The sequence below is a fragment of the Dermatophagoides farinae genome, chromosome 9 (genome assembly GCF_024713945.1).
Source record: "Dermatophagoides farinae isolate YC_2012a chromosome 9, ASM2471394v1, whole genome shotgun sequence".
In the NCBI taxonomy this organism is placed as follows: domain Eukaryota; kingdom Metazoa; phylum Arthropoda; class Arachnida; order Sarcoptiformes; family Pyroglyphidae; genus Dermatophagoides; species Dermatophagoides farinae.
This window is the reverse complement of record NC_134685.1, coordinates 2,055,816-2,268,616: the sequence shown is the minus strand read 5'-3', so window position 1 is coordinate 2,268,616 and position 212,801 is coordinate 2,055,816. Positions and strand designations below refer to the sequence as shown.

At 29.4% G+C, this 212,801-nt stretch overlaps 11 protein-coding genes and 2 long non-coding RNA genes across 28 annotated transcripts; 7 read left to right on the top strand and 6 right to left on the bottom strand.

The window, feature by feature from the left end:
* Window positions 1-13,288: 13,288 nt before the first annotated feature.
* LOC124494821 (uncharacterized) lies at window positions 13,289-18,466 on the bottom strand. Its single transcript, XM_075734404.1, has 2 exons — window positions 18,366-18,466; window positions 13,289-18,305 (listed from the first exon to the last, which is right to left on the bottom strand). Exon 2 carries the CDS (start codon window positions 18,178-18,180, stop codon window positions 13,480-13,482), a length of 4,701 nt encoding a protein of 1,566 aa, XP_075590519.1. The 5' UTR covers window positions 18,181-18,305; window positions 18,366-18,466; the 3' UTR covers window positions 13,289-13,479.
* A 2,742-nt stretch (window positions 18,467-21,208) lies between these two features.
* On the top strand, window positions 21,209-32,782 carry LOC124497746 (uncharacterized). 2 transcript variants are annotated; one of them, XM_075734409.1, is made up of 9 exons: window positions 21,209-21,370; window positions 21,647-22,557; window positions 22,779-22,835; window positions 28,986-29,103; window positions 29,173-29,391; window positions 29,473-30,256; window positions 30,314-30,429; window positions 30,494-30,699; window positions 31,330-32,782. In XM_075734409.1, the coding sequence occupies exons 5-9, from the start codon at window positions 29,290-29,292 to the stop codon at window positions 31,352-31,354; spliced, it is 1,233 nt and encodes a 410-aa protein (XP_075590524.1). In that variant the 5' UTR covers window positions 21,209-21,370; window positions 21,647-22,557; window positions 22,779-22,835; window positions 28,986-29,103; window positions 29,173-29,289; the 3' UTR covers window positions 31,355-32,782. The 2 variants fall into 2 exon arrangements, with proteins under 2 accessions (XP_075590524.1, XP_075590523.1); XM_075734408.1 differs by lacking the exon at window positions 21,209-21,370 and adding an exon at window positions 24,752-24,777 and having other exon boundaries at window positions 22,194-22,557; window positions 22,779-22,839; window positions 28,972-29,099; window positions 29,232-29,391.
* Window positions 23,558-28,806, bottom strand: LOC124494853 (uncharacterized). Its single transcript, XM_075734407.1, has one exon. The coding sequence runs from the start codon at window positions 28,473-28,475 to the stop codon at window positions 23,742-23,744; it is 4,734 nt and encodes a 1,577-aa protein (XP_075590522.1). The 5' UTR covers window positions 28,476-28,806; the 3' UTR covers window positions 23,558-23,741.
* Window positions 32,783-33,655: 873 nt separating the features above from the next.
* On the bottom strand, window positions 33,656-35,621 carry LOC124497940 (facilitated trehalose transporter Tret1-2 homolog). Its single transcript, XM_047061630.2, has 3 exons — window positions 35,094-35,621; window positions 34,805-35,028; window positions 33,656-34,740 (listed from the first exon to the last, which is right to left on the bottom strand). Exons 1-3 carry the CDS (start codon window positions 35,482-35,484, stop codon window positions 33,775-33,777), a joined length of 1,581 nt encoding a protein of 526 aa, XP_046917586.2. The 5' UTR covers window positions 35,485-35,621; the 3' UTR covers window positions 33,656-33,774.
* Window positions 35,622-43,166: 7,545 nt separating this feature from the next.
* Window positions 43,167-85,917, top strand: mmd (disintegrin and metalloproteinase domain-containing protein mind-meld). Of its 7 annotated transcripts, none has more exons than XM_075733846.1 (21): window positions 43,167-43,300; window positions 48,828-50,014; window positions 53,605-53,646; window positions 53,747-53,895; window positions 53,966-54,054; window positions 54,138-54,207; window positions 55,378-55,460; window positions 55,652-55,715; window positions 55,824-56,237; window positions 56,386-56,624; window positions 60,589-60,833; window positions 60,909-61,240; window positions 64,034-64,114; window positions 64,482-64,705; window positions 65,780-65,978; window positions 66,044-66,452; window positions 66,518-66,620; window positions 71,444-72,801; window positions 82,490-83,045; window positions 83,122-83,836; window positions 84,065-85,917. In XM_075733846.1, exons 2-21 carry the CDS (start codon window positions 49,540-49,542, stop codon window positions 84,581-84,583), a joined length of 6,366 nt encoding a protein of 2,121 aa, XP_075589961.1. In that variant the 5' UTR covers window positions 43,167-43,300; window positions 48,828-49,539; the 3' UTR covers window positions 84,584-85,917. The 7 variants fall into 7 exon arrangements, with proteins under 7 accessions (XP_075589961.1, XP_075589962.1, XP_075589960.1 ...); XM_075733847.1 differs by lacking the exon at window positions 43,167-43,300 and adding an exon at window positions 44,183-44,221; XM_075733845.1 differs by lacking the exon at window positions 43,167-43,300 and adding an exon at window positions 44,909-45,297.
* On the top strand, window positions 77,431-79,176 carry LOC124497941 (phosphate carrier protein, mitochondrial-like). The gene has a single exon (XM_075733851.1). It carries the CDS (start codon window positions 77,469-77,471, stop codon window positions 78,549-78,551), a length of 1,083 nt encoding a protein of 360 aa, XP_075589966.1. The 5' UTR covers window positions 77,431-77,468; the 3' UTR covers window positions 78,552-79,176.
* Window positions 85,918-103,925: 18,008 nt separating the features above from the next.
* Window positions 103,926-119,730, top strand: LOC124497743 (uncharacterized). 7 transcript variants are annotated; one of them, XM_075733838.1, is made up of 5 exons: window positions 104,053-104,192; window positions 104,344-105,479; window positions 111,006-111,268; window positions 115,845-119,302; window positions 119,375-119,730. In XM_075733838.1, the coding sequence occupies exons 3-4, from the start codon at window positions 111,137-111,139 to the stop codon at window positions 118,929-118,931; spliced, it is 3,219 nt and encodes a 1,072-aa protein (XP_075589953.1). In that variant the 5' UTR covers window positions 104,053-104,192; window positions 104,344-105,479; window positions 111,006-111,136; the 3' UTR covers window positions 118,932-119,302; window positions 119,375-119,730. The 7 variants fall into 7 exon arrangements, with proteins under 7 accessions (XP_075589952.1, XP_075589958.1, XP_075589953.1 ...); XM_075733839.1 differs by lacking the exon at window positions 104,344-105,479 and adding an exon at window positions 109,063-109,395 and having other exon boundaries at window positions 104,060-104,192; XM_075733837.1 differs by lacking the exon at window positions 104,344-105,479 and having other exon boundaries at window positions 103,926-104,192.
* LOC124497440 (uncharacterized) lies at window positions 111,311-113,201 on the top strand. Its single transcript, XM_047061093.2, has 2 exons — window positions 111,311-111,995; window positions 112,093-113,201. Exons 1-2 carry the CDS (start codon window positions 111,760-111,762, stop codon window positions 112,562-112,564), a joined length of 708 nt encoding a protein of 235 aa, XP_046917049.2. The 5' UTR covers window positions 111,311-111,759; the 3' UTR covers window positions 112,565-113,201.
* A 3,569-nt stretch (window positions 119,731-123,299) lies between the features above and the next one.
* LOC142597790 (uncharacterized) lies at window positions 123,300-129,906 on the bottom strand. Its single transcript, XR_012832410.1, has 2 exons — window positions 126,297-129,906; window positions 123,300-126,226 (listed from the first exon to the last, which is right to left on the bottom strand). It is a non-coding gene; the product is annotated as an uncharacterized LOC142597790 (long non-coding RNA).
* An 11,300-nt stretch (window positions 129,907-141,206) lies between these two features.
* Window positions 141,207-190,681, top strand: LOC124497742 (uncharacterized). Of its 2 annotated transcripts, XM_075733833.1 has the most exons (6): window positions 163,769-163,881; window positions 163,970-164,036; window positions 169,363-169,554; window positions 178,463-179,332; window positions 185,495-185,959; window positions 188,616-190,681. In XM_075733833.1, exons 4-6 carry the CDS (start codon window positions 178,594-178,596, stop codon window positions 190,646-190,648), a joined length of 3,237 nt encoding a protein of 1,078 aa, XP_075589948.1. In that variant the 5' UTR covers window positions 163,769-163,881; window positions 163,970-164,036; window positions 169,363-169,554; window positions 178,463-178,593; the 3' UTR covers window positions 190,649-190,681. The 2 variants fall into 2 exon arrangements, with proteins under 2 accessions (XP_075589949.1, XP_075589948.1); XM_075733834.1 differs by lacking the exons at window positions 163,769-163,881; window positions 163,970-164,036 and adding an exon at window positions 141,207-142,311.
* On the bottom strand, window positions 154,415-163,458 carry LOC124497377 (uncharacterized). The gene is made up of 10 exons (XR_012832398.1): window positions 162,583-163,458; window positions 162,122-162,480; window positions 161,816-162,029; window positions 161,234-161,688; window positions 161,027-161,126; window positions 160,432-160,926; window positions 159,507-159,650; window positions 159,179-159,452; window positions 158,906-159,114; window positions 154,415-154,983 (listed from the first exon to the last, which is right to left on the bottom strand). It is a non-coding gene; the product is annotated as an uncharacterized LOC124497377 (long non-coding RNA).
* Window positions 171,730-173,381, top strand: LOC142597779 (uncharacterized). Its single transcript, XM_075733836.1, has 3 exons — window positions 171,730-171,923; window positions 172,141-172,258; window positions 172,333-173,381. Exons 2-3 carry the CDS (start codon window positions 172,174-172,176, stop codon window positions 173,256-173,258), a joined length of 1,011 nt encoding a protein of 336 aa, XP_075589951.1. The 5' UTR covers window positions 171,730-171,923; window positions 172,141-172,173; the 3' UTR covers window positions 173,259-173,381.
* Window positions 190,682-191,190: 509 nt separating the features above from the next.
* LOC124498030 (uncharacterized) lies at window positions 191,191-199,153 on the bottom strand. Of its 2 annotated transcripts, none has more exons than XM_047061731.2 (6): window positions 198,872-199,153; window positions 197,234-198,044; window positions 196,538-196,992; window positions 196,394-196,450; window positions 194,125-194,749; window positions 191,191-191,695 (listed from the first exon to the last, which is right to left on the bottom strand). In XM_047061731.2, the coding sequence occupies exons 2-6, from the start codon at window positions 197,559-197,561 to the stop codon at window positions 191,397-191,399; spliced, it is 1,764 nt and encodes a 587-aa protein (XP_046917687.2). In that variant the 5' UTR covers window positions 197,562-198,044; window positions 198,872-199,153; the 3' UTR covers window positions 191,191-191,396. The 2 variants fall into 2 exon arrangements, with proteins under 2 accessions (XP_046917687.2, XP_075589950.1); XM_075733835.1 differs by lacking the exon at window positions 198,872-199,153 and adding an exon at window positions 198,104-198,507.
* Window positions 199,154-212,801: the final 13,648 nt, after the last annotated feature.

Sequence of the window (212,801 nt, the reverse complement as noted above, 5' to 3'; positions counted from 1 at the left end):
AAAAAAAAATTCTGTCAGAAAACAAAAACAAAAAAAAAATTCTGCAACTTTTATTCCATCACCATTCTTTCTTTGTCTCTATCTCTCTCGTGGGACTGATTCGTCATCATTACGAAATGAAAAAAAAAAATTCTCAATTTCTTTCAGAGAAAAAAATTTTTTCAATTTCAAGTTTGTCTTTTTTTTCACGTTGAAATCAAAATCTCATAACCATTCGTGTAATAATCATGTAGAACAACAGGCAATAATTATGCAAATTTTTTTTTTTTTTTTACTGTTTATCAAATTCAAATGCTAAACATTCAACAAGCACACGCCAATCATAGCCTAAGCACTCGGGATACAGTTACCAATGCTTAAATATTATTTACCGTTATAAATTTGAAAATCTTGTTCACACACACACACATAGAAAAAATGATCGCTTAAATTGCTACAACATCAAGGATGTTATTACATTTTTTCAAAAAATCTTTGTAAATAGAGTGTGTGAAACCAATACTGTTTGATAACATTGAATTTTTATTGTCGATGACGATGTTGATGATGATCCACACACACACACAATTAGTGTTTGTGTGTGTGTGTGTGTCTGTCATGTTTGCATCCGTCATAGTGTGGTTTTCAAGTTTGTTTGTTGATTTTTTTTTTCTCTCTCTCTCTTTCTCTCAACGATGTTAACGATGATGATGATGATGATGATGATGATGGTGATGAGAAGGAAAAAAAATTGAAATTGAAATTCAAAAAAAAAGAAAAGAAAAAAAAAACAGTAAATGTTGTCTGTTCGTGTGTGTGTGTATCATTTTTTTTTTTGCATCATTCATCCATTCGTTCTCACTTATAACACTTTTATTTTCATTTTTTGGCTCATTCTATAGTTACACACGTTACTTTTACGTTTTCATTTCGTTTTGTTTCGTTTCGTTTTGTTTTTTTTTGTTGTTGTTGTTGTTGTTGTTTAATATTTTTTTTCCTCAATATACTGACACATGTGTTAAATGAAACAACAACAACAAAAAAAAAATTGCTCATTATCATTGATCATCATCATCAAATAATAATCACATCCTTTATTTAAGTTTTTGCCGGCCAATCACTGGATATTTTCCAGATCAAAAAAAAAAAAAAAACCCGTTTACCCAATTTGTGTGTGCTTGCGTGTATGTAAGTTTGTGTCAAAATAGACATTCATAAATATGATAATGGTACCCGAAAAGTTCATTACCCATTCATTCATTTTGACATTCAAACCACCGAACCCGTAACCAATAACAGTGTGTGTGTGTGTGTGTGTGTGTATGTTACACACACAAATACGCGCGCGCACATCTTCATTTTGGAACACTTTATATTCAACTCATCGGTTGTTTTGTATAGATGTGTGTTTGGAACTTTGGATCGATTTTTGGACTCTTTGAACCATATACCCCCTCTCTCTCTCTCTCTCTTTTACTTGTTTGTGACTTATCGGTTCGCTACTACCCAATGTATGCGACATTTAATACCCGTATACATTCAAATAGAATCGACCGTTCCAACAACAACAACAACAATTTTGATTTTATGAAAAAACTAACCCGTATAATTCCATTACTACTACTACTACTACTACTATTGCTACTACTACCATCGCAGTAGGTACATATATAGGAAAAAAATGACAGGAATTCTAGAATCTAGAATATTACTATGGATCACTAATAAATTATTTTTTTTTTTGTTTCCTACCACTACTTCCATTATTATCATCATCATCATTTTTTGCTTAACTTTATCGAATCATGTCTATTTATGAATTCCCGATTCTTTGTGTGTATGTATTATATATATCTGTATTAGCGACAAACTCAAATGCACACATATACACAGAGCATCTATGGTTTGGGTAGCTTGGAACCGATTTTATTCTTGATAAAACATAGCAATATTGTAGAAATAATAATGGTGGAACAAAAAAAAAAAAAGATAGGGCCACCATACCACACAGATTATGTATGTATATGATGAACCAGAACGATCCAGAATAACGCCAACATACACACGAATACACACACACAGAACAAAAACACAATGATGCTACTCTCATATTACTAAACAAAACAAAAAAAAACTTTTGGAATTTTCATTTTGTTTCATTATTAAAACCAACGAAAGAAAAACGACAGAGAGAGAGAAAAACATCCAAATAGAATCAATATATATATATATACATAACGGTCGTGTCCATTTTTTTCTTCATATCAAATCTATCATTCTGTTTGCTCGGTGTGTGTGTGTGTGTATATATATGTTTTGGAACCGAATAAAGAATCCGGTAATTCTATTTTCAGCTTTTTATCTTTTTTCTCATTTTCACTATTTGTGTGTGTGTGTCTGTTTGTGTGTTATTTACTCATTGATTGTTGGTTTATATTATCACAAAAATAAAAAAACAAAACAAAAAAAATGAAAACGAAAACGAAAACGAAAAAATTGCATTTGTTTGTATTTGTTTTTGTGTGATATTCAAGTGTCATTTTTTTTCTTTGTTTTCAAGAATTATAAAACAGTTATATTATGACACACACACACACATTTGCTGGATGAAATTTAATGACCAAGAGATATATATCATGATTATTATCATTGTGAATTGAAACAATTTTTTTTTCATCACAAAAAAAACAAAAACAACAACAACAACAACCTAATTTGGTAAGTAGGTGTGTGTGTGTCTATGTTGTATTTGGTTATTTTTTTCTCGTTTCATTAACATCAATTTTTCAATGTTTTGTTGATGTTTACAAAACCAAAAAAGAAAAAAAAGAAAAAAATTTGCCTTCATTTTGTTTGAGTAATTTTTTTTTTTGCTTCTTATTTCATTGAATATTCTGTATGTTTCGGATATTCGTAATCCAAGCTTTGCTTTGAAAATATGAGTGCACGCATACACACACACACACACACACAAGAATGGTCCTTGTTGTTATTCAAAAGTTATTTTTTTTCACCATTCAATGAAGCAATGTGTGTGTGTGTGTGTGTGTTTATGTCTTGATGGTTGGTTGGTTGGTTGTTCGTTCGTAGTAATTTTATTTTTAAATTTACATTTTTTTTTCATTTGGTTATTTATAAATTTTTTTTTTTGCATTTTTTCTTCTTTTTTTTACGTCGCTTGTTGTTGTTGTTGTTGTTGTTGATGATGTTGTTGATGTTTTTGTTTTTGTTTTGGTTTTAGGTGTGATGATGTTTGTGTGTGTGTGTGTGTGTGGGTGTGTATTTTTTACATTTGAATGTGTGAAAATGTAACATTAACGATATATTTGTATTGTAATTGTGGTTTTTTTTAAATATTTTTTTTTTGTCTTCTTCTTTTTCTAACGATCATAAATGGTTGATATATATGACAAATATGATGACAACTTTAAAGAACGAACGAAAAAAAAAGAAACGCAAATGATGATGATGACGATGGCGATGATTCGATAATCGATGATGGTCCAATAAATGGATTGATTGAACCAAAAAAAAAAAAAAAATTAAACGATGGTCATTTGTTTGCTGGAAGAATCACACACACACTCACACAAGCATACACACACACACAGAGGTAGGTTCCAATTTCATACGAATTACCATTATTCAATGCATGAATTTTTTGTTTTTTTCATTTCTTCATTTTTTTTTTGAACTTTTTCTTTTCTTTTTTACTTGTGATGAATTTAATAAGCTGTTGTTGTGCATGCGTTGTTCGATTCACCAACGATTTAGGCTTTTTCCAAATTTGAAAATTGAATAAAATTTCCACATTTTTCAAGTTAAAGAAAGAGATTCTAGAAAAGAGAGGAAGAAACAAAAAAATTTTTATAATTGGCATTCATATATATAATCATTTTTGACGTATTGAAGATTTATGAAAATTTATTACCAAACAAAAATGACATTTCCTATACGTTCATGATGATGATTATGATGATGATGATGATGATGATGATGTGCACTTCAGTTTCATTTAAAACTTCTTCTTAGTCATTCAGTTAGTTAGTTTGTTTGTTTGTTTGTTTGCTTGTATGTAAAGGAAAATTTTTCATTTCAATTCAATATATGATAATTTAGGAATAACACAAACAAACAAACAAACAAACATACAAAAATGCATAGAAGAAGCTATAATTTTGCCATACACATTTAGCTTAGATGAAGAAATTGAAAATTTTCAAGAATTCATCATCATCATCATATTCGTCGTCGTTGTTGTTGTTGTTGTTTTTGATTTCGAATTATATATTGTATCATCATCATCATCATCGTTGCACTTGAAGAAGAATCATTTGTTTGTGTGTGTGTGTTGTGTTTATAAAATTGTTCAAACACAAGTGAAACATTATTCTATCAAAAAAAAAAAAAAAAAAAAATTAGTCTCCACTATTATTTTTCAAAGGTGTTGTCATTGTAATGGTGGTGGTGATGATGATGATAATGGATTCACATTATGGAATATTTATTCACAAATATATAACATTTAAATGTCAATCTTTTTTTTTTTTTTTGGCGTCATAATTAATAAAAAAAAAATGCCATTTTGTATATGTGTGTGTGGCCGTAAATGAAATGTGTCTAAATGCGAGTATTGACCAAGAACCTAAAAAACATTTACAGAAAGAAAAAATTTTTTTTTATCAATCAAAATGATCTGAAATGACTTACATTTGATACATACATTGAATGGAACATTTTCATGTTGATCATAGAAATAAAAAAAAAACATCCGCCAACATTTTTTTTTCTCATAATAAGAATCCACTTAATGCTATTTATTATTATCAATAAGTGGATTCTTATTCCATGATGGAACTTGTGTAGTTTTAAGATGAATGATGATGTGAAATGATGTGAAAGAATTTCCTTTCACAGAAATCGAATGTTTAAGAATGAAAATAAAAAAAAGGTCTATTTTAACATTATTGAGCGTGTTTAGATTGAAATAGATTCGAAACGAAAAAAAAAAACATTCGAATGTTCGAAAATATATTTTGTTGTTGATGATGATGACATCAATCTGATGATGATGATGATAATAATTATCTTTGATCTTGATTATCATTAAAAATCATTTATCATTGATTCAATGATCAGACATTTAAATGTTTTTCTTTCTAAATCAATGATGATCATCATAAATGTTATCTTTTGTGACAAACTATCAAATGGACAGTGATTTTTTTTTAATAATTATTTTGTTTCATGTTTCCTGTTTCATCATCATTTTCAATTTGATTGATTTTGATTGAGTGAGAAAAAAATCAGTGTTATCGAAGTGTTTGTGTTTATGTGTGTATGTTCAGTGCTGATGAACTTTTCTTCCATTCAAATTAGTTTCAAATACTATATAGTAACATTATTGTCCTCATATGAGATGATAATCAAATAATTGAATCCACCAATATACAATTCGAAGACTACCAATACACAATTAATCGTTAATATATAAATGTAAAAGTTCATGGAACATGATGATGATGATGGTGAAAAAATGAACTATTTTCATCTAATTAACACACATACACACACACACACACACACACCAGACTTTTTCACTCATAAAAACAAATATTATTTATCAACAATGTATAACTAGATCAAATTGAAAAAAAAATCTGCTTTATCATCCCCCATCCCACACACATACACACTTTTAAAGAATAATGATCATGAATTGTGACCAACAACAACAACAACAACAACAAAAACGGCAACAACAGCAACAAAAACAAAAACAAAACCCATATAGTTTCGAATTCAACAACAAAAATAACCGATGTAAGTTAAACTTTCATTTGAAATGTTATTATTAATGCTAATAATAATAATCTAGATAATCGAAATTTATTTTTTTTTTTTAAGAATTATGTAGAATTATTTTCTGTTTATTTGTTTGTTTGGATTAACAATCCATACAGTTAACATTTTATTATAATGTATATATGATGATATACCGATAATTACAAAAACATAAGCAATTGGTTCATGGTATAGTTTGATTCGATAGAATGATGGTTTTTTTTTCTCTCCAGCCATCAAAAACACACGCACACACACACACACAAACAATTTGTCATTGATTATATAACACACACACACACACGCACACACATTAGTAAGAATATTTTCTTGTGAATCCATCATCATTATTCTGAAAAAATAGTTTTTCGTTCTCTCTTTCTTCACTGATGAATATGTTTTCATCTTGGTTGTTCATTTTATAAATTTGTACCTAGTATATAATAATATTTTCGATTAATCAAACTTTCCTCTTGGTTTTGTTCAATAATAATAATAATAGGGGGTAATAGTTTGGCTTACTGTTAAAATAACACTTTTCTGGATTCCTATTACAAATTCTGTACATCTATATATTAAAAGTATTAGCCTTTTTTTGTCTCCCTTTTTTTGTCTCCCTACTTTGTACCAATATACTTTACAATTATATAACAATATTTCTGTTGATAGGTTTCTCCTGTGGAACGTATGATCATGATGATCATCATCATCAATCCATTTCTAGTTCTAAATTCGAGAATTGTCGAGAATTCTTTTCCTTTTTGTTTCTTTTTGCTTATTCCATATACACATAATATATATGACAAATAACTACACGCAATAGATTTCCGTTGTTGTTGTTGTTGTTGTTGTGTGGATATATTTACTGTAAAAAAAGAGAAAGATACAAGATCCACATATAATAATGAATTATGTGGCATTAAATTGAATGATGAAAATGATTGGCTTCACAATTGAATTAAAATATTGAATAAGAGCCTAGCAAAAGAATGAACGCAAGAGCGAGAGAGAGAGAGAGAGAGAAAAGAAGAAGCGAAAAAAAAACAGAATTCAATCGATCAAAGAATTCAAACAACAAAACGACAAAAAAAAGTCAAAGTTGATTGTTATAACTAAATCTACCTTGACAATAAAACAAGAAAAAAAAAATATAGAAACCGGAATCGATCAACTATTTTTATTCATTTATTCTCTTATTCACAACATGAAACAAAATATAAAAAAAACACCTATATACGGTCATAATGGTCACACGCAATATATTTTTGTTTGTGTTCATAAATTCTCATTCATTCATTTTTTTTCCTATGGTGATGACATGAATTGTTGAAAAGGAATTCTTGACAAAAATCGATTCATATTTTCTTTTCCTACTTTTTTTTTTGTTTCTCTATCTACACAGCAACATGCCATTACAACAATATACATACAATACAAACATGCACAATATCGATTTGTCAATTATATTTCATCTTTGAAAAGTCGGCATTCATTTTTTTTCAATTGGTCTTTCATATCAAGTTTGTCTATGAGTGTGCATTCCAATGTGTAGAATTTATTATTATTTTCTGATCATATTCAGTTATTATCATTGCTGTCGTTGTTGTTGTTGTTGTTGCACTACAGGTCAATTTGTATCCATTTTGTTGTATTATTTGTATTGGTATTTGCATTGTTGTTGTTGTAGTTTTTCATTCTTTGTTTGTCAATATAAGGAATATTCATTCATCAGGCATTTGGGAATTTTCCTTTTGATTCCAATTGATTTCATTCGATTCGATGAATTGAATCGAATGAAAAACATTTCATGTTTTGCTTTATATAATTCAATGTAATTTCACTTTTTTTTAATGTCATCATTAAGTTGATGCATAATTGGTTTGTTTTTGTTATTTGCTGCCTGTATTCATTAATTGTCATTTATGATTTTTTTTTCAATTTCCGTCGCATTTAATCCTTTTTTACATTGAAATGATTAAAATTACAAAATTCACATTCAATTATGTTTCCAAAATACAATCGATTCTGTAATATTTTATTTTATTTTTTTTTCAATGCATGAACATAATTTTTCAATTCTTCATCATTTATCCACATCTATTAATAATGTTAATGATGAGATAACAATGATGATGGCTATGTGATTATTTAATAGTCACAAAATACAATGTGTATGCATCTCTTTTGATTTTAATCCGATTTTTTTTCTTTATTCTTTCTATTCTATTCTTTTTTTTTTTTTTTTTTTTTTTTGATAATTAGTTGTCGGAATGAACGAATGAATGAATGATTATTATCTAAATGCGTATTTAGTAGGAAAAAAATCAAAAAAAAAAAATGCCAACATCAATAATAATGATGATGATGATTATGATGATTTCATTCATTCATTCACTATTCGTGCTAATTAATCACCTCGGGAACAGAAAACAAGAGAGAGAGAGAGAATTCTGTTCCAATCAAAAATTCATCATCATCATCATTAGATTATTGTTGATCAATTTTACACATACACACACTAGAATAGAATATATAAATTCCAGAATTTATTTGGTACAAGATCAAGAAAAAAATTGTCAAATTCCAATGTTAATAGTCCCGGAATGAAAAAGTTTAGTTTTTAAATAATAAAATAGTTGAAAATGTAAAAAAAAAATTCCATCAGATTAAACAATCCATATATATGAATGTTGCATGCATGAACATTTTCATTATTAATGTGAATAATTTTTATCTTTTTTCAATTCAATTCAATTCAATTTTTCACATATTGTTAAAGGACCGAGTTTAGTTTGTAGTATTAGTCAATTTTTATTTTCTATCGGGTTAAAAATAGAATAAAACGATAATAATGATGATGATGATGATATAATTATTTACAATTTCTATTTGCGTGTTTTTGTTTCATTTTGTTTCCAAAAATCCCAGTGAATTTTGTCAGTAGAATCAAACACTGAACCCCGGAAAATAACAATGTATTTTTCCCGTATGAACTTTGGTTTCCTATGAATTCTCTTTCTATATATTTTTGTTGCTGTTGTCGTGCCTATTTGTCATTATTGTTGTCGTTAGTAGGATATATATGTGGAAAAAAAACTTGATTTGCATTTTTTTTTTCTCTTTTTTTTTAATTACAGTAACTATTTTCATCACCAGAATCCCAGAATTATATAACATCCTACAAAAGATATTTAATTATTTAAAAAAAAGAATTCTTTCCAAAAAAAAAGTAATTCTTTTTGTTTTAGCAATAAAAAAAAACAAAACAAAATGATTGCCAGAAGCTAATGAATGAATGAATGAAAATGTTAATTAAAAATCATTCAAATGATCAGTTTTTTTTTTGGCCATGGTTTTCAATATTCGATGGCTATAACGATTTATTATAGAGAACATTCTGTGAAAAGAAATCGGAATTGAATGTGAAAAAAAAGAAAAAGCATCGTCGACAAAAAAAAACGGTAACAAAATTTTTTGATGAAAATTTGAAAAAAAAATTCTTTTTTGTTGTTGTTGTTGTTGTTGTTTCATGTTTGAAAAATTTATTTATTTATTTTTTTTTTCATCTCTCGTCAGTTTTTTTCAATTTCGTGACATGGCAAAGTTTTTACTTCTTCTTGATTCTGAGTTTAATAAGATAGTAGTTGAGCCTTATTTTATGACCGACTTACCATGATGATGATGTGGAATTTCCAACATTTTCACATCCATGAGTTTCAATGCAATGTTTGTCTATTTTTTTTTTTTTTGACGCTATTCTTTGTTCTGGAACATTCAACGATCCATGTGTGTGTGTATGTGTGTTTGTGTATGTGAGTTGGCATGAATTTATTTTTCCGGTCATAAACAGAATTTTTCGGCGAGTAAATTCGAATTTTGAATGTGTCAAGAACACCACCATTCATTCGACCATGTTGTTTTTGTCCAACAACATATACAACACATACTTATAAGTTATACACATATCATGATATTGGTTCGTGAGTTGAATTTAATCTGTTTTTTTTCTCTCTCTATTTCACATTTTATATTCGCTTTATGAATGCGTAGGACTTTTTCGTTTTGAACGAATTTGATCAGATGAAAGTATTTTTTTTTTTTTCATTATCCACCATTATCAGCATTGCACAAAATTTTTTTTTTCTATTTTATTCGATTTTTGTATTATTATTTGGTAAATGTGGAATTTAAATTGATACGTTAGATATGAAATGAATAAATATTGAATCTCGCATGCGTACAATATTTTTTTTATGAATTCAACAAAATTCTCGATTCTGTAAAATGTAATCTAATCTAATCTAATCGTTTTCTATTTTGTTTAATTGAATAATATATGAAATGTGATTTGTTTAAATAATTCTTGATGATGATGATGATGATGATTACAAACTGATGGTAATTTGTAACAATTCTCATTTGATCCATAACTGGATTCTTTGTTCTTTTGTTGTTGTTGTTGTTGTTGTTGTTGTATACAACCATACAAAAGTGCAAATTGTATGTTTTTCAAAACTTTTAATACCAAAATCCTTCTTATTTGATTCTTATCTTTGTAGTTGATGATTGCATTGCATTTGACAATGTTTAGACATAATGGAACAATGTTCTCAGTGTTTAATAAGTTTCCTAGAAAATTTTTCATAGAAAATTCATCTTAAACTTGCTGGAATTTGTGATAGTTTTCTTTTCTTTAAACTTTTCTTTCATCATTATTAGTTAGTATATATTTATATAAATTACCTTTGTTTGTATTTTATCAATTTTACTTGGAATTTTTGTTTTTTGTTTTGGAAACCAAATGTGATGTTTGGCTATTTGGCCTTTTTTTTGTTCAAATTACTGTTAATTAAGTTTTGTATTCTATTGTCTGTCAATACCGTATTCTGGATTTCAATTCGAAGCGATGATGATGAAATTGTTGTTGATTAGTTAGAGGTTTTCCAGAATCCCGAAGCAATAATAGAAAGGGGGTTGAAGAGAGGAGGTGAAGGGGACAACTAAAAAAAAAAAAACAATCGTTGATGATTGTCAACTACAGAAATCTAATTCTCAGAGAATTTATTCAGCTTTTCCAATGAATATAGTCAGAGAAAAAAAAATACGAAAAGTGAATTAAAAAAAAAACAGGAGAGTTGAATTGAATCCCGATTGTAACTATGCTGTATGCTGTATAATAATAATAATAAATCGTACTTTGATTTAATCCCGAAATATATCTAGAATCTAGATCGAATAAGAGAAAATGAAAACCGAGTGGTGGTGTTTGGGGAGGGGGAACGATACGGTAGATGAATGAAAAATGAAAGAAAATTCTGTTGATTGACAAAAAAGAAAACAAAATTCTCTATTTTTGTTTGTTGAATCGTTCATCAATTTGTCCCTCAAAATTCGACAGAATAGAATGTCAATAATGTTCTCTTTCTTTTTTTTTATACCAGTTGCCAGAAAAACAAGATTGATTCGGATCGAATTGAATTTGATTTTTCCGACGAAAACTTAATCTTGAATTGACTTTTTTTTTCTTTTCCATTCTCTTTCACTCACTGTGTTTGTACTGTGTATGTGTGTGTATGATATGAGAAAAAAGGGAGAAAAAAAAATCTCTAGACTTTCGGAACCTTATTCTTGATTATATTCTTATTTTTCTAACTTTGATGATGATGATGATGATGATGGTGGTGGTGGTTTAAAACCCACATTTGCATTGATTCTATTCATTGCTTTTATAATTTTTTTTCCATAAATATTGCCAAAGAAGATTAGATGATTTGATGGAGAATATTCTTGGATTTATCATCATCATCATCATCATCATTCTTTTATATTCGGTTCATTTGTCATCATTGTCAATGATAAAAAGAATAACAACAACAACAACAAAATGTTAGTCAAGAGAGAAAATATTATTCTTGTCAACAAAATAAAAATTTTTTTTTATATTCTGGTTGTTGTATCCAATTTTTTTTTTTTGCTATAAAAAAAAAATTTTCCATTTTATTGAATGAAATTTTGTTGTTGTTCAATTCCATTTGTTTCTTTTCTCCCGTTTTTTTTCCGGGTCGATGATGTTCAAAAAAAAAAATTCGAATGATAAAAATCTTTATAATTTTTGTTTGATTTCTATCTATCTACCGTGATGTTTTTGTGTGAGAGAGTTTTGAATTTAAATGTGAGTAGCAGAAAAAGAAAACATGCATTTGTTCATTACAATCATTTTTTTTTTATTTGTGAACTAAATGTGTTCATCATATGTTTTTTTTTCCAATTTTGTTGTTGTTGTTGTTGTTGTTGTTGCATCAATTCTGATTCTTCACTGCACTATAGTAAGTACATTTCATTCATTTCATTTGATTTCTATATATATGACATGTAATGATGATACATGTTTAGAATGTTTGAATAACATTTTTTTTCTTCTCTTTTCATCTTTCTTTTTTTTCAATCGATTCGATTACTTTTTTTTTATTTTCGTATCTCATGAATCATGAATTATATATATACGAATAACGACCAAACTATATGCATTGATGAATTTGAATTATCATCATCATCATTATAATCGAATGAATAATGATTCTTTAAATTTTTTATAAGCAACAGCAATCATCATCATCATCATTCGATGTTGTTGGTTATGACGATGAAATTGACACTAGAAATGATGTATTTCAATCAATCGATCAATAATCATCAATTGAGTTTGATGATGATGTGTTGGTTATTATGGTTATAATTTGAGAAATGGTTCATAAAAAATTCATCATTCAATCATGTGAACGATTATGATGAATTGATTCACAAGTTGTTTCATTTTTTTCATCATCATCAACAATCATCAAGTATATCAGGGTTTCTTGTTCATTCCTTCTTTTCTTTTTCTTTTTTTTATGACGATAATTATTGATAATTAAAAAATCAAATTCTTTTGAATTTGAATCTTCAAAAACAAATGATAATGACCATAAATGTTCTCTTTTCAATCAATATTGTTGATTGTTGATTTTCTATGGAATTTTTTCTTTCACAGATTCTTTTCCTGGTTAATTCACTGGGAAAAAAAATGTAACCTTCCCTTTTTTTCCGACCCATTAGTCTGATTCAATGACATAACCAAACTTTTATCGATTTCAATGGTTATTACATTAATCGATTCTATTTTATTCTGTCCATCTCAATATTGATGATATATATGATGAAGAATGTAAGTGATGAATAATTGACGATTTCTATGAACAACAACAACAACAACAATATAATCATCATGAGAATTTGATCATTGAATGAGCTTTCTATTGGAATTTTTTCTTTTTTTCTTTCTTCGTTATCCAAATAAATGAGTCTCCAAGTTTTTTCTTTTATTTTGTAAATGGAATCTTTAACAGCCACATTTTTTTCTCTCTTTTTTATTATTTTATTCGTACATTAAGTGATGACAAACTGGAATGATGAATCGAGAATTGTAACATTCACAATTTATAAACTTTATTTCTGGAATTGAATTATTGAATAATAAATTATAATTACAATGATTAAAAATAGATTACGTACCATATGTTGGTATCGTTTGTAAATTCAAAAAATCAAAAAAAAATCAATATAATTTAATATGACAAACACTCAAAACTCTCTGACAAAAGTTCGATACATGTGTTTTTATATTTTATCTTCATTCATATATGACGTTCCGCTACAATTCTCCCGCCGAGAATGCGTTATCCAAATCAAACGATTCGTTGGTCTCCACAATTCTGTTCCATTAATTCGTATTTTTACAGTACGACATATGCCATCAGATCCACTCTTGACTTCCATTACTTGTCCAATAGGCCAATTAGAACGTTTAGTCAGAAATTCAGGCAACATTAACCAATCACCAATTTGCACATCTGTCGATTTGTTGGTTGACATTCGAGCCAATTTCTTCAGGTATTGGGACATCCATAATTTGGCAACTTCTTTAACAAATTTTGATCTCTCAATTTTCATTTCCCATACGTCGTCTATATTATTTTCTTGTTTTAGATTCATGGTACGACCCATCCATAGTTCAAAAGCAGAGAAAAAACGACCATCATTTTGTATTATCGGTCGTTGGTTAATCACATATTCCACGTAATTAAAATTTCTTTGCAAAGAAAAAAGAGAACGAGCCCTTTTTGGCAACATTTTCAAGCATTCCTTTACCAATCTAATCATTCGTTCGGCTGCACCATTCATCCATGGGGCCAATGGTGTTGACGTTTTCCAATTAATAGCATTTGTTTGACCAGAACGGGCCAATTTATTCAATTTTTCACGAACAGCCATAAAATTGGTTCCGTTATCCGACCACACTTCCGTCGGGTATCCAATCTGATTCCACACGGTTCTCAAAGTATCATATAACGAATTTTCGGACAAATTTTCGAGAACACTAACTTTTACCGCTTTTGTTGTTCGACACATAATAACAATTCCATAGCATTTTTTACCATTAGCAATAGTTAGTGGACCAAACGCATCCATCATTATGCATTCAAACGGCTTCATAAATCGTTTTTGGACTTCATGTAGAGGACCAAGCGGCTGTTTGATTGCCTTGCCTCTTATCATTCGGCATAAAGTACATTCATTAATTATCTTTTTCATGTGCCGATTAGCATTTGCAACTCGAACTTCGTCCATGACCATAGCCAATGACATACCACATCCTCGATGCAAGGATTTTCGATGGGCAATTTTTAGCATCTCGTTGGCTAATACGGAGTTCTTCGGAATCCAAATAGGTTGATTTTCTAAGTCTCTTGACCAAAAATGCAATAATCCATTCTTATCGATCAAATTATCAGAGCGTTTCAATTCACTACGTTGGTAAATCATATATAAGGTATGTATAGCGCTAAAATGTGGTTTTCGATTGGTAGCAATTTCCATCCAATTCATACATCGTTGTATCCATTTTGTCATTTTTAAAATCACACCACATTTATCCATCCAGTTCCGCAATGTTTGATCAGGAATCAAAGTTTCTCGAATGGCACAAATCAATTTCGTTACAATAGGTTCACTGCTATCACTGATCAATTTATCAATATCAATTTCATAAGGTTTGGCGGCAATATAACGTTCAGCATTACAACCTCTCGAAAACAGGTCAGCTGGATTATGTTTACCACTTATATGCCGAAAACTTGCACGAATTTCAAATCCGATCATTAGAATCGATAGCAATCGGCGCGCAATAGCAATTGGATATTCATTCGGTGACGATTTCAACCGATCAATGTTTATTTGCGAATCGGTAAAAATTTCAATTTTTCCATTATATTTCAAATAATTCACAATACGCGACGTGGCTTTGACACCTTCATATAATGCCAATAATTCCAAATCGACAATAGTTCGACCACGAGGAGATATCTTCGATTTTCCAAAAATTAAATCTTTTTCCAAATAAATGGCGTATCCATAACCACCAATACTTGCGTCCACGAAGCACGACAATTGATTTTGATCTTCAACATAACGAACAAATTTGATTTTATTCAATTCGTTTAATCCAATTGTGAGATCATTGATTTTGGATACAATATCTTCATTTAGATCATCATCCCAATCCTTATCCTGGATCATAGCAAATTCTTTTCGAAACAATAATTTTACAGGTTCACAGAATCCTAAAGGATCAAATAATTGACCAATAAATCGTAATAATTTTCGTTTAGTATCAATTTTATCAGGAATCTTCCAATTAATATTCAAATAATCATTGATACAATTCCATACCAGACCAAGCAATTTACAGCTTGACGATTCGATTCCAAAACAATCACGAATAAATGTAGAATTCGATACCATTTTATGTAAAACAAAACCAGACGATTCAAACGATGATTTTGCTTCATTCATTACGTTCATCAACAAAGATTCTGAATGGGATACGGCGAGCAAATCGTCCATATACATAGAATTTTCCAAAACATTTCGTGAATTCGACGACATGTTGTTAATAATGATTGACACAACTTGTGTTAATATTGCTGGAGCACTAATAACACCAAATGGCAATACGATCATTTGCATTATCATCAGTTGATCATTGCGATCTTTCCATAAAAATCGTAGATATTGGCGATCAGATTCATCAATAACGATTTGTAGAAACGCTTTCTGTAAATCACCAATGCATAGAAACGGTGCCATTCTAATTCTCACAAGATGAGGCAATGTATTCAAATTCAATGATTCACCTTTCCAAAGCAAATCGTTCAATGAATTCCAACCAAATGACGCGTTCAATACAATTCGGAACTTGGTAGTCGCGGCATCAGGTCGTTCAACTTCATGATGTGGAATAAAATATCCATCTGTTTCATTAATAATTTCGGCATGGTTATTTTCAACGTATTTCATTAATTCTGATTCATATTGTTCCAAAAGACCTTTTTTGTTCAAACGAGATTGCAAACGATCAAGATGTTCTATTGCTTTGTTGAAATTATTCGGTGGTCTTTTGCTTGAGAAAAACGGTAGGCTGACTTTGAATCTACCATTATCCAATTTCTCCATTCGTAAATTCATTTTGCCATCATCAACTTCTTCAGGACAATCATTTTCATTCCAATGTACAATACGTTTTTCACTTCGTTGTTCAATGACGTTAATCACTTTCATTGATGCAAGGTCTATATCACCGAATACAGTATGCCATACACGGTGACCTTCACGAAATAATTTAACCATATGATCACGACCAACAATAATGTTATTGGATGGTACACGATCAGATACATATGCTTCCAAGTTAGATTCACCATTTGGATGCGATAATACAATATCGGCAATTTGATCCACAATACGGGACATGGATTTTTCGAATCCACATAGCATAATCGGTGTAACTTTACGACGACATTTCAATGGTGCTAAATCACTACTGACAACAGATACGTCTGCACCAGAATCAATCAACACATCACATTCCATTCGGCCAATACGTCCACGGAATTTGCCAATATTAGTTCCAGTTGCTTCACAAACAACCTTCATATCAGCGGTAGCCACTGTTTTTACTTCCGTCTCGTCAAAATTTATACCATGTAATGATGATGGATGGTTGTCATTGCATGATGTACACTTTATAACATCCTTTCGACGGCAATCCGAAGATTTGTGTCCAGGCCATAGACATATACGACACAAACCTTTATCAAATACAATCTTCTTTTTATCGAGGCTGGACAATTCACTTTTACATGCAGTTGCCATGTGTCCAGGTTTATCACACAAAAAACATTTTTTCATTGGTTTTGTCACTACAGTTCGAATCGACGATGTTTTGGATCTCGGATCAACATTTTTCACAGATTTAACCGACAATTTATGCTCAGCACTGCGTTGTGCCCACGTTATGGCATGACGATGAGCTTTTTTGACTCGTTCCACAAGATCGTCCAACGATCGACATTCAGCAGAAATTATTTCCGATTCTTTCTTCCAAAACTTATCAGCAATTTTCCAAACCATTTGGGACGTATTATCGATATAACGAGGACCCAAGTTTGACACGGCATTTCGAAATTCTTCAATTTGAGATTTAATTCTCTCGAGGCCATCAACATCATATTTGTCTTTCACATTTGACATTTTCAATATCATTGATTGAATATGCAGATTAATGTGATCAGGATTTTCAAATTCATTCGACAATGCTTTCCAGCTCTTTTTTAGATTCATTCGTTTCGTCTCGCAATGGTCCCAAATTGACGAAGCTTTTCCTTTGACAATTCCGGATATGAATGCTCGTTTTGAACACTCCGATTCGTTTTTACGATCAATTATCAGCGATTCAACACGACGTTTGAATGCTGGCCATTCAGCAACGTTATCCTTAAATGGCTTGATTGAATTAATGATTCTGTAAATTGGTGTACCATTATTCACATCTGATTTCGAGCGACTTTTACGTTTATTCTTCTTTTTCAAAGACAAGTCTTTTAATTTACGACGCAATTTTTCCATTTCATTCTCAATTTCTGCATCGGATTCACTAGACGAATCGTGGCTATCATCATCATCATCATCGAGTTGACTACTATGAACACTATCATCATCGTCATCAGCATCAGATTCATTTCGATCCATATCGTCATCGCCATTATTATCATCAAACAATTCATTCACATTAATATCATTGATCATGGCTTTCAATGCGTCATCATATTTTTTCCATAATTTCATTTCATTTTCATCAAGACCATCCGTACGATTTTCGAATTCCATATCCAATTCGGACACCAGTTTTCGATCAAACTTTTTTGATTTGAACGTTTTCATGATCTTCGTTTTAAAAACTCGATCGGTCAATTTATCCATGATTCAGGTTCAATAAATCCAAAATTTAAATTCAAATGATCAATTCAATAATTTCGATTTAAATCAATTCAGCAAGCATATGAAATAAAAGAAATTGTAACATTCACAATTTATAAACTTTATTTCTGGAATTGAATTATTGAATAATAAATTATAATTACAATGATTAAAAATAGATTACGTACCATATGTTGGTATCGTTTGTAAATTCAAAAAATCAAAAAAAAATCAATATAATTTAATATGACAAACACTCAAAACTCTCTGACAAAAGTTCGATACATGTGTTTTTATATTTTATCTTCATTCATATATGACGTTCCGCTACAGGAATGGATGAAAAAAGTAGCAAAATTATTATATCGATAATCACAACGTTTTTTAGGCTGTTGTATTTTTTTTCATATATTTTAATAATGATTATCATCTATATTTGAGTTATAGAGAGACAACTATTCTCATTCTTCTTATTCTTGTGCTAGACAACGACAACAACAACAACAAAAAATTCCAAAGTGCACTAATTTTGAGCTTATTAAGTATAAAGCTTAAATAAGAAAATTCTTGTCCATTTTCCATTTCTTTTTCTTTTCATTATTAACTAGATATGATTACACAGTGGACAGTTAATGATATCCCATGAGGTATCATCTTGATTTTATTCTACGATGATGATGATGATGATAATCATCAGATGAATAGATATTTTCATTTTGAATCATCATTTCATTCATTCCTTTTCTTTTTTTTTTCTTATCTCATTTTGAATACTCCAATAAGATTTTGGAATTTGATTTCATGTCAATTTAATTTTGTTGATGAATTTTTTTTATGTTTGTTATATGTCACATTTAGAATCCAATTCTTTATAGTGAGTGAGTGATAGAGAGAACAGAGGCCAAAGGCAAAATTTCAAACGAAAAAAAAAATACAAATGTCAAATTCATTCATGTTGCACACTATTGTTCGTGTTTACCATGTGTTTGTTTTCAGAATTCAAATCGAATCTGAATCGAATTTTTCCGTGCAAATTCTTTCATTCTAATAAGGATGAAATTCATTTTGTTGGCAGATAATAGTTTTGTGTACTTTCTTTTTTTTTTGTCAATAGTTTCCGGTTTTAGCTATCAATTGTATTCTATTATTATTATATTCTGGATCAAATTCTTGTTGTGAATATATATTCATCAATCTGTTGTGTAAAAGAAAAAAAAACGAATCGATGATATTTTGATGATGATGATGGTGGTGGCGGTGTTGGTGATGAATTCTCTAGATTCTCTTTCATTCTTGATTGTTTACTTAGTTCTCTTTATTTTCTTTACACACTATTATTATTATTATTATTGGCCTTTCAAAGATCTATCGGTTTTTTTCGCCTGTTTCAATCCATAGGATGTATTTGTATGTTTCTCTATTTCAAATAGCAATGGTGGTAATACTATATTTGTCACAATATATATGAATCAGAACCAGTGCTGCTGCTTTATGAATTGGAATGAACGAATGAATGAAAGGAAATGAAAAGAGAAAGATTTTGTAGAGAAAAAAAAACCGATGAAATAATTTATTCATCATTTCTATCATCACACCGTATCATCATCATCATGGAATTTGACTCTAGGTCTCAAACACAAATTTTCCAAATAATGTCGATGATTCTGTAATGATGATGATGATGATAGAATGATAGAATTTTTGTGAGTAAACAATTCTCTTTGGTATCAAATTTCATTCATTCATTCTTTCTATCGTTCATCACCATCATCATCATTGTTGATATTTCCATTTTCCATCATTTTTGTATGTTTTTGTACCGTGAATGATGAATCTGGAATTTGATTTGACTGAATGAATGAATAAATATTTCTTTGAGTGTTTGATTCTGTGTATTGTGTAATATATCCTGTTTTTTTTCATCATCATCATCATCATTTTTTTCCCCATTGAAAATGATGAAATGTTGATGATGAGAAACAAAAGAAAAGAGAAATGAAAAAAATAACTCAATTGAAATGAATATGAATATGAATTTTTTTTTTAAATTGAATTTGAATTTTTTTTCTTGATTCATTTGTATTTGTTTTTTTTGTTATTTCACAACCTTAAATATGTCTAGCGGGTTTTTTTTCTGGATTTTTTTCCATTTCCAAACGTATTATCATATATTAATTCTTGTTTTTTTTATATATATGAAGTTGTTGATGAAAAAAAAATTTTTTGGTTTAATTTTTTTTTCAATTCACACACACACACACACACACACACACCAACCTACAAACAAAGATAAACATCAAAATATGAACTTTACTAATAAAAAAAAATTCTGTGTAAAAAAAAATTCTTCAAAAGGCGTATCCATTGATGAATAGGGGCGTTACGATATATATAAAAATTAATTGTTTACTTATTGGGCGTAGTAGTATGTGTGTGTGTGTGTTTTTTTTTTCGCCATTCATTAATCATATGACTATTTTATTTTGTAGAATTTTATTATTATTATTTTCACATTTTGGAAAGCTGTGTACAGAATTTATCTAATCGCTACCGAATTGATATTTCACATTTCATTTTGTTTCATTTTATTATGTAACAATAATAATCGGGTTTTTTTTCTCTGTTCAAATGGCTACAATATAATGATATATATTGAATTTAATTCAATTCTTTGAAACATTATGATTCTGGTGGTTTTTGTTTCGTTTTTTGTTTTGTTTTGTTTTTCATTCAATTTCACTCAGTTTATTTACATTTGAAAATGTTGTTGATTTTGTTATCATTTTGAAATATATATTATAATAATGACCATAATTCCTTTTATTTTATATTTACCAATCATCCACAATCATATGTTTATATAGTATAGTATAGTAGAAATATTAATAATCAAAAATTCAAATCAAATTAATAGCAAAAACTGAAAATTAAATGACAGGCGACCATTATTCAAGTTCAAACGCGGCCGTATGTATCACGCTCGTGTGTTTGTTCATCATATCACATTAGGTGATTCGCACACACACACACACACACACACACACACATGTGATAATTCATAGGCTGCAATGAACAAACAAAAAATCATTATTATTCTATTCCAAGAATCTTGTTGATTGAAAAATAATCATAATCATAATAACCGCAATACGAAAAACATTTTTTTTTTTTGTTTACAATTCTCACATGAAATGTAAGTTTATTTTGAATTTTCTTATCAGAAGAAAAAAAAAACGAAATGAAAAATCCATGTTAATGTCATTCTTTGTTGGGACATTAATTGAATTTTATTATTATTATTATGGAACTTTCTTTATTTATTCGATATTGATATGTGATTGTTTAATTTGATCAAGTTTACTTAATGATTTTAATTTCATAGAATTTTAATTAAGTTTACGATTACTTGCAATCGATTTCTAATTGTTTTTTTCCTTTTTTTTCTCATTTGTTTTGTTTCAAATTTCAGATTTCTTTGGTAATATTGCAAGCAATAACATCTATCTCTATTTGGTGGTAGAAAATAATCATTGATTTGATTGAGAAAATTCGGAACTGCTGCAACAACAAGAACAACAAGAATAACAACAGCAACGAAAAAAAAAGATTTCTATTTGTATTTTTTTTTGGTATTTGTGTATGAATTATGTCTGAAGACGATGCTTATGAAAGTTTTTGTACAACCAAAAACGACAATAACAACAACGACCATCATTTTTGCGACGTTGACAACAATAATATTATTGATATTAGAAGCAATAACAACAATAGCAACGTCTTGATTGAATTATCACCATCATCATCGTCATCATTAGAACAGAAAAACGATAACAATACAGCAGCAGCAGCAGATATACGAAAAAATTCTATCTATAATTCAAATCAAAAACGTTATCGTTACGTTACTGAAAATATTGAAAATTCCAGAATTTTAGATACAAATATAATAAATAGTGGTGAAAATAATATACAAATAGCTATTGATTCAACAAATAATAATAATATTGATCAATTATTACGTAAATCTCGTACATCAATCAATTCATCGTCATCATCAACATCAGCATCATTATCCATTCAAGAACAAAATCAATCAATTGAAGATGATTATAATGATGATGCCATTGATAATGAAAACGACGATAATGATGATGATGATGACGATGGTCCAAAACGTAAACGTATTCGTAAAAATTTATTAAATACAAGTAGTAATAGTGATAATAATAATAATCATAACCAAAAAGTCAACGTTGATAACAACAACAACAACAACAACAACAACGCCCAACAAAAATCAACAACAATATTGAAACAAGATAATAATAATAATAATATTATCTAATTAATATGGAAGTTCGTTTTCTCGTTTCTAGTCGTGTAAGTGTCCATTCATTTTTTTTTTTTTTTTTTTTTTTTGATAATAGATAAATAGGTAGTAGTAGTAGTAGCAAGAATTTACTTTATTCTTATTTCTTTTTTGTTTTTTGGTTTTCTCTTCTTATTGTTGTGTCAATACACTCCCATTCATTCATTCATTCATTCAATCGATTTGGTTTTGGAACCAAAATTGGTGGCTATTTAAAAAAAATGCAATACAGGATGCAGGTGCCATTATTGGTCGTGGTGGTTCCAACATAACTCATCTTCGACAAACTGTATGTTGTTGTTGTTTTTTTTTTGTACTTTGAAAATTTTTTTTAATTTTAAAAAACATATATTGAAATCTTTTTTTTATTGGTTTATGAGATTTTTAATTTATATTCCTATGTGTATATGATGTGTGGGTATTTAACATTAACCTAATTGCAGGATTATTTCCGGGCCTTAATATTTCTTTGATGAATTTTTTGTTGTTGTTTTTGAAAAAACCAGTTAAAACTGATATAGAAATTTTTATTTTTCTCTCTCTCTTTTTTCTTTCTATTCTTTTTTTCTCTCCTTTCATATATACTACTTCACCGCCAAAAAAAAAACTATCGAATCCCATCAAACCAATTATTGAATCACCAATGACCATTATTGAAATTTTGACCGTAAAAAAATATAACCGTAAAATTTAAACCTTTGACCGAACCTTTGTTCAATCAATCAATTATTGGCCGATCATTCACCGAATGAAAAAACAAACCAACAAAACCAAATCGAACGACCAAAAATACAAATATACAAATACTATAAAAAACAAATCCATCGACCTGGTTGTGTGTATGAATGTTTTTTATTGTTGGCTTCATCATATTGGGCGTAATCGATTTAAAAAAAATGCAATTATCCACTTGCTTTTTTTCAATTGAAAATTTTATCCAAAAAAAAAAACAATGGTTAACGTAATCTATCTCTGAAATTACTAGACGATTCAGACAAACAAAAGTAAACGTTTAGTAAAATGATAAATTTGTTTAGTTTATTATTTAGTGGCTTACATCGCCAAAACTAAAAATACAATTAGAATAAGTTTTTCATTGAAATATTAAATACATTTTAGAACATAGAATTAAATTTTAGTTCGATTATATCGTTGACGTGTAATAATGCAATCATGACTATTATGCAGTCGTTTCTTAACACTCCCCCGGCGATTTCAATAAGACGAGACCATTAGTAGGTCTGATAAATTCATTGTTATTGTCCAAAAATTTTATTTTCACTGCTCGAACAACACCATCAGAACTTTTAATTGCTTCAGTAATTTTGGCTATTGGCCAATCTTTTCGTTTACGGAATTCAGAAGGAACCAAGACCAAATCGTTTATATTTATATCGGTAGGCGATGGAGGATTAGATTGAATTAGAGAAGCTAAGTATTGGTGTTTCCAAAATTTTTCAAATTTTTTACGAATATTTGACAAATGATTCAACCAATTATTGTTTGGTCCAATTTCGAGATCATTTTTGATTAGGGGCTCCTGTTTACGACCATATGCTAATTCAAAAGGAGAGATCCAACGTTCATCATTCTGGATAATCGGTCTATTATTTATAATCGATTCTATTTTCAAAAACATGTTGTGCGCATCTTCAATAGATTTAAATTCATTGTCCAAAGTTCGTAAACATCTCTTGACGACTGCTATCAACCGTTCTGCAGTACCGTTATACCACGGAGCATTCGGAGGCGAAAATTTCCATTCGATACGACGATTATCTACTTCGCTAATTTTTTGTAAATGATCAAAAAATTTTTGAATTTCTTTGTTACAACGGACGAAACTGGTACCATTGTCACTATAAATCACTAAAGGAGTTCCGCAACGAAGAAAGATGTTGTTGAGAGCTGTCAATGTGACATTGGCATTCATCGAATTAACAATTTCGATCTTGATCATTCGTGTAACCAAACATGTTACAATCAAACCATAGAATTTTTTATTATTACGATAGTGTAAAGGACCAAAGAAATCGACACAAATAGCCTCAAACGGTGCCGCAAAATTCGTTCGTGTTGATGGTAAAGGAGCGAAAGGTTGAATTATAGGCTTCCGCTTTTCTTTTCGACAAAATTCACAATAAAAAACATATTTCTTCACCAGGCGATATAAATTCTGTATATGATATGTAGATTGGATACTAGCCATGGTTGTTCTGATTCCTCCATGCATAGTTGATTCATGATGTTCTTTAATCAAAGCTTGAGTTAAACAAGATTGTTTAGGTATCCAAATCGGGCAAAAATTAGGATCACGAGTTTTTATCGTAATAATTTCTCCGGGAATGAATGGTAATTTAATTTCTTCCAAATCGTGACCATATTGGGCTAATCTATGAATCAAATTCCAACGATCGTTAGCAGTGTTTCCAGTTGGTAATAATTTTTTCACGAAATCAATAATTTGATCCATAGACTTCAACTTTTCAAAATCGTCAACTGAATTCTGATAATCGAAATTCTTGATGGCAATTGAAGAAATTCGATAAACATTAAACAAATTTGCATCAGAAAAATCAAATTCATTCGAATTTATACGAAATCGGAAAAGTTTCAAAAATTGTTTCGTATCTACGATTCTACTGAACAAATCAGCTGGGTTACGATGGCCATTAATGTGTCTAATCGATATATTCAAATCATTAATAATTTTCAAAGTTTTCATTAATTGAGAAGCAATTTTTCGATTCTGTCCATTTGGTGATAGATTAAAACGACACAAATTAATTTTTGAATCTGACCAGATTGTCATTTTATTCTGGTAAATAGAATGGATACGATATAAAATTTTGCCAAGTTCGTAGATAGCCAGTAATTCTAATTCTACCACTGTCTTTAATTTACATGGTACTAACTTAGATTTTCCGAATAAATAGTGGAATTCATCATCTTTTTTCAAAAATACGACATATCCATAAGCTGATGTTGATGCGTCAGAAAATCCGTGTATTTCGCCATTCGATGGTACACAACGATCCATTTTCAATTCCGATAACTGATTTGCATCTTGCAAATGCAGATCGATTTGATTTTTAATTTCATTCGAAATTGGACTATCCCATTCATTTTTTATGACAGTACGATATAAGAGACGCAATTTCAATTTCCAAGGATCAAAAATTCCATATGGATCGAAGAATTTACCGATAATTGCTAGCAAATCTCTCTTTGTTTGAACCGGTTGTATTTGTGGAATTACATTCGAAATTTTATCATTATTGGTATTCCAAATTGTGCCCAAAACTTTTGTTTCAATACAATCTTCTGATTCAAATTTTGATGATAAAATTTGACTATTCGAATGCACTTTATGCATGACGAAACCAGCATTTTTAAAACTATCTTTTACTTTGTTAACCGTATCAACCAATATGGATTCGGAATCTGTTGCCCAAATAATATCGTCCATATATATAGCGTTAGCTATCTGATCTAAATCTTGTTCACATAACAACTTTTTAGTCACAGCGGTTAAAATGGCTGGAGATGATACTAATCCGAAAGGCAATACCTTCATCTGATATATCTTCAATTCATTATCAGAATTTTTCCACAAAAATTTCAAATATTTTTGATCATCTGGATGAATCAATACTTGTAAAAAGGCTTTTGACAAATCAGCCGTTACCGCAAATTTTCCTTTTCTAAATCGTAACAAATGATCAAACACATCTAAACCACGAGCATTTCCCTTCCATAATAATTCGTTTATAGCTTCAAAACCAAATGAGCCATTAAACACTACACGTAAAGGTGTAGAAATCGAATCACGAAAAACTGGATGATGTGGCAGAAAATAACCAATTGGATCGGATACTTCAATAGCTTGATCATTTTCAACATATGCCATCAATTGCTTTTCATAAATATTTCTCATACTTTTGCAATCCAAACGTTTCAATAATTTATTCAAAACGGAAAGGGCTTTTTCAAAATTACATTTAGGTCGAAGATCCGATAAAAATGGCAACCGAGCTTCATAGCGACCACCATTTTTTCGCTCAACTTGAATATCATCTTCAACTTCGTCGTCATCTATATTTAAATCATTTTTAACTTCGAGCTCAGCTAATTCTCTATCAGATTTTGATAAAAATTCTTCTTTCAATGATTCAGATTCAATAATTGTTTTTTCATCAGAAAAACTTTCGTTATTAGATTGAACAATAATTGGAATGGTACTTGCATTTAAATTACAAACTTGAGCTATATCTCTTCTAGCTTTGTATCTGATTGTACCAAAAATAGTCGGAATTTCCAAAAATTCAGGTTGTGTCTCATAAAAATAGGACAAATTATCAGTACCAATAATAATCAAATTTTTATCATGCATTTTCACCGGAAATAATTCAATAACGATATTCTTCTCTAAACTTCGAACTCCAAACAAAATTTTTTGATTGCTTGTAGTCGTTCCTCCCAAAGGTGAAGAAGAATAAATCGTAAAATTTTCATTTGATTTATTTTGATTTCCTATTATTAAATCTTCATCAATTAAAGAAATATTCGACCCATTGTCCAATAACATACGACTGTTAATGCCATTACACGAACCATAATACATTGGTCGATTATCATGTTTTGATACTTCTGAAATTATAAAAACATTTTCAGGTTGTTCAGCACAAAATATAGCAGCAGTACTATTAGCTTCTTCACTTGTTGATGGTTTCGAATTATCAATTTCTTTAGGTTTCGTCTGAAATAATTCATTAACAATATCGTGCATCTCTGTTACATGTTTACGATGACATGTTGCACAGCTAATTTTTGAAACCATTGGACAATTTTTACTAAAATGGCCTTTTTTTAGACATCTGTAGCAAATACCTTTTGATTTTATGATATCAGCTACTGTCTTTACATCACAATTCTTCAAGCATTCAAAATTGTTCTTATGATTTTTGTTACAGACATAGCAACAATCAGTTGTGATAGCTGCTGTACTAAGATTTTTCTTCGGTTGATCAAATTTTTTCGATGTTTCATCTTTTCGAATTTTGTTGTAATCATATTGTAACGCATTTTCATATAATTCATCAATGTAGCTTACCAAATCCGAAAATTTCTTAATTTTTGCCAACATTTTTCTTTGTGCCCGATAATAAAATTTATTAGCTACGGCCTGAATAAGATTTGATGTGTAAAATTGAGCATTCGTTTGAATACTATCGATAGCTAGATTAGCATTTTCCACAATATCTTTTGCTTTTTTCAGATTATCGACTTCATTTTCAGATTTGATTTCTGGTATCGATTTCAGTTCATTCTTGATCTCAAGAATTGCTCGTTGCGGATCATTATACTTTATGCAAATACGAGCCCAAATTTCAGATATCGGCAAATTTTGACCAATAAAAATTGTGATCATTCTAGCTGGTTCGTTTTTTACTGTTTTTAATAACATAGATTTCTTCAGATCTTCCGATACCAACATGTTATTAATTAACAAATTTTCAATCATAATCTTGTAGGAATTCCAATTAACATATTTGCCATCAAAATTTGGCAATTGATCTGTTTTGATCTTATTATTCGAATTCATAATTGACATACCGGATAAATTATTCACAAGATCATCATCACCATTTGAATGATTAGTCTGATTAGATGTTGAATTCGTATTCGTATTTTTCAACATTTCTAAATAACAATCCAATTTGACATTATATTCCGACATCTTTGATATCAAATCTTCAGGTACATCTTCGTCATCCTCCAACAGATTAAATAATTCTTCATTCAAACCATTTAATTCGTCACGTAATTTTTCGGTTCGTTCAATATCCCATTTTCGGATAACTAAACATGAAACGTTCCGGCGACAACTAAACAATCTTCGTTTCAATTCTTCTGGAATCGGCTTCATAGTCCAAGAAAATGACGATGTAACACAAAACAAAATTTTCACTTAAATAATAAATGTAACGTAATCTATCTCTGAAATTACTAGACGATTCAGACAAACAAAAGTAAACGTTTAGTAAAATGATAAATTTGTTTAGTTTATTATTTAGTGGCTTACATCGCCAAAACTAAAAATACAATTAGAATAAGTTTTTCATTGAAATATTAAATACATTTTAGAACATAGAATTAAATTTTAGTTCGATTATATCGTTGACGTGTAATAATGCAATCATGACTATTATGCAGTCGTTTCTTAACACCCGTGTATGTGTGTGTTGTTGTTTGTTTGTGAACGCTTGGGCGTCTTTGTTGATGTTCCATTTCTTTTTTCTAATCTTTATTCATTTTGTAATTTTTTTTCTATTTTTCTTTTTAAATTACATGAAATTTTACATCATTCGAAAAACAAACACATGAAACCCATTTATATAAATATACACATGAATAATACAATAATTAATCAAAATAGAATATTAACGATCGTGGCCAACGTGGATAAAATAATTAAAATTGTACGAGAAATCTTGAAATTTATTGATTCAACAATATCACCATCATCGAATTCATCAATTACATCAAATTTGTCGGTTAGTAAAATCCTCTTTTGTTTATTTTTCAAATTTTTTGTATGTTTTTTTTTTCGTTTAAATGTTTAGCGTTCGAGAATTCCGGTGAACAAAACCAATCGTAAAACATCGATACCGGTTATCGGTAGTGACCAACGATCATCTTCTCGTAATGGCTCATCGTCATCATCGACAACAACAACAACAATGGCTACTAATAGCCTCTGTGAAATAAGATTATTATTACATACATCACATGCTGGTGGATTGATTGGTAAAGGTGGTGCACGTATTACACAATTACGAGAGGTATTCTATTCATCCATTGTTTTGATTTCCGCTTCTCTGATTTTCTATGTTATTTTTCATCTGTTTTTCATAAAACCATAGGAAACTAAAGCCGGAATTAAAGTATATTCAGAATGTTGTCCACAAAGCACTGAACGTGTTTGTGCTGTAACCGGACCAATTGATATTGTTACAAATGCCGTAGGAATTATCTTGAATCTTATTCGAACGTTTCCGATCAAAGGACCAAATCAGCTATATAATCCGGCACATTTTGATCCATTCATGTCATTACGTTATGGTGGATTTGGTGAAACAACTGCTGGACCGCTTACATCTGGACCACATTGCACACAACAACCTGTTCATCCACCACCACCAGTTTCACATCATGAACCAAGTCGAACAAACAGTATATTTACACCACCACCGATTCCACCACCACCACCGACACAATATCATCATCCAGCACCACCGATTCATCATCCTCATGCCCATCATCATCATGCTCATGCCCATCCACATCATCATCATCATCCATTCTCGTCTCCATCTGCTACTGGCAGTCGTCATTTGTCAACATTAACTAATGGACCACCACCATCTCAAACTCATCATCATCATTTAATGGATCATGGCCGTTCACCATCAGATTTCGGGGCGACATCACCATCATTTTTGGCAGCAGCTGCTGCTGCAGCTCATCATCATCATCATTGGCCACAAGCCGCAAATACCTGTCCAGCAGCTGGCAGTAGCGGTGTAGGTGGTGGCCGTATGGCAACTATACGTGCGGCAGCAGTTGCGGCTGCTGCTGCTGGAAATTCTGGTCCATTAACCGATGTATTCGGTACGACCAGCGATGATCCATTCCGTTGGATTACAGGTGAATTGAAAAAGCTAAATTTTTCATAAATTAATTTCAATTGATTTATTTATTTAGATGCAAAACATTATGATACAAATCGTCTTCAAAATACATTAATGAAACGTGATGACGTGTCATTCATTATTAATCCGAATGGCACAGCTATTTCAACGATCAAAGTTAATCATAAGGTATTATCCCATCATTCCATTTGAATTTTAAAATAATATTTCGATATGAAAAAATTAATTTCAGGTTGTCGGTGCAATAATTGGCCGTGGTGGTAATCGTATCAAAGAGATTCGTATTAAAACACAGGCCGATATTTCGATTGATCAAATGAAGAGTAGTGGTGGTGGTGGTGGTGGCAATACATCATCATCCGCCGGTAGTACACGTTCGATTACGGTAAAAGGACTATATAATGATGTTCAAGCAGCCGTATCGATGATTTGTAATTGGTAAATTGAAAATTAATTTAATTAACCAAGTTAATGATTGATTACGCATGAATTCACACAAAATTTCAAAATGATATTTATGATTGAATGATGAAGACGATGAATAATGTCTCAGTTGATCTGGAAGACTAGTGATTTTGTTGTTCTCGTAAAAACGGTGATTCCGTTTTAAAACCAATGCTGGAATCATTCTATTCTTCACCACAAAAAATGGTCTGAAAAACTAGTAAAAAAAAAAAAAAAATAAAAAATAGCCAATAATATTTGTGTGTGAAGATGGAAGAATAATTCCGGTTATGAATAATTTTACAGCAAAGAGTAAACATAAAATCACTATCTTCTGATGAACTGATGAATCGAATCAACGAAAATGATAAAAGAAAAAAAAATTCTATACACCATTTGTGCATGAATATTCCCTACTTCAAACACACAAATATACACAATTCACACGTCCACAATAATGATGAGGAGAGAGGTGAAACAAAAGAAAATTTGAATTTCTTGAAATTCTTGATCAATTTAATTTTGATTCAAATTTTTTATTTTTCATCAATCTAATTTGTATATATGTTGAAAATCTAATATTTTTTTCCATTTTTTTTCTTTTTTTTCTCTTTGATTATATAGCATTGATGAGAATCAAAATATTTGATTATAATATTCAACAACATCATCATCATGTACTCATTGTTTGTTCGGAATCACTTTTTGATGCTTACACTTTCCACATATATGATGGATCTCTACTACACAATTTAAATATATTTATTATATTATGGATCTGTCTATTATTCTTTGGCCGTGTCTCTGGTAGTCAAAATTGAATATTCTTCTCCCCTTTTTTCTGTTTTCACACACATAAACACACACACACGCACGAATACTGAGAATTACAAAATTATTCAATGATGTATCTTCATATAACATTTTTCAAACTCTATAATATTCTTCTTTTTATTACTTGCCAGGAATTTTACAAATCAGATTTATATTTATTTATTTTTTTTCTGGTTTCTAGGGCCCAAAAAAAAAAAATACATACACATGCATCATCATCAAAAAACATTATCATTGTCATCATCATCATCATCATCATCATGGGAGAAACTTTGATGAATATATAAATATGATGATGATCAAAAGAGAAAACTACAATGATGAGTGAACTTTATTCTCTGGTAAAAGTTTTACTTTTTGCTTTTTCTTTCTTTTTCTCTCTCTCTCTTTTTCATATTCATTGCACACTATATATACATTTACAATCAGAATGCTTTATAAATGGAGTATTATTATTATACGACGATGATTTTTTTGGTCGAATTTTTTTTTCGGTTGAATATTCTTCAGCATGTGATTATAATGATGAGTACTTTTTCGAATGGCACACAGAAAAGAGAAAAAAAAACTTTTAAAACTTTAAACTGAATTAGTTGATCATGATGATGATGATGATGATGATAATGATGATGCAATTTGAAATCCACTTAGCAAAGTAAAGTAAAACTATCAAACAAACAAACAAACAATGAACAACAACAACAACAACAACAACAGCAACAACAGTGAAAAATTTTCAAATTAAATTTTTTTGATATTTATGAGCTTTGAATGATGATGTTCATGATAATGATAATGATGATGATGATGATGATGATGATGATGTAGCCATTGTTTATTCATTTATTCATTCACAACCAATCATATAATGAGAGTTTCTCTTTGTTTTTTTTTTTTTTTTTTTTTTTTTTCCCATTCATTTATTTTGCAATTTATACCGGCAAAAATAGCCTGTCTCTCTATATTGTCATTTTTTTTCATTTTCATTACTCAAACAAATTATCCAAATCATAAAATTTTCATTGTAACACACACACACACACACACACACACAGAGACCGATCACAAACATTCATCATTGGAATAATTAGTCAAACAAACAAACAAACAAAAATGCAAAAACAACATTCAAACAGCAGAAATCAATTGAAAAACACACACACACACACCGAACATATTATATACACAAACATTTAATGAAAAAAAAATAATTGAAATTGAATGAAGAAGAAAAAAAATGAAATGAATTTCGATGCTAAATAATGAATGTGTACATGTGTGTTTGTGTGTGTGTGCATTGTTGATTTGTTGTATTTGCATTCGATGTCATCATTGTGATTTGATTTTTCCTTGTGTTGACGCGGTTGTATTTGTATAATCATCATCAATAATCGGATTTTTGTTTTTTTGATTGCTTCAGGCATTTATCTATCGAATTTTGTGTTGTTCGGGTGTGTGTGTGTGTGTGTATAACAACAACAATGATGATGATGATAATGGCAAATTTTTTTTGTGTGTATCGTGATTCATTCGTTCAAACAAACATGAGATGATTGTTTCTTTGAAATCGTTGGTTTTTCTGAAAAAATTGCACAATACAAAAATTTATCATTTGAAAATAAATTCTTATTTGATCGACTGGTTAATTTCATCCACTGGAACATTCATTCGTTCATCACGGATTTTGGTCAAATAAAAACAAATAAATATCCCAAATTCATTCAAGATTGATTGAAGTTCATTATTCAATTGTAATTGAATTTATTATCAACAATTCGTGTTAAATAATTTTTTTTTGTTCTTCTTCACAGATTCTCTTCTGTTTTATATATTTTCATTCATGGGAAAATATTGTGAAAAACAAATGAGAAAACAAAAATGATGCAGACATTTATTGCAGAAAAATGAATTATAATTCAATTAATCCATCTTAATTCTGGTTTCTTTTTCGTCTGCTACAAAGGTTTTGCGTTTACTTTATCATCATCATCATTATTGATCGGAAAATTCGAAGAAAATGAAAACATAGAAATTAGAACACAGAAAAAAAAATGATGAAAATCCATCCAAAGCTCATCTAAATTAATAATATTTTAAGGTAACAAATGGCAAATTATAATTAACATGACAAAGAAATTCTTCTTTGGCATTTTCATCACATCTGATAATTTATTTTCTTTATTTATTTTTTTTTTGTCAAAATTTTTATAATACACAAGTGTTGAAATTGCCGAATCAATAATGAAAAATTTTTCTTATCTCTTCCATTGTTTTTCCTTTGGTTTCTGGTAAACAATATGCAAATATAATGCAAATAAAACTAATTGACGAAAATATCCAATATGTACCATATTCTTTGAATAATATGAAAAATGATTGTGTTTCATTAACAATGATAAATGTCCAAATCCATGCAAATATTGATGATATTGATGATATTAACCAAACGGTTTGTGGTGGTGTTATTTCTGTGATAATAACCCATGCAATTGGACCAACACCCAATGAAAATGAACTGACAAATATTGATACACATATAATTGGTAGCCATGAATTTGTTTGTTCAATTGAACCTTCATAATCATGAGCCAATTCTGGATGTTGATAATAATAAAATCCCAATACACCAATACTAAGAGCCATTCCTAATGCTGAAAACATGAGTAAAATTCGTCTTCCAAATCGATCGATAACCAATGCACCAACAATTGTAGCCATCAACATGAAACCATTCGAAATTAATGTTGATAGTTTAGCGTTTAAATTTGAACCAGATTTGACGAAAATATCATTCATATAAAATTGAACACCATTAATACCGGAAAATTGTTGAAAAAACAATGCAAATATTGCAATCAACATTGGTTTGTAAATATCTGAACGTTGAATCGATTGAAATGATAATTTAATACGATTTTTCTTCGCTTTTTGAATCTGATTTTTAAATTCACAAAGATCACGTAGTTCACCATGAATATCACTTTCTTTTGTACGTAAACGACGAAGATTCTGTTCAGCTAAACGTAATGCATCATTAGATGTTTCAATACAATTCATACACCATGTTGGTGATTCAGGCATAAAATACATTGTTATAACCAATAATGCTGTCGGTAATAATGCCCACAATGCCAATTGATTCCAATGAAAATTCAGAATATTAATAATGTCCATATAAACAATACCGAAAACGACGAAAAACTATAGTGAATAAAATTTTAAAAAAAATCAATAAAAAAATTTTCATAAATAAGAATTGAATTACATTGAAACTCATTCCAATATAACCACGATTATTTGGTGTTGCAATTTCTGCCAAATATGTTGGAACGGTTGCAATAGCGATACCGATACCTAATCCATTAATTACACGTCCTACTAGAATGACAAATGTTGACCGTGCGAATGCAATACATAACCAACCGATACCATATGGTAATCCTAATGACATTAATGTTTTTCGTCTTCCAAAACGATCAATAAACAATCCTATTTGATTTAGATTTTTAAATGAATAATGACTATTGAAAAATTATTGTTATTATTATTATTACCACATAGAAGACCACCTAACATTGCACCAATGGTTAATATAGATGATATTAAACGTTTCTCTTGATCTGTAGGTACTAATGGTGAATGCCATTGTTTATCATCGATAAAATTTTCATTCATCTCTTCCATGGCCGGTGCATTCCATCCAAATGTACTGCCCATTATAATCGATGCCATATGAGCGCTTAATGTTGCACCATAAACAAGCCATGATGATTGATATCGTGAATGATCACGTGTTTCCAATTGATTTAATTCAATATTTGGTGGTAATATTTGATCAATATTCTGTATTTCATCATGTAAATCGATAATATTCACTATATGATTATGATATGGTGGATAATGTTGAGATATTTCAATTTGTTGTTTATGAAGATTTGGCGACATGATTTAAAGGAATCGTTTTTTTTATTAATTTATGATGCATAAAATGTCCAAATTGGCAAAAAAAAAAAACATTTTCAATCCTTGGATTGGATTTTTTTTTTTTTTTTTTGGTTTATTTCAGATATATAAAGTTTACATACTTGAAAAGACCAATTGTCATGTTTCTGATGATCCTGATAACGATTTTGATCAATATGGATGATAATGTGATAATAAAATGAGATTGTCGACATTTTTTTTTGTCTTTCGCTGTTTACATATGATTTAAATCGTCATCATCATCATCATCATCATCGTAATTAATAATTCTTCTCAATTTTATCATTATTATCATCAAAATGAACCTTTTTTTAGATTAAAGATTCTGCTAACTTTCTTGATCACTAGATGGCAGTTTCGCATTCATTTTCATATGATTTATTGTTCATTTATTCATAACTAGATGGCCGTATTGGAGTCATTAGTTTTGTTTTTTTTGTCTGTTGCAAAAACTTCTTTTTTTTTTGGATCAATTTGTTTAACAATTAAATGACCAAATAATGCTGATGTTGTTGTTGTTGTTGATGATGATGATGATTGTGGTGATTATATTCAATTATCATCACAAACAAACCACCGATCAATGATGTTTTGGCACTAATTTCTAGTGATGATGATGATGATGATCAAGAAGATGATAACTTTAATCGCGATCAATAATAGCCATTAGCTTGATTTCAATTATCATTCTGATAAGAAACAAACCCCGGAAAAAAAACGAAACCATCATAATGTTATTTACGGTCTATGAAAATGGTTTCCATCATCACCATGAACATCAATGATGACAATTTTTTTTTATTTTATTTTCGATTCCAGAAATATGCCAGATGTGTGTGTGTGTGTGTGATGATGGTGATTTAAAAAAAAAACACAGAAAAAAATTATATCCAGATCAAAAAAAAAAAATTAGAAAAAAAAACTTGCACCGAAAAAAAAAAAAATTATAGTTTGTTAATTCCAGCCATCAAGACAAACCACAAAGAATTCTGTGTGATCGAATTCTTTTCAAACATTCGAATCGATCGATCGATCGGGGGCGCCACATGTAACCAAACAAAAAATTTGTTCGAAATTTTTTTCTTTTCACATAATCTTAATTCGTGAATGAAGAAGAAAAACGACGATCAAAGAACAAAAAAAAAAATGTCACCATGTTGGCCGTAATTGCTGTCAATTCCATTCCATTCCCCGATTCCGATTCCATTTCATTTGCCATTAGAGATTTTTTTTTCAATCTCTTACTTGCACACACACACACAAACACACTGATCTGATCCATTTGATTGTTGTTGTCGACATCGTCGTTTTTTTGCTTTTAGTTCCAACAACAACAACAACAACAAGAAAGGGGCATGAAAAAATAAATAATCAACCAACCAACAGAAACATCGGCATCAAATCTACAAAGAAATATACAAGTAAGTTATTATTTCTAGTTGCATATTACAATTTGTCGATACATAATCCATTTCCAAAAAAAAAGAAAAGATTTTATTGCAAACCCGGAATTAGGTGATGAAATTGTTGTTGTTGTAGTTATTCCTGGTAGTTTTTGTTGGATTCTATTTCTCATTCTATTTTTTTTTTCCCATCCAGATTCTCTATGTGCCACCCACCCATCCAATCGTTGATTTGATGAAACAAATTGATTGACTTATTATTACCAGAACAAGAATGAACAAAAAAAAAATTTTGACTTCCAAATATTTACATCAACAACAACAATCGATCGATGTATTTATTTGGCAAAAATGTATTTATTCGAAAGAAAAATCTCATTGTTGATTATGAAATTTGACGAAAAGAAAAAATATTCGAACAAGTTCAAACAACGAAAAAAAGAATGGAATGAATGAATTTATCATTTCCATTCATGATTATTATTATTGGCCATCATATAATCATCATCATTATTAATAGAAGTAAAAGTTATGACAACTTGTCAAATGTGTGTGTGTGTATTTGATTTTCAGCATTCGTTCATTCACTCTACAAACAAACGAACAAATCATCATCATCATCATCATCAATCCATATATGGCCAATTTTTTCCATCAAAATAATCTCATCTCTTTTATTTTCCGGAAAAAAATATGAAATGAAATGAAATGAAATTTTCATTTTTCATCTTAAAAAAATGAAAAAGAGAAAAAAAAATATTCAAAAAATTCATAGAATAGATTCATTCTATCGCGTGTGCGTTTGTTGTTGCTGTTTTTTTTCCATTTTAGTCAATCTCTGTGAAAACAAAAACAAAACAACGCGGAAAAAAAATGAATGAAATAACCATTTTCTGTTGTTGTTGTCGTTGTTGTTGGTTTTGGAACTTAAGATTCATTTTTGGTTTTTATATAGAAAATGAAAAGTTTAATTTTCAAAATTGAACATTCAGAATCAAAAAAACACCAATAACAACAACATCATCATCATCATCTTTGACTGCCAGCTAGGCGTTTGTTGTTGATGACATCCAATTCATTTATTCAGTTTTTTTTTTGTTCATTTCTTATCATTCATTCATCGTATACGACACTGAATAAGAGTGGAAGAAATTTTTTTTTGTTTTGTTTTTTTTTTTTTTTATATTTCCATCATCATTCAAGGGTTTGATGCTTTTCCAATGTTGTTTTCAAGCTGTTGTTGTTGTTGTTGTCGTCGTCGTCGTCATTGTCTGGCAAACAACACAGACAAACACACACACACACACGCAAGAAAAAAAAACAGAAACAATTTGATAATGTGTCAAAACATTTGGATCAATTTTTTTTTTTACCAGTAGATATGTGGCCTGTCTTTTTTTTTGTTTTTGTTTTGACTGTCTCCATCTTGTGCATTGACATTGTCGTCTTTTTGCTTTTTATGAATATTCGCAAATACAACGATGATGATGATGATGATGACAGTTTCTTTATTTTTTTGTTTTGTTGGATTGATCCACATGCCCAGAGGATGTGTGTGTGTGTGTGTGGGTGGGTGGGTGGATGATGACGACCAAAGAGAAAATGTTATTTATTTTTTTTTCTGGTACATCAATCAAACAGGAATATATTCTCTTTTTATGTTGAATGTTAGGTTTTGATCTTATGCGTTCGTGTTTCAGAGATATGACCAAAAAATGAAACTTTTGAGTCAATTTTTCTCAGTTTTTGAAGTAAAAAAAAAAATTTAATGTCCACCACCACCACCACCGACACCAATGTGCGAAGTTTGTCACATCCAAACAAGCGAGAGAGAGAATAACAAAAACATTTGAATCGATCCAAGAGAGAGAGAGAGAACTTTCTCATATAATGATCATTTTGTATGTATGAGTAAAAAATGGAATCGATTTTTTTTTTTGTTTATCATTGAATTTTGAATGAGAATAATTCTTTTTTCTTCTTTAAAAAGAAAACAAAAAAGGACGACATCATTGTAAAAGAATTATCATTAATTTTTTTTTTTTTTTTTGAAACAAAACAAACAAACAAAAAAAAATCATAATAAACAAGAATCGAATGAATTCTGATTGTGAACCACCATCATCATCAGTTGAATCGATATTCGAACAATCTGGATAATTGGATCATTTAACAAATTCGTTTTGTTGTTGTTGTTGTTGTTGTTTTTCTGATTAATTGTCTAATTTGAATTTCCAGAAAATTTTCCTTTGTTTGGTGGTGATGGGGGTGGTAGTGATGTTTACGCACACGATTGACTATCGCGATAAAAATATCGATATTTTTCGATTGTATTCGATTTCCAATATCTATGTGAATGAATTGAATAATTATCAACCATTCTAAGTGATGATTGTTGGCCACCAATTATGATGATGATGATGATGATTGTGACAAGATTCCAGCAAAAAAAAAAAAAAGCCCCAAGAGATAAATAGAAATGGAAACCATTTTTCTTTGTTGGTCTCATCATCATGGATCGATAAATATATTTCTGCCATTGTTCAGTATGATTTTCAGTATGTTTGGTTCATTTTCGATCTGAATTTTTTTTTGTTTTGTTTTGTTTCTTAAATATTATTTCTTAGTAATCGACAAATGTGTATATGAAAATGCCCCTCTGAAATTATGTGATCTCTGGCTTGGACAACAACAACAACAACAACAACAACGACAAAAAACATTGTACATTCTTGGAACTAAAAAGAAGAATCGTATTGTTTTTTTATATATACTGTATAATAATAATAATAACCGAAAAAATATCTAAACAATTTTTTTTCCCGAATGATTTTAGCGAAACTGTTTTATATGATATGATCCCGTATATCATAAACATACATACAACCAACCAATCATCCACCCACCACTATTGTTTACAGATTATGTTGTTTTGTTTTGTTGTTCAAGAAGAGAAAAAAAAATAGTATTCGTATATATTTTATCTATGTTGTTGTTTTTGGGTATATAAAAAATCATCTGGATCCATTATTATTGGGCCGGGAACTAAAGAAACTAAAAAAAAAATCAACTACAACACACCCAGAATTGTCGATCCAGAACATAATAATAACAGAATAATAATATTATTGATCCATTCGTTGGTATTATTGGTCTGTTTTATACACAGAATTATTATTATTTTGTTTCCAACAACATCATCACAGAAAGAAAATGTTATATTAGATCTTCTCATTTCTTCATGATATTTGTTTTCATCAGTGTATAAAAAAAAACGTTACAATTGAAAGAAAGAAAAAAGAACATTTTCTGATTCTGATATAACAGAACATCACCATCATCATCACCATTGATATGTCGAATGTTTAACGTATACGTGAAAATCGAATCTTATGATAATCAAGTAACATGAATAATAATAATAATAATTAATCCGCTGAATATTGAAATTCTGTGAAAAAAGGTATGTACTTTTTTGAACATATAAAAACACTTTGATTGTTGTTGTTGTTGTTGTTGTTGTTGCACCAATGAATTCACCAATAATGAAAAAGTTTCATAATGTTTGTTGCATTGTTGAATAATGAGAATATTTACATTCATTCATCAAACAAGTCTTGATCATCTTGATCTGTAATTGTACGTCATCTTTGTACAAACAGCCAAAAAAAATTATGTCTACGAAAAGGCCAATTAAAGTTTTTTTTGGAGGAATCGTATTTTTCAAACAATCAGAAAAATATATTACTTGGCCATATGGCCAATTGTGGACACAAAAAATGATGATTTTGTAAATTTTAAAAATGGAAATATAGAATAATTTTATTGATTACAATTTTTTTTTTCATTTCTATTTCCTGATATAAATATCATTTTCGTTCAAATTTTTTTTGATCCAATATATCAAACATTCAAGATTTGTGTGTATGTATAGATTTTTTTTTTGGCACATTCTATTTGCAATGAATGATTGTGAATGCGATTTCAAATACACAAAGATAAACATTTAAACAAATATATACCGACGACGACGATGATGATTATGATGACAAAGACCAAACTAAACCAAGAAGACCAAGAATTTTTAGCTAAAGAAAAGACAATTGTCTGTGTGTGTGTGTGATGTGAATTGAATGGAATGGAATGGAAATTTGGTGAATAAAGAAAGAAAAAAAAAACAAAAGAAATCATTCCGTTTGTTCATGTTCTCTCACTCTCATTTTGTGTGTTTACTTAACCTAAATCTTTTTTTTTTTCTTGATAATATTACCAACAATCGTCATAATGTTTAAACGAAAGACAAATTCTGTATGATGTATTATTGTATGGTGTGTGTGTGTGTATGGTGCCCAAATATAAGAAATGAATTCTCTTTTATTATTTGGAAAAAAAAACTCTGAAATGGAAATAGATTTTGTGTGTGTGTGTGTGTTTGATCAATAGCCAATGGATCTCGTACATTCGATGAATTATTTGATATTTGAAATTGGATTAAATTGAATTGCATTTTGTAATTCTCTTTCTCTCTCTCTCTCTCTCTGTCTTTGGCCATTTCGCTTTCATTCATTGATGAATTATTCTGTACATTCTTAGGCATTCATTTCATTGGTATTGTTGTTGATTATTTTTTTTCTGTTGGAATTCCTTGAATCGAGAAAGAGAATTTTTTTTTGTTTTGTTTGTCGGTAAAATATTTAATAATAACCGATATGTCCAATAATTATGATTCGAACAAATAAACACAATACAATAATGAACAAAAGCGAACTAAATTTTTTTTTTAAATTTGAGAAAATTTCCATGAAAATAAAAATTCATCCGAGAAACTTTACAGAAATGTTTTCAATTTTTGTCATCATCATCATAACAAAATAGACAAATAATAAAACCATTCGAATTTGTCTTTTTTTTTGTTGTTGTTGTTGTTTCATATTCTCGATTTTTTTTTGTATTATTATTATCGAATGTGTAAAACAATAAAGAGAACAAAAAAAAATCAAACATCATTGATCACACGACATTTTTAACATCAATATTTTTCTATTTGTGAATCAATTTGATAAATTAAATTGTTTCATTCATTCATTGTTTTGTTGGTGTTTGGTTTGTCCATTGATTTTGTTTGTTTTCGTATTTGTGTGTGTGTGTGTGTGGTGACATTTGTCCATCGAATGTCCAATATATATTGATCATCATCATCATCATCATCGTCATTTCGTTTGTATCCTGTCTTTTCTTGTTATTATCATTTTCTTATCAATTTTTTTTCTCTCTTACAGGATCTGTATTTTATGGTTTTCTTGAATTGTGTGTTTGGTATGTTTCTCGATTAATGAATTGTTATTATTGTTTGATGAGAAGAAAACAAAAATTGCATTCTCAGCATTATCCACACGTCTTTTGGAATTATTGTTTTGATGATTCAAATGTCGCCGGTTACAATTTTATTGGTGATCATCACCACCACCACACGCCACACACACACACATAATCATCATGTTAACAATGATCATCACCATTGATATGATGAAATGAAAAAAAAATCCAATCATCATCAGATTCTGATTCGATTCAATCCAATCAAATCCGATCGTTTATTCAATCGATTAATGATTCTCTCACAATTCGATTCGTTTATCAAATTAAATTCTGAAGATAAAAAAAAATGGAGAGAGAAATGAAAAATTTTTCATTTTCATTTTCAAAAAAAAAAAAAATGAATCAATGAATGAATTCCATCTTTTTGAAGATCAAATCAAATTCAACAGAAAAAAGACTACGAACCTAAAAAAAATATGATCGATTAAGTGTCATGAAAACGATGACGATCCATTTCCATTCTACATCATTGCTGTATTATTGTTAAAAACAAATGAAATGGAATTAGCCACCAATACTACTACTACTACTACTACTACTATATCGTCATTATCATAATCATCCGGTTCAATTTAATCATTGAAATTATTGAATTTTGTGAAAAAAACAGAAACAAAAAAAAATTCATGTTCATGTGATTATTGTTTCTCATATTCAAATGAATGTGTGTGTGGTGTTGGTGTGTGTGTGTGTGTGTGTGTGTGTGTGGAAATCGATTTGAAATCAAGTGAAAAAAAACTGGAGAAATGGAAAAATTGGTTCGTTCGTTTTTTTTCTCATTTACAAAAGTGTTTCTCATTTCCTTTATTTTTATTTTTTATTTTTTGGCGCATTTTCATCATCATCATCATCATGAATAAGAAAAAATTCAAGATTCTTGTCATCACATCAATGTTCTGTGTGTGTGTGTAGATGTTTTATTCGAATACAGAAACACACACACACACACTGAAAACATATTATAATTTGATTAATTTGGTTCGTGTTCTCTCCATGTAAGTCTGGTTTCTTTTTTTTTTTTTTGTTCTTTTTCTTGTTCTCCACATTTTTTACTCTTCTGCATGTGTGTGTGTGTGTGTGTGTGTGTGTGTGTGTGTGTGTGAAGAATGTGAATTCCAAAGAAACATTTGCATTAAAGCAAATGATGATGATGATGATGATGATTATTATCATTATTACAATTTTGGATCGATAAGAATCGATCGAAAAATCTTACAATTTATATATATATATATTTCACTTTGAATTGTATTTATATTATTGATTTGTATCTAGTTCTTAGTTGTTTTTTTTTGCATCAAGTTATAAAAATAATTCTAAATCATCATCATTTCGGAATATATTACTATTATTATAATCATTTTAATTTTGGACAATCTCTGCATTTTTTTTGTCGGCTATTGTTGTTGTTGTCGATACAAAACAATAGCCAACAACAACAACAACAACAAAATACAATAATTTTGATTGGAAAAACAAATCTCACATTGTAACACAATGTAAGACAATTAATATGCTTTTAACTTGATTAAAATGACGACATCGTATGGGTGTGTGTGTGTGTGTGTAATGGGTGTTTCGAAATAGCCATTTTTCTATTTCTACCCAGCATAAGGATTGAAATAAAATAACCGGAATTAAAAATAGAAAACTCTTTGCTTTGAGGGAAAAAAAACTTGTTTTTTTAGCTGAAATTTTTTTTATTTAAAAACTTTTTTCCTCTTTTATTGTTTTGTTTTCTTCATTCTTTCGTAGTCGTCGTCGTCGTCGTCGTCATCGTTGTTGTGGTTGTGGTTTTGTTTTGGCAGAACAAAAAAAAAGTTACAATTTCTTTTTCTTTCTGGCCAATTTATTCAACTTTTTTTTCTGAATATTTACAACATTCTTAAATTCATGTGCCATTTATGTATATATGTGTGTGTGTATGTTTGTTGCAAAAGTTTTGATGATTTTATATTTGAAAATTTTGAATTTGATTTTTTTTTTTTTTGCTTTAAATTTAATGAAACAATATAGTTCATTATTAACGATTTTTTTTCTACAGGAATTTGTTAGTGATTTTATCTCATGATTCACGAATGACGTACACACACACACACACACATACACAACAAACATCTATATACATTGTGTTTATATTCCATTCCTTAACCGGAATCACTAAATATCTCGTTTGGATTGCTAATATTATATTTGTTGACCACTAGTCCATTTACTACTACCACCATCATTATCATTCACTAAACTATTGTGGTTGAATTACCATAGACCGAAAAAACAGAGAGAGAGAGAGAGAGAGACCGACCGGTCGATGAAAACCATTTTTAGATCCAGAACCAGAAAAAAAAAGATTCTTAACAATTTTTTTTTTACATTCATTCATTGAACATTTCTTTTGTTATCTCAATTTTTTTTTCGTGCGCATTCTCTGACATTTTCTATATATCTTTCCATATCGAACACACACACACAGAATTCAATTGCCATTTTTTTTTACCATTTTATCAATGTTATAATTTTTTTTTCTTTGGTTCATTTCTTTTTTTTTCAAAAAAAATTTTCTCTGTTGTTTAGTTGATCGTTTGAATCCATGCGATCAGGTTTGGTGTTATGTGCTTCCCGATTATGTTGTTGTTGTTGTTGTTTTTGTTTTTTGGACTACAGAATCAAAGTGGTGATTAGAACTGCAAATATTCTTTCTGTGTGTTGGTCTGTGTGGGTGTTTGTGCATGTGTGTGTGTGTGTGTGTGTGTGATTCTGATATCTTAATCTTTTTTTTTGCTGGTCAGATAATTTCATCAATGTTATGAATTCAATCATATGACAATTGTATTTTTAGTGAGTGGGTGTGTGTTTGTGATTTTTTTTTGTTTGTTGAAAACTTGTTAAAACAACAACAACAACAACAACAACAAAGTTTAAATCATCATCATTATTATAATAAATAATAATGTCATTAGCATCATCATTGCAAAACACACGCCCATTTTAGGTGATTATTTGAACGGTGTGATCTAAATGATGATGATGATGGTGGTCATTATGGAGGACTACATTCTATAAATATCTTGATTCATTCAATGTATCGATTTATTGCGTGTACATGTTCTGATTGTGTTTCTAGTTGTGTGAAAAATCTGATCTGATCTGATCTGATCTAATCAAATCTATTGATGATGACACAATGAAAAAAAAGAAACAATTTTTTTATTCTGTTTGTTTTTGTTTCACCTTTCATAGAAAAAAGTTGTAAGTTTTGTTTTGATTCATTATTATTATTATTATTATTATGATTTACACATGTGTTGACATGACATTTTCATATTTTAATAATAACTTTGTGTGTGTGTGTGTGTGTCGATGATGGTGATCTAATAGAAAAAGATGGAAAAAAGAAGAGGAAGAAACATTGACAAAAAAAAAGAGTTTATATATTCAATAAATTTCCATAAACTGTCTTTTTTTTTTTTTTTTGCTTTCAAATTCTTTATTCATCAACTTCCTTCACCATCACTTGTGATTTCATAAATGGTATCTACCTATATCTATCCTGTTCAATGAATGTACCTGGAACAGAGAAATATTTTCTTGGAATCAAATATGGAACAAAGTGTTTTGGAACCACCACCACCACCACCATCATCATGATCATCATCCAGAAACAATCGAATCGAACTCGTTTTTTCATTGTGATTCATCGAAATTTGAATCATTCATATTCAAAGATGAAAAAAAAGCAGCCAAAAATAAAATTTTTTTTAGCCGAATAAGCAAAAAATGAATGAATATGATGAGCCTAAAGAAATGAAAATTTTAAATTTTTCAAAATAATCCAGAAAAAACACAAACACAGACACACACTCAGTGCAATAAAATAATAATAATGTAGAATCCGGAATTTTTTTTTATTTTCATTTTTTTTTGCATCGATAGCCATTTCACGTCATGTTCATTTGATGTTGATGATGATGATGATGATGATTGTTGAGAAATGAAACAAAGAAAAAAAAAGAATGCAAACGAATTGAATATTCTGCATCATTCTAAATAGATGTGTTTGAATAGATAAGAATAACACACTGCTGAATGATGGTGGGTGTAGTGTTTATAATGAACTGTGATGGTGGGTGTGTTTGTGTTGGAGGAAAAAAACAGAAAAAATCAATTTTTTTTACAACAACAACAACAACAAAGCATTCACAATAACATCATTCGTTTTTTATTTGCGTATCATTTCGTTATTGTTTAATTGATTAATTAATTTGATGAATGTTTAATTAATTCTTTTTTTTATTCTGAACTGAAAAAACCTAGCTACCTAACTACCTAACTACCTATGATAATAATGATTCATCTGCTTGTGAATAGAATCTACTGATTCTCATTTATTCGCTCCTCGCCCATAGAAAAAAAAACATTGGTTACCAAAGAATGTTGAAAGCAAAAAAAAGTAGGAATCGTTGGTACCGTTTTTTTTTTGTTTAAAATGCTGACACACCATGATGATACAAAAAAAAAATTGAAATAAAAACAAGTGAAGAAAACGCTAATTAGATGATTGAAAGTCAAAAAACTTGTTGTGAGCTTTATTCAGGCTTGCGGCTAATTTTTTTTCTTCTTATTTTCTATTTTTTTACATTGCGAAAAAAATCGCCATTATTTCGATATAACTTGCGAATCGATCGATTGATAGTTTTGTCCATCGAAAGGCGGACAAATAATAATGGATAGTGATGATGATGATGATGATGTATTTCGATTCATATTTTTTTCTTTTCTTCAAAATTCATAATCTTCTTTCGAGAAATCGAGAAAGAATGATAGAATAATTTTTTTCTTCATTTCAAATCAATCGGATCATAACGGATAAAGATTTTTTTGCCACCACCATTCATCCAATACCATTTGCGATTATTATTGATTCCCTTTTGATCCAGAATTTTTCAATTTTAGAGAGAGAGAGAGAGAGAGAGAGAGAAAGAGACAGAAAAAAAATGAAAATAAAATTTATATATTCGATGCCGATAAGAATAAGATGCATTTATATGCCAAAACACACACACACATATCTTCTATAGATATAAATGGGGAAAAAAAACTCTAAAAAAAATTTCTAAACTTTGTACGTCATTCAGTTGTGTGTGTGTGTGTTGGAATTTAAGCAAAAAAAAAGCTGTTTCTGGAACATCCACACACACACACACACACACACACACACACACACACACACACACACATCATTATCATTCAATTCTCACACACACACACACACACACACACACACACACACACACACACACACACACACACACACACAATATTCAGGCTACTTAAGTCTATATTTTTCGAATATGAAAATAAAAATGAAAAAAAAAATTTACGAAACATACAAATCCGTTAGGCATTTTGTGTTTGAATATAAAAAAAAAACTGAATCGAATGATGATGAAGGGAAAAATATGGAATCGAAACAGCTGCTGCTGCTGCTGATTCTGTGTTTGGAATCAATTCTAGAAATTTTTTTTTCTTTTTGTTATATATGTTCCATATTCGATAACTCATCGAATATATTTGTTCATCATTATCATCTTCATCATCATCATCATCATCATCATCATCATTCGATTCAATTCATTCTTGTGTTGTTGTTGTTGTTGCTGTTGTTGTTGTCGAACAGCTGAATTTCAAGCTATTCTTATTTCATTATTTGAATTTAAAGATTGAACAATCTTTAGAGAGATTTTCAAAGTTAGAATGTAGATGTTGATTTTTTATATATATATATTTTTTTGGATCATCGAGATATATCTTTGCTCATTATGATGCAACACCATACACACACACACACACAATGAACAGTGAAGAATAGTGGTGGATAAGAATTTTCATTTTCACGCTTTTCAATTCTTTCTTTTTTTTCAACACTTATACTCATTTATATTCTATCGATTCTTTACGCAAGACTTTTGTTGTTGTTGTTGTTTAACGTTGTGTTGTATAGAAGGGGTAAAAAAAAATTACAATAATAATAATCACCGATGAAATTGAACAGATTTTTTTTGGTTTGAAAATTGAATTTTTTTTTTCGTTGTTGTTGTTGTAGTTGTTGTAAAATTCAATTGATTAAATAAAGAATTTTTTTATGTCGATTCGTTTCGAATAATCAGAATCTGTGTTTTGATTCGTTTTTTTTTATTATTCGTCGTCGTTTTCATGCGCATATTGCAATCGATGATGATGATTCCGGATTATTAATTAATTCCGGGTAAATTCTGTTTTTACTTGGACACAATAACGAGGAATTTTTTTTTCTTTTCATTCTGTTCTTTTGATTATCCGTTCAATTATAAAGAGAGAAAAAAAAACAAATGTTACACCAGCTGAATTTTTAAGGGAAAAAATGATGATGATGATGATGAGTAAATATGAAAAAAAAATTCTGGAAAATTTTTTTTTGTTTTTTTTTTTGTTATTTTCTAAACTAATTCTGATCATCAATTTTTTTTTGTCTATCCCATACAGCCATGACAACAGCCGAACTTGAAGTGGAACAACAATTTTTTTCCCCCACTGTTTAATCTGTTGGAAATTCATCATTGACATTATGACTAAATTTTAATGACACACACACACACACACAGCTATCATCAGCATCATCATCATCATCATCATCAGCTTAATTAATAAGTTAATTAATTATATATAATTCACACACACACAGATCTTCAATCAAAATATTCGAGGTTGACGGTTTTTTTTATCTGCCAGTGTTTTTTTTTTTTTTTTTTGTGATTCTGGGCCTTTTTTTTTGTTCGTGTATTTGAACTATAGTCTACTGTATTATTTTAGCCCATCCTTTCATTTGACATTTTTTTTTCTATGTCAAAATAATCGAACATCATTATATAACCAAACTGATGATGATCAGCATCATCAATATGTTTAAATTGTGATCAGATTGTGTGTGTGTGTGTTGAACTTGAAACAAAAAAAAAAATTTTATCACAATCTTTATACACACATCGATTGCTCCTCCTTTTTCTCATTATTGATTACGTAATCGATTTGTATCGTCTTCATCATCATCATCATCCACTATGAACGTCAATTATCATTATTCGATATTATTATAGGTCTAAATTCAACTATAATTCATTCAACTACCTCATCATCATCATCATCATCATTTGAAGATAACAGAAAAAGAGAGAAAAAAAATTAACATAAAAGATCAATGATAATGATCACTGCTACTAAACATCAATCACATTTGAACAACAACAACAACAACAACGACAACAATAATCATGAATATGAATATTCCAATTCTATTTTAACTAAATGGAAAATATGGCCAAAATCTAAATATAAATTAAAAATAAATTATAACAATAATGATGATGATGATGATAATAATAACACGTTAACATCGATGATGATGATGAAAAAAACTAGAAGAAAAAAACATCGACGACCGGAACAAAATCGTCAACAAATTCAACAATCAATGACGATGACATTTAATGATTATCGTTCGATTATTATTATTTTTATTACAATTATTGTTTTATTGTTACAACAACAATCATTATTATCAACTGCCAATGCTTCCAACATTATTATCATGTCAAATTCATCATCATCATCATCATCATCACCATTATTATCATCAGCATCAGCGTTAATGTCATCATCATCACATTATTCCGGTATGTGTGTAATATACGATTGAAATATGATGTACGATTTGTTTTTTTTTCCTGGAATCGGAAATTGATTTTGGTTGTTGTTGGTTTCGAACCAAATTTTTTTTTTTACACACTTTTTCTTTCTCTTTCTATTTGGTTATATTTCAGTTCAAATGTGGATCTCTGATCTCAGTAATCAATCAATTTTGAATTGTTTTTTTTTTTGTTTCTACTGTAACGATGTATGAATGAATGAATGAATGTTATTATTGTGTTTGCAGAACATTTTCAATCAATCAATTAATCATAATCATTCAATCAATCCTGATGATGATAATAATTTTTTTTTTTTTGAATTCAAAATGAAAGTTTCTTGTTGTGTGAAGCAACAACAACAACAACAACAAAAAGAGAGATTTTTTTCTGTGGTTGACGATTGATTCAACAATCAAGAATGGAGAGAAGGAAAAAAAAACTTTTTCCCTGTAAACTTTACTTGGCCATGTAATGAAAGAGAGAGAGAGAGAGAGAGAAAAAAATCTTTCCAAGTGTATTTAATGTTGATGAAACGGAACGAAAAAAAAATAGGAGAAAAAAAGTTTATAATTTAACCAACGTAAAAGAAAAAAAATGAAAAGAATTTTGACTGACAACAACAACAACAACGATGACGACGACGACGACGACGACGAAGAAACCATCAAAGTTTTCATAACGTTAGTGTTTTTTTTTCTTTACAACTGCATCATGAAACAAATTTCTCATAACAAATAATGATGATGATGATGATGGTGATATGCAAAAAGTAAAAGCTTTTATATCTCACTCACTCACTCGCTCATCATCATCATCATGACGATGTTATAGATAGTTGTTTTCAATTTTATTTTCTTAAAAAAAAAACTACTACTAGTAGTATATTCCATTCTATGATTTTAGATTCATGATGATGATGATGATGGTATATACACATACACACTTTAGATTGATGTGTTACATTTATTTATCGTTTTATATATATATAAAATAAAAAAAACGATAAATCTACCATCATCACAATATATATTATATATATATAGCAATAACAAAACACGCAATAGTGATGGCTAATTTAACATCAATCATCAAATTTACATCATCATCATCATCATCATTGTAGAATCACAGCAACACACAACCACCCCTTCCTTTTTTTGGTGTGTGTTTGTGCTATACAAAGAGATTACAATCAAACGGAAATGAAAATGAAATTTAAATCTATGTATGTACATGATGGTGGTCTAGTGGTTATTGCATTTTCATTGTTGAAAAATCGACTAAAAATCCATTTTTTTTGTAGAACAAACCAATACTAAGGCCCATGACTATTTGTATGATTTGTTCCAATTTTTTTTTTGGAACATTTTTTTATGTGTGTGTGTGTGTGTGGCTGAATGGCTAACCGAAACAGAATAAAAAGGGTAACAATAACATATTTTGTCTGAATCCGTGTGTGTGTGTGTGTGTGTCTGAATGAAAAATGGATCGACTCAGAATCGGAATTTCATTCATTAATTCGTTCGTTGGTTTTTTCAGTGTTTTTTTTTCGATCAGAAAAGATTTTTTTTTTTTGTTCGTTTATATTCGTGGATACCATATGGAAACTATCGTTTTGAAAGAATTTTTTTTTTCTTCTGGAAATATAAAAATTGGTTTGTCATACACACACACACATCATTTTTACAATGTATGCTTCTAGCAGATAATATTTTCACCTCTATCCACATTTGCTAAAAAAAAGGCCATTGTTGTTGTTGTTGTTCCATGTTGTTCCATGTTGTTCCATCTGGTTTCAAATCAGAATTCTTGTTTCCCCTTTCTCTCTCTCTCTCTTTCTCTCTCTGGTTTCCATCGTCATTGTCACATATTCAATCCTAAACGACAATGACAATTTCATCTCTCACTCTCTCTCTCTATTTCGTTATACGATGAACATAATAATAAAATAAATTCAATTGTATGAATCACTTGAAATCAGCCGGAAATTTGTTTCCATTGTTTTATTTTATTTTATTTTACTGGGTTTCCATTTTTTTCTGTTTTGTTTTATTCTTTTTTTTTCTAACTGGATTTCTCTCATCATCATCATCATCATCGTTGGGAAACGGCTTTTGTTTGGCTTCATCATCATCATCATCATCGTCATCCTCATTTTATGTTCATTGTTTTCTGCCGCTACTTTTGTTGTTGTTGTTGTTTTGGCTTTCAAATTGAATACATTTTTCATTTTAAAATGATTTTTTTTCTCTCTCTCTGTATTCACTAAGAGAAAAATGGAAAAAAATGAACAAAAATTGAATAAAAATGACAGAATTATTTAAATTATTGAAATTATGGACAAACGAATTTTTGTTTTGTCTGGTTGGCCAGTACTGAAATTTTTTCCATTATTCCATGATGGTGGTGGTGGATCGTATGTTTATATATGGTCATACCTACCGATATCTATCGATATCATCATCATCATCATGTTGATTATTCTGGGTGTTTTTTTTTTTTGATAGAAATTTTTTTCAGGTAAGCCGACATTTGTGCATATGTGTGTGTGTGTGTGTAAAGGTGATATAAGTCTCAGGAAAAAAAATCTGTTTTTTATGTAAAGATAGAAAAAAAATGATAATGATATGATAAATAGATTTGAAATGGAAATAATCAGGAAAAAAAATATTGTCATGATAATACACATACACATTTTGATTTTGGATTCAAATTCAAATTTTCTATTCTTCGATCATTTGATTCGAACAAACACACACACACACACACTTAATCAAATGTCAGCCATTCGTGTGTGTGTGTGTGTGTGTGAAAGAATAATTTTCACTTGTGTATTATTGAATAGAATCAGCAGATTTTTGTTGTTGTTGTAGATCTAATTTTAACCTGAAAATTTGAATAAAAAAAATTTTTTTTTTGAATGATCTACTCACCATTATCGGATGGAAAATCATTTGTTGTTGTTGTTGTTGTTGTTGAATTTGACAAATTCATCTACCATTCATTATAATACTCACTATTATGATATGAAATCTCATTCAAGGTGTGTGTGTGTGTGTGTGTGTGCATTTGTCATATTTCTATCGATTCACATGATAAAGTGAAAAAAAAGGATAAAAAAAACGAACAAAAATTCATATAGATCATGATAACAACAACAGAATTTCAGCAACAATATGCGACATGTATCGTGGTTCATTTGGAACTTTCGTTCTCTCTCCTTCTCTATGATTCTGAATAAAACCAAACAAAAAAAAAAGATTCAAAAGAAAATTGATGTTTGTCATGCATGTTTGCGTGTCATCATCATTTGTTGTGATGATAGTTCGACGAACTAAAAAAAAAACATCGAATAATCTGAAAATCTGTTTGATCTGTTTATTTGTGTTCGATTCTATTTCGACCGAAATGGAACGGTTTTTTTTGGAAGGTTGAAAAACTGTGTGTTTTTCTTATTACAAATTCTTTAATTATATGGCCAATTTTCGGCTATTTTGTATAAATTATTAATTTTTTCATATTCACTAAAATATGTCGTTTTTTATTCTGTTTCATTTTTTTTCAAAACTTTACAGAATTTGATCAATATCGTGGTGATTTAGACCATAGACAAGTTGGTATGTCGAAATTCATTTTTTTTTATCATTTAATTCGATGAATTGATGATAAATTATTAATTTTGTTGTGTTTTCTCTTTTTTTTTGTTATAATCTATAGCCGAAGTTGAACGATTAACCCGTCAATATCCGGAAAATGAACGATTAATTTCAAGTATACCAAGTCGTTTTTATGAGGTAACATTCCCAGTACAGATACGTAAACATGAAAAAATGGGCATTTCAACACGAGATTTATTGGCTAATAAGGTAATGATGACTTCATTTTTGTTGTGGTTTTTTTTAATCATTAAAAAAATTATTCATTTTTGACACACAGACTGGTCAAGTGGATCGCCATTATCAGCATACATCATTTACAATCAAAGCCTTTAATTACAAGTTTCGCCTTGATCTGGAGCTCAATTCGTATGTATATGTCCAATACAATAAATCAATTATCAATTGTTTATAACTAAATTTGTTTTTCTTCACTTTTTTTTCATATATAGATTTTTATTAGCACCGAATTTAGTACAAAAACATTTACTACCGGAAGGTGCACAACATATCTCCACACAGGTAATTTTCTTTTTTTTTATTTTCAATTCAATTCATTATATGAAAAGAAATGAATGATGTTTGGAATGACAATTTTTATTTTATTTACATTTCTATTCAATTGAACTAGAAAGAAAAAAAAATTCTTTATCAAAAACGGATCGTTGACTATTCTCATTGAATTGATGAATGGTTGAAGATTTTTTTTTTCACCATATAATTATATATAAGCATACATGTGCATAGGAAAAAGATATTGATGAAAAAAAAAGATTTATTGATTTTCATCATCAACAGAATATATAGATACTATATGTTGAAATGAGTGCAGAATGTATGTGTATATATATTCTACTTGATTATTCAGTTCTATACTTGTTTAATATACGAAATATTCAAAAGATTTTTGCAATCGAATTCTAGAAATTGTCAATTGGTCAAAAACCTGATTTGGTTTTTTTTTTCTCCGATAAAAATAGATTTTTTTTTTCTCGCAATGTGATTGCTTCTAGACGCACACAAAAGACACATTTAAAGAGGAAAGAAAAATTGCATGTTGTGCAACTGACATTTGTGTGTATGTATGATAATCTTAAGTTTATCCCGGAAGAATTTTTTTTCCATGAAAACTTGATTCTTTGCTGTGGATCTATAGAGACGATGATGGAATGAAAATTTGTATGTAATCTGGAACAACCGCAACAACAACAATCACCAATTTGAAATGGGAACATTATTTATATAGGATTAACCCGATCAAAGTGGAAATGCAAAAGAAAAAAAAGTAGATCGAGAAACTTTTGAGATAGGAAAATGATTCTGAAAGTTTTCCCAACTTTTTTTTCCTTTTTTTCCCGTATATAATATAATATTTGTGATTCTGGATTCTCTCTTGGGAAACAGATCGAAACAAACAATTCATTCACTGGACTTAACTAACCAAACTGAATTGTAGTGGGTGGAAGAAAAGGTTACAGGCAATCGTTGTTGTTGTTGTTGTTGTCAAGTGTATGAGGAGTATTATTGTCATTATTAACGATATTCTTGGGTTTTTTTTTCTTTCGATTCAATATTGAATTGTGGTTTTTTTTCGCTTAATCATTTTATTCATATAAATGTTCTTTATTCTTTTGTTTTCATTTAATATTTGTTGGAATTCAATGGTGTGATGATAACGGGGGAAAAAAATAGGAATATGAAAACTGTTATTACCATGGAACAATCAGGGATTATCCTGGCGCATTGGCAGCATTCAGTACTTGCCATGGGATTAGGTATGTGTATTCTATTGCTTGAATGTATATGGAATGTATGTGTGTAAGCAAGAGAATGTTCTCTTCATAAATAACATTCTATTCTATTCTTTGTTGATAATACATAATTGATAATGAATGAATGAATTTTTTTCCAGAATATTAATTTGCCACTTTTACTCTCTTCTACTCTTTTTCCAAAATAATTTTAGCGGAGTGATACATTTACAAAATGAAACATTTGTTATACATCCATTCTATGGTGGTGATCTATCGGTAATTAATTAATTGATTGATTGATTGTTTGTTTGTTTGTTTGATTGATCATTTATTTATCAATCGATTGATAAATAATGGATTTTTTTTCCTTCTCTTTATGTACAGCATCGCCATCCACATGTAATATATCGTTATTTTAGTCCAGATTCATTACGGCCAACAAAACATACATGTGGTAATACACGTATGCATGAATGGGGTTTTAAACAATACCGGAAACGTCCAATACATTCAGTTGCAGCGGCTGCTGCACAACGTCAACTACAACAACAACAACATCATAATATGGCAACAAAATTATTTCAAGAATTACAACAACAACAATCATCATCTACAATGATAATGAACAACAACAACAACAACAACAACATTGTTTCAACACAATCAACAACAATAAATGATGATAATATAGAAAAAGATCTCAATATTGATGATGATAATAGAAAAAATACTAGAAAACGTGATGTACGTGCTGTAGATAAATTCATTGAATTAGCAATCGTATTGGATCAAGGAATGGTATGTTTGTATCAATGTTGTAATATTAATTAAAAATTTAAATTAGTTTTTTTTTTGTTATTATTCAAAAACCAAAAAAAATTTTTTTTTCTTTTCTCTTTTTTTTCAAAACCAAACAAACCAAACAAAACAAAACGACAATAAAAAGTTCATATCACGTAATAATAGCCGTATGGATGTTATAAATGATGCATTGCAAATAATCAACTGTGTTGATGTTTATTTTCGTTTAATCAATACACGTGTATCGGTTGTTTATGTTGAAACATGGGCAAATGGTAATCAAATCGATGTTCGTGATGATGTAAGACAAACATTGCTCAATTTTATGGAATATGCATCAAGAAAATTATATAAAATTACAATGGATGCAGCACATCTTTTAGTGTAAGTAGTTGTATTTGTTTTGTTTTTTTTTTTTTTTGTTTTTTTATTCTGTTAACAGAATAATAAAAAAAAACTCGGAAATATATGTCACTTTATTCATCAACAAAAAAAACAACAACCACGCCCACAAAGAATCCGTTATGCACCTCTACTCCCTTTTGTTGATGATGATTGTTTTTTTTTTTTTTTTTTGTTCCATTCATCAAAACATACATTTTATTTGTTTGTTATTCAAAGAGAAAATAACAACAACAACAACAACAACAAAATGAAATAGAAAGAAAAAAAAATCATCATCCGGATATTACATTTGTTTGTTTGTTTGTGAAACAATAATTTTAAAATGGTTTTTTACATGTCTCGGATGTGTGTGTGTGTGTGTGTGTATGTGTGGTTCATTTGATTCAACAATAAAAACAAATTGTTGTTGTTGTTGTTGTTTGCCATTAGAAAATTTTCCGAAATTTCGGTTATTTTATGGCAATGCAGTGTGTTGTGTGTTGTTGGTGTGTTGGCGTGAATTTTTTTTTATTTTATTTACATACAACATTCCAATACATTGCAATACGTTGACTCTTTTTTCAATATTGAATAAGTATAATAATCATCATCATCACAATGATGATGATGATCATGATCATCATCATTATTTCCATAATCACATCATATATTGAGAAGCAAGAAAAATGAAAATATACACCAATTTAATGTTTACATAAACACACACACAGACACATTTGACATTTTTTATACTGATCGACAAATTTTTTTGTCATGTCAAATGTGTGTTTGTGTGTGATGAAATGAATTTTGTAGATTTGTGGTTTTTTTCAAGCATCAAAAAAAAAAACAAATATCGATGATGATGTGATTTGTTTCAACGTTCCATTATGATTTGAAATTCTTTTTGTGTTTTAAAACATTATCGTGTTTTTTTTGTAGCATTGAAATAAACATCTGCTACAATCATCATCATCATCATGATGATCATGATGATCATGATGATCATATGATTATCATTAGAAGAAACAACAACTACCCATCACCACCCTTTTTATATATTCAAAGAATTCGATTGTTGTTGTTGTTGTTGTTGTTTTTCACACACACACACACAGAAATGTATCGATAATTTCGTCCATATTCGATATAAAAACATTTGATTCATTTAACCGAAACCACCACCATGATCAAGATCATGATCATCATTTATATTCTATATGGATGATGCTGCAAACAAAACAAAAAAAAAATCGTTCATCTTCATGACCGATTCGGGAATTTTTTTTTCGTTTTTTTGCTTGAATTCTTTCAATTCGTGCCTGTTTGTTTTTGTTGTTGTTGTTGTTGTTTCATTTATATACGGTTAATGATATCGACCATAAATTTTTTTGTTTTGTTTTGTTTTGTTTTTTACCATTTAGAATTTTTTTTTTCGTTCTTTTTTTTTATTCTTCCTGTTCATATATAGAAGATGATGATAAAAAGCATTGAATTTCTCTGCACTATCGTCATCATCATCATCATCATCCACATTTTCATATAGCCGATCTATTAATGCAAAAGGGCAATGCAAATTGTCTTTGTTTTCGATTCAAAAAATTTAGATAGACGACAAAAAAAAACTTTATATTCTCTTTGTCACATACACACACACACACACACGAGATCGATCCAGAATGATCAGAGAAGAGAATAAAAAAAAATGAAATTCAGTTTGCCTAAAAAAAACATTGAAAAACGAGAGAGAGATAGAGAGAAAGAGCGTGTTTGAGCCACACACACACACACACACATAGAATCAAAATGGTATACCATATATCACATACACATACACATTGTGAAAATAATAAAAATCCAAGCACGTAATCCAAACATTTTGCTATTCAACCAACCATCAAACCAGAAAAAAAAGAAGAAGAAGAAATAATGTGAAAATGAATTCAATTGAATTGAATCAATACGCCATTGATGATGATGATGATGATGATGATAACAACGATCCATCACATCCAAGTTTTTTTTTGCTTTTGCATTTTTTTTTCGTGGATCCGAAAAATAATGAGAACGAAGAATTTTTTTTTTTTATTCTGTCTCGAAACCAAAACAAACGAAATAGAAGAATAATAAAAGAATAAAGACAAATTATTATTATTATCACATTTGACACATTTCTCTCAAAATAGAATGATGATTGTGACAATTTCATTTGATGACCACTTTATTTATATATATTCACTATCCATAAAGTGGTAAAGTTTTTTCGTTTTTTTTTCACAATTAGAATTCAATTCCATTCCATTCAATTCAATTCAAGTCTAGTCGTGATTGTTGATTTCAAGTATGATGATGATGATGATGATCAAAGAATGAAGAAAACACTTGATGATTTTTTTTTCACTTTTGTTGTTCAAAAAAAGTCACTTGATTATTATTTCAATTTTTAATTTGGATGACAAAAAAAAAATCAAATCAAAAACCAAAAAAACAACAAAAATTCCTAGTAATAATAATCATTGGAAAAAAATTGATTGAAAATAAACCAGTTCAGGAACCACCAATGTGTTCCATTAACTTGCACACACATTATCATCATTCATTCATTGTCATCATGATGAAAGATTGATGATGAAATTTAATTATAAAGTTTTTCTTCTCTCTCTCTCTCTCTCCCATTCGCTCTCGTTCTTATGTGAGAACGATGGCATAACCGGAAATGAACAACAACAACAACAACTCAACATGGTAAAGAATTTCATTTTTTTTTTTAATTAAATTCATCTTAAAAATGAATGAATGAATGAGAATATCATCATGATGTTGGAATAAACAAACAAACTTTCTACTAGCAGAAGAGAAAATGAAAAGGAAAAAATAATTGATCTGATAAGATCTATATGATTCGATTAACTTTTGAAGAAAGAAAAAATTCCATCAACAAAAGAAGAAGAAAAATGAAAATTTGAAAACTTTTCAAGTTTTTTTTGTTCACAAGAAACACAACTATTAAATGATTGACATTCAATTTTCATTTCATTTTTTTTTTTTTGTTTTGTTTTGGTCGTTTTTAATTTCATTTGGTGTTTTTTTTCGGAAACTTTTTTTTTGTTTTTTTTTTTTGGTTTTTTTTCTCTTACCGGAAAAAGTTTCAAAAATATAAAACAGAAAACAAAAAATTCCAAAAGGTAATGATTATTTACATCGAAAATCTACTGTCACATTTGAAATTTATTTGTTTGTTTTGTCAGCAGAAATAAATATTCTTCTTCATTTTGTTTGTTTTATTTTTGGTTTTTTTTCTCTTTCCTATATTTATTCCGGTTCAATTGTCGTCGTCGTCGTCTGAGAAAGATTCCAAAAAGAATTAAATGAATTCATCATCCATGTACGGTCGGTTATTATTATGATTAAGATTGTTTTACTAAACGCAAGCAAAAAAAAAAAAAACAAACTTTGAATCATTTCACTACTGAAATGGCTAAAAGAGAATTTCTTTTCTATATTTATTTTTCAGCTTTTGTTCCAACTTTATCATCATCATCATCATCGTCGTCGTCGTCGTGATTACATCGCCCAATCATTATTGTTAACAGTTCAATAGATTTTTTCATTAAGTTTTTTTCGATGCCCTTGCGTTTTTTTTTCTGTCTCTGTTCGTGTGTGTATGTGGATATATTCATTTTGTTTTTATTCCATTCAATTTTGTTTTGTTTTTATTTTACCAATCAAGCTGGCAAAATCTGTCTTTTTTTGTGGGTGGTGGTTGGTGGCGGTTGTTGGTTGGTTGGTGGTGGTGGTGGTGGATTCGTTTGTTTAGATTCAACTGGGCGTGAAAAATAGTGCAGACATAAACAAAAAAAAAATTTTCTAAATTTTTTTTTTTTTTTTTTTGGTTTTGATTTACTATACCGATTTGATTTGAATTCACCGATTTCTCTTTTTTTTCCTTAATTTTTTTTTCTAGTGGTCGACCATTTCGTTCCGGTGAAGTTGGTATGGCTGTACCGGATAGTATATGTACGGCTAAAGCTGTCGGTGTTAGTCAAGATGCAAATATTTATGAACCACATTTAACAGCATCATCGGTAACACATATGCTTGGCCATAATATCGGCATGGGACATGATGAAGAAACCAAAGATACATTGATCACTGCTATTGGTACTGTTGTTGGTAATATGGATCATTCTACACAACATGGAACATCAGGTAAGAATGTTTGAGAAATGATGAAATTTTTTTTCGTTTTTAAATTCTAACAAAAAAAAAATGCTAAAAACATAGGATCCACATGTAAATGTAATGATTGGTGGGGCTGTATAATGGCTAAAAATATTTTAAATGATGATCGAATGCAACCATATCATTTTAGTAAATGTTCAATGGATGATTATAATAATGCCTTACAAATTGGCCATGGTATATGTTTATTCAATAAACCAAATCAATTGGAAGATTTTCGTTCATGTGGTAATGGTATTATTGAAGATGAAGAAGAATGTGATTGTGGATCATTTCAAGAATGTAGCCAAAAAGATCCATGCTGTGATCCAATCACATGTAAATTACGTGTTGAAGCTGAATGTTCAAATGGTGCTTGCTGTACTGATTGTAAGGTAAATATGATTGTCATTTTTGCTTTTTAAAAATCATATTATTATTAATCATTGATGATGATGTTGATGATGATGATTATCGATCGAAATGAAACTTTTTTTTCTTGTTTTATTTTTCCGAGAAAAAGTTTTTTTATTGCAAAAAAAGTTTTCTCATGAAATAAAAACCATCAGTTGAAGTTCATCATCATCATCATCATCAAAATCATCAAGATGATCCACTGAAAAAAAACGTCTGGCCAATTAATATTGATTTGTGGAAAATTTTTCCAATCTCTCTCAGTGTGTGCGCGCGCTCATTTAAATTGATCCAATGATTCTGATTTGTTTGATTTTTTTTTGTTGTCATTTAGACAAACATATACAAATTCTTATGGAAACATTTATTTGGACAAATATCCATGATGATTGTATGGTTAATTGTCCATTTAAATTTTGCAAAATAGTTGCACACATTCTTTTCTCTCTCTCTCTTTATGCTTCATCATTATTCTTTTTGATTCTTGGATCATTGAATTTTCTATTTTTTTTTTTTGTTTGTACTATTCATATATATATAAATGTCCCTTGTGCCCTTTTTTTTGGATTGCTTGTCTGTCTTTACATATGATATCTGTCTGTGTGTGTGTGTGTGTGTGTGTGTATGTTTAGTCAGTCAGTATAGAATCTAATTTAATTATGATCAATTTGATCCAGAAAAAAAAGAACCAAAGTGACGTCGACGATGATGATGATGATGATGTAACTAGTATTCACCAATGCGAATATTGTTAGAACAGAATTAGAAATTTTTTTTGCGATTCAAGGATGTAGGGTGTGTTTGTTTGTTTGTTCAGCACACAGCTCATGAATATATCATACCATAAAGATGAATAATCTCTATGAATAAAATTTCTGATCAAACTATCAGATATTGATTCTCTCTCTGTCTGTGTGTGTGTGTGTGTAATTTTATAAATAGATCGATTTTTTAAAATATCGAAATTCATTTTTTTTCCACATATGAATGAAAATTAAGTCTAGAATTGAGACATCAATGTGTGTGTGTGTGTGTGTGTGTGTGAATTTTCTCACTTTCTTTTTTCTTTCTTGTTGTTGCCGTTACTGTCCATTCATTTTTTTTTATTTTTGGGAAATTTTCATTCATTCATTCAAATTCCAAAAAAAAAAATGAATGTCTATATACTAGAAATACAGTATCATAGCATAATGTGAAGAAAAAAAAATGTTTCTCTGTTTTAATGTGAAAAGATTGAGATTTCTTTTGTTGTTGTTGTTGTTGTTGTTGCCATCATTATCATCATTTATGACAATGACAATAACTCGACGATGATGATGATGATGACTACTAAACTATTATATATTTTATATATTATTATTATGATGAAAAATATTGTATCATTCAAGCAAAAAAAAAAACGAAGAAAAAAAAATTTTGATTGTCCAATATTATTATCAAATACAAAACATGGACGACGACGACGACGAAGAAAAAAAAAGATATAAGAATGATGCTTATTATCATTATCATCATCATCATCATCGCCGCCGTCATTGCCCATTCATCAGAATTGAATAGGAATTCATAGAATGTGTGCATGTGTGTGTGTGTTAGTTCCGAAATTCTTTTAGCCATTCATTCATGTCCACACACACACACTTATTCTACACTTGCAGAGAGAGAGAGAGAGAGAGAGAAAAAAAATGAATGAAGAATGGAAGGAAAGAATTTAGTTAGTTTTTTTTCTTTGTTGGGAACCACACACACACACACAGTCAAATGAATGAATGAATGAATGAATAAATGGAAATACTGGAATCGAACCAAATTTGAAATGGAAACCGATTCTAGCTCAACTATACTGATAGAATGTTTTGTGTATGAATGAAGTAAATAAACAAAACAAACAGACAAACAAACAAACAGCAAACAAGACAGAAAAAAACTTTTTTTTTTTTTTTGGTCAGAATCAGAATCAATCGACGAAAAAAATAAATAAATAAATAAAGGGGTTAATTTGATTTGATTTGTTTCGTTTCTGTTTTTTTTTTTTGGTTTGTTTTTTCTTTATTTTTTTCAGTGAAAAATGTTATCCATTCTTTTAGAAGGAAATGATAACCAAAAAAAAAAGAGAAAATTCTAATGATGATGATGACAACAACAACATTATTATTATCATTTGTTCCATTTGGAACAACAACAACAACAACACTGGTATTGGAGACAAAAAGTTATGTTTATGCTTTATGTTATTTACAGTATTATTTACGACAAAAATAACAATCGATTGATGATATCATTTGTTGTGTGATACTTTGAGAAAATTCTGTTATTCTGTTATATAACAGAATTTTTTCAAAGTCTTAATTATGCCCTGAGAAATTTCTGGTTTTCTGTTTTTTTTTTTTTGTTGTTTTCGGGAACTAGAAACTAGAAAACACTTGACTATATACACTACATACACAAACACAAACACACAACTTGATTATTGATAGAAAAAAAGAAGCTCTTTATTCGATATCATTATTTCCGGTTCGATTCATTCATTGCCATCATCATGATCACAGAATTCTGCCCTTAAGGTCATATTTTTGTGATTTTTTTTTCATATTTCTGTTTGTTTGGTTGTAAAGAAAAATCATTAAATTGCCGAATATTTTTTCTGCAATGTTGTTGTATAGTGATTTTTATTTTTAATTTTTCTTTTGATTTCATTTTCATTTTTTTTTATGTTTTGACGAACGGAAAAAACGCAAAACAAACCACTAAACACTGTAAAATGCTAAATAAAGCTAAAACCAATGGGACATGTATGCCGTATGGCTGCTGATGAATGCGATCTACCTGAACGTTGTGATGGCCATAATGGTGAGGTAAATACAGTATTGATGATGAAAAGATGTTTTTTTTCAGCTTCATATTCATATTCATATTCATAATCAATCAATCAATCAATTAATGAAAATTGATTAATTTAATTTTTTTCTCCGTTTTTTTTTATTTTGTTTGCAACGAAAAAAAAAATGAAAATATCAATAACATCATTCATCCGTCTGGTCATAATATAACAAACTTTTTTTTGTTTTGTTTTCTGCTGACATCTTCAATTTGGTCAACAACCAAACCAACCGTACCATCAACCATATTGTTCAATGATAAAAAAAATCAATCGATCGATCCAAAACGCGCCCTACCAATCAAAAAAAAAAAAAAACATATACGATATATATATATATACAGTGTCCACCAGATGTTTATAAACGAAATGGCCAAATATGTAATGATGGCAATGGATTCTGTTATAATGGTGAATGTCCAATATTGGATAGACAATGTTCAATATTATGGGGTGAAAATTCAAAAGCATCAGAATCTATTTGTTATAAACAATTTAATGCACAAGGTACAATACGTGGTAATTGTGGTATGGATACAAATGGACAACATTTAAAATGTAGTGAAGAGTAAGTCATTTGATTTTTGATTTCAATTTTAATTTCATTTTAATTTCATCATCAACGTCATCATCATCATTATTATTATTATCAGGATGAACTTTCTTCAATTGAATTCTTATTTTAACCCTTTTTTTTGTTACATTGGGGGGGAAAAAAAGACCCGTTTTTTTTGTTAAAAAAAAAATTTTTTTTTTCATCATCATCAAAAGTTGTAATCAGCTTCATTGATGATCATTTGAGCATCATTCGATGCTAATGATCATCAATGTTGATGATGATGATGATGATGACAATGAAATTAATGAACCTGATAGTGTTAATGACACACACACACACACACACATGCTTGTGTCGTTTGTTTGTCTGTTTGATGATGAAAACTTTATATCATTTGAAATCAAATGATGATTGTCCGGAACATATATCAATTAAATTCAGAACATAAATAAATCGCATAAAACAGAATATATACTGAATCCCGAATTTAGTTTTACAACAACAACAACAACAACAAAAAACTTGCATGGTTGTTTGTCTTGTAAACAAACAAACAAACAAAAACTAACGAACAAATCCAACAATCCGGAAACAACATTGGACATTGTTACTTATTGTTCAAATTTTTTTATTCAATTGTGACAAATGTATGCAACAAAGCGCCATCATTGGTGGCCAAGTGAATATTCTCTTTATTTTTTTGTCTGGAATTTTTTTTTCTTCTTAGAATTAAATAATGGAAATTGATGATGGAGAAAAGAATCTGACAAAACCATAATAATGAAAAAAAAAATCGAAAATTTTTTTTCTCTCTCTCTCTTAATAGCCATCCCTAGTTGTAGCGGTAGTGGCAAGTTTGGAATCGAATGAAAATTAATTTGACTAAAAAATAATACGCCTACCACACACACACACACGCCCAGTGAACACTAGGAATTTTTTTTTGTTCATTGCTAAAATCCATATTATCCACAGTTTGGCTATAATTAGGTGATTAGTGAAAGAACAGATGATGATGATGATGCAGATTCTTATTTGTTTTTTTTTCTAAAAAAAAAAATTTTCTTTCATTCATATGAATAGGAATTTAATGTGCGGTTCATTACAATGTCAATTTGGTAATCAAGTACCATTGTTTAAAGCCAAAAATCAGGAATATTCTCGTACAATGGTCTATACTGGTGGTATTGAATTTGAATGTAAAGTTGCAAGTGGTTCAATTCGTGAAGATATTATCAATATGGGTCTTATACAGGATGGAACAAAATGTGCCGATAATAAGGTTTGTTGTTCAGAAATTTTTTTTCATCGAATCATTTCATTTCATTATTTTATATATACAAAAAGATTTGCATAAATCAAACATGTACATCGATAACCTTATTAATGGATACAATAATGGGCAGTGATTCGTCTTCTGGTGGTAGTGTTGGTGGTGGATGTCCAACAAATATTATTGGTGAAATTTGTTCTGGTCATGGCCAATGTTCAAATATAAATACATGTACATGTGATATTGGTTATATTGGTATCGATTGTAATCATCGTTTAACTGATGCTGAATTAGCTTCAATCAATATTGATGATATAAACAACAACAACAACAACAACAATAATGATGATTTATTATTACCATCACCGCCGACACCTGTCGATCCATCATCATCATCATCATCTGGACAGGAACCGAATATAAATTTTACAACATTCATGGACAATCTATTCAGTCAGACTAGTCGTAATATTAAAGAATATGGTAATTTTTTTTTCGTTTTTTTTCCTGTTTTCATATTTTGAATTTTTTTTTCTTTTTGCAAACAGACAGTAAAAATAGTTCATTATCGGCAGCACAATCGGCATTAATATTGGTTTCCATTGTTGGCGGTGTATTCATATTTTTTGCCTTAATGGCCATGTGTTATCGGTAAGTAATGTAGAACAAATAAACAAGAAATGTCTGTCCATCGATTCTATCAATCGATGATGATCATAATGCCAATAGAGAGTGAGAGAGAGTAGCATTTCCTTCATTGTTTTTTTTTTACTTTCAATTCCATTTTGATCATCATCATTTTATTGAAGAATTTCATTTATTCAATTTTTTTTTTTGGTTTGGTTTGTTTCGCTCTTTCGTTCAATAATGAAATTCTGAAAATCTTTTTTTTTCCTGGCTAATAATAATAATAATTTCAATGCAAAGATCAAAGAATTTGTGAGAACGAGTTAAAAGTTAACTAACTAACTAACTAACTAGAACATGGAAAAAAGAAATAGTTAAGAACACACGGAACACACATACGCAGACTTTTTTCTTGCTTGGCCTACCCAATAAATAAATGAATGATTATAATATATGGAAATTGGTTCAGAATACCAAAAAAAAAAAAAAAAAAAAAATTAGAAACGACGATGGTTTCGGTTCATCGCTCCTCATACTTCTTTACGAAAATCAATGATTCTTTGCCTTCTTCTCCCTCTTATTCTTCATTTTTTTAATGAATGAATAAAAACAAAACAAAATACACAGAATATCTAACGAATTGGAAACTATAAAAACCCAACACACACACACACACACACACACACACTAACCATGGATAAAATGCTTGACTTCTTCTCATTCGTTTTCATTTGATCATTGTGATTTAATCATAGATCGAAAGCTAATCAATCGTGGAATTCTTTGAATATGGAGGAAAAAAAATTCCAACTTTTAAATTGATACATTGTACATGTGTGTGTATGTGTATGAGTGATTTCGATTGAAGACCATCATCATCATCATTAGAGCTTAATTTTTCTAGTCTAGTCTATAATAATAATAATCCATCAATCTACTAGAGATGGCAAAAAAAAGAGTTAAATTCATTCAAGACAAAAACGGAAAAATTCTGTTGAAACTTTTAAACATCAGACAGCATTTTTCTTGAGAATTGTGCCCCCCCCCCAAAAAAAAAAAATCGAGGATTATCCAAAGCAGAATTTTTTTTCGTTTTTGTTGTTGTTGTTGTTGTTGTTGTGATTGATTGAGAATTAAGTTTTCAATTTATTAAGTTTATTTTATCATTATCGATCCAGATATTTACTGAACAGTTGGTGCAAAACAGACAGACAGTGAAAATGAAAACCTAGAAAATAATTTTCATCATCATCATGATTAGAGTGCCAAAAAAAAATTCTGTATTCTGTATATAAATCATCAATTCATTATTATTATTATATAACACACACACACACAATTTATGATACTCACTCAATTAATAAATAATTGCACTGATTATACATTGAAATTTTGTCCATATCTCTAATCATCATCATCATTATCATTGATTGTTAAAAAAAAAAAAAAAAAAAAATCATTGTCGGTCATTATCTATGACGATGATGATAATAATGGCCAATATATTACAGTGGTGGCCAATTGGAGCGTTGTTGAAATATTTTTTTTTTAAACTAAAAACAAGAGACTCATCATCATCATTGATCCAAAAATTGTTGTCCATCATATTACCACGACTAGTACTTACTACTACTACTACAACTATCATCAAATGTAGTACATCTCAAAGTATAGTATACACACATGGTTGGACGGTGAACCAATCCATCCATCCATCCATCCATTATTAGTGTCTATTCATATAATAATGATAATGAAAAAAAAGAATTCATTTTTTTTTTTTTTTTTTTTTGAAGAAAGAAAGAAGAATCAGTGAACGAGAAATGGACTTGAATCATTGCGTTTTTTTTTTCACTTTCTCTTGGGCTGATTATAATGATGATGATGATGATGATATATATAATTTCATGCATCAATACACATATTATCGGACCTAGTTGATAGTATAATGTAGTGCAGTGCTCTACACTAGTTCATTTTGATGACTTTGGTCTTCATCATCATCATCATCTACTAGGGCTCTTTTGGTCCTCCTTTTTTTTGCACACATAAAGTGTGTGAATTATTATTTGGTGACACATTAAAGTGGTTTGGTGATGACGACGACCCGAATGAATCAGGATGGTTGTGTTCCAAAAAAAAAAAATGAATGAATGAATGAATTTCGTATTCTTTTTTTTCATCTTTTTTTTTTGTTCTTTTCATATTTTCAATTATGAAGAAGAAGAAGAAAAAAACGAAAGAAAGAACCATATACAGAATGTGATTATTCATTTTAATTATAGTCACTTTAAGATGCTGATGATGATGATAATTTTATCTTGGGCGTCATAGGATTCATGGTGGAATTGTTTCCGATTTTTCTATTCTTTTATTTTTTTTTCTGTTCGTCGTTTTGAATAATTTTCGTTACTGATTAGCATGGTACCCCCCCCAAAAAAAAAAAATCTTGTATATGATTAAAGGTTAATTAATTTCCATGATGGTGGTGTGAATGAAGCACACACATACCTTATAATCATGATGAATTATGTTTTTTCTTTTCTATAGTCGACAAAACACTTGATGATGATGATGATGATAATAATTAGTATTCATTATGATAATAATTTTTCTTTTTTTTTCACTTCATCTTTTCACCGATATAATCAATTTGTGTCAAGATGGTTTTTTTTCATATTTTCCCTAAACACAATGAATGAAAATATTCGAAGACAAAAAAAGATTCGATGTGATGTGATGGTGATGGTCACATGCACACACACACAATCGATACAATCGATTTTTTTTTAAATTTCATTTTTGCTCATTTCATTCAATGTGTTTGTTATTTTGAAACTTTGAAATTCATTCATTCATTCATTCAACTTTAATATCAAAATATTTTCATTTGAGCCAAATGTATTTGTTGTTGTTGTCGATTCATTCAGGTGTAATATGTTATTGTTGTTGTTGTTGTTCCAAATGGAACAAACAATGAAACAATATCATTTGAAAGAGTGAAAACTTTTTAAAACTTTGAATCATTTTTTTTCTAACATTGCCATTCGTTTTTTTCGTTCGTTCGTCCATCCAACTAAGGAATCGAATAAAATTTCTGGACCAATTCGATTTTGTTATCGATTTTTTTTTGTTGAATTCTATTTTTTTTTGGTTTGAATAGTTTTCAATTCAAATCAATCAAGAGTTAAAGTTAATATACAAACACCCCCTGATGCTAAAGATCTGATCTCGTGTAGGAATATATTCATAAAAGGCAGAAATGGATGGAAAAAGATTTCATTTTGATTAGATTTTTTTTTTGCTCCTTTGAAAGTTTCGATTGCATTTCGATTTTTTTTTTGCCATTCTCTCTCTCTGCGTGACACATACACATGCTATATGCAGATTTTATTGAATGAGTTTTCAAAATTATTTAAATTTGTTTCTTGCCATCGCCATCATCATCATCATCATCAGCGGCAGTAGCAGACGGCGATTGCAATTTTCTAAATTCTTATTTGCCATTTTTATTGGGTTCTTTTTTGTTTTGTTTTGTTTCCGGTATATTTTTCTGATCGGAAAACCAGAAAAAAACAGAAAAAACAAAAGAGAATCGAAATCTTTGATTCTAAAATTCATTCTCTGCGTGTAGATCAACAAAAAAAAAAAAATTTCTATTGATTCGATTCGATTTTTTTTAGTTGTTGTTGCTGCTGCTGTTTTGTTTTGTTTTATTGCATAAAAACGAAAAAAAAGACTTTTATTTCACTGGATGTTGTTGATGATGATGATGATGATTTTACAAACAAATGTAGCCAATGTGAAATTGATTTCAATATATCGATATCGATTTCTTTTTGATCATGGCCATTTTTTTTCATTTCATTGCATTTCATATGTTTGTGATTGAAATTTTTGTTTTTCTCCCGTTTTGAATATAATTCGAGATTCCAAATTCTGATTGCTTTTGGATTTTTTTTATGTGTGGTTTGAATATTCATTTTCGATTCAAAAATTCTGTCATTCTGTTGTTTCATTTTGTTAATCACTTATTAATTTATATTTTATTGATAATTCAAGTGAACAACAACAACAACAACAAAACAAAACAAAAAAAAACGAATGTACAGGCATTATTTCAATTGTATACAACGATGAACTTTTTCTATTTGGTTGGGAAATAAAAAACGATATTTGTAATTATTATTACAGCTTAGAATTGTCGTTGTCGTTTTTGTTGTTGTTGTTGTTGTTGTTGTTTGGTTCGGATTGTTGTTGTCGTTTTTGTTGTTGTTGTTAATAACAGTCGGTTATTAGTAGTAGTTGTGATTTTGTTTCGGTTCGGTATGATGTTTTTTTTTTAATTAAAAACGGATTTCCGTATACGATGCTCATCATCAATTGTGATGTGATGTTTTTTTCGCTGCTATTGTTGTTGTTGTTGTTGTTTGTTGTTGTTGTTGTTGTTGTTGTGTAAAAGTTGATGCTTTAAAAGTTTTTCTACCATTACGGATTAATTGATATCTTGCTGCTATTAATTATATTTTCATTTCAGATAATTTTGGTTTATTTAGCCTTTTTTCGGCCGGTTGTTTGGCTGGTTGCCCGGCAAATATGACCAATTTCTATTTCGCTCATATTTCTTGGCTTTTTTTGCTTTATGAAATTTTTTTTTACTTATACAATTTTGCAATTATATATTTGGACTGTTTATCATTCAACTAACATTGTATTTTGTCCATATAAATATTACTTGGAATTGTATAAAATTGATTTTGTTCCAAGAAATTTTTCCCTTTAATTTTGTCTTCAACTAATTCTGACTAATTGTTTTGATATTCATTTTTTTTATTTCTTTCAAACAGTCGACGAAGTTTAATGCCAGGTAAAACAGAACGTCAGATGCTCAAAAAACAGATGCAAATAACCGCTTCACATCGTGATTCATCATTTACTGGTCTTCCACCATTACCACCACAATTAACAAGTAATTTAACCGGTGGTATTGGTTCAATACCTGGTTATCCATCACCCGATCATCTATCATTAACTGGATCACAATCGAATTCTATACCAAGAATTATTAAATTCGGTTCAATGCCTTCATATCGTGAGGATAAAATGATGGAAATGAAACAACAACAAAAACAAACCACATTGCCACCATTACCGATGAATATGCAACCATCAATAGGAATAACAGGCTTACAAGGAATGACAATCGGTCATTCATCATCAACACCATCATCTACGCAACATCATCTTTATATGAAAGATAATCGTAAAGATTCGGCCACATCACCGGTTGATCCATCATTAATGGATCAAGATGATGAGCTTTTATTAATTGATGAACAAAATGGTGGTGGTCCAGGATCGACTACACATCGTTTTATTGAATTATCACCAAATAATCTTCCAAAATTATCCTGTAAAGATAAACAACATCATCAACAACAACAACAACGTTGGGCATCAATATTAAGTCAGGCAAATTTACCATTTGGTGATTTACCAGCTGCTGTAGCTGCTGCAATGGTTTCATCTAATGATTCAATTGTAAATCCTATAACCGGTAGTAGTGTTGTGGGTGTACAATCACAACAGCAACAACAAACGACTGGATTAATATCGTTACCGCCACCACCACCTCCACCCCAATCACAGCAACAACAACAACAACAACCACATTCAACAACCGGAACAACATTATTACAACAGGAACAAGAGCTACGACATTCAAGACATTCATTACATAGACAATCATCTACAACCGGTGATTCAGCTGGATCTGAATCACCATTAACCGAAGTGGAAAGAACATTAAAAAGTTTAAATGGTTATCATGAAGATATTCTTGAAGCTTTACAAACAGCTCAACGACAACAACAACAACAACAACAACAACAACACCATGTTCGTGTAACAACAACCGGAAATGTTATTGTTAGTGATAGTGTTGGTACTGTGATTAGTGCTTCTAGTGGTGGCGGTGGTGGTGGTGTTGGTGGCAGTGGTAGTGTTTGTGGTGGAAGCGGAAATATATCACCCGGTGGACCATTAAGACAATCATCACAATTAGTTACTGGTGGTATTGGTCATCATCATCAACAACAACAACAACATCATAGTGGACGACATCATCATCATCATCATCATCATCATCATAATCTACATGGTCATCATATGAAAAAAACGTTATATGATTCAGATTATGGTAGTGGTAAGTTGTTATTGTTATTTGTTGTTTTCATTTATTTTTAACACCGGATTTGATAACAAAAACGATAGTTTTTACAAAGAAAAAAAAACAATTAGAGAAAAAAAAATCAATTTCAAACACACACACACACAAAAGAAGCGAAAAGGCAAATTTTTAAAAACAATCAATGATTCGATATAATAACATAATCTATAATTATCATCCATCCATTCAATCAATCAATCAATCAATCGATGTTCAATCTTGTATACAATCGATTCTTGTCGATATCGATATCATGCGCTTACATCGATAGTATAGTCAAATAATAATGGATTGATTTATGGGTGGTATACTAGTAGTAGTAATAGTAGTAGTAGTTTTATAAAATGTAGAAATCCATCCAGGAAAAAAAATGAGAAAAAGAGAGAAAAATGAAATACAATAAAATTTAATTTCATGTTGGAATGGTTTTTTTTTTGAAATTTTTTTCAAACAAAAAAAAAAATCCAAGATGATGATGGAGATGACGTAATTAATTACATAGTTGTCGCAAATTTTAACGAAAAAAAAAAATTCTTTTCTCGGGATATTTCTTGGAGTCAGCTAGTTAGTTAGTTAGTTAGTTAGTTTTTTTTTCAATGATCCAACACAACATTATTATGATTGTGTGTTGTGTTGTGTCGTATTCCACAATTGGAAATTCCATACACACACAGAATAAAAATTCTTTGTTGTTGTTGTTGTTGCTATTGAAAATTGTATCATCAGTTGTTGTGTTGTTAAGTTGTTAAGAAAAATATGTTTTTTTTCTTCTTCTTCTTTCACTTTGTTCAATTCAGTGAGAATTTTCATTCTGTTTCCATTCATTGGACATTTATTTTCATTTCTGTTTTTTTCTGTGTTGTTGTTGTTCATTTTCACTTTTTTTTCTCCCATTTGATGATGATGATGATGATGATAATGGTGGTTTACTTACAATCATCATTGTTCAACATTTCTATACACTACTAATGGCTTCTTCTTCTTTATTTTTTTTTGGTTGATGTCTTTAAATTCTATCGATGTTCAGATATTTTTTTTTATTCTGGATTCTGGTTGTTGATCGTGAATCATGTCAAAAAAAAAAGTAAAATGAAATCGTTATCGAAACTGAAACCTATAGATTGGATATGGAAAAAAAATCAATTCTTCAACAACAACAACAACAAAAAGGAAAAATTTTTCCCGTAAAAGTAGGAGGCAGAAACTTTTCATGAAATTTTCCCATTCTCTCTCTCTCTCATTCAATGAAACGAAAGTAAATTTGATCTTAATTAGGGTCCATTTTGTTCCATTTTGACGATGATGATCTGTGTCGATCTATAGTAGAGACAAAAAAAAAACAAAATGGAAACCGGTATTTGGATCGAAATGATGATCATCATTCTTGTTGTTGGTTGGTTGTAATGGACAACGATCCATAATGTTTTTTTTCCTTTGTCATATATATGCACTTTATGTTTCAAGTTCATGAGAAACGAAGAAAAAAAACGACAGCAATAACAACAACAACAACAACAACAAAATGAAACCTTGATTGACCCATCAATTTACAAGTGTAACATACACACACACACACACACGGTCCTTGATTTCTTGATTGAAAAAAAACTGGATGTCTATTTTTTTTGGGAAAAAACAACAACAACAACAACAACAACGAAAAAAAACAAGCAAACAATGATACTTGAAAATTGTTTCTGGAACTAAATTTCAGTTGATTTTTTTGATCATTTTTTTTTTCTTTTTGAAAATTTCATTTTTTTTTCTTTGTCATTTGATTTGCCACTCAGAATTTTTTTTTTTATTATTGAAAAGAAAAAAAAGTGAAATTTTGACAATGACAAGAAAAAAAAATCGATCACTACCACTACTAGTACTGCCACTGCTACACATATCGATCACCACCACTTTCGATTAATTGCAATCAATCAATTCATTGCTGCAACAACAATTGAAATTTTTTAAAATAAAAAAAAACCAGCAATCAACCAACTAACAATCCTTGAATGAATAAATTGTTTTCCGGTTGGTTAGACCCAGTTCCTTTTAATCATCATCATCATCATCATCGACAGCGATAATAAAGTGGAAAAATTTTAAAATTCTTGAAATTAAAAAAAAATAAAATAAAATTTCAAGTGGAACTGATTTCATTTGGAAAACAACAACAACAACAACAACAAATTGACGACGATGATGATGAAGAAAATTCAGTTCATTTTTGTTTTCGAGAAAGAAAGTGAACAAAAAAAAAATTCCGGAAAATTTTCTTTTTCTTCACAAAATTCTTTGATTCTTGGATTCTATATAATTAGTAAGTCTCATCACACACACACACGCACACAAAAAATTCTTCCTTTGATTCAATCTCGATCCGTCACTCAATATATGAACCGGAACTTTAATAAATTTTCAAATGAAAAAAACTTTTGTCTCCGGCCGGGCCGTTTGTATTCATTTTGTGTTCATGAATAATAAAGGAAATGGAAGTGAATCATATGATTTTTTTTTGTTTTGTTTTGGTATGAGTGTGTTTGGTAATCTAATCTAATTGTGATTGCACAATATTTCAAAGTCCAGAAAAATCAATGATGATCATGATGATGATGATGATGATGATGAAATTAAGATCACCAAACAAAATCATAAAAACATTCGAAATCATGTACGTATGTGTGGATCATTCATAATAGACGGACAAATTTTATTGCTGTTGTTGTTGTTCTGTATTTTTTCTTGTCCATATATCCGGGATCAAATAACCACCAACCAGCCACTGTTGAAATAGGAAATGACAACATTTATTGAAAACTTTGGAGAAAATAAAAAAAAATGAAAAATTCATCAGGATTTAACTATGCCACAAATACTGCCATGTTGTTGTTGTTGTTGTTGTTGTTGTTTACATGACATGATTTAAATGTTTCGAAATTCCGGTAAAGTTTTTTTTTCATTTTTTCTCGTTAGAACCAAAAAAAAAAAATATACCCAGGAGACACAATGTTTTTTTTTCAGTTGTTGTGTTTTCGCCTTTTAAATAATACGACTATAATGATGATGATGATGATGATTTCATACAGAATTTATTTTTTTTGTTTTGTTTTTAAATCAATTTTTTTCTTTCGCACCAAATTCTTGTTTTGACAACAACAACAACAACAACAACAACGACGACGACAATGACAATCCAGTAGTTCCAGAACTGTCAACGAATTATTTTTGTTTTTTTTTCTGGTTATTTTCAACAATTTATGAAACGATCAAAAATTCAATGATGATGATTCAGTCGTACACACACACACACACACACACACACAGAGAGACGACAGCACAAAACTACACACGATGGACAATTGAATTAAATTAAATTTAATTACATTGCCTGTTTGCCTGTTTGTTTATTTGTTAAAACAGTTGTCGTTTTGATGATGATGATGATGATTGCCATTTCTCAGTTTTTTTTTATTATTATTATTTCAAATTGGTGTTTTTTGGTCCATCCAGAAATGAAATAATTTTCATCATCAGTTGTCCATGAATGAATGAACAAAAAACATGATGATGATGATGATGATGATGATGAAATTATTGTGATAAATTAAAATAAACCTGACAAAACAGAATCATATATCACTATGTAGAATTGACTAGAATAATCATTTTTTTATAACCCGAATTTGTTTTTGTTTGTTGGCTTGATTCTATTCTGTTCTGTTCTGTTCTGTTTTTTTTTGCATCGCGTACCACCCCCAAACATCACATCACATCACACACACACACACACACACCCAACTCTCGTTTCCATCAATCCGCAATCAACCATTCTCAATGGCTAAAAAGAAGAAGAAGAAGAAAATAAAACACATTGTTATCGATCCATTTGTTAACGACAAATAAAAAACCCAAGTCAAGTCAAGAATTTCTTTGTGAAATGAACCGGGTGGAGTAAAATAAAAAAAAAGTTTGACATTCACCGCCATAAGGTCTTATTCAGAAACTTAGTGACACACACACACACCAAACAGAATCTTGTTTCAACTTTTTTTTTCTTGCCCAATATTCTTTATCTTGATTTTTATTTTTTACTTAAGAATATTCTGTCTAAAATACTCTAAGAATTTGTAATCCAAAACAATTGAATAGTCATCATCATTGAAGAATTTCAAGTTAAAGTTTTTTCATATTTGAAAGGATTAATTTGCATTTTCAGTGTTGTCGTGTTGGTGTGATCCAGAATCGTTTTTAAAAGTTTTTATTATTATTATTATTATGAATCTTATCAAGAATCGAATTTCATGTTTATAGAATTTTTTTTCTCTTTTTTATCGACATGTAAAATTCTTGACTTGAAAACTTTATGTTTTTTCTCAAGTTTTCTTTTATTTTATTTATTGATTTATAATTGATTTTTTTTTCTTTTTGGAAATTTTTTTTTTTTTGTTTTTTGTTTTCAGTTTCATAAATATGATGACGGTCATAGATGACGTTATTATTACGTTGGTTGAAATGTTCGATTTTTTTTTTTTAATTTTCGTTTGTTCTGTTTGACGTGTATTTAATATACAAGCAAGCAACAACAACGTTTTTATTTTGGTTTTTTTTCATTTATTTTGTTCCGATAAATTTTTTTTTTTGCAATCAAAATGAATTTTTCACTTTTAGCATCCTGTTCAGATAATGTTGATGATGATCAACAACAACAACAACAACAACAACAATGCAAGGACAAAAGCATTCCATTTGGTTCAACCAAATATTATTTACTTTGTGCTGCCGGTGGTGCATTTAGCTGCGGTTTGACACATACAATGTTAACACCATTAGATCTAATTAAATGTCGTATACAGGTTGATCCAAAACGTTATCGTAATATAACCAATGGTTTTATGGTTTCATATGGTCATGAAGGTGGCCTACGTGGACTGGTTCGTGGCTGGGCACCAACTGCATTCGGTTATTCATTTCAAGGTCTTGGTAAATTTGGTTTCTATGAATTATTTAAAAATGTTTATTCCAAAGCATTGGGACCGGAATATTCTTATCATTATCGTACATCACTATATCTGGCTGCATCAGCTTCGGCTGAATTTTTTGCTGACATTGCATTGGCTCCATTTGAAGCATGTAAAGTTCGTACACAAACATCTAAAGATTGTCCATCTGAATTTAGACGTGTTGCACCATTAATTTATCGTCAAGAAGGATTGGCCGGTTTTTATAAAGGTCTTATACCACTTTGGTTTCGTCAAATACCATATACAATGATGAAATTTGCCTGTTTTGAACGTACTATTGAATGGTTATATCGTTATGCTGTGCCCAAACCACGTGATCAATGTAGTAAATCTGAACAATTAACAGTTACATTTGTAGCTGGTTATATTGCCGGTATATTCTGTGCAATTGTTTCACATCCTGCTGATACAGTTGTATCGAAATTAAATCAAGAACGTGGATCAACTTGGATTAATGTACTTGGTAAACTTGGACCAATCGGTGTTTGGAAAGGTCTTATGCCACGTATTATAATGATTGGTACATTAACAGCTGCACAATGGTTCATTTATGATGGTTTTAAAGTTTGGCTATCATTACCACGACCACCACCACCATCATTGCCATCGAAAAGTATTGTCTTGCATGACAATAATAACGAAGAAAACAACGATGACGACGACGACGACAGCGACAACAACAACAACATTGATATTGGAAAGAACGAATAAAATACATACTCATCATATACTTGAACAAGAAAAAAAATCGATCCATTCGAAAAAGTAATCGAATTCTTCTTATCCATCATTTATTTTGGATCTTCATTTATTTCATATACTATACTATAATAATAATAATAATATAACTAATGGTAATAATAATAACACACACACAGAGAGACCCAAGGGTCTACCAATATAATTTGGATCCATCTACAACAACAACAACAACAACAACGACAACAACAACAACTGGTCGAATGAAGAATTGTTCTTAATTAAGAAAAAAAAAATTTTTTTTTTTCTTGCCCACTTTTTTTTCCTGTTATAATATTACACAACAATCGTGAAACGATCAATTGATTGTGTATTGGAATGAATAATACGATGACGACGAAAAAAACTTACGTTTTCATCATCATCATCATCATCATAATCATTCAAGTCGTCGTTGTTGTTGTTGTTGTTGTTTTTTTTCATTTCTTATGTTCCATTTATCATCATCATTCCTCATTTATTCGTTGTTTTTTCTTCTTTTTCTTCTTCGTCTTTTTCGGTTTTAATAACTTTGCAATAACCAAATAATCAACTACTACTACTTACTAATACAGACGGATTTTCGAATTCGAAATAATTCCCTTTTCATTATTCCTGTATTTTTTTTTTCTGTTCAACGAACAAATAATTGAGCGAAATAATTACGTATTCGTTAAATATGATGATGATGATGACGATGACGATGATGATTAGAATTCTGAATGGAAATTCTGTTGAAGAACCAGAAAGAAAAGAAAGCTGAACAAAAAAAAATCATCATTTACTTTTCGGTTTTATGAACACACACACACACACACAATCATCATCATCATCATCATCGTTTAATTTTGTTTGTTTTTTATTCTTCTGATATAAAGATTCTGATTCTGTTTTTTTTTTGTAGCATTCGATATTTTTTTTCTATGTTTGATACACTAAACCAAGAATTCAAGAATAATGAAATTGGAATCATATCATATTCTGTTGATGTTGATGTTGATGATGATGAAAATTATTCATATGGAAAATTATTCTTGATTTTATTTTTTTTGTTCTCCATTTTGGATAGAATCAAAATTAAAATTGTTATTTATTTACTTATTATTAATACATCTTAATATATATTAGGAATTAGGAATCAAGAATCAAGAACCAAAAGAAAGGAAGGAAAGAAAAAAAACGATTACAAGAATTCTGTATGCGATAGAGAGAATAATAACCATGATATAACCATTCAATATAATAAATATACAGGGTGTATTGAATGGTTCGTTTAATGTGTGTGTGTGTGTTCATAAATGACGTTTATTTTGGATATCTTGTTTTTTATTTCTATTTATAAGCTCGTGTCTTTAGTATATATAGAAGATTAAATGGCAATATTATCATCATAATGATTAAGATGTTTATTATTACGGTATATGCGATTGGCTTTATGTTTGATGATGAACACATTTTGAAACAACAACAACAACAACAAAACGACCTTGTATCCCTTTTTTTTTCGTTTTCTTTCTCTCTCTCTTGAAACCAACGAACCAAAGCCCGTAAGGGCAATTTGTTCCAAATTTTTTTTTTATTATCAAAATACCATCATCAACATTTGATGATGAACCAATGAGAGAGAGAGAGAGAGAACCAAAAAAAAACGTCGGCTATGCTTCATTAAATCAATTAAGGATTCGAATTTTTTTGATGATGCTTTACAGAATCCAAGCCAGAATGGTAAAAAAAAATAAATAAATTTTCCAATCTCATTCTCTCTCTCTGTGTGTGTGTGTGTGTTTTTTCTCCATTCCAACTTTCATTGAACAGAATCCATCGTTTTTTTTTTGCTCATTTGGCTTGTTTAAAGGCCCAGTTTACTTTTCACTAAATGAATCGTTTCGGCTTTGATTTTGATTTTGTTTTTTTTTCGCTCTTCTTCTAAAGCATTCAATGAACAAAAAAAAATTTATTGCTCCAAGAAATTTTTTTTCTCTGTGTTTTTGTTTTTGTTTTTTTTTGCTATTGGAACTTTGAATACAAAATATTCGTTGAATCAACAACAACAACAACAACAACCAGAATCAAGAATTTAGCCTGATGGTGGTGGTGGTGGATTCATGAATTTTGAAAAAAAACGATGGTGGTCTTTTTTTCGATATATGTGAAGAATTTCACATTTATGCTTCCATCGATTCTCTTTTTTACTATTTTACCAGAATATTTTTTCTTTCATTTCTGTCCTTTCGGTATTTATATGTAGAAAAAAATTAATTTTTTATTCGTTTGGCCAAAAAAAAGCCAAACTTATCTTTTTCTCATTGTGTGTGTGTTTCTTCTTGGAAATAAAGATTTTTCGTTTTTTTTTGTTGTTGCAACGAACGAGATGAAGAGCCGATTTCCATTTTTTTTCTCTTTTACTCATTCCACTGCTGCTGCTGCTGATCAATATTCTAGCCATTCATCTAAAAACGAATCCAGGATCCCAATCCAATCCATCCATCCATTCGAATGGATGGGTGGATGGATAGATGGATGGATGGATGGCACACATACACACATATCGAGGTCTTGTCATTGTCATTGTGAAAAAAAAACAAACTGTCGATGTAAAATAAGAAGAATGAATGAAAGAAAGAAAGAAAGAAAAAAAATATCGATTACAATCCTGTAAAGATTCAACAACAACGACAACAAAAAGAGTCCAGGATTTTCATTCCAAATTCAAAGTTGTCGTTGTTGTTGTTATTATTTTCCACCATATACACACACACCCACACACCCACACACACACTGTAATAATCGATAATTTGAATCATCATAAAGAAGGGCAAAAAAATTCATTTTTTTTTCGTCGTCTTCGTCTTCTTGTTCTTCTTCGTGAAAACGTAAAAGTTCCAACACAGTTGAAACACACGCTATTTTTTTTCTCTATATTCAGGATCGAAAGTTTTTTTCGTCTTTTTTTCAGAGAGAGAAAAAAAACATCAATTTTACATTTAAAATTTTTTCATGTTTAAAAGAGAAAAAAAAAGAATACAAGAATTTAGGTTGAATGAAATTTTGATGTGTTTCTTTCTTCATCATCATCATATGGCCACCAAAGATCATTTAACCATCATCATCATCATCATCATCATCATCATCATTTAACCTCTCCCCATTTTCAATCCCTCGCACAGGAACAACCATAACAACAACAACAACAAAAAAAATGGTTCATTTTGTTCATCTGATTCTGATCAACCATTGATGATGATGATGATGATGATATTGATTGTAAAATATTCGAATTTTTTTTTTTGGATCGTTAGTCGATTCGTAGAGGGGATCGTTTGGTTGACAATTTGATGATTTTTTTTTGTTTCTCCGCTATTATTGTCGTCGTTGTTATACGCGTTCAGATGTGTGTTTGTGTGTGTGGATATTTGGTGATTAATTGATTTTCAAAACAAAACAAAAAAAAAACAGCCGCGTATAGTGAAAGTTTGTTGACTATTTCAACACAAATGATTGTTTTTTTTTCTTGATTCATTTTAAGAATCATTCATCTTCGATGATTGGTTTTTGCATGTGTGTATGAGAGATAGAGAAGAGAGAGATGAAGGAATGAAGAAATGCATCGATTTACCAAGAATTTCATTTTGTTTTCGTAACAATAACAACAACAACAACAACAACAACCATCTATACAGGCCAAAAATATTCTAGTATTGTTGTTGTTGTTGTTTGTGTGACCAGAATTTTCAATTTCACAAACAACAACAATAGCAGAAAAAATTTTTTGGAAATTCAATCCAAAACAAACGAATAACAGTTAGCTATTGTAGTTAATTAACTTTGAATTCGATTAGAATTTTTCTTACGTTTTTTTTTTTTTTTTTTTTGCTTACTGATTCTTTTTTTTTATTCTTATTTGATTTCAGGTTTGATGAAGATTAATGAACAATTCCAAAAGGTTACGGCTGTTGTTGGTGGCGATTTATCAAACGATGGTCTTCATTGTCCAACATCATCAACATCCGTAGCCGGAAGCGGTATTCCTGGAGCAGGAATTAGTAGTGGCACCGGTGGTGGTGGTGGTGGTGGTGTTAGTGTTGGTAGTGGTGTGATTGGATCATCATCAACAATAAAAATTCGTAATCTTGCACATCTATTACAACAATTGGATGAACTTGGTGGTGGTGGTTCAGCACCAGCTTCGGCACCTGGTGGCCTTTCAACATCCGTTGGTGGTAATACAGGTGCTTGCAATAATGGTGTTGGTGGTGGAGGAGGTACAGTGGCAACTACCGATAGTTCAGATCTTTATAGTGGTGTTGGTGGTGGTGGTAGTAGTAGTGGAGATGTTGGTGGTGGTAAATCATCAAATCAATCTTCACAGATGAAATTCGATCTTGATTATTATATGGGAACGAATTTACAAGGTTTTGTTAAACAAACTGCTCGAATGATACCACCACCACCAACAACAACTTGTAGGTATGTGGTCATCATGATTTCCATTACAATTTCGTTGAATTTCACAATATTTTTTTTTTTTTGATTTTTGAAACAGAACTCGATCGACCGGTTACAATCCATATACAACAACGGCACCAACATCTACATCATATTTTACAACATTACCACCAATGTCACCATCGACAACAACATCAACTACAACATCAACAACAGCGCGTGAAGATGATATGATTGCCACCGGAAATGATATTAGCAATAGTAGTGTTGGTGGTGGTGGTGGTCGTCAACATAACATCAATGGTATTGGTGGTGGTAATCGTGGCAATCGTGACCGTAATAGAAATGGTGGTCGAAGACGTCGTCGTATGAATCATTGTAATCTTATGGATGGTTCATCCGATGATGTTGATGATGATAATGATAACGATGGTGATGACGATGATGAAGTTGATATCTGTGATGATGATGATGATGATGATGATGATGATGACGAAGTTGAAGATGATGATTATGATTATGAAGAAAATGGTAGTGCATTCGATTCAGATTTAAATGCCGATATAAATTCCCAATATTCTGGTTTTAATAATCTAATATTGTCAATGACAAATGCTGCTGCTGCTGCTGCTGCTGATGGTGGTGGTGGTGGTATTGATGGTGGTGGTGGTGGTGGTGGTGTTGGCAATTTTTTATTATTCAATCAAAATAATAATTTTGGTCTTCATAATCAACAACTTGATGGTGGCAGTATTGGAAGCAATAATGGTCTTAATTCATTAACACGAAGTGCAAGTGAAGAGGCACTTCCTGTAAGCTTTATTATTCATTTCTATATATATATCTTTCTATCTCTTATTGAAATATATAAATTGCGAGAGAGTGTGAATAAATCTCTATAATCTATATTCATTTTTTTTTAATATAAATATAGATTATAGAGATTCATTTTGTTTGAATCAAACTTTGTAGAGATTCACTACATTTTTTTATCATTGTCTTTATTCATTTTCATTTTTTATTTGATTTTTTTCAAACAGTGTTCAATACGCCGTTCGAATCGTCAATCATTGCCCATACAACTCCCACAACGATTATCACAACAATTACTACCGCAATTACATCAACAACGTCGCCAACAGCAACAGCAGCACCAACAACAGCAACAACAACAACAACATTATTCAATCCATATGACAACACCTATGGAAACAGAACAATTTCCACAATTGAATCCATTTCCACATCCGATGACGATGACAACAGCAACAACAAATTCGATACAACAACAACAACAACAACCATACCAACAAACAGTACAGAACAATTATTGTACATTACCACGACAATGGCTAGAAGAAATGGCCCGACAATATCATTTTCAACAGCTAATACAACAAACACGTGCTCAACAACAACAACAACAACAACAACAACAGCCACAGCAACAACAGCAACCACAATCGATAACACCACTTCCTTCATCAATAACGCCAACAACAACAACAACGACAATGATCGGTCAACAACAACAACAACAACAGCATCAGCAACAATGAAATCATCACGATTTATAGTTACACCTGTACCGGAAGAAATTGATGATATAATTACAACGGAAGAAGAATTATTGATTGGACAATTGAAAAAAATGACACAGACCTCCAATAATAAATCGACAACAGCGACGGCAACAATGGAAACAATGATAACCACAACCAGTACAACATCGGATACATCATCCGATACATCAACATTATCTATGGCAACAATTTTACGGCGAAAACAACGTCGTGAATTACGATTACAGGAACAATCATTAATGTTGGCATTGAAACAAGATGGTGATGATCAGGATGATGATGATCATGATCATGATAATGATGATGATCATGATCATAATATATGCTGTATGATGATGATGACTAAAACGGATATGGAAACGGAAATTCCATCAGAAGCTACTACCACTACTACTACTACAACGACAACATCAGAATCAACTAGCTGTTGTTGTAAGGATCATCATAATGATAATGATGATAATGATGATGATGATGATAAAAATGGTGATAAAACACCAATTATGTTAACAATCAATGATGATGATGTTAACAATGTGGCCAATAATATTCAAACTCGAACTAGAACTACAATTGATTCATCATCATCATCATCATCAACTGCTACAACAACAGCAACGACAACAACATCCGAATCAAATAATAATAATAATAATATTGATAATCAAATGATGAAAATGAAAGTTTATCGTAAACATCGGCCATCATTACAATATCAAGAATATAAAGTCTAAATTAATTAATTAATTATTATTATTCATGATGATTCAAAATCTGAAATATATAAAATTGTAATAAATCAATTAGGAGAATTTTTCATTTTTTTAGTTTCTTTCCACATTCATCACTAATTATTTTATATCAATCATTATACAAAATGCCCAAATCATTGAACCGAACCGAAAATATTAATATCTCTCTCTTTTTCTTACCGATTTTTGTTTAATGAATCTTTGTGAATATTTCCATTGTTGAGTTGTATTTTTAGTCGTCGTTGTTTTATTTATTTTTTTTCGTTTCTCACAAATGCCCATATGGATCTTTCACGAACAATTATCCATATTATATAAATTATATATTGATATTTGCATATGCACAACATTTGATCATCATTCATAATCATCATCATCATCATCATCATCATCATTAGTTATATAACGGTTTCGGATTATCATCATTATTATTATTGTTTTCGCGTTGTAAATAATTTGTTTTATCTTTATTACACATTTATAATCATCATTATTATATAATAGTGAAGAAAATGGAAATAATAAAATTTTAATAATTCTTTTTTTTTTGAAATGAAATGAAATTTTCGAATCTTTTGAATGTACATTGATAGAATCGATTGTCAACAATCGATTATTCCAAATCATCATTTGTTTATTTTCTTTTTATTCAATTTGCATTTACAATCTATTCATTGATATCATCTGTCGATGATGATGGATCATTCCAGATAAATGGCCCAAATATAATGATAGAACTGTATATGGCAATCCAAAATAATAAATATCGAATTGTCCGCAGAAAATCTGACAATAGTTTCTTATTCTTAATGGTCATTTTTGTTGTAAATTGTGGTAATGACATTGGTGCCAATGATGTTCTGTTTAAATCATCAAAACTATCATTATTGTCGTTATTTTTATAATGTAAAATTGATCTATTTGTTTGATCAGATTTTTCAGCAACATTCATCATCATGATATCATCATGATCGAATGGATCCAACAAGAATGGATTACGTACAAATCTTTCATATTGTTTACATCCCTGTGAATCATATTGAAAATGTTGACAATGATGTCGATGAATTTTTTGTATATCAGCCATGAATATGGATGAAATTAATTTTGAATTTAAACATAAATCTCGTAAACAATCGATAAAATTCCAAATTGGACAACAAATCATTGCTTCATTGTGGCCACAATTCATCAAGATTCGCTTGTTTGATGATTGATTATGACCATCGTATGTTAATTGTATGATACAAGACCAATTTTCACTTACTTCTTGTGTACATTTCATTATGTTTTCAGTGATTTGCCAACATTTTTCCGATGATGACATTGCATCCATGATCATCATCATTATTGCAATGAAAAAAACAATGGAAAAATGATGTTCAAAGACACTGGTTGGCATATCGAAAACGTTTCTGATTGAACACACGCACCCAAAACAAACAAAAAACCGATCTAAAACAATCTAATTAGAGCAAAGAAACAAATATTCGAATTGGATTCATGTTTATGTTCCACATATGTTCCATTGGTGGTGGCCACTACTTTGCATACATCTCTCTAACGGAATTTATTGGCTTTTTTATTACTTTTATCATTCAAACTGAATGGTAGTAGCTGAATATCGGTCGTTGATTATTATTAATTCATCATCAATGAAAAAATGATTGTCATTTTATGGTATTTCAACAACAACAACAACAACAAAAAAAAACGAAATGGAAAATGAACATAAAAATTCAAAATGTGTGAAAATGAATAAAATTTTTTCAATTCATTTCATTTCATTCGATGAAAAGAAAGAGAAAAACCGAAAAATTTGAATCACAAACGAATATCATTATTATTATTGAAATTTAGTTGTCAACCCAAGAAGAAAAAAGAAAATGAAAAGAGAAAAATTTTTTTCCAGAAAAGAAATCTTTCGAGTATTGATATTGAAATTAGTTTCAAATTGGTTACAAATTGTTCTCGGATATGAAAATGTCGGGAGACGAACGAACGACACTGCATGCACACTCATATGTTTTTTTTCCATTCACCAAAAAAAATCTTTAGTTTGATAATCGAAAAATTTATTGACCATATGTATTGCGAATGAAAAAAAAAGGTAAATGATGTGTCATCATCAATCACATACACACACACACACACACAAAAAACGTATTGAAAATAAATAAAGACGTCATTTATATATATATATATACATTGGCTACCTTTGTGTGGTTTTTCGGTTTTCTTTTTTTTTTTACTGTTCACACACACACTGTTTCTTCATGGAAATGGACTGAAACAGAAGATTTTTTTTTGTTTTGTTTTGTTACCTTATATTTGATATATACATCATTTCCCACTACCATCATCATTCAATTGATGATTCGGGTCAAAACACACGTGCTGCTCATACACATATGTTAAGTCAAAAATAAATATTGAAATCGATTATAATATTGGGCAATTAATTTTCCTTTAAATAAGAAGAAAAAAAAGTTTTCAAATTTCTCAATCAAATCGTTGAATAATGAATCAAAATGAGAGGGGTGAAACAAAAAAAAATTTTTCATAGCTCCAAGGTCGAATTGATCCAAAATCATCATTAATATCGATAATAAGATATTTGAATCTGTATACAAGCAGCAAAAAAAAACGAACGAGTTAATCCAATGACCATGAAAAACTTTAAAACTAAAATCCATCCAATTGAATAAAAATTGAATTCAGAAAAAGAATTAATAAAACCAAGAAGGGTAACCCTGTCTGTGTGTGTGTGTAAATGTGATCCAAGACCCAATTAATTTAGCCAATTGACTTTATACGGATGGATGGATGGATGGATTGAATTTCAACAACAACAACAACAACAAAAAAAAACGGATCCCAAAACAATTACCGGCAATTATTTTATTAACCCCATATTCACATTCAATATTGTTGTTTTTCATTGGAAAAGTTAAAAAAGAGAAAACAAAACAAAAAAAATTAAAATCTCAAATAAATAAATAATAAAACTTTGAATGAAAACTTTTCATCCATCCATCCATCCATCCGTTCGTTTGTTTGTTTGTTCGGTCTATGTCTTAGGATCGGTGTGTATGTGTGTGTGTTCTGTTCTTTGATTCACGGTGTAATGGCCATAAATTATCCCACTTGACGTTGAAATTGAATCAACAATCAGTGGTAAGTGAGTGAGTGTGAATAAAAAAAAAAAATAAATAAATCAAGGGTTAGCCCTATAGTTTTTCCATATGCGGTTTGTTTACTGTTAACCCGTTTTTTTTTCTTCTTGTTTGTTTGCTTCATAAATTTTCACGTTTTTTTTATTCTTTGTGTTGCATCACGGTTCATTTTTTTTTCGTTGTTGAAAAAAAAATTCAAATTATGATGAGAAATTTCCATGGAAAAAAATAAACATTTGGATCAAAGTGAAAATTTTTTAAATCAAAGAAAAAAAAACGATGGCCAAATGGACCAAAAGGATTAATTATTATTATTATTGTGTAAAAATTGTTTGCATTTGTTTTTTTTTCACTGTCAATATTTGGCCATCGTTTGTGTTCGTTTTTTTTTCAAATTGAATCATCCAAAAAAAAAGAGATGCAAACCTACGGTAAATTGAGTCATCAACATCATTGTTTGTTTGTTTGTTGACGATGTGAAATTGATTATTTGTTTAATCACCAACACACACACACACCCTTTGTCGTTTAAGGTGTACACGCACACACACACACACACGGAATTCAAACATCATTAATCAAATGATGATTGTTTGATTAAAGGAAAAATTTTTTTTCATTTTTTTTGTGCTTCTCATATATTTATATTTAGTATTAAAAAGGTTAATTATCTGAGCAGTGAGTTTGTTTGAGTTTATCAATTGATGATGAAAAATTGAGGATTTTCCTCCATTTTTTGAATGATGAAACTGTTTTTGTGTGCTGAGAACATTTTCTCTCTATTGGATTGGATTGAATTGGATTTTCACTTGAAGAAAATTTTTTTCATTCATTCATTCATTCATTATCATTTGTCAAATGTGTACAATATATAATGGGTAATCCTTTCGTTTCGATTGATTGGTAATAATAATAATCACAATTATTAATTGTGAAATGAATTTTGAAAAAAAAGGAAATGAAAAAGGAGTGAAAAAAAATTGATTCAAAAATCATCGATAATGAACATTATGTGCTTCTTCTTTCAATCTCAACAACAACGAAAAAATCGGGCACGGCATTTGACATTTTCTTTTGTGAATCCCATTCTCTCTCTCTCTCTCTCTTGGGCTGTGTGTGTGTTTGTGTTTTGTTTTTGACATTGAAACAGGATTATAAAACCGAATAGATTTCCCGGATTGTTGTGGATGTGAACGGTAAATTTGTATGTTGTGTTTGTAAAGGATTTTTTTTTTGTATTTCCATTCACAGCCACTCTGATCTTGGTAGTATTTTACTGGTTTTTTTTTCTTCTTATTTCATTCCATTTCTTTATCGTCATCATCATCATCATCATTATTGATTGACTTTAATTCATAATTTAATATACCACCACCAACGATTTGTTTTGATTTTCCATTAGCTATCCATTCATTCATTCAATGATGATGATCATCATTATGGTTCAATTGATCCATAGATCATCAAATGATCTATTACCGATTTTTTTATTACACACACACACACACACACACGCGCAATTTGGTTGAAATATGATGAGCACCATTGAATATGGAACCGCGCAAGCTAGGTCCCATTGCATGCAAAAATGTATCTTTTATATTTGTTCAAGTATGTGTAAACCAATCATATTCATTCGATTATTCATTCATTCATTGATTATTATTATGACAAATTATAATGAATTATGATTATGATTCTTATTACATGGTAGAATTAATTTGATTGGCCATTTTTTTCCTGTTGTTCATGTCAAAATAAAAATTGATTCAATTCATAATCAATCAATAATTGAATTGAATTGAATAAATAAACACATGGCCACACACACACACACACACAAACAATATGCCCGAAGCTAGTTTCAATTTCTTTTCAAATTGGTGGCCAAAATGTGATCCAAATAAAGAATGGACTAACTAAATTAATAATAATGGATACTTTTTGACCATTGGTCATCATTGATTGGTAATGTATAGCTAGTGATGTTTTTTTTTGAAAAAAAAATTTCATATAAAGGAATGTTGAACAATTTATCCATCGTTCCAGGAACAACGAGACAAATCTTTTGTCTTTTTTTTAATAATTTAGGTTAGATAATTTTCAATCCGAATTTATTTATATACCCGAAAAATATCGATCATAATAACAATCGATTGGATTTAAAAAAAAAAAATGAAAACGAATTGAATTTTGTTTCTTTTTATGGTAAATTAAATCCAGGAGATTTTTGTCTAGAATTAATGTTGACTGAAAACCAAACCAAATAAATGGTAGGAGAAAAAAAAAATTCCGGTCCAAAGGAAAAAAATCAAATCAATCATAATAATCGTGTTGATAATGATGACGATGATGATGATGATGAAAATTGGTTTTGAATTGAAGCGAAAATTATGAAAAAAAAATATTGGTGGAAATTTGAAACTTTTGTGTGTGTGTGTGTGTGTGTGTGTGTGTGTGTGTGGTTTTGAAATTGCGAAATTTTCATCTTCCACACACACACACATATGAAACAAAAATAAATGGATGATGATGATAAATTTTTCGTTGAAATAAATCACAAACAATTTTTTTCAGGTGCCAAAAAATAAACGACATATAGAAGTGCAAATAATTTCTGTTCCATTTCTGTATTGATTGTAATCAGCGAGAAAATGTTAATTTCAAACAAAACAAAAAAAAAATGTAAATTTGAATCCTTTGTCTACCAAAAAAAAACGTGCAAACAATCAAACAAAAAAATCCATTCGGTCCACAGTTTCAACGCCAATTCAGTTGTTGTTGTTGTTGTTACCTTTTGTCATAATAAAAAAAATATTGATTGATTGATTAGCTGATTTGATTTCTTTTTAGTTTATATTCACAATGAAATTTTCATTATCATTTCATTATTGATTGATTGATTGATTGATTTGGCTGAACATGTATATATAAATGAAAGACTCGTGCGCCCAAAAAAAAACAGCCGTTAGATTGATTGATTTGTATATGTTTTTTTTAAACGGTTCTAGTGTTTCAATTTTTTTTCCAATGAACAAAAAAAAATCCAGTTCCTGGAACTCGACACTCTCATTCACACACACACACTCCTTTTTTGTCTGTTAGTCATAAATAAAAAAAAAAAATTTTCAAAAACTTTTCAAACTTTGTTTACAAGAAAAAATTTTATTTATTTTTTTTATATATAATAAAAATGAAATCAATTTTGTTTTTATTTTATCAAAACAATATACACATATATGAAAAGATTTATGATTATTATGGTCATTATAATTATAATCAAACGGCCATCGGTCATTTTTTTTCGTTGTTGTTCTCAATGAATAATTTGTCCACACACACGAACGCACATATGGTTCGAAAACAAAAATTCTCATTGTTATTTACCATTATTGGTGACATATTTGTGATATAGTTTTTTTTTCGTTGTTCGGTATTGTTGTTGTTGTTGTTGTTGGTAATAAATCATAAAAACCGGACCGGAATGACCTTTTTCAGGTCATTCATTTTTATTCCCATTCATTCATTCATCATCATCATCATCATCACCGTATAATTGATCACAATCATCATCATCATCGATCGATGATTTTGTATTGTTTGAATTGATTATAATTTCCGAATTATCGCCTGTTTTATTTACAATGATCGATGATGATGATGATGATGATGAACATTGATGATGTTCACATTCACATTTACATATTCGATTTGTTGTTGTTGTCGTTGTTGTTGTTGTTGTTGTTGATGGTGATGTTGGATTTGGACTTTTTTGGCTATTACCAATAAATCGTTGATGATATTGATCATGGCTATTATTATTATGTTGTTCTTTTTTATGTTTAACACGACGATTTTGGAACCAAATTTTTACCTGTTTTTCACTTAATCCTAAATAATGTGCAATTTCAATACGTCGTAATCTTGATAGATACATACTTTTTGCAAATTCATGTTCCAAATGTATAATCTGTGTCGATGTGAATGCTGTACGTAGCCGGCTTGATGATGATGATGATGATGATGATGAACTTGATGCCGTTGTTGTTGCCATAGTCATCGATGATGATGATGAACCGGATGTAGATGAAGCTTTTGTTTGGTTATCGTCATTTTTCAATGTTTTCATCGATGATGATGATGATGATGTTGTTGTTGAACATTTAATTTTCTTCACTTTATCCAATCTGGTTGATTGTTTTCTTTTAACCATTTTTTGTCTCTCATCATCATCATCATCATCATCATGGTCATCGCCATCTTTATCGTATTCGATTTCAATGGATTTTTTCATCAGTTTTTTTGTCGGTAATTGATAATGTCGTTGATGATGGTGATTCAACTTGATCAATAATTCTTCTCGTGATTTTGGTGATAATACTGGTGGCGGTGGTGGTGGCAGTGGGGTTGGCGGTGGTGGTAGTAGATTTTGTGAAAGAAAAAATGCTGGTCCCATTATATAATTAGAATAGAATTTTTGATAATCATTCAATAATGATTTGAATGCTGTTTCCGTTGTTGTCGGTTGTTGTTGTTGTTGTAGTTGTTGTTGTTGTAATGCCATTGCTATTGATGTTTGTTGTTTGTTTGATTGCACTTCTGCTGCTGCTGCTGGATTAATATTTAAATCATATTGATCATGATCATTGAATATTCGATTGTATTGTGATGATGATTGTTGATGATGATTACTGGTCGAATGATGATGATGATGATCCAATAATGTATCCATAAAAAATGATCTTGATGACATAATTGACTATTGATTGATTGATTGATTGTTCTCATTCATTTAAATTCATTAAAAATTTCAGCAAAAAAAAAATTTTTTAAATTGAAATTGAATTTTTTTTTGTCTGTGTTGCCACCGGTGTTTTTTTCTCTCATATTTATATACCACATTTACAATAAGACCTAGCTATAGCTACCTTATCGGGACTAGCTTGCTATTCACCTTATAGTTAGATATGTGTAGCTAGATACGCCTATTTTTGGGTCGTACACTTTTGTTGTTAAACATGACAATGATGACCTACGACATACGCTGCAGGGTAAAAAGCCAGTAAAAAAAAACAGACAAATATATTATATGGTCAACACCCACAGCGGTAATTTTATATATCATATATTCAATATACTAAAATGGGACCAAATGTGATTTTCAAAATCAAAATCAAAATCAACATTTACCATTCATCATCATCATCGTTATTATTATTTGTCGGATGATAACATAATTATCGAAATATTATAAACGATAAATGATGAATGATGAATGATTACATTATTCAATTTCAATATATTCACCGTTTATATCAAATTACATAATAAACAAAAATTGAGATAAACACACACACACACACACACAGAGACACATATTCTATTTTAAGAATTTCAATCTCAATCTCAATTTCATAAAATACGTGATATATCAATGAATATTTGATTCAAATGATTATGATTGATTTGAATTTAAATTCTTTCAAATGTTGTTGTTTTTTTTCGCCATTCATTATTCACCAAGAAAAATATTTCCAGAACATTTCCAACAATCTCAATTTTCACTGAATTCTGCCGCAAGTATAATGTTTTCAATGTACACAACATACTGAATTCTAATTCATAATGACAATTTTTTTTTTGTTATTCTACAGGAGAAAAAAATGAAATACGTAAAATTTAAATTTTAAATTTGAAAAATATTTGATTTTCTCATTCATTTTTCAATCAAATATTCAGATAATCACTACACACACACACACACACACAGTGATCAATTCATTTGATTTGATATTTGGATATATGGAACAAAACATGGACTTTTTTTCTGTATGTACAAAATGGAAAAAAAATGGATTTCTATCATCATCATCATCATCATCGAATGAATCAATAATTGAATAAAATTCGTATTTCATTGTGTGTACTAGTGTGTGTGTGTTTGTATTTGAATTGTACCCATTGTGTTCATTGATTTTGAATCAATTATATGGTTGTTCCTGAAACATTTCTGTTTTTTTTTATATCCCCCACATAGGGTCTTGATCCAGATGTTTTCATTGGTTGGTTATTCAGACTAAATTGATGTCCTAGATGAAATGAAAATGGTTCATCCATTATTTCATTTTTAAAGTAAAAAAAAACATGTTGAATAATCGAAAGTCAAATAACCCTCAGGGTTATATAGGGAATTTTTTTTTTAAATTTTTTTATTTTTATTTTCAAATTCATTCATCATTATCTTATTATTGTGTGGTTTAATATCATCATTTTAAATGATTTCTTTTGAGTTTTGAGTGTTATTTTTCTCGTTTTCACTTTTCCGTCATTTGTGTGTATGGTTGCCAAACTTTTCAGATGACAACAACAACTACAACAACAACAACAACAACAACAGCGACAATCATCAGAACAAATAACACGTAAATGTTGTAAATATCTTCAGTATACTACAACTACACATAAATATAAATTGGACCAATTATTTACTTCTATATTCGTGTTACATTACATTTCTAGTAAGAATCTATTTTAGTGAACCAGAAAAAAAAAAAAAAAAAATCACCATTTGTCACTTGGATGTCTTAATTAACGATCATCTTATATGGTGAACAAAAAAAAAAAAAAAAATATCCAGCCGACGGATCGATCGTTAGACAAGAGACAAAAAAAAAACAATTCTGAGAAAATGAAGAGAAAAAAAAATCCAAAACTCGGCCATAATGATGCTACATTGAATAAGGAGGTGGTGGCGGTGGTGGGTGTGTATCGATATCGTTATGATGATGATGATGATGACGATGACATCATTATATATAGGCCGAAAAAAAAGGTTTTGTTCTCTTGAAATGAGAACAAAAAAATAAAATAAAGTGTGAAAAAAAACAAACAGATTGTGTGTGTGTGTATAAATATCGTTTCACAGCAGCAATTTTTTTTTTTTTTACAGACACAATAACATCATTTTTGTTTTGCATTTTAATTGTCAAAAAAAAAAACACAAACAAACACAGTCGGTGGTAAAACGATTTGATTTGAATTGAATTGAATTGAATTGGATTGAATTGAATCAATCACAATCGCAATCGCAATCTCACGATTTTATTGAGTAATGTCTGATGATGATGATGATGATGATAAAATTTTTTTCTTTCTATTAATCAAAATTAAACCTATATATAAAATCTATTGAATTTTTCAATAATTTGACATAAAGAAAAAAAATTGATGAAAAATACCTGCATGTTCGGACAAAGATAATTGGTGTTTGTTGTTGTTGTTGTTGTTGTGGCTATAAATGTCATCATCACATACATTTATTATTAGTAACAGCAATGATGATGATGATGATGACGACGACGACGACCAGACGAGACAGGCCATGCACGTATATGTATGACCCATACCTAAAAAAAAGGTCATTGGTCATCATCATTGGTTATATTTGATTGACGACAATGGCGACAATCAAAAAAAAAAACGAAATTGACGTGTCAAATTACAAATAATCGACATGAAAATCAATGTTTATGTAAACTTTTTTGATTGTTTGTTTGTTTTTTTTATTATTATTGAAAACAAAAATTTTCCATAGCCATTGGTATTGTTCTTTGACATTTTCACCTTTTTTTTCTTTTTTTTCACTCTTCACACACACACAATCTTTGACAATCGATCTTGGCAATCAACAAGTTTTTCCCTTGATCATCGAACACACACACACACACACAATCGATCGATCGATTTATTCATTTTAACAAACATAAAAAATGAATCTATAGAATGCCAGTGTTTTTTTTCCATTATTGAGTGCAAAAGAGTCAATTATCGCACTTAGACTCGTGAAAAAAAAACAACACAAAAATAAATTGTTTTGATGTTTGTGTTCAATGAATGCCTGTTTGTTGGATCGAATCACAGAAAAAAAAGAAATTGAGATTTTCAAATCAATCAATCCATCTCTATATATAAAATAATTTGATATTGACATTCAAATCCATCCAATACGGTGGTGAAATCAAATCTCTTATTTCATCATCATCATTATGAGATTGTTTGCCATTTTTTTTTTTTTTTTTTTGGTTGTTCTCCAATCATCATGGAGAAAAACCGAGAGAGACGATTGTGTTTTTGATGAAAAGTAGAAAAAAAAACATTAAGATTCAATTAGCCATTTTGTTGTTATTGTTGTTCCAGTTGTTCCAGGTCATCTGATTTCATCTGATTTTCTTTTTGGAACATGGATATTTGATTTTTTTTCATTCCATTTCGATTCGACCATTGTATGGTGTATTGATGATCTACCGATTTTATTCATTTTGAACGGCAGAAAATTTTTTTTCTGTCTTGATTTCGTTAAAATAATAATTCCAATGAAAAATTGAATTCTTAACGAAATGAAAAACAGCGAAAAAAAACAAACAAACAAACAAAATTTGTACTCAATTTCAAAGCACCCAAAGTAGTAGTAGTAGATCAGGACAAAAAGAGAGAAAAGCTTTTTAATATCCAAAAGCAAAATGAAAAACAAACAAACAAACACCCTGGTCATGAAGAATAACGGTAAATGTAAACTGAAAAAAAGAATGGAATGGAATGGAATCGCAATTCGTTAGTTGGAAATTCATCGTCGTTTTTTTTTGTTTTGTTTTGTTTTGTTTTTTCATTTCATTTCATTTTATTCTTGAAACGTAATGACTTTGTGTATCGTAATGATGAAACGAAAACGAAAAACAAAAACGAAAAACAAAAAGACCAAAATCATCAGCAAATCTTTTTTTTTATTTATTTCAAAAGCATCAATAACGTATGCCCAGCCAAAAAAAAAAAAAAAAAACGATCCATGAATGGCCATGGAAAAAAAAGTGCAAAAAAAGAAAAAAAAACAAATATGATCGGTCAGTGGTACAGCAGCGACAGCAGCAGCAGCAGCAGTGGAAAAAAACAAACCAGCGTACTAATAATGATTTTTTTTTCGTTCCAAATGGAACGAAGAAAAAAAAACGATCCAAAATAATTCCAAACTTTTTTTTCGGTCGTCATCATCATCATCATCATCATCGAAGAACCGGCTGCTATGCACAACAACAACAACAACAACAAAAAACTTTTCATCATCATCATCATCATCATCAATGATGAAATGAAATGAAATGAAAAAAAAGACAAAGAAAAAATCAATCATTTTTTTCTTTCTTTCTTTTTGATTTGATCCAAAATAATTATTACCAATATACATTTGAAAAGTGAATCGAAAAAATTTATGCAGAAACAAAACAACAAAAAAAAACGCACACACACACAATGGACAAATGAACCAAAAAAAAAAAAAAAAAAAAAATAACGGTCAGTGCAAATTTGTGTTAATGAATATATATATAAGAAACACAAAACAAACTCTCTGTGGTAGAAGGTGGTGTGCCATTTGAATGTGAAACAATTAATATTATTGCCACGCAAATACAAAATTTTTTTTCTTTATATTCTATTACTACTACTATGGTCACTCCCCATTCCTCTCTTTAACACAATTGAAGAATCATTCCTGGTTTTCAATAATCAATATACTGCAGTATGCAGTAAATAATAATCATAAATAAAATCAATATATACAAACAAAGGTTGTGTATAATGACCAACACAAGGTCAATAGATCATTTATCAAATTTATATAATGTATTTGTTGTTGTTGTTTGTTGTTGTTGTTGTTGTCGTCGTTGTTGTTGTTGTTTTGGGCACAAATATTCAATAAATTTTTTTTTGCCTAGTCCCATTCATTGAAACCAGACACAGAATCAATCGAAATCAATCGGAATAATTAATTTTGTTGTTGTTGTTTTATGAATGAATAAAAAAAAATAGAAAAAAATCAATACATGTAGAATTTTTAATTAACCTAAAAGTATTGTATCTGTATATTTGATTGAAATCAATCAAATATTGACCAAAAAAAAAAAAAAGAAAAAAATGTTTTCCAGTGAAAACATTGATCTGGATAACATACCCACACACAAATGGAATACTTGAACAAAAAAAAAATTTTCTTGTCTAGACACAACAACAACAACAACAAATATCACATATCACCTTTTCATGTTTTTCCTACTCAATCATGTCAACATATCGGTTTCATCAACATCATCATCTTTTTTTGTCCACCATCGGGCCAGCCATTTTTATCAAACAAATAGGTAAAATAATAGTTGCGGCAGCTTACACACACACAAAGAAAGAAATTTTACCAGACAAGAAAAAAAATGATATGAAATTCATATCTTTTCATTGGATTTTTTTTTCATTTCTTTCTTGTCTTGATCTCCGGTATTTTATCTTTGTTTTTTAAATACGATTAACGGCCCTCATGGTTATACATTGTTTGTCGGTTATTCAATAATATTGTTGTTGTTGTTGTTGTTGTCGTTTGACGATTTTAGGCTCTTAATTTTTTTTTTCTCTCTCATTGTTGTCATCATAAACAACAACAACAACAAAAACAGACATGTGGTTGATGGTCGCTGTTGTTTTACTGTTTCCGGATAAATATTGAAATGGCTAGCCAACTATTTCCGTTGTGTTGAAGAAAAGAAAACTTTATTTCAGAGAAAAATTCCAACGGAAAAAATGAATGTTTCATCCATTTTCATCCATTTGAATGAATGGAATGAAAAAATTCATCAAAGAATTTGTCGATACAATTTTAGTGGATGAATGAGAAAAAAAAATTGAAATTAAAAGTTGTTGGTGCATACACACACATACACATACACACAGACACAGATAATAATTATTATTGCATATATGAATGGAGAATATTCATTGTTCGAAACAAGAAAACTTTTTCTCACTCTTTCTCTCTCATTGCCATAAAATATAGCAACCACAACAACAACAACAACAAAATTATCATCATCATCATCATCATCATTATGGCCATAATAATGATGATGATGATGATAATCTGGATTGATGGAAAGATTCGTATTTTGTGAATGTGTGTGTGTGTGTGGGTGTGTGTAATGTAATGAAATAGATGGATGAATGATGCTATTGTCATTGTTGTTTTTGTTGTTAGAATAATAATAACAACAACAACAACAGAATCTCTTATTCATTTTGTTGTTATTATTGTTGTTGTTGTTGTTGTTGAAAAGATTATTATTATTATTATTATTATGATTCTGGTTTATTCTCTATATGAATAAATTCTCAAATGAGAATATCAACACATTCTCACAATAGAATTTGAATGAATGAATGAATGAATGATTCATTGTCATCATATAATGAATTGAATGGTGTTGAAAAGAATAAAAAAAAATTGAAAACTTGAATAACAAAAATAATAATGAAAATCTCATGGATAAGTTGTTGTTGATGATGATGATGATGATGATGATAATGATTATGATGGTTATTTGTTTGCCGGGTTTTTTTTTAAATTTGATTTATTATCACCATCACCATCATTATCATCATCATCAACATCGAAACATACGTCATATGTGAATACTGTATTTTTTTCTTGGATCAAAATAAAATTTTTTTTTTTCGAGAAAAAAAATGATAACTAAATCAAAAATGATTGAAAAATGGATCCTAAAAAAAAAATTCAATTCAAACAGACTCAGACACACACACACACACACATATTGATTGATTGATTAAATCTGTCTCGGTTACTACCAACCAACCAACCCCCCATGTTTTTTTGTTTGTATGTTTGTACGGCATTCAACAACAACAACAACAATGATCCAACAATTTATCTTTGGTTTGGGTGCATTTATTATCGTTTTTTTTTGGTTTTGTTTTGTTATTTGTAGCTTAACTTCTACTTCTTCATCTACTACTACTACGAATATTAGACCATTACTACAGGTAATGGAAATGTCTCAATTACACGGTAATACAACGGTGTGTGTGTGTATTTACAAATGAATGTGTTTAGTTCCATCATAACGATGATGATGATTATCATCATCATCATCAAACAATTTAAAGCATTAAGATCCGTTTCAACTATTTTAAACTACAGATCGCAGTACCAACAATAACAACAAAAAAAAAATCTCGTCATTTTTTTCCCAGCTAGACAATGGTCGGTGTTTTCCACTTTCCAACATTCAAAGGTTTCACACACACACACGTACACACGAAAGGATCAAAGTCAAAAATCTGTTTCCATACAAATCAACAACAACAACAATAACTCCAAAAAAAATATTCACATGGTCAATTGATTGATAATCCTCACTACTACTACTACAAAGAAGAAGAACAATGCAAAGCGAAATTAAATTAAGATATATAAACGGATATATAATCCCATTTTATTTTATATTTTTAATCTTGTTTTCAATGTTTATTTGTTCCAAAACAAAACCAAAAAAAAAAAAAAATTCATTCATTCACTATCTTTGAATGACCCCCCCAACAAAAAAGAGAAGTGGATAGATCTTTTGTGGTAATAATCATCATCATAATCATAATGATGATGATTATCATTGAAATCAAATCATTGAAATTCCATTTTAAATATGTATTAGTTGGTAATCCGAAACATTTTTTTTTTACTGTCTGTTGCGGTAGTTTTCGTTTGTTGTTGTTGTCGTTGTTGTTGTTGTTGTTGTTGAATGAATGGAGAAAAAAAATCCGATTATAATCTCGATTCATTAGAATAGTAATCATCATTATCATCAATTGGAAAAATTTTTCTGGATTTTTTTTTGTTTCTCTTAAATCTCTACTGATTTATCCAAAATTTTCAAAGTGATATTTTTTGCATTTCAGTAAAAAAAAACAAAACTTTTATCTAGTTTTTTTTTGTTGACTATTCAAATGATAAATAAAGAATTTTCATCCATCCATCTACTGGGTCTAATCTTGATTGAAATGAATGAATGAATTCTTAGTAGATTGCACAAAGGAACAAATAACGAACGAGAGAGAGAGAGAGAGATGGACAGTAAGAGACAAATTATTATTGAAAATGGACATTTATTCCAGAATGATGAGATTCCAGAATGAGATTAAACCGATTCTATATGTGTATGTGTGTGTGTGTGTGTGTTTGTATGTGTGTCATCACTATATTTTATATTGTGATCGATAAATTGAAATGAAATGGATTCACAATTTTCATTTGGATTCAATTGCAAAAGTGGATATATATTTAGTTTAGTGGACCAAGGAAAATTCATTTTAGTCAATTGTTTTTCATTTTCATTCAAGCTCTCTATTCATTTGTTGTTGTTGTTGTTGTTATTGTTGTTACTGTTTTTGTTGTTGTTGTTGTTGTCGTCATTATAGTTATCCGGGTTCATATTCTTAACGAAACAAACAAACAAACAAAAAAACTTGTTTTTGTGAGTACTAGATTCTTCCAGAATCTATCAAAATGAAATAAAATAAGATTAATTTTCTTCAATACACAAAACCAACCAAACAAGCTATACAATCAATAGTGTGGCTTATGTAATTGAATTCATCGACCATATAAATTTATTCCATCATCATCATCATCATCATCATCATCATCATGTTTCATCTTGAATGTGAAAAGAAAAATGATGTGGGCGATATTTGAAGAAAAAAAAAAAAATTTTTTGATTTTGATTAAAATTCAAAAAACAAAAAAATATGATGCCATCTATCGTTGAAAAATGTATTTTCAAAAAAATTTTTTTTTTGATCAACGTGCTGCCATCTACATCTGCGCATAATTAATCAATGCCGCATCAATTGCAATAATGATGTCATATTGATGATATATGAATGTATGAATCATTCATTCATTGATTACACACACACACACACACACACCATTCATCAATATTCATTAGAATACAAGGAAAAGATAAGGAAAAAAAAGGAAAGTGAAATTTTTAACAACATGATATGACAACTACCAATGATAAACAATTAATCAATTGATCATCAATTATTCTTGGAATCCAAAAAAAAAAAACATTTAAGCATCGTGATCATCATCGAATAAACAGGTGCTAACTCTGTAACTATGTTTTTGTTTGTCTGTGTGTGTGTGTGTGTGTGTACGAAACCCAATCATTTAAAACAACAATGAACAAATGACCAGAAATTATAAACAAAACAAAAAAAAACAAATCATCAAATGATGAAGATGATGATTACATCACGATGTAATATAAAAATTAAGAAACACATGGTCAGTGGAAAGAGAAAATTGAAATGATTTGAATGATTTGATCATCATCAATTTTAATAATACCCAACTGCTACAACTACTACTAACTACTAGCATCCAGCATGAATACAATGTTGTCAATTATAACTACATTCATGATAATAAAGAAATTTATAAATCCGATTGTTTGTCGTTTGTTGTTGTTGTTGTTGTTGTTGTTGTCTTTATTTTCATTGTATTCAAAGTGTTTCATTTACTTGTCAATTGGCATCACTTTGGAATTGTTTTTGTTGTTGTTGTTGGCGTTGTTTTTTTTTATATTCGATTTGTTGATGATTGGTGTGTGCAATCATCGTATTGGTCATTGCTTTTTTTTCATTATTTATTGCACCATAAAAAAATATACAACTTTTTTTCGTGATCATTTCAATGGTAGTGGTTATATCTTGAAACTTGAAATTTTTTTTCATTTCGTTTTTTTTCACAGGAAAAACAATAACCAAATAATGAAGTTTTTTTTCCAGAAAAAAAAGCTAGCAAAAAAAAAAACAAAAAAATCCTTGACCGAGAAACAAAAAAATCAAAAAAACTGGTCAGTTCTACCGATAATATATTCTTCAATTGATTCAAATCCACACATGGACATTATCGTCATCATTATCAATTCAAATTTTTTTTTTGGTCTGTTTTGTTTCGATCCAATATATAACCATTAAACAACAGCAACTTGTCGGTTTTATTTGTACAATATGCACACATACATTTCTTGTGTGTGTGTGCATGTTTATTCAGAGCAAACATTCATCATATGAACAAACAAACAAACAAGCAACGAGTCAATATAAAAAACGAAAAATTTACAATTTGATTTCTATTGAATTCAAATAACAAATGATGGTCAATAATTGTGGTGGTGGTGGTTATGGTGGTTGTTGTCGATGATAAAGGTATTTTTTCACTTTTTCCATTTGCAATGGATGGATGGATGGATGGATGGATAGAAAATTCAAACGAAACGAATCGATAAAAAATGCAATGTGTGTGTGTGTGAGTGTGTGGATAATAAAGATGATGGTGATGACGCTTTTTTTACCATATTAAAAATCGTTGTAGTAGTAGTGGTTGTTTTTGATGAGAATCGATAAAAATGATGATTGCACAAACATCACACAGAGAAAAAGAGAGAGACAGAGAAACATGTATCTACCTGTGTGCGTGTTTTGTACAGTGTGTTTACCTGTGTTTTTTGTTTTGTGTAAATTAAATTAATGATAAATGAATGAGGATGAAAGTTTTTTTGTTTGTCTTCTTCTACTTTCTTTTATTTTATTCACAGATTCAGTTGTCGTTCACCAGTTGAATATATCGGATTGATGTTTGTTTCGTTGTTTTTGATTGAATGAAAAAAAAGATGCAAATCACATGAATGGCTAATATCGTCTGCAAATTTTTATTGTTTTCCTGTTTCATGCATCATCTTTTATGGCTAATTGGTAAGTGCGTCAATTTTTTTTTCTTTCCGTTCATTCTATATCCGTTTTCTGGTAATTTTTGTTGTTGTCGTTGTTGCCATGTGTATGTGCGTGCGTTGAAAATCAAATTAAAATTAATTAATGAAATGAACGAACGAACGAAAAAAATCAGAATTTCAACCGTCATCATCATCAGTGTCAACTCTAAAACGTCGTCGTCGTCATCATCGTTCATCAATAATCAACATCGATAATCAATTCAAATGTTCAATTTAAAGATAATTCAACGTTTGTCATTCATCATCATCATCAGAAAAAAAAAATTTTTTTGATCGATTTTGACAAAGTGGAATTTCGAGTTTTATTTCCATTTCATTTGGCCCACCAAGGTTATAACGATTCATCACGATTCGTGTGTGTGTGTGTGTATGTATACGTTTAGGTTAATTCATTCATTAAAAATTCTGGAATCTTCGTTTTTTTTTCTTAATTCACTTTGACTTATTATTTTGTAGTTTCTGTTATCATTTCTGTATTCGGCTTTTCTCTCTTTCATTGGTGACAATGATAACAAAATAATCTAATAACCAGAGAGAGAAACGAAAAATTCATCATGAGAATTAAATATTGCATCGTAATGGATGCCAAATACCAACGACAATAAAAACAACAACAACAACAACTAGAAAATTATTACAAATGATGATGATGATAAATGAAAAAAAAAATCTTTTAAATGGCAGCCAAAAAACCGCATTTGATTGAATGAACAACATTTGACAAATTGAAAACAAATGTCTGTGTGTGTGTGTGTGTATGATATCAATCAATAATCACGGAAAGGCAAAAAAAATCTTATCAGAATTTTTTTTTGTGCAAAAAAAAAATTATGAACAATCATCCATTTATTCATTGATAAAAATATATAATTCGATGATAAATCACGAAGTAGTAAAAGAAAACAAAAAACAATTCGAATTTTCGATTTTCACAATTCACAATTTAAAATCAATCAATCAATCGATTGTTGTTGAATTGAGCATGGGAGAGGCAGATGATGAAAAATAATAATGTTACAACATGTATATATATAGAGAAAGAGAGAAAGTAGCTGTAGGTTTTTTTTGGAACCACGTTCAGTGTTTTTTGTGCCAATTGCACGTGTTTTTTTCGTCGTTGTTGTTTTCATTTCAATTTTGTTTAGTGTGTGGTGAATGATCATGGTGAATTTTTTTTCTTCACCATTCGGCAATCATAAAGAATTTCAACCATCAACCAATGAGAATTTTCATTTCGCTTTTTTTTCTGGTAAGTTTTTTTTTCTCATTCATTTGGCTTGATGATGATGTTTGAGGCCGAAAAAAAAAATTTTTGGCATTTTCAATCAGTGTGTGTGTGCGTGTGAATTTCGATTGATCATCATCATCATATGATATAATTCGTGTCCAAAAATGGATGTTTGTTTGTTTTTTTTGTGTGTGTGTTTGCATGACCTGACCTCGCTATATGTGGGTTGGTGAACTTTCATCAGAATGTATGAAAAGCAAGAGAGAGAGAGAGATAGGTTACCTAGGCTGAATTTACAATTTCCGATGATGATGATGATGATGATGATAATAGCAACAACCAAAAAAAAAAAAAAAATGGTTACTATGGCAACCAATCACACACAGACAATAAAAAAAAGAAAGAGGTTAATATTTAACAATCAAAAAAAAAAAAACGACCGATATCAAATCGATCAATTGATCGATTATCTAAGATTTTACAACAACAACAAAAAAAATTGAATAATGCATGAATGAATTCTGCCATCATCATCATCATTATTATTAAAAAAAATTACCAAATTCAAAATTAAAAACAAAAAACAACAACAAGTGTCACCATACATGTACACATACACACATTTACTTTCAAGGCAAATTAAATTTTCTCTACATCATCATACCTGTACCCTGTATCACTACGTTCTATGGTGTTTTTTTTCCTTGATGAAAAAAAATTAAAATGATGGTGATAATTAATTTAAAAAAAACAAATCCAAACAAAGCCAAAAACACATCTTGATTGTCTTGACAATGATTATTACGTCTTACCATCATCATTGTAAACACATGAAAAGATGACAAATGACAGAATTTTGTTTATGAAGAGGTAGTCAAATTCAAATTTGATAATTATAATGATGGGAAAATGAGAGAAAAAAAATGATTTCGTTTTGTGTGTATGCACAAAAAAAAATTCAAATTTGCATCGTAATTTAAATTTCATTTTTTTTGAAACAATTTTTTCAAGGTCAAGTGTTTTTTTTTTTTGTATATATAAGGAAATTAAATTCTTTCACATTCTACATCATTATTGATTATGATTGATATGATTGAATGAATGACCCATATGATGATGATGATGATGATTGATCCATTGATATTCGATACACACACGCATTGTTTGGGTTTTCAAAGAATTCACAAACAACAACAACAGAAATTCAATTCAATTCAATTCAAAATGAAACATAATATTGGCGCCATCATTCATCGCCAAAAAAACGTGTATAATACACACACAATGAATGAATGAATGAATGAAATGTTGACACACACACACTGACCCACAATATGGTCAAAACATGATTCATTGATCATTTGATCATTGGCCAAAAATCATCAAATTTCTTTCTTACCCGTTTTTTTTCTATTGTGTAAGAGAAATAAAAAAAAAAACTTCCTTGTGCCCGGATTCAAACAAACAAAAAAAAACAATATTCTCGATTCGGTTTAATAACAGACAATAGAATTGAAGATTGATGAATTGAAAAAAATTCAATATAAAAAACTTTGAACCTTGAACAACTTTTTTTCTGTGATGAATTACGACGTGTGGAATAAATGTAAGAAAAAAATCGTGTACACATGATCCATGTATTCATTCATTTTATTATGAGTTTCAAACAGCTGATTGATTGATTGATATATTGATGATAAAAATGAATACCCGTATATATAATACACTGTCCATCAAATTGATCATTTCCTCATGATTCCGGTAATATAAAAGACAATTGAATCTAATCAAATGAAATTATTCACACATTTTATCAAGAGAAAAACACAAACAAACTGATTCTTTAATTATATAGTCTTTTTATCCTTCGAATTTCAAAGATTCATTCACATTGACAATTGAAGATGAATAAAGAATGATGGTTGCAATAGGAAATCTAATACTTAATTAACCACCTGTAATTATGAGAATTTGAGATTCAGATTATCTTGTTGTTGGTGGTGGTTAACTTATTAATATTTGAAACAAAAAAAAACCAAAAGAAAAGACAAAACAAGCAACCAGCCAACCAACCAACCAATCAATCAGATATGAATTTGATTTTGAAAATGAACAACAACAACAACAAAAAACCAATATCAAACAGGAAAGCAAAAAAAAAATTGAATACAAATATCATTTCCTTGATGATCACAATGATGATCATGATTATGGAATATATAACAATTGAATTGAATTTGTTTCAAACATGATTGATCCTGGAAAAATTGTGAACATATATATAGAGAGAAAGAGAGAGAGAATCCATTCGAGCAAATCGAAATTATTGCCCGAAAAAAAAACAAAAAAAATATTAAACAGGAACAACAGAACAAAAAATTAGTTGTCTATATCTTGATCAATATTTTGTGGAGATAAACAAATTTAGATTTGGATTTAAAAGAATTTTTTTTTTAAATTTGATAATGGATGCCACCATTACCACCATCATCATTGCAAATACTTCCTGAAAATGACCATCAACCAATCAATCAATCAATCAATGAAAATTGATGATGAACTGTGTGTGTGTGTGTATGTTTGCAATCTCAAATGGTTTTTCTTTTGTTTACATCGTTTATATATCCAATATATACAATGAAATAGTTGTTGTATATATCAATCAATCAATCAATCAATTGAACAATTGACATTGAACCATTTGATATATTTGGATTGGATTAATCGTTTTTTTTTTAATATTCCTAGTTAATCTTGATCCGTATCCGATTCGTATGATTGAATTTTTCGAATGAAATTTCATTGTCAAAAAAATGAATGAAATGAACGAACGAAATGATTTGCCATTTGATGGACATTATTTCATTGCACTGATTTAATTTCGTTGCCACCGTTGTTGTTGTTGTTGTTGTTGTCGGTTGTTGGTTGTATTGATTTGCCACACACAATTCAATTGAATTTTTCAATTTATAACTGTTGTTCATATGTTTAGAGTTTATTCACACACACACACAATGCCACTATCTTCCTGTCTACCTCACCACCACCACCACCACCACCAGTACCATTATCATCACCATAATGGCAGTCTTAGGAGAAAAAAAACCCGATATCTTTTTTTTTGCTACAACTATCAGGAAAAAAAATATCAATTAAGGCGGTACACACACACACCACTGTGTGTGTTATTATTAAGATGCATCAATTGCCCAATTGTTTGATCATCATCATCATCTATATATAAATAGATTTGTGGCTGGATATCATCATCATTTTTTTATTATCATCATCATCATCATCATCGTCATCATTGCGTTTGTCGTTTTTGTTTATTTGAAATAAAGTTCAATCATCATCATCATCATCATAAAATGGAAAATTTCCACCACCATCACCACCCACAACCACCGCCACAACAACAACAACAAAATGGATTGTGATTCCAAATCAATTAACCACACAGCAGAGAAGAAAAAATTTTTTTTTTGTCAATTTTTAAAATGAATTTAAATTGATTGTCAACATTGTTTGCGGATATCCTTTCATTCTCTCTTTTTCTCTGTCAGTAAATTCGTTCATTCATTCATTCATTTTTTTTCGTCAGAGTAGTAAAGGATGGTGTGATGAATGTGACAAACACCATTGTCCAGATAAATTATTATGTGATGATCAACATGGATTTAGATGAAGTTCAATGCTTCAAGGTTCAAGGTTCATCTAGTTATTATTTAACGTTATGTCATAATTGATTATTATATGTGATGTTGACATTTTTTTTTGGCTGATTACAATTTTCATTTGTAATAATCGATCATCAATTATTGATTTAACTATTTGGCTGTGTGTGTGTGTGTGTGATTGTTTTTTTGTGCGTGCGTGTGTGTGTCGAATCTATCGATCTAATCAATCATCATGTTCTTCATCGATGAACACACAGGTAATGTTCACAAATTTGTTTATTTAAAAAACTTTTTATATCCAGTGGGTGTAGTAGTAGTTGTGTAGTGTGGTGATTTTTTTTTGTACACCTGATGATAATTTCAATTTTGTAAAAAAATTTTCAAAATTAATCCGACACATATCAATCATCATCATCATCATCGGTGATCCAAAATGACATTTCGTTGTTACCCAATTATGGTGCTATATATATGTATGATGAATGTCTCCAAAAAAAAAAAAAATGTGTCACACACACACACACACTAAAGAAAAAAACAAATCAAAAAAAAAAAATCATACTTACGATTGATGACATGATTTCAATTTCATTAGTAGAACACACAGTATATACTTACTCTCCAAATGAGAAAAAAAAACAACATCGGATCTAAGGGCATTAAGTAGAAAAACGGATTGAATTGAATGAATGAATGAATGGATGGATGATAATTAATTGGATCAACATGATTTCATTTTTCTGGTAGTCGTCGTTATCGTTGTTGTTGTTGTTGTTGTTCTAGTGATCGAATGAAAAAAAAAATCAGAAAAAAAATCTTCAATATGACGACATGATTGTTTGATATTTCAGACACACACACACACATATCATATCTCATCAAGTAGATGTTTTACTTTAGAAAAAAAAATTTTTTTTGATAAATCACAAACGCCCCATTTGAAATTATATATTACACACAGATGAAATGATTGAGAATTGAGCGATATGTAAAAAAAACCGCCAAAACACATTTATAACAATGAGCGTATCTATGTGATCCAATGATCCATTGATGATGATGATGATGATGATGATTATCCATAGCCATCATTTGATTTTTTTTTTGTTTTTTCGGTTTTATTGAATGTCATAACAGGATGGTAATAAAAAATTTTTTTTTTGTTTTGAAATTTTGAATTTAATTGCCAAATGATTGTGTTGCCAAATCAACCGACCGACCATAAATATATATAAATATAATAATAATAATACGACGTAATGAAAAACCAGAAAATGTCATCATAATTAATGACCACAAAATGGTGTGATTTTTTTTTTTGGTAAAAAACGTAATTGTGATTGATTCAGGTAGATATGTGATGATTATTTTGATCTAATTTAAATCAAAAAACAAAAACAATAACAGAAAAGAAATCACCAATTTACTTCACATACCTTTATCAATTTTTTTTTGTCTTCAATCGATAAATTCATCTTTGTGTGTGAAACACACAATCATCTGGTCATCCATTGACCGAAATATTTGTCTATTGAATCGATTGATTGGTCCAATTTCCATCCATCCATCCTATTTATAGAATTTATTTTGTTTTGTTTTGTGATTCAATTGAAAAACAAACAAACAAACAAAAAATTGCTCGTCTTTTTTTTTCACCGTCATCATCATCGATATATTTATTTTTGTTTTGTTCATCCCACCCACCAATCAATAGTTCATCGATTAAACTCATTTTTTTGTCTGTCTGTCTGTCTGTCTTTCTCATATTCACATTGTATGAAAGATCAAAATTATTACATTATTATTATTGACATCAATTTTCAATTTTTTGTTTTTTTTCATATTCTTTTTCTTACTTTTGAAATAGATTAGATTGAATATCGTTTGTTTATTATTGACTTGTTGGAAATTTAATCATCGATATATATATATGATGGTGATGTGATCTTGTTGATTCGAATTTTTTTTTTCATAACAAAAAAAAAATTAGTAAACAAAATGGATCAACAACAATCATCATCAACAACAATTAAGAAGAAACAACGTTCAAAACAACAACAACAGCAACCGGGTACATATGGCCAATATACATTACCGGCAAATACAACACGTATGATGATGATGATGAAGGTAGGTGTGGTGATTGTTATTTTTTTCAATTATTATTTTTTCTATTTATATCAAATTGATTGATTGATTTGATGATAAAATTATTACAATTCGAATGTTGATCACAAGATGGCGATAATTTTGTTTACATTGTTTATGAAAGAACATCTCATAAAAAAAATTGTGTGCGTGTTTTTTTTTTACAATGGTTGTGTGTGTGTGTGTGCGAGTGAATTTAGTGAGTGAGTAATTCGAAATAATTGTATTGTCTAAATGAGTTCGATTTTCATTCGATTTGTGTGTTTATTTTTAAAAAGTTTGAAAATAATCAAATTTCATTCATATTATATGATTATTACTGATTATTAAAAGAACGAATCAAATTTCATATTGTTTGTATTGGATTTAAATTCTAACTTTTGCCGTGGTCATTTTTTTTATCGATCGAGAAAAGAAATAGGAAATAGAGAAAAGAAGAAATAAATAAAACTAAAAGCAAATCAAATTAAAAAATGGATCGATCATCATTGCAATTGACTCAAAATCTTGTCAATTTTGTTGATCGTTATTCATATTCATATAAATATTATAATGATGATAATGATAAACCATCGATTGTTGTACGTCGTGGCCGATCCAATAAACAGCCATTAAAACAATTATCATCATCAATCAATAATTGTAACAACAAGAGCAATGAAAATTGCATCATTTGTTTTGATGAATTTATTCCAAATACAAATGTTAGGTATGTAATTTGTATAGTGAATGTGATTGTTGTTGATGATGATGATGATAATTATTTCATTTCATTATATTTATGTGTGTTTATATGGAAAAAAAAGACGATTACCATGTATGCATTTGTTTCATGAAAAATGCATCATACAATGGTTTGAAAATTCCGTATCAGTTAATTTTCTATTTTCCTGTCCTATTTGCCGTTTAACCATACATTGGCGTGATCAAATGAGTAAAAAATGGTCAATACCGGAACATTTGTTGGAATTGGAAAAACCTGGTACCATACAGCGAATAACAAATGATTCAAATAATGATGATGATACGGCCAATAATAATAATAATAATAATCGTAACATTAAACGACGTCGAAATAATCGAACAAATGTCAATCGAAATTTACGTAATGATACAGATTCTAATACGACAATAGTGGCAACTACTAGCACTACTACTACTAGTACTACTACTGCTGTCTACAATATGATGGTAAACTCATCACCGGTATCTTCACGAACTAGGCTACAATTACGATTACGTCGTCATCATCAATTATTGGCAAGAACCGTAAATTAATCATCAACAGCAGCAGTAGCAGTAGCTGCAACTTTTTCCGTTTTTCGATTTTAAAATCGTATTTAATCACCACCACCACCTAGCCACCCACCATCAATTGATCATTAACAAGAATTTTTCATTCTTTTTTTTTCTATTCATTTTTCTAACATTGAAAAAATCTATCATTTGTTCAACTATATATCAAACACATACACACTTACACACACACCCACCGCTAATATGCTAATCAAAATTCTAGTGATAATGATCTTTGAATCATTTTTTTGTTTTTTTTTTTGTTAATGTTTAATGTTTAATATCAAAGGGGAAGGGGTGATGTTTAAAAAAAAAACAAAATTTATAATGTATAATGCCATATTTCTGTTATTGTTTTTTTCCATTTTTATCATAATGATAATATCTGTGATGATAATTGTAAAAATGAAAGAAAGAAAGAAAAAAAATTCTGGAATTTTTTTTTCCCAAAAAAATTTTTCAATTTTGTCATTTTTTTTCATAGAAACAAAAAGTTTCGATTTGATTTTTGTTTCACTGTTTTTCATTTCATTTTGTGTGTGTGTGTGTGTGTGTGGTAATCTGAAATTTCCAATCTTGATATAAAAACATTCATTCTGTGTGTGTGAATGATCAACAATGTTGATAATGAACATAGCAACAAAATTTTTGAGGAAACGCTAAAATGATGAAAATATTTTCTTTTTCTCATTCGTTTTTTTTTTTTTTTTTTTGGTTATTTGAAAAATGTTTTGAACACACACACACACACATGTTTTATGATAAACGCGATCAACAAGTGTGTATGTGTGTGTGTGTGTGTGTGTGTGGGTCCAGCTACTTGTTGATCAGTGTTGTTTTTAGTTTGGGTTTTTGTTTAGATAAATTTTAGTCATTTTTTTTTCTCTGGTATTCAAAGAAAAGAAAAGAAAAAAAAGTTTTTGCTGTTTGTTTTTTTTTGTTTATACATTTTTTTTTCTGTCAATTTGTTATTGTTGAAATGTGTGTGTGTAATGATTATATGTGTGTAGCTATAATTTTATTTTGTTGCTTATCATCATCATTGGTCATATATTCGTGAACGGAAATCAATCAATCAAACTAAATATACGACCATAATCGAGGAAATTAAAACATTGGTAACACGATGTTGGTGGTGGTGGTGGTGGTGTTGGTTAATCATCATCATTATATTTCCAGTGTTTAATTATTATTACTCGTTGAAAATCATTTGTCTGGGTTAAAATGATGATGAAGTTTTTTTTTCTCTCTCTCTCTCTCTCTTTGTGTGTCCATTCACATTTATTTGATATTAATAAATTTGATTATCAATTATGATCATCATCATCATCATAAATCATCATTAAAATGAATTGCCTAAAAACCTAGATTGAAAAAAAAACAATCGGGCAAACAACCTGTTCAAGTGCCATATATAACGGAAGTATTTTTTTTTTGTTATTGGTGGCGTTAAAGTGTTATCGTCGTCGTCGAAAAAGGTCAGAGAAAAAAAAATATAGAAAAATCATCCAATGATGATCATCATCATCATATCCTTTATCTGTAGCTCATTTGTAAATATTTTTTTTTTGTTTTGTTTTGAAAAAATAAAAATAATCCATATATGTAGTAGTAGTAGTAGAAGTGGTAGTGGTGGTATGATTATGATATGATTATGATGATGATGATGATGATTATTTGTAATCAAAATATAACCACACCATTCATCAACATCAAATGGCAATAACCAGCATAGAATGAATATTTGTTTGTGCGTGTGTGTGACAAACAAATAAAATCCAAACACACAAACTGGTGAAAATAAAAACTTTCACCCGAATCATGAAATTGAACTCTCTCTCTCTATATATATACATGTTGTAATATTTGAATCAAAAACAACATTAAAATGTTTTGGTTATTGCACCAAAAAAAAAAAAAAAAAAAAAACAAAACAGAAAAACATTTTCTGGTGTGTATATTTTGGGTGGAGGGTATTAGCTGTTGTTGTTGTTGTTGTTTAGTTTGGCCCTGGCCAAAGATTTCTAAGCTAGATAAAATGGTGGTGATCATGTTGATGATGATGATGATGACGATTTTCACGTTGGATGACGATGACAAAATTTTTTTTTTTTTTTTTGGTTCAATTTTACGCCAAGTTTTTTTTGATGATATGTGGTGGAAACAAAAAATTCCATATTCATCATCATCATCATCATATACCAACCACCACCGATTTGTCTGAATTTTTGTCATTCATTTTGTTCTGTTTTACTGATCAAAATCGTTGAACAAAACAAAACAAAACAAAAAAACGTTGATTTTGAATATCATATTGAAATGAACCGAATCGACGAAAAATAAAAAAAAATGCCGCGATAATTTACATTTGTTGGAAATAAATATTGTGTGTGTGCGTTTGTGTGAGAAAGAGAAATATATGCCGAAATATTCAAAACATTTCAATATGTGTTTTTTTTTATGTTTTTGTTGGTTATTTAAACATGTGGAATTTTCATTTCAACGTTTTTTCAATCAACAGCACATATTTTGTATATACGTATATCCGTTGCTCGTTATGTGAATTGATCATGATTCATTCATTTTTGTGTCCAGGCCATTTCATTGATTTGGATTGATTAAAATTCAAAAGAAAAATGATTAAGAACATCCGATCATTTGAATTAATATACACATAAGGCGAGAGAGAGAGATTTGAGAAAAAGCCAACCAAAAAAAAAAAAAAAAATGAATAACTTGGGCATTAGTCATATATATGTGGCTCTGTATGATGTGTATCTGTAATCTAACTGTTTTGTAGTCATTTTTTTTTCGTTGTTTGTATGAATGTGTGTGTGTGTGTGTGTATGCGTGGGTGGATGATGAGAATCCTGGTATTTGTATTTATATTCTACTATTGCCATCACTACTACTACCACTAATAATAATAATTGCTAGGAACACATAATATCATTTTTGTATTCAAAAATGGATGGAAAATAAAATAAAAAATGATGATGAATTCGACCGACACGCGTCACCAAAAACAGAAAACAGAAAGAAAATCCCGTTAATTTTTTTCGATTAAAAAATAGTTTAACTTCAATGATTGGTGGTGCGTTACACACTTTCTGTGTTCATCATCATTTGTTTATTTCATTATTCAATGTGCTGTAACTTTTTCACATTTTTATTGATTATTCGGTCATTCCACTTTATTCAATCATTCATTCATTCATCGATTGTAATAAATTTTTTTTTTGCCCTGTTGATTTGTTTTCAGACTGGTCAATCACCATCCGTTATATTGAATCCATATCATCTTGTATTGACACCAACATTAGAATCACAGCATTTAAAAACATTATCATTACCACGTCAAAATTCTCTACAGATTCAACAAAATAATCCTTTGAAAGTAACAACATCAAAAACAGTGAAAAGACATTCAAAATCATTTATTAACACTGTTGTTGATGAAATACCAGTGGTCAATCCAGCATTCAATGATGGTACAATTATGCCAACAGCCATTTCTGATTATGATGATCCATTACGTTTACATCATTTACCACAACAGAATCCACATCCAGATTTAGTGGAAATACGTACAAATCAAAAACATTCACCATCAACAACAACAACAACAACACGTCCATTGAATGTAGCTAATGATAATGATAATAATCAATTATTGCAAACAATAATAACCAATAATCGTAGCATTCCATCATTTCATTTGACAAAAAATGTTCATTCAACATTATCAAAATTAAGTGATCCAATTGAATTTTGTCATTTATCATCAACAACAACAACAACAACATCATCATCAGCTGAAACAAAATCGAATATGAATATCACATCAAATGAATCGCAGCACCAACAGCAGCAACAACAACAATCAATAGGAATGTCATCATTTCAACGACGACAACAACAACAACAACAAAATCCTAATTCAAATCATCCATTACCACCAACTATACAAACAATGCAAACAATACAAATGAATCCAAGATTTAGTACATCATCATCAATTAGTAATCAATCATCTGATATATCCGGTGATCCATCAACAACATCTAGTCTTTTCTATGTTGATTATCGTCCATCATCATCATCAATGATAAATACCAATGAACAACAACAACAGCAACATAGAAATTCATCTGTATCCGAACTATCATCAAATAGTTCGACAATTACAGATGGTAGTAGTGGTGGTGATAATCATGAAATAGATGATGATTTACCACCACCACCGGATATATTATTATGTGATGATGATATTGATAGTGGTGGTGATCAACAACAACAGCAACAACAACAACAACAATTAACACCTACAAATAAAATAGCTGAACTATTACCACCATTACCACCGGATTATCATTCAATATCAACATTACAAAAACGTAAATATCAACAACCACCAATAACAACGCAACAATTTACCATTACAAATACATTGAATCGTTCAAAGCCTTCGGCAAATATTAATAGTGTCGGTGGTTATACATCATCTACAATCAATGATGTACCAGCTTATTCAACAACAACATTAAGTTCATTTAGTACTTTACCACAAAAACAACAACAATTATCATCATCAACGCCAGGATCACAATCTGGTACATTATTGAGGAAACCACCACCACCACCGCCACCACCAAGGCCACGTTTACCACAATCGATCTCATCGGATACAACATCATTACAGACATCATTATCATCATCAGCTAATTCAGATTCATATGTTGATCCACAAACATTATCCATTTCTGATTCAATATCAACACCAATAATGGATAATTTAACACCATCACCAATATCTGAACAAAATCATCATTATCAAAATCCAAATTCATCACAACAACAACAACAACAACAGCAGCAACAATTGGGTATAAATCAAACAAAAAAATTATTTAATCGTCGTGCACAATCACCAACATATGGTTGGGTTTATCATCAAACTGGTGGTGCTGATGCTGCTGCTGCTGTTGGTGATGAACATTCCGAATCATCAAACATTATGAATATAAATACATTCGATATAAAACGTTTAGATTCATTAAGTTTGACAGAAAATCGTTCAGAAATTTCAAATGGAACAACAAATGGACCAAATAGTCTGGATTCTGGTGATTCACATCAACCATTAAGTCATTCATTTGATCGTAATAATAATAAAAATAAAATGAATTTAAAGAAAAAAGATAAAAAAAATCAACATCAACATCAACAACGGCAATCAAATCATAAATCATCATATGTATATCGTAATCAAGTATTTGTTGGTGAAATTGATTGTGAATCAAATGGAAAAAATCGAAATAACGATGGTGATGATGATGATGATGATGATGGTAATGCTGATCGAACAAAAGCACGTATTCTTAAACAACCATATAGAATGTTTTTTGATGATATGACACCTGATGAAATGATGCAACAGATGGATCGTCGTCATCGTGGTGGTGGTGGTGGTGGTGGTGGTCGTGGAGGTGGCGGTGATAATCATATGAATGGAACAATTCAGAATGAAAATGATAAAAAGAAAAAATTTCAGAATAATAATTTGATTACAATTAAATCTAGAAATGAAAATTATTTGAAAAGTTGTTGTCGTTCGGCTATTATTATAATGACCATTATGATATTGATTCTTGTATCGATTATATTGGCAATTACATTCTATAATCAATTTGTATTACATAAACCAGAAACTGGATTCAATGCAATTGGCCAGATGGAAACATTTTTTGAATCAATAACAAATTCTAATCATAGTAAAAATGATAGCCAATCTAGTCGAAAAAATGTGACAACAACAACAAATAAACAAGAATCAACACCATCATTATTATCGACATTATCAACAACTGTAGGAATATTGATAAATACATGGAATATTTCGAGTAAAAATTCACCTATAAATAATGTTATTAATACGACACCATCGATGATTGACATTCCAACAACAACAACACTGAAAAATGATCCAGAAAAAATTGTGACTAAAATTACGACAACAACAACAGCCATTCCCTCAACAACAACAACAACAACAACAACAACAACACCAATGACGACAACGTCGATGACTACGTTAACTACCGTTGTTCCGGCGGAAATAGCAACAACCACAACAACAAAGATACAGGATTCGGATACGAAAATTATTATCAAACCAACGACAATATCACCAATAATAGAAACAACGACAACAACAGCATCAACAACAATTACAGATAAATCATCAACGGAAATGACTAGAAAAAATCAAACGGAAACAACAACTATACAGGCAATTATTATGGATGATAGTTTTGTAATGCCAATTAATTCCAACATCGATCAATGATCAGTCATCAATAACGACGACAGTATCACCATTGCCAAATATATTTTCAGGAACAGTCATTAATTTAGATACGACAACAAAAAAATATAGAACAAAATTGACCACAGAACCACCAGAAGCTACAATTGTTTACGATTTGGATGGTTTTGAAGTTTATATTAGCAATAAAACTCTAAAAGAAATTGAGAATCAAAATAAAAATAAAAATAAAAATGATATGGATACAGAATCTAGTGATTTAGTAACGGAATTATCATCAGATATTATTGATGTTGATGATGATGATGATGATGATAAATCAATGCCAACAACAACAACAACTTTACCAGAAAAATGAAATCGATGATGATTGATCATTGAATGCCTAAAATGTAAATATAATTGCTACTGATGCATTTTCATTGTTTTAAATTTTCTCTTTTCATTTTTTTTCTGTTCTATAGATGTGATCCTTAGCTGTTATTCATTTTTTTGACAAATAAAAAAAAAGCTCAACTTTACCCTTAAAAAAAACATATAAACATATTACTTGATTGATCTTCCAATTTTCCATCAATTTTGATTTGACAAATTTTGTGATTTCCACATACATACATACATACATACTATATATGCTGATTTTTATATTTGCATTTTTTTTTTATTTTATTTTAATTTAATATTTATTTAAATGTTTGCAAAAAAAAATTACAACATGATATGTTGATGTAATTCTTGTTGTAAAATTCATAAAAAGAAATTCAATCAATGAAATGAAATCGAAAAAATGAATAAATAAAAGTTTTAAATATTTTCAAAATTTTGTAATCTGTTTTGCCGGCACTAGATGGCTGTTGGTATCGTTAGAATAATAATAAAAAAAATATTTTCCATCCAACAAAACTCGATTCATGGATGAGAATTTTTTTTTTTTTTTTTTTTTGATATTTGTAGTTCAATAATCAGAATCAACCAAATGACAATGGAATTGGAAATCGGAATAATTGACAGATTGTGTAATGAAACGAAATGTGTATAAGAATTCATTATTTATCCATTTATAAATTTTTAGTGTTTGATAAATCTGATTCTTTAAAAAATTGAAATGAATTTCATTTTACAATTGGAATTCTTTTATTTATTTTATTTTTTTGACATATGTGCACTTGCCAATACATCCATTCAAATTAAAATGAATCTCTTTTTTTTTTTGTTTTGTTTTTTTTTTTGGCTATGAATCAGTAAAAAAAAAGAAAAATTGAAACAAAATCCTCCCACATTAATGTTCAAATCAAAAAAACTACAATTCAATTCATCCTCCCACATTAATGTTCATCAATCATTTGATTTTGAATTGGTTGCTTTTAATATATTGATTACAAACAAAGAAGAAGAAGAAGAAGAAAAAAAAAGTTTTTAAAAACATTGTTTTGTTTCACTATTTATCTCATCATTTTGTTTTTCTTTTCTTCATTCAATTCATTTCTGGCCATTTAATTTCTATTTTTTTCTCATGTTTATTTCGATGGGAATTGTATGATCAATGTCGCACCACAAGGTACAAGAATCATGTCATATGAACTTGATACCTCGAGTCTCTAGAGGTCAAAGGGCAAAAAATTGTCACTCCTAGCAGCGATGAGGTATCATAAAAATGATTTTTGTTTTGAAAAAATATTCCATTTTTCCTCAATTCTGAAGTTTTGATAAAAATCCAAGGACAACCAAGATAGCTGTTCCGTTTCCTGATACACACATTTGCCACCACACCCATCGAGTGAAGAAGATAGTGACATACGATGATGAAGTTGTACATTTTCTTTCCTTTTCCTGTTCATTTTCATCATGATGGATGACCAATTGAATTGGTTGCTTTTAATATTGATTACAAACAAAGAAAAAGAAAGAAGAAGAAGAACAGAAAAAAAAGTTTTTAAAAACATTGTTTTGTGGTTTTTGGGTTGGAAAACCATCACCATTTATCTCATCATTTTTTAATGATGGTTTTTCCAGTGAATCAAATAATTTTATTCCATTTCCAGGTGTGTGTGTGTGTGTGTGGTGAAAATGCGTTATTGACCCTTCCATGAGGAAGATTCAATCAAAAAAAATATAGGCTAGATTGGACGGCCGAAATTGTGAAATTTCAATTTCAACTCACAAACTCATTCGCAAAAATGATCAGTTATAACTGTTAATTGTCACAAAAAAAAAGTTTGTATCGTCATTCATCATTCATTCTATTAATAGACTTGTTTACTTTTTTCTTTTTTTTTTTTGCTCATATAGAAAATTGTTTTTCAATCATCTGTCATCAATCGTAAATGATCGTGATGACCAAACGACCGATGCTTGATGATGATGATGACCAAATCATTTATGATTCTTCTCAATTTGTTGAAATGGAATATGTCAACAATCATTATTTCTTTAATGATTATATTAGTGTGACAATTAATGACATTCTGTTTTGTTTTTTGTTTTTATTTGTTTTATCATAGATGATAATTTGCCATTTCCCAAGTGAAATCATCATGAAACGGAATAAATAAACACTATGTATATAATGAATGGATGATATGGTTCTTTTGATTCTTGAATTCCATTTATAAATTTCCAAGTTCGATTCAATTCAACCACCACCACCGCCAGCACCACCACCACCACCAATGAACAACCACTACCTTCATATTTGACTTTTAAACAGCGACAACAATAAGGGAGGAATTCTTTACAAAGAAATTTTACAATCTTCATTTTTCAAAAAGAAATTCCTTTCATCCAATTCATCGTCATCATCATCATCATAAAAATGTCGATCGACAAGAATCTTTTTTTTCTTCTTCTTTCCGTTTTCGATCAATCATACTGAGAAAAAAAAATAGAATCAATAATATCTCTTGGTGTGAGTAAAAAGGCCTTGCATATATTTTTTTTCAATAATAATAATAATAATAACTATATATATCGTTCATAGAAAACTGATGATGATGACCATCACGGAAGCCATATGTATACGGATCAACATAAGAATTCAAAATATATAAAGAAGTAAAAAAAATGAATCAACCGAATAAAAGTTTCAGAATCACAAGACGGAAAAAAAAATCGGAAAATGAAATGTTTTCAATGATGATGATGATGATGGAATGAAAATAGACCAGATTCCCTCATGGCCAAATCATATATACAACAACAACAACAAAAACATCAAAACAATAACCGAAAATGATGTCTATCACAATGATGATTATGATCAAGATCAAGATGGAAAAAAATAGCAAAACAAATCTTATACATGTATTATAATATAACCATAGACCAGACCAGACCAGACACCACCACTTTTCATAAATCCGAATTCATAAAGAGAATATATGAAATGTAGTTCATGATCCAGAATCGTTCATCTCTCTTTATATACAGCAAAAGCATCATCATCATCATCTAATATAATATATAAAGATGAACAAAAAACAAAACAACAACAACAACAACGACTACATCACTTGTTTGTACAGTTTGTTTTTTTTTCTTTTTTCATCCATTTTACATTTTATTATTATCATCAAACCAACCGAAACCATCGAAGAAGAAAGTATCGTCATCATCATCATCAGCATCGTTCTTTTTATTTATTTCTTGAATGTTTTTTTATTTCTTCTTATGAATCTTTAAGATGAAGAAAAAAAAACAGAATTCATTCAGTCAGTCAGTCAGTCAACCATCCATTCATCCATCCATCTATAGGGCCTAGATTCTAGGCCCATTTCATTGTTGTGCTTTATATGAATTCATCTCATTCAGTGCATTCACTCAATTTTTCTTCTTTTTTTTCGTCAACATGTGAATAAACACAACAACAATCATAACTAAAGTCAAAAAAACTGGAATCTCATTGAATCTCGTTCGTTTTAATATTCAATTCAATCGTTAAAGTCAAAACAAAATGATGATGATGATGAAGAAAAGAAAAAAAAGTTTTCAAATGTCAAAACTCTTCATAAATTGCTGCTGTATTATTCGTAGTGATGGTGGAATCATCATCACCACCATCAACATTTTGTCTCCATCTCTCTTCTATTGTGGTTCCGGCATTTTTTTTTTATTTCCCTATGTAAATCGGTTATTACGACCGCCGTTGCAATATATCGAATATATAATGGATGATGACATTGAATCAAATCATTCGATTATATATATGATGATGATGATCTTTGATGTTTATAATCGAAAAAAATGGAATTTTTTTTTGTCGTTTTGGAATTAAATTCTTGAACACAACATTTGCCCATCCTTACCACCATTACCGTTGCCATAAACATATACACACAGAACAGAAGTGCTGATTTTTATTTTTCGTTTCGCAAATCCTTCCACTCCCCCGTAATATATGAAAGACCTGGCGGAAGTTATTCCTTACCAGACTTTTTAACAGCTAGATCGAGGGTTGAGAATTGATAATACTCACTATTTCGGCCACTAGAGTCGCGTTTTATTCCAAAATCTAAATAACCGACGGTGATCACATTAAACGCAATCAAACTCGAAATAAATGATCATCAAATACACGTTTTAGACATTGAACAAAATTTATTAAAATAGAATAAAATTAGATGAAAATGAACGGCGAAATAACGGATCCCAATGTTCAGTCTGTCTATGGTTTATATATACCAAAAGAATAAAGATGCAAAGCGTAAGAGATTGCCAAAAATAAAGCAAAAGAAATAATAAGAGGGAAAATAGAAAATATAATTTCATGACCTATTTAATCATTGCCAAATTCTTGAAATATCTTCAAAAATAAGCTAATTAATGTCACCTTCACTTCTTATTGTTATCTTCACCCATATTCATTATTTCAATCCAAATATGGTAACCAGAAAGTAACAAGTGAAATAAATGGGAGTGGATGCTTGGCCATTACATCCCCCCACTCTTTGACGGAAATTAGGTCGGAAATAAAAGAGCAAAGAAAGAAAAGGAAAAGGAAAGTGTATGATATAGCTTATTTTCAAATGTATCAGTTGAACTCTTGCTTGTTTCATTTTGGTTCACTATGTCTTCTTCTATTTTTACCAAAGGTGAAGAATTGTTTGTTTCATTATTGATCATTATTAATTATTACCAATTTTTCGGTATATGACATATTCTTCTCAATTAATTTTAATTGAATTCAATTATTTAATCAAATAGATCAATTGCAATGAAATGATCATGTCAGAAATTATTGTTCCAATAATTTGAATTTCTTTAAAATATTGATTATCGATTTTCCACGCTCTTCGTTGATCATCATAGATTCAACTTTTCAGAATTTTCAAATTACTTTGATGAATCAATTTATTAGATTCTTCAGGTTTCAAATTCAGGATTAATTTTTTTGATGTTGATGATTTATTTATTTTCAATTTCATGGTTTTGATTGTCAAAATGGACAGGAACTTTAGATTTCCTCGTAGTTAATTTCAAGATAGGTGAAAACTTTAAGTTTGTTCATGGTTATAATCGATTTCGAGGATATTGATTTGATAACTGGATAACAACTTAAAATTGATGTTTCAGATGGTTTTTTTTTTTAAATGAAACACTTCAGTCATTCAGTTCGTTGAATTAAACGTTTTTTTTTTTTTTTTTTAAATTGAAGTATCCTTCTCACAAACATTGATTATTCCATTATCATTCATAATCGTCGTTATTATTGACGAAACAATAATTGATGACAATAAAGTTGTCGTTGTGAACTTTTGTGAGGGTGTTGATATTGTTTTTGATTTGGAAACATATTCAGGAATCACTTTTTTTTTATGGATTATGAAGTTAACAAAACTAATGGTAATGATGATAGTGATGGTAAATAATTCACATATTTTGATATTCTGTAAAACAATTCACAATTATGATTGAAATAGCATTTTATAAAATTATCACGATTTTTATCAATTTTGAAAATATTGTTTATAAATTCTTCATATGGCCAAAGTTTGACTTTGATAATTTGAATCGATTGATCAATTAAATTTCGAAAAATGATTTTCAAATGATTTTAAATCATGACCAACATGATTAATCATTCTTTTCCAAAATTTCTGCTTTAACATTGTGGATAAATTCCAAGATCGTTTGAAAAAAATCTTATTCAATATCACTGAACAAAACTATAATTTTAAATTTTTGATGGTGATGATATTAAATCAAATGATGGTGATGAACAATTTCAACAATTCAATATTTGATGAATATAACTCATATTCTGGATTGAAATAACGATTTCAATCATTATTAATCCAAGATTTAATATCTATCATTACGATAGATCAATAATCTTGAAAAGTAAATTGATGAAATTAATGATGAATCATTCACTATTAGTTCAAAACAAAGATGAACACTCAACAATTTTTTTTTTTTTTTTTTTTTTTTTTTTGAGAATATTCAATGATTTCAGAATTTCTTCAATGGTATCCAACAATTTATATTTTATCATCATAGACTGATAAAAATCGGTAGTCACCAATGACAACAATATTATTGATTTCAAAATATAACGTATAATGAATTGTGATGAATCGTTATATTTTCCATTATCAGGAACAGATTCCAAAAACAATACGAAAGAAATTTGAAATGGACAAATTCCATTAAATTGAAAAATTGTTGAAAACAATATTCAATTCAAAACATCGTAGTTTGTTTCAAGCAACTTAGAAGAGAGAGAGTGACGTTGGAAGTTTGTTAGAAAATCTTCTTTGTTCGATGAGTAAACATTGATAAAAATGAAAAGCATATCATACATGAGAAGCAAAAGAAAAGGGGTAGGGGTTGAGAAAAGATTTAGATCACATAAAAGTAAGCAAAAGAAAGAAAAGAAAAGAAAAGAAATGAAAAGTGATCTAAAATAATTCCCTAACAAAGTTTAGTATAAAACCAGACTGACCGTTCATTGATTCCTTATTCGCTTTTCAAAGAATGAAAATTCATTACAAATATAATTTGTCAATCAAGGTAAAACATTTAAAACACATTCAACTGTTTCGATACAATAAATTTAAATTGTTTCTTTACAATACAAAAAAGAATAGTTTCTGTGCCAAATATGTTAACCAATGATTATAATTATAAATAATTTAGACTGCAAAAAAAAAATTTTTTTTTTTTTCAATCACACTTAATTCACAGCTAGTTTTTCGTTGAAGACCAATGAGGTTTGATTATGAAGATTCTGTCATGATGATATTTTTTTTTTTTTTTTTATGTTATCAACCAACCATTTCAATGATGTTTCGTCCATGTTGAATTCCATAAACTTGACTCTTATAAGGAAACGTTGACCCAAACAGTGAAAAAGATTCCATATATCTTCTAGACAAATATTCTTCTTACTAATTGAATGGAACACAAATGTCGATTGATAATCATTAATTAAATCGAAGAAAATGTCTGACGCTTTTAAAAGGGAATAGAAATTCAGACCAGTGTATTTCATAAAGCAACAATTATCTTCATTTGTGGTTTTAATTGCAAACAACTTCGGAGATTTTCACTCAAATACTTCAATGATACTTCATTCTGCTTGTAGAATACTGGCACTGAATATAGATGAAATGAATCTGGTTACGTAGACACATTCTATTTTGATTAGTTCGTTGTTAGATGTTAAATCAATTTGTAAATATCTTCATAAATCTTTTGACAAATCTTCTATTTTCTATCTCTGTTATTGATTGATCAGAGATTTGTATTCGGTTTTTTAACGAAAGCACCAAATATCATCGATGCTACAACTATTGATGATAAAATCACTACATCAAACACATTTAACACTGCATCATAACATATTTCATTAAAGATGTCAAAAGACCAAACGGTTATTCTTCGTTTCTTTAGCCATCTTGTAAAACTTCACACGAGTGTCCTTTGATTACCATTTATAATGATTTAAGATGAATGTTGATCTGTGCATAGACGTAAGCTGTAGACAAGTCGATGTTTCTTTTTTTTCAAAATCAACGAAAATAATGGCGAATTTGTGTGAATAGGAAAGGAAAGAGGAAATATAATGCTGACTGTATGATACAGCAAAATATTTTTGATTTATATACATTGACAACTACTGAATTCACTACTGTTGGAAGAAAACAAAATCTTGATGAAAATTTAACATTTGTTTTGATTGTTTTATGTTGTTGTTTATTCGATTATTATTATCTTGGGACATGATAGATTCATATAATTGGAGATTTATGATGGTAAACAGATGATTCATTAACGCCAATCTAGTTGGTTGTGACGTGTTTAAATTTGGTTAGAAATTGAAGTCGATGTCGTTGAGAGAAGTGGAGATACAGGTGTTTGAACTAATTCAAAATTTCTTGTGATCAAATTGTCTTCTAACTCTGATTGCTCATACTGTATGTCTTCCTCTTCTTCATCGGATTCTTCAGGAACTAACTCATTTGAATTTACCAGATCAATATTTTCTATGTAAACAATATCTTCATGATTCACAAACGGTTTTCACTACATCAGGGGGTGATGGACAAATCAAATTAAAATTTCCTAATGGACCTTCTAGCCTTAGAACTAAGTTTTTTTTTTATATAATTTTATTATTTGATCACTGAAAATCACTTACGTTTGGGTTTTAGAAATTACTCCCCAAACGTATCAATAAAATGTGTCTATTGTCACATGAAAATACCTTAATTAAGAGAAAACTCTCTAAAATTTCCAATAAAATCAATATGAATTTATCTTAGATAGCTCTGCTGCCGAGCCGAGATGATGAAGTAACCTTATTTTCTTTAGAACTGCTTTGCTTTAGACATTCTAGATACAACTTCAAAATTGTATTGACTTTAGCCCCAAAACTCAATTCAAAATTCTATGGTTGAGGATGTAAAATTGAGTTGAAAACTTCAAATACTTATGATTAGTTTGAATTATTAATTCTTTCCAATACATTTAATGATGCCCGTATGTTGATAATTCAACTATAGCTAAGCATTCATTTTCGAAAGCAGAATAATTTATCTTATACTGTTATAATCTTCTAAAGAAATACCCAACCGTTAACATATCTCTGTCATCATCCAATTCAGTATCTTTTGTTTAAGGACAGCCCCAATACTAACATTGGATTTAAAAGTAATAGTAATTACTGCTTTATCAGGATCAAAGATATGTAACACCAGATCAGATGTTAAGATTTTAATTATTTATTAAATGTTATTTCAACATCCGCTGTCCAATTAAAATCTCGATCTTACTTTAACAATTCATTCAATGGAGCTAGCAACCTTAGTTTGTTTGGAATAATTCTTTGATAAAAATTCTACTTTACCGTTAAATTGACAAATCAATTTAAAATTTTTGATAATAGAAATAATTCGATATTCAAACCGATCAAACCTTTCCCAAATAATATTTTATCCGATCAACAACTCTTTATACAATAGAAACTTAAATTGATGGGAAACTTCATTCATCAGGTTAATTCGACAGGTGACAATGCTAATTGAGCTAATTTCACCAATATTTATGAAAACGTTAAATTTCTCAATTAATTGTTTTTGGAGCAGTTAAATCAAGGAATTTAGGTCTTGAAAATAATCTGGAAACAAGTGATCTTGCAATAAAACCTCTCGTGTTTGGCAAGGATTCTGGTGTGGAAAACATTTCAGTGTGAACTGTTTTTACAGAAGATGTAAAAACTGTAGTAGTTGGATCCGAAATTTCTAGATTTCTTCCGAAATGTTTTGGTGTTACCAAACCTGATGTATAAACGGAAGAGATCCTATCACCGTCATTTTCGTACCTTGTTGGAAGAGATAAAGATCTACTAACAGCTTTAGAATCTAATTCAGAAGTTAGTTCTGTTATCATTATCAAACAAGTTGTAGCCAAATCAATAATGGGAAGAACTTTATTACCTTCTTTCTCCCCTTTATCTACTAATGACATAGTGTTGACTATTAAATCACGTAGATCTCCCAAATGGACATACAATTGTTGAATACGGTCGCTAGTCAGTTCTCTAGCAACCTCATCTTTAATTTCCAACAAAGTCTTGTGTACATGATCAACCTTCAACTTGGCAGTTTTGATAAGATCATGAGTCAGTGATCTTGTTGTGGCCATTTTAATTAGAAAAATTAAAAAAAACAAATTAAGAATTTATTTACAAGCAAAACTTACCAAGAGAAGTTTTATGGCGTCCAAAATATTATAAATAATATAAATTTGACTCAATAATTGTAACACGTGTTATTATGGACCAAACCCTGGTCTGGGACGCTATATTTGAATGATTAATGTGTGTTGAGATATTTGGAGTTAACGTTGATATAACAACAACTCACAAAATAGATAGAGGAAAAACGTTCGTCTAATAAGTATTATTATTCTCAAGCAATAGAGTAGAATCCAGTCACAGATTAGACTGAATCCTGTTGGCTTGAAAGACCTGGCGGAAGTTATTCCTTACCAGACTTTTTAACAGCTAGATCGAGGGTTGAGAATTGATAATACTCACTATTTCGGCCACTAGAGTCGCGTTTTATTCCAAAATCTAAATAACCGACGGTGATCACATTAAACGCAATCAAACTCGAAATAAATGATCATCAAATACACGTTTTAGACATTGAACAAAATTTATTAAAATAGAATAAAATTAGATGAAAATGAACGGCGAAATAACGGATCCCAATGTTCAGTCTGTCTATGGTTTATATACCAAAAGAATAAAGATGCAAAGCGTAAGAGATTGCCAAAAATAAAGCAAAAGAAATAATAAGAGGGAAAATAGAAAATATAATTTCATGACCTATTTAATCATTGCCAAATTCTTGAAATATCTTCAAAAATAAGCTAATTAATGTCACCTTCACTTCTTATTGTTATCTTCACCCATATTCATTATTTCAATCCAAATATGGTAACCAGAAAGTAACAAGTGAAATAAATGGGAGTGGATGCATGGCCATTACATATATAATCACCATCACCACCAATACCAATACCAACACCAACACCAATCGAAATGGATCATGATGATGATGTGGAAAAAATCAACCGTGCAGAACCGATGAAAAGTGAATCACATGTGAAATATACCCGCCCATACAATGGATTTTTGAATCGGTTTTTTTTGTTTCTGTAAAAGCCAAATGATTTGACCCCGGAACCATAAATGCTGACATTTATAGAAAAAAATGGAGGAATTTAACATTAAATAATTGTGAAAGAAAATTCTCAAAGGAGATATAAATCTACACCGAATGATTCATTGCCCATCAAAAACAATGTATCGATTTTTTTTTTCTCGTATTCGAAAAAAAAGAAGAAAAGAAAAGAATCGAAAATCCTTAACTGGTTACTGGTTGATGGGTGGAGAGACACGAGAGGTCAAAGTTTGTGAAATGAAACAAAAAAAAAACATTTGACATTTTGAATCATTTTTCATTTTGTGCGTGGTGGTGATGGTACGATGGTGGTGGGAGCAAAATGAAAAATTGTTTTGTTTCATTAAACTACAACCCGATTCTGCCCCCACCGAATTGAATTCATTTCAACAATGAAAAAAAGTGAGTTTTTATTTTTTTATTTTTTTTTTTGTTGAAAATTTACTTCAATTCAATTCTAATCTATTTTTTTCGTTATTGTCGTCGTCATCGTCGTCGTAAAGCCATTGGGACAATAGTTTAATAGTACAAGGCTTAAAACATTGATTTGATGGTTATACGGACACACACACAATAATGTGATTTGTTGAAAAGTCGTTAAAAAATCATTATTTCTATCACAGCTACCAAATGATGATGATGATGATGATGAAATTCTGGAACACACAACCTTTTATGAAAACATCGAATGTCGATGATGAACACATCACACAGACATAGACAATCGTTGTCGACTTTATTGTTGGTTATTGTTCATCATCAATAGTATGGTATGGTATGGTGGTTGTGTATCGATTTCGATAGATTGGTGGTATATGCAAATAAGATTTATATATGTGATGAAAAAATGAAATTGATACAATTCTACGTGGTTGTGTTTGACTTTTGAAATTTTTTTTCTCAACTCCCCCCCTCCCCCACACACAAAAAAAGAATTCAACCAAATTCAAACAAACACAAAATAACTACGAATTGAATCAACCATAAAGAAAGTTTCTGTGGCAGTAAATGAAAAAAAAAGTGAAATTATTTCTACCAAACACACACACAAATACCGAAACTTTGAAAATTCTCTCTTTCTGTGAACCGTTTGCTTTTCCTTCATCATCATCATCATTTTTACTGTACACATCAATCCTGGTCAGTTTTTTTTGTTGTCTGTTGAACAAAATTGTATTGAAAAAGTTTTTTTTGTTTCTACTTAGTTTCGATGATGAACAAGAAAAAAAAACGTTTTTTCTGTGTTGTTTTTTATCATCATCATCATCATCATCATTGTCATCAACTTTGTCGTCATTTTATTTGTTTCATTTTGATTACGTTATTTGTTGCTTTATTTATTTGGTACCAAAAAAAAATGATGATGATGAACAATGACAATAATTTAGTTTCCGGATTCGGATAAAGAATTTCTGTTTTTTTTTTTTGGTTTGTCGTTGATTGTAGTGAAAACTTTTAAGAATTGAAAGACCAAAGATAACAAAAAAAAACTTGATTGATAAAATATTTTGGAGAAAATTTGATTTCATTTTGCAACATACCAACCAACTAACTGACCAACCGATCGACTGACCGACCAACCAACAACAAATATCAACATGGAGTGAATGAAAAAAAAAAGTTTTTTTTTCATTGTATTTTTTTCTTCCATTACAACAAACAAATATGGTCGTAAGTTGTAAAGCCGGAAATTCATCAATATTTTCTTGTGTGTGTTCAGACGTTGTTGTTGTTGTTGCCGTTTTATTGTGTTTGGTCTCCGGTGACCAACAAAAAAAAACAACAACAACAACAAAAACAACGAGAGTGAAAAATTTCATCAAAATGATGAACAAACAAGAGGAATATTCTTGTTTTGGTTTTATGATACATTCACTATCGCTATATCTATATGGATTATTCCATGGAAATTTAAAACTTTTTTTTTTGGATTTGATATTGTAGTTGTTGTTGTTGTTGTTGTTTTATTATTTGATTGTTTATGTTTACTATCGTTTGTTGTTGTTGTTGTTGTTGTTGTTGTTGATTGACTTTTGTTTTATTTCTTATTTTATTCTTTCTCTATCTCTTTCGTAGACAATCAATGTGCACAATTAAATCGCAAAAAAAATGGCAACAACAATCCAATTTTGTTTTTGGCTTCAAACAAATCTCTCTGGATCAACTCAATCAAAACCAAAACAACCGAACAACCAAACATTTTTGAAGTGAATTTTACAGAAATTGTTTCCAAGAATCCCCCATGAAAAAAAAATTCTAGTCTGAATAAATTTTTTCGTTCGCCAAAAAAAAATTCGTTGGAAAATGTCAAAAACAAGACAAACAAACAAAAAAACCAAAGAATTTGAGAATCGAATTAAAATTTTGGGAACAACAACAAAAAAAACTATCTCCCCACTATAGTTTTTTCAGTTTCACCATTTGATTGATTATGGGTCTTATTTTTCATTTCCACTTGAATAACATTTTCAACATTTTGAATGGAAAATTTGTTCAAATCAAATTTTGATTCACATCCATCCACACACACACACACACACATAACATCCATGAAAAATTTGCTTTCTAGAATGATAACCATTCAGTTTGTTGTTGTTGTTGTCGTTGTTGTTGTTGTTTGTTGTTGTTGTTCATTGTCAGATAATAATTATTAGCTAAAAACGATTCCAACAACTAACCAAAACAAAAAAAAAAAAATTTCAGAAACACTTAAAACAATTCAAGTCAAGAAAATTTTCATTTCTTATCGCAATATCCAATGTTTGGTATTTGGTCCCATTGCGATACAATAATTGCAGTATTTGTGTGTGTGTGTGTGTGTGTGTATGTGGAACAAAAACATTTCAAACAATTGAATCGATTTTCTGCAGAATTTTTTTTCATTTTTATTTTCATTTTACACAATTGCACACATTTACCCTTTTTTTCCAGCCATCATCATCATCATTGGAAATCAAGAAAATGATCCAAAATTTCATCAAGTAGTGTATATATATATTGGAAAAAAAACAGTGGAAAATATTTAATCGATTGGAAATTGTTCAATTTATGCCTTTCTATTGCTTATTCTTGATCGTTTAGTGAAATTGGAATTATTATGGAATATAATATTTCTGGCTATAATATTTTTGGCAATCCAGAAAACTTTTCGGACAATCAAAAAAAAAAAAAAAAAAAATTTTTTTTTTGTATCGACCACCACCACCATCATCATCATCAAAAAACGAGAGAGAGAGGAGAAAAAAACTTTTTGCAGCTGTGTGTGTGTGTGTGTGTGTGTGATCCAAAGTTCTGGATCGAATCAAATATACACACATGCACTTACATAAATGTCAGTTGCAGCCAAAAAAAAATTTGGAAAAGAATAACGAAATGAAAAGTTTAAATTAAAAATGACAGGTCTAGGTTCAACCTTATCATGGATTTCTCTCAGTGTTCCGGTAACGGCAAAGTCAATATAATTTACATTATAGACTTCTGTGTGTGTGTGTTAATCAACCGGAACATCATTTATAAATCATCATCACCACCACCACTACCACCAACATTACAATTACCATTAATAATCATCGATAGCAGTACTCAATCGAATCGGTTCTAATCATCATTTTTTTTTAAAGAAATTATGACCAATGGACAATATGCTGCTATTTGATTTGCAATCAATTTGTATTGACAACATTTCTTTATTTTGTTTTTTTTGTCGATGATTGAATCGAAGAAAAACAAACAAACAAACAGTTGGAAAAAAAAAGATTTGTGAAAGAAAACATTTCACAGTCATTTCATTGCTTGAACTTTAATAATAACGATGATGATGATGATTTCAAAGTTTAAAAATTGAATTTTCATCATCATCATCATCAATGATTATGATTATTATCCATTCGAATAATGGATCCATTATGATATTCAATAGTTGCTGTTGTTGTTGTTTTTTATTGAAAATCTCTCTGCAGATTGAATTCATCATACAGTATGTATTAATATTATTGATGAAATTGAATAAATCACCCAATTATTCCCTTTTCCCACCCCCTCAATATCAAGTTGTTTCCAAACAATCGATCAATAATGATAATAATCAATCTAATAACTAGACCAGGCTTTGGCAGTGGTGGTGGTAGTTGTGGTGGTAATAATGCACATAAAAATTCCAAATTTAAATCCAAAAATCATAATTTAAAAGCTAATTTTTTGTTTTGTTTTGTTCACATTCCATTGGTTGAATTTAGGAGAGAAAAAATAAAAAAAAATGTAAGTTCGAAAATAAGAAAAAAACCTCATCATCATCAATGGGCGATTCTTGGAATTTCGTTAGAGCAAAAAAAAAATAAAAATAAAAATAAAAATTTGTTTCAAATCACCAGAATTTTAATGTTAAAATTCTGATCATTTTCTTTGATCTTCCAACAAATGCACTTGTATAATTGTAACTTATACGCCATAGGGCCATAGCAGCAGAGTTTTGCACTTGATCTAAAATTCTTGTGTTGTTGAAAGGAAATTTTTTTTTGTTGTAATTTTTCATTTCCATTCCATTCCGTTTCGTTTTACTTGGATCGATGTTATTTTCTAATTTTCGACACTAACAACAACAACAACAACAACAAAATGTTTGCCAATTCAAATGTGTAAACATTTTAGACATTTCTTTTATCATGACCGGCATTGTTTATTTGAAAACAATGAAAATGTAAATTATTTGAAAAAAATCGATATGAATTTAGTGAATATTCACACAAACAAAAAAATTTAAAATTTTTTTCCAACCAGATTCATCACCATCATCATCAATGTAATTCTTCCGGATCTTTCAAGTGCAAATTTTTAACAAAAAAAATTTTTTTTTTTTAAAGTTAAAAACCGTTATGCATCCATGATGCCGGTACATCATCAACCATTATTATTATCATTTGAATTGACGAACCGAGACCATGATTTCATAACCCGATGTGTGTGTGTGTGTGTGGTAGTAGTAGTAGTCGTATTTTTGTTCTCATAATGGATTCAAATTGATTGATTTAACCATTAAAAATTTAAATTGATTCAATTTCACATACATTTCAAACGCTGCAATGATGATGATTAGATGCTAAGCTAAAAAACTTTTTAATATTCAAATTATAAAAATAATGGAATTTTCTCTCTCTCTCTCTCTCTCTCTGATTCACTTGTGTCTACTACTACTACTAGTACTAGTACGTCTGCAAGAATATTCCATATTCAATGTTGGTGATGAAGAAGAAGAAGAAAAAAAAAGAATTTTTGATTAGGTCATTCAGCCAATCAGTTTTTTTTATTCTTCATTCGTTTTCATTTTCATTTTTTTTAATATTCCGGATTGAGAAAAATTCCAAATTTGAATCGAAATTTTCTTTCTTTTTTTTGGCCGAAACAAAAAAAAAATACTTCAATGGTCCGAAAATGGGCCTGATTTTTTTTCTCCTTCCTCGATTGGTTATCGGTCGGTTGTTGGTCGTAAAAATCGACATCCACTTTGGTGTGTGTGTGTGTGTGACCAATACATTAACCAGAAAAAAAACAAAAACGTTCAATTCAATTTTACACTTGACTGAATATTTTTTTTTCTCTCTCCAAAAAAAAAAACCAACCAACCAACCAAACACCCACCCACCCATGATTTCAAGTTATTCATCTTGAAATTCAATAACAACAAATCAGATTCTGGTTCTTTTTGTTTTTTTTTGTTTTGTTTGCTAGTAATTTGCACCCGGAATCGTGTGTATATGACATGTACATATACTAATCATCATTATCATTATATATCAAAGAATTAGATATTTCATCATCATCATGATCAGAATGATGTAACCAAGAAAGAAAAAAAAATATTGTGGAATGTGAATCAGAATCGGTTAGTTTTTTCTGCCGATTCTAAAATATGAATCCATTTATCATTTAGAATTTTGTATAGATATGATGATTTTCTCTCTCTCTCTCTCTGTCGATCTCTCTTGTTTTCAATGTCAACTGTTTGTTGTTTTTTGTTGTTGTTGTTGTTGTTGATTGTATGATTAAGTGATCGTTTTATTTTCTCTGGATTTTTCGACATTTTTCATTCACATTGGATACAAAACTGATAAACAAACAATGTTATGACGGTGATGATGATGATGATGATCGGTTATGATTAACGATTACAAACAAGAAAAAAAAATGGAAAATTTCGACAACAATCAATTGACAACAAGCGGAAAAAAAATGTCTGAAACACACACACACACACACACACACACACATTTACAATCGGTGATGATCGTGTGTTTGTGTGTGTTGTGTGTGTAGAACAAATATAATTTCTTCACTTAATCATTGATTCAAACGAACAAACAAAAAACAAAATAATAATAATCAACAACAATGGTCATCGGTCATTGGACACGAAACAAATAGCCTGTGTGTGTGGGCGCTTGAGTAACATTCGTGTACAAGAGATAACAGCAGTAGTAGTAGTAGTTGATTTGGTTTTTTTTCCGGGAAATTTTTTTTCTTTTTGTTTAGGCGTATGGGACCCAAAAAGTAGTATAGGGTGGGGGGTGAATAAATTCATCAAATAGAAAATTGCTTCACGAAAAATGAATGAAGCAAAAAAAAAAAAACGTTTCCGTTTTCATCAATTGAATTCGATAATCATTCCAATGACGACGAAGACGACGACTACGGCGATTACGATGCTGATGATGATGATGATAGCCATTGTATTCAATATCGAATATAGTGGCCATTATTGAATCGGTCCATTTAATGTCAAAGCAATTTTCAATTTTTCTTCAACATTTGATGGCCGTGATCTAAATTTGTATTTCAGTATACAAGAAAACAGAACAAATTGAAGATGAAAATAAAACAAACAAATTCTGCTATATATGTGCCATACATGAACGGATATTATTATTGTTGTTGCCAATAAAATTCTTCATCCACACGATACGAATCGGTCGAATCATCATTCATATAAATTCTTCATTTTCATCATAACATTATGAGCAAAAATAACATGGGGGGGAAATTTTTTTTTTAAGAGGTTATTCTGTAAATGAGAAAAAAAAATATGAAATATAAAATTTTAGTTTAAACTTTTTATTACTTGCTTAAATTTGCTGGTTCGTGTGTCTGATGATGATGATGATGATGGTTGATGATTAAATGTTCTATACGGATACGGATTTCCGCATTCCCTTTTTTTTCTTGACATTATTTTCAGACAATTTCCGGCCGTTGTTTAAATTTTCTTACTCAAATCATCATCATCATCATCATCATCATCATTTCTTATAAAAATATTCAATTCTTATCATTATCATCATTGTGTTGTAATGGCCAAAAAAATGATTGTGCCTTTCGGTTGATTGTAAAGACCATCATCATCATCATCATATAATGGTCGTAATCATCATCAATCGATTTCGATTTCTTCTCCTTTTTTTTCACAAACATGACTGATCAAAATCGATTTCTATCGATCAATCGATATATCTCTTTTATATATAACAGAAAAAAAATTTTGATGATAATACAAGTAATAGAATTTTCGACCAAATCAAACTTTGTGTAGATCAAATTCAAGGTCATGTAATCATCATCATCATCATCATCATCCATTCGATTGAATTATCCCAATTGATCGAAACGAAAAAGAAGAAAGAAAATTTTGGCAAATGATAATTTGAAATTTGAAAGTTTGTATACAAACACAAAAAAAAAAAAAAAAATCGAACAAATACAAAAAAAAAACAGAAAATTTCTTTGAATACAAGTGATACTGGTGAGAAAAAAAAAGTTTCCGAGAAACTAGAATTTTTTTTGTTTATTTTTTTCTGGTATAATGAATTAAATGATGATGATTTTTTTTTATATTGATAACTTGGCTGATTATCAACAAATGATGATTGTTGGGTGGTTGAAAAAAACCGAACAACCAATGGACATTGGGTTGTAGAAGAAGAAGAAAAAAAATGGATTGAAAAGCCGCGGTTGACCACAGACCAAACAAAAAAAAAAAAAAAAAAGAAACATCTGGTACATCCACAATCCGTTAAAAAAAAGAAAATCAAACTTTCCACTCATCATCATCAAGATGATCATCATTTGGAATTATTGTTGATGCTGATTTCTAAAATTATTTCCATCACATTATGTTGTGGTTGTTTGTTGTTGTTGTTATGGTTTCAAATTCAAATTCCCACTCATCATCATCGAACGGAACAAACAAACGTGCACAGTTATGATTACTGGGGAAAAAAAAAGTTTACGAATGAAAAAAAAAATTAAAAAAAAAACCAGAATCTTCAAGAATTGAACAACTGAAAAAGAAAATTACTTTTTTTTTATTTAAAATTAGTCGCAAGTAAATTTCAAGAATTTTTTCCGCTTGTATTTAGTCCTGAAAAAACAAAAAACAAAACAAAACAAAACAAAAAAAAAGTGTGAAAAGTTTTTCTGCTGTTCATCCAAATTTGCCATCGCACAATTCTCAATGGATTCTGGAACAGCAACCAAACGCATTTAAAATTATTTTGTTTCAAAACAAACAAACACACACACACACCAGAATAATGATAATAATAAAAAAATGAAATGAAATGACTTTCAATTTGGATTTTGGTTTGTTATGATTGTTGTTGTTGTTGTTGTTTGTTTGTTTGTTTGTATGTTTTTTTTTCATTCTCTACATGCTGCTGCCAAAAATAATTCAAGCACATGGTTTTTTTTTCTTTGTATGTGAAAACTTTTTTGATTTTATTTTTTTTCATTTCCTTTTTGTTTGTTTGTTTGTTTGTTTGCTGCAGCACAGATGTTGACCCATAGTGCTTGATCCAGATTTTGTGATTATTTGAATGATTCATTGAAACATTCATTCAATCCAACGTGTTGTTGGTAGGTTGGGTTGTTGGTTTCAAATTTTTTCTTTTTTTTTGAATTTTTTGAAATACAAAAGACAAAAACTTTTTCTTTCTGCTCGGTTGGAAAAATCAAGAAATTCTTTTTCTGCAATTTCATAACAAGTGGCGCCGCTCCGTTATTTATGAATTTGATTCGAAAAAAAAATACTAAAAATTCGAATTCGAACACATAAAATGAAATGAATAAATATTCCAGAGCAGAATGAGAAATTCTTGATCAATTTCAGTTCATTTTACATCATCATCGAATAATAAGAATCAATCAACGATTTTTTTTCTTTCGTTCGAGGCCAAATAGGTTTGTTATTATCATCATCATTTTAATGTTGAAATTTTAACTTTTCATTCTTTTCCTATAGGTTCAACTTGCATAATCACCAATTTCACTAGGAAAAAAAAAGAAGAAGAAAAAGAAATTCTTTTTTCAACAATGTGGCAAAATATTCGATCCGTGTTGTGCACACAATTTACAAACAAACAGTCGTAAAAGAATAAAATGAACAAAAAGTTTGGCAAATTTATAATGATGATGATGATGATATGATCATGTTGATTATTCACATTTATATCCGCGGACCATTATCAAAATTCATTATCAAAATAGAATAGTAAAAATCTTTGTACGTGTCTTTTTAATTTTCAATAATAATGATGATGATGATTTCATAATATCATTATCATTATCATCATCAACAACAACAACAACAACAACATTGGCATCGATATCATTTTATTCGATATGTGCAATACACACCCACACACAGAGTGTTTTTTTTGTTGTTTTTGTTGTTGTTGTTGAAACATGAATCGAATTCAAATTGAAATCAAACTTGAATTTTTCTTCTCCACTCATTCTCATTCTCATTCTTTTTCTCATCAACATACAAAATACATTGAATGATCCACACACACACACACACACAATGGTGATATTTTATTAGCTCAACAAATAGCATCACCATCACCATCTCGTCATTATCATCATTATTGAATGGTATTGATTGGTATTAATAACAGAATTTAATATCTATCCATTTTATATCGGATACCCAAAAGGTAAAAGAAAAAGGATGCTTGTTCTGTTGTTTTTTTTTCCTTTTATAGATTTTCTTCTTGTTGGCTTACTTTTTTTTTGGATGGTTTTTTTCTACATGTTATGACTATCATTATCATTATAGTGAGCGAAATACGAAAGTCGTACAACAACAATAAAATAATGGCATCATAAAAAACAAACCATACTTATTTGGATTCGATTTTTTCCCCTTCTGTTTAGTTTCGTTGGTCTCTCTCTGTGTGTGTGTGTGTGTGCGTTTGGTGATCGTATAATTCTTGTCATGAGCCCTTTTTCTGTTTCTGTGAAGAGAGAATCAGAAAGAATCATTGAAAAAAAAGTGGGTGGTGGTGGTGGTGATGGACAAAATCTTGTTGTTGTTTTTTTTATCATGTGAATTACCATGATGATGAGTATAACGAAACATAAAATCCACTTATGTTTTTCATTTTGTCTCTTCCATATATATAAATAGAGAGAGAGATGGGATGAAAATAAAAAAAAACACACACACACACAAAACGTAATAATAATTCGGCTTGTTGTTGTCTTGTTATTAATGTTGTTGTTGTTGTTGTTGTTATTAGTGTGGTAATAAATTTCATTTTATTAGTTTGTGTTTGGATATTCGTTTTTTTTATTGTGGATGAAACAAAACAAACAAAACAGAATTCAAACAGATTGAAATGGATTGGATTTGGATTTGGATTCATGAAAAAAAAACAAAAACAAAAAAAAAATTCTTGTTTGTCCTAAATTCCAAAAAAAAAAAAATTGTCCATAACTGACACACCACCACCAACAACAACACAACAACACAATTGCCGGTAAACAACATGTCATTGATAATGAAAAAATGCGGCAAAAAAAAAATTATTCCAATTGGAACACCAATATATAGCGTGGTGTGTTTTTTTTTTTTTTTTTGGTCATCACCAAACACATACACATTTATAGACGTCTACCGTTTGTTTTTTATTCATTTCAGTTCCATTATCAATTGTTTCTTTTTTTTGAACCACTACTACTACTACTAACCACTACTACAAGAGAAAGAATATTCTGAATTATTGAAAAAAAAGCAAGAACAACAACAACAACAACAGCAAGAAAACAAAAAAATTCTAGTCGTATTCTAGACTTTGGACTGTTGAAACCGAACGAAAATTGAATTGAATTGAATTTTTTTTTTTTTTTTTTTTTGATGCCAAAAATTTATTCGATGGTTGCAGTAAATGTTGCCGTTAGGATATTCAAGTGAAATGAAATTTTTTTGTTTTGTTTTGTTTTTCATTCAAATTAATTATTATTAAAAAAAAAAATAAAATATTGCCCATTTCCTGTGTGTGTGTTTGAAGAATTTTTTCAACTCTTTTTTTTCTCATCATCAAGATGATCGGCATTTCATTTCATCGTGTTCTGCATAAATTGTCTTTGTAAAGGATTTCATTCTCGAGGGCAATATGAAAATGAAATTTTTTTTTTTTTGGTTCCATTCTGGAATAATTGAATAATTGAAATGAATGAAAAAAACCAAATTTCTCATTCCATTATTTCGTCTCCAATAATCCAGGTTTTTTTTTGTCTTTCACATCCATATTTCATCGATATTCCATTATCATATATGATGATATCAGACAACAAATATTGGTTTTTTTTCTCTTTTCGGATCCAGTGATGAACCAAAAAAAAAAAAAAATCCAATCAAATGATCCTCCTTGTTTCACTAACTGGTTGTTAATAAATATTTTATAAATTCCATTATTCTCGCTCTCTATCGCATTTGTTTCCATTGTTTCATCATCATCATCCATCTCATTTCAAGAAATAAAGAGAAAAAAAAAGTTTTTTTCCAATTCTGATTGCAACATTTTTCATCATCATCATCGTTTGTCTTTGATCAACTTTTATCCATCAAAACTTTCAAAGTTTTTTTTGATTTGTTTGTTATTCTGTGCTGCTTCTACTACCTTGATTATTACTACACAACTCATATTTGTCACTTCCTTCCGGCTGTTGTTGTTGTTTTTTTTACTTCCAAATATTTGCTGTGCTTATGTGTGTGTGTGTGTGTTTTGTGAAATTTAACATTTTTTCCATAAGCCAATTTTGTGTGTAGTTTTTCCATATTTCCAGTGTTTATTCTGTTGTTTGTGTGCTGTTTATGTTTTCATCATCATCATCATCATCATCAGCACAAATGGTCATTTGGAATCACAACTAAAATACAGGTAAAGATCCGGAATTTATTTTTTTTGTTTTGGTTCTCTATTTCTCTACTGATTATCATTTAATTTTTTTTTCAACTTCACTTGATCAATATTCAATTATCGATGATCAATAATCCATTACATTGATAGAGAGATATGTGAGAAAACAAAAATTCTGCACACAAATTCATTCTGTTAGATGGAAAAAAAACTTTTTATTTTCCATCTTTCATCAAAGTAAAAAGAATTTAATTCAATTTTGATAATGATGGTGATTATGATGATAATGTCTGTCTGTCATTATCAGGTGTTGTTGTTGTCCATTATTGTTTTCATTATCTGATGTGTAATACAAGAGTTAATTTACCTCAATAATGGACATTATCATTATTTTATTCATGTTGACAGTGTAGAAAAATTGATTAAATGAACAACAACAACAACAATGGCTGCAATAACGATATCATTCACATATCCATGTTGTTAAAAATGCATAAACACAACGACAGAGTGTGAAAGAGATTTTATAATTAATTAATTAATTAAATTGGCTAATTAATCAAAGTTGTTGTTGTTGTTGTTTTTGTTTTTTTTTCATCGTTGTAATGATGCTAACTACACACACACACACACATACGCATATTACAGAATAAATGTGATTAAAACGCACTGAATTTTTTTTTTATAACTTGTCACCCAAAAAAAACGACAACAACAACAACGGTTAATGTGTTGGTGATAGAATTTTGGTTTTTTTCTGTGTGGTTTCCAGTAAAATAGAAAAGAGAAAGAGTTGATCCATCATCAGTTCTTCATCATTATGGATGTTAATTAATTTTTGTTGTTGTTGTTGTTGATGATGATGATGATGATGATGATAATGGGTGTGTATTTGTCACAATTTTTTTTCTATTCCTTTAATGTGTCGGTTTTTTTTAGGTGCATGCACAAGTATTTTTCCGGGTTATGTTTGGTTGAACTAAAAAAAAAAAAAAATCAAATGTGTCAAATGGCAATCGTGAATGATTAAATTGAATTGAATTGAATGATTTTTCGTTTGTTTATCTTTGTTGTTGTTGTTGTTGTTGTTGTCGTTGTTGTTGTAGTTTTTTTTTACAAAAAATTCATTTCAACATGAAATTGAATGAACAAAATTCTTCTCAAGGGAAATTTCATTTCGGTTCATTTGATTTGATTTGATGATGATCAATGATGATGATGATGATGATGATGATGATGATGAATAATAATGAAAAGAACCGGGTATGTGTGTGTGTGTGTTCCATTTGGTTTTCCAATTCATAATTCTTGATTTTCGTGATTCATGATTCTTGATGATGATGATGATGATGATGTTGTGAACATTGAGATTTTTGCTAATTTTACTTTTGATTCTCGTGTTTACTTTTTTTTTGCCATTTCCAATTGGAATTTTTTTTTGTGATTTCGAATATAGAAGAGTTCTTGAATCAGACAGACACCAATCTTCGTGGTGATTTATTTGTCGATTATTTGGAAGAATATTCAAGATTCTGTAGGATTCTCTAGTCTGTGTCTGTATGTGTGTGTGTAAGATTACAATAAATCATCATCATAATTTCGTTTATTTTTCTTGTATTTTTTTTCTATTTCCGTATTTGATGAACATTTTTTTCTGGGAACTTTTTTTTTGGGAACTTTTTTTTTCATTTATTTATTCCCTTTTCAGAAAGTTTTTTTTTATCTTTTTCCTTTAAAATTCAATCAATAAGTTTCTGTCGAATGAAAAACAAAAAAATTCTCTTTTTTTATTTGGAACCAATTATCATTGGAAAGAATTTGCCATTTGAATGAATATATAAGAAAAAATGTGACACATACGCCATAACTGTGCAATTCTTTCTTTTGATGATGATGATGATGATGATAAATTGATTGAATGAATGAATGAATATTTCACATGAAAAAAAACATGACATGAAATGAGAATATTCAAAACATTCAAAAAAAAACGATGGAAAACAAAAACGCCAAAATAGGATACATTTTTGGTACATAATACAAACAGGGATCAACAACAATAATAACACTACGGGAAATGTAGAATTTCGACAGCAGAAAATATTTCATTTTTTTTTGCAGAATTTGTTTTCTTTCGGTTTTTTGTTTCCACTTTGTATGTGTGTGGGTGTGTGTGATGCAAGGAATCAGCCAGCTCAGCAACGATGATGATGATTATGAAAATAAATAAACAAACAAACAAACAAATAATGATGACATTTGAATGAATTATTATCCATCATCATGAAGATTCTTTGATCGTATTTGAAAAAAATACAACGCACACACACACACACACACAGAATCCTTCCTTGTAACATGATACATCATCAGAATAATAATAATAATGACAACAAAAACACGATTATTCTGGAACTATGAAAGATGATTTATATATTTCATTTATATTCAAAAAAAAAAAAAAATGAAATGAAAAAAAAATTCATTCGAAAAACACAACAACATCGATTGTATACAATATCGATATTTAACGATAGTTTGATATGATACACACACACACAATCAAATCGTAATCATCAAATTATCATTCAACAACAACAAAAAAATACAGAGACAGAAAAATCATTTATTTATTTGTTTTTCAAACAAAAATCATCATCATCATCATGGTAAATAATAATTACATAGTAGCATTTGCTGTAATTATATCTATGAGATGGTGGTCATGTTTTTGTAATCATTTTTTGTTTTTATCGATACTATCGATATCTAATCTTGAAAATAATAATAATAATAATGAAAAAAATTGGCCATAATTTGTTCACATTGATTTTATGTTTGTTTGTTTGTTTTTCATCATTATATAATATATAATATCAGGATGTTCAATGTTTGCCTTTGGTTGTTGTTATATAAATAAAAGCGTATTTTTTTTCTTGTCTTTCTCACCAGTTTTTATGATGAAAGGAAATACATTGAAAAAAAAATGACACACATGATGATGATGATAAATTGAATATATCGTTTTTTGTTGTTGTTGTTGTCGTTGTTTTGTTTCCTAGGCCCTAAATATTCATTATTGGATGTGGTGGATTTTGTGTGTTAATTTATTGACGACTATTTCGACTAGGTAAACTGACTATGGTCAACTGGTGATTATGATCTTTTTATTATTGTTGTTGATTGTATCCAAAAATTTTTTTTCCCATTTGATAAAAACCACCACCACCACCACCATCCATCCAGTATAGAAAAAAAAATATTTGGCACCCATGGTTTTCCAGTTCATAGCACTTAGTTTAGTTTCATTTGTGTTGGTTTATTTTTTTTGGTCGGTTTCTGGTTTTTATTCTGGTTCACAGACATAAACACAAACAGTCCGAACAGGGCTAAAATGAGTGAAAAAAAAATAAATATTGCCCTTCGGGAATTCGTCATTCATTCACTAAACTACTGACTGTCTGTGTTTGTCTGTGAATTTCAACTTAGTTCATTTCATTATTTTTTTCCCGGATATTTGTGTGTTTTTTTTTATTATTATTTGTTCTTCTCAATCATTTTATTTCTATTAGCAATTTCAATCAATTCGAATCGATAATAATGATGATGGTGATGGTGATAATGTTTACACGAAGATAATACATTCGATATAGGCATTCACAGTAGAAAATGATCATTTTCTATTTATTTATCACTACAATATGATTGTCACTTTTGGATTCAAATTTGGAACAAATTTTTTCCGTTTTTTTTTCTTTTTGATATGCCGAAAAAAATGGCAAATCAAATTTTGACACACACACACACACACACACCATATTTGAATGACATAACAAACAAACGTTGATCCACATAATGGTTGGTCAAAAACAGAAAAATTCTGTGAAAATCATGAATCATGAATCATGAATCATGATCCGCAAAAAAAACATCATCATCATCATCATTCTCTTTAATGATGGTCGATTGTTAATTTTTTTTTTGCTGTTTGTTTGCATTCAATTTGATTCATTCAAAAGCAAATCATTTATTTCTCTATGGATGGACTGATGAAAATCCAAATGTAAAAAAAATCATCATCATCATCATCATCATCAACAATGAGACGTGCCAGATTTAAGATTTTTTTTTTCATTTGTTTCGATTCTTTACTTCACATTTTTTCAAGATTTTTATTCTTCAAGATGAAAATCTTGATCCATTATCGACAATCTACACATCAGAATAAAAAAAAAAAAAAAAAATTGAACCAGACTAATGCATGGAGTGTTTGGCACGCTGAATCGAGATTTTTATTATTATTTTTTTTTGTTCTGGCTGTATTTTCAAAATAAGAAAATAAGAAATGAAAGTCAGAAAAAAAATCAATTTAATGAGATCCAGAAGCTTCAAGAAGCAAAGAATTCCCAATTGGAATCGCACACACACACACAAATGTCTCACTGCTGATGTCGAAAAGTAGTAACGTTGCTTGAAGCTAGAAAGTGAATTTGCCAAAAAAAAAAAAAAAAAAAACACAAAAACTGTACACAGTGAATAAAACACCGAAAAAGGAAGAAGAAGAAGAATTGAAAACTAAAATTCTGAAACATATCAAAAACGAAAGCGAAACAAAACTGCATAAATTTCATCCATGAATGTATCAATATCATATTGAAAGGCAAAAAAAAATTTGGATTCAAAATTATTTCCTGTCTTCATATTTGGTTGATGAAGTTTTTTTTTCTCTTCATCGAATCATTTTCAAATATTCATTCATTCACTTATTCTTGTTGAGTGAGTGAGAAAAGAATTTTTTTTTCTTTTTGATTGAAACACTGTAGACCAGAAAAAAAATCATTCTCTTTTAGTCAAACACACACACACACACACACACAGTTAGTGAAAGTTTTTCAGTCTTGAAGATACAAGATTCTTTTGGTGGGAATATAGAATAAAAAAAAATGGAAACCATGACTGACTTATTGACTGGTGGGTGGATGGATGGATGGATGCTGCTGCTGCTGCTGTCGAATGATCTTAATGGAAATTTTCATTTTTTTCCCCTTTTCTTCGGGTTACCCAATGTGTATTGATTATCAGAAACAGTTTTTTCTGGTAGTTTGTTTGTTCGACTGACTGACTGACTGGCTGTCTGTCGGTCGGTCGGTTCGATATTGTTAATGATGATAATGATGGTACTTTTAGTTTGTTTTTTTTTGCTTTTCATTTTACTTTGCAGATTGTTGTTGTTGTTGTTGTTGTTGTCGCTGTTGTTGTTGTTATTGATGTTGTTAATATTCCGAAAAAAAAACTTCCGAATACTTTCGTTGAGCAAATGGTGAGGTTTCCGCCATTTGCCTTTTTTTTTGGCTGTTGTTTCCCCTTCCTTTCTTTCCCTCCATTTGCGATTGATTGTGTAGCTGACATTATTTTTTTTTTCTTTTCATCGGGCGTAACTTTTTTCTTCTCTTTTAGATTCTAGAAAATGTTTCCGATGTGTTTGTTAATCGATATTATCTCTCGATCAATAATATTCATTTTATATCAATATTTTTTACACTTGTGAAATTTTCACTTTCACTTTCATGCGAATCGATGATCATAGGCCGGTCGGTCATCATTATTGTTCACCGTCGTTTACCGGTTATTATTTCATCCATGTAGACGGACCGTTTATTTTTTGTTTTTGTTTTGTTTTGTTTTGTGTTGGTGCCACACCAACTGGCCAAAACAAAAACAGAATCTTGTTGAATTCTGGAAAACAAAAAAAAAAAAACAAACAAACAACAAACAACAAAAACAACAATTCAATTGATTGTTGAATAAATTTGTGATTTTGAAATCGAAAAAAAACAAAAAACAAAAAAAAATTACGATTCTCTTCCGTTCTTCATTTATGATGATGAACACACACACAAGAATCGAAAAAAAAGATTCAGTAAAAACAGAATGAAATAACCATCTGTCACCATACATACACACACACACACACCAAGTGGATCTAACAGCGTTCCATTTGTTTGGATTGTTCCTGTGCTGTTGTTGTTGTTGCTGTTGGATGTTCATTTCATTCATTTATTCTTCATTCTTTATATTTGCTGTTTTTTCCTCTTTCTCTGGATTCTTCGAATAAAGAATTGCACATGACCTTTTCTTTCATTGTTTGCTTGCCAAAGAAAAAAAAAACAGAATTTTATTTAATAAATTTCAATCTTCTTTCTTTATTTGTTTTTTTTCTGTTTCTTCCATTCGCTTATTGAAATTGGGATTTATTTCGATTTTTTTTTCTTTTCTTTGATTGAAAATTATTTATTCAAATTTTTTTTTTCGTTTTCGTCCATCACGAATCACTAGATGATGATCGCTAATCGAATCAGGCTAAAAATGATTGCAATTGACATTTAAATAATCAATTTCTTTCTTCATTTTTCAATATTCTTGTCCTGTTTGTTCATAAATCACGCACACACACACACGCACACATGGGTGAAAGGTTCATAGTGACACAAAAAAAAAATTCATCACCATCAGGCCACAGAACACAGTCAGGGGTATTACGTAATAACGATAATGAAAATGGCTGAATATATCACACATCATCATTATCAGAATCACTTTATTATGGCAAAACAGCTAGAGAGAGAGAAAGAAATTTGAAAACATGGTTGAATAAACTCACACACACACACACACACACACACACACACACACACACACACACACACACACACACACACACACACACACACACACACACACACACACACACACACACACACACACACACACAAATTCTGTATTCTTGCCCCGATTAAAATTCCAGGATCAGAAACTTTTCTAAATAAAATGAAAAAAAACGACAACATCAAAAAAACAAATTCTTTACACACATTCCATATATTCTTTTAATATACATTTGCATTTCATTCAAACAGAATTTTTTTTGTTTCATTTTCACTTTGGATTTGTAGTTTTTTTTTTAAGTTTTTTTTTGGTTGTTTCCAATTTCATTTTTATTTTAGTTTTACAACCACCACCACCACCACCACTGTCGTTAATTTAATACGATGTGATATCCGTAACAAAAAGGCCGCCACCGTTACCACCACCTCATCAGAGCTGCCTTAGTCAATTAGAATTATGCTCCCTTTCTTTGTGTCTTTATCCAAAAAAAAAAAAAAAAAACAACAACAACAGCGACAACAACAACAACAACAACAACAAAAGAAATCCAGTAAATCTTAACTATTTAGTTATCTTTATTTAGTTCATTTTCGTTAGTGAATTTTTTTTTTTTTTTTTTGGTTGTTGTCGTTCTTTTCTTTACTGTCTCTATTTATTGACAATCCGTGATTTGAATACGGTATATTTGTGTAACGAAATGGTCGTCGTCGTCGTCGTCGTCTTTGTTCCAGAATAATTTGCAGTACGCAAACACACACACACACACACACATTGAAATGGCCTGGAATTTTTTTTTTGTATTTGTAGAATTTATTCTGTTTCTTTATTCTGTTTTTTTTTTTTCATAGAAAAAAAAACCGTTTGTCATCGTTGTTGTTTGAAGTGAAATTTCATTATAAAGTTTTTTCACTAAATTTTGTTATTGAAAACATTCATCATTTTAGACTGGATTCTTGTGAAGAATTTTTTTTTTTTGCTTGTGCAGGAAAACAAAAAAAAAATTCTGGACATCATCAATAAAGAAAAAAATGGTGAGAGAGAGAGAGAGAGAGAAAAAAAAATCAATGTTCAAGTGTTCAATAATTTAAATGAATTTTTTCCACTTTCTTGCCGATTCATTTGTTATATTACATGAACAACAATATTCTGTGGTCGATTGTTGTTCGATTCGTACAAGATCGATTCATTGTTCACGTTATTATTATTATTATTCTTGCCATTTTGGAATTCAATTGAATCAAATTTCATCATCATCATCAAATTCAGTGCTCGATCCAAGTTTAGTGTATTTTTTCCTTATTCTTATTCTTCTTCTTCATACAATTCAATTCAATTTGATTGGATTCTTCTGTACAACGTATTTCCATTCGATTCAAATTTCATTTTCAATCAAACAAATCGATGATGTTGTTATTACCATTTGTTTTTTGTTTTTTTTTGTTTTTGTTTTTCAAAACGTTTATTCTATTTGCGAAACAAAAAACAAAACAGAATAATACAGTGGTACACTGGTAACGAGAAAAGAGATTCTCGTCAATCGATATATCACTGTAGCTTTTTTTCATTTGTTTGTTTCTTACAATTTGCCATTCATTTCTCATAAACGATCTACACACACACACACACACGGATCATTGCTTCATTTTAATCAATTCATTCTGTTGTTTGGTTTGTGTGTCGATGCGGTCAGTTCATTCGCCAATGTACCAGAACAACAACAACAACAAAAAACGGAAAAAATACCAAACATCATAATCATCATCATATGGATGGATAGATGAAAAATGTATTAAAATGTAGCTTTTTATTTTATATCAAAATAGGAAGTCGATTGTATACGATATATATGAAAGGATCATATACATTTCATTGAATCTTAATGAGAAATTTGGCTCAATTTTTTTTGCATTCAATTGGTTGTGATGATGATGATGATGGTGGTGGTAGTTCCGATCCAATGATGGAGCTTTTCAAAGACTGTTTTGTTGTTGTTGTTGTTGTTTCATTTATTCTTGGAATCTGGACGAAATTACTTGCTTTTTTTTTGGTCTTTGTATCTTGCTGATTCTGTATGTGTGTGGTGTGATGCTTTTTCGCTTTGATGGTTTTCTTTTGATTTTTATTTTTTTTTTTACAACAGGGTCTAATTTTCTGGGTGTCGCAATTCTGGGATACTGGAAATCTATCTGTATCAAACGGACTAAGTTTTATTTTTTTTTCTCATTCTGAATTGTTAATGTAGATGTTTTCATTGTGTGTGTGTGTGTGTGTGTGGTATGTGATCGACTGATTCTCATTTCCGACAACATCAATGATGATGATGATGATGATGATTTTTGTTCGATTTTCTCGCTTTCTTTCCACTGATGTCGATCTATTCTGGATCTCATCTTTGGCGTCATTTTTTTTGTTTTGTTTTGTTTCCAAAACATCCAAAATCGATTGCCAGTTTATTTTACAATAAACAACAAAACGGAACTAGCAAAAGAAGCAATGCAAGCGATTCTAGGTCTCAAGAATTGGACTACAGAATACGCCAGCAACAACAACAACGATGAGCAATGACAATGAAAATCTCATATGTACAATTATCTGGTGTCCAAAAAAGAAAAAAAATGATGAGAAATCAAATCAAATCAAAAAAAATTGATTTTCATGAATTCATAAATGTCAAGAATTCATCAATTGAAAAAAAATGAAATTCTCCTGGGTTCTTCTTTTTTTTTTGTTCGCCTTGTTGAACATCAAGCCATTCATTTTAGTTTTTCAAGTGAGAAAATATAGAATGAAGAAAAGAATTTAATTGAAAAAAAAAATTTTTTTTCCTTATCATCAACAGAACATTTACAATAAAAGAATGAACAAAAAAAAAACGTGAACCTAAAATAAATTCTGTCTCTCTCTCTGTCTGTGTTATCCAGAATTGTAGAGAATCTTTATATATATCCACTCATAAACATTGTTATTTGAGTGGATAAATAAAGATTCTGCAATTCTGTGATTTTTTTTTTTTTTTTGGTTTGACCAAAAATCATTCTACTGAAAGTGCGAATGAACATGAAAAAAAAAATTAATTTTCAATTTCAATGATTTTGTTGATGTTTGATAAGAATACGAAAAAAAAACAAAATGACAATGATGGTGAGAAATGATGATAACACTCAATATGATCATCATTTGAAACAAGATAATATATTTGGCCATCACATTATTGTTCAATGATAGAAAAAAAAATTGATTCTGGATTCGAAAAAATTTGTTGTTGTTGTTGTCGTCGTCTTCGTTATTCTATTTTTAAATTTTGATAAATTCTGAATTCTGTTGTTGTTTTGTTAAAACTCATCGATCCGTATGATAAGGCTAAACTTGGAAAAAATTTCCAGCAAAAAAAAAAAAAAGATCTGGTTTTGTCATCCGGAAAAAATAACGACGACGACCACGACGATGATGATGATTTTCATTTGTTTGTTTGAATTTTTTTTTTGTTCTTTTCTAATTAAAAATTATGTCCAACATTGATTCGGTGATGAAAAAAATCTAATCTTCAAATATGATCTATTTGAATGGTAGAACTGTGTGTGATGATGATGATGATGATGATGATGAATTCTTTCTCTCTATTTTGGCAATAATATTAAGTGCTTTATCATGATTCCTGTAAAGAAAAGAATTCGTGATTAGAATCAATGACACATTTGGATATGATATAGGAATGATTGAAAAAAAAAAAATTTTTTTTTTTTGTTAAACAAGAAAAATCAATTGCTTTCAATATAATACTTATCCTATCAATTGGATTGATTGATTGATTGATTATAAATAAAATGAAAATAGAAATGAATCACAATGAATGAATGAATGAATGAATGAATGAATCGCAATGAATTACAAATTGAAACTTGCAATTGCAAATTAAAATTGGAATGTAATATAAGAGATAGAATCGTCATCATCATCATGGAAAATTGAGAAACTTATCTCATGATTAATTTGTCTAATCTCTTTTTCTGTTGTAGTACCAGTAGTAGTAGTAGCATAGTATACTGGTAGTGTTTCTTTTTCTTTTTTTTTGATTGCTAAATTCTTACTCGTTGTTTTATTGGATTAGATTCTGTTCTGAATGCTAATACAAAGTCTCTCTCTCTCTCCGTGGAGATGAAACAATCTTGAATAAATGAAACAAAACAGAATGAATCCTTTTTTTCTGTTTAATTTTCGATTATGAAAAAAAAAACATTTGGCTACTACCACCTACTACTACTACAAACACACTGAAAGAATTTGGTTCATTACAATTCTATGATGATGATGATGATCATGATCATGATATCAGTTTTCATTTTCAATTTCATTCAGATAATGAATAATAATAATAATAATGCCAATATATATACAGCTCTGCATCCATGAATGAATGAATGAATGAATAAGAATTATTCTAATTCTTGCTACCATGGTTATCCATTGAGATAGTATCAATGTCAGTTTAAGATCAAATTGTGACAGCAGCAAATAAAAAAAAAACACACACACACAAAACGAAAAGATTATTACCATGATGATGATGATGATGATTACTAACTACGACGATGAATTGACTTTTTTTTTCCTACTACACAGCAACGAGATGCAGAGCAAAAAAAAAAATCTATCGTAAATTAAGTCCTCAACATTCTTATTATTATGAAATAATACGTTTCAAGGAATCAAGAATCAAGAACCAAAAAAAAAAAAAAAAAGTTTCAAATCCCAATGACAAGGAGCAATTCTTCCACCCCAATAGCACTCATATCACAACCAATGATAAGAACAGTTTGTAAGCGAATGAACAGTGAACCAAAAAAAGAAATCCCAAGGAAAAAAGGGTTAATATGAAACGAACGAAATGAAAAACAATAGGATGCGAACTTTTTTTTGTCATCATCGTCGTCGTCGTTGTTGTAATAAAATCTTTCGTTTTTTTTTCGTTCCTTTCTTTTTTTTTTTTTTGCTGATATCGAATGAAACTTTCTTGGAAAATAATTAAAAATTCAAACTTGATGACAATTGAATAAAACCGGGTGTATCCGGTATCAAAAATTTTTTTTTTTTTGGTTATCGCGTGACATTTCAACTATTCATATAATCATCATCATCATCATAATGATGATATTAAACAGCTATTAATGCAAAAAAAAAATATAATCATTGTGTGTGTGTGTATGCAAATTACCAATTAATGTCAAATGTTGGTGTGTGTGTGTGTGCGAATGCAAATATATCTAATTACATGCACACACACACACACACACAATAAAACAAACTCATTAAAAAGAAACACAAGACAAGACAAGATCATCATCATCATCATCATTATTTTATTATTCACTGAAAATGTATTGAGAAAACATTTGATTTACATTAATCTTTATGAAAAAAATACACCACCAACAGAAAAATAGAATACCAATACCGGATATTCATTTCCCATCATTAGTATTTCACGTGATAAATATTTTTTTTTTGTTGGTTTTTCACCCTGGTCCGGATAAATAATCCATTTATTCTGCAATAATAAAAAAAATATTGCAGAATATTGTTGTTGTTGTTGTTGTTTCCTTCAAATTCGATTGCGTTTGCGCAACAACAACCATTATGAATATATTTTTGATTGAAAATATGAAAACAAATTATTTGTATATGAAATAATGATGATGATGATGATACTGCTAAATAGGAATGGGTTGAGAACCACCGCCACCATTACCACCACTAATAATATCATTATGTGTCGGATTTTTTTTCTGGCTGATGGAAATTAGCGATTCGGTTTTTATCATCATTATTTTTCGTTGTTGCCGGTGGTATATTTCATTTTCTGGTAATGGATATATTGAACTGTATCAATATATCCGCCGGAATACATGAATGATGAACAAACAATTTGGTTCAAATCAAAATTGTTGTTTTTTCATTTTGTTTTGATTTTTGGCCATATTTTCTTCAAATTCTATTTACCCATTGGAATTCTGTTCTAAATACCTGCGCCTAAAGGGTGAAATGATTAATTTTTTTCCATCATCATCATCACATCATCACAAGAATTGATTCTGTGTGTGTGTGTGTGTGTGTGTGCGTGTAGTTCACACCATTTTTTTTAATATCTAATAACTGAAAAAGAACGAAAGGAGAGAGAGAGAAAAAAAATCCCATCAAAATATGGTTTTCATTTTGTTTCAAAGAAAAAAAAAGAAAAAAGAAATGACATTTGAAACACACACAGAGAGAGACACGTTCATTTTTTTTTCATTCGTTATTTTAGTTGAGCTCCTGGATTATTTTCCATCAACGTTGTTATAAAAATACATAGTGGAAAAAAATAAGTATAAAAAAACAACAACAACAACAAGCAAGCAAAAAAAAGAAAAAGACAAAAAAAACCCGGGAATCAAAAATATACCATCACCGTGTAATATAAGCCGCCGGTATTGAAATCGGTCGCTCGTTCGTTCAGTGCTCATGATGATGATGATGATGATGATGATATTAAATGAGATTTTATGCGTGATATCATTTTTATTTATTTGTATTTTTTTTTCTATTTCATCATCATTGGATCATCATCATCACATCATATTGGTAATCGAAGAATTCAGCTGAGCACTGAATTATAAAAAAAAAATAGAATCCTGGAAATATCTTTTGTTCCAGCGAATTTCTTTTTTTTTTTTTTTTGTTTCCAAAATATCAAAATGTCGAATGGTTTTTTTTTGAAAATAAATGAAGAATAGAAAAAAAATCCTAATTAGAAAACCAAAAATAGAAAATAAACACATACACATGGGCCTTTTTTTGTGGAAAAAATGTTGAAATACAAAGAAACAAGAATAAAAAAAAATCCATTTCATTTTGATTGAAGCTATGATGGTATATATAGTATATAAAGAGCGAAGCAAAAAAAAAAAAAATTAAAAGTGTCAAAAATGATTCCAAGGGTGTAGCCAGCCATTTTGTGCTTCAAGATAATTAGAGATCCAGTCCAGAATCCTGTGTGTGTGTGTGATTCATTTAATGATTTGTCGTCTATATATATAGGTGTACACACTGTACACCAAACCAATAATGGATCAAATCAAAAAGTAAAACAAGAAATCTGAGAAAAAAAACGAATCATTATTATTTTTTGGCCATCAAAATATCAAAAAAAAAGAATGAAGTAATTTTTCTTTATGATTCTCACACGCAATCATCAAATGTTTGCAAAATAAAACACGCACAGGACAACATAATGATGAGATAATAATAATAATAATGATCATCATCATCATTATTATTATATGATCGAAGAATCGAAGAAGAAGTAATCATTCGATTCCAAAAAAAAACGAATAATGAATAATGAAGAATAAAAAAAAAATTGACAGCCATTATTTTGAAGTGCAAGTTATATATATATATAGAAAAAAAATATCAAGAAATTAACGCACACAAACCAAACCACCCACGCAAACAAAAAAAAACAGAAATTATGAAAAATGAAATTAATGTCCATCATCATCATCATCGTCATCGTCGAAATAGTCGAGCTAGTTTGTTCCACCCAAGTACATTATTTTTTTTTTATTATTTCTCTCCAAAATCAAATTGAACAAATTTAATTTGTAAACAAATAACGTACTTGTATCAGAGATTGACAAAAAAAAAATCGATCGATTCAAAAAAAAAAAAAAAAAAACAACAGGATTGATGATGCGCAAAATGAAAATTCAATTATTTACTAATTTATCATCATCATCATCATCGTGATTATTTATTTAGTGAATAAAGAAGAAGAAAAAAAATGAGAACAAAAAAAAAAGATTAGAAAAGAGCAAAGAAAATTCATTCAATCATTATATATTGATAAGTGGGTGTCGGTGTGTTCTAAATGTGAATGTTTGCCACTTATACACACACACAAACAAACAAACAAAAAGTGTGAATAGAAAAAAAAATGGACCAAACGAATTTCTTCACTTGAATAGCACACACACACACACACACAAAAAAAATAATTTTTATACAGACCCATCAAGACAGATGATCATGATCATGATCAAGAAGAAAAAGACCATTTTCATTTGTACCAATAACTAAAAAAAAAAAAAAAAAATTGGTAAAATTGGCGAAATTCCTAAAGATTCTGTTAGACAGTAATACTACTACTACTACTATCCTTTATTGGTGTCCAAAATCAATATTCGTGAATCTAAAATCTATCTATTAGATTAAGATGATTACCACCATGATATCATAAAATGCATTTACATTTACATGTACATAGAATATTCTTTCTCGTTTTTTTTCATATATATATACATCATTCTCAAGTGTTTTTATATTCATTTAAAAGAAAAAATTTTTATAATCTACACAAATGAATGTGAATGGTAAAAAAAAAATTCTCAACACACACACACACACACACACACACACACACACACACACACACACCCACTCTCACATCATAAACAAACATGGGTATTGTTGTTGTTGTTGTTGTTTTTTTTACTTAAATTCTAAAACGTTTTCTCTCTCTCTCCCTCTATTCCGTTTATAGTGAGTTGTTTATTGGCGTTATACTTTCATTTTCTATAGAATGAGTTGTTGGAATTTTTTTTTCTTATTCAATTTTTTTCAGGAGTTTCTTAAATTTGATGAACGTGACTTTTAGAAACACACACACACACACACAAACAGACCAATGGCTATATAAAGAATTCTTTTTCTCATTCTTTACTCATTATATAAATCATTTGTTCAATAATAGTTTCATCATCATAAAATAGAGAAAACAACAAAAAAAACTAAGAAAACAAAAAGTATTCAAGAATTCATCACGAATGGTTCAAGAGCAAAAAAAAAAAAAAAATAGGCTCATGTGATGAAACAAATATTTTCTTTCTCTACTTTTAAAGATTAAGATTTGTCAAAAGAATACCCATACACACATACACACACACCACAGAAATTAGATCTAGAAGCTACTTATTCAATACCAAACAAACAAACACCCAGTTAAATAGTTTGATAGTATTTCTGTGTATTTGTGTGTGTGTGTGTGTGTGTGTGTGTGTGTGTGTGTGTGTCGGAATCAGTCTGGATCATTTTTTTTTCATTTCGTTTTTATATGTTCACTATAGTAGAAATAAATTAATATTAACGACACACAAACATACACACACACATAAACATGTGATTGTAGTTAATGATTAGAGAATAAGACTTGGTGATGGTGGTGGTGGTAGATGATGTTTGATTTAAAGATTTTGTTGCAAGACAAAAAAAAAAGAATAAAAATGTGGGGTGGTATAAGTATCAAAATCAAGATATTTTTTCACCATCATCATCATTCACCATTGGTGCTGAAATGGTTCCATTTGGAACATTTTTTTTTCTCTTTGTATATAGAGAATTTTCCTATTAATAAAATGTTTTTTTTTCTTTTGGTTTGTTACAACAACACCACACACATACAACAAATACACATCATTTTTGTTTGTTTGTTTCATGGACAACATTGGAATCAACATAGAAATAGAAATATCTTTGTTTTGTTTTTTTTTTTTTTTGATTCTCGTACATTTTTCTTAAGAATAATAAAAAAAACGACAAAACAACAACTCAATTCAGCTAAAAGTCTTCGTTTCTGGATCAAGATCCTAAATTCTATAGTTTTTAGTTTATTGAAACTAAAAAAGAATCCAGAATATACATTAGATGGTTTAGTGAAAAGTGAAAAGGCCAAAAAAAAAAAAACAAAACTTAAGAGCCTTAATAATAATAATAATAATCATCATAGATCAGTGGGAAAAAAATATAGCAAAAAGAAAACAGGAAAAGAATTCAAACTAACCAGTAGCCCAAAAATAGCTAATAGGATTGTGTTTGTGTATGGCTGCTGTATGTTTGTTGTTGGCTTTACACTTACCAGTAAACAAAAAAAAAACAGGAAAAAAAATCTTATTCAGTTTGTGGCCGATATATTGGCGTAAGAAAAAAAAATCAATTTCTCATTGATTTTCTCTTCACTTTTGATTCATTTATAAATTCATTTTCGTTAACACACACACACACACACACACAGAATTCCAGAATAAAGGGGACAAAAAAAAATCTTGTCACCTATACATTTAGCAACTAGAAACAAAACAAAAAAACATTATTTCGATGTAGAGAAACAAAAATCAAATTATTTACTCACTGCTGTTGCTGTTGTTGTTGTTGTTGTTGTTGATTTCAATGAATATATTCAAAAGTAGGTGGAGAACATGATCATATCATAAATTATTACATAAACATAGAATTAATGCAGACAGAGAATATAAATGCACCAGAATATTTTGTTTTGTTTTGTTGTTTTTTTTTGCTCTTTATATATGAATATATTTCGTGAATGGAAATGAATTTTTTTTTGTTGTTGTTTCACATTGTATTTCGTTTGGTTTCATTTCTTGCTGACCTGAGCAGAATCGATTCTAAGAAAATTTGATTATTTATTTTTGACTCCAACAAAAAAAAACTCTACTCACCACTAATATGTGGACATAATCAAAAAAAAAAAAAAACAAAGGTCAATTTATCTTCATTTTTTTACGGGGCCATAGTTCTATTAGATGGATGGATGAATGGATGGATGTGATGGTTCAGATATTAACTATTCAGATTTTGAAAGCCTAAACAACAAAAAAAGTGAAAAGAAATTGATTATTTCAATGGGCCATAAGTGAAAATTTATTATTATTTTTTTTTATATATACAAATAAATACAGGAAAAGTGAATAAAGAGAATCAACAGTAAGGAAGAAAACATTGTATTCATTCATTTTGTGAAGAATTTGCATTTTCTTTTTTTTCACGATTCTTTCTCTTTTTCTTTCAAAAAAAATTTTTTTTTCTGCTGACAAAGTCAGTTGACGCATAAAAGAATGAGAAAAAGTGAAAAGAAAAAAAAAGGGAAAAATGAATTTTATTTTCACACCAAACGCACACAATAAATACACACATACACAGACACACATTTCATTTTCATTCTATTTAGCCCTCAAGGACCGGGTGTGTAAACTCTTTGCATTTGACAATTTTCTGACAAGAATAAAATGAAAAAATAGAATTCAAACAACAACAGCGACAACAAAAAACCTGAGTATTCATAAAATAACGAAGAAAACTTTCACACACACACTATACTATATATATTTTTTCATTATTATTCTTGTCGAATTTTTTTTTCTCATCTTTTTTCTTTATTCAATCACATACACACACACACACACACACGTATAAAGAGAACGGTTGAAAACGAAAAAAAAAAAAAAATTTTTCGTATGTTCTATTCGTGTCGATGATGATCAAGATGATAATGTATTCATCACCATGACAAAAACAATAACAACAACAACAACAACAGGAAAAAAAAGAATAAGAACACTTAATTAAAATAATGTGATTACTTACATCTATATATGACAATGAGGTAAAGTCATATGATGATGATGATGAGAATGAAATGTTCCATGTATACAATGAGACAATGTTGATAATGTTTTCAGATGAATATATATATATAACAATTATGGCCAATGGTGGACATGTTAGAATTTTTGTTTTTTTTTAATTAACAAGATGATTTAAATGATGTCATCATCATCATCATCATCATTGTTCATTGAGAATTTTTGTATGTGTGATTTCATAAGAAAAAGCCATTGTTGTTGAATAAAATGACGAATAAACTTATTCATATGATAATGATAATTAACACAAGACAATTTTTTTTTTTTTTTTTTTGACTAGAAATGGGTGATTTTGACATTTTTGTTTTTTGCTTGTTCGTTCCATTTTTCTTTTTTTTCATTTTAATATCATTATTGAATTGAAAGATTCTTGCATTTATTTATTGATGACGATGATGATGATGTTTCCATTAATGTGATGTCATTACATTCATTGCTGACAAAAGAAAAAAAAAGAAAAGAAAAAGAAAAATTAATTTACCCATGTAAAATTCAAAAAAAAAAAAAAAATGAAGAAAAACTGAAATTCAATTAACCATTTTTCAACAACAACAACAACAACAACAGAAAAAAAATGTTGATCTTGACAAAATTTGACAATAATAATAACAAGTGTGTGTGTGCGTGTGCGTGTGTCTACAATTATTCAACAAAAAAAAAGAGAAAAAAAACACAACATTATTATTAATTTAAGAATGAATGAAATGAAAAATTAAAATTAAAAAAAAAACAAAATTTTTTACTTAATGGTTTTCACGAGTATATGGCAAATGTAAAATTGAATCAATTATTTTCTTCTTATTCTTCTTGTTCCTCATTCGTGTTTTTTTTTTTTTGTTGTTGTCGTACAATCACATATATACAACATGCATGTAATTGTGTGTGTGTGTTCCTAATCATTAAGAAAAGACCAAAAAAAAAGAGCAACAAAGAAATGTAAATCAATTACCTTGTTTTGAATTCCATGTGTGTGTGTGTGTCAAGTAAAGTTGAAAATAGAAACGATGATGATGATGATGATGATGAAAAAAATTACATTGAAAATTAGATTATATCCAAGATGATGATGATGATGATGATGAAAAAATTTTGGATAAAATATTTAAAAGTTTCTTTTATGCAAAAAAAATAGATATGTAGCTAGTGGTTCTTTGTTTACAATCAAATAATAATAATAATAAATATTTGAAACGGAAATCTGGAATGAAAAAAAAAATTCGAATGAATGAAATGTGAGAAACAAACAAACAAACATAATAATGATCAGAAATATCGATTTTTTTTTTTGTTAATTCTATTGAATTGAATACTATTCGCATACGTACCTATTTTTTTCTGGTCATTACGTGAAGAATACAGACAATACAAAACAATAATCGATTCTTGAAACTTTGAAAAGATTCCATTTTGTTTCATTAAAATTTCATTGAATTTATCCAAAAAAAAAGAATAACAAAAACCAGTGATAGAGAGTTGAATTTGTAAAAGGAACCAGAATTCGATTCGATTGGAAAACAAATAAATAAATTTTCTTCATTACTATTGATGGGAAAAGAAAAACAAAAATAAATATAATCTAATTGTGATTCAATAATGATTATGATAACATGAAAAAAAAACGATTGGATTACCCAATGAATGAGAATTCGTTTTTTTTCTTTCTCTCTCTGTCGAATTATTTTCCATTTGATATCGGGTTAAATAACGGGAATTCATCGCACACACACACACACACGCACAAGTTTTAATGTTTGGAATAATAAAATGAATGAGCAATTATAGTGGATAAAGATAGTGCAATCCAACAAACTGTCGACCAGTTTATATAAAATTTTCCATTCGTTTGGTATGGCATTAACCACCACCATCGCCAACAGCATAATCCTGCCATGTGAAAAAAAAGAACCAAAAATTGAATTTTCATGTAAATGTCGCATATATATATGTTTAACAATGAGCGATTGGTGAAGAAAAAAATTTTACAGAAAATCTGTGAACAAGAAAAAAAGAATTAGATTATCAAAATCGAATAGAAATAGAAACAAGATATTAAAGCAATTCAAATGAAAAAAAACTGCTTTTCACTGCTCACCACATGATGATGATGATCGAAAACCCAAATTCGATTTGTTCTCGACATTTTGTGTTTTGTTCCGAGATCATTATGAATCTGGTGATGATTTTTGAATCTGATGTGTCTGGTCATCATCATTTGATGACCAATTTGATGGTTTGATGGTACATTTGGGAATAATTTACAAAACTATTCCTATTTCTGTTCAACGATTTAGTTTCGGGTTTTTTTTTCTCCTGGAACGAAAATTTTACACTACTCAAAAAAAAAGCCACCAATTGACATTTATTGGTTGTTGCACCTAAAAAAAAAGAAAAAAACAAAACAAAACAAATAATGATGTCGTCTATATTTTGAACAACAATGGATAGAGATTTCAAAAACATTCCCAGAATGAGAAAATTTTTTTTTTCGTTGTTTGATCCACCACCACCACCATCACTTTCATTGTTTTTCTATGAATTTATACTTTGAATTCATTCGAATGAATGAACAACATAATGATATGGTTCTTTTGTCTGTATGTTGAACAATAATTTCATTGGAACATTTATCGTTTTGTTTTTTGTTGTTTTTTTTTTGGTGAATCCATCATCATATGAATAATGTCTAGTTGTCGGAATATTGTTGTTCAAAGAAAAATTTTTTCGTTGTCTTCGATCAAGTGTTTTTGGAACACAAACATACATATACCGACATGAATAATGGAATGTTTCGGCAAATCACATGATTCAACAAAAACAAAAACAAAAAAATGATAGACATGAATAATTTCTGCAAACAAACAAACAAACAAACAAACCAAAATAATGGTAAACCACACGATTCGTGAGAATATTTTTCTTCAATCAATAAAAATGATCAAATCAAAAACAACAACAACAACAATAACAACAAAATTTCGAAATTCGAAACTATTTTCATCCAAATTGTTGAAATAATGAAAATAGACAATTTTTTTGTTTGTCGTAGTAGTACACGGAATAGTATAGCATAAATTGAAACTTTTTGCCTATCATAGGATGTTAGTTTTTTTGTTTAATGAACTACTAGCAAACTAAGAATTTCAAATGCCACACTTTTGATAAACCACTACTACCACCACTGTTGTTATCGCGGAAATGATTCGATTTTTTTATTTTGTATAACAATGATAACAACAACAAACAAAAAAAATTTGTTGCGAAAAATTTGATGCGTTTTTCTTATTTCATCATCATTATCCAACGAAACAACGAATTTTCTATTTTTTTTTTTTTTTTGTTATAAAATTGTTGTCAAGGTTGTCAAGGTGACTGATTCTGTGATTGTCAACAAGTTTGTTATTATTTTTTTTTTCATTATTACCAATTTATAAACCATGATGATGATGACTAATGATAAGCATTTTATTATTCCAAAATAGATTCAATTTTCAACAATTTATAATAATAATAATCATTTATATCTGAATAATATTCATTACCAATTCCGTAAGTCAAGATATTTTTTTTTACTAAAACATCGTAATCAATCAATTATCATTGAATATTTATTGGTAACATGAATTTCAATCTTCATGTCGTTTGAGTTTGTGTTTCATTTCATTTTTTTTTGTTCTCGGTAAATTGTATGAAGATGCCCATTGCTATGATAATGAATGATGGCTTGTTATTTAGTATTTTTCCATTCTCATCATCATCATCATCATATATTCTATTTTTCGAATCGATTCAATACAACAACTGCAAAAAAACGAGTTGATTTAAAAGTTATGATTGAAAATCATTTAGCTTGAAGCAAAAAATTTTTTTGTTTTCATTTGTTTGTATCATCATTGACTCTCGTTTATTATATGATACACACAAACACACACACACATACAGAGATCACCCATTCTATGATGATGATTCGTCGATGACAAAAAGCGAAGAGTTTCCAATTTTCAAAGTCGAACAACAACCATCAAATAAAACAACAACATTTCATTCTCTCTATATATATGAATCAGTATTCGATTCATTTCGATTTTTGTTTTTCAGATTCGTTTTATTCTGTATTGCCTTCAAGGTTTTTATTTTTCTCAATATATTCGTGTATAAGGGTTGTTTCTTTTTATTGCTTGTCGTTTGTGTCTCTGTGTGTGTGTGTATGTCTGTTTGTGTTTGGTCATTTGTCAAACTTGAAAACATTACATCCTCAAAAAATGATGATGATGATGATCATTGATGCGTGCGAGAGATGTAGAATTTTCTTTTCTTTTCTTTTTGGTTAACGGTGACGAAAAATCGAATATATAAGTGTATGTGTGTGTGTGTGTATGCTGTAATAGACAATTCCATACAAATGGAAATTCTATTTTGCTGATGACCAAACTCAAAATATACAGGTGTATAGTCATTCAATTCTTTCCCATGGCCGAGGTCAATTTTGTTTTTGTTGTTTTCGTGTTTTTTTTTTTTTTTGTTTGTTTTGTTTTGTTTCACTATTTCTGATTATTTTCACGCACATAAACATACATCTTAAGGATATGTTTTGAAATTTTTAGTTTTCTCTATCCTTGTAAAATTCAGAAATGCATTTGTGTGCAAGAATTTTTTTTTCTTTATATCGTTTACTTATCTCGATTCATTGGATATATTCAGGATGTTGAATGATGATGATGATGTGTTTATCCAATCAATTGGAATGAATATTATCATATCACCTTTTTTTCGAGAATGTACACAACAACAACAACAACAACAATCAAATTCTAGTCGAAAATAAAAATAAAAAAAAATTCTTTTCAACATTTTAGCTAAAAGATTTTTTTTCCATTATATATTTCCCTTGTTGATGGGGGGAAGATTTCTAATTTTTTTTTGTTGGTTAAATTAGTTTATAATGTACAATTGCAACGATACGAATCTGGGTGGGTGGGTGGTTGTGGCTATATTGGCGAAAAAAAAAAGAAATGGCCAACCACCATCCACACCCACCAAATTTCAAGTTGTTTGTCGTTTTCATTCTCAAAAAGCTTTGTGTTTGAACTCTTTTTATATTTACTATTGTATACAATGTATGGATGATGATGGTGTGTGAATATATCCTCTTGGGAAGCGTTGATGCAAAAATGTTGTTGTTGTTGTTGCTGTTGCTGCTGCTGCTGTATATGATCCATCGTCTTAAACCAAAAAAAAAGAATCGAGAGAATAGTGAAAAAAAAATAGAAAATGAGAAGCCAACTTGATAAATCAATCGACCGTAACACTTCGAATACTATAGTATAGAACCAAAATCAAGTATATGTCTATTACACTTGAAAAAAAACGAAAGAATGAAAATCACAATGTATGACGAAAATTTTTGTGCGTTTGATTCTCGCTAATGCAATATCGATGTGTGTGTGTGTGTGTGTGTAAAGATGAAATGAAAACAAGAATTTTTTTTTTCTTCATGTGTGTGGGTGTTTGGGTGGTTGGTTGGTTGATTGGTGGATATCTTTTTAGCCCTTTCCTAATAGAAATTAAAAAATTTTTTTTTCTCTCACTTTGAGAATCGATCCACAATCGAATATAGAACATGGACGATTCATGGAAATTTTTTTTCTAATTGATCGTAGTACGATCATCGTACCCATCGCCCATAAGAAGGTGTTGTAAATTTCATTCATTTTGATTGCTTGTATTTTCAGGTTGTTGTTGTTGTTGGACATTGATCGATTTTGAAATCTATCGATTTATAATTTGTCTCTAGCTTTTTTTTCATTGAATGAATGATACAAAATTCTCTTTTTTTTCTCTATTTATTCTGTTTGTTGTAAAATTTTTCATTCTTGCAATGTTTGTCTCATATCATTCAACAAAGGAATCAAACGCATACACACCCATTTGTCTATTTTTTTATATTCATTACATTCCCTACTTTTTTTGCCGGGCCATTTGTTGTTTCAATTCAATTTCCTTGTGTTTGTGTGTGTGTGTGTGTGTGTGTATGGATAGTAGAATTTTGATTCAATTCTTTATTCTATGTTGTTCGTTTTTTTTCATTCAATGAAAAAAAAATAGGTCCAGAATATTTTTTTTCTTCGTTTATTATTATTATTATTAAATACAACAATAACACGATTCCAATGGTTGAGCAACACAATACAATAAATCGAATCGCATGAATCGTTTTTCTTTTTGGACAGAATTTTTAGTCTTTTGTATATGAAGAATAAAGGAATAGGTTATTCAGATTGAATTTTGATTCTGATTTTTTTTCCTATTATTATTATTGTTGTTGTTGTTGTATTATATAATGGAATTTTTCTTTTTTTTTCACAAATACACGAAACATCAAACGAAAAAGAAAAAATCGAATCGAATCAAATCAAAGATGAAAATATTTCTATTTTCACTAAGGTCTATTATTCATTCTGCTATGCACAATCGATCACCAACACGACCACCACCATCACCTAAGATGAATTTTCTTTGAGATTCACTTTTTTTTTATTATATTCAATAGTAAATTTGGTTTGTGTGTGTGTGTGTGTGTGTGTTGATTGTGTGAATCGTCATCATCATCATCATCCGATTTGATTCATTGCAATTCTTTATTCTGTTGTTGTTGGTGGTGGTGGTGGTGATGATGGTTGGCTTCTAAATAGATGTTTATATTACCCCCATGATGGTGGTATATATATATACAATTCTTTAATGTTGGAAATCAATTTCTTTCTCAATTCATTGTCCACATTGTTTGGTTATATTTTTTTGTTGTTGTCGTAATTCTTGGTCTGGATTTTCTCTTTGTTGTTGTTGTTGGTGTTGGTAGTGATCGATTATAGCCAATGTCCACCTAAATAATAATAAAAAACACCATGATCATATCACATTGATCTTATTAGTAAACACTACTACTGAATACGAACCAAAAGAAAAAAACTTTGGACGATTCAATAGAATAATTTTTCTTGATTGTTTGGCTGATTGGAACGATTTTTTATTATTTTTTTTTTTTGGTGTTATATATTTGTTGTTGGTTCCTGGTTTTTCGTTTTTTTTATTTTGGTTGTTGAAAATCCAGTTTCAAAGTTTTGTTTGTCCAGTAATGTTGTTTTGTTTGTGTGTGTGTACTGGTTCTGTTTGTTGCAAGATAGTGCATCGAGAAAAGAGAAAATAATGATTTTTTTTTCTTTGGTAGTAGTGCAAAATCTCTCATTTTTTTCGGCTTTTTTTTCTTGGTTTGCCCAAAAAAAAAAAAATCCTCTAGTTATAAATGGGGTGTGTGTGTGTGTGTGTGGATAAAACCGAAAAGCATGAATCTATCCATCTACCACCATTTTTGGTTTTATTTCGATTTGTCTACACTTTTTGTCTATTTTTTTTCTTTATTTCTAATACAAACAAACGTTTTTCCTAAATTCAATAACACTGTGTTTGTGTTTATGTTCGTATGTGTGTGTTATCCAATAAATAGGTGTCTGGTATTTCTACATGTGGAACACACCACCACCACCACCACCGACAACAAAGACGGTACCGGATTTTTTTTTCTATACCCACTTGGATAATCGAATTTTGGTCGGTTTGAGTTATTTTTGGATTTGATTTATCAAATTTTTTTTTTGTCTTTCGTTGTTTATTTTATTCGATTTTCGAGTGTTTTTGTTTTGTTTTGTTTTGTTCATTTCATCATCATCGTCATCATCATCATCATCACCGCAAACCAATCACATTCAGTTTAATTAACCCGTCATCGATGTGAGTTTGGATCGAATCAAGAGAAAAAAAAAGAAGAAGAAACAGGAAACAACAACAACAAAAACTTGTCTAACAAATTTTTTTTTTGTTGAAATTGAGATTGTTTATTGAATACCAATAGAGAGAGAAAGTGAAAATGGACCAACAACTGCAACTACAACAACAACAACAAAAAATTGATTGAACTGATTCGATTTATTTATCTATATATATCAATATTTAAATGGGAAAAAAAGTTTTTCATCTACTCACAGGAAATGAGTGTGTGTGTGTGTGTGTATGTTGTACCTGGAATCTTCAATTACAGATCAAACTTTTATATATTTTCTTCTCTCTCTCTCTCTCTCTTTTCCTTTTACATTTGAATCAAAAAAAAAAAAAAAAAAATTTTTTTTCTTTTCGTTTCATAAATATTTCATTTCCAATATTAAAGGTAAAAATCTTTATTCATCATGTTCCACATGTACACACACACACTTTTTATATTGGTAAATTCGACATTATCATCATCATCATAGAGATAACTTGAAAAAAGTTATTCATAAGTTTCTCCATCTCAATGTTCATCATCATCATCAATGAACATTGATGATGATGTGTAAAACAAAACAAAACAAAAAAAAAGTTTGACGTTATTTTTTTTTCTTTTATTAAATGAGATAATGGTGTACAATCCTTTCTTTTTTTTGTATTTTCTATAATCAAATTCTTTAGAAAATTCTGTATATTCATTCAATGAATCAAATAGAATGTGGAATAAAGAATCAAGAATCGAAATGAAACTTGATGATAATAATGATGAATATTGAATATGAAACAGTTTATTTTTAAATACAATACAATTCATATTCAAATTCTTTGAATAATTCATTTTCTTTTTGTTTAAAGTAAAAAGTATTCTGTGATGATGATGATGATGATGATGAATAAGACGATCACGTTAATTAATGATGAAATTATTTGTTTGCGCGTGTTCAGAATATTGATTGATTGATGATGGCAGTTTTTTGTTTTGTTTTGTTTTTATTGAAAAATTTCATTTGTCTAATTTTTTAAATTTTCTTTTTTTTTCTTCATTCACTTTTAGATACTGAAACTTTTTTTTTTGGTTATTGAATTAAGAAATCATCGAGATCGATATCGATTGGTTGTTGTGGAGGATCCCCCCACCACTACCCGCAATTTGGTGAAATTTTTTTTTTTTTTTTTGGTTCACATATCGTTTTTTTTTGTCTCTGTTTTCCATCACCATCATCATCGATTTTAAGCTGAAAAAAAGGTAAGAAAATTGTGAAAAAAAAAATTTTTTTTTTTGCTCTGTCAACATCATTATGACGACACAACACACAGTAGCTTTATCAAATTCTTATTTTTTTTTCTTCTTCAATTCGATCAATGTGTGCATGTCGTCTAAATGAAAGATCGATAAATTTCAAACACACAACACAACACAGCAAAATTTTGTTCACTTTTATTTGGATGGATGCCATTCTTTTCATGTGATAAAGCTAATTAGTATTTGATGAATACTATACACACACACATATCGAATCAAATCGATCCAAAAAAAAAATAAGAATTTAACTGATGATGATGAAAATATTGTGTTGATATGATCGATATGAAAAAAAACGATTATGATGATGATGATGAAAAGAGATGGATCATTGATGAGTTTTTTTTTTGTTTTTGTTCCACAGTAGTAGTTCAGTAGTAACAAACTAACAACAACAGAACAGAAAACTGAAACTTTTTCATTTTCTACCCCCTGCTTTCTTTTTCTCTCTCTCTCTTGATACATCTACTAACACATTTAAATATATAGAGTGATGATTAGAATTCAATAAATGAGGAAAGTACTACCACCATATTCAAATCATCTCATCTCATCATCATCATTCTATTTAATGATGAAAATGACGCCTTGTATAACACACACACACACTTTATTATTGCGATCATCATCATCATCATCACCATCATTGCTGCCTGTCTAATTTGATATTTTTTTTCTATTTAATTTAATTCATTCATTCAATGTCAATGGTGGTAGGTGATGGTGTGGATGTCGAGGTTGTCATTATTATTATTATCATCATCATCATCATTAATGATGTGTGTTTGATGATGATGATGATGATGATGACTTATAAAAACAAATTAGCTCGTTCGTTTCGTTTCACAATACGAATATATTATATTTAGTCATCAAAAATAAAATAAAATTTTCCATCACTAGTTTTTCACACTTTAGTTTTACAGAAAAAAACCACCATCTATTAATGAGTGGGTAAGAGAGAGAGAGAGAGAGGATTTTCCGTTTTTTTCCCGAAAGTCCATCACATCATTAATTGATGATGAACATTTTTTTTGGATCGAACCACCACGCTAATGATGATGGTGATGATATCAAATGTCGATAATACTCGTAGATATTAGATTGTCAATATGTGTGAATGGCTGTTGTGGCTTTGGTTCGTTTTTTTTTTGTCGAGTTTTCAATTTAATCCTTGTTTTGATATTTTTTGTTTGTTCCATCCATGATGATTTCGCATGTTTTTCTTTTTTTTTTTTTTTGCTTTCTGTATGGTCTCTAAATTAAATGAAAAAAAATGAGAGAAATGAAACAAATAATAATAATTGAATTTGTTTGTTACCGAATTCATTTTCAGGTTTATTTTTTTGTTGTTGTTGTTGTTGTTTTGTTTCGAGTATTATCACTTGAGCATATAGTGTTCCAATGTTGATTGTGATGATGATTATATTTGGATAATAATCCCTGTTTGCTGTGTGTGTGTGTGTGTGTGAAAAATTTGTTCATCTTCAATGGATTTATGGATAGTTGAAAGGTTTTTTTTGTATTGTTGTTTCACTAGAAAAATATGAGGAAGAATATGGTGTGTGTGTGTGTGTGTGTGTGAAAATAGAAATCAATAATTCATGCATTCATATGTTTTATTGTTGTTGTTGATGATGAATAAATTAAATTTTCTTCCGTTATTCGTATGCCGGGGTGAACAACAACAACCACGCAATACCATAACCATGTTGATGTGATATGATGTTGAATGGTTGATCTCGTTATTGTGAATATTCAATGATGATGATTAGTATATCAGTATTGGATATTTGATATTATTCGATTTTTTTTTTTGGTCTTCTAAATCGAATCATTTAAGTTTTTTTTTTGAACATTTTAACTAAGCGCGGATGTAAAGATTAAATTGGATTTTCTTTTCTTTTATTTCGATCGTTGATGATGATGTCAGTTGGATTAATATTTTGATGGAATTTGTTGTTGTTTATTGAAACAACAACAATTTTGTAAATGATTGATCATCATATACTCACTATATATTTACAAAATGTTGGTTGTCGAATAATTTTTTTTTTTGAGTACGTCATTTAAGTATGGTGCGTGTGTGTGTGTTTTTTGTGTGAGTGAGTGAATGATTGTTGTTCTATTAAATAGTGAATGATGATGATGTTAGTGATGAAATAAACGTTGAAATTGCGTTTTTGATTCAAAAGTGAAATGTAATTTTTTTTCCACATTTTCTACATCAGAATCATCAAATTGTTTCAATTCATCTATTTCCGATAAATTTATGATCAATCAATTCAAAGTTTTTGTTTCTTTTTTTTCTGGTTTGTATGATTTTACCCTTTGTTTTTTATTTTTTTTGATTTTTTTTTCATTAACGTTTTTTTTTTATTTTTTTCCTTTTTCCCAAATGCATGTTTTCAATTTTTTTTCGATTTTGCAAACGAATGGAACCATGATTTATTTTTGATATTCGCAAACATGTGTTTCTTTTCTGGTTTTTTTTTGGTTGATGAAATTTTTGTACGATAAAATCTAAAGAAATTGACACGAACGTGAAGAATATTGAAAAAAATGTCATACCACAATCGAAATTCAAATTCACGAGGTTTATCAAATGAAAATGAAAACAATGACGAACATTGGAATGTTAATCATGGTGAGAATAATAATGATGATTATAATAATAATAATCAAATAAACTTTGTCAATAATGATATCATATCTTTACAGATAACGATGTTATCAATGAACAACAAAGACCTAGATTATCAGCCATTGAAACTTTTCGTTTGACTACTGCAAATTATCGTTCCTCTTCACGTTATAATAGATTGAATTCGAATTTAAATTTTAGAAATCAATCTCTTCAATCATCACAAGTTAATGAAATGACCATAACAAGAAGAAATAATAATAATCATCAAAAATCAATTAATCAGCATCTTAGCCCTGAACAGGAATCTATTCGTGAAATTTTACGAAATTTTTGTTGTCCATTCAATGAAGATGGTAATTGTCGATACATCCATAGACCGGAATATTGTAATTTTTCTCATCCAAATCATGCTGAAGAATCGTCATACAAACGATTACCATCATTTTTATGTATTTTTAATTTAATGAAAAAATGTCATTATGTTGTTTTTGGTGATAAACCACGATGTTCGGATGGCTTTCATTTGGATGCACATGATCTATTTAATTTAGAACAATTTGAAATTGAAAATCAACGTGCTATTGTTGGTTTTTACTACAGATATTGTGTACAAGAATGCATGATTTGTGCAGAAAAAATTTGTGAAAAACAATTTCATAACAAACGTTGTTGGGCTCTACATGAGAATTGTTCACATTTCGCCTGTATAACTTGCATGCGTAAATGGCGTGAACGGTCACATTTATGTCCAATGTGTCGTGTTCAATCGGACCGATATATTTGGTCAAATTCACATCGAATTTATGATGAAAATCATAAAAAATCTTTATTTGAAAATCCTGGTCATCGTCAAATTGTAAAAGATCCACCAATATCTGTGCCTCGTGCTGAACCATTAAATTTTGACGATGTTGAAATAATTTATTCCATTGAACCAGATGGCAATATTGTTTACCTTGATTTGCCACCTGAAGATGAATTTGATGATCTTTTTGGTTAATACTTGAAAAAAAAACAAATTTCATATATATTTTTATTATTATAATAATCTTTACAAAGTTTTAAAATACAATATAATAAAATTTATCATTTTTTTTATTTATAAATAAAACAAAACAAAAATCCATCCATCCATGAATTTCTGTACAATTTCCAACATCAACATAATCGAATGTAAATTGAAATTTGTTCGTTCCATTTGGTTTTTCAATTCACACACATAACTGAAACATGGATTTTAAATTTATCCATCATCATCATCGTCATCATTTTCAAACCACCATCACCAGCCATGTTTCATATCCGTGTTTATTGTTTGTCAGATGATATTTTCTAGTGAAAATTATCCAAAAAAAAAAAAAATGAATGTTGACAAAAATTGATAATGGAATATGATATGATGATGATTATGATGGTTTCATTTTGTTCATTCAATGAATTTCATTTGTTTGTTGTCATAAATATGAAATTTTTACAGCACGATAATGACAGATTAATGATGGCTGGAGAAAAATTTTTTTTCTAGTTGTTGTTGTTGTTGTTGCTAATATTTCATGTCCAATTTTTTTTCCCACTAGACATTTTTTTCAAGCTAAATGGTTGATGTGTATCTGTGTGTGTGTGTGTGGTGACAACAACATTTTCAACCGGTGTACGAATATTCTCCATATTTGACAAGAATTCAGTTTTGTTTTTCATTGACTTGATTGTCGAACGTGAATCAAGTCAATGAAATAAAACAAAAAAAAAAAATGTTATCGACTGTGACTAATGAATGATAATTTGATAATTTAGCTTTTTATCTCTGTCTGTCTCTCTCTCTTTTTTTTCTGAAGAAATGATGATGTGAAAGTTTATTTTGTGAATTCTTGATGGGGATGAAAAGAGAGAAAATTTTGAATTCTGGCAGCAGTAGCAGTGTGTGTGTGTGTGTGTGGACATCAGTTAATCTCAAACTTATGAATCCAAAGATGAACAGTCGATTGGTCGATCAAAGAGTGAGAGAGAGAGAGAGAGAGAGAGAGAGAGAGAGAGAGAGAGAGAGAGAGTCGAAATTCTTGGCACACAACCAACCAAATCGAAAAAAAAGTTTATTTTTTTTTCTCATTTGGTTCGTGTCCAGTATGTGAATGATGATGGGGATGAGTAAAAGTTTTTGATTCTCTGTTGTTGTTTTGTCTTTTTTTTTTTTTTTTATTTTCGGCTGTAAAAGTTTTCGACAACCGACGTTGACGACGAAATAATTCCAAACACACACACACACACAAATATTGAGTGTGTATGTGACAAGTAGTTTTTGTGTTTTTTTTTTTGTTTTTTGGTTCCAGTTTATTTTGGAGTTTTTTTTTCTATATTTGAAAGATTGACATAATTAAATTGTTATGTCATTGTCGAATGCTGTTGTTGTTGTTGTTGTTGTTAGCGTTTCAAAGATCATCATCGTATTTGTCGTGTTCTTGGCGCATTTTTGTCAATTTTTTTTTTCCTATCCGTTGTTTTATCATTATCAAACAACCAGAATTTAAATTTAAAATGACCATTTAAAGCTTGATTTCGACATCAATAAACGGTCAATATTCAATCCATTCGTCTTTACAATTATTGAATTCTTTTTATTTTTACATTAATCGGTGAGAAAAACGGAAGAATGGCAAAAGTTTTGTGTTTTTTGTTTGTTTTTTTTTGTTGAAAATTTTTCATATTTCATTTGCATAAATAATGGAACTGGTCAATACAACAAAACAGACAGACAAACGAAAAAGTTTTTGGCCACTTTAACGTCATCACAAACAAACAAACAAACAAACAAAAAAAAAAATAAAAATACAGCTGAATCCATTATCTTATCGATAAAAGCAAAAAATTCGATTTGATTTTGAATTTCCATTCAATCAGATTCCAGTAAATAGATCTGTAAAGAGTGAGAAAAAAAAATGACTATTCTCACAAACCAAATTGAATTCTTATTTTTTTTGAAACTTTTATCAATTGATGATTGTTGTGAGAATTTTTTTCTACTTTCTGTATAACATTAAGAAATAAGGATTGTGAGATAGATAAAATCAAAGTTTCTTGTCCAAACATGGTGGAACAAATAAACAGATCACAACAACAACAACAACAACAACAACAATAATCGAATCGTAATAACCAGCAAAAAAAAAAAATCAGAATCAGAATGTTCCTGATTCAATCTCTTGGCAACTATTCTATCAGCGAATGAATCATTAATTTAAATGCTGATCGATATATAAAAATAAAAAAAAGACAAATTGAGCAATGGTGGCTGTCTATGATTCTGTGTGATTGTATTCAGTGGTATATTGTTAGTTTTTTTTATATGAATGAATTTCCGCCGTCTATTTTAGCTTTTTCTTAGTGAACGAACAAAAAAAAAAAATTATTTTCTGGATTTAAGCAATTTATTTGATAATCAAATTCCATGATCTATTTATTCCGTTAATTCTTTGTCATCATCATCATCATCACCATTATTATTAGTGACAAAAAAAAATACGTACAAAGAATATTCTTCTGTTCAATGTACTTTTTTTGTTGTTGTTTCCCACGATACAGTGTGTGTGTGTGTGTGTGTGTGTGTATACAGTATTCTGATGATGAACACACGCTAGAATCCATGGTCCAAGATAATTTTCTTCTGTTTTTGACAATATCGAGATCTGTTTTTTTTTTCTTTTTCTTCTTCTTTATTTTTATTTCACAATTTTCATCCACTAGGGACTTTGACTAAGACGTTCTTGATGATGATGATGACGATGATGACGATGATGAATAAATAAATTCTTTTCATTTCCCGATGAAATGACAAGCTTTTCAAATGAAATGAAAAAGAACAAAAAAAAAAATTTCTATTTTTCATTTTCATTACAATATTGATGATGTATGTACCACCATTTTTTTTTTTCTCTTTTCAAATGTTTTCAACGGAACCAAAAAAAAAAAAAAAAAAAACAAAAACGAAAAAAAACGGAGAAAAAAAATAATTTGAAATGTTGAATCGAACAAAAATGGTCAAAACATGACCACTTGAATTTATTATTCGTCGTTTTTTGTTTGTTTGTTTGTTTGTTTCATTGACACAAATTTCATCATAAAGAAGATTTTTTTTTCTTTTTTTTTTTTTGGATAAAAGCCTGGACCACTACACACAATAACAACTAAAGTTTTTATCCATTCATTCAGACAACAACAACAACAACAACAACAAAAATGTTTACGTCATATTTAAAAGAAGTATTGACCACACACACACACACACACATTAATAAATAAAATGATGATGATGACGAGAATTGCATTCTATTCATATATCCGTTTTATTCATTCATTCATTCTATCATTAATTTATTCGGTGGATTTATTCAACCGAATATCGAGAAAGAGAGAGAGAGAGAAGAAAAAATCAGAGAAATGTTAATAACGTTATTTGGAAATGGATAAATTATATGGATTCTTTCTTTCTGTCTTTCTTTCTTTTCATTTTAATCACTTGATCCTAAACATTGAAATATCCGGATATTCTTTTTTATTCAATCATTAATTCTGTCTCTAAGAATTCTATCCATAGAATTATATCGATGATATGGTGATGATGATGATGATGATGATGATAATGATGATAAAAATCAAAGCAAACATCTAGGCCAAAGTGAAAGAAGAAAAATGGAGGCCAAATTCATTTTTCTTTTCTTTTTTTTTTTCTCTCGGACCATCATCATCATCATCATCATCATCATTACCATCATTACCATTATCATTCATGTTTGATCTTCAAAAATGAAGAAGAAAAATTTTCCATTTATCTTTGGCTTTCAAACATTTTGCCTTCTTCTTTTCATGCTTCTGCCTATCTGTCATTATAACCACCGCCACTTTTTGGTTCGATATATATTGAACATCATCATCATCATCATCATCATAACAATCATATAATCAAAAAGGCCACTTGAACAAAAAAAAAAGTTTTTCATTTCATTTCATTTCATTCTTGCCAAAAATCATGAATCTTTCTGAAATTTATGATTTATTGTTTACTTTCACGTTGTTGTTGTTGTTGTTGCTGTTGCTGTTGTTGTTGTTGTTTATTGAATTTTTGTGAATCAAACGACCATCAATGAGCAGATAAAACAAGTTAACACACACACACACACACACAAACAGCTCAAAGAGTGGCCATAGAATATTCAATAAATTCAGTTTTATTCATTTGAATTTGAAAATTTAACTAAACAAAAAAAAACAAAATTATACGAATGAAATATTGTGAAAAACTTTTTTCGGTTTGTGTGTGTGTGTGTATGTATGTCTGTTTATTTTCATGAATTTTGGGGGCACAAAAGAGAAAAAGTTTCAATAACAAACGACAAACGACGACAACGACGACGACAACAAAAAAAAAATATTTCAATTGGAACTTTGGATCAGAATCTAGTTTATACCATTAACGTCTTGTTGTCGTTGTCGTCGTCGTCGTTTTTTTTGGTTCAGGGTTTGATAAATTATTCCAAATGTTTCTGTGTATGTTCTTCCTTTTTCCTTACATAAATTTCTTTGTTCAATTTTCACATTTTTTCTCAAAGAAAAAAAAAGAAGAAAAGAAAAGAAACAAATTCAAATTGTGTGAAATGAAAATGATATCAGATTTGGCTTGCATTTAAACAATGAAATGGTACATGTACACACCAACACACACACCAAACACAACTCTTTATTGTTTGTCACCATTATTATCCATGTTTTGTATGTTGATCAAAAAAAAAAAAAAAAAAAACGAAAAAAAGTTTGTTACACACAGAACAGAATGTTTTTTTTTCTTCGTTCATCTTCACTACCAAAAGATAATTTTAAATAATGTTTCCATGAAAATAACAAATGTGATTAAAATTGAAAAAAAATATCAACCATCACCATCATCATCGTGTTAATTAATCACTTTAATCGTCCAAACAAACTAAAAAAACGACGACGACGATGATGACGATGATGATGATGATGATAATTATTGAAATTTTCATTTAAAATGTCCTCTTTCTATGTAAAATCAATAATAAAAATCGATTAAATTCTAATGAATGAATGAATCGATTTTTGATTAAATTTCGAAAAAATGACTTTTTTCAGGTGTTTGAATGTTCAATCCCACTAATAATAATTTTGGTTTTTTTTACTCTTTTTTTCTCTTAGAAATCTACGCACCGGAAATCCATTTCAACAGCAAGAATAAAATTCCTGGAAAAACAACGCGCACGCACACACACAGATAATGACATCGATAAATAACAAAGAAATTTTTATCAATTAAAAGGCCAAATTCAATGATGATGATGATGAAGAAGAAGAATACATCGATAGATCAATCAAATGATCCATCATCGATACAAATTATCATTGATAATTATCATAAACAAATGATCAATAATGATGATCATCATCATTATCGAATGAATCAATTAATTCAATATTTTTGTAATAATAATAATAATAATCATCGTAAACGACGAAAATATCGATCATCAATATTGATGATGAATAAAAATGAAATAACGACGGCAACGATGATGATGACTAGAATAATTGTGATTCTAATAATGGCAATGATGATCATCATACATCAAACATCATATCGATTCAATAATACTGTGATGGCTATCAATATTGTTGATAATAATTATAAATTTTTAATACAAAAACAGCAACAATTTTCATTATTGAATATCAATAATAATGATGATAATGAAAACAATATTCAACCGGTAACATTAACCGCATCCACATCCACATCATCATCATCATCAGCTATGCAACAACAGAATTTCAATAATAATAATAATAATAATCAAAATTGTAATATAATATGTCAATGTAAATGGAAATCTGGTAAAGAAACGGCAAACTGTGATCATCGTTCATTACAAACAATACCAAATGGTCTTTCATCAACTACACAGGTGATTGATCTGAATGGTAATATGCTCAATAAACTTCCTGCCATGATATTCATACAACGTGGTCTAATCAATCTACAACGTATTTATTTGGCCAATTGTCATTTAGGTATGTATGTGTGTGTGTGTGTGTGTGTGTTGTTAATGTTTATGTTTAACACTTTATAGTCGTTTAGGTATATATGTAGGTAGTACAATTGTTTCCGTTTCCGTTTTGTTTGTATATGCCATCGAAAAAAAAACCTTAGCTCATTACAGTAGTAACAGCAAGATGGTAAAAAAAAAATTAAGCTCAACGAAAAGAAAAAAACAGCCACAGCAACAACAACTTAATGTTTTTTTCTGCTGATTTTTGCACATTTAAAAAAAAAATAAATAAATAAAACAGAAAACTCGTCAATTCAGGAGACACAAAATTACAAGAATTTGCTGTTCCTGGTTCTAGAATTATCATTGAGCAAAAAAAAAATAATAAAAAAAAATTGGATGAAATCTTCATTCAATTGGATGTTTGTTTATTCTTCTTTTTCTTCTTCTTCTTCATTTTGTCGTTTATTGTTGTTGTTACGATAATCGGTTTCTTTTCTTTTCTTTTACCATTCATTCGTTACGTTAATATATTGAATTCATTATCATCATCATCATCAAATTGTTTGTCGTTTTGGGAAATAAAATTGGGCCAAAGAGAGACAGAGAGAGAGAATGAACCAGTATGTACCAGAATTGTGCTTGTTTGGTTCAAAATTATTATTATTATTATTATCATAATGTTTGCGTGTGCGTTCCATGATCACAGGTTCCAGAGAGAGAGAGAGAGAGAGAGAGAGAGAGAGAGAGAGAGAGAGAGAGAGAGAGAGAGAGAGAGAGAGAGAGAGAGAGAGAGAGAGAGAGAGAGAGAGAGAGAGAGAGAGAGAGAGAGAGAGAGAGAGAGAGAGATTCACATGGAATTCAATTCAGTTAGAGTTTTTTTTTTTGATTTCAATTCTAAAGTTGTTGTTGTTGTTGATGCTCTTTGGAGAATAATTAGGAATAAAGTGAAGTGGCTGCAACAAAAAAAAGCTTTCTAAATTCAGATTAAAATCAACAAAAAAAAAGAAAAAAAATGATAAGAATGTGTGTGTGGGTGGGTGGAATTGAAAAAAATTCAAGATTTCTTTATTACGATTATTCAGCAGAAAAAAAATTCTGGAAAATTTTTTTTTCCTAAAAATTTAATTTTGAAGAAAAGCAAAAAAAAAAATGTTCTGTCTGTCCCATTCTATTCAAATGAGCTTTTGACCTTTTAACTAGTAGACTTTTTTTTAATAATTTGATTATGAAACTTTATTACGGACACTTAAGTGTTAAAAAATCTATCAAACAAATTGCATCATCATCATCGACAATAACAATGATTGTCATACGATTTCAACACGATTCATTATGGTTATTCGGACTGGCCATCAATAAACAAATAAAAAAAGTTTTGCACAAATAACAGTAACAACAACAACAACAACAACAAAAAGTTCAAGTTTTTATCCATAGTTGAATTGAAACTCTGTCGCGTTGTTGTTGTTGTTGTTTCATCATCATCATCATCATCGTTGAAAAAAAACAATTAAATTTAATCATTACCTAGGGACCTTTTTGTTTTCTGTTTCTGTGTGATACTTTTAACCCCTTCTGTGTCATAACCAATGATGATGATGATGATAATAATGGCTAGGAATTATTTAATTGACAAAAACAACAGCAGAAAAAAACAATTCCAAAAAAAAATTGTCATCAAAATTTTTCAACAACAACAACAAAAAAAAAAACCCCATTACAATGTAATGTGATGATGATCATCATTATGTCCACTATTTTGATACTTGGAAAAATTGAATGTCGTCGATCGATGTTTTCTATTTTAACTGGTCATCATAATGATCATCATCATCATCATCAACAACAACAAGAACAATTGGATGAAAGAAAGGAGTGGCAAAAATAAAAGAACAGAACAATTATGATAATCACCACCACCACCACTGTCGCCACCACTACCACCAACAACAACTAATCAACGTAAATTGATTTGGATTCATTTTATCCATCTGTGTATGTGCGAATGTGATCAACTAACTGACTGAATGTAATTTTGGGTGATAATTTCCTTTCATTTCATTTTGTGTCATCATCATCATCATCACAATAAACCATTCACAATTTGGACATTGTCCACACTTATAACTCTGTTAAGCGAAAACAAATGAAAAAAAACAATGAAAACAAAAGTACGAACGATGGGAAGAATCCGGTGAACCATTTTTTTTTTTTTTTTTTTTTTGGAAATTGGAAAAAAAATTTCAAAATTTCCATTTTTTTCATTTTATTATTAATCCCAAAGAACAAAAAAAAAAACACTACAAATAAAGATTATGTATGCTCCGACAAATATTATCATCATCATCATCATCACAATCATCATCCCAATTGATTGAAAACAAACCACTCTTGTATAATAAATTCTTGGAAAACATTCAAATATTCAATTGAATTTTTCATATTTTTTTTCCATCAAAATAATTCTTGTCGTTGTTGTGTTTGTTTGTCTAGCAAGAATTTTCAAGATGTTTTTTTTTCATCTGTTAATAAAATGAATGAATTTGTCAAAAAAAAATGTTGTTCAACGATTCTTTTTGTTGTTGTTGTTGAACATTTTTTCTTTGTTTATTTTTGAATATATTTTTTTTTGTTTCATTTCATTCTAGCAGTTAACACTCCACTTTTATTTATGACAAAAAAAACTGATGAATACACGGCAACAATGATACATGAATCATCATCTTATTTGGTCGTAATAAGAAAAAATGGCCAAAATGAATATTTCAAATTCAATGATGATCATTGTATATTGATAAACAAACAAATGAAATGACTAAATTGATATTAGATGGAATCGAATCGAATCAAACTATCTACCACAGCGACACAAATACATACATATTCAACATTCTATTATCCATTATTCAATCCAATCTATTCTCGGAGAAAAAAAATTCATAAGAAAATAAAGAATGATTGAAATAAAAGAGAGCGAAAAAAAATCTAGGTCAAAAAAAAAATTCTGAATATCAACACACAGACATAATGATGATGATGATGGTGAGAATATTCCATAAAGAATAATAATAAAAAATAATAATTGGCCATTCACAGAATTCTCATCATCATCATTGGATTTTTGTACGAAAAAATTTTTTTTTCTCTCTTTTTATTACATAATAATAATGATGGTGATGATATTATCATCATAATAAATGATAAATACACACACACACACACAGAGGCTATTTATGAATGAAAAAAAATTGAATACTGCAAACGGTGTGGTTAATGAATAAGCGAAAAAAAAACGGTAAATAGTCATCAACCTTGGCATCGTTGTTTGTTTGTTTGTTTTTTTTGGTTGTTGTCAACCGTTTTTTACATTTTAAAATGACAAATTTTGTTGTTGCTTTTTTCATTCGACAATTTCTTGATTGAATTAACTAATATTTAGGCTATAAATAATCATATTAAATTAACTTTTATTTATTTATTTATTTTTTCTTACTTGCCCTTAATTTCTTTCTTCATTTTTTGTTCCCACCAGTTAGTTTACACAATAATATATCAGTAGTTGGCAACCAGTTTTTTTTTATTTGCAGTTGCTTGCCGGAAGTTGTCAACCACTGTAATATACTGTTATTATAGTTTTTTTTTTTGGCTGAAATAAAGATGTTATTGGTGTGTCGTATGTGTAATTTATGTGCATCTGGTTTCAGTGTGTGTGTGTGTGTAGGTCTGTATATTTGGCGTGTACAATATACAACAACAGCATATCCACCAGATCATATTATTATTTTCAAATAGAATAATATGGTCGTCGTAGTCGTAGTCGTCGTTGTCGTTTCCAAATTTATTGGCTAAAATTATTATTCCTTGGATTTCTTTTTTCATGTGGCTGGAGGTGGGGTGTGTGTGGGGTGGGGGGTTGGTTGAGCAAGTTCAAATGAATTGATGTCTTGGTGGCATGTTTTTATATGTTTTTTTTTGCTTGCTTCTCGAATCAATGGCTACCATATAGTGATATATTTCAAACATATTGGCCATAAATGAATCAAAATGGATCCAATCGATCCAAATGAAATACGAACCATAATAATCATCGTCATCATCATGATCATCATGATCATACATTATCGATTGAAGATAGTTTAATGTTTGTTTGTTTTTACTGTTATTTTTGTCACAATTTTAACATCATTATTATGCCGATAAATTTTTTTTTTTGTATTCCATTCCGTTTTTTCAACATATAGATATAGATAGATTCTTGTTATTGTAGAATTTAAAATTAAATTCAAATAGTGAATGAAACCAAGGTTTTTCGCTTTATACTGAATTAAATTTCCTGTTTTATTTTGTTCAATAAATTTTCTGGAAATTTCTTGGAAATTTCCAAAAAAAAAAAAAATAAAATGAAATGTTTGCTTCACCTTCTTAATATATTTATATATTTTGGTTTATAACTACTACTACTACTACTACCACCACCACCACCATCGTCATCATTTTGTTTCCGGATTTTGTTTTTAATCCGGATTCTATATATAAATTTGTAATCAATGTGTATATTATTAACATGATTCAAATTGAAAATCTAAAAATCTATAGATAAAATCCAAATCATAACTTTTTATTTTATATATAAATAATAAATTATCAAATCAAAATCGATGCCGGACACATTGGTTTCAGTCCAAAAAAAAAAAATCCGAAAAAAAACCGAAATTCATCATCATCATCATCAATATGAAACTATTTCGACATCATCATCAACAACAGACAGAAAGAATGAATGAATGAAAGACAGAAATTACCATTTTCAGGATTTGAAATGGGAATAATATATATATATATATATACAGGGCCGGCCGAGGCGCCTGTGCTCGATGGATATGGGATGGGTTTACCATTACAATCAATTAGAAACATTAATTAGGTTATAACCATTAAATCAAAGTCGATGCATTCAAACATCACAACTTTGATCATTAACACAAAACAGGCCTCGCGCTTCCAACGTTACATCCCCTCGCTCAAGAGGATGCCCTTTAACCAGGTACTTTGGAAATATTGCACGGATAGGGATACAGGTTGATACACAGCAATTTTGAGGACGACCTTACAATTCGAACAAATTTTATCATTTTTTTTCATTTTAAACAATCCTTTCAATACGCAGTTTCATTTTTCACATAATTTTTATACAACTTTTTGACCAAATTTTTCTTTCAAGAGGTGCATTTTGCACAACCTCTCGATTTTAGCCCGGATTGAATGTCCATAAAAATATCACGAACAATCACCATAGATTGAACGTGTCCATGAAAAAATATCACGAACAATCACCATAGATTGAACGTGTCAATAAGAACGTTGAAAATTTTCGTAATTGCCATGATGTTTTATTCATTTTCTTTTTTATAACTTTCTTTTTCTCGTCAAGTCAAGTCTTTACACTATGAATGAATTGCACTGAGAATTTGTTATTTCGTAATTTGGATGATCGTATATCGATAATACGTTCGCAGTCATGATTGGGAATCGGACACTATTGAAATATTTGTGGATAAAATAAAGCTTTATTGATCAAGTATACGCAGATCATAGATCCCAGATACTCGATGGATAATGATAATTTGGGATGGGTTTATATACTAGATTACAATCAATTAGAAACATTAATTAGGTTATAACATTCATTAAATCAAAGTCGAACATTCCATTTAAAATATTCAAACATCACAACTTTGATCATTAACATTCCAAAACAATCATGTTTTGGATTTCCAACGTTACATATATATGAAAACAAGAGATGATGTTTTATTCATTTTCTTTCTTTCTTTCCAAGTCAAGTCTTTACACTATGAATGAATTGCACTGAGAATTTGTTATTTCGTAATTTGGATTTTGATTTCATCATCGTCATCATCATCATCAAGAATGAGAAAAAAAAATTGATTACAAATAAATCTAGATCATATGATTTGATTTGATTTTGGTAATAATTATTTATTGGGATGAAAAAAAACGACAAACGACAACAACAAAACATTGATGACATTTGTTGAATTTAATTCCAATTGAATTTGATTATTCTGTTTTTTTTAAATTCTGGATTGTTTAATTATTCTTCTGTCTTTTTTTTCTAAATTTTTCTTCCCACTTTTCCAAAAAACCAATATACCTGTAGTGGAAATATCAGCCGAGAGCTTTATAAAATTATCAAATCTTATTGAGCTTGATCTATCAAATAATTCATTAACAATGGTACCATCAAGATCATTAGCCGAATGTCCTGGATTACGACGATTATCATTATCTGGTAATCGTATCAATGATATAAAAAGCCGTTCATTTTTACCATTAACCAATCTAAATTGGTTAGATCTTTCATTCAATGTGATCTATCATCTTGATATGGATGCCTTTATTGGTTTACGTTCATTACAAGTGCTAAAATTACAATCAAATCATTTACAAACAATACCATCGGCACAATCATTTGTACAATTTTTATCAATACGTTTATCATTAGATTTATATGATAATCAATGGCGTTGTGATTGTCATTTGAAACCATTTCGTGATTGGATTATTGCCAATCAAATACCAATGACAATAAAACCAGTTTGTATAATGCCAACACGATTACAAGGTATGTATTTCAATTTTTGTTTGTTTGTTTTTTTTGTTTTTCCAACCCAGAAATTCCTGGTTTTTTTTCTACATTTTTTTCAACTTGAACAAAAACAAAACAGAATTTTTTTTCCGTGCCACCATAAAGATTATCGACCACAAACAAACAAACAAACAAACTGGCATTCACACTGGAATAATTCTTTGAAATGACAGAGAATAAAAAAATAAAAAAAAAATTCGCGTATGACATGTGTGAATCAAACCTGACAAATTTCTGAGAAAACTTTTTTTTGCTTTCTCGTTCATGTTGTTGTTGGCACAGAATATTACCATATGACTATGTCGATTCAATTTACCACACATACACACACACAAATAAACTAAAAAATCGATCAATTTGCTATCCAGAAAAAAAACAGAATAAAAAAAAAATAAAATTGAAAACGTGAAAAAAATTCCAGAATACTGATGCTGCTGCTGCTGTTCTGGAAACACGTCTGGACCTGTCTATCGAGTTGAGGATGAAAAACAAAATACAAAAATTTTTTTCCGCCTGTCACAACAACAACAACAAATTTCAATGACAGTAAAAAAAGAGATTCTAGGATCTAGAATGTAGGCTAATAATGAATAAATGAATGAATGAATGAATGGAAAAAAAATCATTCTCATTGAAAAATGATTTGATCCGAACCTATTCAGTAGTAGTGGTACACAATAATGATAATGTAGAATTTTTTTTTCAATATTTATGAATTTTATTCAATGTGACAGAATATGGATAGATCAATGGATGCATCATGCATGCCATATATGGATCGATGGTATGCATTCTGTGTGTGTGTGTGTGTGTGTATTTAGTTGGTTGGTTAGTCATTCACAGAATTTTCTTTTTTCTTTCCAACAACAACAACAACAACAACAACGACGACAAAAGAAAAGGAGAAAATTTAAAATTCTACACCATTTTTTTATTGCCAGACACACCCACACACACACACACGCCCCCCTCTCTCTCTCTCTCTTTGTTGCACTCAGATGTAGACAATGGATGTTTCCGTGTTCCTAGAATTGAAGCGCCATCATGAGGATGATGATAATGATCTGATTTCATTTCATTTTTTTTACAATGATTCGATGAAATGATTGTATAATAAATCGAACAACAACATTGAGTACTGTGAACTACCATATATGACTGATGTTTGTGTCATTTATTCAAGTAAAAAAAAAGAGAGAAAGAAGCGAAAAAAAATGAAATCAAGAGAGAGAGAGAAATTATGCTAATTTTTAAATGATTTTTCAATTTATTATCATCATCATCATCATCATCATAATCAAGAATCGGGTGTGTGAGAGAAGAATGAATGAAAAAAAAGATCTACAAAATCAGAATACGGTGATGATCACATAGTGAAAGAATAAAACTCGGTGCATGTGTGTGCGTATGTGTTCAGCAGCACTAGAAAAAAAAATTCTTGAAAAAAACCATGTTTTAGGGGGAGAAGAAACAAAAAAATTTATTCGAAACGAAAGTCGATTCCATAGATGACGATGATGATGATGATGATGATGGAGAATAGAAAGAGAGAAAAAAACGTCAGAAAAAAAATTGATTGAAAAGAAAGAATTATTATTCTAATATCAGGAGAGAGAGAGAGAAAGACAGTGGATGCAAAGTAGAAAAATCAACGCGTGTGAATATATCATCGAAAATCAAATTTAAAAGTCTTCATCATCATCATGATCAGAATTGCTTGCAATTGGAAAAAAAACGGTTGATGCCTGTCAATGTCATATGATTCTTTATTTCATTTTTTTCATCAAAAAAAAATCACACACACACACACACTAGGTCTTGGGCAAGTTGAGAAAAAAAAATGCAAATCAACAATCTCAACATCGTCATCGTTATCATCATCATCATCACTTCAGAATATCACATCATTAGTTCTGTTGGTGTTTTTTTTTCTAGATTCCTTGATTTTGATTCTTGATTTTCACAACAACAATCATTCTTATTATTATTATTAATAATAATGACTTCTTGATTCTTGATTCTTGATGTTGAAGAATCCTTTTTCTTCGTTGTATTTTTTTTTATTCTGTTAATTTTTCAAATCAATTTCTTCGTTTCTTTGTTTCGTTTCGTATTTTTTTTTGTTCTCAAATTTCCTATTATTATTGTAGTGTGAGTAACAACACACACACACACACACATCTCATCGTTTGATTGATACTCAAGTGTGGGTGTGTGATGGGAGGGACAAATAGAAAAATTAATTTGATTTTTCAACCAAAATGATGATGATGATGATGATGATGATAATGATTTATTCGTTTTTGGAGATGCATCACTTTTTTTTGTTTGGTGAAAGTGAATTCTTCCAACAAAGAATGGAAGAAAGCGAGAAAACGAGAGAATTTAATGTAATTGATTATGCAATTCAAACACATTTTTCAAATTGAACATTTATTTTCAATTTCCCCATCATTTTATTGATTGAAATTTTTTTCGTTCAATGGATGTAATTTTTTTTTTTTGATTCAAAAAAAAAGTAAAAATGATTTCCAGGAAATTTTTTTTTTCGCATTCCGATTTTATGATTCGATTCTTTTCGGAAAATTTTCTTGATTAAAAATTCTAAATTTTTTTTCCTTTTTTTTCATAGGTCAAACTTGGGACACAATACCGGCCGATGATTTTAGCTGTCCACCAATCATAAATACGGTCAATACACATTATTATAAACATATTGGTAATAATGTCACAATATCATGTTCGGTTAGTGGATTTCCATCACCACGTATTTATTGGTTATTTGAATCAACCGGTATGGGTCAAACAACAATTACATCAATCAAAGATATTGAAGATGATGATGATGATGATGAATCCGTATCTGAATCAGTGATTAATAATCACAATAATGATGTTGATGTTGATGTTGATGATGATGATCGATTACAGAATCATCGTCGTCAATTATTACCATCGGCAAGATATTCAATTGTACAGGAACGTGAACAGATGGGTAATGTTGTTGTTAGTAAATTGACCGTACATTCATTACAACCAATCGATACACAGCGAATAACTTGTTATGCCCATAATGTTGGTGGTATTGTAATGAAAAATTTCACATTAATAGTATCAACACAGGAACCATTTAGTTCATCACGTTCAATGGATTTATTGGTATCAGAATTCATGTTAATAGTGATTGCAATCTGTATATTACTCATGTTACTTATGTTATTCCTATTTATCGTGATATTTCGAAGAAAATCTGGTTTATCTGGAAGTAATGCTAATAATAATACTTGTGGTAGTGGTGGTGGTGCTACAAATCATGTAACTGATTCATCACAAGCACCGGAACCAAATCGATTACAATTGGATGATGATTATTTAATGATTAAACAGCCACCACCACCACCACCACCATCGACAACAACATTGATAAATGGTAATCTTATAATGAACGGTGGTAGCGGTGTTGATGAAAAATCCATATTTCTTGATCATCATCATCATCTTCATAATCATAATCATAATCATCATCATCAGCAACCAACATTTATTGCACCTTATTATCAACCACATTCAAATAATGAAACAATGACATCTGCCAATATTTTAATGGTTAATACTATTGATATGTTAACTGCTGCTGCTGCTGCCACAGCAAACGGAAATACAATTATATCAACTGATCCAAGTATTTCTACTGATTTATCATCACAATCAACAACGGCAACATCAATGAATGGTAGTAGTAGTGGTAACAATCATCATTTACATAATCATCAACAACAACAACAACAGAATTCAACAGATTCTAGTTTGAATAGTCAACAACAATTATATTTTCCATTCGATTCAATAACAACAACAATGACGACAACAACAACAACAACGACGACAACAACATCATTATCATCATCACCATTGCCATCATCAATGATTATGCAACAACAGCAGCAACAACAATTATCACCATTATCATTTTCTTCACATCAACCGGATATAATTGTATCATCAAATGCCTATTATTTAGCTCCATCCAGATCACAACAACAACAACCAACAACAGTAACGACAACAACAACAACAACAGCAACAGCTGTATCATTTCCATTATTAAATTCTGGTCCATTATTTCATCATACAGATGAACGAAATAATGATCATCATCATATTATATATGGTACAACACGTATTGCACCAACACGAATGATTATGAATAATATTTCGACCATTTCCGGTAATAATAACATTTCTACATCATCAAAAGTAAATAAAGTAAAATTTGCTGATGAATTTCAATCAGCATCATCATTATCATTTGATTCAATGATTAATTCAAATTGTTCAGAATCCATTACAACAACAACAACAACAACAACAACAACCGCAGCAAATACAGCATATACGATAGCTACATTACGAAGATCATCAACAAAATTAATACATGATAATAATAATTTAATGATAAATAAACCATTAGGCATTGGTCATCGTAACATTTCATCATATCCAGAAGGATTACGTTTAATTGAATCATCAGTGGATTCAGGTGAACAAATACCACGTATTGTTGCCGCTAATAATAATACTATAACAACCGATGAACAATGTATAGATGAAACAGAAGAAGATGATTATTATCAACAACAACAACAACAACATTCAGAGATTTAGATTAATCATATATTATCTAAATCTAAATCCAAATTATCTTATAAACAAACGAAAAAAAAAAATAAATTTTACCTCTACTATTTTCTCTATTCTTGTTATATATTATGTTATTGTTTTAATTAATTATTTAAAAAAAAATTTGTAAATATAATTCCAATTTCAACCAACACAAACACACACACACACACAGAATGACACACCTACAGAATCTCATCATTATTAATTTTTCAGTCATGTGTGTATATCACATAATATAAACAACAATCGATACAATCGATTTTTTTTCTTCTCCAAAACAAGTGAAATATATCTCTCTCACTCATTCATTCATTCTATTATAGAATTGATAAAAATAAAATTCAAAGAAAAAAAAATAAACAAAACCCATACACATACAATAATAATAATGAATATCCAAAGATCAAATTTGAATTTGAATTTAAAATTTTTTTTGTTGAAAAATGAAAATTAATTAACCCTTTGGGGCGTACACACACACACACACACACAATATGTCCAAATGAATAATAACGAATTTCAAATACAGAAAATAAACGTTTTTTTTTAATTCATTATTTCAGCGTTTCTGTGTGTGTGTGTGTGTTTATTCTTGAAAAAAAATTCATGAGATCGTGTTTCACAATCAAATCATGTCTGTGATGATGATGGTAATGATATGATGATGGTGATGAATTGTTTGTTTGTTTGTTTGTTTTCAAATAAAATTTTTTTTTTTCATTTCATCAAATCAAGGAATAAAACTAAATTGTGAACGATCCAATGCTTGTTGTAACACTTTCGATACAGTGGATGTAATTAGATTGGCAATTTGTAAACGAAATATATTCGATATTGAATTTATAATCAATTCTAAAAGATTATTCCAAATACCAAGACCAGTCATTTCGATCCAAACATAGGAAATATTTTTGACCATAAATTCTTCTAAACGTGGTACTGAACCACGTTTCAATTGTTGTCGCATACGTAAAAATGCCGTTACATTGTTGATGGCTAATGATGATGAACCACTGGGTCCATTATGGCCTGAAAATGAAAAAAAAAACGAAAAAAAACGATTAGATTGAAATGAAAAAAAAACAAACAACAATCACAAATGAACAAAAAAATTTTGAATTTAATTCAACATCAAATAGTTTCTTAAATATACAGTCAGTCAGTCAGTTAAAGATTTGATTTTTTTTCATCATCATCATCATCATTCACATTGAATAACACAATGAATGAATGATGGTGAAATATCGATCTATCGAATTGATTCCTATAGGAATCTATAAGTAAGTGGAAATTCTAATGATGAAATATTCTTTATAAACAAACAAACAAACATACAATAGTAGCAGCATGTCTGAAATCGTTGAGAGAAAAAAAAACAGAAAATAAAATCAAAAAATCCAAATGGGAAAAATGAATAAAACGCAAGCTAAAATGAAAAAAAAAGATTTCGATTCTTCTCCTTTTTTTTTTGCTCCACCACCACCATCAAATCTTTATTCATCAGTCAACCAACCAAAAAAAATAAACTACTGCTATAGCTGAAAAGCGACCCGAATCAAATGGAAACGAAACGAAACGAAAAATATCGTGATTCCAAATGTTAAATTCCTTTTCTGTTTTTTTTTTGAATTTGTTCAATTTAATAATACAAAAGCCAAATAACGCAAACACATACAGACACACACACACACCAGAATGTTGAAATGCAATAAATTCTACAGTATTGAATTTGAAATATAGAATATTCGATCCATCGATATAAATTATATCACTATATATAAATATTCTCTTCATTTTTTTTGTTGTTGTTGTTGTTGTTATTGGAAATTGAAAAGCTCTAGAAATAGACGAAAATCTATTGATCGAAATATATATCTCCAGATCAGATTGGTATTTCGAAATTGAATCCGCCAACCAATGATGATGATGATGATGATGAAGGACATTTATAATAATGAATAAGTAAAGTTTATGGTTTGCACTAGAAAAAAAACTTCAAATTCAAATTCAAATTAATCAAAAAAAAAAAAAAAAAAAAAAAAAATGATTTACAGAACAAACAAGCAAAGACAATTATTATCATCATCACCATATACAGAATCTGAATCATACGCGTATATCCTATAGGAAATCAAAATAACAACAAACAACCAGGAAGATAATCGGTTATATAGAACGATACGATAAACGACAAACACAGTTTTTTTTTGGCCAGCATTCACTATTCTGTCAAGTTCAGGCTCATTAAACCTGAAAATGAATTTATGTGTGAGAAAAAAAAAAGAAAAACACACACTCACACACACAATGGGTGTTGATTCGTGTGTGTGTATGTTCCATGGAATCCATAAACATAAAGAAGAAGAAGAAGAAGAAATTCTTTCATTCATACCAGAGAACCGGAAAAAGCAACAACATAAAAGAAAGAAAGAATTCTAGCCAAAAGTCAAATTTTTACTATTCCCACTTACACACACACACTACAGAATCGAATTCAAGTTGGACAAAAAAAAAATAAGAAGAAGAAGAAGTGTTTATCACGACTAATTTCATTTCATTTCATTTTTTTTATGAATGTTTTTTTTCGTTTGACTCAAAAAAAGAGAGATACATAGATAGATAGTTCATCCGTTTCAATGTTTGTATCATCAGTGTGTGTCTTTGAAAGTTGTAAATCTCTCACTTAAGTGAGTGGGTGTTGTTCTCAATTCATTTAACACTTTTCTCATATAAAAAAAAATTTCATTTTTTTAAATTATAAGCCAAAACAAAAAAAAATCAAAAATAGAATTGAGAAACACGAAAAAAAAGAATTCTGTAGCCGCCGCCGCCGCCGTCAAACATTACGAATGTTTTCCATCATCATCATCATCGCAATTGCCATTGAGATAAGACAACGATGGTCTATATGATGATGACGACTGACAAACATAAAAAAAATGAACTGAAATTTGGAAGAAAAAGTCAAAAAAAAAAAATTCTTTTCCTCACTCTCTTGTCTTGTCTTGTCTCTTTCTCTCTTCGCTTGAATAACTAAAGTAACTTTGTTTTAAACGGTTTTTTTTTCTTCGAAAGCAACAAAAAAAAAACAAAAATAGGAAATGAAATGGACTGGAGGGTAAAGAAAGGAGAAAAGAATTTCGAATGTTTGTTTGTATGTGTCATGCTTTTTATGTAAGAACCGTCATCATGAAAGTTCATTCATTTTGTTCAATTTTTTTCAAAAATAAAAAAAAATTCTTGATGGATTTCAAGAATTATCATTATGAACAAATATAAAAACATGGAACAATCATCATCATCATCAAGAAACATCATTTAGAAGATTCATTAATTTTCACTTTAAAGTTGAAGCAAAAAAAAATAAAAAAAATAACGGAAACATTTTTTTTCAAATTGTAAAATTTGTAGCTGGTTATTGAGCAAAAGAAAAAACAAACAAACAAACAAAAACTTACCCAATACATCGATAATCCAATCATATTTACCGGTAAGATTTAGAAAACCAACTTCAGCTTCAATGATGGCCGATTCATCTTCATAGATAACGTAGATATCACCCATACGACGAAATGTTGTCAGGCCATATAGTTTTCCATGTTCAATTTGTATGGAAATATTCATCGGTATTAATTGTAGAATTTTTGTCTGTATTTGTCGTTGAAATGATGGTAATGGTATTGGTTCGAAAAAATTTCCAATCAATTTTGCTACCATTGCCAATATATCATCGAATAATATTTCCGATTCATATTTAATTAATTTACCGATTTCAATCTTTTCCAAACGTTTATTGATTAAAAGTTGAATTTTTGTCGATATTTTATCCGTAACAGTGTATTTAACTTGATCGAAAATTATATCACTTAATGCATTGATGATTGTCTGTGCGATTACTTCGGAACCAAGTACTTCAAAATTTTCTAAATCTAAATTCACTTCATCTGCTTTCATATTCAAATCGATTGTATCGATACGTAGCAGGCCATCCGGTGTTCTTTCCAGATTACCATATGCTTCAATTTCCATGTCGGTTATATTGAAACGAAATGTTCCATCACCATTGATCGATACAAATGATACCTGTGTAGAAAAACAAACAACAATGATTAAGTTAATAATTGATTAACATTTAGAATGGAAAGAATCAAGTATCATAAATAAAAAGATGATCATGACCATGATCATCATCTATCAATCAGGCAACCAAATGAAAAAAACAAAAAAAGGCGAGACAAAACTTTATTTCCGAAAAAAAGTGATTAATTGCTACAACAATAACGATTGGCTTGTGTGGACCAGGGAACAAAACAAAACAAAAAAAAACTTTTCAAACTCTAACGATATCTAACCAACCAACAATGAGAGAAAATTCATTGAATACCGAGAATAATAAAAAAAAAGCCATTTCAAGGCCCCTAGGTTCTGTACCAATGGACAAATGGTAAAAAAAATGAATGAATGAATGATCGAAATCAAATCATCAATTTTCTTTTTTTCTTCAAAGAAGAATAGATTTCAAACTCTCTCTCTCTCGCCTTTTTTCCCACCATTGTGGGAACTAAATATCATCTGGCTGGTTCATTTGGGACGTGAAAATGTTTTTTTTGGATCAGTTTAAAAGTTTTTCTTTCCACTATTCATTCATTTATTTATTCTGGAAAATTTGGAGAAAAAAAGACAACAAACGATCAAATTATCTACAAGATAGTAGTGGTGGTGGCAGTGGTTGTAGTTGTTGCTATAGTCTCAAAGGGTTAATTTATTTATTTATAGATAGATAGATATATGTTTTTTTATTCACTCAATATACGTCAATTTCAAAGAAAAAATTTTCAAAGAATAAAGACAAACAAACAAACAAAAAAAAACACTCAAAAAAAACATTCATTATGGTCTCTCTCTAAAAAAAAACAGCAGCAAACAGAATTTGTTCCAGAAACAAACGATAATAATTCCATTTTGGTAACAACAACAACAACAACAGCAGCAGCAGCAGCAGTAGCTATTCTTATTTAATACTAATTATTCTTTAATATTTTTCCACTTGGTATCTTGTTTTTCATCATCATCATCAAACTTTTTAAGATTCAAAATAATAAAAAAAAACGACATTGATAGTATTAGTAGTACTATAGTTGACAAATAAACTAAATAAATACTATTGTATTTGTCTCAATTTCTTTATCCAAATGTTGTAGTTTATATCTTGTTTCATCATCATCATCATCATGGTCCCAAGTGATCCATCGAGAATAGAATCCAGATATGGCCTGTATTCTTGTTGTTGTTGTTGTTGTTGTTATTGCAGGCGGGTAAATATGGTGAATCCACCACATGAAATTTTAATTGAGTAGTTCTGATCCAATTTTTTTTTTACTTCAAGTTTAGAAAATCTTCAAAAACATAATCATCGTTGTTGTTGTTGTTGTTGTTACGAGGGAGAATCTTTTCACTTTTTTTTGGATCATGTCATTTTTTTAAATAAATAAATCGGAAATTAATTTCCGGTTTGTTTTCCGGTAGAAAAAAATTCAACTTTCATCCACTTGCATCACCATCATCATCATTTGAAAATACAAATGGTACAAACAAACAAACAAACGTTGTATCATTGGAATTCAAGAAAAATTCTAGCCCGGGTCCGGAGGTTTTTTTGTTGTTATTGTTGTAAACATTCATTTGTGTCATTATCATTCATTTTGTATTTATTACCATACTACTTACCGAACCGTCGAGTGTATAGTTTCCGGTTAGAAATACATGCGATATGGTTAAAACAATCTATGATGGAGGAAAGAAAATCAAATGTTTTTTAAATTAAATTTTTGATGCTAGCTGGTGTTTGAAAAAAACATTGTCACAACTTACATTGGCATATAATTTTCCAACATTAATACGAATTGATTTAATTTCCACATTACGTATACCATACATCATAACATTGGAAAATTGTCCAGTATATGATGAAAGCCAACCATCTTCTTTTGATACAGGTATATCACGTACACTAACAGGATCGGGTAAAAATTCATCAATCAATAATTCTGGCCGTATATGACCATGGTTTTCATCCACTTTTTCAACTAATTTATTCAATTTTGTCGATATTTTCTTCAATTTTGGCAGATTTTCATCATTAATTTTAATAATTTTGGATAATTTTTTCAAATCACCATCAGAAATTAATTCACCGGATTCAAAATCTTCAAATGGATCAGGTGTTGTTGTTGTTGTTGTTGTCGTTGTCGTCGTCGCTGTTTCACGCTTCATTAACATAGTGGTTGCAACAGTTGTCGAAATAGTCGAACGTTGTAAATCTGATTCTGATTGAATGATTCGATGAAGAAAAAAAACCATCACAATATAAATAAAAAAAAGAAAAATCCAATTTAAATTTTTCATTTTCGTGTGTGTGGGGGAGGCAAAGGGAGGTGGAAAGAAAATTCTCAAAAGAAAAAAATTTCAACCTCATCAACAACAACAACAATAACAAAAAGAGTTAACGTAAGTAACAAATGCAAAACTTTTTCTCAAAAAAATTTTTTTAAATTCTTATCATCATACCAGAAGTTAATTCGGCGGAAATTTCATCATCTGCTTGACTGTTTTCATCACCATCATCATCGTCATCATTATTGTTGTTGTTGTCGTCGTTATCATTGGCACTAGAATTTGCTCGATTATCATCATCATCATCATCATCGTCGTTCAATGATTCGGCTAAAGGATGATTATTTATTGATGTTGGTAATATCGTTGTAATATTGGTCGTATTTTCATCATCTTGTATTCCTATTTGTAATGATAATTTACAACAAGCAACAAATATAACGATGATGGTAATAATGGCCAATGATGATGGCCTAGATTTGTTGTATGTTGAAAAATTCATTATTGATTGATTGGCAATTACACTGTTTGGCACTTGAAGAAGAATTTTTTATATCGTCTACTTTTTTTTTAAAAAAAAGTTATTCAAAAGTTTTCAAAATTATCAACACCAATGAAACACATTGACACAGCATATAGTTGATGTTGTTGTTGTTGTTGATTGATTGATATCAGGAAAAAAAACAACAAACATTTGCCATTTCAAACTGATATTCACATTTTCAATAATAGTGAATCGTCGTAGAATTAAAATCCTGTGTGTGTGTGTGTGTGTATGTGTGTGTGTGTATTTATCGATATATTGTTGTTGATGATATGAAGGTCATTCATACACATACACCAATCAATGAAAATAAACGACGCAAATAACGATGACGACTTTATGACGATGATGATGATGATGATGATTTTCAATGATCAATGATCATAACGTTGTTACATTCGATAGATGGATGGATGGCTTGTGTTGGCTTACCGGATGAACCTATTTGAAGAAAATATCAATAAAAATTAATACAAATTATCCATGATCATCATCATCACTTAATAATAAATATTTCCATCATTGAAACCGGGAAAAAAGTGAAAAAAAAGAAATTTTCATTTTTTTCTAATTTTACAAATCAATCGATCATCATCATAATCGAAAATCGATAATAATCATGCATCAAAACAGTCAATGGTCAATTTGTTTTTTTTTTCTACACATAAAATGAATTATCATTATAATGACGATGAAGATGATGATGATGATAATGACCAATACACATAAACAAAAAAATTAAGCAATTGAAAAATTCTAAATTCATCGAATTAAATTGAATTGAATGGCTTCGTAATGTTGAAATCTACGTTGTTGTTGTTGCAAATCTCATTTGAAACCTGTTTGTTTCACCATCACAAGAAATATTTTGGCTATACATGATGGGCTACCACTTTCTCTGCATATATTCATTTTCCTCTCGATGATTTGTTTTTTTTGGATGTTTCGAGAAACAAAAAAAAAAAAAAAGATTTCTGGGACAAATTTAATTTTTTTTTTCACTGGGTTTTTTTTTCACTGTTCTGCCCTGTCACCAAGATAGTCTCAAAATCTAATCAAGTTGTGTGTGTGTGTGCGATGAGATTGGTGATCGGAAATCAGGATTTTTTTTTTTTTTTTTTTTTTTTTTGGGCAAACATACACTATTTACAAATAATCCAACAGAGCAGATATGCAAAATAAAATGATCATCATTCAATTGTCATCATCATCATCATCATCGGAGGAGGAAATTAAAAAAAAAAACAGAAAAAAAGCGCTCCACTTACCACTGATGTTGAATGGCGAGAAAAAATTTTTTCAAAGTTTCAAATTCTCACAAAAATCATCGACGACAATGTCGAGCTCGAAGTTTAAAAAAAAATTCACCACAGAAATGACATTCGATTCGATTCGAGCAGCAGCAGCAGCAGCAACAACGAGAAAAAAAACGTTCGATTCGAACGAACGTTTCATATATCCATGAATGAATGAAGACAAACAAACAAACAAACAAAACCAGATAAACGAAGAGAAAAAAATAATTGGTTTCATTATCGTTTATTGATTATAAAATGTTTAAATTATAAACACAAATTACAATTGCCAATGATGATGATATGAATGTTGATATTTGAAACGTTTGAAAGTGGCAAACACACATACAAATGAAAATTGATAATTGTGATTGGTATAAATTTTTTTTATCAGCCAAATACGAAATAAAAAAATTGATACGAAAATGCAGCAATAACGATATTTTCTCGACGAAAACATTGGCCCCAAAAAAAAAAACGAAAGAAAGAAATCTTTGACCTGATTCAAGAAAAAAATTTTTTTTTTTTGTTTTCCATATTCGTATTTTGTTTTTGTTTTGGGCCTTTGACCTGAATTGATTTTAAAATTGATCATTGATCATTGATAAAACAAAAGAAAATTCATTACAAGGTTGTGGTTCCGAATTTAATCACTAAGTGTACCACCAACACACACACACACACAGAGAAAAAAAAACCCTCATGGCATTAATTGTAGTGAATTTCCGTTTTTTTTTATTCTTTTTTTCTTCGTTACTTTTCTTCATGGATCAACCAGCTTGGTTATTATTTCAACCATCAAATAGTGGAAAAAAAGTTCATTTTTTTCATTTTTTTTTTTGGTGTGGATTTGTGTAGCCTGTGACTGAAAACATTCTGGCCAACCAACCAACCAACCAACATACACACAGTTTGATGGTAATATACATGACTTGAATTGTTAAATTTTAGCTTAAATTGCAAAAATAGAAAGAATGTGAGAAAGAAAAGCCAGGAAAACCACGTATCATCATCATCATCATCATCATAATTATTACTGTGTAGCATGAACTAATAACCGGATATTTTTTTTTTGTTTTGCTGCTGTTGTTGTTCATCCATGGTAATAATCATCAAAAATAATTTACACACACATAGAGAGACTTTATTCGATGTTATGTTCATCAATATGTTACATATACGATTCTCGATTGATGCGAATTGATAATTGCGAATCAATGATGATGATGACGATGCTGATGGTGATGGTGATGGTGGAATAACCTTTTTTTTGTCTCTCATAACGAATTTTCATTATAATTAGCTGATGTCCTCATTATTTGATGTTTAAAACAGAAATAGCGACGACAACAACAACAACAACAACAAAACGATTCTTGCGATTTGGATCAAATTCCAATACAGACAATTGTGAAAATGAATGAAAAGAATTCTGACACGTTTCGCATTGTTAATGTGTTTTTTTTGGACTTTTTCTCTCTCACTCTTTTTTTTATTGTTTTTTTTCTTTTACAGTTTCAGCAATCACTAACCATGTTGATGATGATGATGAACGAAGAAAAATTCTGGTTCCCGAAAAAAAAAACTGGGATATCAGCTCGTTTTTTATCCTCTCGTCTGTTGGTTTGTTTGAATTTTTCTTTGTTTTTGTTCCACCACCACCATCATCATCATCATCATCATTATGTGGCAATTTTTTTTTTCATTGCATTCATTCATTCCATTGATTCATCGTTTTTTTTTTTTTTTTTTGGTGATGATAAATTCGTGGCAATTTTTGTTTTCTATTCATTCATTCATTCATCTATCTCTTTGTTTAATTCTTGCTTGGCCGTATTCATAGAATTTTTGTTCACTTTTTACCACCATTATTCATATGTCCACATTGAGAATCTTTTCATCGTTTTTTTTTCTGTGGATGATGATGATGATGATGATGATGATATGCATATCGATCGTTGAATTTTACGCCTTTTTTCTTTTTTTTTGTATATGGGCCATTTGGAAATTAGATAGATAGATAGATAGATGCAAAGATAGATAGGCGTCAGATTATTCCTGATAAAAATGACAATATATAGTGATGATTATAAAGATTCATTAAAATTTAATCAACTTGCTTGCTTTTCAAATGATGTTGAATGTTATGAAGAAAAAAAAAATTATTATTACGATGAGCTTTTGTTCCAACTGGAAAAGGGATCCATATTATAAATGGATGTTCATACTATGAGAGAATAAATTCATCAACAGTAGAAATTTTTTTTTTCTTTCTGACGACAATTCGCAACGATCCATAAAGATATCATTCATTCATTCATTCATTCATATACGAAATTCGTTGATTATTCTTGATGCAAAGTAAAAAAAAAAAAAAAGAATCTGACATTTCATTTTCCTCGACAGTTGTTTTTTTAGCTAAAAAAATCTTTATTTCAATGAAAAGATTTCTATTGATATCAATATTGATTGATGGATGAATTGATTGATTGATTGATTGAATGATCATCATCAGATCAGATAAATTTAATTTCGAATAGAAAAAATAAAAATTTTCAATTTTTATCATTCTATTATCATTTCTATTTTCACTCGACACTGTTCATAAAGGTATTAATAGATTCTCTTGTGTTTGGAACTATCATTTTTTTGGATTTTTTTTTTTGGAATTCGATTCATGCATTTGGCACATGATCCTATCAATAATAATAATGATGCGAAAAAAAAACTTTGTTAACTATCCAGATAATGATGATGATGATGATGATAATAATAATGATGATCAAAATGGTGATAATGATGATGATGACGATGATGATAATAATAATAATAATGGTAACTATCATGATAAATTTCGATATCAACTAATCTTTTTCATTTTTTTTTTCATACTTTGTTGTTGTTGTATATAAATTCATTATAATGATCATCAAGCACAACCAAGAACAACCATTCCTACAATTGATCGATATATAAAAATAAGGCCGAATAGATGAATGGATTGGATGTGTGAAACGATTTTTTTTTTGTTCATTCCATAATTAATATCTATATCTACAGATATCGAGTATTGAGTTTTTTTTCCCATTTGGAATCGAAGAATTTGAACGATTGTAATCTTTCCCACATTAGATTGAAACAAAACAAAACAGAAAATGATTATCAGAATGATAATGATTGTGTTTGTTATTGTTGCTGTTCATCATCATCATCATCATCATCATCACATATCAATGGAGAAAAACAATTGAATTGTTGAATGAAAAAAAGTGCATAAATGAAAAAATCGAAATCAACTTGAATCATCATCATCATCATCCATTTTATGAATTTATCCAATAATCATGTTATTGTATTGGGATTTTCACAATGAAAATAATCGATTCACGTTCACGTAATTTATTTTATGTGGATGATTATGATGATCCACAACAACAACAACAACAACAACAACAACAACGACGACGACGACCACCAACCAGCCAACAAAAATCATTCACTTGATCATCAATCGAATCATCAAATCCTTTTATTTCTATTCTATGACACACACACACACACAGATAATTAACCTTTTTGTTGGTTGATTTCACCATGTGTATGTGCGTGGGTGTATTGTACCGTGTGATAAATATATTCAATGGATGCCAAACTATATTCATATATTTAGAATATGAACCGTATAATGATGATGATGATGATTAATCATGAAATGTCGTCATGTCCATATTTAATGTTCCATTTGAATCGTAACATCATTTTTTACAGTTATAACAGTGGCTATAGAGAGAATCACATCTAACACATTCACACATGTATCATCATCATCATCATCATTATAGTGTGAGAATCATCTGACGTTAATTAATTAAATCAAATGTTTATCATGCACATGAAACCATGAAACAACATCGAATCAATTTCTTCGAAACAGCCATATATGAATGTATTATTCGATTTTTTTTTGTTTTCTGTCAATTTTCCAGTAGAAAAAATTTTCTTTCATTTTGATAATAATAATGACCATTATTATTATCAAAATGATAAATCTTGAAATTCCACGATGTGATCATCATCATCATCATCGTGGATCATGGATGCGTAAATTCAAAGATTACGTTTTTAAAAGTGAAAAAAAAACGAAATCTCAATTTACTTTTACCACTACCACGGCCATTATTTTTTTTTATCTGTGACTTCCTTTTACTATTATTTATCCATATATATATGAAAAAAAACTACATGAATGCTAATATTTCATAATATTCTGTGTTCCAACAACAACAACAACAACAACAACAGAAAAACAATTGGAACAGATATACACAATACGTTTTTTTTTCTTCACACATTGTCTTGTCTTGTGTCATTCATTGTACCATTTTTTTTTTTTGGAAAGATATTATTATTATCATTGTGAACATGATACATTTCGAATGGAGAAAAAAATGAGAGAGATTCTAGTCAATGTAAATGTGTCTGTGTGTGTGTGTGTGTGTGTGTTCTGTTGTTGATATTGTCATCGTTGGTAATTAATCATCATCATCATCATCAACACCATAATCATAATTATAACGTTGCACGAAAAACATGAACACATTCTATAGAATGAATAAATGATGATGAGAATAGATGGTGTTCAAATATTCAATAAAACATTGTCATTTTTTTTCTCTCTCTCTCTCTCTCTGTCTCTCTGTTTGGATTATCATTATCATGATGATGATGATGGTCATATCGATGTGTCAAACAACATTCTTTATTCTTCATGTTTTTATCATCGATATTCATTGGGCCATATTTCGAATCAACCGGAATAAATCGAATGTTTTTTTTTGTTGTTGTCGACAAGAAAAACATTCGAAATTCCACGAATCATTCACAAATAGCGAACACATTAACATTCGAAAAAAAAGATAAAATAAATATAAATAACACACCAGTGAACGAATGCAAATTTTCAGTTAATCAAAATTCATTCATTCTATACAATTCTTTATGTGTGACATCAATAACAACAACAACAACAACAACGACAACAACAACAAAAAATCCAAAGAAAAAAAAATTTTTTTTCCATCATTCAAATTCAAATTTTAATAATAATAATAACTCTTGACTTTTATTCATTCACATTCACATTCATTATACCATATATATAGTCTTAATCAACGAATGAAACTAGAAGAAAATTTGAATATAGTGAAAAAAAAATGAGATCCAAGAAGAAGAACGAAAAAAAAAGAAAAAAAAATGATTCCATCGATGGCTACGATGGTTATTCATCATCACTATAACGAAAAAAAACGACATTGCTGCTGTCTTGTGTATAATAAATATTACCATCATCATCATCATCATCATCATCATCATTGAAAATTGTACTAAGCCTTTGCGTAAGTGAGTGAGCAAGAAAAGAAAAAAAAAATGAAAAATTCTTTTTTTTCTCTTTTTTTTCTTTCTTTCGAAATATTGGAATCGAAACTGATGAAACGGTGCGTAACCAATGAACATACAAAGAGACTGAAAAAAAAATTTTTGGTTCATTCAAGAATTTCATCCAACACCAACATTCATGAAATGAACGTTATAACCCGTTTTTCAGTATTTTTTTATTTTTTTTTTGTTGCTCGCTTGCCAAAATCATTTTCAACTTTATCATAATAATTAATCATAATTAATATATGAATGAAATATGATCATTGAATGCAATAAAAGTGATTCATATACGGATACGGATTTCTTCTATGAAACAAAAATGAAATGAAATGAAATGAAAAAAAAATTGTCACCAAATTCTGCTACTACCAAGGGAAATTACTGCTACTTTGTTTTCCAACTAATCAACCTATCGATATTCATTCAGCCATGTTGTGTTGTTATGTGGCACACACACATACACACCCACACACAATCTTACTTTTATTCTGGATCAAACTGTTCAAATCAATGAAAAATTCACATTCAACGATAGAGAATTCATGAACTCTATTTTTGCAAACATATTGTGATCTTTCACGGTTCTAAATAATTTGCATATTTACCCGCATTTTTTTTTGGTTGGTATTGGGCTGTTGATCTGTTATTTTTTTTTCATCTTGATGACTCTTGTTCCTGAATGATGAACGAATAAATCGATGTTCGATTTTTTTTTCACTGTGGCCTTTTGATATATTCATCATCAATGGATTTATTGTACCATGAATAATATGGTTCGATTATATATCTAATCATCATCTGAGAGAATTTTTCACCCCTCCCCACAAGAAAAAACATCTGATTTAATTTTCATCAAACAAAATCGAATCATTTTCGAAATGCAAAATAGAAAAAAAAATCGATTTTGAAAAAAAAAAAATTTTTTTTAACCATCAATTTTCATTTATGATAACAATTATAATATTATCATCATCATCATCATCTAATTCTGATGCATAAAGCATCAGAATCATCGATTGTGTGTGTGTGTGTGTTTGTGCGCGCAAAAAAGGTTCCTGAATTCTGAATTCTGAGAAATAGAAGCTTTTTTTTAAAGACAAACGAGAGTACAAGAGATATGCAACCAGCCAACCGACCAACCAACCAACCAACCGAATAGTTGAGTAAAAATAGTCAAAATTATGGATCCAAAATAACCGGAGAATCTGAATCTGAATAAATGATGATGATGATAATGATATACGTCGGTATTGTATTGTTCTTGGTGGTAACGTTTGAACAATGAATGTATGCATCAATTAATTTACAACACACACACACACACATACACACGCACACATAGTGTTATATTCATTTATTCTTGTTGCCAATATATATATACAGGAGAGAGATATATGAAAAGCCATGATGATGATGATGATGATGATGATTTTTTTTCATGAATATATGCTATATATATGTGTGCATTGGGTGTGATGGATGGAATCCCTAGATTCTTGTACCATTTTTTTTTTTGGATTCTAATAACACCCACTATTCAAATTCTCGACCCTAGATATAATTTGATTCGGATGGTTTTCTCTTTCTCTCTTTCTCGATCACATGATACAGATTGGCCACAGAACAATAGCTTTTCAATAATGATGATTATATGATAAATAGTGATGATGATGTTGGTGTGTGTGTGTGTGTGAAAACTTTTTTTTTCTGTTTTCTATTCCAATAATACAAAAACCCTTTTTATTCCCACATAAAAAACCCCATTCTATTCCATTTTTTGATACAATAAAATAGAAACTTTTTTTTTCCCATCATTATTCTTCAAATTTTGTTGTTGTTGTTGTTGTTGTTATTATTACAATGATGATGATGATTTTGAATTTTTTTTTTATCATCACTGTGTGGAAGTGGTAAAGAAAATGATGAATGATGAATGATGAGAGAGAGAAAAAAAACAAAATTTGAAAACAACTACACAGCAGCGAACAAAATATTTTGAATCTGAATGAATATGTAATAATAACATGTATACAATGTGTATATACACATATTCATTCAACATTCATTTCATTTCATTTCACTTATTTATTATTCAAAGAAAAAATAACTAGGTTATTACAGGGAAAGTCAGAATTGTTTTCATTCACAAATTTTTCCTTTTCAACTTTGACTTTTTTTTTGTAAGAATATTTATCATTTTGTTGTTGTTGTTGTGACATATTCGCATTTAAAATGACAACAACAACAACAACGACGACGACAACAACAACATCATTAAATATATCAAATATCAGTGAAAAAAAAAACAAACCAGAAAACAAAAATTGAATCAATAGAAAATCAAAATTGGTTTCTTTCGTTTTCGTTTTTTTTTGTTGGTATTTCAACGGAATATAAAGTTGTTATTAATTATGGCAATTTATCTTTAGTTTTTTTTGAAGTAAAAAAAAAAATGACCACCACCAACAACAACAATAGTAGTAGGAGAAGAAGAAAATGTTTGCAAATAATTTACTATAGTTTTCATCATCATCATTGTTGTTGTTGTTGTTGACCATTGGTCATTCTGATTTCCGGATCAAATTTTACGATAGTTGTTGTTTTATTATATTGTATTGCTTGAATAATTGAATTCAATATTTTATGATTTCAATAACAAAAAAAAAAAAAAATTGACTTGACCACCACCACCACCACTATGCATGAATGAAGTTCCAAGAAATTTGGGAATTTTTTTTTGTTGAAAAAACCTTTTTTCTCCTGTTTTTCTTGGAACAAAAACGACTCTCTCCCAACGTTCCACATGAATAAATTTTGAAAAGTTTAGTATACTGTTTTTCAGGCCAATTTCTGTCCATCAATTTATTCTGTGTGTGTGTGTGTGTGTGTGTGCAAACAAATTCCAAATTTTATAATCATCCATCAATCAATCAAAATGAATTTAATGTAAAGTGAATTAAAAATCAGAATCAATTTTGATTCTTTGTTTATGTGATGGACGAATGTTTTTTTTTTGGATGCACAATCGATAGTATTAAAAACATCAAATTACTCTTGTTGTCATTATCAACACTGATCAAAATCAAAATCAATTCATCATCATCGTTTGACGTTGGAAAATAATTGTTGATGATGATTTGATTCCGAATAAATGATGTGTTCCGTAGATCCGAGATGAACGATATCAAACAAAAAAAAAAAACCGATGCCTCTTCATCATCATAATGGATCGATGTGATTCGTTCGATGTTTGATACATTGAATTCTTCGAAAGAGAAAGAAAGAAAGAAACATTCATTTCTTTATCGGTAAGAAGTGGGAAAAAAAAGTTTTTTTTTCAATCGTTTCTCAAGTAACTGTTTTTTTTCCACAATTGAATTTAGTTCCAGAACAACCAAAAAAGTCATCATGATTAAAAGTTTGGATGTCGTCTATGTCTATGTGTTTGTGTGTGTAAACATTAAAATAACCAACGAAAAAGAAAAAATCGAATCAACTCTTGTAAACTCTAACAAATTGACTTATTGGTTTTGACTCAATATATATGAACATAAACTCGACACAGCAACAGAATCGGGTCATTGAATTCTTTTCATGGTGAATATAGGAAGAAGAAGAAGAAAAGAAAAATTATTCAATATTTCATTTTGTTGTTGTTGTTGTTGTTGTTGTTGCCTTATCTATCGCATAAAAATATATCAATTTCTAAATCTGGATCGATGAATATTCCATCATCAGAATCACATCATATCAGATCATCATCATCATCATCATCATCAGTATCACGATTTTGGCCATTATAATGAATAGAAATGGCGGCTGTCACGATGATCCATCGATCATATCGATCATAATAATGAATATAGATAGGCGATAGAAAAGAAAAATTCCATTGAAAAAATAAAAATCAAAATCAAAAAAAGGATTCCAATTCCAAGTTTCCCGGTTATTTTTGGAACATATAATGGAAAACCATTCTTTTTTTGTTTTTTTTTGATGTCCATAATCATCATCATCATCATCATCATAAACCATGCATCGAAATGAACAACAAAAAAAAAATTCATAAAATGACAATCAACAACAAATATTGAAATCCATGCATTCAGCCAATTGCCAATTGTCCTCTGGCTCATATATACACACACACAGACACACTATCATCATTACTGATGATGAAAATCTTTATCCGTGAAAATAAAAACAACAACAACAACAACAACGACAGAAAATTCAACCGAAAATTGTCTTGAATTTTTCTTTTTTATATTGTTCATCATTATTTTCCATTGTTTCGATCAACAAACGTGTCATCTTATCATCGAAAAAATTTTTCCATTTTGACTTGCATAAATCGTCATCATCATCATCATCCATTCGGCTTATTTTCAGGAAGAGAAACAAAAAAAAAACTATCTGATCCCCCAGAGAGATGTGTGCTGAAAAGAAAAGATTCAAAAGCAGTCAACAACAACAAAAACATTGAATCCAAAAAAAAAGAAAATGATAATAAGAAAACAACGATGACAATGATAATTGAATCTTTTTTCTTTTTGGTTACAGAATCCAGAATTTATATTTTTCGCGTTATACGTTTTTTTTATTCTTTCATTTCATTTCTTCATAATATTGCCGAGATTGTTTTTGTTGGCGACATTTTCCTTTTTTTTCATTGGATTTTTTTTTTGTTGTCCATTCATTCATTCGTTCATGTTTCATTTTCATGTTTTTTTTAATGCTGACACAACAACAATAACAATAACAACAAACAACAACAAACAACAACAACAACAACAAAAATCGTAATCGTGTTGTATTTTGATTCCTATTCCATTGTCTTTATGTTTGTTTGTTACAAAAAAAAAAATTTTTTTCTTTCACTCACAAAAAATTACACACATACAAAACAACAACAACAACAAAGATCTATGATGATCATGTCGTAAACATGTGTATATCCGGGAAATGATTTGTCGATTGTCGATTATTATTGTTATTTTCATCGAATAGTAATAATCAAATTTCATTGTTCCAGAAATATTGGATCGAACAAAAAAATTTTTTTTTGTGTTCGTTTTCATTTTCATCGTTTAGCCGATGAAAATGAAAACATAGAAAAATTGTTGTTGAAAACAAAAATCGTCGATTTTAACATCCAATGATTGTGTGTGTGGTGTGTGTACGGTTAAAATGGTCGATTCGAACAAAATAAATATTCGTGATTCGAATATATTATTATTATTATTTGTGAGTAAGCTACCAACCCTAAAGCAATTTAGGTTTTAGTAAGGTAAGTGGTTGATGTTTTTTTTTGGAACAAAAAAAAAATTTTTTTTTGTATCAATTCGTATAATTATCATAATTAATGAAATGTGTAATGTAAATGTGTGTGTGTGTGTGTGTGTGTGTGTGTGTAATTTGATTTTCATGTATCATTCAATGCGTTCAATCATGAATAATCAATTTTTTTTTCTCAGGTTCAAGTTGAAAATGAACAAAAAAATAACATTAATCAAATTTTTTTTTTACTTGGTTTTCCTTCAAAATCGCTTAGCTAACACAAATATATATGGAATTGATTCATCATCAATTCTGTCAATATCAATTTTTGTTTGATCCGACATCTTAATTATTTCTTTTTCTTTCATTTTAGATCAACCAGTAATGTGTGTGTGTGTGTACTCAGCCACTAGCATGGGCAACAATAATAATTCACCAAGAATCATTCAAGAAAGATTCAGACGTCATATAACATTATCATCATCATCATCATCATCATCATCATCATAGTCTTGAAATAATAATAATCCAATTATTATTGGATATTTGATATGTTGGTGGTGCATGTGAATAGGACAGCCTATATTAGTCAAGTAAAGAATATATTCTTTTCTTTTTAACTAAAGTCGAAAAAAAACAACAACAACAGCAATAATGATTATATAATACAACGATGAACATTCAAACATTAAAATGTTGTACATTACAAAACAAGTAAGAAAATTCAACAAAATAAAAAAATCAAATTAGCTTCAGAATTTGATGGAATTCATGAACCAGAATCCATGGTGATTGTTATTGTCGCATACAAAACATTGACAGCACATTGAAAAAATTCTCTGGATCCACATAAATATTCACTTACAATGTTGATCATCAGAAAGAGCAAGAAACAAAACAAGAGAAAAATCTCACCACACGTAATACCAGAAAAAGAAGACACGAAAAAATTCCAAATTTTTGAAATCAAAACATAACCAAAAGATAACCAGCGTACACAACGACCCAAAAAAAAAAAAAATTGAATTTGATTCAAGTGATTGTATTTTGTTCCTCAACATCATCCACTGGACTGATTATTCTTCCTGTGAATCAAAACAAAAAAACAAAACAAAACAAACGTTATATGTTTAATGAAACGTTTTCAACCGGAAAAAAAATACTTGCTTATCGACATATTTGTTTGTTCGTTTTTGTTTCATATTGTATTACATATCCGATTCTTATTGTGGCCAAACATAATCATTATCATCGAATCATCATATTTGGCTGGTATCATTTTCCATCTTTATTTCTTTAAATGATGAACCAATAAGAATACTAAATCCAAACACAAACCGATTGCAAAAAGAAAAAATGAAATTCTTTTTTTTTCTGCTGATTCAAGAAACTTCCTGGTGGTGGGTTAAAACCCATGAACCACACATACAGACACACGAAGCAAGATTCTAATCGTGAATGCTATGTAAACACAACAAAATGATTTGATCATATGAAACCATGGTGTAAAAAGAAAAAAATAATAAAGAAACTTACAGAAATCTCTGTATTTTTTTTTTAGTCTTCTCCTAGAAATATTCGAATCATCGAATGGATTCTGGTGGATGATGATTTTGTATTCTATGGCTGCTATCTATCTATCTATCTATCTATCTATCGATTCGATTCAATTTGTTTGGCTGGTTGATTGGTAAGCTTTGATTTTTTTTTTCTTGTTTTTTTTCATGTTTCAACTCACACATACACACACACGAAATTTGTAGCATTCAAATAAAAACAAAAACGACAACAAAACAAAACAAAACATACAAACTAAAATGGAATCATTATTTACGCTCGGTTTAAAACAATGAATCCATCGGTTAAACATTGACATTGGATGGCAGTGATTTGATATTATTATTATTATGGGAAAATGAAAACAAAACAAAACAATGAAAACAATGAAAAATTCAATTCAGAATTTTTTGTGTTTTTCGTTTTTCAAACAAACATCAATGGATATGATACTGGAATCAATTCACACACAAACAGAAAGACAGACAAACAAACAAACAAAAAAAAAATGACGATGATGATGATGATGATGATGAACGGAAGAAAAAACGGGTTTAAAGAAAAAAAAAAAAAAAAAAGAACATCACAAACTGAGTCTAATCATGCGAAATTTTCATCTTACTTGAATGTTTGTGATGTTTGTGATGTTTTTTTTTCTTCATTCGGGCTGCCACAAATTCACTTTGATTCAATTTGATTCATTTTTTTATATATTTATATATGTGGAACATTTTAGAAATTGGAACGCAAAAAAAAATTTTTTTTTTCCCTTCAAATGATGTCCCATGAGAGAGAGAGAGAGAGAGAGAGAGAGAGAGAGAGAGAGAGAGAGAGAGAGAGAAAGAATAAGAATACTGTGTGTGTGTGTTTCGTAAAACATTCGATTTTTATTTCTCAGAATCCACGACAGTCAATCTAGCCGCCAAAGTCAGAAAAAAAAACAATGTCGAATCAATCGAACAAACGGCCCAATTGCAACTGATCATATAACCAATGTTTTTTTGTTGTTGTTGTCGGGGGGCGTTTTCCATGATATATAATGACATTTTGTTCGATTCCGGTTATTATTATTATCATCATCATCATTATTATTGTTGTTTCGGACTACAGAATTTCTTATCGTAAATTCTTTGATAATAAATATAAAGATCTTTCACTTGTCAATCACACACACACACATACCATTCATTCATTCTCTATTCATTATCGTTGCTAATAATAATTTTGTTTCTTATTTCTACGACACAATTTTGTTTGTCCGATTGTCCGGTAGTTATATATTCTATAATTAACGTTTTGATAAAATTATGTTACAACAGCTGCCATCTGGTGGTCAAGTCTCATCGAATTCTTTATTCGAATTTTTTTGTTTTCTGTTCATTGTTGATATGTGGCTAATATATAAATTCCAATATATATATATATCGAATGGAGAATTTTGGAATCTCAATTTTGATCCAAAATAAAAAAAATTATTCATTCAACTAAAAATGTGCATAAGTTACTGTATGGGACGACGATGTTCATTAACAATTATGCAAGGTTCATTAATCTATATAGCCATACTTTATCTGGTGAATCCAAATCAACGTTGGTTAAAAATGTTATTGTTTAAAAATGGTACAAT

Excerpts from the sequence above, each read along its gene's own strand:
- LOC124494821 (XM_075734404.1), bottom strand. The coding sequence starts at position 18,180 with ATGGATAAATTGACCGATCGAGTTTTTAAAACGAAGATCATGAAAACG.
- LOC124497746 (XM_075734408.1), top strand. The coding sequence starts at position 22,528 with ATGGAAGTTCGTTTTCTCGTTTCTAGTCGT. Across the intron at positions 29,392-29,472 it reads GTATTACACAATTACGAGAG|GAAACTAAAGCCGGAATTAA; the intron begins GTATTCTATTCA and ends ATAAAACCATAG. Across the intron at positions 30,257-30,313 it reads TCCATTCCGTTGGATTACAG|ATGCAAAACATTATGATACA; the intron begins GTGAATTGAAAA and ends TTATTTATTTAG.
- LOC124494853 (XM_075734407.1), bottom strand. The coding sequence starts at position 28,475 with ATGAAGCCGATTCCAGAAGAATTGAAACGAAGATTGTTTAGTTGTCGC.
- LOC124497940 (XM_047061630.2), bottom strand. The coding sequence starts at position 35,484 with ATGTCGCCAAATCTTCATAAACAACAAATTGAAATATCTCAACATTAT. Across the intron at positions 35,029-35,093 it reads GTTAGGTGGTCTTCTATGTG|GATTGTTTATTGATCGTTTT; the intron begins GTAATAATAATA and ends TAAATCAAATAG. Across the intron at positions 34,741-34,804 it reads ATATTGGAATGAGTTTCAAT|TTTTTCGTCGTTTTCGGTAT; the intron begins GTAATTCAATTC and ends TATTCACTATAG.
- mmd (XM_075733846.1), top strand. The coding sequence starts at position 49,540 with ATGATAATGATCACTGCTACTAAACATCAATCACATTTGAACAACAAC. Across the intron at positions 54,055-54,137 it reads CTTGATCTGGAGCTCAATTC|ATTTTTATTAGCACCGAATT; the intron begins GTATGTATATGT and ends TTTCATATATAG. Across the intron at positions 83,837-84,064 it reads CAAGTGAAGAGGCACTTCCT|TGTTCAATACGCCGTTCGAA; the intron begins GTAAGCTTTATT and ends TTTTTCAAACAG.
- LOC124497941 (XM_075733851.1), top strand. The coding sequence starts at position 77,469 with ATGAATTTTTCACTTTTAGCATCCTGTTCAGATAATGTTGATGATGAT.
- LOC124497743 (XM_075733837.1), top strand. The coding sequence starts at position 111,137 with ATGGATCAACAACAATCATCATCAACAACAATTAAGAAGAAACAACGT. Across the intron at positions 111,269-115,844 it reads GTATGATGATGATGATGAAG|ACTGGTCAATCACCATCCGT; the intron begins GTAGGTGTGGTG and ends ATTTGTTTTCAG.
- LOC124497440 (XM_047061093.2), top strand. The coding sequence starts at position 111,760 with ATGGATCGATCATCATTGCAATTGACTCAAAATCTTGTCAATTTTGTT. Across the intron at positions 111,996-112,092 it reads ATTCCAAATACAAATGTTAG|ACGATTACCATGTATGCATT; the intron begins GTATGTAATTTG and ends TGGAAAAAAAAG.
- LOC142597779 (XM_075733836.1), top strand. The coding sequence starts at position 172,174 with ATGTCATACCACAATCGAAATTCAAATTCACGAGGTTTATCAAATGAA. Across the intron at positions 172,259-172,332 it reads ACATTGGAATGTTAATCATG|ATAACGATGTTATCAATGAA; the intron begins GTGAGAATAATA and ends ATATCTTTACAG.
- LOC124497742 (XM_075733834.1), top strand. The coding sequence starts at position 178,594 with ATGATGATGATGATGAAGAAGAAGAATACATCGATAGATCAATCAAAT. Across the intron at positions 179,333-185,494 it reads TTTGGCCAATTGTCATTTAG|TGGAAATATCAGCCGAGAGC; the intron begins GTATGTATGTGT and ends ATATACCTGTAG. Across the intron at positions 185,960-188,615 it reads AATGCCAACACGATTACAAG|GTCAAACTTGGGACACAATA; the intron begins GTATGTATTTCA and ends TTTTTTTCATAG.
- LOC124498030 (XM_047061731.2), bottom strand. The coding sequence starts at position 197,561 with ATGAATTTTTCAACATACAACAAATCTAGGCCATCATCATTGGCCATT. Across the intron at positions 196,451-196,537 it reads TTGGAAAATTATATGCCAAT|ATTGTTTTAACCATATCGCA; the intron begins GTAAGTTGTGAC and ends CCTCCATCATAG. Across the intron at positions 191,696-194,124 it reads TTGGATTATCGATGTATTGG|GCCATAATGGACCCAGTGGT; the intron begins GTAAGTTTTTGT and ends TTTCATTTTCAG.